Here is a 288,358-nt window from a genome sequence, read left to right as displayed (position 1 = left end):
AAATAAATACTTTGAATGAACAAATGTTTCATTCATGCAATTACACATTTCCACCACAGAGGTCTCCAAATCCCCAAATAACCAAAACTTATATATTGTAGCTTTAATGAGAAATATTAGATATGCTGACTAGTAATAAGACATTTTTATTTGCATTTGTCAGTTCTGTTGCTTCTGTGTGAATAAACATTAATGGAGAAGAAGTTTGGAAGAATTTAGTAAGATTGAAGAGTTAGTCAGACTGTTAGAGAGTGCTGAGAGTTAAATCAAAGCATGAGGTAGCAAAGACGTAGTAAATTCAGGATGCCTGTTAGGAAGCAGTGAGCAGGAGAGCTAAAGGCCGAGGGTGGCACAAAGCAGGCAGCGGCTGGGTCGTGCCGGATGAAGGGCTTTCGCCCCTTTACCTGCTGTGGCCCTGACTGGGGTCTTGGGGGAGTCCATCACGTCCCTGTGAATGGACTTGGGCCTTGGCTTCCTCTGCTTAGCCCCTGCAGGCCGAGTTTTCACCAGCATGTCCATGTCCTCCATGAGTTTGAGCTGCTTCCTCCTCAGGTACTCCTGCTTGATGAACTCCCGCCTGGCTTTCTCCTCCTCCTTCTTCAGCCGATCCTCCTCTGCCTTCAACCTGGGAGGAACCAGATATCACAGGCACTTTAGTGTGGAATAAATTAGCTTGTTAGCAGGTTGGTTGTTTACCTAACAAACATTTTAGTTAACAAACAATTAAGCAGCTAAGATAAAATATATAAAGGAGAACTTTTTTGACAATAGGAATGCAGTGATTTGAATGCTGGCGGGGGGCATCACCTGGCTTCCTCCTTCTTCTGCTCCAGCTCAGCCTCAAGCTGCTGTTTCCTCTGCTGGCTCTCCCGCTCTCTCCTCAGCCTTTTCTCTAACAGCGCAGCTCGCTTCATGGCCATGCTGTCCTCCCCCTTCATGTCATCCTGTTAATTAAAGGACACAATGAAAACAAACACAAAGACTGAGGAGCTCATTTAGCATCTCATATATCCATTACTGTTAGAAATGCTTGCTTAATTAAATATTTCATCTAGCCTTTGCAAGACACTAGAACATAACTTGGAGAGTACTGCCACTCTTTGAGTATATGACCAACTCCATCAGTTGTCTATTGGTAATGAACACAAACAAGTCTGTAATTAACATTATTATATAACTACAATTACATGTGTCCCTTTTCTTTAGTACCTAGAAATCAGTGTCTTACAAGACTAGACTGTAGGTTCAGATTATGGAGCGCATTGTGGTCTATGAAAACATTGTGAGAATCATAAAACCTGCTATTTTTGTTGTAATTTTCAATACATAAAAATGGCATCTCTAAAGTTATCTAACTGTTGATGCTTTTATATAGACACATGAACCATGTTAGAATGGCATCTATGGGAATTGTGATGGCAGTAATCTTCCTGGTGTTGTTGAGATGTGAACTGAACCAGAAATAGTCGCTGTACTGCTCAATGTCTGGGCAAAATACTCACATCACTATGTAAATGATTTATTAGCCCCAGTTTTCTGACCTAGATCAAACAGCAGCATGGTCTACCCAGCTAAAAAGAGCATAACACGTCTGTCCTAAGCCAACCCCTTTCTGCAATACATATCTCTCTATTAAACACTTCTGCAGGTGATTATCTTAATGAATGAATATGGAACGTACAGTAAAAAAAAAAAATGCATATTTTGTTAAGAATATTATAAAACAGAAATGGTTCAATACCACTTTTTTCTTATAAGATAATGACAGCAATGCAGATACCAATACCAGTTTTGAAATTTCGAGTATCAGTTGATACTGATACCTAAGCTTTAAAGGGCCCATATCATATATTTCCTTTATAAATACACCCAGACACATACTCTTTGTCCTGAGATCCCTTATCACACTTGGTTTAATGTACCAAAAATAATCAAAATTTAATTTTGATAATAATGTTACTTTATTCCTACCTCTCTTTATTTGTTAGAATTAACCAGGCTGTTTTTGGTACTGTGTCTTTAAGACTGCTTTATGTAAATAATTCCAGATGTCTGATTGGCTTTGAGTTATTCAAAAACTAGAGTGGACTGAAACACTCTGTATCACTTCAAGGTGAATGGGCAAAGCGAATCTGCTGACCAGGTGGATATATTTAAATGCTTTGTTTTTTTTGTGACATCACAAAAAACAACGGACTGCATGGTTTGGGGAGCAAATGCTACGTTTTGTAGCTTTAACAATGTTACATACTACATCAAACTCTTTAATTAAAAAAAAAAGTTTGGATCTAAAATCTCTAAGACCTAGAAGTTGAATATCATGCTAAAACTCTACTACCAACACAGGAAGAAATACATAGCTAACAATATTGCATTACACAATGTGAGTATGTGCTATTTCGGGCTAGATTTGTTACAGTATTGACTGATGGAGGCGCACCATAGGCGGGGCTAGTGGACGTGCAGGCCTGGCTACTGGGCTGCTATGCTAAAGGTTAAATCGAGGCTAAATGCTATAATTACGCTGAGAGTCTGGCAGTTCCTTCTGCTCTCTCAATAACATTAACTCATACTGTAAGTGACCACACAGTAGCAGAAGAGTGATTACTGAAAGAGCTCAGTCTTTCAGAAAATGTCGTCTCACGCTGCCGACATGGTGTTAAGTTCTGTCTACTGGCGTGCATGCACAGAGCAGGAATTGCTTCATGGTATCGGGTATATGTATCAGTATCCCAATCAATACCAATACAGTAGAGGTATCGGTGCGACACTACTTTTTCCCTCCGATATAGAATTTTCTGTTGATATTGACCCAGTAGCCTTATCCATAGTTACAATGTGCCAGCTCTACTATAAGACAGTAAAAGCTGTACCATATTTTCTTGTCTAAACAGTATTATAACACAGCATACGTGAGTATATGCATACCTTAAAGAAGAATCCGCAGCACATCTTCTGGTCATCATCCAGGTTCTCTCCTGTTGTCTGTGCTTCCCCTTTCTCTTCTACCTCCTGCCCATCAAGAGGTTTCAGGACAGACAGCGGCACCTCAATTAAGTTCTTGCTGCTCTGACTAACGGAATCAACTGGCTTCTCGGTAGGCGTGACTATGACAGTTTCTTTTACTGCTTGCGATAGCACCTCTGAAACACTAGATTCCACTGTGGGCTTAATTTCTCCTTCTGGCTTTTTCTCTTCCTCCTCCTCTCCATTCTCCTTCACGTTAACTTGTCCATCCTTCACCTCCTCTGACTCCTTGTCAGTTGAATCTACAACAAGTGTTTCAGTTTCAGCCTGTTGTATGTCTTTGGTTGGTGAAGTGAGTTCGCCAATGGAGCCCTCAGGGGCTTGCATATTGTCCTTATCTGTGGTTTCAGCAGCCAGTGTGGGTTTTTTGTTATCCCCAAGGTATGCGAAGGAGCTGGTCACAGACTGAGATGGGGAAAACCTACGCAGTCGAGGTATGCTATCTACAGACTGGGGAACGGTCAAGACTCTGTTGAATGGGGTGATCTTCAGCTCATTAGGCCTGGGCGTCCGTGGAGTTTTGGAGTGGAAAGAGGCTGACTTCCTCTTGAGGTTGGTGGGGGAGCGATGGGTGGTGCGAGGGGAGTCAGCAGGTGAAGGAGAACCAGAGGAGCGAGCCCCGCTCCCTCTCAGGTCCTGCACCTGTTTTTTGGGAGAAGGCTGTGGTGGAGATACGACCCAGGCCTGCTGCTCCCGCATCTGCATGATGACCTCCTGCTGCTGGGCCAGCCGCTGCATCTCTGCCTGCAAGAAGCTGAGTGAAGCATTCAGCTTCTCAATGGAGCGCGTGTACTCCAGAAGGTCTGCCTCGGATGCACCCTCATCACCCTTGACTGGAGATTTTGTAGGCTGTGGTTTATCAGCTGGTGTCTTACCATCCTCTGCGACTGCAGTGTCCTCGTGGATTGGTGAGGCGCCATCACTTTTCCTCTTGACCACCGTGAGGAAGGCGTTGCGTCCCATCTTCTGCCTGTGGCGCGTAAAGGCAGCTTCCACTTTCTTCTTCTGGGCCTCGATGGCACGTCGCTTCTCTTCCAATCTCATGCGCAGCTGCACCATTTCTGCAGCCATGGCTTGGGCCGGATCTTTCGGTGGCTGGTGGGCAGGGCTCACTTCTGGAGAGGGGGCCCAGGACACTGAGTGGGGAATGTTGAGGTCAGAACTGTCTGGTGTGGTCACCTGAGAGCTGCCACCCTTGGCCTCCACATTGGGATTGAGCTTCTTCAGCTTCTGCTCAGCAAAGCTGGTCATCTTAACCCCAGGCGTGGGGGTGCCCGCTATGGGGGACTTGGTGCTGACACTGCTGGGGCATGGGCTGGTGGAGTCCTGGCTGCGACAAGCTCTTGCCTCAAAGTCCTGATCTGTATCTAACTCCATACTCATTGTGCAGTCCCTCAGGGACGAATCCTCATCCAGTGTCTCCTGGATGTCTTCTGTTCTCACATGAATGCCAGTGTCCACCTCTGTCGATGTGCTCAAAGCCCCTTTCGTCTCCGAAACCGAGTCTAGGTCTCCTTCCTTGTCTTGGGTTTTGGAGGTCAGCTCGCCCTTGCTTTGCAGATGAAGGAAGAATCCTTCACTCTCTGCCTGAGCCTCCGTGCTCTGCTGCTGCTTCTCTGAGTTGTGGATGATTTCCAGGGCCTCTTCAATGCTAGGTGGTGCTGTGCCATTTACACGGCCATGCTGGTCTCCTGCAAGGCTGTCTGGACAGCCCTCTTCCTCAATGCCTATGTTCTGGCAGTCGACAGGTTGGAAGGACAGGTTTCGCTTCATTCCCTTGGCTAGTTTGAACCCAAAGCCCTCAGTGCTTACAGACCTGGTCATTCCCCGGCTAAGTGGCGCAGGAGTATGGCTGTTGTCCTCTTTATCGAAAGGGATGTCGAAGGACACTCCCTGAGCAGCTGACCTAAATACAGAAGAAGAAGCTAGGTATAGTAAGCACACATTTCTAATATTTTGTTGAGATTTCTGATACATATATAGAGATCAAATTAAGTGTCCTAGGTGTTCTCATGCTCACCTCTTCTCCTTGGGCCAAGTACCCATAAAGCTGTCCACAAATGACATGGAAGTTGATCGCTTGATCTGACCTGGAAAGCACAAAAACAGTATGTTTTGCAAATACAAAAAAAAGCAACGTATCTAGGCAGTAAGTTTTTAAAAACACTAACATACGAATAAAAAGAAATAAACAGGAAAAGTCAGGAACCAAACCTGTGTTCTTCTAACTGTAGTCTTCTAACCAAAATATTAATAACTTTAAAAAAATTTGAACCTTTCACTGTATTTAATTTGTATTTCTTCTAATGTTATACTGAATAAGTATACACACTGTTATATATACACCTATTCCTAAGATAAATAGTTTTAAACAGTTTTCTTGCATCCCTAAGACTCTTGCACAGTACTGTACAAACTCTTATAAGCAGACAAAGAAAATAAAAAAAAAAACCAGTAAATTACTTAATAAATATATGAGAATTTTACCCTAATTCATGTATAAATGAAAATATAGAATTATCTTTGTCGTCTTACCTGAGTTTGATGTCTGTGGCTGTGGCCGCAGTGGGAGACTAAAAATGTAGGAGAACAGATTAGTAACACGTTGAAGCATATGTTAGCAAAAAACAGGGTGGAAACAGAGGTGGAAAATAACTGTGTAGTGACAAATTACGAATACTTAAATAACCGTTAAACAATACTGATTAAAAAAGGGATTGTGTTTTATTGTATTGTACTTGTATTCCAAGATATTATAAGGCTGAGAGATCTTGCAGTGTAAAATTATCCAGGTTAAAAGGAGTTTCTAAGTTGCTATACCTTGGCCTGTCTGGACTGGGAGGTCTTTCCATGAAGCTTCTCTTTGTGACTTTTGAGATGGGCACAGATGGCACGTTCTTCAATGATGGAGTCGGTGCTGAAGGACACAGAGATAAAGGTGAGTCCATGCACTCAAAGGTCAGCAGGTGATTATTTAGGTAAAAAAAAAACATAATTTAAACATCTAGTCTTATTCCATTATTAGTTTACCTTCAGGGGCCAAAACCTGAGGCTGCACAAAAGATGGCTTCACCACTTCAAACCACCAGAAGAGCTCAGCCATAAATACAAGGTAGTTGTTCTGTTGAAGAAAAAGAGAGCGATAACATCAGTATTCCATAAGGATGTCACATAACAGAGGACTGTATGATAATTTTTATATTTCTGTGGATTAGTGCAATATTCATTTTGTTCCACAAGATGTCTCTGCACTCCTCAAGCTTTAAATAGAGCTAGTTGAATCCTGTCAATCTGGAGCAGCAGTATTCCCCAATTCTGCTCCTACAGCACCCCCGATTATTAGCCGCTCACAGTTAGAGAGGGGGCAGCACTAAATTGTGCAATGCAGGGATGCTCCAGGACTGGAACTGAGAAACAGTTATACACAAACATAACTGAACTACTTGATCAACAGACATTTGATGATAAGATCACACATTCTCTCAAACCCATGCACACATACTCACAAAATATTGCCAGTTATGTGTTGGCTGCAGCTATTACATATAACCTTGAATACCCAGAGGCTTTAGGACACTGAAAAATGCTTCGGTCATGCAGACTGGCTCAGTGTGTAAAATTCACCTTTCAGCAATATTCAAACATAAAGGCACGGGCAATTAGTCAACAGAGCTCCCAAAAGATGTTGCCTCAGGATTTTTAAAGACTTCCTTTGTTGCAATATGTTTCAAGGCTATATGCGTTTCACTGAAACATAAAAAAAGCAGTGCACCAATCAATCACAAACGTTTGTGGTCGATTTCTTTTTCTTTACAGAAAAATGATCTGACGGCTGATTTTTGTTAGTCATATTCACACTGTGGGTTAAATGAATAGATGAAACACATTAGCACAAAGGGACGGGTGTTTCATGTTGGGGGTGCTGAGGTTTTAAGCACTATGTAAGTGACTTGAGCGATGACATCATGCAAAATGATTTAATTTTTTATTAGATTTTTTTCTTCAATTTTTTTTTGCATCAAACAAAGTGTTATACTGTACTATAATGAGGTGAGAGATGACAATATACAGGTATAACTGACACATCAGATAACTGGCTCACATCCTCTCTCTGCTCTCTCATTCTAGACTAACTTTATGCAAATTAGCCAAGATGTGACCAATCAGATGGATGTGGATGTGTCACAGTAACCAACTGTGTCGCGCCCACAGTCACACACTGAGATTCAACATTGAAACGCACTCTGAGTGAGAGATAAAGAGGTTGATAAAAAGTTAATTATTATGATAAGTGACTATTTTTAGGTTTAAAAAAACAACATTATGCCATTAGCTCAAAACTGGCATATAATTCTGCCTAGATTTTCTCTCTTTGCACCTTAACCTGCATGTGTTAAGTGAACCCCTCAAAGTGGCCAACAGTTTTTAGGCTTACTGTAATGAAAATATGGCATTCAGTCAAACAGCATAGGGTTACTGCAGATTTTAAGCAAGCACATATGGGTCTTTCCCACACTCAAATTATTATGTTCAGAATGTTTAATTATTATTACTATTTTTAACAGTTACAATCCTGAAATCAGGGGTGACACAGCCCCCTCAGCACCCCCACGTCCAGTGTCCCTGCTAGGACATTTCCAGCACTTTGTATTTATCAAAATTGCAATATAAATAACATTGTTTGCTTATTATCAAGCCAAACTGGCATTTTAAATTCTTAAACGGACAATCAGTTGCCTACTTGAATAACATGAAATCAATAAAATGCTGCGTTATATGAAAGAGGGAACTGGCTTCTCAGGACAGTGAGTAACCATTAGGTACAAGTGTAGCAGCAGCATTCAAATACAGTGCAAATGCACTGACCTGGCTAATGTTATTTACGTCATAAATTTGCAACATAATTGGACAAAATGAAAACAATTCATTGGTTGATTGCGAACATGGCTGATTCCAACTGTTCATCCCTGCTGCTTTGTTATAGAGGTTTGCATTCCCACATGATGTGAGTTGTTTTCTTGCAGGCTACAGAAACAGCAGAGACCTAAGACAGTCAGATCCAGGCGGCCACAGCTGTGAAAAGTGCTCTAAATAAAGGTGAACACCTGACATTAAAGCCAAGTAAAGGCAATTCTGACCTGGGGCAGTCATTTTCAATTGTGACTAACGCAGATGGAAACCAGTTATATAGGTCTGCGGGTGGTAGCGGGACAAATGGTGCAGATATTCTGTGGAAGAGGGATGAAATCTTACAGGAGCAGACAAGAGCAGTCGCCACGCAGATCTCTATTTTGTTATCTTTCAATCACAGATATGCAAGCTGGGGTAAAGCTACTACCAAAATAAAAAATCAGTGGCATTCCCCTTTGAAGACAAAGGATTCAACTATGAAATCAGCACTGAGATACTGTGGATAGAACACTACCACTACCTCTGTGCTTAACTACCACTAACAAAGCTACAAATTACACTGTACCTTTCTATAATCTCAGCAGTTTAAGCACAATCAATCAAAATGTTTATTAGCTCTCCAATAAAAGGTGTTCAGGGGTCTGCTGCTTACCATGCATGATGAACATCTGACAGCACGCGAGTGTGAGCACGTTCGAACACAGATGGTGTTTGGCAGCCTTGCCCTCTTCCCCATCTGTCAGTCTACCTATAGAACCTACTCACACATGAGGTATGAGCACACTGGACTAATAAAACGCACCAGGATCAAATGAGTCACTGAGTCACTTAGCCATTTTTTTAAACTGACTGTCAACACAATCAAAAGGCAAGTATCAGCATGAGCACCGGTATTTCAAAAAAGCTGAATGACCTGTCTGGACCGGTGTCACAGAGGAACCACTTAAGCAAGCTGTTAATCCTTTTAGCAAGTACTAATCAGCTGTTTCTTGGCTGCCTAACTTTTAAGACAGACTAATGCCATTACTTTGAAAGGCAGTAACAGTCTTTAAAAAAGACAGCACTGATTAAATTTCTGCACACTGAATGTTAACTAGTTGTGCTGGCCATCAAAGCAACAGTTTAGCAGAAATCAAATTTATAATTTCCCCTTAACTTTAGTCAACCAGCAAAGACATTTGATGTCAAATTGATTATTTACTTTTCAGCATCAGAAAGGCAGAACATATTTTAATAAAATACACAGAAGCATGGTCCATGTGTGTGTCGGGGGGGAGGTGGCAAGGGGGAGGGGGCATTTGCATCAACATCAACAACTGAATAATACTAATTTTTTAATATTTAGTGCCTTTTAGCCTTTACTACACCTTCCGTTCTTTTTGGGAGACTCAGTTTCAGTTTTTCAAAAACGTCTGCAGGGATATTTTTCACACCTCCAAAGTTCAGTCGTCATAGTTGGTTGCACTTTCTGCCTCTTACAAGTAATCCCAATTACAAATTTAGAAACATCAGCCTATAAAACCTTACCCCACATCTCAGATGTTAAATTTCAGTGCCCTTTTCGTCCATTTATATTCATAACAGTATGTTATATAGTGACAGTAACCACATAAGCTGGTCCGTTTGAGATTACCTTACCTAACAATGCAACATGGTTAAAGGCAAGTGTGGGATGATTTAGGCATGCGATTTGCACAATGCTAATTGGTGATCATAAGCTTCCATTACTAATTACCTCACCAGTTAGCAGTATGCATGCATAATCACCTCACATTTGCCTCAAACCATTGTCTTGGCTGATTGACTATATTTGGTAAGGGCAACGCTGTGTAAACTGCCATGATGGATTGCAAACAGAACCTAAAACACAAATCACAGTACTGTTATGGTGAACTGAGAACTCTCTGAAGTCCTAAGACCCAGCAGCACAAGGTTAAATGGAATCAGTTATTCATGCAAAAATCCTCAAATCAATTTCACAGGCCTGTGGACTGTTTATTAAGGTTTATAACAGCAGTTTGGCTATGTATTTGGTTGTCTGGTTGAGCACTGTGGGTGTTCACAGTTAGCCAGGTTAAACCATGGGTGGGCTTAACTGTGAGGCTCAGCCTCCTCCTTAATATCAGTAATGAAGGCTTGAGAAAACTCAGTGAGCCGGGCCCAGTGCAGTGCTACTAGAAAGTAGGTCAAGGTTACAGCTCCTCAACCTGCTCTCAATTCCACTCACATCTGAGTTCCCGTGCAGCAGCCTGACGTATGCAGACTTACACACATGCTTGGTGTTCACTATAAAGCTACTGGCTCAAATAGTGTTCACTGTTTGGGAGGATAGCGTCATATTTAAAAAAAATGACAAGATGTGGTCTGGAGGATGGATTTTTGAAAACCTTCTTTGGAAACTGGATAAAACAATTATGTATGGTCACCTTTAATACATATATATGCACTGGTCAAACACAGAATTCGATCATTCACCCAAACTGTATGTGTGTCTATATACACACTGAAGCCTCTACATCAAGTACATCTCCTTGTTTCTACACTCTTTGTCCAGCTCCACTTACCATATAGGAGCACTTTATAGTTCTAGACTGTTATAGACTATAGGGGTCCATCTGACTGTAGCTACAGACTATAGTCCATCTGTTTCTCTGAATACTCTGTTAGCCCGATTTCACCCTGTTCTTCAATGGTCAGGACCCCCACAGGACCACCACAGAGCAGATATTACTTGGGAGGTGGATCATTCTCAGCACTGCAGTGACACTGATGTGGTGGTGGTGTGTTAATGTGTGTTGCGCTGATATGAGTGGATCAGACACAGCAGTGCTGCTGGAGTTTTTAAACACCTCTGGACTGAGAATAATCTGCCAACCAAAAATATCCAGCCAACAGTGTCCTGTAGGCAGCATCCCGTGACCACTGATGAAGGACTAGAGGATGACCAACACAAACTGTGCAGCAAATGATGAGCTATTGTCTCTGACTTTACATCTACAAGGTGGACCGACAGAGCAGGATATAAACTACACTCTTAAAATTATGGTTCTTCAAGAGTTCCTTAGTAAAGAAAATGGCTTTGCGTGATTAAAGGGTTCTTTGCATCATGAAAGGGTCCTTCAGATTGATGGAGAATGTGCTGTTGATGGTTCTATTTGAAAAGTGTTCTACATAACACCAACAGGGATTCTTTTATTGTTATGATGTCAAGCCTGTAACAATAGAAGAACCCTGTTTGGTGCTATATAGAACCCTTTTCAAAACATTTCTACATAGAACCATTTAAAAAACACTCTCTATTAATCTTAAGAACCCTTTAATGATGCAAAGAACCCTTTAATCAAGCAAGAGTGTTTACTAAAGGGTTCTTTACTAAAGAACCCTTGAAGAACCACTTTTTTAAGTGTGTATATAAATTACTCCAACAGAAACTACTCTCAAATGAAGCCAGTCATCATTCTAGCAATTAAAAGGCTATTTTAAGGGGAGGAAATGAAGGCATTAATTCAGAGTTCTGGTTACACTTAAAAAAAATAATTATGCCACAATGCGACTGAAGAACCGCTTCTGGTTTCCTAAACTTTTCAGTGGATGGATTTTAAAGAACCATTTTTGCAAATGAGATGTGCAAGTATGAAGAACCTTTTTAAGGAATAAGTAACGTCTTACATGAAATTTCTTTACCGTTTCTAGATTTTTTCAAGATTGAATGAACTTCCACATGATGTAAAGGTTCTAATAAGGACCGTTAAATGATAGAATCTTAAATGTATAGAAACTTTACATTCTGTGAAAGTTCTTTAAACCTTTACAAGGCTCCAAATATGGTTCTTTTGGGAACCAAAAGTCACACCTCTATTGTCCAAAAACTTTTTGAAAAAGAGTATAGGGGTGTACGATATTAACTCCATATTACAATTACACAGCTACACATAAAGACTGCTATATACCATCCAATTTGCTGAAAACACACTAATGAACCCTCGATATGACATGGTTAAAAACATTACTTTTGACCAAAATTATTTGTTTGTTGTGTAAATGTCTTGATTCATCCCAAAGCCTACAGAACATCTGTGATCAGCCAGGATGCTCACAGCACACAATGCCTGTTCATATCCACATCTCTAAGTAAGCTTCTGGCTGTCTCGGGGACTCAGCCTCTGAGCAGCACAAACGTCCCCTGCACGCAGTCTAGAGAGGAAATACTGTCAGGAACACTCAAGCAGACCACACAGAATCAGAGTGTTCCTATTCAGTCTAAGACCTTGCTTTTGATGTCCTAGAGAATCTGTTCAGCCTGTGTACAATGGCTCATGAAAGGATTCAGGATGTAGGGTGATATTTAAACGACGGCAATGGCAGCGAGAAAAAAAAACTCTTTTACAACCGATTCAAGCCTTGAAAGCCAGTACAAAGAAAATGTATTTACTTTAACTGAGTCTTTTAAGTTAGCATCTCCAATATGACAGCAGACAAAAACTGTACTTAATCAACAGGGGATTCCGTTATTATTAGGGATGTAAATCTGTCTGACATCACAACAAGCTGATTCAATTTAGGAATGAAAACTCCAATTTCACCACAGTTTGACTGGATTTGATTGTTTTGGTACAATTTAAAATAATTTTTAAGAATACACTCAGAACACAAAAATGATTGGGGGGGGGGTGTGAAGTATAGACAATAATAATATATTTCTATACTGTGCAAATGTCAAACACCACCCTTTACAGTCAAAATAACCATTAGGCACAAGTTATTCATTTTTCAGGAGATATTTCTGAGGTGGATAAACATAACATTTACAAAAGAAAGAGGAAAGGTAGACCACTAAAACTGTCCCCATCAGATAAACAGCACTTAAAGCCTTTATCTTTGAGAAAGAGGAGAAAATCAAGCTCCATTTTTGCTTTAAATCTGAAATGAATTCAATGAAGTGTTTCTGTCCATCCTTCCACTCAACACTATGGGTCTAAAAGGATGTGTAGCTGTCAAGAGTTCATTGCTGAGAGGAATAAATAAATTAAAAATGAATAAAACCAAGTGACTTGAACCGTTGCAACCAACTTCTATGACTAAACTTAGAGGTGTGGAAAACTGAAAGCAATTCCGAAAAGAATGGGAGCTAATTAACACATTAAGCTAGCACATTAAATACTGAATATATGAAAAATATGTATTTAGTTGTTGCTTTTGTGTAATTTTCCTGATGCCAAAAAATGAATACATTTTACTTAATGGCTATTCTGAATGGACATTAAATGCATGGAGGGTGGTCTCTGACTTGTACAGAATACATACACTGATCAGGCATAACATTATGACCACCTCCTTGTTTCTATGCTCATTGTCCATTTTATCAGCTCCATTTACTACATAGGTGCACTTTGTAATTCTACAATTACAGACTGTAGTCCATCTGTTTCTCTGCATACTTTGTTAGCCCCTTTTTACCCTGTTCTTCAGTGGTCAGGACACCCATGGACCCTCATAGAGCAGGTACTATTTGGGTGGTGGATCATTCTCAGCACTGCAGTAACACTGATGTGGTGGTGGTGTGTTAGTGTGTGTTGCGCTGGTCTGAGTGGATTAGACACAGCAGTGCTGTAGTTTTTTGGCTGGGGGGATTTTTTTGGAAAATTATTGTAGAAGACTTTTACTTCTGGCCAAAAAATTAGAGCATATTATAATTGGTTATTAGCAACTGTAACATTCCAAAACTGTTCATCCATCCATGTATCACCATGCAAAGGTGCATTTTACACACCTAACTATTATCAGTCTAATGTTCTCCCATCCACGTTTCAAAAAAGAAAGCACACTGCTTCGGCTGCTATATATCCATATAAAGGCGGATACCAGAATAATTCACCACAAAAGAATTATGCCAGCAAAATATTCAGTCATCAGCAAACACTGCAGACTTCAAATGCTCTGCCGTAGACCTTGTATGACTTTCTGACCGTATAACACGCTAAACTGGTTTTCTAAACCTTTCCATTACATATTTACTTATCAAATCAGGGCTAAGTGCATTTTCACAGTATTCAGATCCTGGGAGTGTGTGCTTATTTCAGTGTGTCTTCACTGAGTCTGAGAATCTGTTACCATGGGGAGCCTCTTTCCACCGCTAGCTTTCTAAAGCATGACTCACTGCTCTGGCAAACGTGAATAAACCAACTGCCTGCCCCCACAGGCTCTTCATCTGCTTGTAAAGCGAGCTGTGCCAATACTCCAGAAACCACGGCCTGAACATCATTCATTTGACCACAAAAGCTCTAACCTGTTCCCCCCAATTATACCACTCGCATTGTGAGTCTGCCTAAGAGTCAGTCTGTTATCAAAATGCCATCTTGCAATGTGCCAAGTTGAAATGCCAACTTGATAATCATTCTAATGGTAGATTTATTCAATGCACTGGGTGAATATTCCTCCAAAATTCAAGGTTTCAATATTTATTCAGTACCTCTCATACATCTAGACACACTTGCTTACAGAAGTTTCCTTATTTCAACCATTTTACAAATTTATGAATAATATTGGAGACCTCAAGCCATAAAATAATACATATGTAATTATGATGTAACCAATCAAAACTACCTTCTGTTTTGCTCCTTTCATTCTTATAAGCTTTATAAGGTGCCACCTGACATGCTTTCTTTTAAGGCTTGAAGAAGCTCCACATATGCTCAAAGCTTGTTTATGGAGGTGGGCAATATGGCAAATCATGGAACTTTTTAGCATACACAATATGTATTATGATTTTTATTTTAGTTGGAATAGACAAAAAAGAACTTTTCAAAATACTACCAAAAACTATACGTACAATTATTTTTATTTTTACATATATTTTGTTTGTTTGTTTTTTTCCCCAATTTAGAGGTATCCAATCCTACCCACAAGTTAAGACTCCCCCAGTCACACAATAACCAACAGCACTAGGAGGGCGAAAGCTAGCTCAGGCTTCCTCCAACACCTGAGAAGCGCCACCACATCTTTTCGAACTGCGGCTAACTCAACATCATTGGACAGCTAAACGCACTCGGAGGAAAGCACCAACCGCCATATCTGTTACGTCAGCTAACAGATGCCTGTACTGACTAGCATCATGCTGAGTAATGGGGGAGACAGGGGGACCATCCTACCCACCCAGAGAGAAAGTGAGGCCAATTGTCTCCCGGCCAAGAATGGCTGTAGCATCATCAGGGATCAAAATCGTGATCTCCTGATGATAGAGCTAACACTTGGACAGTTGCAGCACTCGGGAACCCCAATATTTTTTATTTACTATTTACATGTATTATATTATACCGCACTACAGTTCAGAAAAGCTTAGTGAGACATATGTGATGTAATTGAAGATGGTAACGATAAATAGACATATTGCCCACCCTTACTTTTTGATTGAGTATAAAAAACGCTTGTTTTGTAAATACATTTGTACATACACATTAACTTCATTAGTTATATTATCTTCAAAACAAGTCCAAGCATTTAAGCATAAGCAAAAATGGAGATATATTCAATCAGAAGCGCCCAAAAATTTGCCTGGTGCTGTATTGGATAATGGCAGTCATCCAAGTGGGACTGCAGTGGTTTAAAACGAAGGTTGGCATAGAGGCTTACTTTGATGGATGAAGATGCATACAGCATGTCCTCCAGGCTGAAGTGGCAACAGTGGTTCAAGTGCTCACGGCAGAAGTCCTGAATGAGCTGCAGGTTGTATAAGCTGTCCGCCAGCGACATGGTCTCCTTCAAGCATATGTCTGTCAAGGAAAGATCAACTTTTTTTTCAAACTTAAGCAAAGCAAGTCAACTGTGTTTTTCTACCAATGCTAGTGGAGTTGATTAGGTCTTGACCAATCACAGCACAGCGCATAGAATTAGTTCACTGCGACTCCACCAATCAGAAGTTGGGCCATTAATCAAAGCATCAATCAAAAAGCATGTGATAAGAGGCGTGAGAGGAACCATTTGTCTTTTTGTGTCTGAAAGATAATCTAATTATTCCTCATTTTATGCATGAGCTGAATAAAGAGTTAACTGATCTGACAGAATAAAGCCTACAGTCTTCAGTTTGATGTAATTATATTAAAGATAAATAACATGAAAGTGATGCTGCTGTTACTTTACAGAGGGACATTATTTCTGTCAATGTTTACTAAAGTATCTCTCTTACTTCCTTTTTCTCACCTTGTGTCTCCCAGTGTGTGAGATAAAGTTATTTTACTCATTATTTCTGAGGGAAATGCAATGAGAAGCGAAAATATTGGGACAATAATTTGAAGTGGGTTGTTTTTGTTATATATTTATTAAATTAGATGAGCATGAGACTAAAGCACAGAATGGCAGTTTTTATTTCCAGACAGTGTTTTCCACAAAACATCAACCACACAGAAAAAAAAATAAATAAATAAAAAGCATCTTTTGTTTTTGGGACTTGATTTTGTTTTTTTCTCGCCTGTAATGCACTGTTCATAGGACTTTCTACAAGTACAACAAACTACAACTGCAGAGTGCCGAAGCAAGGATATTATTATCACGGACTAGAAAACAAAGATCACATTAGAGCAGGTTTAGCATCACTGCACAGCTGCCTGTTTCCTTTAGAACTGGCTCTAAAATTTAATGGTTTAGCAGCTTTACTGCTCAACCAATTATGTCCCAAATCATTCTCTAAGATCATCTAGTGCTATGCCTTCTCCAACATTCTATTTTATTGCACCAAAAATCTGGAACACATTACCAATAGACATCAGTCAGGCTCCTTTTAAAATATAGTTAAAAACATATTTTTTTACTTAAGCATTTAATTAGTTTTTTATTGTTTCCCTTGTTTTTACTGGAATATTACTTTTACTTTTTTGTTAGTTGTTGTATTTTTATTGTATTTTTATTTATACTTTTATCTGGTGCATTTAATTTTGAATGTTATTAATAAATCCTCTTTTCTGCTATTGCCCTTATTTGTTGCATTTTTATTATGTTTATTTTGTTTTTCTTAACCTTTTTCTCTTCCTTCTCTGTTGTTTTTCCTTTTTTACTTTGTATCATGAAACACTTTGAGCTGCATTTTTAATGTTGAAAGATGCTATATAAAAGATTATCATTATTTTATTAAATCCAATAGTTCCAGGTAAGCATACATATTTGGACAAATACATTTAAAGCAAAGCCTTTACATGCAATAACTGCCTCAAGCCTGCAACCAACTAATATCACCAGACTCTTGACAACTTCAATACTCCACCAAGCCTTTATGGCAGCGTCCGTCAGTTGTGCAGGTGAAATGCATCGTCAGTGGGTTTAAATCAGGAGACTAGCTTGGTCCGTCCATAACGTTCAACCTTTCTTTCTGATGAACTCCTTGGTTAATGTGTAGTATGTTTTGGGCAATAATCTTGCTGCATTATGAACTTCTGCCCAATGAGTTTGGAGACATTCATTCGGCTGCTACTATCCCCAGTTACATCATTAATAAAAGTTTTCATCTCGGTTTTGTACCTTTTACATAAGAACAAGACCCCAGTGCAAATTCCACTGACTGCAACCAACTCTACACCTTCAGAGCTCTTTTATGTGTTTTCAATAAAGGGAACATGGAAAACCAGAGTAATCAGAATCAACTGTCATTCATTTTTCCTCAATACTTACATTTAGCTGAAATTGGCAAATGATGTTTTTTTTCCTGTATGATTTTTACATTGTATGAAAAGCATTGTCCAGAAATAAAAGCTGGTATCCTGTGCTTTAGTCTCACGCTCATCTTTGATCTGGAATGCAAATTTTATTGTACCAAAAAATAATTGTCCCAGTGTTTTTGATTCTCTCTGTATACTCAAAGGTTCTACGGTCGTCTGTATGTGTTAGTATAGCAAATGCTTTCTCTCTGCCTGCAAATACACCAAAAGGTTAGGGACACTATGCCTTACGTTTAGATTTTATGAATAATGTTTTTTTTTTTTTTTAATTTTCTGATTAAGTAAGCAAAGAGGTTCTGTTAACATTTTACATTTAGATATTTACGTCTAAACACTTTGGGTTTATTTTGCAGCATGTGGCAGCCTCAAGTAGATCAAAGTATGAAGAGAAGGATTTATCTAAACGCTTATTTAACAATTTCTTTTTAAACTGTTGTTAAATTCACATACTGAAAATCTTTGTTTTAAACAGCTAAAAAGTTTGAGCTAGTGTAAAAGGTAAAACTGCCTATCCGTCCACATTAAACACAGGTTAGCACGCCCAGTAATGTTAAATTTATAAGGAGTATTTCAGCCCTGACTGTTTTCTGAATGAACCACAATACAGGCCAACCACTCAGAACAGAGGTGATTTACATTTATCAGTCTTGAAGACACAGTAACAAAAACAGCCTGTTTAATCCTAAGTGGATAAAGAGATGTTAGAAATGACTGTTTTTGGAATATTAAGCCACACTAAAGTAATGAGTGAACCTCAGGGGGGAAATAAAATATGAGAAAAATGTATGAAATGGGCACTTTAATAGATTTCTATGTAATATATTGTTGCAGAAAACTTGCATACTTCATTACAAACGCTTGGAAAAGCTAGGTGTCCCCATATTTTTGGCTGGAAGTGCATCCTTTCAAGGCAAGGCTCGGCAAGTTTATTTGTATAGCACCTTTCCTACACAGCAGCAGTTCAAAATGCTTTATTCAAACACAGAAAAATAAAGATTTAATAATATTAAATAATAAAGCTTATGACATCTTGAGATCTAGCACTTCAGAAAGGCATTTGCAAAGATAGTTTACAAAAAAAATGTAATTAAAGTGCTGAAGATGAAAGTCAATGAAACAGCAAATAAAATAGAAGATTTAAAGAAATGAAAATAGCTTTAAGGTAAAGTGAGGTGCTAAACTAAGGCACAAGACATCAAGACCTTTAAACTGGACTTAAGGATGGTGACAATTGGAGCATATCTGACCTCATCTGGGAGTTTGTTCAAGCAGTTGGCAGCATAATGACTGAATGCTGCCACACCCTGTATGGTTCTGATCCTGGGCACTACTAACTGACCAGTCCCTAGTGATTGGAGAGGGCTATTGGGTTTATATACTCCAAGCAAGTAGCTAGTGCAGTAACTTGAGGATTGGTATGTGAGTGATGTGCTCAGATCTCTTAGTTCTCATAAGCAATCTAGCAGCTGTATTTTGAATAAGCTGTAGCTGTCTGATTGTGGTCTTGGGAAGGCCAGTAAAAAGACCACTGCAGTAGACCACCCAAACACATACAAACACGCAGATACACTGTAAAATTTGGCAGGTGTTTGTACCCTCTAGCTTGACGATGTCCGGGCAGTAGAAGTGCAGCAGGGCGGCGAGGCCGCAGCCATCTGTGCTGTCCTTCAGCAGGTTGTCCACCGGGGGGATCCATGGCACTGTCTTAGGCAACACCTGCTCTTTCCTGTAGCGGGCCTGAAACCCAGCACACAAACACAAGAAGCACAGTCAGCATAGAGCCATAACAACTCCTAAATGACGCGACAGGCACGATGAGTGAAAGTTTATGTCAGCTGAATCACGGACCAGTCTGAACACGTGAACATTCAAAACAGACAAAAACCACAAGTACAAAACTCTAGCTTACCCGATTCTATCACAGTATTAGGGCTGCACAATATATAATCTGTTAATCGTATGACAATATCGGCCTCTACGATTCTAATATCGCAGATGGCTGTGATATGCAAATGACTAAATGTTTTATCGTGTGCTGTGAGCATCTTAACCAATCACAGATGTTCCTTGGGTGTTTGGGTGAATGAAGGCACATGATTCAGATGATTGAAATAACTTAAAAATCATTTTGCTCAAATATAATTGGACAATGTCAGTGTTAAGGGTTTTAATGTATTTTAAGTCACGTCGCAATCATAAAACATAGTAATATGACTGCAATATGGAATTTTGTCTGATTTTGAATATCGTGTAGCCCTACATATCTGCACAGAGAAAACTGACGCATGTGCTGAGCTATAAGAACAACAATGGAAGCCACAGGATGGTTGAATACTGAATACTAGACATTTAACAGAAAACCTATTAACTTGAACCACATTAATAATAAAAGCCAATGGGAAAGTGCAACAACTGCCCATTGACCTCTATAATAAATGTGTTCATAATAATGTTTATGCTTAGGAAAGAACAGAAAAATTGTTATAAATGTGATGTAATCATGTGCTTAGAAAATAAAAACCTAATCTTTCAGAAAAAAGGTACTAAATACCTTTAGTTAGAGAACATAACTGTACCATATTGTGTTGCAGTTGTATATTTTAAGTTGCACTGACTCTGTACAGTCTTCACTCCAGGCTTTTTATTATATTTTTCTATTTTAACATGTTAGATTATAAAAAGGTACAAATATCCACTTTTACACTGGGAAAGTGAACGTAGTACACCTTTAAAACCTAAGATACACAATTTGACCTTAAGACCTTTGAGGGTACATTCACATTAACAAAAATGTACCTGTACAGTATCCTTTTTTGGTACAAACAATGTAAATCTTCCTTCAAAAGGTACAACAGTGGTTTTAAGGTCCAATTGTGAACCTTAAATAAGTTTTTCCAGGTGAAAAGTATGTATTTGTTTCTTTTCATAACCTTATGTTTTAAAACAGAACAATAAAATAAAAACCCTGGAGACGAGACAGGGTGTGTGGAGTCAATACAACTTAGAAAATATAATTTCAATGGATTATGGTACAATTATGTTCCCGGACTAAAGGTACTGAGATGTAACCTTGAGGGTACCACCCCAGTGACTAGAGAGCTACTGCCCCAGTGACAGTTTTATACCTTTATTTCTGAGAGTGTGTAGAACAGAAGCCAATGATAATGTAATGAAGTAACTGCCCATTGGTTTCTATTATAAGCATTTTTTGAGTCAATGTTTTTCTGTTCTTTTAATAAGTACAGTGAAACACATTGAAATTATTCTCTCTGATTGTACGCTACAGAACAGCAGACGGAGATTAGGCTGAAAACAGCTGGACTATTTCTTTAACACTTGTAGCAAAATATAGAGTTCCTTGTAAACTAGTGTTTCAGACATTCTAGGTTACGACTCCTGACGGATGAAACTGACGTTGAACAAAGACAAACAGATGAAAGCATGACAGAGGGAGAAGGAAACTACATCCATCTTTGAACTTACAGGAACCAGCTTCATATACCATTTGGTTGGAGACTTCAGTTGGCAAAAGAGCGCACATGAGAGAGAGACAGAGAGAGACAGAGAGAGAGGGAGAGAGAGAGAGAGAGAAGACTGTCAGGAAGGAAAGTCTAATCTCATCAGAGAGGGAGAAAGACCCAAGAGAGAGGGAGAACAGACGTACTCTGATGAGGTTACCAATTTCATCAATACTTCATTACTTTAAGTAGTAAACGGAGGCAGTCACTGCATTCCTCTTCTTAGGAGCTTCATTCCACACTGCACTCAGTGACAGACATCACTATAGTAACTCCAGCATTAGGACAGTAATGTGGCTCTGAGGGTTAATAAGGCCTTTCCGTTCCAGCCGTAATGACCCACAGCCAAACTCCGAGACAAACCCCAGTCTGACTTGAAGCGCCTGTCAATGTCCATGTCCTCAACATCCACAGAGCAAAACCTTCGGGAGCATTTCATCCTAGAGGATTTGGGGATTCAGCACTGCCATCACAAATCAGCCCAACTCCCAGTAGGGAGCCAATTTTAGCACTGGGGAAAAAAAAATCTAAAGTTCTAAAATCTGATCTCCCTCCACAACACAGCAACTTTTCAGGGTCAGATTTGTATTTTATACGATTTGTATTTTTGGCACAAGAATTCGACCAGGCTTTAGTAAAATCAGTACAGAGCAAAGGCATCATACTGACTACTAAGCTTTTTAACCTTAAAGCTTTTAAAATCCCAGGTTTATTACATACTAAGGCTTATTATTCAGTAACTACAAAGATTTCAATGCAAACTGGCTCAGCTATTCTTTACAGAAGTGTGTAATAAAACTTTGGGCCTGCCGGCGGGACCTGGACATTTAAGGGTTTAATGTAAGTTCTGATTCATGACAACTACTGCATGTAGTCTGATACTGAAAGCACATCTGCCTGTGAAAGGAATAGTTTGATTAGCAGCCACCTTTAAATAATGTTCTCTACAACTCACACATAGGTGTCAAAAGGGTGCTTGTTTAATTTTGTACTGGAGCTAGGAGGCTAATGGAGCTAACGAGTAATGCATTAATCACAGAGGGGCAAAAAGGCATAACCATCATTCCATATAAAACCTCTTTATTTACATTTCCTATTAAAATCGGCCGTCATCACAAACGTAAAAAATACATTCAAACCACATTTTGTTCTCTTTGCTGTCAGTGTGTACCTACATTTGTACGATTGAATTTGACTGATTATTGGTCTTTTCTTCCTTTACGATTCAGTCGGTTGGCTATGTGGATTCTTTTAACAGCTGTAGGGGGCAGGTGTCCATCCCAATTCCACTACTTCCATCAGTAGCATTACACTGCATTCCTTATAAAGGTGAGTTTATATACGGATTATTCTACCGAAATGGTTTCAGACTTTTAACTAACAAGGATTTAGATTAAAATTATGTTTATTTTATTAAAATAAATGATTGAACATTCCATTGTGTCACTAACAAAACAATTATAACACTACTAACACTAAAACACTATCCAGTAAATAAGCTGCAAACACAGCTTTGAACACACAAACTCATCATAGTTTTTATTAAAACATTTACTTAAAAGTTTACTTAAAAATGTGAGTTTCATTAGTGACAATTCTCAAATGTTCCACACTCATTTTCAGACTTTGGGACACATTTACTTCAAAGCAATGGGATCTAACTGATCACCATGTCGCCATGAGGGACAGGGATGTAGTCTCACTTCCTGCTCTAAATGCGGGGGTGTGGCTAAAATAAGGCTCCGCCTACTGACTAAAACTCTTTGTATTTTGGTAGTGACATGAAAAAGTGGAGCATTTTTATTTAAGAACGAAATAAAATATTTACTTAAAAACTAAACTCACGACAAATCTAAATCATTCAATTTCACTTTAGAAGAAGTAAAAAAGTCTTAAAAAACAAAATAAATTAAGTATTATTTTTACAAATTGAAATCTGAGGGTTAGGGTTTTGTACAGCCACCTAGAAAGTACCCTAAAAAATGACTTTGTATACATTTATTATATGTTTATTTATTTTTCTATCAATTAGTAAATTTATTGATTTACTATTAATTACTGCCTTGAGTTCATAACATAATATTATGGTCTGAACACTTTTTTTTTACTGCATAGTAGTGCAGTTTGGTAGAATGGTCAATATATAGCAGTATGTCATACAGTGTCAGAAACCACATAGGTCTCGTGGTTTGAAGCAGATGTGTGATGATTTAGGCATGCATGGACACTGTTAATTGGTGGCATGCCACTACGTAGCTACATTAGAGCATCCTCAAAGCACCATCTGCCTCATAGCCCTAGTGAAAAACTGTGGACATGACTGATGGACTACATTTAAGGTAAAGAGAAAACTGTGCAAATTTGATTTTTCACTGAACTATCCCTTTAAGTCGGGCTGTTCTCAGTTAACATCACATCTGTCCTTCCTTAAAGCACTTTCAGGCTGTTTCAGCTGCTCTGTAATGAAATGACCTTCCACTACTCAGCACTGGTGCTGTCCTTTTGAGAACTGTCGCACTGCCTCACTAACAGGCACACACACGCAATGCCTCTGAGAACTGACTACTCACATTAGCTTCATATGCTCTAGTCCAGCAACATCCTCAGGGCAGGGCGGGACAAAGTTTCTCAGTAACACACACACCTCACTGACGGGTTAGAGACTACGCGGCCTGTCAAAACGGAGCTCAGTTTACTGTGAAGTCTCAGACTGACGGCTTCAGCCCGCAGCGTCTCCGCAGACCACATCTCTGCCCAGTGAAAGATGTAATCTTTTCTCAGGGCCTTTTTTAATTGAACGTCTGGCTTGAATCATGATCAAGATACAATATCTCATAAACTAGACAGGGACGTATCCTTGTTTGCCCTGTTAAAACCCTGGGATTTTCATCTGCTCAATCTGGGGTTTTTTATGTGCAGGTGCCAGGAAAGCAGACATCGCATCTCATGATTTTCTCCCTGATTGAAAAACTCAACTGACTGAATGACATGCAGAAATCTGACGAGCAGCTTTTTATTCCAGACAGCCCCCTGCTGATCAGAGCATTACCTCAAAATCCATATTAAAGCACAGAAAGTTCACTTTTGCTTAGACTTTGAGAATTCGTAGGTGGATTCTGTGTAGGATGCACTTTGGTTTATTCACATACACAAATCAACCTCTAAAAAAAATCTCTAAAGTGGTAAAAAATCCAGGAGCAGGGGTGCCAGACAAAACCGTTAACAGTAAATGTGATGCAATTTTTTTTTTTAATTAGTCATTTAATTTCTTCAAAGTACTAACTAGTTCAACTAGTTATTCTGACATACAGTATGTTACCACAGTAATAACAGTAACAACCACTAAAAGTCCTGTCTACTCATTTTCATGATTGTCTTCTAACTATTATCTATAGTCTTTGTGATGTTTTTACTATGTAATAACAGAGGAAGAATGCTGTGGGTTGGGCAGGACAAAATCTGGCATAAGCGATATCAGATATGCCAAATTACTAGTTAGAGTTATTAATATGTACACGTCAACTACTTGTGTTCCTCTCCTTCACTTAAGATGACTACTCTCTCGCTGCACCCAGTCAAAAACTTATTATTACATTGTTTTTTGTGGTGTAGCTAGACGCTGCTTCCTACTTGTGTTATCCACCTGCTGCAGGATTCTTGCATTAATGATTAGGCAGTGTTTGGGTGCTAAACAGAAGGTTGTATAACAACACTTAACCACTAAATAAACCACATATTATAATCTCGTGTATCATCTACAATTCCGAGCATGTTCAGAGTATAATACCTGCTGTAAATATGACTTTGTTGGCGTTTAAGCGCAGTTTATTAGTGGGAAAAGTGGGGGTATTTCCCAGTTTCCAACGCCACTCAAACAAAGCATTAACTTCAATCACGAGAGTGCAATAGCTAGCGGTCCACCTTAACTGTTGAATGATACCTTAGCGTTGTTTTCTGTTAGCTACACCTCTAACATCAAGGCTCACAGTCTCTGTCCATGGCTGTGAAATGAAGGTGATATTTGCTTTTGTAATTTTCATTGAATTTTTGTAAATTAACAGCAGTAGCGTTAAAATACAGTGTTTGTATGGTTTATTCATGTTTTTGAAAACAAAAAATAGGTACTGACCATTCAACAGTACTTTAACAGTGATATTTATTTATTTACTTATTACCATGTAGGTACATGGGTTGTTTGTATCAGTATTCGGAAGAAAACCTCTTTCATTTTTATTTTCAATAATATTTTGACCCTTTATGTTGGTCAGTTCATAATGAAATAGTCACACAGTGTAATTTAATTACACCTAATGATTAATTACACTTAATGATTAATTAACATTTAATGTTTTCCTATCTAGTTATTTATATAAACATTGTTTTTCCAAGATAACGGGACACTGTTCTTAAAATCTTATATATATATTAATAATTACACCATTAATTTGAGCTGATTTTCCTATTTTTCTTTAATTACTGTTGGAAAATGGGGCTAGCAATTTTTTCCATAAACACTGATATGATGCACTGATGTAATGTATCAGTCAATGATCAAAATAATAATGCTGAATGAGCAGAAGTCTTTGTGTGCGCGTCAATTATTTTTGCGCTGTGTTTAGCATTACAGCAAAATGTAACATTTATTTGTATATAAAATAAATTGAATAAAGTGAATACATTTTATCACCCTAGCCCAGCGTCGCCTGATCATTCTGCTATTCTGTAGTATAATAAATACCTCGTCAACTATTGGTTTGAAACATTGGTCAAATCTGATCTGTCCAGTGCCAAATACTGATATCATAGTGCATCCCTAATAGAAACGTATGACATTAAAGTTCCATTGTTTTCAGTGCTTTGCATTTGCTTTGGAACATCTTAAAAAGTGAGAGAAAATTAGTCAGCAAAGCAAAATTCTGGATTGAATTTTCTCATAAAAATTAATATTCATGCGACAAAATTTCATATCGCTCAAGCCCCACAAAGAACCTTTCTTGGCACATTTATTTTTAAGAGTGTACATGTGCAAATGTTTAAGTGGTATTTCAGTAAAACAGGTTCGGTGTTTGGACTAGACCCAACATGCTCCGAGTTGAACATTTGCAGAGATGAGGATGGACGCAGGTTAGTGGCAGAGTGCCAATCACCATTGTCCCGACAGCAGGCCATGTGAGGGAGTTTAAATGGGGACGCAGTTGGGGAGCGGGGGGTAGTTAGCGGGCCTCTTCTGGTTGGATAACACAGGGCTCACAGGGGAAAGGAGGGGGCAAAACAACAAGGATGACAACTACCCTCAGTGCCAGACTGGCTGGGTCACCAGGAGGAGGATGGTGGAACGCAGAGTGCTTTAAACAACCGAAAAACACACACATCAGCGAAACGTCCACATCGTAACATCAAGCTGAGAGATTCCAGAGACTCAGACATTCCTCAAAGATGAGCCCATGACTCAGCAAAGCCTGAAAGCCCTTAGCCAGCACCCTGGCATACATCATTACAGGCACTACATAGGGATTGTTGTTGCATAGCACGATTTGTTGACAGATCACCTTAGCAACAGTTTATACAGAATCATCTGAGCAATCATAACAGTGAACAACTTGAGAACAAAAGAGCGATCTCGCTGCAAGTTTTCACTAACAATTACTGCTTATTGACCAAGTAGATGAAGTACTGACACACATTTCATTACAGTAAAAAAGGATCTGACAGTTTGAAGAGAGAATCGGCTGTGAATTCATTCCTTTGTTCATCTTTGTTTTACGCTTTCATCTCAAAGGGATGATTCTCTACCACAAAACTGTCTAAATTCCATTTCACCTTCAACCACATATACAGTACAATGTATTAAGATAGAGAGAGAAGCGCTACCTAATGCAGAATTTCAGTTCTGCATTTAACTGCATTACCCTATTGCAGTTTTACCTATTTACCAATTTTCTCTTTTATTCTAAATGTATTAAATGTATTAAACATATTTGGTCTGATGTTTTCTTCCTTAGCTTTGCACTGGAGCCCATGCGTCAAAGACAAGGCCTGCGGCCAGATCCGGCCCACGACTCAAGTCAAGTCAAGTCAATCCTATCCAGCCCGCAAAAGTATTTTAATTTTCTATCAATATTAGTTTCACGATGCGCTGCACTACAGTCCACAGCATGCACTGCAACTTAAAGTGTGTGCAGTCTCTACTACCCCAACAACATCTATGGGACAGCAGTTACACCTCAGTTCTACATAATTGTACACCAGTCATATCACCAAACACACTAGCTGCATTTCAGCTGCAGTTCAACCAGCATAAACACCTAACGTCAGCTCAGCAGCTCAGAAACTGAACCCAAGAATTAATGAACTTGCAGTAAAGAAAGGATGCCAGGCGTCTAGTTTAAGTAAATAGGTAAGTTTAAAAGACTGAGCTCCTGGGGACATTTAAATTTTGAATATTTCAAGTATTCATGTAATATTTCAAGGTCTACTACAAGTGCCTATATTTTGCTGTTGACAATTTGACGTATTTGAATAAACAATGTCCAGTTCAGGTTATAGCAAAATGTCAATTAATAATGAAATGAAAACAAAGGCGTTCTCTGGCCCCATAGATTAGTTGAGGTTTTTTAATGTGGCTCTTTTAGTGGTTGAGTTTGGCACCCTTGCACTCTTAGTGATGAATATAATAAAGCTAAGAAGTATCCCACCAGTTAGCATCATGCACCCTGCAGGCCTAAATCATCAGGTATTTGACTCAAACCACCCTCAAACAGGCTTGCTTGTGTGGTTGTAGTACAGTCAAGCCAAATGTGACCTTGTAACAGCAGCATCTGGGGACAATGGGAGGAACACAGACTAATTATGATGTAAGCAAACTAAATTTTCTAAACCATTTTAATGCCTTGTGAAGGTGGAGCTCAATGTCTGTTGTTAGCCCATGGATGTAATGTATGTTAGCATGGCAGAAAACTCCAATTTAGCACGTAGCTGTGCGTTGCATGTGCAGAAAACACATTACACATTAAAAATAAACATTATATATTAAAGGGGAAAAACACTGTTAGTTAATGATTTTAGTGTTTTGTTAGCTACTTTGCTTTGCTGGTGTTATTGATTGTACTCTGAACATTAAAAAGAGCCTCCACTAGAGGACATGTTCCCAACCCTGGTCCTGGAGTACCTCCTGTCCTGCACATTCCTGTCCTGTCTTCCTGCTCCTACGCACCCACATTAACTCAAGAAGAGCTTTGTCAAGAGCTGATTAAGCCGCGGTTATACTACATGACTTTTACCCGGATTTTAGCCCTGATTCTCAGTCTGGCCGAGTCCGTGCTAGTTAGCTCTAGTCTGCAGATTTTTGGCTCAGTCAGAGTTGACAGTTGGAGAGAAAGTCGAGTATTGTGTGAGGGGCGCAGACTCAGATTTTTGGCCTTCCAATCACGTTTCAGACCAGTCGGAGTTTATCAAACAAACATCGAGTTCATGTACATTTAAAACTAAAAAATACCAAACTGGTCACATTTTTAAATCCAAAAGCCTCAATTAAAGTTTACGTGCTGCTTTTTTACTGTGTCAGCGCAAACAGTGGAGGAAACAGTAGCAGTAGCGAGCCGCTCCACTTTTGTTTATTTCCATCTACAAATAACGGGAGAATGCAAGAGTTCATGTGAGTTTGCGAGAGTTTGCGCAAGTTTAGTTCAACAACAGCCTAAAAGTTGAGTAGTGTGTGATCCCTATTCATTTAGTATGTGATTGCTAATATTTTAGTTGCCCAAAAAAATCTGTGAAAACCAGTTGGACAGTGCGAGATGCCCATGCTTTTATAATCTGTTAAGACTTCAAAAGTCGTGTAGTGTACCTAAGGCTTTAGTTGGATCAGGTGTGTTAAGAGCAGAGACAACAGCAAAATGCACAGAGCAGGGGGTGCCCCAGGACTCCAGGAATTCAGCACCAAAAGTAGAAAGTTGTCCCCAAATGTGTATTCTCGCTACAAGATCACATCTGGTCCCACAAGACTAGGGTGCTTACTGACACTGCATGCCATAAAATTATCCATAAAATGGGTACAAGTATGTTGCATAGCTGAAAGCAGTAGCAGCATCCATCGTAAAGCCTGAATTGAATCTGTCCCTTTGTCATTTTTTGTGGACAACAGACATTACTTGTAACTACATTAGCCATTAGTTCTTGTGCATAACTAAAGAAGCAAAATTCAGACACCAAACATGTCCTGGCTAATCAACTATGATGGACATAAAGGGAAAACTGTGTATATTTAATTCTAAAACTACCACTTGAAGGTAAAGTCTATGAATAAGGGTTAAACCTCTCTTTCTTAGTCTACGCCACTGAAGTAGACTAATCACAGATGCCCATTAAAGAAGGCTTCAGAGAATTCACAGCAAGCCCACCCACTCACCTTCGGGTTCTCTACAGGCTCTGCGTTCTGCGCTTCTCTCCTCCTCTGCTCCTGCATGATGATCTCTTTCAAGTACTCGTTCACCTTTCAGATGGAAGAATAACAGCGAACAGCTTTCAATACAGCATTCAACCACAGAAATAAAAGCATGGACTAACACTTTCCTATTCACCAAGTGAAAATGTACATGAAAAACCTGGTAGAAAAGTTAGAAATTTGAAAAAACAGCTAAAATGTCACAAAGTTGGTTTATGAATAAAAGAGAAATGTGGAAAACAGAGATTGGAAACATTTTTCAAATAAATTAAGACACAGAGGGAACAAAAGTCATGTGTTTGGTATGTTGTCCTATCAGAACTGTTTACAATGGCGATGTTCGCAGGGGTTCAGGTAACTGCATAGAGGGACAGTAACTTCAGCCTTCAATAAATGGGCCACTGGCTGCTCCACTCCACACAGCTTCTCTGAACTGTTAGGGCTGACAAAACTGCTCCACTGAGAGCTAGTAAAGGTGCACATACTTTCACTGTATGCACCACACACAGCAAGCGAGTGTTGTATGTCGTACACTGATTGTCACAAGCCTGTCTGTCATCTTCAGGAATTTAGGCATAATCATACCAGATGGAAACAATATTTAACTTGCACTTTCTTTCACCAACTTTTTGGAAATTCTTTTAAAGCTGCACCATGTAAGATTTAGGGATTTGGAGACCCCTCTAGTGGCAATATGTAATTGCAGACAACCTGCAAAAGAAAACATTTTGTGCTTCAGAACACTTCCCTGAGTGTTTAATGAAAATTCAAAGAGAACTGTCAAAACTTGGCAAATGATGAGTCGTCTGAGGATTTGAGTGAATTATCTACTATTGTCATCATATCTTCATCAGTGTAATGTTGATTTTGCATTTGAGACCTAAATATTGAACCTTCTTTTTGAGCCTGTAAGTGTGACGTTACTACATAAGGACGTATAACATGGCCTGAAAAACTCCCAACCCGACGCCTTTGACTTTTATGTTATTATTTCAGGCTTTTCAGGGTGACTTGCAGCTACGTTTTAATGGAAATCCAGCTACTGACTAGGTGAACCATTTTATATTTATCATAAATAAAAACCCTATATTAAGTCTGACTCACATTTTGCCGACAGAGCATTTAGTGCTTTAAACTCTGACTTGCAATCAGCATCTGATAAAAAAATTAACTGGGTTTTACTCATTAGTGTAATAACAACAATGTTCTCATGCTGGAATCTTGTTTTAATGCAGTCTAAATGACACTGTGCGTGTGAGTGTGTGTGTGTTCTGTGGTTGGCTTTCGGCAGCACAGTTGACCTACGAGGGAATGTAAACAGTCCAAGTTTGGGCCCATAAGGGACGTCCCTTAGGCAAGTCACAGAGATGCCAACTCAGATGGCAAACGCCAACTAATAGACACTCTTAGTGTATTCCAAACAATAGAAGCCCTATAAAGGAAGTGCTTTAAAGTGATGGTTCTGCCAAAAATGTAATTTACACCGTTTTCCCACTTTCCTCAAATATAGTGACTTATGTGGTTTCCAACACTGTTTGACTTGTTATCTATACAAAAATGACAGAAGTGCACCGCATAGCTAAAAACAGTAACATAGCCATCTTGACGTCTGAATTGTGTCGGCACTTTTAGCTATTTTCATATACAATACAGTGAGAAACCACAAAACAAAGTCTATTTTAGATTACTTAACAACTCAACACAGTTTGAAACAAATGTGTGTTCATTTCGGCTGAGCTATACAAAATGATGCCTTGGTAAATGAAATCATCTTAAAGGGGAATTCCACAGATTTTTTTTTAATTTCTGCAAAATTAAATCATTAAGATGGAAACTAAATTATTCAGAGTGGTATGATGTCAAATGCTCCATTGTAGAGAAACATACAGAGTCAGTATTGCTCATCAGTGGTGAGAGGAACCACACGTCTGAAGAGTTTAATGCCTCAGACATTGTTTTAGGATAATTTTGACATAATCTTTTGGGATAAAATGTATTTTTTTAATCTATTCATTGTGGAGGGGTACATGCAGGGTATTTTAAGGCAAATAGCCCCCAAAGAAAACTTTTTTTTTTCAGATTTATCACTATTTTACCATTACTAACCTTACATATAAAACTCAGAAAACGCATAGGTTCACTGGTCATTATGGATATTAAATAAAATAGCTAGATTTGGGTTGTAGACATCATGACCCCTGGTTCCTATCACCACAACTGTGAAGAAAGTAGAGTCAGTAAGTTTCTATACAATTAACCATTTCACATCAAACCACTGAGTGACTTTGTTTACACCTCAACAGCCGAATAATGCAGACATTTTGAAACATGGGTGGCATTCCCCTTTAAATCTAGTCAATGTATGTAATATTTCTCATTCTGAGATTGCTGTAAGAATATAATAAGACAATTTAATGAGATAATTTGATGAGATTACTTATTTAGAATTATTCCTAGACATTTCTTATTGCTTTAAATCATTTTGTGTCATATACAGAATATGATTATTACTTAAAACATCTAGAAATAAGATGAATAGTCTTATAAACTCTTACAACAATCTCAAAATGATAAACATTAGATACACGGACTAAATTTAAGATTTACTTACGAAGATAAAGGTTTTGCATCAAAAAACATAAGTTTCTCCTTCTTGTTAGCTATGTTAGCCTTGTAATTTAGTGCAAAACTAAAAAAGCAAACTTTACTGTCTAAATTATATTTTTGGTGAAACCATGGCTTTAAAGAAAGAGAGAAAAATCAACTTTTTGGTGTCCAAATGTGGCTTCTTTAGTTTAGCGCCGGAACACAGGGCTAACCCTGCTAACAAACACTAAAAGTCAATAGTCACCCGAATGTTGTCCTGTGTGCAGTGTTTGAGCGTGTTGAGAAGTTTTGGGGGTATATTTACAAAAAAGATTGAGTGACTATTGACTTCTAGTGTTTGTTAGCAATGTTAGCCCTGTTAGCCTCCAGAGCTTAACTAAAGAAGCAAAATTTGGACACCAGACTTGTCTTGGCTCATTGACTACATCTGGGTAAGTGGGAAATTGCATAAATTTGATTTTTCACTGAATCGTACCAATAATGTGGATGATATTATGAAAATGGCAATGATCAATTGTGCACCACAGTAGATCAGCTAACAGTGCAATCTTCATGAAAGCACTCTTATTCTCAATCACTCTGACTCAAGTTGGCCCATGTTGGTCAAGACTGACTTTTTATGATGTAATGACTACAGTTGAGAAAGAGACAATACAGTAGTTGAGAACAGTCCATACATGCAGTCCAGAATTACAGTGATCATATCTAGATGTTGGCTGTGACTACCTTATTCATCCAGCTGGTAACCGCATCCTCTGTGTCGTACGGTACATCTCCTTCTGCGTAGTCTGTGGAATACTGCTGCATACACGCCACCACCTTCTCCACACTCACCGTCTCCACCGTGTAGGCCATCATCAGGGTGTCAATCATTGCCAGGTGGGCGCTCTGCAACCATTCACCAAAAATGACATATCAGAAAAGATCTCTCATTGATCACAAAGCCAACAAGCCCCACCCATCGCTCATTGCATCTCATATATTTGCTGTCACTTCAGTTGGCCAACCCTCCCGCGATGGTTGCCCTGGAAACAGCTGCGTCCATCCCCTGTTGCTCGACCCAATTAGAGATAATCGTCTCTGAGAAAGGGCTGTGGCTCCTACTGCTTGTGCTTGGGGGCCATCTATTCATTCTCCACAATGCAGTTTGTGTGTCACACTGCATCTCATAAAGTCACATTCAAATGAGGACTGAGAATTCACAGACATTAAGGGGATTGAATATAAAAAAAGAAAACAAAAGGCTAATGATAACTGAGTTTATTACAGAGCTAATGGGAGATTTTACAAGAAGCAAAGGTCCAATGTGTTCGCATCAGACCAAAGTACTTATCCTTTTACAGGAGTTATTCAGTAAAGCACCTTATCAAATGCAGAACTCATCAGTCTCATCAGGTAGATAAAAAAAAATGCGCTAGATTTGACGATACTGTACGAGCTGATCATGAAAGCAGCCACTGCAATCTTCATTACCCCACCTTAAATATACAGGACACTCTTATTCAGTTTTTAGATGTAGCGCTTTCCTCTGTAAAAATATCTTAGCGAGTGAAATGATCTCATATGAAGGCAATAAATCATTTTTTTTCTCTAAACAAATTGCTTGTGTTACAAAGCTATGTGTGTGATTATTTTTTTATTTTAAGAATTAATATCTTTATCAGCACTATCAGTACTTATCAGCATTTACCTGATTTTAAGACATTTCTGGCACAAAACAAGCACAAAGAGTCACATCAGTTCAATTACTGATTATATTGTCAAGGCTTTATCACGTTTTAAGAAATAGGCTCCTCATTATCTCACTTTAAATTGGATGTAAATGCTTAAATTAAGCAAAGCAAATGCCAATGAGGTAAGCAAAACGTACTTCGTAAGATTTAATAATATTCTGATTCCATGCACACAGTGACTTGATTTTAGGTAAGAACAGAATCTATGCACACACAAGAGCAAAAAGGTGTGAACAATTCTGCGGTTTAAGATCACATCATGAATCTGATGTAGACTTTTTCTTAGAACCTTTCTTAAAAACAAATTTGAGAAAAAACATCTTCTCAAAACAGCTGTAAAACTGTCTCAGGCATCAGGCAGTGTATTTATAATCATGTCATGTAATAACATTCTTTAGACATTAAACTCTTCAGACGTCTGGTTCCTATCACCACCTTACTTCTATCACCAACTTTACCACTGAATTATGCAGAAATTTAGAAAAATCAGTGGAATTCCTCTTTAAATGTAGATATAAGAGATGTAACAACATTACACAAACATTGTGGAATTGCAATGTAATGTGCATGATGGAGATCCGACAATTCATAGTAGAGAATGGACGTTCTAATGTGATCGCATTGTTTAAACAACAAAGTCTGCAAATGATCAGCACCATCTATAGTTCACTCCAGTACTCCTTTCTCACAGCTCTAGTGGCATTATAAAGTAACATGATTACAGTCAGAATTTCTCTTCATTCAAATTTTGCTCAAAATGTTGTGAGAATACCAAATTGTGAACCCAGTACCGTTAATCCAGTTGAAACATGGGCTGACTATATCGTTACGCCCCTACTAGCTACTGTTTTGCTAGTTTCGTCCATTGCAACTTGCTCACAAACCTCAGAAAACCTAAATATCACGATATTGTGTATCGTGAAAATGTCTTCAAGTATTGTTAAGCTACATTTTTGCTCACCCACCCTGATCTGTGGGCCTCTGATTCAACATTTCCATCTCCAGGCTTAAAGGGCCATAGTCCAGCAAAGTCAGGTGGTTTTCCTGCTCGAATGGACCTCATTTACCTCAGCATTTACCATATTTTGTGAGTCAGGGAAGGAGAAATCCCCAAACTGTGCTGACTCCCCAGAACCGGAAATGCCAGCTAATGCTAATGGTACCCACTCTAATAACATTGTGGCCTGAGTAGTGGTTTGATAAGATGTGGCTGTAACCTGCCAGCCCGTTGCCCCAGCACTTCCATGAGAGGCGTAAATCTCTTATAACATCTAATAACATGCTCATGTGCCCTTGACGTTGCCCTCAATTTATCAATTCAAATGAGGAGGCACAACAACCCATTACCTCTCTCCACAGCCATCATTACCGCTGGGTACACACCAAAAAAAATTAACACACCCCTCCTCCAGCACTCACACCACAAATTAAAAACGTGTCTATCCTCTCAGTGGCCCAGCGGGTACAGACAGACACAAGGCTGAACGAAGCTCGTTAAGAGGATATTGATTCTGTTTTGCTAAAAGCATGCTGAGGCTAAATGAAAAGAGATAAGTCTTGTTTAGTACACAGTACTGTGGTCTTCTGCTGAGGAGTGATTTATAGGAAGGCGCTGCTCTGAGAAAGGCACGTGAGTATGTGATGTACACAGCCGAGTATGATGTCAATAGTGTTGTGTTATGTGCTGATCTGACACCAGGTCAACTCAGCTGGCAAGTCAGCGGTTACTTGCTTTTGCACAAATTAACATCACAGTATTGCTGGATTTCTCCCAGAAGATCTCACTGAGAGGATCAGTAGGCTATTAAACATTTTTTATTAAAGAAGATCAGTAGGCTATTGAAGAGACACAAAATAAAAGGGACAGAATCAAGTATCAGATGTTAAGAACTTCTAAAACATTTAAGGTCACATAAGAATGAATGTTAAAGTGACAGTTCAGTACCCTAAATCTAGCCGAGCAGCCAAGACATGTTTTGTATCCGAATTTAGCTTCTTCAGTTTAGCACTGGACCGACAAGGCAAATGTAGCTACCAAGTAATAAAAGCTTATAACACATAAATTTGCACCAGGCAAACTGTATGACAGAGGGGAGCCCTCATGGCCTTCTAGGCCTTCAGAGAAGGCCTAATGATTTCTGGGAACTAAAAAAAAACTGTTCTTGTTTACGATGTAAAATATTATTCACTATTATCAACATTACATATCGCTGCTGTCAGAACGCAACCTTGTATCTCCAAAAGAAACAAAAAGAAACAGCCCAAAATGGCTGGTTACACTGACTTACATTAAAAGTAAAGCATGTTTTTTTTTCTTTCTCCTGTAAAATTACCATTTTGGAGATAAGAGGTTTTGTTCCGACAGCAGCGATATATATATATATATGTCTGTCACAAGCTTCAAGTAAACTTGTGACATGTAAAAAGTCTTTAGCTTAGTCCTAACAAACTACTAGAATCCCATAGAAATGCTAACAGAAATTATAATTACCATAGAGGTGTGTTTTTCTCTCATGTTTTGATATTTAGGGCCCAAATTAAGGCTCCAATTCTCACGATTCGCCACTGCTGCATGATGTAGTGTTATATGTAAAAATGAACAAAAATGTGGACAAAATTCACACTTCAAGACACATCAAGTTACTACGGATGGGAAACAGGACGATATTTATCTTCACTGTGAAAAATAATGTGACATATAACAATATGCTATACTAAGCCTATCAAGGACATTGTCAGTAAGAGGGCATAACTGGTCCTGTTTAATTGATTTTAGTGCAGTTCAGTATTTGAAATGTTGCATAACAAACACAGTATTTATGTTTTTTTATTGATTGAATATTTTTAAAAAATATGGTGCTGCTGGTTATTCTGTATTTCAACTTGTCAAACTTCAAAACTACATATTGCGATGCATATTGTGTATTTTTAGCCATGCAAAATATGTATGTATGTGCAATTTTATAGATAACATTATATCACACAGTGCCAAACCACTAAAATAAGCCTTTTTGAGATTACTTAATGACTACATGCCATCTGAGGCATGTCATGATTTATTTCGTTTCCACTGGTGGGTTTCATTACTTGTTAGCTACGTTATCTCCAGCGCAAAACTCAAGACTGAATCCCAAATATGACTTGGCTGACTATATTTGGGGTATTTTTGCTAAAATAATCACTTCACACACAGCCTATCAAATCTCAGTACAGATGTTACTATAATGATTCTACAATCTTTAACACACAGCTTTAGCACAACTGTCGTGGCTGAGACAGTCAGGGTTTAGCCTTCCAGCTAAAATCTGCGCGGTGTCTCTAACAAGCAGCTCCAGATTCCCGAGCTCAGCTTCTGCCACATCAAACTTGCATGAGTGAAGCTGGAAGAAGGAACAACACAGAGACATTGCAGTGCCTTAACGTCCTCTACACGCTCAGTGCTTCCTCACATACGACTCGGACCGTCCAGTGATCACACCACAGCCCTGCATAAGCCGTGACATTCTTGCATGTTTTATCAGAGTGAAAAGAAGACACTGGCTTATGCAACAGTGCTGGCTTCTCACTTAAGCTGATTACACACACACACAAATCAGTGTCCTGATTAAACACACTACAGCTCAGAAGCGCTTACAATGACCTGTGTGAATTTTCCGGGCTAAAAGTGCAGTTCTATCATCAGAAGGTTTAGCAATGTTTCTGTTATACTATTTAGAATCAGAAAATCAGAATGACTTAATTTCGCCAAGTATATTACATATATAAGGAATCTGTCTTGGTGAGTGTACATATGTATAACATGCAAAATACTAAACCAGACAAGCAACTGACTGTTAACAAGTATTTAGCTAAGGGAAAATTAAAATAAAATACAATAAATAGAACAAAGAACAAAAAATAATGAGTAATAAAAGAGCCACAGAGGAGCTAAAGAGAAATGTGAACATCTGCACATACGCAGATGAGAATACCTATACATAAGAAGGTCTGATTACATATACTATAAAAACTATTACATATAGAATCTTACAGATTGATATGAATATTTGCAGAAATTTAACTGTACAGATGTTACATTTCTGCAAACATTCATATATAAATACACACAAATAAACACAGTCTGTTGCTTGTCTGGTCTGTTTAGTATGTTTACTATGTCATACATGTGTACACTCACTAAGACAGATTCCTTGTATGTGTAACATACTTGGCGAAATAAAGTAATTAGCACAAGTGTTTATGTTTACAGACATTTAAATATTTTATAGGTTTAACAAAAGCGTTGGATTTCAGATGAGGTATCTGTAGCCACACTAGGGACAGGACGATATGAAAATGTCCTATCATGACATCAAAGAACAGCTTTATGTTTTCTTTGGTATTATTGCGGTGATTGTTAACGTATAAAAAGCATATAACACACATTGAAGTAATATAATATTTTATTTTATGGTATTTTGTCTCTCTTTTCTTTACAAAAAAACTTTGTATCTCACAAAATGAGAAATTTGCAAGAGAAGAAAAACTTTTCATGCAGGACAATGTCTTCATTTAAGTTAATATAAGTTAATGTAATGAGATTGTATTCGATGTAATTTTGGATCATTCTTTATGAAATATTCACACAAGGTTATTTAATTAAAAATGATAAAAATATAGGGCTCCCAATTACTAATTATTGATGATTGTAGGCCATATCTTTAGGGGATTTCTGAAGCTTGATCTGGTGACACCACAGACATACGTGGGCAGAAGCCCAGGAGAGCATAACTGGCGAAGCTCTCTTTGGATGAGTAGGACGGCCTTTCCCTTTCTCTATTATTACAAGTATTTGATTACTATGCTATGCTATCCACATGCTATTTATAGCTATGCTATTTTCACATCTGTAGCCTAACACACACTCTTATGATACTATCACATAATGTGAACGCATATGCCCAAAATGAGCCCTGCGATTTAACAAGAAATGTTTATATCACTTCATCCTTGGAGAAGCCAGGAGTTCAGTAATGATTTTCTCATGTTAAGCGTTGCTGCCCAGCATGTCCAGTTTTGGCCTCTGCATTACAGTTCACTTACCTCATGCCATCACAGATAGACATGGAAAAGCACTCAGGGGCATCCTCTTATTCACCGCCTACAATACAGTATGTTCTCATAATGGAACTTCACAGAAAGGCATATGAAACACTGCAAGGTCAGCTCTCTAATGCTGGTCTGGGTCAATATCTACAGTTTCTCCTTAATACCATGCTTCTCTGCATGCACAGTCACTTTTCATCATATTCAATTAATGAAGATAATAATCAAAATATATCCTCTTCTATTCATGATCAATTGAACATCAAGAATCTGTACTTCCAACAGAATGTATCTGCTTGTTTTAATGAGCTACGAGTGAGAAATATTTAAAACTGAATTACAGCATACTTTTGTGATGACCAGTGAAAAATGTGATTTTGCAAGTGATGAAGAAATGTTTACAGGAGATCAAGAGGGACACCATTTTTTCCTCCATTTGCTGGAAATGCTTCTTAATGTGTTGAACCTTACAAGTACAAATTATTTACTACAGTTGTACTACGCTCATGTTTAATATGAATATTCATGTTACACAATACTCTTGTTAGAATTCATTTACTTTAACTCAGCTACAAAAACTTCCATTTATTTATGAAAACATCACAGCAAAGACCAGATTAATATGTCTGATAATACAAATTTCTATTTCTGGACTTTGCTCTGCTTGATTTGGATTTCAGTAACATTATACACCACAGCTACAACAAACTAACTCTAGATTCTTCACTAAAAGTGTTGGAAGAGATTATCACACTTTATAACATCATTTATTGGTGTCATACATCGTCTGGTACAGACTGCACTGGACATTCAGAGATATAAAATGCCACAGAATCAACAACGCTGAGTTTTCTCTTCAGTATGCTGAGGCTTTTCATTAGTACTTATCCAACCATATTTGAGAGAAGCGTAAAATCAGATTAGGTCACACTTTGTGTGTTCAGCAAATCAGTAATATTAAAAATGAGGGCAATAAAATGAATACTAATAAGGTTAACTGGAAAAACCATCTGCCATTTATCTATTCAAGTGATTCTCATGGCAAACGTAAAACAGTAAGTTTGTATGATGGGGCACTGTATTTGGGGTCAGGGCCTGTTCAGAGTCTAGTGTCAGAAATGAAGAAAAGATATAGTAAAGATACAAAAGTATCTCCTGCCATGCTTTTCTATAATGTGATTAACAGTGAGAGCTCTGCTATTCATATATCAAGTCCTCCTTTGAACTCGTATGGAAGAGATATGATTTGATCCAAAGGTTTTTTCTTTGATCTCTGGAAACTAAGGCCTGTATTCTGAGGGGAGGTGTGCTGATGGATGCTGAACATGTGGGCAAATCTCCCTCAGTTATGGGCATTAGAGGTTTCTAGATCTACAGTAGCAATACTATAGACAAAATCTCTAATCAAAGCCAATTTGATTTTGCCTGAAGAGCCTGTAATTTTAACGAGATTGGTGGCTTTATTCCAGTATGATGCTGAAAACCTGTGTCTGTAAAATTTAGACTCAGCGTGAAAAGGCCTCAAGGCTTTGACTTCCTATTCTGGCAAGAATGGAAATCTAGATATACTGAATATGGTTATGTGTAGTATTAAATACTGAAACTATTGAAATTTATCGACAATTTTGTCCTTATCTGGCAATTTTTCAAAATTACTTTACATCCCAGGCCCATTTTTTACACCAGGGGTGCCCAATCCTGGTCTATCCTGACTATATGAGCCAGGTGTGTTGGATCTGAACTCTCTAGGGTGGTAGATCTCAAGGTCCAGGATTGAGCACCCCTCTTTTATACCATTTGGAAATGCCATTTGCCCATTACATTGTGTGGACATTTCATGATGAATAGACCAATAGAAATGATCTAAAATAACTGAATTTCCCTCACATTTTTTTTTAATAAAGGAGGTTAATAAGTAAACATTGTTAAACTTTCAAAATGTACCATTTTTTACCCAGTCCATGCAGCCCATACACGGAAATTAAGCTGCAAAAACAGCCTGTTTTGAATGAACTCTTTCTGTGATGTCATGAATATCAGCTCATTTACATAATTCCACCTATTCAGGATACAGCAGTATAGCTTTGCCCATTTATGTTTAAGTTCTAAGGAGTGTTTCAGCCAATCAGAAGTCCATTTACATATAAGTCTTAAAGGCACAGTAACAAAAAATTTATATTTAATTCTAAATGTTGAAGAGAGGTTGGAAAATGTTCCTGTAAAAATGAATTCTGAAAATGTTTGGTATATAAAACCACAAGTGTTATAAGTGGATCTCAAGGAGAAAAATGTAGGATATGAGTCTTTTAAAGTTAAGACTATTTTTTCCTTCTCCTTCAAAAGTTTCCATATTTGGAGATGACATTTGGTTATGACAACAACAATATATAAACTGCAATCCTTTTGAAAAGGAGAGAAAAGAACTGTACTTCGGAATAAACATTCAACATTCATACAACAGCGAACCAACCCTCAATCACCAGGTGCCTCTCTTTCCCTTTTCCAGTAGCCACAAATAACTGGATTTTGGAAAGGGTACAAAAGCAATATCTGGCATCCCACTGCTCTAAGGTGTCCACCATATGCCGGTTTGCTTGTTCGAATGCTAGGGTGCAGAAATTTTTTTATACTGGGCACTACAGATATGATTTACACCACAAAAAAGCCATGCTACTGAGCTGGCAAAGCCCCCGCCAGCACGGACCACTGCTGACGCTGCTGTATAGAAGCAGAAGACGAACAGTCGTCAGTTCAGGTAGTGTGTGACTGAGTGGAGTTGGGGCTGATTGTACTCATTGTATTGCAATTCAGAAATCCACCCTGAGAGCTCAGCACTGACCCCCCCCTCCCGAACCACCGCCATCACCACCAGCCGGCTGCCTTCGCACTGCGTTGTCATGGTAACGGCGCATGTGTGAACAGCGAGGAGAGCAGAGCCGCAGGCCGGGGTGCCTGTGTTCCTCACAGCAGCAGAGCACACGCCTCAGCCTCCTTATTCATCCTGTCAACATGAAATATGCTATCTGTTTCTGAGAGCGCTGGCCCCTTTAAGAGGCCCACGGCCAACGTCAGCCTCACAACATGATGCTACAGCTGGAGGAGAGCAAACGGCTCTTAAAGACACAGTCAGGGACTCTTAAGGCTGCTTTGGTATATATTAAATCTTTGGTCCATACCCAGACGTTTTTGAAAATAACCAGTAGATTCTTGAAAGTATTAGGGATGTGCAATCTGATCGATTCGATTACCCCTGTACGTTTATGACTGAATATTTGGTAAACTGCAGGGATGAAAAAATGAGCTTTTAGGCTGAAATTAATGCATCAAAATACACAATCATTGTAATGTGATGCACGGTGCCAGCAGGCACAAAATTCAGCAGCACAAATGAAAATTTAACAGGTGTACATTTGCAAAAATGGCCATGGGAAATCTCTTCTTGTCAATGCTTGAGTAATGGAGGCTGCCTTGAATGAGCTAATGAACTAAAGCAGCTAACTTGTGCAACAGTAGATGAAGATGACTCATCGTCTTCTACACAAGTTTCTTCTCCTCGGAGGACGATGTGCAAACATGTTAGTTTGTCGAAGCAACACTGAGAACAGAGAAATATCTTTTCACTGTTTTTGGTTCTAGCTAATGTCAACCATAGTAGTTAGTTCTTTTAGCCACTTTTCACAGAAGCCATAAAGCCAATTTCTTCCACCTTTGGAGATCCCTCAGTTGAACTGTGCATTTTTTCCAATATAAATACATTTAGATGGAAATGTGTGCACTGTGCAATTTACAAAAACAGAAGTGAACTGGATTTTTGTCTTAGCAAGCAAGTCAACATTTATAAAACTGTGTTTCTCATGTTTAAATGCTATATTTTGATTGTGGTATTTGTACAATATGTTTTGATATCAATCTAAAGCTGTGCTGTTTGTCTCTGTGGACAAAAAGTGAATTGTTTCACAACAGGGGGTTCTCACCCCTCCCCTTTCACTCTTCATTGCTCACTAGCAGCTCAACACAGAGCCACCAGTGTCTGTGCTAATCTGATAAAGTTACTGGAAAAATATTTCATGTTATTTGTTTATATTATTTAAAAATATCAGAATTGACTTAGCTCTGCAAGGCACTTGTGTTTTGTTGTAGTAAAATATACTTACTTAATCTTAAATGTGAGTAAAACTGACCCACTTCATAACTGTTAGAACATAACAGCATTTCCCTGAATAGCTGGCCTGTACTTTATTTCTCTGGCTATCTGCTAGAGGTCATAAATACCCAAATAGTGATTTCAGTATTCGAATACTGGCACCTACAAGCGTTAAGTGAGTACTCAAATACCTGTATACTCAGATAAACCGCAGATACTCAAAAGATCTTAAAAAATATAAATACAATGCAAGCAACGTATAAATTAACATATAAATTAATCGTATAATATGTAAATAACATGAACTTCCAGACTCTCAAATAAGACTTCCTGCTTGGTTGTTCAAAACAGCATCACATTCCTGAATATGGTTTAGTTATGTAACAATTAGAGAAACATTATCAGTGCTTTATCAGTGGGATTTACCAATAAATCTATGGAATCTTAATATTGGTGACTTGATTGGCAAAACATTTTTTCAACTGCAGCCAATAAAACAAACAAGCAAATGATTTTGATGAGTTTTTACATTTTTTAAAACTGTTCTTTATGCAAGTTCACCACACAGAGTATAACTTAACATGCAATGAATTCATGCTTACATTTTTTTTACCATCTAATAAAACGAGATCCACAATAAGATCCAACAAGACAGCGAAAAATCTCACTACCCTGCTCTTTCAGCACAGATGCCAGAAAGCAGGAAGTAGGTCAGTGTTTATGCCACAGAATGCTGCATTGGTCTGTGAATTATGCAGCAGGTTTTGTCTGCTAAGCAATAACTTTAACCTACAGTTCTTGTCTTGCAGACGTGGAAGAAATAAAGTAGCCAAATGATAAGCATCATGCGGCGTAAGACAAATCTTAATTATTTACAATCTGTAAGAGATGGTGTTTATCTCTTCAGCATGGTGATGTATGTCCTCATCTAAAAGAGGATCCAGAGTGTATGATCACGCTGCATACACCACATATACTACACTGCTGCAGTGTAATTTCAGTGGCTATTATTTGAGCACATGTGACAGTATGGTCTCCATGGCGATGGAGGGAAGTCAGGGAGGATACCCGTTTCTGAGCGAGACATGCTGATGGGGAAGATGGTGGATAAACATCATACACTCAGCTCTCGCATGGCACATGGCATCTAGTTTACCCCAAAAATGACACTTCCACTTATGTACAGTACTGTGCAAAGGTCTAAAGCCAAAATAAAACGATCTACAATGCTATGTATTTGAACAGAAGTCAGTCATTTGCTTAGAAAACATAAGAATAAATACAAATAAACATTAATCTCAGTCAGTGTGTTAGCTTAACCATTTACAACCTCATACTGAGGAAGGCCTCTATTTGTAGTTACCATGTAGTACATGATTCACAGTGGTGTAGTGGTGTCTGGAAAGGTGGGTATACTGTGTCCGCCATTTCCCTATATGCTCTAAAGGACCTTATTGTGGGCTAAAAATCCAATGTGTTGTAATATATAATAATATGAAAATGACATTTTATATTAAGTACTTACACTTAATATACACTTAAACTCATCAAAAGAATCAAAGAATGATCATATAATCTCAAACGGATCTCAAAACTGATTTCATTTTTTCATAAATTCACAAATTTGCTTTGATGAGTTCACTTTATTCTTACACAGCTGTCAGATTCACTACATGTCCTAAAGTATCTAGACACCCCTTCTTTAAGGAGAAGAAGCCATTCAGCATGCTTAATCCTCATACACACTTAGAAATAAAGGTTCTGTGCAGGTACTTTTTTTGTTCATCAAGGTACAAACAATATAAATGTACCCTCAAAGGTCTTATATGAGTTTTTCCAGGTGAAAAGTACATATTTGTACCTTTTCATAGCCTAATGTTTTAAAACAGAACAATAAAATAAAAAGCCTGGAGACGAGACGGGGTGTGTAGAGTCAATACAACTTAGAAAATATAATTTCAATGGATCAATTCCAAGCAACGACTAGCAGAGTTTTAAGCCCCCCAGCCTGTGTGATCTAACAAATGTGGAAAATGTTTGCAGTGAGTTTAAATAACTGTGATCATCTCAAATAATTGCAATTAAGTGATTATGTAATAATCAGGCCTGGATGTCCTGCATGGTAACTACAAATAGAGGCCTTCCTCAGTAAGAGGTTTGGAAATGGTTAAGCCAACACACTGACTAAATAGTTTTTTGAAGCAGCTGCTAAATATCTCTAATTAACAAAAACTGATACTAGAATATTCCAGGGACTAATATTAGTAATGTAAAATGATGAGTGTGAACTGTGTGTCCTCACATGTCATGGAAAGAAAGCCACCATTTACTGCACATGTAAAAAAAACAAAATCGACACCTTCTTTTTCTAACTTTTCAGCCATAATTGTCCTTCTTTTTCAATATTTGCTCACTTAAGTAAAACACTATAAGTAAACTGCTGCACTATTCAGGTTAAGTCGCTAACTCGCTGTAGGTTGGACGCCGCTTTAAAAACATAAATGAAAAGTCGACAGCAAAAACTACAGTGTTTCCAGCATATAGGCTATACTTGTGCACCCACGCTCCCAAGTATACTAAAGCCACCCAAATATATACTGCCCCTATTTTAACAATGTTCCATCCATCCATCCATCATCTAAACTGCTTATCCTTCTGGGTTGCGGTGGGGTGCTGGAGCCATCCCAGCTGTCATTGGGCGGAAGGCAGGATACACCCTGGACAGGTCACCAGTCCATCGCAGGGCAGACAGACAGATACACATTCACACTCACACCTAGGGGCAATTTAGCACGTCCAACTGGCCTGACTGCATGTTTTTGGACCGTGGGAGGAAACCGGAGTACCCGGAGGAAACCCACACAGACATGGGGAGAACAGACAAACTCCACACAGAAACGACCCTGGTCACCCGGCCGGGAATCGAACCCAGGCCCTTCTTGCCTTAACAATGTTCCATGACAAAATATTTCATATTGTTATAAATAAACTTAACACACAGTGTCACTGACGGAACACATCACTCTTTTCTCTACGGTCATCTCCACAACCTGAATTTTCACATTAAAAGTAGCCTTTCCATTGTGGCAATAAAGCTAACTTATCTTAACTAGCACCTCTTTGGGATTCCCCATGTTGTCCCATTGCTTATTTGATGGTCTATTTGAATACTCACTTAAGTAAACAAATGCTACAAGTTTGGATATTCATATATTCAAATGACCTCCCCAGACACGTCTCAGATCTGTGGGGAACACCATCTAACTGTAATGTTTATTTGCATTCATTCTATACATTTTTTGTTATTATACTTAATAGTATACCTACAAGCAAAAAAAAAAAAACACTCTGTGCAGCTCAATAGTTTTAAACACAGTTTTCTCAGCTGATCTCAGACTTTTGCACAGTGTGGTGTCCCAGATATTTCAAGACCTTGCTGCGCCATTTTGAGAGTGTGTTTGAATGGGGATTCACAGGAGTTCCTCTGTTCATTAAAGGCTTTGACAGCAGCGCACAGCCACATGTCCTTCGTGTTTTGTGTTCACTCTGCAATAAACAGAGAGACTTCAAACTGCATGATCAGTGGTGATGAAAGCTCGAGGAGAGAGACTCCTATTGTAGAAAGCTCACTCGCACACATACACACCCACATGTCTCTCTATACAGTACTTTAACAAACTGTCCTCTTTATTCATTGTTCCCAACAGACTCACTCCGCTGCCATCTATTATTCATAAGATCTCACCATGAAGAGGCAGTTTTCCTCCCGGCGCTCTGCGTGCATCACTCAATGTCTTTCTTTTGGATGCCGACCACTGTCCACACCTGTGCTAGAGCTGTGTGTCTACAGGTTTAACTGGGACACACTAACGTTTTACAGAATTAACCAACTGCAGTCAACAAAAACAACAACATCAACATCAACAACAACAGCAAGAACAGGTGTAATATAAGCCAAGTGGAGCTAAAAGGCAGTATAACAATCATACTTCTTCTAATCATATATAAACACACCGTTTCAATTTTAATAATTTCCTGTGCACAATTATCGCCTTTTAAAAGTGATGGTGAACATAAACAGTCTACTGCTTGCAAAGCCTGTGCACTGTGCTTTTTAAACATTTTCAGTATATTTAAACTATACCACACCAATACAGAAAACCATGATAATCTGATAAACTGATATTTTACATTATACATATTAATTTTCTAAGTTGTAAGTTCTGTATGAGAGTGAGGAATTGAAGAGTAGGCCCACATACAGTCTCTTAAAGCATAAGGAGTTAATTGGGCTGTCTAATGTAAAGTACGTCGCAAACCGTGCACCATTCTCTGATGAGCCACCCACACCAGGCTGAGGATGTACAATAACTTCTTATAATGAGGGCAAACCGAACCCCTCAGGAGTCTTCAGCACTAAAATTACTCACTCCCACTTCTGCAAAGGCCGCATACTGCATTAGCAAGAGTCAAACATATGAAAAAAAGGGAATTTGAAAACATGAACAACTAAAAAACAAGAATTTGCTGCATTATTCAACTGCCAAATCAACTGTAATGCAAAGCATATTAGTATAATGTAGTATTTTATAGTTTATATTTATATTGTGTATATAGTGTTTTTCTCAGAATCTTTTTTTACTATGTTTTTACTATGTTGCTCATATTAGCAACCTAATAAGTAGAATTTCAAATTCTGCCACTTTTCATGTATCCTCTTACTGTGCTTCTTACATGCGCTTCTTTTCACAGTGGACGTTATGAACTACTGATGGACACTCCAGCTCTGTTCAATGAGTCAGATCAATTGGCACAAATGGGAGCCAAAAGAGCCTGGTTATTCTCACAAACATGACAAATACTGGGATCCATCTTTGAAAAAAAATATATTTTTTGGATATTCAAATCATGATCCCTGGTTGAATAATTAAAAATGAAACTTGAATGATTTAATTGTTTTTAAGTGGCCCAATTCTTATCACTGCAATACAGTAAGGTTTGAATATATATCTGTAAATAGTTTTTTTCCACAACATTTCTTTTCATAATTTGTACACTGTGGTAAGACAAAGCACTTTAAAGAGCTAATTATTAATATATGTATATATTGCAAAACATAGTAGTTTGCTATTTTATCTCATTACTCTAACACAGTGATAGCCATAGAGTGTTTCTGTTTACCTGTGTTACATAATCTTTTGTTGTTTGGGTTCACTTCTTTAGACTTGACAAAGAAACACAAATTGAGAGATTTATCAGTTAAAAAATAGCTCATTTTTTCAAAATAAAAAAAAAATCTGTTGGTAATGAGAAACACATGTGGACAAACTGCTGTAATGAGAATTAGCATAGAAAATGCTAAAAACTTTATACTCCACAAACTTTTTGCTGTACCATACAGTTCCAATAGATCTAAATAGTATGAATTTTTTTTATCTGCTTATGACACTCAAACATTTGGGGCAGCTTTGAAAAAAAAACAAACCAAAAGGCACTTAATTCAGTAGCATTGTCAGTTTTTTGTTCCCAAAATTAGCCAAGTTAGTGATCATTTAACTTTCAACAAAGTCAATAAACCTTGTTACTAACTCATTAAAATCACATTATATTTATTATTATAAGAATTGAACAAGTCAAATGTTGATGAGTGGTTTAACTGGATGTTTTTCGAGAGGCAGTGATCACAAGATACAAACAAACAACAACAAACAAAGGCAAGTAAAAGTCAAAAATCATAACATGAGCTCAAGACGTTCCAAAGAGATCTAGAACAGGAGTTCTGTGATTTTTAACTACACCATCATAAGGTCTTCCCATTTGTTTTGTCTTCATTTATAAAAATAAAAGCATGGCTCCTCATCGCAAATCAACTACGTTCACCTAAAAGAGCCGTCTCACTCCTGAGTGACACATCACTATGACGAATAGTCTTGAGCACTACTGTACCAATAATATAAATTATTGTTATGAGAGTCACTGTAATGCCTTTTAGCACATATCTGCACGTTCATTAATCATGATCGCCTAAAGTCTACACAGTCAATTACTAGACAGACTTGTAGACTCTGTAATATTCATACATACTTGACACAGACTCAGCATAAAACATGACCCATATAAAGATTTCACCTTAAACACTATACTGTGACTTATCAAAAATCATCAATCATTTCACACAGAGCTGCTAAATTCAATAACATAACATCATCCACATACTAAATTAATGTAAATAATAGATCACACTTGTAACTGCTGTTAGAAATATTTGTAATAAACATTTAAGGCCTGCTAGTGAATGGGAATAGAGAATATTCAGAGGAAAGAATATGGGGTTCACAGCACATGTGACTCAGTGCTGGCAGTGAGAGTTCACACCTTTGCGATATTCTCAGTTAATTCTGTTTATATTGAGCAGCTACCTCTCACACTGGAGCCACTCATGCACATGAAAGCTCACAGCACTTCTCACCAACACCAGTCAGAGTGTCAGGGCTGCCAAGCTTAAAATCACACCATCAGCCATTCACTGACCTGGACACCCTGCCAAATTTACAGCACTGTCATTTTAATACAGTAATGCTTCTGCACACATTGAGGCTAATGTAGCTAACATGTAACGCAAGCTTTACATAAGCATTGTGCAAACCGCATGCCAAAACCATTACACACTTGCCTTAAATAGCATCAAGTTGTTTAATAATTTCAAACAGACTTGCTTATGTGGTTTCTGACACTAAGACACATTGTTATCTACTTAAATGGACAAAAGTACAGCCCAAATTTAGGCTTCAAGATGTTTGCACCTATTATAGTTAGGCTACCTACTTTGTGATACAGTGTCACAAACAAGGTGTATTGGGTTGGGGTGCTAGAATTTTGAGCAGCACTAAAATAATGTACATTGTTGCCATCAAACAATGTCATAATGTGACAACAGAAAATACACCAATTATCAGATTGTTGGTTGTGCGGAAATTTATTGCATCTCATGCTCGTAATCAAGTTGTGAACTAAAGGATCAACACCCGAATGCACACCAAGCGGGAAATATTACGGTTGGAAAAAAAATTATTCAAAGCATTCAAAATATTAGGCCGCTTGGGGAACAGAACTAGCCTACACTTTTGTCTGGACACCTAAATATGCTTGTGTTTTAACAACACGCAACCAAAGCAGCCAACAGCTGGTCAGGGGAGCAATTCAGCTCAGTGTAATGTAAATACAGCATTAACTTAAGCAGTGCATTCTTATTTCAAATACATACATTTAGGATAACGACAGTTTATGGTTGATTTTGGTTTCTTTAGAGCCAAATTTGGTGATTTTTATTAGCCTATTTTTCCATCCAAAGCTCACACAGTGTGGTCTTTAATGGGACAAACTGGGGCGGCAGTGTGGCACAGTGGGTAGCGCTGTTGCCTCACAGCAACAAGGGCCTCGGTTCCCAGCCAAGTGACCAGGGTCCTCTCTGTGTGGAGTTTGCACGTTCTTCCCGTGTCCGTGTGGGTTTCCATCGCAGTCCAAGGACATGCAGTCACGCCAACTGGATATGCTAAATTTCCCCTAGGTGTGAATGTGTGTGTAATTGTAATTGTATACATCTGTGCGTCTGCCCTCTGATGGACTGGTGACCTGTCCAGGATGTTTCCTGCCTTCCACTCAATGACTGCTGGGATAGGCTCCAGCTCCCCCCCGTGTCCCAGAAGGATAAGCGGCCTAGATAAGGTGTATGTGTGTGCGTGACAAACTGGCATTTCAAATTTTTCAATTTTAAAGAGCCTAAATCTTATTTTTTTTTTTGCATTTTATTTTTCCCCAGAGGTCCTTTTATAATGTGTGCGTGACTTTATGTACCAGAAATAGTCCTATTTTCCAACCTCTCTTTATCCTTTAGAATTAAACAGGCTGTTTTCATTACTGTGCCTTTAAGACTGGCATATGTAAATGCAAATCTTCTCTGATTGGCTGCCCTGTTTTTCACCTTGTTCAAAAAGGAATCCAAGCTAAAACACTCTTTATAACTTCATGGCTAAAGCGCTGTGGGCTGATCTACGTAAAGTAACGGGTTCTGGAGACATCACAAAGAGTGAGTTCAAAAAAAATGTTCACAGCTTATTTTTCGATTAATGAATGACTGTATGAACTGAGGAGTGATTGGCATATCTTCAACTTTATTGATGTTTACACACTAAATCAAACTTACACACTGCATTAAATTTCTAAAAAAAGCAAGGGAAGTGTGGTTTTCCATGATATGCACCCTTTAAATATGGACCCAGTTGCCTATTTAAATAAATAAATGAATTGCAACACAGATCTAGTAAAAACAATAAATAGGCCAATTGACGATTTTGTGTATCCCCAATATAAATGAAATGAAATGTACCCTAAAACAAGCACACAGATGTCTTTACTCTGCTCAGATGATTATTCATTTTTTTTGTACCATTCTCATCAGTAACATTCCTGAAATCAGCACCCCTACTTCACGTGTGCCTGTGAGGCAGTCTTTTCATGTTTTAAGCCAGGATGCCTGATGTAGTTTGCACAATGCTAACCTGGCAGCTATAAGCATTCATTACTTGTTAGCTACATTAGCCTTGTTCAAGTGAGTTATACTGCACAGGTTAGGCTGCGTAGATCAATGGGATTATTTCGAGGCTGTGGATGTGAGTGGGTGAGAGTGTGTGATGCAGAGAGTGTTTGCATGTGTGTATTTTTGTGCACTGGTGTAATGAGGATCTGCATGTGGGGGGGTGTAGGTGGGGGGAAACTACAGAAGCAGGTTTCTTCAGTGAGTTACAGAGAGAGAGCAAGAGAGAGAGAGAGGGAGAGAGAGAGAGAGAGAGAGAGAGAGAAAGAGAGAGATAGAGAGAGAGAGATGGTGATGATGATGATGATGAGAAGCATAATTAAGAAAGGGTGGGCCTAAAGACAGAAAGGCAGACAGGGAAAGACAGACAGACTCGCAATCAACAAGGCAGTGAAGAGAACAATAACAGACAGCACTAAATACAGGGCTCCACATACTGCATGTTCAATGGAAAAAAACAATGAGAAATATGTATTTCACTCTGTGCTCTATATTTCTCTTCAGAAAAACCTGAAGCCCCCCCCATCTACCCTACTGTGCACATCCAAAATAGAAATCCCCCTTGAATTATTAATGACAAAGCTCAATGCTAGAATTTAATTGCCGCAGTCATACTCATTTAATACATTCAGGCCAAGACCAAATCCTTTTCACCAAGGCCGGTCAGCCAGGGCCGTTTGCTTTCATTCATAATCTTAAATTAAAGAAACACAAAGAACTCAAAGATTTCATGAGTCACACTGAGGCTTTTTCTTGCTTCGCCAATACAAAGTCCTCCATTTTTTTGTTCTCAGTTCCAATAACATGAGACATGATACTGATAACAGATTTTCACAATGTCATCATCCCATAATGAAACATCATCCAATGATGAAACAGCACAACCAAATGATCAATAGAGAACCAAATCTAATCATAGCTCTATATCTGTTCAAACTTGAAAATATGAATAACAATTCCCTGCCCTACAGAAAAGTATATGTTTATACATATGCATATTTTCTTAGACATGTGCTTTGTGTTTATTAGTCTAAAGCCTAAGCAAAGAAATACACTACTTGTAAGTAGATGGTCAGGCTAATGCTTGCTGCCTAATGCCCAAGTCCTTGATTTTCAATGAGAAGGTCAAAAGCATATTTTTAAAATCAATTCATGCTGGAGGGGTACTTGCAGGGTTCAGTGTGGTAAAATACTGCCCGCCAAAATTTTTTATTATTTTTTTTTTTAATATTTACCACTATTTATCACAAAATTACATATAAAAATACGTGCAGGTTCACTAGTGGCTTTGGATAGTAAATAAAATGACTATATCTGTGTTGTGGATATTGCGACCCCTGGTTCCTATCACCACCACTGGAAACTGTAAAGAAATCAGTAAGTCAGTAAGTTTCTTTACAATGAACTTTCACATCAAACCAGAATGACGTAATTTACATCTCGAAGATAACATTATGTCGAAATTTGAAAAACTGGTGGATTTCCCCTTTAAGGCACAATTCAGAAAGCCTGAACATTACTGATGAACACACATTCACAAAGACATTATAATGCAGTGAGAAGTATGAAATCTCTGAAACACTGAACTGGGTGAACATCTCACCTCAATCACATCTCCAATTCAAGAAGAACCAGATGGAAGAAGCACAGACATGCGAGGCACTCTTTAAGTCTTTAGGGCGAACGCTGTACAGTAGTGAACCAAGGCAAGCCATTACTGAACAATGCTAATGAGGCGCTAATGCTAATGAGAGTCAGTGAAAGCTTAAGGCAGCTTGTCAACGCTTCTAATCCATCACTTCAGGCTGACAGCAGCCAGTTGCTGATGAATGCAGCTCACATCGAGGCCCAATAAATAATATGGCACCTGCATGCTGGAGTGCAGCTAGACTAGATGACTTGAACTGGGCTTAAGTTTTGGTTCAGTTTGATACGGGTTATTTGGATGCAGGAAAAAATTCTGACCACTCAATAAAAATTCTGACTAATGCATTTACATTACTGTGCAAAAGTATTTAAAGGTATTTATGTGGGTAGTAAGTGTTTATTTGTAAGAAAAAAATACTAACATTAAAATAAATACATTTCAGCGCAGAGGCTTAGTTTTTCAGGCATTGTCCGAAAAGGCAAAGGATTGGGGACCTTCAGTAAAGAAGAATCTGAGATCTGTGCTAATTATTAGTTAATGAATGTATTACATTCAATGAACTCTTAGTATGTTTTGTGCAATTATTCTAATGTCTTTCTAAGGACAACGCTGGATACACTATGCAACGTGGCTGTAGTTATACGCAGACGTTTGTGCACCCCGGTCAAACGTTTGGTTGATTTTTTAAGTAAAATAAATTTTAAGTAAATAAACACATCCTCTACAGAGATCAATCTTACACATGAAAACTGCAATATTTTAACTTTTCAAATATGCAATATTTATTGCACAACAAATATTTATTTTAATTTTAGCACAGACCACCTTTTATGTTTTATATATTTTTCAATGTTATATTCAGTAATTGCGCATTAAAATGTGCAGAAGTGTGTTCTCTGTAGAGGATGTTTTAACTTAATTTTACTTAGAAAATGAACAAAACATGTTATTTCACCAGGGGCACCCAAACATTTGCATACGACTGTATATGCTGCATTCAAGTGATCTCCGATTTCCCACCAGAAAGCACCACATGCCCAGCCTTCTCAAAGCCAGGTGATGAAGTTGGATACATTGAAAATTGTGACATCAAAGCTACTTTCACTATATTTTACAATGTCACTATGCAAATAGTAATGGTAAGTAACTCCCATTTTATGTCTGCTTGGTTGTTTTTCTTAAAATAAAATCATACCTGGAAGATGCCAGCAAGGCAATAAACTACAACAACAATTTCACATCCTCCGTGTTTTGTTTACCTCCCACATAAACACGAGTGCACACGTTGGATAAATGACTTCCTTTTCGGAGAGTGTCAGGAAAACTACTACACTAACTTACACTTGAAAATAGCAATAGACAAACAGGGTTGTCAGGTCCAGCAAAAATTCTGTTTACATTATGGCCAATGGAACCGAAACTAGCCTCAAATTTCTCACTGTTTCTTGCATAATACTCTACTATGACCACACACACACTACCACAATACACTGTTCCAAAATCACTGTTACAAATGTCTCTAAAATGCAGCTGCTAGCGTTCTTATGCACGCTAGAAACTTTCGTATAACGCCCAAATTTAAAACTTCGCTTTGGCTACCTGTATCCCTTAGAGCTGACCAACAACCTTGTGATGTGTTCAGTCACTCAGATCTTCCAACAGCAACCTGTTGGTCATCCTGTAACTCAAATTAGCTGAGTAAGTGCAGGACCCGCTTTCATTTATTACGAGGTCAAACTATGGAATTCCCTCCTTGACTACATGAGAACCATAAGAGTCACTCAGCACTTTTAAAAAGCACCTTAAAACACACGTTAGGTTGCTTTAAATGCCATTTAAATGCATTTACATGCAAGTTTCCCACCTTTACATTTTGTCAGACAAGCTGGCTTCATCGGTAAGCGGACTTCTAATGACATCACATCAAATGTGCTCCAGACTTGCTCTCTCGTCTCCCTTCCTCTCTCATAAAATGCTTATGGGCTCAACTGTATTGTACAGTATGTTCTTGTGCCTATATTCAATATCATAATCAATATACAACACTGTGTAAAAGTCTCAAGGCATTTAAACGTATTTATGTGAGCAGTAATTCTTTTTTGTAAGAAAAAAACAATTATACAAACAATACAATTGTGATTATGTCTTCTTTGCTGATGGAACTTAATAAATCAATGCAATGGCTGAAGTGCACCAAGAAGTTAGGAACCAAAATATGTTCTCCTAACTATATTCTTCTAACCAACATATCGATAACGTTTTAAAAGTAAGAAATTCTTGTCACGTTTTCCTGCATGTATGTTCTTTTGCAATTATTCTTTATTATTTATTAATATTATAACATTTTTAATGGCACAAACACTGCCCACATAAAAAGCTTTAAACAGTGCTCATGGCTGCCTAAGACGTTTGTAGACAGTACTGTACAATTATAACATAATTAATTCTCATATTTTCCTGACTTCTTATCCAACCTTTTTGGTGAACTCAATACCAAAAAAATCAGACCACAAAATTGAACCCTGTGACTCTCCAATCTTCACCTGTGAAGGCATTTTAAAACCTGAACCTGACAACTCTTTGGACAAAACAAAAAGAGGCTTATATAACATAGAGATTCAAATTTATTCATACAAACAATTGATGCTTGAGGCAAAATGGAACCAGTGAGTCAGCACGCCAGTAATGATGGAAATTCTTGTTTAAAATGAGAAAAAATTTTGTGTCATATTAAGCAAAGAATGCAAGTGCAGAAAAACACTAATCCGAGTAGACCTAGTAATAATCTTCATTATTTTTACATGTAAGATTATGGTCTCTAATTTCTGTATGGAAGGTTTAACAATGCAAAAAAGGGCTATACTACGATACTTTATACTGTCTCATCCTTTAAAAAACTAGACACTTACCTACTGTAACACTAAAGAATATAAATGATGTGATCAGGCTATGCTGACGTGAACATGGCTGATAAATGAATGAAAGTAGTTCAGTTCCAACACATTCAATTAGTCAAGCAATTCGACTGCAGATGACATTTATATGGAGGAATGAATTATTATTTGTGCTGAAATATAGTCTGTTCAGGATGATAGAGCAAGAAGCGCAGTAAATGACTCCAGGGTAATTATGAATCAACAGGATATAACTCACACAACAACAGCCTCCTTTAGAGAGCGCATACATAATAATACTGTAATCTACAAGAGCTCAGCCACATCACTGAGCTGCGAAGTAAAGAGATATAAAGACAAAAAAAAACTTTGTAATTATTATTATGAGATATTTAAGATGAGAGGGCCTACATCTAAATTCAGCAATGTCTTTAAACCCAAGCTGGTGTTTAAAAAAATGAAAAATAAATAAGTAAATATATAATATATATAAATATATAATATAAAAAAACAACCCTACACGTACACTTAATCTTAACCTTTTAAGACTTTTAATAAGAAGTTATTTATGTGAATGTACTGTATGTATTAAACATGAAAGGTGTTACAAGACAAACCAGTCAGGAATTAGCAGGTGTCCTATCACTATAACATCCTACAAGATTTAATCTATTGAATGAATGATTGTAAGAGGCACCTTAAATCTAACATAAACAATTTTCTCTTGCTCCAGATCAACTGTAGGACATCCAAAGAATCTGAACAGCACCTTCATCATCCAAATAATGCATCCAAAAAGTGCTCACAGCAGTTTAAAGAAAAGACTTTGTTGCTCACCATCTGAATGGGTCTCTTGCACAGGTCCCTCTCAGTGACCAGTCTTTCCTGGTCGGTGACATACAGGCCTTTCTGAGCCAGAGCCTGGATGACCGCATCGTGGCCCAGCAGGGGTTTGGCCGCATCACTTTTCAGGATCAGGCTCCCAGCGCGGCAGTACAGTTCGGCCGACAGCAGCAGGCTGGCTACCGGTGGCTTCAAGTGCTCCTGCTCGTACTGGTCAGTATAAAAGGGATCCTTCAGGTCATCCGGGACACTCTCTGGGGAGGTGAAAATAGAAATGGGAGCTACAGCTGGTGTATTTACAGAACAATTATGTTGTGTTTGAAGATAATGGGAGGGAAAAATACATATGAGTATGTGTTTGCAATGTCATAAGTATGTAAAGCACTGTTCAAACTGGATTATCTTAGCTGGGGCTTTGTAATGCAGTTTGTAAGGGGGGAAAAACTGGTCAGTTCACACAGAATTAAGAAACTGTGTAATTTCTCCTAATCACCACCAATAGTCTCGAATTGAAACGGCACAGGCTGGATGTTTACATCAGTGTCACGCAAGAGTCGGCACATTCAATAACAATAAAAACACAGCACATGGTCACATCTATTAACAGTATGAACAGGACTGCTATCACTGAAGGAGGTCATGCAGTTACCGAAGATTATTCGCTTTTACCCCTACCCCTTCTTTTCGAGTGTCACCTTGAAATCTTCCCCTATGAAATGGGACAACCCTCAAATACAAAAAGGACATTACTTCATTAAGAGGCTACTAGTTGTCCTCTATAGGTGACCGTGCCAGTCTGCAGTGATAGCAGAGGAGGATAAAGTTCAGTAACCTCACTGCTGGGCTTTGGTTAAATTTAGGGCATCATATGCCTTCAAAGAGGGGGGGGTATATAAATAATATTAATATTTATTTAATATAATATTTATTTAATATAATATTTATTATTATCGCCTCCTAATTCTTTGGTGATATGAAGCTGAAGTCAGCTATTTGCCAGCTTTTTGTTCAAATTTTCCTGTTCCGCCTTAAATGGTGCAGGAGTTCTGATGCCTGAGGCGGCAGAATGTAACTGCTGCACCATTGAAGGTAAAACAGGAATTTTAGTTAGCTAGCTACTAAGACATTAGCATACTACTACAATTTTTTTTGCTTGTTATGAAGAAAAGGACCATAATGCGCTGAAATGACATCAGACTAAGATAATGCAATGGTTATAATTTTTCAACTAAGAAAATTTTACATTTGTGGGTTTCTTTGGTCACTTGCGCTGCCCTCTTGCCAGTTTTTCGTTGTTTATTATTACACTCTGTTTGGAGTGTTGCTCTGAAAAACCTCCATTTGGAGGGCCATGTAGCCCTAACACTTCACCCTACCGTTCTGTCTTAATAAAAATTGGGACACCCTAACCCTAGGTGTGAACGCGCAAAACTGAGGAGTAAGGGCTAAGTGGTAGGGGCAAGGGGTGAAATTGGACTGGGCTTTATGTTGCTCATAGCAAGAAATTCTGGTTATTCATACCAGAAATATTGTTGTCAGATTTTCAACACCGTAGATTCACAGCAGATTAAAACCACAGATCTCGCCAGGATTCATTCAGATTAGAGCACCTCCATAGGTAAAACTAATCCAGCTCAAATATAGCTTAAGATAATGGGAGTAATTACAGATCAACACTAACCCTGCTTCGATCTTGAGTTCTAAAATCATTTCTGAATTCAGTAAAATATCACTATAGGACTGTGTAAGATAAGTCTGAATGGTTGCAAAACCAAGTGTGGCACAGAAAAGCTTGATGTACTGCAGTAAATGACATTCTGTATTGCTTCTACAGTTATTTGAAGAAAATGACTGCCTTGAATTGGTACTACACTCACTCATCAGGATAAGGAGGCTGATTTGAGTATGAAAGAAAGAGAAAATTCTTCTGTATATGGTAATATCAGTCAGGCCAAGTCATATGAAAGTAAATAACTTCACAAGATATTACTGATAAAACTGAAGCTCTAATAAATGCACTGAAATACAGATCAACATTTACACCCCAGCTCTGTAACTACAATCATTATGAGTCAGACTAGCATCCCTGCAATGACAATAATGAGTAGTTATACAACCAGTACCTACAGTAGTGATTTCCAAAGTAACTGCACACTTGAAAGCTCCCAATGCTAGTGTGAATATTGAGGTCATTGTGTCCTCAGAGAGATGGGATGAGCTATGCTACGCTATTTGTGGTGAGGAGAGAATTAAAACAGTGGCAATTCATTATAACAGCACCTGCTGATAAAATATGAACAACAACGAATACCATAATAAACCTATCCATACTCCATTCTTTTGTAGCTGCTGCTTCTACGTTTAGAGTGCATTATGAATTTCAATTGATTTTTATTTTGGATGCACTCTGTGCTTCAACTTCTCAGAATGTTGAATGGGATTTTTTTTAATCAATGTTCTATAAAGCTTGCCCAACCTGGCAACAGTTGCTAAGAAGGAAAGCATCTCTGGGTGGAGAGGTGGAGAGCATAGATAGATCAATTATATCAAAAGATGGTGCATTTCAAGATCATACTGTAAACTGGTGGATATCTGAGGAGCTGGGCCTTGACAACTTGAGCATAAAACATGACCATCTCTGGCTGGACCACGGTTACTATGACAACTATGTTGCGCTTGATCTATTCTCCTGCACTACGGCTCTGCCCAAGAGCTCCTCAGGAGTTTCATCACAGAGAGAGAGAGCGAGAGAGCGGCAGACACATTCCACAGTACAAGTGAGGGAAGCAGGATTCAAACAGAATTTCTGAAAGGGCTTAGAAGTCATCAGCCTGTTGGAACTCACAGTTGCTGAGCTTCAGTTTTGAGCAATCATAACAAGAAACTAGCGCCGTTATATACTAGTAATTCATTTGGAGCAAGAACACAGGCACTGATCCTGGCCTGGCCTGGCAGTGCCTAAATCATTTCAGGGATCAGCACAACACATAATGTTCCCATGAGAGTCAGTTGTAAAGCAAGGGCAGCGCAGAGAGTAATGCTAAAATCCCTCATACAAATAATAGCTTAAGTAGGTGGCTGTGACCACACAAAACCCAAAGCAGCAAAGCAGCGACTATTTCAGTTCTGTGGTACTGGCTCTGTAGAACAGCATACACGCCTTGGATTGAAGTCGCTCAGTGTTGGGTTTTGTTAAACCAACGGACTCGCACAGTAGACTAGGATTAAACTAAAACATTTTCCAAACTCATGGTTCTTCCCAATAGTTTGGCTGCAAAATCAAATGAACAATTTCCCCCTCACCCCAAAATGTCCAAGATGTTTGCTGTCTAAGATTATGGAAGCTTTACCTACTAGTTAGCATTGTGCAAACTGCTTGCCTACAACATCACACACTCACCTCAGACTGCATCCAGTTGTTAGGGAATCTGAAGTAGACTTCCTAATGTGGTTTCTGACACTATATGGCATAATGCTAACTAAAATATGGACAAATGTCAGGCTTAAAAACAGCTGCTACTACTGTTTTTAGCCATTGTGGGATTAATAAAGGGTAACTTAACTTTAAGTGTGGTGCCCTACCCTTATTTTTTTTGTTAGCTCAGTAGCCCTTAGCTTACTAGAAGGTGGCAGAACAAATAACAAACTTAAAATGCTTTAAGGGTTTTCCCAAAGGGGATATGGTAAGAGCAAACTGATGAGGTCAAGTTCAACAGTTTTAAAATGGAAAGTAGATGCTGTCATTGAGATTATGCTTGAAGATTCCACTGTTAGCACGAACGCCAATTTAGGTAATATTTTACAATGTTGTTTATATATGTGTGTATTTTAAAAAGGCAATCAATTTGGAAGCAGCACATGCATAAACACCATTTCAAATAAAAAAACACAACATTAGAAATCAATTTTCCAATTTATAGTATAGACCACTGTCTTATTTTCTTGTTGAGGAAATAGGCAATATGGGAACATAAAGCTATAGCCCATGAAAATTTCAGTGAGGAAACATAAGGCCCTGGGAATACAGGACTTTCCAAAATTTCCAAAATTACAAAGGGCATAGGGAACATAGGACCCTTAGAACATAGGGGACTAGGAACAAAACGAATGACCCCCTTTTGTCCATTTTTAGAGAACTGTATATCATACAGTGTCAAAAACCACATAAAGAAATATTTACTTATCAACTCGACACAGTTGTGAATGTAAAATTTGGCATAATCTGCTAAACTGGTTGATATGTTTTCGTTACTTGTAAGCTACATTAGCCGCATAACCCAGTGCAAAACTAACAAAGCTAATTTTAGACCTTGGTTGATTCACTACATTAAAAGGTGAGTAGAAAATGTTATACATTTGACATTATGTTGAATCACTGCCTAAATACAGTGAGTAAATAGCTTCTTCAGGTTTTTAAACGGTCCAACTCTAAACATGGTAATATATCACACCATCTTGGTGTTTACTGTTGACGCATCTGGTCAACGTCTTCTGAAGTTAGGCCTATATGGTCACATGTGCAAACAAACTGCGCTCCCCAGGAGCAGACATCAGTGGGTGGTCCCCAGGTTGCTGCCCAACAGAAGACACAGGGTGTCTGTCAATCAAGCTAAAAAGCTTAAGCCTCCCTCTATCCTTGAGTTCAAAGTCATGCCAGAATGAGATGGCAGATAATGAAGTGTCTCAATGGAAACCGTGTGGGTATTCATTCTACATTTCATGTGGACAAGAACAGCTGACTGTACATTTTAATGAGGTGGTGCGAAACAATCCAGATGGTTGTCACATCGGTTACACACTTACTTCAGGGAGCTCATCCTGCTGCATAATAAAAAACAACAAAACACCCAGCTATGCTCCGTTGCTCACATGTAAGCAGAGTTTCATCAGTCTAATGGATGATCTTTATGAGCTCGGTCTACGTAGAAGTGACCATGAAAAGATTGGTGACCTCATCTTTTCTGCCTTTACTCAGCTGGCAATGGTTCAATCACACATTTAAATCTTAATATGTTATTATTTGAATTACTGCATGGTAAGATTAAAATACACTTACAAAAATAATTAAATATCGAAATTTAAAACTGTATCACCAATATGACCCTCTGCCTTTCTGAGGGTCTCTCATTTGCCGGCTACTGTTTCTTCATAACAAAGTGCACAAAAGGTCACACCAGTGCGCACAATGAGCACAGAAATGTCATGGCATAGGTGTGTGATTCCTGTACGCAGCTGGATCTAAAAGTCAGAGATCTACCAAGAACCATTTTATTCCACTACTTATGAAAATCTAATGCAATTTTTCAAATAATTAATAAATTAAATTTGTCAAAGAAGATTACGCCGTTATTCTCTTATCTTCGCTGAAAGATTAGCGAGTTAAATACATCCACCATTTGCCTTAATCACAGCTTGATCTTTGTCTGCCACTGATTCTACAAGTTTCTGCAGAATTGGAGAATCCAAAGAGAGTGTAGAGATGTCACAGTGTGTTTTTCTTTTATCCTTTTAAATGGTTTCCCAGTGATGTTCAATGGGGTTGAGGCCTGGTGGCTGTTTTCTAAAAAAAAAAGATTTCTTAGACAGCTGAAGAAAGGATTTGTCTCAGTTTTAAATATATATTCCAGAATAATAAGGAATGAAATTAAAGCACTTACAGGTAGTGCCCTTATGCAAATGATTTATAGTAATACTTTTAGTGTTTCTACAGGATTCCTATAAGAATCTCATAGCAAATTCAGATAATTATCATAGTTTACTACAGGACGCAGTTGACAGTAGACAGGAATACGGTATATTTAGCAGGGACAAAAATATTAGTATTAGTAATAGAGTATTAGTATAGACTTTTTTTGTAAAGGTGGATACAGACTTTTGGAGCATTTTGTATTTAATAGGACAATATGCATATGTGTGTAGTGTGTAATAATAATCATTATTTAGCAGAACTTAACAGATAACAGACAGTATAATAAAATGTCAGTGTGACATTCCCTTCATTTCCAACATGAACTTGCAGTGATCATATTTTAAATAATATAATATTTTTCTATAATGGAACAAGGCAGTATTGACATACTTAGTAATCTATATAAAATACGTCTTCTTTCCAATAAAATCAGTGACCCTCACACAACGCAATGATCAAATCATCTTCTGGTTTGAAAATACAAGGTCTACTCTGTATTATGTGCTGCCAAACAGTGCAAACAGCTGGAATAATGTGAATCATATGTAACGTTATTAAGCAGCCATCAAAACAACGATTTCTCTAAAAAATGATTAAACAAAAAAAAACAAAAAACAAAAAAAAAAACGGCTCAAGAACAAGAAAAGGACGCCACCTACCTGTACCAAAGGCTTTGGCCACTAGCCATGTGAGACTCGCTCGGGTTTTCGCTCTGTTAAAATCATAATGGTCAAAAGACTTAATGGTAGGAACAATGAAAGTCTTTTTCCAGTCCTTTGCCTCCGTCAGATCCCCCATATTCACAGGCAGAAGAAGGGTCAGCAGCACCAGCCGTGTGGTCGCCTACAGGTCCGAAGCGAACGATGACATCCTTCCTAAGGAATTCACTGCACCAAAACTGTATTTATGGGTCACTTTTAGTGAATATCGCCCATCACATCTCCTATTCTTGTAATGCTGTTCAATTACAGGCTAAGTTCTATTAACAAGGGGCTTTTATTCATCGCGATCCCATTCGAGCCAAAAAGTGGGGTACAGCCCTGAGACTGTCATCCATTCTGATCCCTCTGTGATTGCTAGCGAGTCCCTCTTAAAGAAACACGCATTGTGTGTTTCAGATGGCCTGGAAGCGAGATCCCGATTCAAGTCGTCTTTGTCCTCTCCATGAACTCAGACTGCTCCTTCATGTCCTCGCAGTCCCCGCTTGAATATTTACGGTATTCCCTCCTCTAGTGGACCTCTATTCATCCACGCTGCGCTGCGGTTTTCCTGCCGCACCGTCCTAAACGCCCCTCTTGCGCATGCGCGGTCCGCCCAGCACATCAACAATCCCACACGGGTTAAAGTGAGCTGGAAATGGGACTTTGAGAAAGGGCAGCTTCTTTTTTAAGAACTTAATTGAATTTCAAGATCATATACAGTAAGATAAAAAAGCATTACATTGCCACAGCCTGTGTAGCCTGTACAAGATTTCTAGTGGAAAAAAAGAAAAGTAAAATCTTAACCATATTTTGTCTGTTTGAAACAAAACAAAACGAAAAAAACTATCATGTCATTTATCGTGTCATTTATTGATATATTCGAAATCAAATTTATTGTTGGTCGTTTACTCAAAAAAAGCTGTGGTGAAAGATTTTTACTGAAAGATATTTTCTCTCATCAAGTTGTCTTTTTTCTCGTTGTTCTTTCTCTCTAGTTTTTCTCTTTTTTAATGAAAACAAAGGCGTGATTAACCTTTCCTATTAAAAAAATACATACAACGTAAACTTGGTGTATGCTATAATCAATGTTATGTGTATGCAATAACTGCTGTGAACATTACTAACGTATGTTTAACTACAGCACCCAGGATTCCACTGGTCATGTGCGTCATACTTATGCGACAACACCAGAATACCGACCATACGATTAAACCGGTGTTGTATTGTTTTTATACTGTTTTGCATATTCTGTAATTAAGTTCTTGGACTATGCAGATGAAAATATTCCGCCCTAAGTGTCTTAAAAGTCAGCGTTTAAACTGACATACTGTTGTCGAAATTGGCTAGTATTGTTCTCGTATGGCTGTGTGGTTCTGAGCCTGCAAAGATGTTTATGCCAAGATCTCTGAAGCTCAAGAGAAGCTCGGACAGTCAGCCACAGACTACAGAGTTGAAGAAAAGCAAAACGAGCTCGGAGGATACTGTTTCTTCGTCGTCGTCTCTTGCTGCGGATTTGCCTGGTGAAGATATAAGCTCTCCAGCGACAGTAGACAGTGGGCACGAACCGTGCGAAGTTACAGAGACCCCCGTATTACAACACGAACAGATTGAATCACAGGGAAAGCCCGAGGAAACCGAGGCAGAGAAGGAAAATGAGGAGGAACATGAAGAGGAACCCGTGAAGTCCTTCAAGAAGAGCCAGAGGTGGCCTGAGCCTGGGGAACCTGTGTGTGTCATGTGTGGTCGTTATGGAGAGTACATTTGTGACAGCACTGACAATGATGTGTGCAGTCTGGAGTGCAAAGCGAGTCACCTGGCCAAAATGTGCATGGGTCTTGGTGAAAAGGTCTTCTCTAAGACCAAACAAGAGGGCACAAGTGTCCCTGCTGTATCAACAGACGCTGACCACACTGCAACTGGTGTTGGCGCCCATGAAGGTGGTTACTCCTACAAGGAGGATGCCTTCATAGCAGAACTGACTGAAGAACAGGTTGAGAGGGTGAAGAAGGAACTGGCAATTGTAACGAATGGCCAGGAGGTTAGCAGACCTATCATTGAATTTGAGCACTGCCACTTCCCTGAAGCCCTCAGCGCAAACCTGAAGAAGGCCAGATATGAGGCACCCACTCCCATCCAGATGCAGATGATTCCTGTAGGTTTAGTTGGGAGAGATGTGATTGCTACAGCTGACACAGGCTCTGGAAAGACCATCGCCTTCCTGCTTCCAGTGGTCATTCGTTCCTTAGAGGTAAAATTCTTTAAGAACAAAAAGAGTACTACAAAGTCAAGCATTCAAACCTATACATCCTCAGCAGACCTGATCAGAATGCTTGTACCTTGATGCAGCGTTATGGGAATTATGTGCCAATGCTCATAGACAATACTTTAACCTGCCATCTGCAGGTATCATTATATAAGACTTTAAAAAATGTAGAAATTGGGACTACATTTAACTGGAGTAGCATTATTTATTTCTGTAGATTTAAAAATGCAGTAATAAATTGTAGCCTAAAAGTTCTTCTTTATCTCTTCCGTAGTACAATAACTGCATCATTAATTATTGGTTTGAAATATCGATCAAATCAAAACATCTGTTTTGCCGAAAACATCTGAATAACAATATATTTTGTTTAAAGCAGTTATCTGCTGATATTGTCATGATCCCTGTATCATTGAATATCACAACTACTTGCGATAAGTGTATTTTCCAGTGCATTTTCTTTTAACTCTCTAGAAAAAATAGATTTGCGGTCAACCATTTTGCCATTAAAACTGTTTTTTTTCCCTAACATACTAAGGAGATTTAATCTATATGCTGCTTAATTTGTATAATTTGTACATTTTAAATCACTAGTTAATGTTTTAATTAAATTGGAATTTTTTTGTACTTGAACTGAATTTGTAATTTTGTATCATTGATTTCTAAAATGCTTCTAAATTTCAGTCAGTAAAGGCACAACTTTCACTCTAAAAATAATTTCCTACACTAGAAGTGGCAACATGGCAAAAATATATCATCACGATAATAACATTTTCTTGACAAATGATATGCATCATAATATTTCATTTTCTGAGGTTTGATAAGTTGGAACAGACAAAAAAGAGCCAGTAGTGCCACAGCTAAAAACATCAAAAATATCAAAACCTATAAATACAGGGATTTTTATTCAACATTTGACATGCTGCACCACATTAAATCCAATGAAACAGAATGCTCTCTTTGTAATGAAACATGCAGTTGATCAGTGTTCTTCAAGTACAATATCCACAATATGCTCAGAAAACCGTATTCTGACAAAATGTGACATAATGCATCATGACAGTGATGAATAATTTTCATATTGACCCTTTCCTCAGTTTTTTCGTTTGTGTGTTATTCTCTATTGTGGTAATCTTACTTAGGCCTATGTTTGTTTGCTTGTCAGAGTGAAACAGGTAATTCACCTGGTCCTACGAGTGTTATTCTGACTCCAACCAGAGAGCTGGCTATCCAGATTGAGAGACAAGCGAAGGAGCTGATTATAGGGCTTCCCAACATGAGAACTGCTCTGCTTGTAGGAGGAATGCCTCTACCTCCTCAGCTCCATCGGCTTAAGCAGAAGATCAAGGTAATGTTCAAAGCTGTGCTTGTCACAGCATTCTCAAAGTGTTCTGAGAGCTTTGTGCACAGCAGCCAGGGGTTTTCTACATTTCAATTCAGTGCAGTTCGACTTTGTCTTTACACATATACACAAGCTTCAAATATGATAAATGTATCTGACTAGTCCAAATATTGCATTATTATGTGAACATTTAACATGTTTGTAGTGATAATGAAATATTCAGTGCAGCAGACTAGAGCAGATTCTTCAGACAAATACAGTGGACAACCATAAAGGCCTAACTGAAGTCATTTTGCTCTTTTATTCAGGTTTTGTTTTCCTGTAGTTCAGTCTATAAATGCCTAATGCATGTTCCTTCTGCGCACAGATTGTGATTGCAACTCCAGGGCGTCTCATTGAGATTCTAAAGCAGAATGCTGTACAGCTTGACAATGTGAGGGCTGTAGTTGTTGATGAGGTATGCTTTTGTTTGTTCTTTGGTGGAATTTGTTCCTTTATTCCGTTTTGCTTCGACCTGCACTCTTGTACATGCTCTTATTTTGTGCACCTCAGGCAGACACTATGCTGAAGATGGGATTCCAGCAACAGGTGCTTGAGATCTTGGAGCAAGTTCCTGATGACCGTCAGACTTTGTTGACATCTGCCACAATCCCTGCAGGAACAGAGCTGCTAGCATCTCGTCTGACTCAGGACCCTGTGCGCATCACTATTGGTCAGAAGAACCAACCCTGCTCTAATGTTCGCCAGATCGTTCTCTGGGTAGAGGAACCATCAAAGAAAAAGAAGCTCTTTGAGATTCTGAATGTAAGTGATGAAATTATTTATTTTACAGACACCAAATTTAATATCTACGATGCATGCATGAACATGAAAACGAACATGAAAAAGAACATGAAAAATGAACATGAAAAAGAACATGAAAAATGAACATGAAAAAGAAGCTCTTTGAGATTCTGAATGTAAGTGATGAAATTATTTATTTTACAGACACCAAATTTAATATCTACGATGCATGCATGAACATTCAACTTTCATTGTTCCTATTCACTGTGCAATATAAATTTAGATAGTTTTTATGTAGCCTTCAAACTGGAATGCATTCATTTCTGCAGTGGAATTGGTGATACCTAGTGGAGTGGGGATATGTTGCACCATATTTAGACAGCTGCTGAAATTCTAACCATACTTTAAAGGAAATGGGAGGGGTCTTCTGGTATGGTCCTAATCCAGGAAAATAGTAACTCCTCATACCTTTCACCCAGAACAGGGAGAAGGAAATGTCTCTTCCCTCAGAGACGTTTTAAACTGTTGTACTTGAAGTTGAAAACTGCACTTCAAAAACTGCACATTAGCATATTTAGACACTGTGTTTTAATGCTCTATTCATACATATATCATCTAAACCGCTTATCCTACTGGGTCGCGGTGGGGTGCTGGAGCCCATCCCAGCTGTCATTGGGCGGAAGGCAGGATACACCCTGGACAGGTCGCCAGTCCATCGCAGGGCAGACAAACAGACATACACAGTCACACACTCACTCACACCTAGGGGCAATTTAGCATGTCCAGTTGGCCTGACTGCATGTTTTTGGACTGTGGGAGGAAACCGGAGAACCCGGAGGAAACCCACGCAGACACGGGGAGAACAGGCAAACTCCACACAGAAATGACCCTGGTCGCCCGGCCGGGAATCGAACCCAGGCCATTCTTGCTGTGAGGCGACAGCGCTACCCACTGCGCCACCGTGCCGCCCATGCTCTATTCAGATTTGCCTATTTACTATAGAATTGAAACCAACTTTGTTCATATGAGATGCATTTGTTCATTCATTCCTGAAGAAACTATCAAAATGTTTCAGGATGTCAGAACATTTGTTTTTGTTTATAAACTGTTATAGTGAAAATTTTATATATATATATATATATATATATATATATATATATATATATATATATATATATATATATATATATATTTATTTATTTATTTGATGGGTTGTTTTACTTTATTTTCACAGGACAGAAAACTCTACCAGCCACCTGTAGTAGTATTTGTGGACTGCAAACTAGGAGCAGACCTTTTGTGTGAGGCTGTGCAAAAGGTTATGGGTTTAAATGCAGTAGCTATTCACTCTGACAAGACACAGTGGGAACGCAATCGAATCCTGAAGGTAATTTTTTAAATTAAAGAGGTATTCCAGCCTAAAACTAGCATTTAATATGTTGTCATATTATATAATATACTGAAGCAAAGCACTGCATCCCTCAGCAAAACATCAAACAGGCCACCCTTAAGTGTCTGACCCAGAGGGCTTGTTATTTTTTGAAAATTCTTTTCACCTTCAAGTTACATCATCAAAAAAGGCTTTTCCTAACATTTAATCTGGAAAATCTCACTCTAGACTGTAGAGACTGTGGTGGCACCACTGCAGGAGGCGAGTTGACAACAGACATCATGATGGCTAAATGTTTTGTTTTGGTTGGAGTGTCCCTTTAAGGACAGAAATATTCATTGTAAAGTTGATTTTTAAATGTTTATATAGTCGATTCCACCAATATCAGTTCCAATATCTGAGTTTTTCCTTTTCTTAAGGGTCTGCTTGAGGGCCAGTTTGAAGTGGTGGTCAGTACAGGCGTGTTGGGCAGAGGACTGGACCTGGTCAATGTCAAGCTGGTGGTGAATTTTGACATGCCAACTAACATGGATGAGTATGTTCATCAGGTATGGTGCACAAGTGTTCTACAAACCACTGATAGTGAGGACAACTGGTATAGAAATGCAGTAGTATCATAATCTCAGTGTGCTTGTAGTGAAGGTGTCATTATGGTTTGTGTTGTAATGACTTATTTACCTTTAAATGTGTAATTGTGCTTACAGATTGGCAGAGCAGGAAGACTGGGGCACAGAGGAACAGCCATTACCTTCATGAACAACAACAATAAGCGCTTGTTTTTGGACATTGTGAACAGAGTAAAACCCACAGGCTCCTTGCTTCCCCCACAACTCCTCAACTCCCCTCACCTCCACGAACAGCAGAGGAGGGCCAGACAAAGGAGTAATCAAGGACAGGATGATGTCGTGACCAAAAACAACCTTATTGACATTATTAGAAGGCACGACAGGAGCTGTGCAAAGAAGTAACAAGGACTTTTGATACATTTGATATGTACATTTGCAATTTTATATTTACTTTCAGTAAATAAAAGTGTTACATTGAGTTGCATCATCTGTTTCCAAAGACAATGGTAGTGCTTCAGAATGCACCTTATCAGAAACAAGGCCAATATGCGTTAGAGGGCCTTTATCATAGGAAAAAAAGATTTATTTGTCTTGGAATAAGAGTCTGACACTGTATGTAAATATTGCTATTTTTTTTAAATATACCATTTACTTCCCAGTCTATATATGGGAACTAAGCTGCAAAAGCTGCCCATTTTGAATTCCTTGTTAAAAAATGTCATACATTCACCTATTCAGCCTACAACCGTCGAGGGCTGCCCATTCACACTTAAAGAGTGTTTGGGCCCAGAGTACTTGTAGCAAAAGCAGCCGGTTTAACTCTATGGCATAAAGAGAGGTTGGAAATGGTCATGTTGGAATGAACTGGGTGGTTTTGATACATAAAGCCACAAAAATGTCTTAACTGGACCCCAGAAAAGGCAGTATCATACAAGAAGACTATATGATATGGGCCCTTTACTTCTCAGTTTTCCTCAGCAAAGTCCCCAGCCAAACCAAACCTGGAGGAGTTGCTCGGTAGTTGATTTACTTGTGTGGGAAGTGATTCTGTTGCAGGTGTCGTCTGCTGTGTTCTATCAAAAATGTCTTCTCTCTAGCTCTATCTTTTTAATCCCTTAATGTCCATATTGGACTTTTACATTTCCTTTGGCCCATATGTTCTCTAATCTTGCATGAGCTCACATTTGAAAGTTTTTCAAACTGATCAAACCATTTTAACAAAACTACAAAATCCTAATCTGGTTGTGAATAAGATATGAAAGATATAAGATGGGTTCTGTCCATCCAAGGTACATTACCGTTAAAAGGTTGGAAATCACTGGTTGTAGTAATATAAAACCAATTTGGTTGCAGACAAGTGCATAAAATGGTCAGAATATGATAATCCTGTTCAAGTTTACAGGTTTTAAATAATGGGTAGGACACCACGAAGCTGTAAATAAAAATTAAGAAGGTTTTTGTGTCCTGGATGATGATATCAAAAATTTTTAAATGAGAAAGCTGTATAGCATGGATAATGAATTTCTAATAAAATTAATATCCAGATGTCATCATACTTCAAAAGTAGAGATCAAATCTAACAGCAGATAACTTGACAATAAATAAAAACAGGATGTAAATAGGAGTGTATTATTTGATAAAAATACTTGAAATATTTAACAACATTTAGAAATATCTAGGCAAACTGTTGGCAATATTTAAATCCACATTGTAAAAATTATTATTATATATAAAATAAACATTGTTAATAATGGTAAGTAATTCAAAACTTTTGAACACTACACTTAGAAATAAAGGTTCTGTGCAGGTACATTTTTCATTCATCAAAAGGGACAACAGTGGTTTTAAGGTCCAATTGTGTACCTTAAATACATTTTTCCAGGTGAAAAGTGCATATTTGTTTCTTCTTTCTTTTCATGTCCTGTTTTAAAATAAAATGAAAAGCCTGGAGACAACTTAGAAAATGTCATATCAATAGATTATGGTACAATTACGTTCACTGACTAAAGGTACTCAGATGTACCCCTGAGGGTACCACCTCTGTGACAGTTTGTAGTGTAGAAAAATCACTTTAGATTTATCAGAACAAGTTCTGTGGCAGTTTTCTTATACGAAATGTAGTTGTTGGACATGGATGTGTTCATTTTGCCGTTCAATCAAAAACAGCGACGTGCCGCCACCTGTCGACAAATGAGTGTCACTACACCACCTTACCAGGACATATTCAGTGACGTAATCGCTTTCGGTAGTCCAATAACATTGAGCGAGAGCTTTTTGAATTGAAGCGGCAAGATGGCGGTGTAGACAGCAGTAATAGTGCGAGTAAAAGGTAAACAAAGCATCGCAGTAGTCACTAAATATCTATTTATTTTTACTTTTTGGTAGTTCGCCATTTAGCGTGCATAGCAACAAAGTTGTTATTAGTTAAATTAGCTTATTTTAACGTAGATATCACTTAGCTACAGTTACACTAAATGACCGTGACTCGCCTCCGATTAAGCCAGACTGTTCCTTGTTAGTTAGTGTTTGCAGTATATATAGCTTTTAATTACTTTTTTTAAAGAGTAACTTGTTTCGCTTTTAGTCGAGAGAATTATTTCACTGTAGTCGTAAAAGTGGAAAATGGACGACTTGAAAGGCGATGAAGTATCATCTCTAGATAAGAGTAAAGATATAAACAAGACGTATATAATATCTGCGATGACAAGTAAATATGGAGAGAGATCAAGCATCATGTCCTCCCGTGGTCGGCCCACTCTTCAGAAACGAAAAACAAGCACCAAAGGAACCGAGCACACAGCAGCACTCGAGAACACCGAGAACCGAAGCGACGCCCACGGGAAACGGCTAACCTTACAGCGGAGGACCAGAACGGGCTCGGTAGATAAAGGCACCCCGTCTGCGGCCGAGAAAAGAGCATGGGCGAGTTCAGCCGTCCTGTCAGAGCCAAACAGCCGGGCACCGGGCAGTTTAGCCCTGCTGCGGTCGGCAAGCCTGAGGGACACGGAGGCTAAACGCACCGCCAAAGACGTACTTCAGCTTGTAAACACGCCGAGCAAAACTACAGAAAAGGTAGCACGGTCTGCTCAAAGTGTCGGAGATGTAGCTCATGACCAAGGCAAAACAACCTCAACGCCAACAGGAAAAACCCAGTTTCAGAAGTTAAGTCTGAAGAAAGAAGTCTTTGAGAGACTGGCTGTGAGAGAGGTTTCAAGATCAGTGTCAGTCAAGCCCCATAGTGTGGACAGGCCAAAGCAGTCGAGCACTGAAATTGGCAAACCATTGGTCCCGTGTACTTCTAATAAGAGGTTCCTGGTTAGCAGCCAGAGTAGGAACCTGATGGCCACCCCTCGCTCGACGCAGGTGAGAAAAACCTCAACCCAGTTGAGTTCCACACCCAGTGGAGCCTTGAACTCGGCCAAAGTCAGGCCCACAGCTGCATGCGAAACACTGATCTCTGCTGATGCTGGGAGCCAAACTACAGCTCCACCGGCTCCTGAGCTGAAGATGGAAAACAGCGCAGTCACCGTGGCGGTGCGAGTAAGACCCTTCAGTCTCAGGTAACACACCCAAACTCATGACAATATTAAGTGTTTTTTATTATTGAAAGCAAAACATAGTACACAACAGCAGATGCAAATAAAACAATATGCATATAATAGTGTACACGTACATAAATAAATTTGCGCGGGGATGTATTTAACAACACAGAAATCTTGAAGTACACACACGCAACAACAGTTCTTATAGCTTTCTTTTTAAAGAGGGCTGGATTAATTCATTATAACGCTCCATCTCCTTTTCAAAGGCAACAAAAAATGGCCCTTTGCCTGAGAATTTACAATTATGAATATAAAACTGTTGAACATATTTAAATCCACATTGTAAACATTATTGTTATATATAAAATGGGCATTGTTAATATGGCAAGTAATTTTAAACATTCCACAGTCCATTAGTATACCTTAAATAAGTTTTCCCAGTGGAAAAGTACATGTTTGTATCATAACCTAATGTTTTAAATCAGAACAATAGAATAAAAAGGCTGGAGACGAGACAGGGAGTAGGAAGTCAATACAATTTAGAAAATATAATTTCAGTGGATTATGGTACAATTTTGTCCCCTAAAGGTATTAATTCTTTTCAATAGCCTTTTGCCTATATATCTATATATATCTATATATCTATATATATATATATATATATATATATATATATATATATATATATATATATATATATATTGTGTGTGTTTACATTTAGCTCTGTACATTTAGGTCCTATTTGGAGTGCCATATTAAATAAAAATCATTGTATTATAAGTTCTTTGATAGAATATTATTATTGTGGTTCTTTTTTGTGTGCTCCAGCTTATTAAACCTTAGAAAAATGAAATACTGCGAGACATACTGTATATTGTAAGGGTGTCTTGAAGCATCCTGATGTTATATTTTTGCCATTGTCCACCTCTGTTTCATCCTTTCTTTCAGATATCTCATGTGGCTTTTATGTTAATCTGAGGAACACTTTTTCAGCTGGGTTGATGCATTCAGCAGTTCTTTTTCTTTTGTTTCTTGTGACCAGGGAAAAGGGTGAGAACAGCCATCAAGTGATTTTCATGGACAATCAGGAGACGGTGGTTCAGCATCCGGACACTAAGCAAACCTACGCGTTTTCCTTTGACTTCTCTTTTTGCTCACTTGATGAAACGGACTCTCATTTCGCAAGTCAGCAGATGATTTATGAGAATCTGGCTAAACCCCTGCTTGAAAGAGCTTTTGAAGGGTTTAACACCTGCCTTTTTGCTTATGGGCAAACTGGTTCGGGAAAGTCCTACACGTAAGCAGTTTAATGCTTTCAGAGGTTTCCATGGGTAAAGAGTTCTGTCTCTTATGTAATGTTGTTGGTAAATGACTGTATTTTCTGAATTGTTCTATCATTTCTTCCAGTATGATGGGTTTTGGTGAAGAACCTGGAGTTATACCAAGGTTCTGTGAGGAACTTTTCTTAAGGTTGTCTAGAGCTGACAATCAGGAGGTAAGCTGTCCCAAAAAACAAGGTCCCAATCCTGTCCTTAAGGGGCATAAATCCTGATTTTGCTGGCTTAGTTGTATTTAGTACTGAAATTATAAAAAAAAATGTTCTGAATAGGCAGAATAATAATTCATATTTTGTTTAGTATATTTTAAAGCAAAGGTTTGTCACAGCCATGTGCTTAGATCCATGTTTTTATGTACTTGTGCAGGTCACGTGTCACCTGGAGATGAGCTACTTTGAAGTGTACAACGAGAAGATCCATGATTTGCTTGTAGCGAAGGATGAACAAAACCAAAAGAAGATGCCTGTGAGTAGAATAAGAACTTATCTTCACCTGTTTCCCCATCATAAGCCTTGTGTGTGATGAAGTTTTCTTAAACCCAATCAGTCCCTTGGTTGAAAGCTGACAGTGCAACTTCTAAGTTCTATGATTTTAAAATGTATCTTATCATATGATAATTGCCTGAAGTTTTAACTTGCCTGTTAACTTATATGTAATAGCTAATATAGATCTATCAAATGATTGTACTATATAAGTTCAGATAAAATTTTATAAGCCTGTGTTCTATGTAGGAGTGTAGGTATATTTTGCTAACTAAATCTTAACGCAGCAGAGAGTATTACATTTAAAATATCCTGATTTGAACAATAGGCATAGTTTCAGTGCCTATATATTTTTTTAAATATTACAATTTTGCCTTTTTATTTATGCTTTGTTTCCCACTTAGCACTGTTTCACACTTTTACAGTTTACTTTGTTCCTCTTTTCTAGTTGCGAGTCAGAGAACACCCAGTTGACGGGCCTTATGTTGAGGATCTATCAACGTAAGCATTACACATTTGAATGTTTTTATTGTTTTATTGGTAGTTAGCATCAGCAGTGTTGGTGATTTTTATTGATTTATTTTTTAATAGGAACATTGTTAGCTCCTATGCTGATATTCAGGTAAGCTGGTCTTATATTGGTTAATAATTTCATTAATTTAGATCTAGTAGAATGTAAAGAGAGCTATGTGACTTTTCTTACTCTCTCCTGTATCTTCTCAGACCTGGCTTGAGCTTGGAAATAAACAGCGAGCTACTGCTGCCACTGGCATGAATGACAAAAGTTCCAGGTCTCACTCTGTCTTCACCCTGGTCATGACACAGACTAAGGTTGTTCCTGGCTCTTTAAAGCTCCTTAAAAAAATATATTAAATGTGTTGCTTAATGAAATGTGTTCCTTCTATTGTCTGCATATGTGTTCAGTACCAATGTTCACATTTACCTTTTTAAGCTTATCCATTGCTGTTACCACATTGTGTTACTGTGCATGTGCAGACAGAATTAGTGGAAGGAGAAGAGCATGACCACAGAATCATCAGCAGGATCAACCTGGTGGATTTAGCAGGCAGCGAGCGCTGTGCGACAGCTCAGACCAGTGGAGAACGGCTGAGGGTATTCAGCTTATCAATAATTTCAACAGTTTATTTACAATAAATCCTATATTATTTAACACTCTGCTGAGATTCGGGGCTAATACTGATCTGACAGACCCCGTCTGTTTCTCAAGACCATCTGAATATGGGAGCAGAATAAAAATTTTTGCTGCGAGAAGGATTTAAAGAAGCTAAACTAAAGTAAAACTTTCTGAAAATGTTTCTGAAATCTTTGTGTGTTTAAAATGAATCGTGATAATAGTTTTATTATTCATAGGAGGGTGCAAGCATCAACAAGTCTTTGCTCACTTTGGGGAAGGTGATTTCTGCGCTGTCTGAACAAGCTCAGAGCAGGAGGAAAGTCTTCATCCCATACAGGGAATCGGTCTTGACATGGTGAGAAATACACTGACATCACGTCATGAATAATCTTTTAAATAAATTATAATTTGATCCTTTTTGGCTTCTAAGAAAAGGCAGAATTGTTTTGATTTGTTTAAAAAACATTTCCTTTGTAATTGAGTTTTAACTGCAGTCATTGTGAGATCTGCAATAATGAATGCAGTGTAATCTGCATCAGCAGAGATCTTTGCACGCTGGGATTGCTAATCGATTTGATTAAAATGACTGACAGTACTTGCATCCGAAATCTATTCTTACATTTCACTAAAACAAGGCTATGTTAAAAGATACATATTTGCCATTAAGGTTTAGTCACTGGTGCTTCTATGAAAGTGGCTCTCAGCCTAACTGTCCTCTCTCCTGTGCCTAGGTTACTAAAGGAAAGCCTGGGCGGGAACTCCAAAACAGCCATGATTGCGACTCTCAGTCCAGCCGCCAGCAATGTGGATGAAAGCCTCAGCACTCTACGCTATGCTCAGCAGGCCCGCTTGATCATCAACGTAGCCAAGGTCAACGAGGATACCAACGCTAAGCTGATCCGAGGTCAGAGCCTCCATTCCCTCTGCCCTCCACCTCCACATGAATCACCTGCTTCACTTTCCACTGTTCAATTACAGCCAGCCTTGCCCTCACCACATGTTCCATTTAATGACCTGGGTCTAACACTTGTGTGCGAGATTGTTTAGTGGAAACTTCACTGCGCTTGCTGTCTTCCTCTCAGCAGAGGGCAGTAGACTAACAGAAAAAGCACCTGAATATGTGAATTCATTGTACTGCTTGTATTTTCCTAACCAGAACTAAAAGCAGAGGTGGAGAAGCTGCGGGCAGCTCAGATGAGCTCACAGGGCATTGACCCTGAGAAGATGAGGCAGTTCCAGCAGGAAGTCGCTGCTTTGAAAACTCAGCTCTCTCAGCAGGAGAGAGAGATGGCTGAGGTGCACAGGTAATCCCAAAAGCATTCACATTATAGTACAAGGGATGTTTCATAAAGCAAGATTTTTCAGTAACCTGGATAACAGGTTTAGCTATAAATGAGTTTAACCCATTAAATGTCAGAGATCCATGGTGGGCCTAGCCTTCCATTCATCACTCCTATAGCTTAAATATTACTTGTTTCTTATTTGCATTGTTTTCCATGTAGTTACTGAATAGGAACACTTAAGGTGTATTAAGGCTGTATTAAAATGGAATTCTGATATTTTTTTCAACATTTCTGCATAATTAAATGTTTAAGATATATAAATGAAGTAATTCAGTGCGATTTTATGTGAAACGCTCCGTTTTAGAGGAACTTAGTCACAGTTGCAGAAACATTCACGGCGATGGTGATAGGAACCAGACATCTGAAGAGTCTGATGCCTCTTAAAGCTCCCTCAAACAAAGTTATTACATGAAATTGTTATGAATAGTCTTTCTGATACCTGATGCATTATCTTCTGGTAGTTTTGGAGTAGAAAGTTTTGGACTAAAATATATTTTTTAAAAACCCAGAGGTACATACAGGGTGCTGTAAGACAAAATAGTCCACAAAGGGCTTTTTTCAAGTTTACCACTACTTTACAATTATCAACATCACATGAGTTTTTATACGTTCACTGGTGCTTTTTAGTAAAAACGATGACCTTACGTAGTAGACATTGCAAAGACATCTGGGTTTGTAAGTTTTTGTACAATTAAGCATTTCACATCAAGCATTCACAAAACACTGAATGACTTTTTTCACATCTCAATGATGTAATTACACACAAAATTTGAAAATTAGGTAGAATTCCCCTTTAAAGGAGTGAAATATCTGGCTAACAAAGATATTATGCATCATAAAACACATTTTTAAATGACTTAGCAGGGTTGAGTATTTGGCTAGCTATTTCTCTATTTTGTATTATCTTGTCTAGAACTTGGAAGGAAAAACTGGAGCAAGCTGAGAGGAGGAAACGTGAAGAAACCAAAGAGTTGCAGGTTAATACTTTCTTTTCTATTGTTTCTTTACTATACTTGTCTTCACCTCTAACATGAGCTTTATGACTCTCTTGTGCCCACTCCTCTCATCATGTTTTCTCTCCTTTTTTCTGTCCACTTTCCGTCTATCAGCGTGTAGGCATCACGTTTAAAGTGGATAACCGGCTCCCCAACCTTGTGAACCTGAATGAGGATCCTCAGCTGTCAGAGATGCTCTTGTACATGATTAAGGAGGGACAGACCAAGGTCGGCAAGCTCAAGTCTGAGTCAGCCCATGACATCCAGCTGTCTGGGGCTCTTATTGCTGATGAGCACTGGTAAGATGCCTAAATATACCATGCACACAGCATAATACCAGATGCCTCGAGATCCACATCGACATCTGGTTGCCAAAATATTTTACTTTGGAATTGAACGTGGTGGTATCTGGTTGGTCGTGATGTCTCCCATCATCTGTCTGTCAGCAGAAAGTACAAGTACTTTAAGTCTGGCCAGCCTGTCTGTCAAATAAGCACGTCAGCTAAACATTTGTCCATCACAATAATAATAATAATAATAATAATAATAATAATAATAATGGCTTGACAATGATCTGTATAGAAGGATAAACTGGGACGTGTTCTAGATGTTTAAGATTCATTTGAACAACTCAGTTAAAGATTTAGTGCCTTTACTTAAAGTCTTTAAGACCCCATTTAACACCTGGTCACTTAATTTGACTTGTATCTGGATTGTATCCTGATAAGATTTTAACCACGTGCCTTTACACTTGGTAGTCAAGTGTGTCTCTGGTTAGCTGGACTGAAATCCAATTGCTGTGTTACCAGTTCTTTATCCGCTTAGCCACTTCATCTGCAATTTGATTTGCACAGTATTGTCTATCCATATTGCTATTAAGCATTTTGTTTTGTCTGGTCCCCAACCATGTCCTCCATGATAGCCTTCCTCACAGACACGGATCATCACGTACCCAGTGATATACGGCATGGGGAGGAGTTTCGTTGTACTGGGAGGGGTTTCAGTTGTCAAATGTGTCTTGGAGAGACGCAGGCATTTAGACTGCTGTAACGTGGTCTGAGAAAGCATTATAGCCACCTCCTTAAGTGTTTTGAATGTTTGGAATTGTATCTGTTTTAAATGAGTCTCATCCAGATATAATCCTCATACTCAAGACGCATGAAGTGACCAGGTGTAAATAGGATCAAAGTTGGTGTTTTCCAAACAAGGTGTACTTCACATGTTTTCAAACAACTTAAAAAACAAACAAACAAAAAACCTTCTGTAAGGCATGAATGGAACCATCTACCACATGCGACATGTCTCCTGTTTCATTACAGCACTGTGCAAAAATGATTTCTGTAATGTCTAGTTAAAATGGCCATTAAGTGCAAGTTACTCATTTTTCAGCATGATGCAAAAAACAGAACATCATCATCATCATCATCGTTAACCACTTAGTCCAGATAGGGTCGCGGTAGCAGTTGGGAGAGCAGAGAATCCCAGGTGACCCTGTCCCCCGCAACTTCCTCCAGCTCATTCCCGGGGACCCCAAGCCGCTCCCAGGCCAACTTGGAGATATAATCCCTCCAGCGGGTCCTAGGACGACCCCGGGGTCTTATTCCGGTAGGCTGTGCCTGGTACACCCCTACCGGGAGGCGTCCCGGGGGCATCCAGATCAGATGCCCGAACCACCTCAGCTGGCTCCTCTCAATGCGGAGGAGTAGCGGCTCTACTCCGAGCTCCTCCCGGATGGCCGAGCTCTTCACCCTATCAAATAGAGTGTAGCCCGCCACCCTGCGAAGAAAGCTCATTTCTGCTGCTTGTATTCGCGATCTCATTCTTTCGGTCATTACCCACAGCTCATGACCATAGGTGAGGGTCGGGATGTAGACCGATCGGTAAACAGAGAGCTTCGCCTTACGGCTCAGCCCCCTCTTCACCACTACAGTCCGGTACAGCGACCGCATTACTGCTGCCGCTTGTCCCAGCCTGCGGTCGATCTCACGATCCTTCTTCCCATCACTCGTGAACAAGACCCCGAGATACTTAAACTCCTCCACCTGGCGCAAGTCCTTTCCCCCTACCTGGAGTGGGCATACCATCCTTTTCCGGGCTAAGACCATGGACTCAGACTTGGAGGTGCTGATCCGCATACCAACCGCTTCACACTCAGCTGCAAACCGCTCCAGTGTGCGCTGGAGGCATCCATGTGATCCAGCCAAAAGAACAACATCATCTGCAAATAGCAGAGACGCCACCCTCCGGCCTCCACACATAATGCCCTCCTGACCCCGGCTACGCCTTGACACCCTGTCCATGAATATCACAAACAGGAGTGGAGACAGGGCACAACCCTGGCGGAGTCGTAAGCCTTCTCCAAATCCACAAAACACATGTAGACTGGGTTGGCAAACTCCCATGCCCCCTCAACAATCCGTGAGAGGGTGAAAAGCTGGTCCATTGTTCCACGGCCAGGACGGAATCCACATTGTTCCTCCTCAATCTGAGGTTCAACTCAGACCAGAACAAATATATTTAACTTAAAATTACACAGAACCTCAAACACTAAATATATTACAATTTTCTGTTTTTTGTGCGTCTTTACTTGCCTTCATTAAAGCTTTCTTTTTAGAAGACGTGCTTCCAGTTTTTCAAAGGAGGGGGGGGCTTGTTTTAACCATCAATAGAAACAGTTTGTCTGTGTTTCTTTAATTTTTTCCTTTAGTGTGATCTCCAATGTAAATGGCATAGTCAGCATCACGCCCATGAAAAATGCCAAGACCTTTGTGAATGGAAACCTCGTGTCTGAAGTCACTGTCCTCCACCATGTAAGAGAGAAATGAGAGAAGCTGTTCTTTGATTTTTATTACTTGGATAAATAGTTATTAATGGATATTTGTGCTGCATTTTCCAGTAAAGAGTGCTTGTAGTAACCTGCTTGTCCCGGTTTGATGTGATTTCCTTAGGGCGACAGGGTGATCCTTGGAGGAGATCACTACTTCCGCTTCAACCACCCAGCTGAAGTGCATAGTGGAAAGCGTGTGTCCTGTTGGAGTTCTGGCGATGGCCAGAAGGACTTTGAGTTTGCCAAAAATGAGCTGCTCTCAGCGCAGAGAGCTCAGTGAGTTTAGAATGCATAATTTTAACATGTTTGTTTATCAATAGATTACACCACTACCCTGATTAGTTAATTGTTTTTGTATTCTGAGTTTAATCGATAGCTGTGAGTGTTGGCCTGTTAATGACATCAAATTGACAATTTGTAGAAATTTTTTTGAAAATATTAGTAGAGCTTAATTAAGAATTAAACAGTTGTTCTTACCTTAACTAACTTAATATAGTCATGAGATTTTTTTGTATATATGGCACATTCAGAAGTGTCTGTGTATGTTTTTGCTATTTCTAGACTAGAGGCAGAGATTGAAGATGCCCGACTGAAAGCCAAGGAGGAGATGATACAGGGGATCCAAGTGGCTAAAGAAATGGCACAGAAAGAGTTGTTCGACCAAAAGCTGCAGTACGAGAACAAGATAAAAGCTCTAGAGAGAGAACTTGTACGTTTTATTCACTGTCCATCGAATCTAAACAAGTGCAATGAGCTATTTAATTGGAAATATATGTTAAGTGCCTCTTTTGACACCTGCAAACAATAAACTCCTTTTCTTAGGAAGAGGAGAGTGAAAGGAAAAGAGCACAGGAGCTTGAGAGGCAGCGGGTAGCCAGCGAGATGGAGGAGCTGCAGACTGCCAAGACTCTGCTGGAGCAAGAAATGAGCATGCACAAGAAACGGTTACAAATGGAGACCCAGGCTGCCAGACAGGTACAAGCCTTGATTCAGAACGTTTTGGAATTACAAGTTATAGAGCAGTAATGGAATCATGTTGCTTCATGTCTTAACAATGTTTGCATCTTTTAGGCCATGGCTGATAATGATATTCGACATGCTAAAATTCTTGAGGCCCTGGAAGCAGAAAAGAGGAAAATTGCTGAAGATCTAGTTGAGATTCAGAGGAAGCGTGCCTTGAAGGTGAACCAGACTCCCAGAACTGGTACGTTAAATGTCTGCTTTCTCTCACTTACTTTGCTGCTTTGAGCCAAAAAAGGGTATTAAAAGTAATAGCTGTTAATTACTAGAAATGTTGAAATTTACCTTGAATGTTATTTTAAACTCATCCTCTTAAAATGTTAGCAATATAAATGTGTTCAAGAACGTTGTTTAATTAACAAGATTTTATATATATTTGCTGTGTAACAATTTTTTCTATGATTATAGGCTAAAAAGGAACGTTGTCAATTTATTTAAAAGATGACAAATAACAATGTTATTTTACTGTTTTTTTTTAAATGGTGCCACAGCTTAATGCAGGTGTGCAGTTGAATATAAATCTGCCAATGTGCATTTATGCAAATATGCATAGTTGTATGGTGAAGTTTGGGTGTCACTGGTCAATCACATGCTTTGTTGATTTTTGTTTTTTTTAAGTGAAAGTGCACATCCTCTACAGAGCAGACACTTCTGCACATTTTATTACACAGCACAATTGCTTTATTTGCTGAATTGAACATACTGAGGAGGAAAAAATAAGCATAAAATGTGGCCTGTGCAAAAGTTATGGCACATTTTATATTTTGTTTTATTTTTCTTGCTGTATGTAACTCAGCAAAGAAATACTAAAATTAGCAGAATAGCGACATGTTTGTTTGTTTGTTTGTTTGTTTGTTTGTTTGTTTGTTTGTTTGTTCGTTCGTTCCCTGAAAAGGATATTATTTTCACAAATAAATTAAAAAATAAAAATAACATGAAATTTCACCAGGAGTATTCACACCTTTGTATATGACTGTATATGAGTTTTGTGGTTAGTGGTTACTATTGTGTATCAGAGCAATAAACATTTTTCACCATTCAGGGCTAAGGTCATGCTTACTTTAAATTTTCACAAAAAAAAAAAAAAACTATTTATAATGACAAAAATGAGACATTATTCCCTGTATGTATTCTGTTGTTAACTTTTTTGTTTTTCTTCGTCTATATACAGTTCCTCCACAGTGGGATGCTATGAAGTTGTCATTGATGATTGAAGAGGCTAACAAAATAAGTGTGAAATTTAGGAAGCACACAGTCTTCGGCAGGTTTGTTTGTCTTATTCTTTTCTCTGCTTATTTGGGTTTCATTTGAGCAATTAAACATACAAGCTTGTTCTTAACTAAACCAGCTGACTAATCTCCCCCATTACAGACATGAAGTCTCTGATGTAGAGAGTGGAGGAGATGATGCTGAGATGCAGATCCAAGTGCAGAACACCAAGCTGGGCATCTCCACCTTCTGGAGCCTCGAGAAGTTCCAGAGCAACCTGGCTGCCATGAGGGAGCTTGAACAGGTAGTCCAACACAAATAGATAATAGTCTGTCTTTAATACAAGGGAATTGATACAAAACAATTTAATGGTTCTTTACCACACTTTTACATGGTGCCAAAGTATTTAAAATAATTTTTTTCCAAGTAGTAATAATTTAAGTTGAGCATTAGATGGGCTCTTTTAAGGCCTTTTTAATCACCCCATAAAGTGAGCGAAGCAGCAAGGAGCCAGAGTTAAAATGTTGCTTATCGCAGCGGACCCAGACATGCCAGCAAATCATCCCCTCATAGAACCTGTGGCCAACCTGTCTTTACTCTTTTACAACCTACTGTTCATGTGAGCAGAGGACAAGACAATAGATTCAAACTCGTCCACAAATGAAACTGTGCAGCATCTTATTTTTGTAGTTTATGCGAATTGGTTGCTAAATCAAGTTTGATTTTATTGCTCGTAGGGAAACTGTGCCTCTAAAGATGATGATGTGTTTTATGACCCCAATGACCAGTGGGAGCCAGATATATCTTCAGCCTCCTCAACCTCTTCCTTTTCTCGCAGAAGGTATTTTTATTCCACCTCTCAGTCACTTTACTGTGCTTAATCTTGCTTTACCTAGAAATGGTCCATGTCTGATTTCACTTCCTGTGTAAAAAACAAAACAAAAAAATGGCCAAAAATCTCTGCATAGAAATGAAAATGGGTGAATTAAACTTTATTAAGCAATATTATATTCTTCTTTTCTTCCATCTCACAGCTCACAGCTTACTTTTTCCTCCTGTGCTTTTCCATTTTTCTGCTTGGCATGTTTATTGCCTTAGTGGTAATTTGTTCATAGAGATGTGGCCAACTGCAACATGGTAGACTGTCAGACCTCTCCCCACCAGCCTGTCGAGCCCAGTTCTTTGGAGCATGGCCCACACTTGCAGCTAATTTGTGCTCATGCTGCTTTGCTCATTGTCCTTCCTGTGAGCTGTTTTGTTTATGTGCACATTCATTCCTTGCTCTTCTTGATGTGTCATTTAGTTGGCTCTGTAGAGAAGCAGTGGTATGTGATTATACTGAACTTGCCTTGTCTACGTAGAGAATTTGATTAGGAAAACTAGCTAATATGTCTTTTATGCATGTCTTCCAACTTGCTTGGCCTTTCATTTACAATCTTTTCATGCAAAACTACCCTCAGCTTATAGTAATGTGCTTAATATAGTTACGTTGAATTAATAAAAAAAGTGGAAAATGTATTTTTATTTTAAATAAAGAATGAAATGTTAAGGAATACACAAAATCTAACCTAATGTGGCAAATTCTTATGAGCCAGTACTGCTCTCAGGTGTTTTAGTAAAACAGTAGACATTGAAGGTAGTGTGATGCACTATGGTCAGAAGTATGTGGACATCTTTCCTAATTGTTGAGTTCCAGTGTTTCAGCTACACTCATTGCTAATAGGTGTAAAAAATCAAGCACGCAGCTGCACACAAGCCTGTGTAAAAGTGAAAGTGTTCTCTAGAGTGATGATTCGCGCTTCACTATTTGACAGTCTGATCGACAAATCTGGGTTTGGCAGATGTTGGGAGAATGTTACCTACTGGAATGCGTAGTGTCAAAAATACAGTTTGATGGAGGAGGGATAATGGTCTGGGGGTGTTTTTATTTATTTATTTATTTTATTTTTTTACGGGTTTGGGCTAGGCCCTTTAGTTCCAGTGAAAAGTAATGTTAATGCTACAGCAATTTCGTACTTCCAGCTTTGGGCAGAGTTGTTTTTCTTGGCAAATTCCCACAAACACACTCCAAAATCTTGTGGAAACCTCCCCATTGAGTGGTGGCTGTTATAGCAGCATAGGGGACCCAACCCTATATTATTGCCCATGGTTTTGGAATGGGACGTCCAACAAGCTCATTTAGGTGTGATGGTCAGGTCAAACATAATTTTGGGCATATAGTGTACATGGCCATATTGATATACCCCACAGTGGAATTTTTGACCTTGTGTATTTGCCTTGTGCAAATCTGAACAATGGAAAATGAATATGACTATAAATACTCTTAAAGAGGAGCAATACAGAACACTAGGGAAATGTATATAAAGAAAAATATGTAGCTTGATTTTGCTGGACTTATTGACTGTAAGATCTTTTACTGAAATCTTTTCAGGAGCAGGAGCCTGTTGAAGAGCAGGCGTATCTCTGGTAGACTCTACGAGATCAGAGTGCATCCCATTCAGAGCTTGAACCTTTCCTCCACACAGTCTGCTGGTAATGTATTACCTTTGTATGTGTTTTGTATTTCTCTTAACTGACTGGTTAATGATCCTAAAGGGCCTAAAATTTATTATTATGGCTGATTGACATCACTTAAAATTTTGTACCATTCTAAGAATTTTACCATGCTGTATTTTTGCAACTTTCGTCATTCAAGTGAGTACTTTTGTCTTAAAAAGTAATATTCATCATTTCCCTTCAAAAACTGAAAAAATAGAGGCATTCTTACCATTGTTGCACTGCTTAAATCTATGATGCTATGAGGTTTTATCCTGTTTTATTACTCCAGGCCTAATGGGTATGAGTAAGCCCCCATCTCTTCATAGCAGCGGCTCAGAGTCGGCCTTGCCTGGCATCTGCAAAGATCTCATAGCTGCCATGGTTTCCCGCTTACGTGCCAGCCCATCAGCAGAGGAGAGCGAGAGCCTGGCAGACAAACTAACCCTGGACCTGCTCTACATTAATGGTGCTTCAAACTCCATTGCAGACTTGTACCATCAGCTTGACGACAACAGCCAGGACAACTGTAAGCTTTTCTGTGTTTAAACAACCATATATCACCAAAGTCATCCATCAGTGTCGGTCCATAAGAACAGTGAGGAACTTGGCCATGTCGTATATTATGCTGTCATTCCAACACCATGCTGAGGTTCTCATTGTCTCTGTGTGTGAACAGTGTTTGCATGCAGCACTGATGCGCAGACTCATCTTGTGAAAGCCACCTCTGCTATTGAGAGAGCCGTGTTCATTACCATGCATTGGGTCGCCAACATCCAACCCAGAATTCAGTCAGTCTCCCAAACTGTGGAAGATCTCAAGACCGAAGTAAAGAACATGGGAGGCTATTTTCAGTTGCTTATTCAGGTACATGGTACAAGAAATTTGAGTGCTTTGACAAATACCAGGACTTTTATTGTTAAGGTTGTTTTTAAGGTCTATTTCATTTTTTTCGTGCTAATAAAAATAGATTTATAACTGCATAGGGAAAATATACATTGTTTTTTGCATCTCCCTGTTTAGTCATTAAATGTTACAAGCATTCAAATTGGGACCCAATCATTATAAAACATTTGTCACTGATACAAATTTTAAGAAGCTGAAAAATTTAGATAAATAATATCAGCCAGTATAATTTTATGTAGCCAAAAATTAAACTGACTCTATAGTCAAACAGTGCTTTACAGGAGATAAACTACAGTTGAAAAAATTCCAAGGTCTGGTGCAGGACCTGGTACACCACCAAAACTTTCATTATCAGAAATCAGTACTTAAAGTACTTAAAATCAAGCTCCACTCTTGCTTTAGGTCTGAAAAATTCACAGGTGTTTGTCAGTCCTTCCACTGCAGGAAGACATCTTAATGCTATGAGTATTAAACAATATGTAGCTGTCATGAAGCCATTACTGAGAAAAGGAAATAGACATTAATGAAGAAAATTTTCAAAAAAATAAGCTACTGGTGTTCAGAACAATGGACTGACCACCCCAGAGCCCACATCTCAACATTATTGAATGTGTTTGTGATTACTTGGATTCTGAGAGGCATAAAATGCAACCAACTTCTAAGACTGAATTTTGGAGGTATGAAAAATATTTCTGCAGATTTCTTTAAAAAAAAACTGAAAGCAAGTCAAAAGAATGAAAGGCAAAGAGTGGACATTTAGTATTTGTGTGTATTTGAACTTTTGTGTAATTTTCTGTGTTTGCTGCTTTTTTCTAATACTGAAAAATGATAATGTTTTTGTTCTGACTGAAAATTAAATAAATGTAGGGTGATCTTTAACCTTTGCACAGCACTATATATATTTTTATCACTCCGTTCATTCATTCATTAATTTTTTGGCTGAAAATATGGATTATTGTTTAGGTTGATGTAACCCAGATTAGGTTAGTGGAAAAAGTTTTCTTATTCTCCACTCTGTTTTTTCAGGGCTGTGACTCTGAAATCTCCTCTATGGTGACTGAAGCCCAAAGAAAAACTGGCAGGTGTATGAATGCAGCACTGAGTGCTGTAGGTTTGCTGGCAGCAGTGACTGGGACCCGTCTGCATCTGACTGAACTTGGATCTGACATCACTGCCAAAGTAATAGTTCACTAGGAATGCATGCAATTTTATGCATAAATAAACATTTGAGGTTTAATGCAGTTTTATTTCCTCAGAGGCCTGCTGTGGAGTCTGTGCGAAAGGGAATGTGCCGGGGTGTAAGAGCTCTTCTGGAGGAGGGTCTCTCTGTTAGCAGAGAAATGCTCAGACATGCTCAACTAGCTCAACCTAGAACTCAGGTTATTTTGACAGTTCTTTGCTCTGGCTTCTTATTTCAAATACTGTTATGTAAAGCGAAGAAAGGGAACATCTACTGCATTCTCTCCTTTTTGTTTTTTATATTCAAAATATATGTTTTGCTTTCCAGATTTTGCAGAGCCTTAAAACCAGAATGTTGGAGGTGGCAAATGCTTTGCAAAGCTATATTCATTGCAACATGTTGGTACGTATACAAAATTGTAGTTGGTCTTGACATTGAAAGAAAAGGTTTTGAATTAATGCCTACCCCCGCAATGTCTTTTGAATTAGCTTTTACAATGCTAGTGAAAACGATGTGCTTAAGCAGGCTTATCGCGGCCTTCTTGGGTCGTATTGTTAAGATAATGAATGTATTGAACAAAGCGTCATCTGTCACCTCAACACGGTTGTTTTTGTTATCTTCCGTGCACAAACTACATCCTCATTGTGAGCTTTTAGCAGGGTGCTATTATCATGCGTCATTATCCAAGCACTGTGTTGTTCGAACACAAAGATCAGACCTTGCATTAGACTCTTGTTTTTCTGCTGTCAGATTTTATTGATTTAGTTAGGTTTATAGTGTATACACATACTTTCTGTTCTCTGTATAATTTGCAGATATTTCCATTTGCCATCTGCTTTACCCGTTTTTGGCTATTTTGACTAGATGTTGTTTGTTGTATTTATTGACAATTGGCTTAAAAGGGGCTGCTTCTTTAAACAATGAAGCCCATCTGAACTGAGTATTAATTAGTTCATGTGCGGTCTTAAATCATGGGTGGAAATCAAGCCCTTAGTACAGCTGAACTGCAAAAAAGAATGTGAACATTTTTTTCGGTATAAATGTCATGTTCTTATGTCTAGATGTCTAATGGTTCATTGAAGGTGATAATGCTTTCACATGCTGATTGGCTGGCCCTATTTCCCACGTGTCAAGTCATAATTGTAGTTTTCTGTTCAAAAGTGGTGTAATCTGAGTTATTCATGATATAGGATGTTGTTCTGCATGTTAATGCACAACTAACGATTGCTGGTCTGGTCTGTTTTAATATTTAACATTTTGCCCCACTGTAAACATGTACAAAATCTACAGGCAAGCAAATTTCTGTGGCCTAATAGTTGACTATTAAAAGTAAGTTACATTTAGAAAAATCATTTCTAGGGGTGCACAATAACAGTCAACCAATTTATTAATTTAATTTTGGTTGATGTGCTGGGTTGCAATATTATGACAAAAATAGAATAAGCCAAGTAAGTGCACCAAAGGTTCATAGCGCAATTATGCATTATGTTAAAATGCCAGTTGCTTCTTGGTTTTTTTAAGCACTTCATTTGATTTCATGTTATTTAAATAGGCACTTGATTTTTCATTTTTGAATTTCGTTGACGAGCAAATCTTGTTGTTGTTGTTGTTGTTGTTGTTGTTGTTGTGGTGGTGGTGGTGGTGGTGGTGGTGGTGGTGGTGTGTTGTTGTGGTGGTGTGTTGTGTGTTGTTGTTGTTGTGTGTGTGTGTGTGTGTGTGTGTTTTAAATCTGTTAATTTAGCCCACAAAGTTTGGAAAAAAAAGTTAATTAATTAATACACTTTATAGCACCTTTCATATATTTAAAATATTTGAAAAATAATAACCTAAGTATAACAGTAAATACGTTTCAAAGGTCAGATATGAATGAATGAACATGAATGAAATTAAATAGGACAACAAGAAATTGCAGCACAAAAATAGGGAAAAAATGAGATAAGAAAAGGAATAAAATACCATATAGGAAACTAGAGAAAGCGAAAGAAAAAAAGACATTTTAAGCTGCTTCTTAAAGGTGCAGTGTGTAAGATTAAGGCAGATCTAGTAGCAGAAATGGCATATAGTATGCAAAACCATGTTTTCATTATAACATGCATAACTGGTATAAAATCACCAGTAACTACGAATCATTGTGTGTTTTAGATTAGGTTAGAATGAGCCTTTCATATCTACATAGGTAGCGGGTCCTCTTCCAGCAGAGGCCACCATGTTGTGCCTTTTCTACAGTAGCTCAAAACACTGGCTCTAGAGAGTGCCTTTCGACTTTTTACACTAAAGCGGCAGCTTGACATTGGTGGCGCTATAGGACAGACTGGAAGACGTAGAAAGAAGAAGAATCAGTGGTTGCCACCGGTGCTGGCTAACCATTTTGTGTTGTGAGAAGTTTGAGAACCCAAATTTTGACAAATGGAGGACCAAACTTATTATTTAACACAAGAAAAAGCAAGGGAGGGTGAATCCTCATCAAAGAAACAAATACATGACAGCCACCATAGGATCTACTATATGCTTGGAAAGGGAGGGGTGAGGAAGAGGTATTCAGTTGGTTGTAATCTGCCACAAAAATCTGTCTCAAAATCTTACACACTGCACCTTTAAAACTGCTAACTTAAGATGTTTCCTTTCCTCCACCATGATGCAAAAGTTAAGGTCAGTAACAAGTCAGAAACTATCAAAAGATGTCAAAATTGTTTCACACTTCTAATTACAACTTGAGGGGATGGTTGAGAACCCGTAAAACACATGAAGGCAGTGTTCAGTGCAGAAGCTTTCCCATCACAAGGTACCAAGGTTGTTGGTTACAAGTATTAAAGGTGTCTTTGTGCATCTGGGTGTTGCAGGAAAAGCCAGATTATTTGGAGAATTGTACAGAGGATGCTGATGATGCTTCGCACTTGGAAAGTATAAGAAACACAGCTAACAAGCTCTTCCAGCTAAACCAGGCTCTCCAGCAGCTTCACTCCACCTTGTCTCGCACTCTAAGAGGTATGTTTTCTCAGCTTATCTCAAATTGCAGCAATTATCACCTTTGCTTACTCTGAAATTATTTAATATGTCTTATTGAACTTCTTTGATATGTCTTATTTAACAATCTGCATTGATCTTTTCCATAGGCAGAGGCAGTGATGCTCACCTTGGTTCCTTCAAAGAAGCAATCCAGTCTTTGACCAAGACTATTAGCAATGTAGTACATGGACTACCAAGACAGACGGACATCAGCCTGTCTGACAGTCTTCAGCTTCCATGCTTAAAGAGTGTTATGGATGCACGGGATGAAGTGCACTCAGCCTTGTGCTCTCTAACGGCACTGTTTGATGAGAGCCGTGAAGAAAATATAGAGTCGTCCAGCTCTAAGAATATCGATCAGGACTTGGGTCACGGCACCAGAAACCGTACCGTCCCTAAAATAGTGTACTCGATGTCCTCTGGTGTTAGCTCCTGCTCCAGGGATGTTCGCTGGGTTTAATCTGTCCATTGTCAGTCAACTGTAGGGGCAGTCAGCTTTTATGTAAGCATGTTTTTGCACTTAAGCATCTGTATGTATATCAGTTGGATTCCCAACAGACTTTTCTCCGTCAGATTTTTGTGTGAGGTACTACAAGAGTGAATTAACAAATTGTGACACAAGATAACTAGATTATGCTTATTTTTTGGATAAACACTGTTGTTTATACATCATATGTGCCATACATATATGTATAAACACAATGGTATTCACTGCTTGTGTATTACTAAGGATAGAGTAATGGAGTACTGTAAAAGTAAAATAGTATTGTCATTCTCCTGTATATTAGAGATTTGTATACGTTTCTGTAACATACAGCTTTTGTACACAATGTTTTGCAACTTTGCACAAAGCTTTCTTCTACTTTTTCGCTCCATGCACTTCTAAAACATTACCCTTTACATTGTAGGCATTAATAACAGTTCTTTCACGATCATGAAATAATCCAGTAAATTATACACTATTTTGCAACAATAAACACTGATGATGACAGACCAGCTTTTGTTTTCAGTAACCTGGATAAACCACCCAGCTAGAAAAACCAGCATAGACCAGCATGGCTGGAACCCAGCATATCATTTCTGTCAGGACAAAACCTTGTATCTCCATTTTTACTGTGTTTTGGATTTTGACAGTATGAAAATGCCAGTTGCCCTTTTTGATGTGTCAAAATTTCATGATGAACGGACCAACATAAATGGTCCAAAATGACTTGAAAAAAAATGTTTATCCCTTTACTTCCATTAAATGTTAAGAACTTTTTTCCTCTTCCTGTAAAGTTACATTTTTGAAGATACAAGGTTTTGTCCTGACAGCAGCAATATGTTGTGTTTTGGGTGTTGGTGTGCTGGTCAACCAGCATGGCCATGCTGGGGTGACCGGCTAAACCAGCACCAGGCCAGCATGCCCCATAAAAACCATTAAGTGGTTCTGGTGGTTCCTGATCATTTTGTAATGTGTTTTGACTTTTTTTTAACTGGGTTGATATTACAATGTAAAGTATTCTAATGGTTAAAACTAATCTAAATGGTGACCAAAGGCTGATTCTAAATGCATGGTTTCCTAATGGGACCTAAAGGTGTTATACAGGAAACTAGTGGTCTCTATTTGAAACCATTAAGCCAGTTCCCATTAGAAGGCAAAACCATTAGATTTAATCCTAATAGTTTCTAATGGTCCTTTTTCAGAAGGGTGGTCATTCTGGTCAGTAGATAAAATGGTTATATTTGAGTTGTAGACATCCCAAGCCCTGGTTCCTATCATCGCATCGTAAAGAAATCTGAGTTGGTGAGTTTCTCTACAATGTACCACTGTATATCAAACCACTCTGAATATTTTTGTTTACATCTCAGCGATTGAATTATGCCGTAATTTTGAAAAATCGGTGGAATTTCCCTTTAACACAAAGGCAGTATGTTTAAGCGTATTTTGTAGTTATGCACTAGTAGGTGGGGGCGAATGCTATAATATACTAGGCTACTATGTTGTATGCTGTAGTAGACGGGGCTACTGCCTAAATGTCCAAAGTAGCCCATAATGAAATAAAGCTCCACGCTCACTGACAACTGCAGTTTTCCATCCTCACGTGCAGAAGCTGCACGCGCCTCCCTTCTCGCTCGCGCTGCTGTAGCTGATACTCTTAGTGAATTCCCCGCTTCTGATATCATTGAGGAGTTTCTCCCTTGTCCACAAAGCCCAGCGGAGGAGGCGTTTTCAAAACCACCACTTCAGAGTTTTGTGTTGAAGAACAGGAGGAGGAAGAAGACCAGCAGAACATCAGGAAAACCTTTTTAAGCAATTTTTTTTTTTTAAACCTCAGACTGGGAGGAGGACTGCGGAAGGTGCTAAACAGGTAACCGTAACGCTTCCCGCTTCTAGTAAAACCGACGACATTTACTGACGGGTTTCGACTGTTTTGAATGTATGACTCATGTTTTTTAAGTTAGTTCTGTGTTTTGCCAAAACTACCGCGTGTCTGAACTCACTAATGGAACTAATTCAGCGACAATCCTCTGTGGTCTCCGTTTCTTTCTTTAGGATGCGGTTGTTGAACATTGTCTGCTCTCATGTTGTTGTAAGTATCTCGGATTCTAATTCAAAGGCGCCAACTGTGATATTTTCGTATTTTTTGCAAGTAACGAGCTGTCTGTGTTTCCCAGGTTTTGATTCACTACTGCAGTGGAAAAGGTAAAGAAGCATCTCATCTTTCTTAAAGCCTCTGACTGATTTTTCATGGTGGAAATGAAATGTAAATTTCATGATTTTTCTCACAAAACTTTTCTAGAGACCTCACTGAAGCCCATTTCCGCCAGACTTCTCAAAACTTTAGCACCTCGACCTAATGACTTAGTATGTCAAATGAATGACTTGAGTATTCTCGCAATTATGACTTATTTTTTCGAAATTTTAACCTGGCATGTCTAAATAGTGACTTGCTTTTTCAATAATGACATTCATTTTCAAAAGAGTAATTATTTTGAGATAATGACTCATTATTTTATTATTTCTAAGAAAACAAGGCATTATTTTGCAACACCAAGTCCTAATTTTGAGAAAACAAATACTTGTTTGAAAATACTAACTATATATATATACCGCTGTTGTCAGAAGAAAACCTCGTATCTCCAAAAGGGTAACTTTACAGGAGAAGTAAAAAACCTACTTTGCTGCTAATGTAAATCAATGGAACCAGACTTTTTTGCAAGTCATTTTGGGTCATTTCTTTTGGTCCATTCATCATGAAGTTTACATACAATGTAAAGAGTAAGAGGCATATATATATATATATATATATATATATATATATATATATATATATATATATATATATATATATATATATATATTTTATAGATAACAGTAAATCATACAGTGTAAGCAACCACTTAAACAAGTCTCTTATAAATATATATATATATATATATATATATATATATATATATATATATATATATATATATATATATATGGGATTTGAAAGCATGTAACATGTTTCCTTGAGTACTATATACTTTTTCTGGACTCTTTCCACCAATGTGGACATACAGGAAATCTTCTGTATTTTCTGTAATCCTGTAAGGGCAGGGATAATGTATTAGTGATAGGGCAGCCTGGCATGTTGACAGAGTTAACTAAATGTTAGTGTAACTGTAGCAAATCTTCTCTGTTTACAACCTGACAGCTCTTGCCATTACTCCAGAAAGCAGAACCCCATTGCCAAATGATGAGATTGACTATGAGTATGTGGCTGACAGGCTGCAGTGGGATGTGGTCAGTAGGCTGTGTAGACAGCGGTTAGGGTCCCTGGCTGTGGTGTCCAGTGCTGGGAAGAACCCTAACCTTACCAGCTACCTACAGTCCTTGAACATCTCCCAGCCTGTGTGGATTTCAAGAATGGTACCACCTGAAATAAGTGGTGAGCTCCATTAATAATATACCCTTTTTTTCTAATTATTTGCATCAGTGAGAGATTCAGCATGGTCAACAGTGGTATTATTAAAGATTAGGTCAGCAAAGTGCAGACAAGATGTGATCTTCCAGATGGCTGGAACATACAGTATTTCGGCCATTTTATAGATAACAGTAAATCATACAATGTAAGCAACAACTTAAACAAGTCTCTTTTTTTGGATTACTTAACAACTGGACACAGTTTGAAGTAAGTGTATAAGTGTGTGTTGATATGATCATGCAGTTTGAATGATGCTAATTTGTGGGGTATAAATTTTATTTACTCCAGTACAAAACTACAGAAGCAGACTTTGGACACCAAACATGTCTAGGCTAATGATAACATTTGGGGTAAGGGGAAGTGATATAAATTAGATATTTTGCCATACTAGTCCTTTTAGATAAACATTATGTCCCATCTCACTATAGACCCTAGGATTAAAACAATGCACATCTGCCAAAATACCACTTTGAAGTACACGTATATGTCTCTAGAGTTCAGAACAAGCCAAAGGTAAAATATTTTTTTTAATAATCCACCAACAAATACTCATTGTCCTATCCATTGGCCCAGGTACTTCTGACTCCTTAATCTTGGAATTTCTGGGCAGAAATGAAAGCCAGTCTGCTCGGCTCCTGCATGAGTTCTCTGACATGGCTGCTATGACCGTTTGCACTCGCCTTCGTTTCGATCCCAATAGACATGAAGAATCCACCGTGTTCTCTTATTCTGTACACTCATTCATTAATGAGTTCCAGCTCCGAGCTAGAGTTACATCGAAAGCACTCATCGAGTTTGCTCTGCTGGTGCATGGTGAGAACAGCACCTATCAGTCTGCCTTTGCCAATGATGCCTCCTGGCACTCGTTGTGTGTAAGCTGGACAGGAAATGGTGGTGAGTGGGCTTTCTCAGCAGACGGTCTGGAGGTTGGGCGTGGGAGTCGTCTCTACCCTTCTGAACACATAAGAGGCAACGGCTTTTTCATCATTGGCCAAGAACAAGACAGATTTGATGGATCCTTTAAAAGCACAAAGGCGTTCTGTGGGAGCATTACCCAGCTCTACATATGGGATCGGGCGTTGGAGGCCGGTGAAATCCGAACCATGGAAAAAGAGTGTAAACCTATTACATCTAGCCTGGTTTTCAGATGGAGAACCTCTGGACTGGAAATGGAGCCCTCAGTACAGATGCATTGGGAGAACTTCCAGTGTCAAGGTAAAACATTGTTGGTAGTGGTCTTTGTGGTGGTTTTGGTCTATTCGAATATGATGAAAATATGGACTCTTTCTGCCTTTTGGAAATGCGTAGTGTGTAATGACTTCCAACTCTCCTAGCCCGCTCCCAACCGACATGAATGCAGGGACTCTCAGCCAAGTTATAATTGGCAAACTCAGCCCTAAACGGTTGTAAATATTTCATCTATGCTGTAATTCAGAAACCCACCCTTCAAAACAAACGCTTTACCATTGACAGTCTGAGCTCACGAGGAACAGAATCCAGGCTCTTATTGCTCGTTTGAACAATATACATATGGTGTGATGAGCTATACATGTGCTAGACTTTAGATTAAAGGATTATGCTGCAGTCATGACTCATAGGTGGCATCATTTCAAATTAACCAGACCATTAAACATTAACAGGAGTGAGTCAGATTTTAGGCATTTTAATATACACAAAGGCAAGGCTTAAGTTTTTTCATAATTCCATGTTATGTATGTTTGTCCTCAACATCTGACTTGCCAATTCATAGCCCCTGGGTTGGACTCAAGTTTATAGTATCACAATTTTTCCTTAGTGATTTCCCAGATGCCAAATAACGATACCTGTGTAACCTTCGACCCTGCTAGTGGAAAGTGGGGCTGGGACCATTGTGAGGCACAAAAAGGGGGTGTCTGCCAGTTTCATAAAGGTAATATGTGCTGCTTAGACATGGTTCAGAACAGTCATAGATCTTTGTGTAAAATAAAATAAATAAATATTGAAAAACACTGCATACAATATATCATTATGATACATCAGGATGATTACATCATAAATAAATTGAAAAGGGAACTTGCATGCAAGCATTGACAAACAACATTGCGTGTCTCTTGTGGCTGCTTATACAAACTGCTACTAAATATGTTCATACTGTTACTTTTAATAACAGTATTACTAAACGACAATTTCTCACCAAAGCCTTATGTTTTTATAATTATGTTGTGTTTAGGCATTTGTGTAAATGATGTCTTTCATTTGAACTAATGATTGTATTTCTTGCTTTGATTCCAGAGACAATAGAAAACTTTCCCAAGACACCATTTTTTACACGAGTCCTCAAGGATCTACATGCCAACTCTGTGAGTAGGAGAGCTTTCACAACCTTTCAACACAGTAGCTCTGACGTTCCTGGATGCAAGTTCTGCCTGATCAGAGTTTATCTTATCTTATTTTAATTAACAGAGATTCTTTATTCTGAAGGCCACTAATTTTTTTTAAATATTTTTCCAAAGGAGTTAGAAGAGTTTAATTCAACTTCATCTACAGATAATGAGCTGATTTGGCTGAACTCTATAGCTCGATCTATCGTGAGGGTAATTGAGGCCAGTCCTGACATCATCACGCCCTCTGATCTTCTGTACCTCACACAAACCATCGAGCTGGCTGCAGCTGCTCAAGCCAATAAAACATCTGCCTCTTCTGGAGTCATCATGTCCATGGCTACCAACTACCTGAACCTAGCCAGTGGTCTCATTGATCCCGTGGTGGCCAGGCAGTGGCTAGATTTAAAGCCACTAGGGGTACATCATCTCAGTATTCAGTCATTTTTGGATGGAGGTAGCTGCAAAATATCCGAATACTTAATAACTTCTGTTCTTCCTCTTACATCTTTGCCTGCTTTCTACAGATTCAACTCAGACCATTCATGGTTGTAGAGAATATTGACAAATTACTTTGGGCATTGGCAGATACAATCTATACAGAAAGGTCAAGCTTCACAGTTTCAACAAAAAACATAGGTAAAGTTTTCTCACTTGTATTTTGGATTGTAAATGTTGGTGACATACCCAAAGGACTGGCATTTGCTAATGATGTTCAGTGACTTCCTGTAAGATTTGCTGTATGACACTATGAGCACTTAAATAAGAAAGTAACAGGTATTTTGCAGATTTAAAGTCAGCATTATGGAATTCATCAATGTATGTTCATTATTTTGTTTGTGGTTATTTTGTAGATGTTCATATGGAGCCAAGGCGGTTATCTCAGATGAGCTGCAGCTGTGTGTACAAACCTTCAACACAGGCTGCTCAATCCAGCAGCCAAGATGAAATCCTAATACCAGAGACAGAAGTCCAAAGAGTCCACTCCCTTGGTGAGAAATTCTGTAAAGTTCTGACTGCTAGTTACTAGTATGTTTTCCTGTTGTCTTAGGAAGTCAGTGTTTCTGAATCCTGGTCTTAAAGTTCCTCTTCCCTACACATTTTAATCTGTTTCTCCTAGACCTTTTATTGTGTTCTAACACAGCCTGTGAGGACCTGTTAATTCAAGGACTTCAGGAAGGATTTGTTAACAGGGAATTCCACTGCTTTTTCAAAATTTCTACAAAGTTCAATTGCTGGGGTATAAACAAAGTCAGTCAGAGTAGTTTGATGTGAAATGATATGTTGTAGAGAAACTTAGCGATTCAGAATTCTTTAATGTAGTGGCAATCGATTGAGTTTTGGTGTCTACAAAGTAGCCATTTTATTGACTATTCAAAATGACCAGCAAACCTGCAAATGTCTTGAGTTTTAATATGTAATAATGATAATGGTAAAATAGTAGTAAATCTGAAATAACAACTGTTCTTGAGGTACTGCTTTGCCTTACAACACCCTTCATGTACCTGTCTGCCATGAATGGATTTTGTTTGTTTTAGGCCATACCCTTTTCACAAAACTATCACAAAACAACGTAGCAGGCAGGGTTTTTGCAACTGTTTGCATATAATAACTTTCTGTGAGGTAGCTTTAAGAGGCGTTTTATACTTCAAATTTCTGGTTCCCATAACCACTCATAGGAACAGTTCTCTAGAATGGAGCATTTCACATCAAGCCACTCAGAATGTCTTAATTTACAAATGAACCACTTAAATATGGAGATATTTTGAAAATATCAGTGGAATTCCACTTTATTTCACTGATTAGTTCGATCAGATGTGTTACAGCAGAAAAAAAAACCCAAAATGCACAGTGCAGGTGTGCTCCAGAACCAGGCTTGGAAACCACTGGGCTTATTCGCAATTATACATACGGCTTAGCAAATCACACACATTCAAACATTGGACTATTTCCTTGTGTAAGTTTGGACATTGAATTCATAATCACATTCCTTCAAACTAAACAAAACAGCTAAATATGTTTTACTTAGTGTAATTACACTAAAAAGGATTTGGATTTTTGAGTACAGATAGAGACTGAGTGAACTCTTGTGCTTTTTTTCATTCTTGAAATGTAACTTCAAAAGTGGACATTGGTGCTACTTTTTTGATGGCCACTCTTGAATCTTCTTTGGTAGGACACAAGGATGTGATGTTTATCCATGCCTACTATGGCAATCTGCTGGAGATGCTTTCCAAAACTGATTTCAAAGCTCCAAGGTACCAACAGACACATGAGCTTTACCTTGTGCTGAGAACTTTGATACAGTTCCTGAATCACAAGCCGTTGTGCTTTGTTCTTTAGTCTTTTTATTGAATATTGTAAAATTGCTGAATTGTATTTAAAATGCTTTTTTTATGTTTACAGTATGTTGCATATTGTTGTATGTCAAAGTTTAATGACAGCACATTTACTGAAGCTGTTTTGGTTTCTGTCCAGCTCACCTTTTAGTCATCTGGCTACAGCAATCATATCAGCTACAGTACGAGATGTGTCCAGGGCAGAGAATATTCCAGTATCTGTCCAGTACACTCTATCCACTGCCAAGATGGTAAGGACTAGACTCTTTTTCTGATGTTTCAAAAAAAATGTTTGTTTTACGTAAGCCAAAATACTAAAGTCTGTTTTCTTTTGTGTGAGCTACTATGTTTACCAGATAGGCCAATATGTGAAATGTGATTTTGTTTTTTTGAAGACCTTTTACAAAACCATTTTTATACTTGAATTAGTAATCATATCCTTTAGAATGTACTGCACTGTATTATTAGAAACCTGAGAGATGTGCGTTATAAGTTCTGTTAGTGGTATAGAGGTTACTGAGTGCCAGTGTTCTGAACTAGTCCATTTAAAGATCCCAGCAGAGATGTATTTGTTTTGTATTATCCCAAACAGCCTGTGTTTTTCAGTGAAACAGGCCTTAAGATGAAGCATACTTCAGTCCTAGAGGAATCATCAGTCCTGGAAGTGTAGTAACTGTACCAAAGTCTGCTTATTGTGTCACTGGCAACACCCATTTTTTTTCCAATTCACTGTGAGAAATGTGAAAAAATAACTTAGAACAGCTTTTACAACCCAAAACAGTAGGTCTTTCACAAAGATGTCACAGATTCTAAAATTTCAAAATGACCTAGAATTTTCTAAAACATTAAAAAAGGGAGTGGGGGAACATTCCTCTCAGACATTCAGTGAACCAGATTTATAACTCTAGATTTTCAGTGTTTACAAAAAAGTAGGCCTGAAATTTGCTCTTAAAGTTCTTAAAAAGGTTCTGATAGTGATATTGAGTTATAATAGTTGGCAAATTAAATATATGGAAAATATGCATCACTGAGTTAAAAGCAGCCCCTAGCCATTAGTACATAGTATGAAGTAAAAAAAGACACCGCCGTATGCCTGTGTTTTGTGCTTTGGTAACTGTTCCTCTGGCTGAAACAGAGCTTTTATATGTTATTATTTTTTATAACTCACTGTTGTTTCTGGTTTGCACTAAAGAGGAGTTGTATGAGAGCAAACATCTGTTTTCATTATAGGTGGAGTATTCCAAGTTTGTCACGCCTGTTTGCATGTTCTGGAATGTCAGTATGATGTAAGTAAATGGCGTACAAACTGTCCCCAAAACAGCAACTGAAAGTGGTAAATGAAAATGTTTGTTTTTTTCTTTTTTCTTTTTAGAGCTACTCATTCAAGTGATTGGTCAGACAAAGGCTGTAGAGTGTTGCATTCTGGACCGGATGGCACTTCTTGCTTCTGCAACCACACCACCAACTTTGCTATCCTTATGAATTACATGGAGGTTAGGGTAAGTTACTAAAAATGTATGGGGCATATCAGTGTTTTTAAAATGTGAATTGTAAGTATTCCTATTGTGAGTAGATTAAGATAATCTTACAGATTCTACAGAGTCTAAACTGGTGTTAATGCATTCACCCTGTTTTTAAATCCATGATCATTAAGATCACAACATTGTCAGACACATCAGAGCCATTTATATTGTTCTCCATTGAACAAAAAAATACGTAGCACCATTTTTTCCCTTGACTTTACCTATGTATGTTTGAATCTCTTTTTTGATGTTATTATAGTTTTGTCCAGCAGAGGTCCCTGTTAGCTTGCAGAAGAAAAAGAGGGACAAATGGGAGAGAGCACTGTTGAACACCACTTTCTTTCCCAGTACTCATGACTGATTTTTTATAAAGGAAATCTGATCAGTGTAATATGAAAGTATAGTCATAAATATGTTCTGAAGCCACTTGTATTGCTTGCAGTTCAGCTTTTTTTAACCAAAATCAGAACATTGATCACTTCTAATACACTCACGGCATGAAGCTTGATAATGAATATCCTATCTAGTTTTGCACTGCAAGGCACTTGATCTAGATACACTTAATGGAGAGACAGAGTCAGTGTAGACAGACAGAGAGAGAATTTAGAGACTGTTTGTTTTGACGGGCATTTAACCTCTGTCTCTGCAGTGGAGTGCAGAGGAGGAGAGCATTTTGACCAAGCTGACGTTTATCGGGTCGGGAGCCTCACTCTGCGCACTAGTGGTGACCTTGATGCTGTTTACCGTGCTGGAGTAAGTGGTTTCCAGGGATACACTGCCACAGCAACAGCACCCCTGTGAATGTGTGTTATTGTGTGTGTGTGTGTGTGTGTGTGTGTGTGTGTGTGTGTGTGTGTGTGTGTGTCTTTATGTGGATCTTATGTGGAGCAACTTCTGAGTTTAATGAAATGGAAACGTAGGATATGAAGATTTGCTTTAAGTTCAGCTGGACTGTTACCTTCAGTTACTATGATTATAATCCTTATAATGTCAGTGCATTATAACTGTAAGAGGAAGCAGTGCTATTCCCCCATTACTGGCTGCTGTCGCGCATCATGCATTTGTGACTGTAAGCTATCAGACCCTCATCCACTGGTCAATAGAATTCGTTTTTAAGGCAGGAGTATTGAACATTGCTAATCTGGTAATTAGTGCTTTGAGCCTAAATAGACTCACAGTGCTCAGACCTGAGGTTTTATGGTAACATTACAGTGGAGTTAATTAAGCACAAAGATCACATGGGGACAGACTAATCAGTGTAGTATTTGGCTTGCTGATTTCATTAAGAGATTTATGGTCTGTTTGCACCTAATCAGCCCATGCACCCCTAGCTTTCTAAAGGACACTGAGAACTAAGGGGTTATTCAAATAATGGTACTTAATTGCCTTTAAAATAAAAAAAAAATCTTGATAAATCTGTTCTGCGTTTGTCATATGGCAGTTAAAAATGAATATGAAATATATTACATACATTTTTCAGACAAATTATTTCATATTTTGATATATTAATTTCTAATATTTTTTAACATGGTAATATATATATATATATATGTATATATAGCTCTCTTTTTTCTGAGAAGTTTCAAGGCATATTTATTTATGTTATTCCCTGTATCCGCACAGCATTCCAAAATCGGACCGGACATCCATCCACAAGAATCTTTTTATTTCCCTGACCTTAGCCCAAATGGTCCTTCTCTGCAGTGGCTCTGCTATTCATAATAAGGTATGTGAGGCTAATATTGACCAATATTGCTAATGTTAAATTAATACAGTTAATTGAGTTTATTTATATGAGCTAGAAAAAGTATGATCATTTAAGTGTAAGCGGATTAAAAGTAAAACCATTCAAATGCACACATGCACAGGTGAAAAGCACTCTCATGTTGCACAGCTTCTGCTTTTGAGTGTTTTACTTTAAGAACCACATTGTATCAGAAACAAAATCCTGTGTGTGATTAAGTAAACAGTTTCTAATTAAATATTAATAAATATAAAAAGCCCCAGAAAGCAGCCTCCCTGGGTCTTGGCTCTGCTGCTGTATTTGGTGTGATGGATAAGTTGGCATGTGATGGTTATGTGGTTGTTTGACCTTTTCACCTCAGAGCACTTATCCTTTGACCTGTACCCTTAGGTGGCCTGCACCCTGGTGGCAGCACTACTCCATCTGTTCTTCATGGCAGCATTTAGCTGGATGCTGGTGGAGGGGCTGCTGCTGTGGAGCAAAGTGGTGACTGTTAACTTGAGCGAGGATCGCCACATGAAATACTACTACTTGATTGGCTGGGGTAATAGGACAATTGAGGCTTTTATGCCCTCAGTTACTTATCAGGTCATGGAAAATCAGAATTTTATAGTTTTTGCAGTGCTATACATTAATGCGTGTTAAACATAAAATTTAAATCAGGGCTGTAACTATCAGTTATAGTAGCAAATGAGTGATCTATCTATTATTTGAGGAATCACAGTTTTTAAAAACAATAAAAATTTACTGAACAGCACAAACTTTTAGAAATTCCATAAGACTTTTTTGGGGAAAGATGAACAGGAAATACTTTAACAAGAATAATTTGACCAGAAGTAAACCCGCTGTGAACTCTTTGTGCTACTTTAAACTCTAAATAATGAACACTAAAGCATTTAGTACAAAGTATTTACTTCAGTGCAGTGTACAATAAATGTTGCCTTCTGCACGATATGCATGTTATCATCTAACTGCAGTGGCTTTGTCCCAACAGGTCTGCCTGTTCTGATAGTTACCATTACTCTGGCCTCGGCTTCAGGAAAGTACTCTGCAGACGGCCACTGCTGGCTCAGTGTACAGAATGGAGTCATATGGGGCTTTGCTGGCCCCGTCATCTTCATCATAATGGTAAGACTGAACCTTTTTTTCTCTCTCCATTTATCTGTTTCACACGTATATGATAGCACTCTTTTCTTTCTTTCTGCACTCTCCACTCTTCAAAAGATTTTTTTTCCACTTGTTCAGGACGACTAAAATGCTAGTAGTTACACTGTATATGTTATTAGTATTCACTTAATCCTTAACTGAATTTCTTTTAGAGCTCAAATGCTCAAGAAATCTTTATGTTGTGTTGTTTTTAATTGGTTACAATGATAAGTAAATTTAAAATAAATCATTTCCATTTAAACTACTAAAAGTGTAGTTGAATGTATTGGTAACATAATTATTATGCATTGTGATGCATCACAATTTCAGTATAGTTTTCCAGTGTTGTTAAACGTTGGTCCAGTCGCTGTTTACTACATACGTATCATTTTTGTGTAAATGAAAAGTGTTTGCTGGTGTCCTGCAGGTGAATATTATGGTGCTGACCCGTGTGGTAGTCATCACAATCTCCACAGCCAAGAGAAGATCTCTGATGTTGGCAGCTAACACTAGCCCCGTGGAGCAGGTGTCTGAACAGATAAGGTGAAACTTCTTTCTCTTCTTGCTCTCCTTCTCCTTAGTAGTCATCTAAACTGAGAGGCTATTTTATTCTAAACAGACATTGAATACATATATTTGCCATACTTCTAATATCTGACAAAATTATCATTTAAGATTATGCTTGTGTTATTTTTCAAAAAGTACACAGTGTAAATAAGAATGTTCAGTTTGACAATACGGACAAATGTAGGCCATGGCTTTCATTATACATGCTGTTGGAATACTGTGTTCACTATTTGTGTTGCTTAATCAGTTGCATCTACAATATAGCTGTATATTTAACAGGAATATCAATAGAGGTTTTATTCTAGAGTTAAAAGCAGTTTTGTATGGAAATTGCCAAAGTGTGGGACTAAGCAGTAAATCTTTCATTTAAATGGTACATCTTTCACGATCAACTCTGATCTCTTTCGCTCTTTCTCTAATTTTCAGTCACCACACAGAGGCGCCATTTCATAACTGTCTGTTTATGGCAACTCAGCATGCGCTTGTTATGCGGATGAACTGATCCCGATGCTTTTGAGTTTCTTTTGAAATGATCCTCACAGTTTCTTTGCATTTTGACAGCAGTGAAAACTACATGAATACTGTCTTTATTTTTCGTGGCCTGTTAATTGAGTATTTGACTGCACCTTTGGGAGGTCTAGCAAACATGTAAACTCCTCTACCATTACTGAGTTAAAATTGGATTTTACCAACAGACCCACATACTGTCACTCCTGTTGGCTTATAAATATTCTCCCTTCCTCTTGATATTACAAACAACCATATTACAAATTAAGCTGCCACAGTCAACCAGAACTTTTTTGAAGTGAAAGTGAATTTTCAGAATCTGAAGTGCTGTTGACACAATTAGACCTCCTGTATGAAGGATTTTAGTGCAGATCTCAATAAGTCTGTGTGAGTGAGCATCAATGCGAGCGTTGAAAGTTGGTGGCCAAACATGGCGCGTTGGCGGGGGAAAATCAAACACTCGCTTCCTCCGCCTGGCGAGGCTGACTTTGCTCACAGCTGGTTCACTTTAGCGGTCACCTGAACTGGAAGGTAATTTTATACTAAACAGAATTAAAAGCGATTTAGTGTGGAAATTGTCACAATGTGAGACTAAGCAGTAGCGCTTGTTGTGCTTGGAAGGACCCCCAGAGTTGCCTAGCCACCCGATGGGCTGAGATTGGCAAGAATGACCAGAGAGAGTCTAAAGAAACATTAGAAGTCCATTCTTTTGTGAGTATGTCATGTATTCTCCATGCGTTGGTGCTTAAAGATCTGCTATGTTTCACAGGGCGGCAGTAAAAGCAGTGCTGGTTTTGCTGCCAATTCTAGGCCTGACCTGGCTGTGTGGAGTTTTGGTACCTTTCTCCATTATTATCGCCTACATCTTCATCCTCCTCAACTCACTGCAGGTATGCTTTATCCCCTCCCCACTTACAGTGTTCTTGCTGTTTCTCAAACTTCCTGTCAACTCACCCACGGTCAGTTGTTCAGGTGTGATTTAACTTTGTTCCCAGAAGTGTGAATAAGAGAACATGATGTAGATGATTGTGCTGTATGTGATGATGGTGTGTTAAGGGAGTAAACACCATACTGCACATTAGTGGATATAGTCTTATTATTATTATTATTATTATTATTTTTTTAATTCAGATAAATAGAAAAATATGAGAATTTACAGTGAGGCTAGTTAATAGTTTATTGATTCAGTTCTCATACTCTAATATAGTACTTTTTGCAGTAATTAAAACTTGTCTTATTACACATAATTGTATTGAATATACATATTGCATGATCCACAGTGGTGTACATACTTCTTGGCATGTACAGAATAATCGTACCTTTTTATTTGGAGAATATGACAGGAACAGGGAGAGTTGCAAAGTTTTGTGAACACTGTTTAGAAGTCTTGCATTAGATTTGATTATAAATACAGTCTTTCATCATATTTTTATTTTATTTATAAGGAATAAAATTAGAAAGAAATTATTGTTTTGTTTGCCATTTTACAAAATAGATTTTTGTCTGCTAATATGTGAATGAATTTTTTTGTTCACATTGATTTTTGTGTTTATGTATTGATTCATTAGATTTTGCTAATTGCAGCAAATCTGTTTACAGTTTCTTGCAGCGCAGATGTAGTTAAAGAATTTATTCTTCATTTATTTCTAATTTGATTTGAGACCTAAATGTAGTAAAAATCTATTTATTTAACTTTGTTATAATTCTCATTATTACACATATATTCTTAACTATAATTAAGATTATTTGTCATACATCATTCTGCTTTAATAATTAAGCACAAAGTGCAGTATAAAAGCACAATCTTGAAAGAATTATGCATAGCTTGAGGTTTTTCTATTTTCCATTAGTACTGTAGAAATGTGTGGTCTATGGATATGGATTTTCTGATATGTTTAACATTATGAATACATATATTTACCATATTGTCTGACTCAATTGCCATTTAAGATTATGCATGTGTTGTTTTTTCAGAAAGTACACAGTGTAAATAATAATGTTCAGTTTAACAATAAGAACAAAAGTAGGCTATAGCTTTCCTTATGCATGCTGTCGGAATACTGTTTGGCTATTTGTGTTGCTTAATCAGTTGCATCTACAATAGAGCTGTATATTTAACAGGAAAATCAATAGAGATTTAGCCCGAGTCAGTTCATTAAACATCACACTATAAATAGTTCAGTCTCACTTACATCTAATTAAAAAATGTTTCACCACAGTGGTAATTAATGCAGATAGTAGTTGAAGTCATAGTTTTGCTGGATCGCTTTCTTCTGAACCTGAGTGCACAAGAAGAGGCTTTGTGTTTGTTTGTTTGTTCAGACCACAGGAAGTAAACAAGGAAATGATGCTGTCTCTCAAGGGTCTAAATGTTCCCTATTTTGATGGGGTGTCTTGGTCACTTTTGAAGTTTGTGTTGAAGAAGTGCATTAAGTACATTATAGCTTTGTTCACAGGGATCTTACCTTGGACTCTAAAGCAATTGTTTTGTAGAAGTTTATTTGTAACGTAGATGACCACTGGGGGTCAGTAAGGCCAGTTACAGGCAGGGCTGTATTACTTATTAGCTTGTGGGCAATAAATCTGTAATCAAAAGACCATAATTACTAGCATTACTACAGCTGTAACTGGGTAACAGTAATCAGTACATTTCATGGTGTGTTTATTTGGTATCCATTCATTCTTAGAATAGCCTTGAATTCTTGGCAGTAGCATCATCTGGATCCATTGCACTGCCTGGCTAGCATCACAGCATTATTCGGATAAAAAGCTGATTTGCTGTCATTTGGCACCTGAGTGCAAATGACATACTTCAGAAAAGACTAAACGTCAACTCCAACACTAGATTTGTCACAATATAGCCACTGGGAGGCAAACGTTTTAGCTCAGTGGAGGCCAATATGCAGAGGTACTAAGAGCAGGCAGTTTTTTTGCTGTCAGCCAATGCAGTTTTTGTCCAAACTCATTAGAACCAATGAGATTTCTTTCTATAAAATCCGTGATGAAATTATAATGTGTCCATATGTCTTTTTGAAATTCAGAACAGCTGTAATAGAGATCTCTATTGGAGGAATCTGTTTTAAAAGTGCCCGTTTTAAAAAGTGGTTAGTCACCTCAAGTATCACTGCAGCATTCTTGCACTGTGCCAGCCTTTTCCTTTTGTAAGTGAGGAAAAATAAATCCTCATGGGTTCAATTCCCAGTTGATATATGTGTTTTCCATAAAAATTCCAAGCTTTTGATTTCACTATGACATCTCAATTATGCAGCTTGATTATTCTGTAAGTGTTGAAAGACATGGATATAGAACGGCAGCTATAAATGTAGTCTCACAGAATTCAAACCATGTATTAAAATTCTTTTTGAGTCTTTTCTTTAAGAATTTAGTAGTTGAGCAAATAAGATTTGAATCCACGTGTTAGGGACTTGCATTATCCATTCTTGCGAACCACATTCTAAAGATGTTGATGGTGCATAATTCCAAGAATTCAAATAATGAATAAAGAATTCAAATTGCTTCAGCAATCGCACAAAAATGAAGCTTGTAGTGCATGCCACGCAGGCTTTTGAGTGAAGGATACTTGCGCTTTGCGCTTTGTGTGTGGAGTGTGTATTCTTAATTGTCCAGCTTAGTTTCTTTCTAAGGATTGCCCTTGAAAATATGAGGGCGCAATAGCCATCCGTAATGTGGAGTACACGCAAAAACCTGGTGGCCATTTATGAAATTCCTGTTGTGATTTTTCCCCTCCATGTTTCATTGTGTTTTCAATAGGCAGCAAAACAACATAAAACTTAAGCTAGAGGGGTTTATTGTTAAATCAATAAAACGGATAATGTTGACAAGCCCTTTTCATTGCTCACACTTTCCGCTGGTAGCTTGACAAAACTGTTCTAGTAGTTTGTCCTTTTTTGTTGCTTTTTTGAGGCTTTTATATATTTTTTTTTCTCTAAGAATTTCATATTGGTAAACAAATAGTTCCAAAAAACTTATCTTAGTTAACTTGAGTGTGTAAGATGTGTTGTGTTTATTGTGTTAATGTGTGTAGACTTTTGTGTGGTGTTGCAGTCTCTAGCATAATCTCAGTGCTGTAAACACTTTCAAATAGCACAGTTCCAAATTTTAGAGTGATTCAACCATATTATTACCTATAGAAAGACTGCTAATATAATGCTAATACATCTCCTGCAGTTACTCACAAATCACAAATAAAATGGTTCAGTTTGTAACTGAGAACAGCATTTCACCATTTAAGAATATGCCTGAAATAACAGGCAGATTAAATGATTTCAGTTCCATTTATGAACCTATGAACCCCCGAAATAGCCGTGCCTCATGTGCCCCTTTATCAAGCTGGAAGTAGAAGGTTGAGGGAGGAGGAAGGACTTGATTTGACCATAAATCGCTCGACCCTCCGTCATCCAATCTCAGTGCAATGTCATTCAAAAGCTCGCCACTATCTATTACCTGCATATAATAGGCCCTCACCATGCATTGTCCGACGCATTATTAGCCCATAACTCCACCCTATCAATAACTTTGAGGGTAAAGCGAGCAGAGAGAGGGTTGGGGTCACAAACTCAAGTCAAGTTTTTTGGGGGATTTGAAGCGTAGAGCATAGAGTGGTTTGGTGTTGATTTATTGAAGTTTGTTAATACTTGTCATTGTGAATTTTCTCTCTTATTATGGTGTGTTCTCAGTTGGTCATAGGTCTCTGTGTGCTTACCGCAAGCGGAAAACGTCAATTTAGTGCTCAGCATTTTATTCAATTGAAAATACAGAAGTGCAATTCTTTATTCTCAGAGCACTATTTTAGTAAAGTTTGGCTCTGAGGGGAATAGATTGTTTTCTGGGTTGTTCAAGTTGCCACGGATATGTGTTTCATTTGGTTTGGACTGATTCTGTTCAAATTGGTTTCAGAAACCCTGCTGGTGAGTGTATGATGTTTTTTAAGCAGGATTTCAGCGTATGAAGTAAAACCTGAAACTTTCTTGTGCTGCAAAAAACCATGCTGCACCAAACACTTATGAAATTGCAAGATATTTATTTAAATTCTGAGACCACTAGTGAAAGTGCTTTTATTGTGCATTCTTTTTTAAATGAATGCAATTTCTTTTGCATTATTTTCTAATTAATTGTTGTTCATTACAAATCGTCAGCATCACAGTTTGAGTTGAAAAGTAGGATAATTTAACATGAATGTCTGAATGTTATAGAGTAGATCAAATCTTCTTGATAGTCGTGAATGGAAGGAAAACGGCTAAAAAAAGCCTTTTTGTGCAAAAGTCTTAACATGGTCAAATTTGCTTTAATTTGAATAGTGACCTAGAAATAGTGTGTATTTCTTCTTTCTTAATTTAACTTGTTATACATTTTGTTTGTTTTATTATTTTTTATCTAAAATTTCTGTTGTTTATTTCCAAGTTTAAATAAAAAAAGATCTCCAATGTGGTCCCAGACATTTGGATACTACTGTAAATATTTTGAAAGCATTGAATTCTCAAAGTAATACTTTCAGTGTGTACATACTGTGTGTGTGTGTGTGTGTGTGTGTGTGTGTGTGTTGGGTGTGGGTGTGTGCATGTATGTGCGTCTCATGCTGAAAATTAGTGCTGAAAGTTTGGAATATATTTGGAACATTAGAGCGCTTCAAAAAGTCATTTTTTAAATATTATCTGTCACTCAGCTTATGAAATATAGGTAAAATTTAATGTTCATGTTGTCTAACTCTTTCTTTCTTTCTTTGAGTTAGTAAAACTTTAAGATTTAGGTGGTGGCATCTAGCCTCACACAAAACTAGTGATCATTTGAATTAAATAGTTAAGTAACTAATTTAGTTTATATTTAATTGTATAGTTTTTATTTTTTTTAACTTAATTGCCTCTGCTTATAAAATCTAGAATATAGGCATTGAAACATTCTGCTGATGTATGAAGAGACAGAATCCTCAGGTTCAGGTTTTCTATATTTAATCTTGTTCAAGCTGCTTTTGGTGAATAATGGCACAACAAATCATGCCATGTTTATGTATTGAATATGTGTGTGTGTGTGTGTGTGTGTGTGTGTGTGTGTGTGTGTCCTCTCCTCAGCTCTCAGTCCTACCCTATGGATCATTATACTGTATGCACTTAATGATTGAAAAGGCAACACTGACAAAATGTCAATATGTGGCATTGAGGTGTTAAAAACAGCCACGGCACAAAAGAAAATGCCAGGTCCATACTGGAATGTAACAAAGGATAATCAATGTGAATAGCATGCTTCCTGTCAGGAGTAAAGGGAATTTCACTGTGATCATATAGCACTAAAAGAGCTTGTCATAGTTGGCACCCACCCGCATTTATTTGCTTTAGAATTACCTGCCAGATCCATTTAGTAATAGTTTGTGTCATATGAAAGCAAACCATGCTGTTTGCCTGGCAGGAGACTGGGGATCACATGACCCGCTGGGCCTGACCTTACGACCTCTCTAAGAGCACCCCCACCTCACTCCTCATACACACACACTTACACACACACACAGTTCCCCCTCCCTCTTAGAGTGTCAGACACCCCTTTGACACCCAAATTGTCTATGTCAAAACAATGACTGTTTTATATATATACGTTTAACATTTTGCCATCGCAAACTGTCATGGGATTGTGAGGCGGTTTAGAATGGGGGGTTATATCTTAGCAAGTTGGGGGGCTCATAACACATAGAAGATCTTTTAAATCTGTTTTAATCTAACTGCTGTGCACTGGTTGGCTTTGAGGTATACTTTGCAGATAATTAAGAAGAACTGGGTCAGTATGGGGCAGAGAAAGCTTGCTCTCTCTCTCTCTCTCTCTCTCTCTCTCTCTCCCCCATAAAGGCTGTCAAACGCTGATGCCAATTTGCGAGTGAGCAATTCGTTTGCCGCATGGAAATGAAATCCAAAATAAACACATACTGTATGTATTATTCATGCGTCTACTCTTTGTAAGTCCTTATTTCTTTTGAACGAAACCTTAATTGTGGAGCGCTGTTGTTTCTGACTGAACAGAACAAATTCAACAAATGGGCCACAGATCTACTCCAGTGCGAATTAACAGTAAACAGCATATTAATCCAGTGTCTGGTGATTGAGGTTTATTTGTTAGCACAGGGGAATCCTGTGCATATTTCATCTTAAGGAGTTGTGTGTACACATGGAGTGAAAAAGAAAGAGAGCAGAAGTTCACTCAGTGATAGTGTTGAGCCCTCTTGGCCCTTTGCCCCTCCTGCATGACGGGGCTGTCACGCTGGCTAGAAGGTTCGTCGCTGAAATGGGCGCTCCCCTCCTGTGTCATTTCCTCCTGGGCCCGCTGTGCTGCCTCGTCCCTAACGAGTGTTTACTGAGACACGCTGATTCTTATTAATCTGGTTCTTGTCGGCTGCACAGCGCTGGGAGGGGAGCGGAGGGCAATGGTTTGTGTTAAGAGTTCGGCACCCTAGGTGGGAAAAACACAGAAAGCCTGACAGATCTGTGGGCTACTCTCAAGCTCTGCTCTTTTACACTGTGCAGATGTGGCCCTCCACTTTGTTGTTCTTAGAAATTATCCTCATTAAGTGAAAGCATGTGCCAATCACAGGCCTTTGATTTGGGCCCGGTTTGGGTCAAAAATCACCCTAACGCTGTCTCAGAGAGTGTCGAAGCTCGTCTCAACTGAGCTCATTAGCAGATGAAGAAAGCCAAGGCGTGAGGCGTGAGATGGTGCAATGAGCAGCGGTGGCGACATTAACTGCGGCTCATTTGGCCCTTGAGTGGGTACAAATTTGATGATTATGAAATTTAAGACTTTGCACTCCGCCCATAGTGTGATCATATGAAAGTATCTATGGCCCATTTAAGTCAATATACATCTTATACCATATTTTCTCTTTGCCTAAATGAGGCCACTGTGGCAGGAATGATTGTGAAGAAAAACAAAGTGAAAGCATTTCCAAAAGCAAAAGCATGAAAAGTGTCTCCAGCTGAAATGATTCCAAGAGTGAAGAGACTATTTTACCACACTAAAGAGACAGGGAAAGAGACAGAGGAGAGAGAGAGAGAGAGAAACAAAGAGACTGGAAAACTAAGATGTATGAAGTCTTCATGTCGATGAGCTACCATTCATTTTCACTTTGAACTCCTGTGATCCGTAGTCAGCTGTGATTGCATGTGACGCTCGCACAACGCAACGTTTGATAAGGATTGATGCTCTTTGTGAGAAGTGCCTTAACTGCATTTGGCACTCTTCGGGCACATGCCATTAACCCCCCAGCCCACACAGCTCTAGAGAGAAGAGTGGTGTAAACAAATGGCTCCCCTTTAGGATTTTAATTCAGAACTCAAATCATCATAATACTTTTGCTCATTATTTAAATCTTTACTCATAACTTACAACAGTTGTGTGATTTTGCCAAATACATTTCCAGTGTATATAAAGCCTGATGTGCTGCTGTAAGAAATAAATATCCTTACTGCCTAAAAATTGGTAACTTTATAGGAGAAGAGATGCATGTTAATTTAACAAGATTTTATTTCAATAAATATCCTTTCTCTTGGTCCATTCATCATAAAATGGGCTGCTGGCATTTTATATGGTTTAAAAGTATTATATATATATATATATATATATATATATATATATATATATATATATAAATATATATATATATATATATATATATATATATATATATAAATATATATATATATATATATATATATATATAAATATAAATTAACAAGGTTTTGATAGCATGTACAGATGACAGTATGAATCGTACAGTAGTTGTGAATAATGTGAAGTAAATTATGTTTTATGGGAGAGATTAGTGTTTTCAAACAAAGAATTACATTGCTTTTGATGAATATTCTGAGAGTGTTTTTTTTGATCGACTATTCTGATTTACAACATTTATTCAAAAAAAAATTCCAATTAAATTCTCATTTTTGAGATTATTTTCAAACTCACAAATTAAACACTCTGCCCATATTTGCTGTTTTGTTTTTTAAACCATCAAGATGGCTTGTGGCGATTTAAACATCAGTGCTTCTGCTCTTTGTCTGATGAAGTTGACATGCTAACTAAAAACGAGCCTGAGTATGGTCAGAGCTCGAGGCCCAGCTGTGCCGTCTTAACTGGCTAAGCCTTCACATTTTTCCCGCTGTCAGTGGAAACTATGTAATTAGAATATGCCTGACACTGGCGGTACAATCTCATGCGTTTTGACAAGGGGGCACTCAGAAATGTCTGTTGGATACCTAAGTATTTTTAATTAAACAGTTTTTTGGCACACAGGCGTCTCTTTCCTCTGCAAGTTCAAAGACTGTGGTTTGACCCATGTGCTAAAAGTTTATATCAATTTTCTGCAGGGATGTTTGACTTGGCCCTCTGAGTATGCAATGTGAAATTGTCTTGTTTAAAAGCTGGTTTGTTTACCATTCGATCTCTCCCCTCTTTTTCTCCCCCACATATGTGCACCATGAGTTTTCGGGATAGAGTTTCCCTGCGGATTCACTATATCGCGGCTTTTGAGGTTTATATCACTATCAGCGTCAACATTCGCAACAAAATTTGTCGAAAAGTTCACAAGTCATCACTTAATTTGTAAGAATGATGTTTGTTGATCTCATGTACCAGTTTTTTAATCACATACTAAAGAAATGTATTTAATGACAAACATTTTTAAGCTGTTTTTCTTCAAGCTAAAATTTTTGATCAGTTGTAAAATTACTGTATTTGATGTTAATGTTGTTAGCCTCCAACCATAGATTATACTTTAATAAAATATTTTTAGAAAAGTAGCTCTAAACAACTGCTTGGCCTGTGGAGCACCTTGATTGGTTGTTATCTTTCAGGCCAGTCTTAGGGAAGTGCTTGTTCTGATACTGACCAGTAATGTTTTACGTCTGGTGGACACTAAATCATGCAGCTCCATCAGTATAATTCTTGACCTTAGTGTCTGTCAAACCTACTGAATTTTGATTGATGATTATGGGCAGGGCATGTGTTTTTGAATTACAGCCAACAGTACTATTATTATTTAACCTACTAACTTACTATTATGAATTATTTTAGCTTTCTTTGCATTCTTTTCATAAATCATATCTTTGAGAACTGAATTAGACCTAGATCTTAATAATAACTCGCTAAACATTAAATGTGCAGGCCAGTGGAGCCTCAAACTATTTCAATTAAGGTCTTTATTCTTCTCATGCCTGTGGAAATTAATTTTATAAAATATAATACAGCAATATTTTATAATTTATTATTATCATATTATAATCAACTCTGGGAAACAGTGTTAAATGAGCTTACATAAAAGTATTTAAAGCTTTTAATCCCTTTCATTTCTGAATTTGAAATATGTCTTTATTGAGTATGTGCTGCTGAGCAAGGAATGAAAACTCAACAGATTTTTCTCATTCCAGGTGCTAAATTCCCTGCAATTTGCAGTTATTTAAGTATAGGTGTAACCTCCCACATTCGCCTGCTCAGATCATTTTCATAACATACAGTATGATATCCTTTTCTCATCTCTGTATTGGTGATGCCATTTAAAGGTGAGTTTGGCCTTAGAGCTAAGCTATGGTTATGAAGCGTGCAGAGAAGCTGCATAATACTTTATTGTGCTCTTGTGTAAAAGTCTTTATGTGAACTTAATTGATAATCGTATTGCGTAACATTTCTTCAGTATACAAAGAGGTTTTATGTCCTTTTAAATGTTAGAGTGGCCTTACTTGCTAAAAGGCATGTAAATGTGGATATTATTACAGCCATGATTGTTATTTTTGTCAGTGTGTGTCAGATTTGAGAGGAGGGCGACGTTTTTCTGTTGTATACACGGTTGCACCCAGTGGTAGAGGGAACATCTGTTTTGCGCTTGTTGTTCCTCTTGGCTGCTTTTCAATTGGATTTCCTCAAGCAGGTCCAAGAGCTGTCACCTCTGCCAGGCTCTGTTAGCTATCACTGCTGGCCCCTATATTAAGTAGGTGTTTCAGGGCTAAGTTAATAACTCTCCCCTCCTCCCCTGACTGCCTCTCTGGTGGTGCTCCTCAGCCCCGTATCCTCTTCTTCTGTCCTCAGGACTGGGTGGCCCATGGATATCCCACCATCCTTCTCACTTCTTGCTGTTATTTCTTTTTTTTCCCGTACTGCCACAGGCTTGCCGTGGTGTAGGGTGAACCTTGTGAACGCTGACCGCAGTCTGCTTTTGGTTTTGCCCCTGCCCCTCCCTCCCTCTCTCTCTCTCTCTCTCTCTCTCTCTCTCTCCCTCTCTCTCTCTCTCTCTCTCTCTCTCTCTCTCTCTCTTTTTTTCTCTCTCTCTCTTTTTCTCTCACTCTCTCCTTCTGTCTTCCTCTTCTTCTTCTCTCCAGTGTTTTTTCTTGGCTCTGTCTCTCTGACTGGCCAGGAAGTACTGCTTTCCTTTTGTCATACTATTCAAATGTAATTACATAATTGCATATTTAAACACATAGCAAATTATGCAATGACTTACATTTATATTAAGTTTACATTCTGTATCGTCAGGTTCGAGTCTGAACTTCTGACTTTTTTGTTCGTTTTGATGTCAAGAAATGACAAAAGTGTGGCAAAAATCTAAAGAATGTTTTTTTTCCTTTCCATAAAGCCACAAAACAGTCACTTTCCTTCAGATTCACATTGTAATATCTCCTCTTCTACTTATGAACACAAATGTGGCATTGATTTAATTACCTGCACTTTCCACAAATTTCCTCTGCTTTTTCAATTAGCTGCATGTGAGAAATAATTAATACTGGATTACACTATGCTGTGACTTCTTAAGGTTCACTTCACACCTCTCCATGTACAATATGCCATGTTTTGCAAAATCTGCAACATTCACACAACTCGAATCTGCTTGTAATTTGATCAGTGATCAATTTAATTAAGAAATCAGTTTCTCACTGAACAATTTTGATTACAAAATTCAAGCAAAACTTTTAAGTTGCGACATGGTCGAGAACTGAAATTATTCAGTGAGTAATTTTAGTGTCTGTTTTTGGGACGTACTATTTATGTTTACTCTAAAATATAGATGTTCATAATTGGTTCTTATATATTTTATATAACACTTTAAAAACATCCTTTGGAGACTCAGTTAGAGGCTTATGAAAGTGATGCATATTTAACCTCTTGTCCACACTGTGGGAGCTGTGTCTAGTTTAAAAGCTCTGGCATATGAAGCTGTCTTTTAAAGCTGGGGGAGTGCATCGACGCAAAGCCTTAAAGCTGACATTTGTACCATTTTTTTGGAAAACCACTGAGCATGTAAAACAGTTGTAGTGTACACACATCAATTAAACTGGTTTGATGTAGAAAGTGTCAGAAACATTAGAAGGTTTCGTAAAAAGTGTGAATTCTTTTCTGTCCTTTTTTCTTCTAGTGCTTTTTGGAACCTTTATGTCTCTTATTACTGTAATTACAGCCACATGTATGAGGATCTCTTGCTCACAGATGGAAAACTCCCAACTCTCTTGACCTTGTAGTGATTGATGTATCAAGTCTCAGTTTTATAGAAAGAGACAAGTCTCCATGTTTTGCTCTCATAATCTCACAAAGAATAAAATAAGAATTAATACCCAAAACATCTGATATTCCATTAGTGGCGCAGTGGTCCCTGTATGTTTGTAGAAGCAGCACATTAGCCATGCATGTTTGTCGACCTTGGAAATAAATTTCAGGATTTTTTCCGGCAACAATGAGGGTACTAAATTAGCTATGCCATTAGCATTTTATTTATTTACTGTATGTAATTATTTGTCTGTTCAATACCAAGAAGTCATATTTGGCTAAAGTCAGCCTTTGGATAGCTTCTGGGTCTTAGATTTAGAAAACGGGGCAAACCTAGCACATTTTGGTTTTTGTTGGATAATTTTAATTTTTGTCATTTTTGACAAAGATTAATCGTTTTTATACAAGCAACCTACATATCCCTTCTGCAAATGAAAGCAAAAACTTTCTAACACCTACCATTAATGAACAATTTGTTGATGTTACAATGAACCCCTTAGGCAGGATTATTTGTAACAGACTGAGGGGCTGCTTGTAACAGTCGATAAAGAGGCTGCTAAATTGGTGCAAACACAGTTAATTCAATACAGTTCCATGTCGCTTTTCAGTCTAAATACATAAAAAACATAAATGTGATTTGTGAAAAAAGAGTTTCAGATGTGGCAAATGTATTTTTGAACACAATATCAGATAATAATTTATATACATGACATCTGTAGTGTCTTTCCGATGTATCTATGCATATAAACTTCCAAAAAAGTAACTGTTTTAAATTTATATAGAGGGAAATTGACTGTTCTCATCATTTGTTTTAGAAGGCTTTACAACTAAGCCCACTTAGTTGTTTTTAGATTATATTTTATATATAAGATAGATAGATAGATAGATAGATACTTTATTGATCCCAAAGGAAATTTAGCAGCCAGTAGCAGTCACACAACACAGGACAGAAAAAACAACTTTTTTGTTTTTCTCTGGTTTTCCAGGATTTTTTTTTTCCTGAAAATGTACGACAACACACACACACACACACACATGCGCGCAAATTCTTACAGCACTTTGCACCCAGCTGTTACCATGACTGAGAGTCAGAGAGTTATTTGCAGTCCCATGTTTAAAGTTGCCCTGGGTGTAACCCCTGCCTAGCCTTCAACTCCTGAGTGAAATCACTAGCAAACCACACACACACACCTGATACTCCTTGTGTCATCATCAAAGCTCAGGGTGCTATTTGCAAAATTGAGAAATTGGTTCCAAACCTAAAAAAACAAGAGTGCCCCAGATCGAATGGTCCACATTTTATGAAGGTGTTCTTAATAAGCAAATTATTCTTCAGCATACAGCAGATACTGTCTTCTTTTGTTACACGTTATCGAAATCAAACTGCTCATTCAGGCCCATGCAAAGTAGCAAAGAGCCAATGCTATGCAGCACTACTGTTTGGTTTTTAACAAGAAAACATATTATAGCTTTCTTCTTTCTCCTGTGCCTGCTGAAAGCTCTCTCCATCCCTCCATCCGGTCAGCTCCATTTGCTCCTGAAGTGATGTCACAAGGCATCATATCCACTCAAGAGATAGAAAGCTGCCCCACTCTTTCCACCACCTCACCCCCCCTAGCTAGACACTGTGTCTCTTTAATCATAGTTTTCATTTCAGTACATTGAAATTTCTGTTACCAAGGACAACGTCATAAATAAAAAGGGATTTGTGGGGATTTTTACCTGCTTGCTCTCTAACTTTTTGTGCATTAGAGGAGAGTATGAAAGAAAAAAAAGATGAGGTGGTCATCTGTGAAAATTTATTATCATTTATTACATGGGGCAGGAGAGGAGAAGTAAGTAAAAGCTTGAAGGCACACATCCATAAAGAGGGACGAGAGACCCCTAAATGAAAAGCAAAGTGAATTTCTGTATCTTGTCGTACCGTAATGAGGAGCAAGAGCCTTTATTCATTCTAGTGTATGGTCCGTTCGCTCTCTATTCAGTCGACCAGCGCGCGCTCACCACTGATGTATGGGCAAAATTTAAGAAGAATTTGTCTGGGCTCCACACAGTATATAGACTGTATTTTAGATTTTAGGGTGGATGATTGAATGGCTTGTGATGTAGGTTTTGTTTGTTTATTTATTTTTATTTTATTTATTGGGCTTTTCAAAGCAAAGATATGGACAAAGATAACAATTTTACTATTGTTTTCTCCCCAAAACACATGCATATAATAAATGCAATGGATATAAATATTTAATAAAAGGATTTTGAACTCTAATATGTTTCCTGTCAGAGACTGTGAGAAAGCATATTTCTTTTAATGTTTAGGAACATTTTCATTAGGTTTTCCTTTCCTTTTGGTCAGACGTGAGCCCCTGATTATTAAAATGAAATGAAGTTCTTGCCTTCATTGCACTACATTGTGGTCTCAAGGGTGCTTATTTCCAGAGCACAATGTTTACTAAATCAACTTTTTAACCATACAATTGTTTCCTAATTAATTTTGCCTGTAATTAATTTATGCGTTTTGTTTGATGTATAGCAGTACTTTGAAAGCAGTTCTGCCAGTCCATTGCATACTTTTCTACCATTTCACTACAGAGTTCAAAAGAAACAATGTGTTTAGACAAAAAAAACACAATGCATTTAAATGTGCTCCATTTTTATGTGTTTGTTTTTAACTGAACATTAATGAATTAACATTTTTAAACAATCCATCATCATTGTTTTGATGCCACTTATTTTTAACTCAATTATATTCTAATTGCTCATTTTTTGTAATATGTAAGGAATGTTTTCCCCACTTTGTTCGGTACACAACAAAAGATTAATCATAAATAAGAGTCATGATCAAAAACATGGTAATTAATTTGCAGCACTAAGTAGGAAATTTTAATCCTAATACAAAACAATGGGCTATGCATTGTAAATTACCACCCACTGTCTCTGGGTATTCCGTCAGTTCACAGTTTTAAGTACAAGTAACAAAGCAGCAGGCATGGTATGCCAGACATGACAGAAAGTTGAAGTTTCTGGACCTATCAGTAATATTGTCTCATTGGAGAAATAGAAAAGTTTGTTAAATAAATGAATAAAATAAAAAAAATTGTTAAATAAGTTCATCATTTTGTGCGTGACTGGATGTAGTCTATACACACTCAGGGCATAGAGTGAGTTAGACTGGGTTAGATTGTTCAATCGAGTGTCTACATGTAATAGTGTCAAGTGGTTAGTTCCAGGCTTTAAATGTGTTTAACACTCAACTGTGCTATGTAGCTAATGATTTCATTATATATAAAAGACAATTTTGTCTCAGTTATTCATGTTGATATTGGGTTACACTTAACAATTCAACTTTCAGTAGGATGAAGAATGGGGCTCATGTTATCACATTGTGAGCACAATCTGGATGTTTCAGCATAAATCAGCGGCCAATGAATTTTTTTCACTGTTTTATTTTGGCTTTTTACTACATTTTTATCTTGATATGTTTCAAAAGTATATTATGGGCCCCTTGTGTATGTGGTGGCGCCAACATTTGGAACAGACTACCATCAAATTGTCAATGGTGATACATTGAGATCTAGCTGTGGCAAATTGGATGCTCCAAACTCTTGGTTGATTGATGGTTGGGTGCTGCCCTTCCATCAAAGGTGTCACAAGTGTGGAGCGGTGTCATAAGTGTGTGATATTAGCAGGGATGCACCAATATGGGAATTGTGGGCTGATGCCAATATCCAATTTTTTTATGTGCACAATGCTGATGGCCAATATATAAACATTTATAAAGTGTAGAAAAAGACATAAAATGTAGAAACATTTTAGCATAAGAACCCAGTATCACCTAAACTATATGCTCTTCCGGAGCGCAGTACGTCATCACATATCAGTCAAATCTAAACATCTGTCTAATGCCAATGTTTTATTCTTAAGCAAATGTCTGTCCATGCTGATGTGACTCCAGTGTCTTCAAGCACCCTAGATATTAACAAAAGCATTGCACCTTATTCTTTGGATTCTGTAGACATATTTAGATTTAGATTTGGACAAATGAACTTACCTTTTTTTTTTGGCACAGTTTCTAATGAGTTTTGTATTAGAAGTTTGCGGTGTGGCAGAAAATGTCTCCCTCTTGGTACCCCCTCCTCCATGCCCCAAAGTATTCTTTGTCAGTTATGTTTTTTTTTTCTCTGACTCTCTGTAGCTCTGGTTTGTATTGAGCAGGAAGATGAAAGCCTTTCTTGAACATACAATAAGCACAACACTGGGAAATAATGAAAAACTGCCACTTTTTTGCCACCATATGTGCCCAAGGGCATCTTCTTCCTGCTCCTCTTCAGCACTGGTCACTTTTTTGTGGAATTGAAATAGTTTTCCTTTTCTTACGTTTATTATTCTGTCTCTACCTCTTCTGCTGATTGTTCTTGATTAGCTGCTCCCTAGCTAGCACTTTGTCTTCTCCCATGTTTGTGCTTCCTGCATGGCTCTGGATGAGTGGGTATTGAACATGGGCACTTAAAGCAGAAATATGTGAGCTCCACAAAGCTAGAAAACCTTGGATTGAGCTTCTCAATTGGGTAGCATGAGCAGCAGCAGTGGCTCTTGGGTGCCTCTTGCTGTGCTTGTCCAGAGCTTGCATCTCTCCGAAAGAAGAGAGGAAGAACATGCGTTTCATTTTACTTAGCTGTACTTATAGTGGATTGCTGACTGTTAGTACATGTGCTACATATGAACATTTTTTGTTGTCTCTATCCTGTTTCTCCCTCAGTAAAATGAAAATGGGGAAAAAGAAAATAGCCCTAACAACTTCTTTCTTTTTTTTCTTTTCTGTTTTCTCCTTTTGCAGGGTCTCTTCATCTTCCTGATATATGGCGTGTACAACACGGAGGTAAGTCTGCAGTGTGTCTCAAGGCTGACTGAGTGAGTGAGAGAAATGACAAGTTTCTGATGGCTCACCACCAATGGGATGTCAGATGAGTGGTGGTGGGGGGGATCGAAGTCAACGTTGTCTCCCCCCCCTTTTTTTTTTTCACACGAGCGTCCCACTGCCCTTCATGCTTGGGCTAACTTATATGCATCCAGGCCCGCCATTAACCACTGACACGCAGAGTAAAGAGCTAGTCATTCCTCACCCACATTGGCTAATATTTCACTGCCTCTTTAAGTTTTTAAACTCATGGTCCTCCATTTAACATTCTGACATTAGGGCCCTGCTGGCCTAGGGCGTCTTTGCTGGAAGTCCAGGGTGAAAATAGAATATATGCAGGACAGCGGGCAGATAGTTTGGGGCATGTCACAGAAAACGGTTATTAACATTTAGATGCTCTTTCAGCCGGGAAAAATAATGGTAAATGGTAAAATATAGGTTTAATGGATGAGGCCTATTTTGAATAAACACTTCTTGGTAAATTGTCCTCTCTAAATTCTAATGAAAACATGAATAAAGTAAATATGGATAAGCATAGCACACACACAGAACTGTTATAGATCATTTTTGATACATTTATGTGTATGTACGTATGCGCTAGCAATGAACTTCGAGAACATTTTCACAATTTACATTCCATTTAAGTGAAAGAAACAGGTCTCTTTTGTAAATTTTGTGCTCAAGCTCGCTCCTGTGGTTTATATTGTTGCCTCTCGACTACAAATACATAAAACATTAATTTCCTTGCTGAATATTAGTAGCGCAGTCTGAGTTATTGAAAAAAATTCTTATTTAGATGGGCTCTCATGCAAAAAGTGTTTATATAGCTTGGAGTGTGTGGGCAAGGTCAGCACCACCTGGGTACACACCTCCACCCTTCAGCACCTCCAGCCTGGCACAGTCTGAGTGCCACAGCCTTTTGTCTTCCTTCACTCGTACCTTTTCACCCTCCATAAAAGAGGTGTGAGGAGGTGGCCCTGAGTCAGAGCCCCGCATTGACATCGCACAGTCTCGCCGCTGACCCTCTCCGCATTGTAAAATAAATCATCGCTGCATTCTTGCTTAAGTGGCTTTTTTAGTGCTTCGGAATCTATTTTCCAACTCCCAGCTCTCCTTGACCCTGGGGTCTTCACAATTTGTGAGCAACCCATGTTTGCTTTATGCGTTTTTCAAAGGGGGTTTTGTAAATATAAAATGTAATAATCTTTCCTTTTTTCTTTTCTCCTGCCTGCTCTTGACTTATTTTTTCACTCTCCCTTATTTCCCCTTTGTGCAGTTGTGAAGGTGTGACATGAAACACTGGCAGATTAAGTTTCTCCTCCCTGACACAGCAAAGGAAATTCTCCTTTAATAGAAAAATTACACAAATCTGAGGAGAACGGTCAAAGTTTTAGTCTATGAAAAAATCAAGTAATTAGAGAGCGGAAGAAAGAGGCCAAAGGGAAAAGTTCTGTTCGGTCTGCTTTCATTCAAGAAAACCTCTCCACATCTTCAAGAACCATAAAATCTGTTTCAGTCATATGTACACTTGATTTTCCACCAAACGAAAAAAAAAACTGGCTGAAGATGCTCCGTTGGAAGATTCTTGCTCAATAGAAGTGAGCAAGTGAGCTCATCATGTTTATAATTGACCAAGATCAAGTTCAAGTTGACTGATTACAGCATGTGCTGGCTTCCTTAAGAGGTGGTTTATTTGGATTTAAATGTTACATGTGACTTAAATGTCCAGTGAGCAGCATTTGTGGTACTATTGCACTTAAATCAGTTTAGTATGACCAGCATGTATTCCCTTAATGCGTATGTGCTGTTCATTCTTTATTATCCCACACATGACACTACATTTAGACATAACAGAATATGATAGAATTACCTGTGGACTGAACTTTGTTTCACTTGCTTACAAGTAGATGTTTGGTGAGTTGATTTTTATTTTAAAAATGTAGGTTGTGAAGTTTACTTATTCATCAAAAGCAATGTAATTTCCATTCCTTTTAAATGATTAGAATTTCCTTGTGCAATTCAACTATGCATATTAAACCCGGATGAAGCATTTACTCTAATCGTAAGACAAAAGGGCTCATTATTGATCTAAGTGAGATTTCCCCTGTTGGTCACCTTATTATTTCCCTCTTTGATGACCTTGCTTTCTTTCGTCCTTATTCCAAGGATGTAAGCAGGTGTTACCATTTGCATCACTTTCATATGGAAATCGCATCTAATATATTTTTACATAGAAAGCTTCAATTGCATCACTGTAAAACCTTGAGAGAAAGGCAAGCAAACAGCTCCTAAGTATAGTAGGTTGAAGCTGTGTCCTCGACGGCCCGATTGCTAGAAATATGCTTTTTCTACATTGCTTTCCGTGATTTTCTCCTGAAATAAATTGATTTGATTTCCCAGTTCCATTCATTAAGGCTACAGTGCACTTTGGGCATTTCAAATCATGACTCACTGGAGAAAGACAGAGAGAGAGAGAGAGAGAGAGAGAGAGAGAGAGAGAGAGAGAGAGAGAGAGAGAAAAAGAGAGAGAGAGAATCCAAATCTGACATATTACCGTTGACTGGGGGTTGTCAAAGATGCTTTGTTCTCTTCATTAGCCCTGTCGACACAGGCAATGGTGTCTATGCAAAACATGCCCCTGTGTGTATATCTGTGCAGCGGCATAATTTATGACGATGCCAGGGTCTAATGAAGTCATAAGACATAATGCATATTCACCAGCGTGAGGGGCTGAGCCTTGGATTGTAGCAGGCAGTGGGCTGACTCGGGGAAAATGCTGTGTATTTGTTGTGGGTGGTGACAGCCTCATTGTGATAAAATCTTGTAGCAGGAAAAATCATTGTGGCTTTAGATAGCAGGCAATGACTTTCATGGTTGCAAATGTATGTAGTTATAAGTCTAGAATTTATATAATCTGCATGATATTAAAATCTTTATTTGGGGTATTTATTTATTTATTTACTTATTTATTTGCTTATTTGTTTATTTATGTATTTATTTATTTATTTATTTATTTATGCTTTGTTTTTACATTGTGGGAACATTTCATAGTGAATGAACCAATAGAAATGGTTCACAATTACTAGGAATAGACTGCCATTATTTTAGTTAAAATTTTTCCTTTTCTATAAGGTTATAATTTTAGACATATGAGATTTTGCTATGACAGCACAACATATTTAGATTACTTTTATTTCAACAACATTTATAGTTAAAGCATTTATTTTTATTTATGTGACTATGCAAATGTGTATAATCTTCCTTTTGGTTCCATTATGCAGTCCTGTCTATGTTGCTCTTAAGAATATGAAATATGGGTTTTCTGGAATGCTAATTAATATTTCCTTGGCTACAATGGAAAAATTGTTTGACATTGTAACCTAAAGAAGTTAGGTTACAAGTGATAAGCAGTTTAACTGGTTTTATTCAACTCAAATTAATACTTTGAATGTAAAAAACAAAGATGTTACATTCACAGGCATGAATTCCGGTGCTGTCTCCTGCAGCAGGCATTTAATCGAAATGTTGAACCGATATATAGAGATTCAGAGCAGTTATCTGGCAATTCTGATGTAGTATCGTTATAGTCAGGCATCCCCAGGCGCAGTGTCATTACGTGTGCACTTCCATACATCCTCTCGCTTTCTCACACTGTACAAATGCAATCTGTTCTGCAAGAATGGTCCTTTCCTCCAGTGCTTTATTTCTGTGGGCCATGGTGTCATGTGACAGATGATGGGTTAAAGTGCTCTCCTTACTTTAGCAGCTCTGCATGTCACTTTCAGGACCCATTACCTGTGACAAACTGGAATGTTTCAGTCCACTCTCATTCTCTACTCCTAAATGACTAGTATACAGTGCCTGCTGCTTGGTGTCTGTATTTCTTCTTTGGACTGAATTTTGTGCTGTGCAGATACAGTGATGTCTTTTGAGTTAGTTGAGTTTTGAGATTACAGCTGTGTTTTTCTCTTACAGATACGCAATACAGTCAACAGGATCAAAGAGAGGCGGAAAGCTCAGAATTTTTCTGTAAGTTATTCTGTATACAGTTCTTTTCAGGGTTTGACCAGTATGGCAAATTTTGTGAGCCACACTAATACTAATTTTCACAGACTAAAAAACTACTAGTGTCAGCTGATATAATTCAGTTTGATTAAAAATTTACAATTTTAGTTAACCAGTGCTTTAGTGACTGTTATGGTTGTCAGGCATTAAATATAAATTGTTAAGTATGATTGTTAGTTCTTAAATGTCATGTTTCTCAATGAACGGTAGAAACTCACAGAATCTTAAATGATATAAATACTACTTTAAATAAATACTACTTTTTTATTGGTTTCCGTTAATTAGCTCTTATTTTTTTATTTGTCATCAGTTCTCTTCATAGAATATTTCTAGTGTTTGTCATGTTAAAGGTTAAGTTTAGATGCATTTGAAAAGTTTTTTGCTGTGTAAAAATGGTGTTTTGTGTTGAAATTTACCAGTCAAGCTTGTGTCCCTATAATACAGGCAAGTAGGGGCTGACAGTCAGCTTAACAACATTTACAAAGGGAATAGTTTTGCTCACGTTAGCAGTATCTGTTAGATATAATATAGAAGAAACCAGTAAATACCTGTGCTTTATCGCAGGTATACCAATGCATTTTTGAGTCTGCAGTACTGGCCAATAATGTCAGCCAACCTGTATATTGGTTGGATCCTACTTTTTTGCTGTTGACTCTATATTCGTGTACTTATTGACTTGTTAGACAAGGTCTTTAGAGTAAGTGTTTTATTGAACTCTGATTATTGCTTTGTTGGTTTATGTGTATTAAATTTTTTGACTGGGCTCAGGAATTTATTTATTTATTTTTTATTTATTTATTTTTTATTTTATTTATTTATTATAAGTACACCTTTCCACTCTGGCCACCTCAATCCCAAGAATGTCACCCAGCAGCCCAGGGTTACAAGTTTCTAATCCTGCACAAGCTTGTCCCTTGACATTAAACTGTCAGCCCAGTATTTATACGTAGGGCCGCTCCTCGTGGAGATCACTTAGCTTCTGCAAAGCGGTTTAAAAGTAGTTAATAGCCCCTGCCCCCCTCACCCTTCCTCCCCTCTATGCCTCTCGTTCTCACACATACACACAAACACACGCCCTCAGTGCGCTCCCCTTGAGCTCCACTCCGCCACTGCAACTTGTCCCCTTATGAATGATCATATTAACTCTCCTCCAGGCTTGTCATGGTTTATAGCCTACGGCAGTATGTAGTATGTCCCTCTCAGCCCTGCCGTGCCACTTGGTCATTGAGAGCCGAATGAGACAATTTCTAAAGGTAGATTGATTTTAGACTATGGCCCCCCTCCCTCTTCCCTTTGACCCCCCTGACAGGCCCGACACCGTTAAGTCTGAGACTAGTAAAAAACGACCGCAGCCCCAAACGCAAGCGGCAGGTAGTGGCTGATATATATCGTCACGGACCGTATTAGCGGTGGGACCCTTTCGCACTCTCAGGGCAATTTTCCAATTTTCTAAGTCCACACGATGGGAGCCGACAGCTGTACGCAGTGGATGGCTTTTTAGCTAATGCTGTTTTGCTTCATAAATCTGGGGGAGATATACTGTATCTACCTGAGTGGTTTGGCGCTGGACATGCTGTAGAGCAGGATGAAAACATGTACTGCTCTTTATTGGACTAGAGCAGTGTGCACAGAATGTTCCAACACTGCTTAATAAATTAAAAGTCCCATCAGTTCTCTCCAGCGTACCATTTTTGGGGAGTCTCTGAAGAGACCGATGACTGTTGTACTTCATTAATTAAAAATAAGTATGGCTATGGTCAGAATTTTGATGAAAAAAATCCAACCATCTAGTAGAAGTCATTATTCTGCTCAGATTTTATGGCTTTAAAGTGGACAAGACAACTCATGTTAAGTTGCAATCAGATGCTACTGCTTGCTTTCTCCATGAGAACAATTTTCAAAGATTATGTACTAATATTATCAGATAACAATAAGTTAAATGTCTGTGCCAAGTAATACTGTTTTAGTTTAAAGGCTACTGACCTATTGACCTCTTGTATTATAAATTTTTTTCATGCCTAATATCAATTTTATGTAGGCCCGAGCTGGTGTTACTAGAATGTTTGATGCCAACTGTCTGCTGACCTGAATGACCTCACACTTGTACACACTGTGGCAGATTGCTTGGAGGAATAAAGCTGTCAGTTGTACTGGCCAAATAAAAAACGACCCCCCTTCAATACTTGCTGGGTCTGGGTCCATGACAGCCCTGAAATATAGATATAAATTGGAAGCAGATTAGTTTTTTGATCCTAATTCAAGTTTTGACAAGATATAAGATGGAAAAGAGGTGGACTGTATGCTGCATATGTGTGCATTTCGAACAGTGTGAAAAGAGTAAACATCCATGATTTCTGAAATCTTGGCTGAACATTGATGATGTTTCTTGGTGAGAGATGATTAAAGAGATAATAAATTACATATGACCAAGACCACTTAGGCCAAAGCGTGTATGATGTTTTGTGGTAAAATGTAGTTGAGTGATGTCTCAGATTTGATGCATATTTGATATTTATTATTAATGTGCCCATACTTAAAGGAGTAGTTTGACTAAACTTCCTAACTAATGCTAATAATAAATGGCAGCTGGTAGACATGCATCATCCTAATTGGTGGCTTCATATTTTCAGTTGTTTATTGTATCAAGTTGCTAACCAGTCAAACAAGACTGCATGTTAGCGGGTTGTTTATGCTGGCTATTTTATCTTCCACAACTCATTTCGCCATCCCTAGGCATCATGTCCAGTCTGGATTTGTAGCTAGACATGGACTTACTTTTCAGTACTGTGTCATGTGTAAGTAATGCTCAAACACAAAGTGATAGACTGTTTGTAGACTACTTCTAATAGTGTTTTTCTTGTTTGTATGTTCAATGTGTTAGGGTTAGTTTTTTTTTTTAATAATGTTATGTGAGATAAGGTAATGGTTAACAGAAGAGATGTAAAATGCATTGGTACATTGATCCGAATATTCAAGTATGTGCTCATTTTCTGGTCATAGTATAATTTGGTGATTGTGTGTTTGTGTGTGTGTATATATATATATATATATATATTCAGTTTTTGACATTATTTGAGAATGCCTGTTGCTCTTGACATTATGTGTAAATTTCACGAACAATGGACCAAAAGAAATGGCCCAAAATGACTTGACAAAAGAGTCCATTTTCTTCCGACAACAGCGATATTTGTCTTTATTACAGCTTTCATTATTCTTGGGGGACTCACTTTCAGTTTTTTAAGCAATCTGCAGGGATATTTTTTCACATCTCCAAAGTTCAGTCTTAGAAGCTGGTTGCATTTGCTGCTTCTCATTATCCAAGTAATTTCCAAAAAACACATTCGGAGATGTTGAGGTCTGGGCTTTTGGGTGGCCAGTCTGTTGTTCACCAGCAGAGAACACCGGCAGCTTCTTTGTTTGATTTGCAACTTTTCCTTTTCTCAGTGAGGGCACTGTGTGTCCTTTCAGACCCATAGTATTGAGTGGTCTTCACACAGTGGAAAGATGAACAGAAACATCTATACATGAACAAGATCTACTGTGTCAGTAGTTTCTCCAGTCACGTGTGTTCAGTGACTTTTTTAAAAACAATTCTGAGTTCTACCAAAACAAGCAAAGATGTGTTGAAATTTGAGACTTCATGATGCTTCAAATCATTTTGTAAGGAACCATAAATGAATCAAACAAGGCCAGAGATTTATATCCCTAGTTGAAACACTTTCAACAGTTGGAGAAAGCTGCTGAAAGAGAGTGTCATGTGTGCTTTTTCAGTTGTATGTTCATATACATGCTAAATCCACTCAGTGCAGGATCCATTTCCAGTTGAAGCAGAAGGGCTTTGTTTGATACAGTTCTGACACCGTGTCCCTCTGCTATTTCCTGCAGAACTGTGGTAGCTCCAGACCGTCCAGCTCTGTCCACAGCTCTCGGCCAGGCAGCTCCCCTGTGCCCAGCACTCTGGGTGGGCTTGGGGTCGATGCCAATCAGCCGGGAAGCCTCTCCATAGACAGCAACAGCACCAGCCTGAGCTACAGCCATGAGAGTAAGTGCCTGGCTCTTACTTTAGCTTGTTACACTGCCAGAATTTGGAGTACTTTTTCAGTAAGAACCACTGTGTAGCATTTGTGCAAATTTTAGTGTGTGTGTGTGTGTGTGTGTGTGTGTGTGTGTGTGTATGTGTGTGTATGTGTATGTTGTTGAGAATGTGTGTATATAAAGCAGAGATTCTGATGTAGAAATCTGTGCTGCATTATGAGCTGAGGGAAAGCCTAGCAACTGGTAGAGGGGTGGTGAACTTCAGAATGACAGCTATGTTTTAGACTGTAACATTCTCCAGACACAGCAGACTGCGGGGCTCCACTCGCCTTTTCTGACCTCAACATTATTGGGTTGCATCACAGTAATTGGCAAGGGGCTATGTGCCAGTTAGCTTCTTTTCGAAAGAAGAGAATGACAGAACTTTTGAAAGCAGGGGCTTTGACGGAGAAAAATAACACCATTCGTTTTTGTGAAATATACCACTCCTAATAGCTTATGAATTTAACATAGCTTTCCAAATTGAGACTTTTATAAATTGAAGTATTAATAAACAAGGTCCTATCCACTAACTTTTCACACACTAACTGAGGTTAAATCTCATTTTTCAGTCATTGGAATGGAATCATCTACTGCTCTGTTCATCATTATGAACACATCCAACATTTCTTCCTGCAAATTAGTTGAAACCTATGACGTTAAAGAGTCATAGCATCACAATGCAATATTTGGTACATGTATCCTGTTGAACAAATAAGGTAGTGTAGCACATACGGTTGTGTGCAAACATTTTTGCGCCCTGGTCAAATTACATTTTGTTGATTTTCTAAGTAAAAATGTAAAAGTTTACACACCCTCTACAGAGAACACATTTCTGCACATTTCAAATAAAAAATGCTGTTGATCTGCTGCATTTAACATACTAAAAAAAACATTGAGCAAACATTATGGCACATCTTATATTTGTATAGTTTTATTTTTTTCCAAAATGTTAAACTCTGCAAATAAATAGAAATTGTGCACTAACATTTGCAGAACAATGCCTTTTTAAGTTTGTTTCCTGTAAAGGATGTGTTAACAACAAAACATGTACTTTGACCAACTGTGTTCAAGTGTGGCACCCCCCAGGGTTCAATTCTTGGGACCCTCTTATTTATCTTATTTATACATGCTTCCTCTTGGCCATATAATACAAGATTATCAGATATCTTACCAAAGCTATGCAGATGATACTCAGATTCACTTGGCCCTCTCCCAACCATGGTCCCCTTGACTTACTTTCTAAGTACCTTGAGCACTTCGCTAACTGGATGGGACAAAACTGTCTACAGTTGAATAAAGACAAAACAGAGATTATTTTATTTGGGAACAGCAACGAGAGGCAAAGACTAGCTGCCTATCAGGATTCAAGAGCCCTAAAATCTAAAGAACTAATATGCAACCTTGGTGTACTAATGGACTCTGATCTTAGTTTTAGCAGTCACGTCAATGCAGTTATGAAATCGGCATTTTATCACCTTAAGAACATCAACAAGATCAGAGATGTTCTGACCCAAAGCAGACCTAGAGAAACTGATCCATTCCATTATTTCTAGCAGAATTGATCACTGTAATGGTCTCCTAACTGGACTCCCAAAAATGACAATCAAACAGTTTCAGCTGATTGAAAATACAGTCGCCGGAGTTCTCACTAGGAGTAAAAGAAGGGAACATCACCCCCATTCCTAAGTCCTTACACTGGCTACCAGCTGTAACAGAATAGAGTTAAAGGTACTATTACTGGTCTATAAATGGCTTAATGGTGCAGGACCAGCATATTCATCTGATCTGCTGCAGCAATATGAGCCAGGCAGAACTCTCAGATCATTAGAAACTAGTCAGTTAGTCTTCCCGAAGATAAAACATGGAGAAGCAGCATTTAGCTACTATGCTGCTCTTAAATGGAACCAGTTGACAGAGTGTTAGAAGAGCCCAGACACTGGACCCTTTTAAATCTGGCCTGAAGATGTTCTTATTTAAGCAGACGTTCAGGTCAGTTTAAAACACTGTTAGTTTTTTTATTTTTAATTTGATTTTTAATTTCATGATTCTTCTCTTTTAAAATCTATTGTTTTAATCATGTTTTAATCAGGTTTTTAATTTCAATTCTCCTTTACCCACTTTTTAAATTACTGTATTTTATTATTTGTAGAGCACTTTGAATGACAGCAGAGTGTGGAAGGTGCTATATAAATAAACTTGCCTTGCCTTGCTTTTTTCATAGGACTTTATGTCCATTTCGGTAAGGGTGTAAAAATGCATTGATGCATTGTGATGAATCAATTTGAAAGTGGAGATTAAAATGTATAAATTTTGGAATACTTCATTGTAATCAGTTGTAGTAATATTCAGTTTAGTATTTGCTCATTTTTCCAGCAAAATAAAGTTCTTGTGCTATTTTCAGATGTAAAAATCTGAAAAGATAATTTCAAAACTATTTCTTGGGGGTATTTTTTTTTACATTTTTACATTAGACTTTGTCCTAAAGAAACATAATCAAATTGATCCCTTGTGAGCTCAGAGATTTGCACTCTTATTATTCAGTGTTTAAAATTAATATTTATGCAGTAACTGTGATGTTATGGTATTTTGTTAGCCTCGCTCGTCTATTCACAAAACTCACGTTACAGCTAGACACTATTGAAAGCTGATCCACAGAGCACCCAAGGAACATTGACTAAATTTCTCCAAACTTTACACACATTGATTTTTGGGTTTTGTGTGGAATGTTTCTTCAAACTCAACTGAAATATCCATTTGTTTCTCCATTAACATCTTTGTATATATATACTCAGTAGCTGATGAAGCATGGAACAGTAAATCAAAGACTAGAGGAAAAAGTACAGACACCCGCTGCTGGTGTTATCCAGCTCATTACTCTGAGGTGGCTACGTGTTCCTCTTAGTGCTACAGTAATGGGAATGCAAATTGACAGGAAACTTTTTTTTTTTTTTGAACAGATTGTATGCATATGCAGCAGGAACTGTTCTACTCACATGAGTGGTGCAACTAATCATGCTGACGAGACTGGGGCAATAATCCCATGCAACATGGGCTATGATTGAATATTTGTTTATAAAGCTGAGCAATTTTTCAAAGCAGTTAGCCAAGCTTTGGGTCTGGTGTACTGTATGAGGCACGTGAAAAGCTATAGATGCAATAAAGGGAAGAGCAATGAAAGACCCTACGCTGTAGGAAATAGCACTCAGCCATGTGTGTTGCGGTATCTCTGTACTGTGTATCGTGGTCCATATCGTTACTCTTATGGGTGAGGTCAAGTGCGAGTGTGAGAAAGAAATGCAAACCATCTGATAGCATTTTTGACTACTTCATGCTTTTAGCTCCTCCAAGACTACGCTTTGCATTGGCTGAATACAACACACTGTATGGTATGTTGTTCTGATCACAAATAAAGAGGGTAAGGACAAGTGCCTGTTGAGCTGTAAAAATGAGTTTGGGTGCAACATTGAAATAGAAGGAATGAAAAGGGACATTTCATTTCCTCCACTATATACCTTCTATTATCAGGTATGCATACATGTACTGAGATTGAAGGTTAAAGGTGACAGTGCTCATGAAGCAGGTTCCTACGAAGACTTTATCAGCACTCTCTTTCTGCTCTTTTTGCTTCTTAATCTTTTGACATTTTAAACAGACTCAAAATTCCTTTAACAAGTGATACAAATTTTACCTTTCCTTTAAGATGGACTGCATTGGTTGTCTGAAGATCAGTTTTTCAGTTGTTGGTGTGGAGACTTTGATGCAAACTGTCCATTTATGTTTAGCCCTTAGAAGTTGCAGTTATCACCAGCAATAACAAACCATGATTCGGTTCAAGTCAGTATTAGTTATTTCAGTCGTAGCTTATGGCAGCAAGTGGAGAAATCCAGTTTAAAGCATTGGTTCTGAAACTTTAAACTTCTGAAGAAAAACGTTTCATGCAGGATGAGCTATGCTACATGGCCAGAAATATATGGACCCTTCTAATTAGTTTGTTTGGCTGTTTCAGCCACACTCCCTGTTAACAGTTACGTAAAATCAAGCATACCGCTATGCAGTCTCCGTAGACAAACACTGGCAATAGAATGGGTTACACCTAAGAGCTCAATAACCTTCATAGGATGCCAGCTGTCCAACAAGTGAGTTCATCAAATTTTTACACTTCTAGACCTTCCAGAGACAAATGGCTGCTTAGATTCAGTGCAGGGAAATCCTAATAATAGTGTAACACATTTTATTTATAGAGCACGTTCCATACACAAAGCAGCTCAAAGTGCTTTACAATCAAACCGTAAAAATAATAATAAAAGCAAAAACAGCAAAAAGGAGAGAAAGAACAAATTGAAGAAAAATAAAATGACTGAAAAATAAAGTACTGCTACAGTGACATTCTAGAAAATTGTGTTTCTTCCAACTTTGTGGTAATAGCTTTGGAAAGTTTCCATGCACACAGTGAGGTTCATAAAAAGCATTCTGAAGTCCATACTGAGTGTGGTGTGGAAGAACTAGACTGGCCTACACAGAGTCCTGACCTTAACCCACCAATACCATTGGTACAAATTGGAATGATGACTGAGAGCCAGGCTTTGTTGCCCAACATCAGTGCCTGACCTTAGTAGTGCTCTTGTGGCTGAATGAAACAAATTCCTGCAACCATTTTCCAACATCTAGTGGAAATTCTTCAGATTCTGCAAATTGTGTTCAGATTCAAATTTCTGTATTTTGCTTGTTTTTCTTCTACTCTCTGCTCAGAAGTAGAAAAAACAACTAGAGCTTGTCAAAGAGTCTGCAATATAAGTCTGTTGAACTGAGTGAAATGAGCCTCTTCCCCCTTATTTGAGCAATTTACCTTTATCCTTATTTTTCTCCTCGGTAAGTATAGCCAGATAGGGCCTGGCCTTGGCAGTTGTATGCACTGAGGCTTTATGGCAGCTTTCTGACGTTTGGTAAAAATGTGGTTCCAAATCAGGTTGTGTTGTTGGAAGTGCAGGAGCAGAGCACTTGATTGGAACTTATTCTTGTAAATACTCAAATAAACAGCAAGCATAGCGCTTTGTCACTTGAGCAATTGTTTACATTCCTCTCCCAGTCCACACTAATGCTGGCCACGTTCTTGCTGTCTTTCTCAAATTCTTGGGTGGAAAAATGTACCCGTGTTATGAAAACATTACAGAATGGTTAAAAAAGGGAAAAGTTCAAGACCCTTAATACTCATTTGATTTGATGTTTTCTTTCCAATATCTCCTTGATGCATTTCTTTAATATAAATGATGTATATTTCTAATCATGCATGATGTCATTTTTTTTATAATGCATGTTTGTTGTGATGTTGTTGCTGTACGATGCACATTTATCTCAGTTCCGTTTGGAAGAAATTGTTTCTTTCGGTAAATGTGTTCTTTAGCTAAGAACCCAGCTTGGTGTGTTCTCAGAGCTAACACACCTGAATCAGCTTTTCAGCTTATTTCCAGGCCTTTCGTGACAAGCCTTTGAAAACACAAAGCTGTGCAGCTCTCTGAGACTCGGTAACCACTGCTGTACAAACTGTATTGTGTAGACTTTTGAAAAGATATCTGTTCATAACTCACGTGTGCGAGGGGCAATGGACGACAATGTCAGTGGTAACAGATTGGAAGGAAAGTTTAATTTATTTCTGCTTTGGAAGCTGGCTGCTTTATACATATGACTCTAGCTTTTGTGGTAGTGGGACCTATGATGGATGGCAGCCCTATGTAGTCTACCATTCTTTAGAGATATTTATTTATTTATGAATCTGTCTATTTATTCAGTCAGATTGCCCATAGCAGGTTTGCCACCATTGAAGGGTGGGCCACTGCCACCTGATATGTCCACCATCAAAGTTACTGTATTCCATGCCTCCCCCCACCAATTTCTGGCTAATGCCACTGTTGGACATCAGTGTGAGCCAATATTTTCTCTTCCAGCCTTAGGCTAACAGAAGCGATGGGTGACAGATTCAAGATATGCCCACTGTGACTTCTCATCTGTGGGTTCAGCCCTCCTCTCTGCCTTTACCCTTCTGCCTAATTGTTGACAGATGTTAGCAGAAAGGCGAGTACTGTATGTACTCACAAGTACTTCACATGTACTCATGTGTATGTATATTTGATTTTAAATTGCCCTTAAAATTCTGCCTTATATGTGAAATCTGCTCAGGCAAATATAAAAAGCATTTAGGCACTGCACTAAACTATGTCTGTACTGTGTAACTCTTGTTCGGTCCGATTTCTATATAACATTACCTTGAGATAAAACTGCCATTGTTGAAAGTTTACAAAAATATGCAGAGGTTTTTAACCTTAAAGGAATATTCCTTTATATTGTACAATAATATAATTCCTTTAGTATTGTACAGTTGATTACCATGGACAGTAGTTTGATGCATTTTCCTGTACTTTGAAAACAACTGAATACCCATTGATGTGAAATATACTTATTTTATTATTTACTAGAAGCCGCTGAATAGTGCATACATGCCTGAAACTTTTGGTGTTTAAAATTTGTGAGAACAGCCTTGATTATTTAAATTGTTGTTCTATAGTCATGTATTTCAAATGTTTATTCATGGAAATCAGAAACTACACAATTGCTGATTATAAGTGAGTTTCAAGTCAGATTGTTTTGTACAGGGAAATATGTAAAAAAATATTGTATATAGTAATCAGTGGGGTAAAAGTTAAACTTAACTCTTATACATAAATTGAATTCCCTTAGCCCATTTACAAAAATAGTTATTTAAAGAACCAAAGAACCATCCTTTAAAAAGTTCTTAGGGAACCAAAGGTGATTCCTTTTTTGGCAGCGCTCCAAAGAACCCTTTTTGACACCTTTGTTTTTAGAGAGACTATGCCACTGGACACTATAGGGTCTCTGTTTTTTTTCTCTTGGAGAATCCTCATTGATCATTATATCCATTAGGTATGGTGCTAGAGCTGCAGCCAGCTGTGCACATTTTCCTTTAGGAGCCCACCTCAGGTACACGCCTGTCGGTCATCGTTTAATCCCAGTCTCGACGCCAAATCAAGGTCTTTCAATCACTGGTCCTTGTCCCTTTAGGGGTGACCTCCTCTAACGCACCATGTCAAACCCCTGAACTCGGGAGGGCTCCACAGCCTGGTATGGGGGGATTGTGAAAGGTTGGTGAGGGGGTAACGGGGGGGAGTTAAGCAGGTACCATTGCAGAGAGGGCGTCCGGGGGTTGGGGCGGTTGACAGCGCAGGAAACCAATGGTGCATCAAGACACTTCTCCTCCAGCATGGTGGCCATAGATCAGAGAAGGGCTGCCGGAGGAGCGGCTGAGGGTGACAGGGGAATAACATCCCTTTCTCTTCAATCGACAGGGCCCATAACTCCTGCATCTCCAGGGACAGATTGAGAAAGGCAATAGCCAGGGGCTGTGAAGCAGGGATGCTTAGGAGAATTGAAAGTTAAAGAAGCAGAGGTGGAATATGTTTTTTTTTTCTTCTTCTTCTTCTTTTTCCCCTCTCTTTCTCTAATCCTCCTCTTTGAGGCTTTACAAAATGCTAACATAAAAACTAGCAAATCATTTGCCATTCTTGTTCCTGCAGTTGAGAGGATATTATCTTGATCCTGCCAAGTTTGTAATGCTGTTTTGATAACCAGACCGAAACTGTAATAAATGCATATGTAGATGCGTTCTACTGGAGAATGTTCCCTTGTTGGTAGCTCAGAGCAGACAATAGAGCCTGCAGGCATAGTGCTGTGTCAGAATCAGCGCTGTCTACACACCAGTCTCCCCACCCCTGAGAGGACAGCTTTTATAGCCTGATCAATTTCCCACTGGCTTATTGAATGTCTTTTAAATGGCTTTTTTATTTTCAATTATAACCCACTGTGTCTCAGCTGCCGCAATGGGCCAACATTTACACTGTGGGATAATTTAAAAGCCTATTTTAGAAAATTATGCATTTTTACATGCAGAATTTAAAATCCCCATCATGCTATTGTAACAACAATAAAACTGCATGGATTTCTGCATTAAAGCGGAAGTAGTGCATCAGAAAAAAAGAACTGTGCCAATAAGTACACATTTGTTGTGGTCTGACACATCAATTTTACCAGCACTCTCGAGCAGACAGATTTTGAGGTAGGCAGCCGGCATCGGCAGAGGGGGTAAAGTTTCAGCACTCATGGAGATTTATTGGTTATTAAATTTAACTGGCTTTTAGGTATTACCTGGTTGATGATGACAAACATAGACATGACTTCCAAAGGCATGAGAGGGGAGAAAGTGCATATAGTGATAAGCTTTGGGAAATTGATTCCTGAGGAAAGTTTGTTTGATGCATTTAGGGCTCTACTGACCCAACCCCTCCCTCCATTTCCATCTGTCTGTCCATCTTTCTCTCTCTCTCTCTCTCTCTCTTTCTCTCGTTCTCTCTCTCACCCTGGACGCACAAAGCAACCTGAAGGTGAAAGAAGTGCTCACTGGAGCTCATTGGAAAGTAGATGTGACAGTAAATTTTTCAGCCCCTCTCTTCCTCTCTCTCTCTTTCTCTCTTTCTCTTTCTCTCTCTCTCTCTCTCTCTCTCCTCCTCTCTCGCCTGAGATGGGAGATCTTGTTATAGCAGTCAGGATGAGAGGGGGTCAGGGCAGCGAGCCGCCGTGCCTGTTGATGATTGAGGAAAAGAGAAGTAAATTCATTCTGCTCGTGGCACTTTGTCAAGTGCCAGTAGCTTACCGTTGAGAGCCAGTCACCCATCACTGTGTTACGGCCTCAGAGGTCAGCCGTCGCCCATAAATCAGGGAGGGCGTTGCAGCAGAGCCGGGCAGAACCGCTGGAGCTATTGCCTGCACCCCCCACCCCCAAACCCACTTCCCCATCCCTGCCACATATGAAAAAGAAGCACAGTGAAGTGCAGGCCGGAATGGAAATGGCACTCAGTTCCTCACCACATGTTGCGGCCCCATAAAAAGACCACAGTATCAGTATCTCAGAAATAAATACTGTCAAAAATAGGGACTGATATGGTGCTTTCCTGACAATGATAATCAGTAATTAACACCTTGTAACTAATACCACCAACCAGTAATTTAATTTTATTTATCTATTTGCTTGTTTTTTGTTTGTATTTATTTATTAATTTTGCATTTAAAACATATTCATACTATAATCCATACATGAAGTGCAGTGCCAAGAACAACACTTGAGCAAAAGTGGAAAAAGTGTACTAATTTTTTCTGTCACTTTTTTGGGAGCTTGATCCCAAAGAACATAATTTTGCCAAGCTCTCTGAGTGAGCTCCGTAAGCACACTGATTGGCTAACTGTGTGTCAGTCGTTGCTCAGGCCGCCCTAACCTAGCCCTGTCCTTTGCTAAAACCTGCCCCAGAACACCAATTGATCAGTGATAGCTTTGCAACTGTAACTACGCACTCACAGTCAAACTCAGAGAGCTTTTGGGGAACTTGAATAAATCAAATACCAGATATCCCAATAGTTTGGTTAGGACAGTGAAAATATACTCCTTTTTTAAACTAAAGACAGAAGAAGAAAGATGCAGGATGTGGATTAAACAGTGTGGAACACCATATACTAATTAAATCTGAGAAAACTCTTATATAACACTTCTGATATGTGGCTAAGTTAGCTAACTAATATCAGCAATTCTGGCTGGCTGTCAGAGTCTCTCACTTTTAACTGGAACTAGTGTGATTTGTAGCTAAAACAAATACATAGGTTCTTGGCCAGATCTACCATAGGGGTGGCTTGGGCAACTGCCCAAGGGCACTCAAAGGCTAGGAGCAACAAACGTGTTGTAAATTTATGTTTGTTTCAAAATCTATTTACAGACCAAGCTAGCCAGTTTGTCTAATAATCCAGTTGTAAACGTCCAATGAGTGTTGTTGTTATTTAAGCCTCAAGTTTTGTGGCCAGCATTGTTTACGTGCTTAAAATAGGGGACAGATGATTGTTTTGGCATCCTCTTTGACATGGATTTTGATGTGTAATGATCTTCGCGAATGTCCTTTTGTCAGCATAATCTTGCAGGGCCTTAGCTGAGGGGCTTTGAGAATGAAGTACTGAAATTAGTTTCCAGTAAAACTGTTTCAAGGTGTGCTGACAAACACAATTTGTAAAACAGATAGTCTCGGTACAAAAAAGCTGCATTTGAAGCCGTTGTACAATACCTGTCACACAGGCTGCTAAATCTAGGCTGAATCTCACACGGCACTCTCTTTCCTATATAGTGCCCTGTAGTTAAGTATAGGTAAATTCTGAAATTGTGGATTCTACACCCAAATCGCTCATTGTTTGTCCAGTATAGAAAAAGGGTATTTGTTAGACATAATATGCACTGTTTGGGTGCAGGAACCAGTATTTTTAATTCTCATGAAGTGTATTATGTAGGAAACATGGAGCCATTTGCGATTCTGCCCCAGCATGGGGAAAAGGTGCTAGTAGAAATTGCCTAGAAATAAGCATTGTCATTGCGGAGGTAATTTGGGCAAAAAGGTTTTGCATTAAACAGTACTATGATGATTATGAAAAAGAAACATGAGTGACTTAACTCTTTCAGCAGCCCATGATTGGTTATCAACATTAACATACTCTAAAAGAGCTACATTTCTTGGTTGAATAAATTGCTATTCTTGATTATTATTAACATTAAGTTAAATTACTTATTGAAAAAATTGTGTATTTTATCATATTTATGATAGTGCCACCATTTCATAAAAGCAATAAGTCACTTGAGGCTGTGTGTTACAGTTAAGGTGGTTTTACTCTGCTTCATTTTGTGCCTAATAACGTATTTGCTGTGATAAAATCACTGTAATGCATGACCTCTTATGGCTTTTGCTTTATTTTTGTGACACTAAGGATTTTTTTCCTATATTGCTTGTGACTAAATATAAAAGAGAAATGTCTTTTTCTCAAATGAAAAGAATAAAAAAATAACTGGGGGGCTCCATGTTCCAAAATAAATCACCAAAGGTGTGAACATTGAATGGTGTAATTCTTGTACGTGTTTGGCCTCAAATGACTTTGGCAATAGGTTAGTGGAAATGCAATGTATGTGATTAGGAGAGTGTTATATTCCTAACATATGTTATTCTGTGCGTACATTAAATGAACATGAAGGAAAGCATAGGTTGAACAACATAAATACATTCTAACAGGCAATATCCACTGCAGTGTATTGTTAGTAAGAAACCCGCTCCTGAAAAAATCCAGTCTCTCCCCTTAATGTCCCTATCAGGAAGAGGAAACTTATAGAATACCAAATTATAGATATTAATCATTAGGTTTTTCTGTGTATCGACAAATAATATATCGGCTGCTGATATATTATGCATACTTAGTCAAAAGTGTCATCTTCTTTTTGCCTTCTTTCACTTGATTTGTTTCATTGTTTATTTGAAAGAGGGGCAATTAAGTGGCCTGTTTGTAGAAAGCTCCCTCATTCCAACCATGAAACGTACCCAGTTCCGTTTTAACGAAGCCCCAACCTCATAAGTGACAATGGTTTTGATTAGTCCTGATGAACCTCCTTAGAGTATTAATTAAAATAGCAGCAGATGTGCAGGTAGGGGAAAATCATTAGAAAGAGGCCCAGTATGCGGACACGTCTCGCTCTCCCAGCATGCAACATGCATGCATGGCAAATAGGACACCTGAGAGAGAACAACCTTACAACTTCATCTTATGGAGGAAAAAAAGAAAACAGCGACAAACCATGCAAACAAAACACGAGCCAGCATGTGTGTTTTCACGTGTCAGCCACTCTGTGTCTGTATGCCTGTGAAAAGACGTTTTTTTTGTCCAGGGTTTTATCTCTCTGTCTTCATTTTTTTCTTTTGCCTGGCAATGAAGGCATGAGCTGTGAAAGAGGATGTTAGTTTTTCCTGCTTAAGCTCTGTGGATCTTTCTGCTTTCTGGACAAGTTTCGTAGCTGCCATCGCATTTTTTGAAAAATTTCAAGAGGCAGATTTCCCGCTGCCACTGGCAGAGAAGACTCCAAAGCAAACAGCAAACGAACGTCAGCCGAAAGGTCTCTTGTTTTTGTAACGGTTGATTGCTGTTATAAAATGATCAATATCTCGTGCGGCCATGTGCTAACATTTTGCTAGGAAAGGAGGAGAGAGAGGTAAGAAAGAGGATCTGGTGCTTGAGCTGCTGCTTTCAATATTCTCTCCTATTAGACTGTGATTATCCTGCAGGGCCTGGCTTGTCTCAGTGTGGGAATGAAAGAGGGCAGGCCAAGAAAACATGGCTGAATATTTCCAAAAAGTAAAAACTTCCTGACCTGTCTTTTTGCCATTTTTTTCACTTGCATTTCTTCTGTAAATTTGATTTAGTTTTAAAACTTTTTCTTACTGTTCTCATCGATGCAACATGCATAGTATGCACAACAATGCAAAATTCAGAGTACAGCAGTGCAGAATGACCACTTATGGAGAGTTTTTATTTTATTTAATTTTTTAAAATAAGTGTAGGGCATAAGTATTTCTCCTCCGAGCGTGTTGAACCAATCACTTTGCATTGATAGCAGTTCTGAGGAAGCACATGCTGGCCTTCATGCACTTGGTGCCTAGCTAGCGAGTGAAATTTGACATGACTAAATAATAATAATAATAATAATAATAGTAATAATAATAGAGGATACAACAAAAACAAGATGCTTTTCTGAAGTTTTTTTTTTCTAAAGAAAAAACTACAGCAGCTTGTGAAACATTTTCAGTTGCAAGATCTCTGTCAAGATGTTGACTTTGGATAAAACTGCTTAAATATTACAGGTCCCAAGCCACTAATGAGGATATTGACAACTGTTTTGCCTTTTGAAAACATGCTCCATTTCCCAAACAGCTTCTTTAAAGAAACAGATTAAAAAGAATGTCCAGAAAAACTGCCTGCTGAGTCTAAAAGGGGCCTTTTGTACTATACACACTTCAGCTGTTGCCCATGTATGATGTTGCCCATGTATGTAATCAGAATGGAGGGAGTACAACTTATCTAGAGCAAACATATTTGGTTTCTTCTGTGAAATTGTTTGCAACTGCATGTTTTCTGCCTCTTTTAGGACAAGACATTTGAAATTAGAGCTGTAAATACTGATCAGCCTTAAAGTGAAGTTGGTTTCTCTCCCTGCTACCGCATGCCATATATTTTGCTCCTCGGCAGACATTTTTAAAAGAAGCTGCCTTCCACCAGTTTGTCATTTAGCAGTTGCATTACAGAGATTTTTCTGCATGTTATTTCTGTACGTTCTGAATTCTTGACAACTGTTGCGACTACAAGATGTTTTTTTTGTAGCTCATGTTTCATTTAGGGCCAAATGTGAACTTAATATCTGAATGTAAACATATTTAGGAACATATATTTAACAAAAGGTTTGAGGTCAGATAGTGTGCTAGTAGTGTAAAGAAAGAGGGTCAGATTTAATTCATTTCATTAGCTCGCACACTTCAAAGAGAATTCAGCAGTATGTATGTATATAAAAAAACACTGTATGGAGTCTTTAACTCACCTCAGTTTAAAGTCTCTTTTGCATGGAGACACACGCTCACGTATACACATAGTTGAGGGAGGCCTGCCACCTCAGAGTGATGGACTCCTTGAATCCACTGACCTTTCCACTCTGGACGTCTCCTCCTCCCTCCATCTCATCCCTCCTTCTCTCCCCATGTAGATGAGACAGAGAAGGATGAAGATATTTCTGATGGGGGGCCATTTCATGGAGCCACACTAAATAGGTTCTGGCTATGCCGGCCCACCCTGCTCTGCAGAAGATTAATTCTGACACAGGGCACTTTCAGACCATGACAGTTGTCAAAGAATTCAGGACTTGACAGGGCCAGAGTGTGTGTGTGTGTGAGGTGTGTGTGATAGAGAGTACAGCAGGGATACTGGTACAATGTTTAGCCAAATGCAACAGTACTCATACTGATGCATTTTCAATGCAGGTGCCTTGTCAAATATTTCTGACTGCAAGTTTATAGAAAGTAAGTTCCATGGTGCGGTCAACAAATCAACTTAAAACAATTTATTTACTGTCTAGCATCTATATTCTTGCACAGCATTAAGGAAATCCACTAATCGAAGTCTAATAATTTGTGATTTAACCCTCTGGGATCCACAAACATGCCCATGTGCAAAGTGTTTCTCCATCTGCAATTTGTATAAAAAATGACCAGTGGACATTCAGGAATTCACTAAGGAATGACCCATTACATCGGAAAGCCTTCATTCTTCATTCGGTCGCCATCAGAGATACATGTGAAATGGTGTGCAAAAGGTTTACAGCCACTGAAGTTGCTGCAGTGGTTTTGGAAAGTATCAGTGAAATAATGAAACATTTTGATATGAAACATATGGGTATCATATTATATGCAAGTGAAATTGCCCTCAGACCCCAGAAGGTAAGAATGATATACTTACTAAGGGTGTAAAAGATGCATCAATGCATTGTGATGCATTAGTCTGAAGGTGGCGATTCAGAATGTTAGAATGTATTATAATCAAAACAGTAAAAAATTGAGAGACTTGAGATTTTGATATGAAGCATCTCTTAAAGAATCATAATCAAATCGAATCATTGTGATAAAAGAGATTTACAGTTTTAATATCTACATTATGGAGCTGAAGAAGGATAGATAGTCGCCGTGCTGTGGTTTTATCCTTTTTTGCGTTCAAAGTGGTTCCGTGTTTGTGCATGTTTGTATAGCGTTGTGTATGAACAGAAAAATAAACCACTAACATCTTTTCCCTTTGCTACAGACAGAGATTTATTTTGTATGGCACCGTTCCTAGAATTTGGCAAGAAAAAGGCTGATAATTTACCCAGCACTTATTTTTTACAAATCTTTTAGTCTTTAATGGCTTTATGGCTTTATGGCTTTTTAGGCTTTATGATTTCAAAAATCATATTTTACATACAGTGACATTATGAATCTTTGAAGCTTTTTAGAACATGAAAAATGTGTGCATGGTACTGTACAGTTAAGTCCAAGTCACAGTTTAATAAGGTCTTAGTAAATTCCAAGTCATGATGAGTAGGACAAGTAAATTGCCTTTGCCAGTTTACTTTCAAGTTAAATCCTGTCTTGGTGTTTTACTGGGGTGAAAATTATATCCACTGCGCTGCATTCTTAGACATATCTGATTGGTTTACAGCATTTCCAATATACCAAAAAAATCCAAGAATTTTTAGAGTTTACCGCTTGTTTCTGATAATTAATATGTACAAAAACACTCACCCAAAACCCAAAATAAAGTAAAGCAAAATGTTGGAGGCAGAAAAATCTGCTGTATTGATGTTATTTTTTAATAAAATAGTACTCCCTTACAGTTTTTCATAAGGGAGGAAAACTACACTTTTTTGTTGACAGTATAATTAGACTGAAGTTCACCAGTTCACAAGAAGAAACTCATTCCTTGAGCAGTGTGAAACTAGACTGAGTAGTGTGTCTTTAGTTGATCAGACAGGACCAGACATCCAATAAATGCAACTTTTATTCAGGAGTGTTGAAACCCATGTTAATCTTAATCTGTCAAGTACCTCACCCACTGCAGTATACATTGACTCAGACAAGCAATAGATTTATTGACCCAAGAATTTGGGACTGAGTCCTCTGTTATCTCTCATGTATTAGGATCTGCACAATATGAATAGAATTTTTATAAAGTGATTACAATCCTACATAAAGCACACAACTGAACATTCAGTGACTTGTTAGTTACTCTTTTGCATATTGAAACCTTCTGCAATGTAAGTATTGCAAAGATTATAAGGCTAATGTCACTAGCAAACACAAGTAGTCACCAAAATCTTTTTTATAAATACATGCCCAAAATTTCTCTCAACCTGCTGAAACTGCATCTTGGTGTTCAATAAGGTCATACAGATTTGTCAGTGTGGTTTGTGGCACAGTCTGCCTTACTGTGTGCTATAAAAATGAACAAAACTTGTAGCTTGTAGCTGATCCCTACAGGCAGCCACTTTAGACAACAGCTGTTGTGCCAAATTCTGACTCCCACGCAAAATCCCCTTTGTGTGCATGCACGTCATACAGGCATATAAATGCTACATATTATGTTTACTATTTCTCTTGTTTGTGTTTCTAAATAATATTCTGTTTATGAAAAATCCTTAACCTTTGTTGCTAAATATGGATACTAAAATGCAATTGGGATTACCTAAAAAGGTTGTTAAATTGGCTGCTAACTAAATTAAAAAATTATTTTAGGGTTAATTCTACAAATTTCTCTTCTGAAAACTTAATAGAATAAAATAAGTAAACTTGCTTACAACTTTGTTATTAAGTATACTGTTACTATTTACAGTGTAGTTACTGTTCTGTTTAGGAATCTCAAACAATTTCATTGCAACATATTTAAAGCATACTTGTTAGCATTGTTGGAGATGAGGATGTCTGTGTGCTTCAGCCTTCAGATTGTTTTTCTGGCTTATGTGACCCTGTGATATTCCACAGGACATCTTTCCTTCCCTTGTGTCCATGGCAACCTAGAAGAAGATCCCACTTTTCGTGCCAGTGGCATCCACATGACTGGACAGGTGAGTCTCACTGATAAAATTTCTGCATGAAATTTGACCTGTAGCTATTTGTAGTAATTAAAACATTCATACTGTTTTTACATTCATATGCATTTTAAATGTCTCTATAAGTAATCAGGTTTAACACCCAGTGGGTTGTTATTTTGGACAAGTGTTCTCTTATGGTCAGACTTGCATGTTGTGAAATTGTCAAAGGCAGTGGCCCTCTGGTGGCCATCAGCATAAAAGAACTGTGGTACTAGCTCAGTTCGTTCTTATTTTACCCAACCAGCCACACTTTTAACTAACACTGATTTACCAGACACATCCCTTCACCCTGTTTTGTTCTTTTTTTGGGTGGTCCCCATCTACTCTGTAATGTGAAGTTTTGAGCATTGCTTTTCTTTCTGTTTGGGGTGGTGGATCGAAATGCAATACCTAAGTATATACAGTTTAGTTCAGTGGAGGTTTTTACATGGAAATTGCCGGATTCCCAGAGGTGTGAATCAATTTGAGGTGTACACAGTGTGGGAGGCTTCTCCCTCTGGCCAAGGTCACAGGACTGGGGGCAGGCAGAGATGGAGGCGGGGCTTAGAGTTGATTGGCACTCACTGGAGCACGCACTGGTGATCTGTGCGAATCGTGTGTTGTGTCACAAAGCGACAGATCCCCACAGAACTGCTGATCATTCTCAGCTGCGCTGAACTCCTGCAGAACACCAGGCTGGCCCTGCAGTGTTTGGTGTTTTCATTCATTTAAATTGGTCCAGTGCAGAAATCTCCACATATTGATCCCATTTGACACCAAGATCCACATACACATCTAATTTAGGCCTTCTGTGTCCTTGATGATTCAGTGATTACTAAAGCCACATTTACAATCACACAATTATTTTATATGAAATGCTGGTTTATAGCATGTCTTATGATTTAGCTGATTTTCATTAGGAGTCCTTAATCAGCAAAAATGCAGTAAACATATGGTTAGAATGTTTACAGCAAAAGTTTTTGAAAAAGTTTCAGAAAAAGAAATTGTACAGCCCTAAAGCAGTGCTAGTCATTTGGACTCATAATAGAGACGACCTGCACTCCTGACTTAAAGTACTGATACTGTACTGTGCAAGTCAGAGACTATTTAATTGATTTCCAGTAAAAATACCTATTATATATTCATATGCCAGTGTGTGTATATATATATATATATATATATATATATATATGTATGTATGTGTATATATATATATACATATACATATATATATATATATATATATATATATAAGTGTGTCCACACTTTGCCTTTATTACTGCTTCCATTCTGGGAGTCTTGTTTTCAGTTTTTCAAAGAACGCTGCAGGGATATTTTTCCAAACACTTCTAAAGTCTTAGAAGTTGGTTACGTGTGTAATCCCAAACACATTCAATTAGATCTGGGCTCTGGGTGCCCAGTCTGTTATTCTGAGAACACAAGCAGCTTCTTTGTTTGCTCTGCTAGTTTTTGTATGCTTCTTTTTCTCAATAATGGATCTTTGACAGCTACACATCCTTTCAGACTTTCAGAAAAGGAAATGGAAATTAGTATGGAGATGGAATCTGATGGAAATGAAGGACAGTGTCTTTTGCACAGTCCAGTATGTGACCATGTGATTGTAATGAGCAGTTAGATCTAAATTCTTCTGACATGTCGTAGAAAGACACTACCAGAGCAAAAAATTACAATTGGGCCATAAGGTTCATTATGTAAACATTACAAACAGTTGATTACCTTTTAGGGCCTTACCAATAATCTAATACAGGCTGAACTGGTAAAAAAAACCTTAGTTAAAAATGAATAAAATAAACACACCTACCTAGATTAAAAATAAAACTGTTAATATAACTGACTTAAAGTGACTTAAAACATTAAAAATATATTGAAAATATGGATTGAACTGAACAAAGCCTCGAAGAATTCTGTGAAGCTCCACCTCTGCGTTACAGTATTTGTATCATTTAACACTTTTTGAAATTCTCCTGTGTATTAGAGGAAATGTGACAGTTGACAGCTGACAATGGTATCTGTTAGTAAAGCACTGTTTAAAATGATTTCATATCAATCAGCAGATGTTATGGGTTATCAGAATTTCTAGCAGCAGTTATCAGCCCTTGTTAACTTTGTCTTATTCACCTAAGTTAGACAGAAGGGCAAGCTACTATGCTGTGGAACGGAGTGAGTGCTCAGCTTCCCCACACAAGGTGACCCCACAATCATAGCCTAGCATGGACTTTTGGGCTCGCAGGGTTCTCTGTGGACTTCCACCAGTGAGCTGGTGTGTCAGTCACTGAGGGAGTTGCAGGGCTTCCTGTTTTGGCAGTGTGCGGTTACACATCCTGGCAAGGGACCTGCTGTCAGCCACAGGACCTCTGCTGGCTGGCTGTCTCCCACTCACACACACACATTCGCTCACACTCACTCTCACACACACGCACAGTCTCCCTCTCCCCCACTGGGATCTCCTGACTCGCAGGCTTGTTACTCACCAGCGGAGGTGCTGCACTAATTCCTGTTCTATTTCACACCTGCACTGTGCTGTCAGAGCTGGCTGCCCGGCCGCACGAGAGGTCCGCCATCACATTCAAATGTGGACAAGAGAGAGAGATACCAGAACTTCTCTTGACATGAGAAAAATCAGCATTGAATGGGATGTGCATGTTTTTCCCATTCAATATACACAGTTTGTGGCCAGCTCTTCTGTGACCTGAAATGTTCTTCTTCAAGATCACATAAGCTCTTGACTGATATTTAGCTAATCCGATATTTAGCTCATCCAATATTTGACCCAATATTTTGATCCCTGTTTAGCCCATCCAATATTTACCCCAAAACTTAGCCTATCCAGTAAGGTAGTCTAATATTTAGCCCATATAATGTTTAGCTTGATATGTAGCCTGATATTTAGACCATCCAATTCATCAGTTATCAGTTAATGCATCAGTAAGGGTGATTATGTACAGTGCTCACATCCTGTGAGAAATTCCCACACAATCTGCTGAAAATAACTTTTACATAAATATCACAGTTATAAGGAAAAACACTAAATGCTTTAAGACCCAAGTGCAACTCAGCTCTCTTTTCCCAGCCTCTTTGAAGTGCTGCCCGCTTGTTGCTATTGTCCCTTATAAAACAATTCTCATTGAATCGCGGCCATGTTGTCTTTTGTTCTGGAGATGCGGCTGGCTGTCCTAGGCCCTGTCGTTAATGTGCCATCGCAGCAGCTCACATCCTCGTTAGACACGGTTGCTGATGTTATTTCCTGCGGCTGGGGGGCACTGCCGGCAGGACACTTGCTCCTACTAATCTTTCAGCGTAGGGAGGAAGAGAGCAGTGCAGCGGTGCGCTTATGTCACGCTGCCCCAGCCACCTGAGTCCCTGTGACTAAGGCTGCGGCAGGAAGACGGGCGGACCACCAGCGCAGGCTGCTTTATTTACGCAGAAATGTTTTGGAAGATTACCATGCGAATGTGCTGTGTATTGCTGGGGCAAAACCTTTTACCATTGCCGTAGCAGGTTTTTAACCACTTAAACTGCAGTGGCTTGTATCTGAGCCCACACTTTCAGAACTTACATATTAGTTTCATAGTACTTTATAGTTGTGTATAGTCACTGAATAATAAGTCTAAAGATTAATAATTGAATAAGACTTAAGATTAAGAACAGAATAATGAGCCTAGAGTGCTTAAACTAATCGTAAGACTTAGTATTCAGTGATTAAATTATTCTTTAACTACTACAAATTAAATACACAGTTCTGTAGTTTTGATAGTGAGGACTTGAAGCTACCCTGGCAGTTTTAATCAGTTAAAGAATGCACTTTCTCTGCCGTATGGTGCAGTTTTAGAGGAGATTACTGTTAGGAGAGAACAAGAGAACTTGTGGAATTTTTTCACAATAGATAATTTTTTTCCTTCTGTCTTAGTACACTATCAGGAAGGCTAAAATATAAACTTGGATAGGTCACCGTGCCCTCGGTGCCTGTGTGTTTTTGTGAATGAGTGTGAAATACGGGGGAGATAAAAAACCAAAGCAGGAGACACTCATCCTGGTGTCACCAGCGTGGAGACAAAATGTTAATTAATCATCAGAGCGGAATCCCACACAGAGACGCTCATCTCCCCAGGCCCCGCCCCCCTCACCCCTGCACCACTGGAATGGCGGTGTGTGTGTGTGATGGACATTTCCGCTCATGGCGTGGGCGAATTGGAGAGTGACACCCACTTCCACTCCCACTAGAGAGGAAGTCCCTATCAGAACACAACAGGAAAGGAAAAAAGGAAAACAAGCTGACATCTTTTCGGTCATGAAATCACTTCCTACAGGCCCTGTGTTGACCCCAAGCTTTGGGCTTTAAAGCAGGTGACCCTTGACATAGCTAGAGGGGATCAGCAGATCGTACCATGTGAAACTCGTGTTTTTATCAGCAGAACAAAGCATGGTCATTAAATAATTTTGAGCGTACAAATATAGAAATAATTATTGGATGCTTAACCCTGTTATTTTTAATTTAATGATTAGATGAGGTTTTGGGAGAAATGAATGTCATCATCATCATATCATCATCTTTCTTCATATAAGTTAATATTGAAAGATGAAAGATGACATATGCAGTCTAGCTTCTAGAAAGCTTTTCTACATTGTTCATGTTGCTAATAGAAGTTGCCTCCTTTTCTTATGACAAAAGTCTCAGGACTAGACTGGCCACATAAACAAAGAGGCAGTAAATTGATGCTCATGTATTGTAACTGACAAAGAAAACATAAAAAATTACTTAAGGTACCATTACTGTTCAGAGCCTTCTTAATAATTGAAGCCCTGCCATTTGCAGATAAACTATACTTTTTATCTTTAAAAATGTTATAACATATGGCCTTGAATATCAGATGCTGGGTGATACATAGTAAAACATCAACATAAAAATACTTAAAGAATTGTATTATGCATTTCTCAGAAGGATTCACTGAACAAGTTCAGAATCTTCTCATTACTGTTCAATGGATTCATTGAAAGGAAATGCAGAGGCTTTTAGCAGCTAATGCTAGTGAAAGGAACATCACAGTTTGTCCTTTATCCTTGTAAACATCTTTGCCGTTAGTCAATTATCAGTGTCCATTTGAGAAATTGATCTGTGTCCACCATATGGAGCAGTCCACAACACTAAAAAAAAAAAGAAAAATAAAGACCACTTCCTTCCATCCTGCAAGCATTTTCCTGTTTACCTCGAATTGCAGGTCACGAGCTTGAGATAAAGCCATTAAATGTGTAGTACACCAACCTGAACATGACCTCTTGTTCATTACGTGTGCCATTTGTCTGCATTAATTGAGTTCATGAAAATTCCAAAGGACTACTTCTACAATTTTCACTTTTTTACAAACCTTATTTTTTCTGTTCATTTAAAAATGGAAAAAATCTGATGGCTCAGATTTATTTGAGTTGCTTAAATGATTGAATAACCGGCTCTACAATTGATTAGCCTGGTCAAATAGATGAATGTTTTATTGAAAATCTATGTAGTTGTAGGGTGCTGTTGGTCAGCAGTGTGGAGAGGCTAGCAGGAGTTTGTGGCGGTAGAGAACCGCATTAGATCTGAGATGAGACTCTCTGTCAGCACACTAATAATGTGCCCTTGCCCCAATTTCAGCCTGACATATATATATCTGAAGAGACTCACCCTTTCTGATCTCTCCATGTGTGTCAGACACCAACACAAAAGCCCTTTGTCCAAATGTAAGGGAGTTTTTTTGCACGTATTGTATCCACTTTGCAAATTTATCATATATATGACGTCTGTCCTTTTACAGAGTGAAGTAGTGGTGGACAGTAGTATAGACAAGACCACTAGAGGTGAGTCTGACCTCGGCATGTCAAGTCTGAGTTAAGACTAAGACCTGGTAGTAGTCGAGTCTGAGTCGAGACCGAGACCAGATTACGATTTTAATTGCTCATTGTACATTCATTGTCATTCATTATACATTATATATATTAATAAATCATATTATATTTATATTATGTAACGTGTAACATTTAATAATATATAGCCTAAAAATATCATTAATTATTAGTATTATATTACAGTCTGCCTTTGCATTGTAACTTTTAGAAGCAAATGGTCATACGATTATTCTCTATCCTTCTCTAAAACGTATGCAGAAGTCACTACCTACAGTCAATTGAGTATAAACCAAAGAGCATGCATCCATTTTTTATTATTACATGATAACATAGTAATAATAACACTATGCTCTACCCACAGGGGATGTTTGAATTTTGGAACTGATGAATGTAAACACATAAATAATACCTAGTCATGGAAAGATTGATTAGATCCTCAACTGGTAGCGAACACATTTTATTTGAACTTATAAAGGAAGTTTTATTCTCTTTGAAGATTTTGTTGATATTCAATAATAAAAAAAAGTTCAGTTCCAGTTATCTCAGATGAAGGCACTGCATTCGGCTGGTCTCGAGAACAGTTTACAAGTCCACTTTACCCCGAGACTAAGACAAGGCTGAGTCAAAATGATGTTGAGACAGAGGCTAGACTTAAGTACTACATTACTAGTGGTCAATATGACAATGTGTTATCATTGTCATGACAATATAGTCTTTTAAACCTCAACATTTCAGTCCTAGCAGTGGCTACATTTGCTCATACCTTTACAAAGTGTCTGTGTGTGTGTGTTTTTGTGTGTGTGAGCATGCATGTGTGTCTGGACGTGGTGATTGCTCTTTCCCATCACTGTATTGCACTCCGTAGTGTACTCTACATGTTGGTAGTAGCAGTTCCTGGTTTGAAGCCTTCACACTGGGGAACTGCAGTCCATCTGTGGAAGAGTATTGATCTGATTTAGCTGCTTCAGCTGTAGACCTCTGCCCCTACTCTTCTTCCATGTGTTGCTTTCAGGGATCAGAATCCTTTGCTTGAACGATAGGCTTTAGCATGATAAATCAAATTGCAAAACTGGCCTCGGATCAGCACTGGTTTCTGTCTGTCTTCAGTAATACACTAACTCGACTACATTCTGTTTGAAGATTTAACACCCATACCTCCTGAAGAAGTTCTGGACTTATGAACCACTCTATATGTTATTATGACAGGTCTCTGTTGAGATTATCCTGTTGCATTTTAAATTTAGCAAGTGTGAGACAGTCTATTTTTTTTACTGTATCTCCTCTGAATTCTCCTCAGAAAGGAAAGCAAACTAGCAAATGGAAAAGTCCATTGCCAAAAGCCAATTGGCAAAGAAAATCTCAAAATAAATATTGGATCTTAAATCTTGAATTTTGATGCAGAAGCCATCATTCAACTTTTTAGCGACAAATTTTAATATTAAGATTTGTACAGTCCCATATCATACACGTTAAAAAGCCAAAATGGTTGGGCCACATTTTAAAGTTAAAATTTTCTTCTTTATTTTTGCACCGGAGCTACAAAACTAATATAAGATGTAGTGGGAAATTATAGCCACTGTGCAAACCGCATGCCGAAATCATCACAAATGTGCCTCAAACTACAACAAGCTGTCTAAAAATGAACAAAAATGCATAGCTAAAGCAGTAGTAGAAGCCATTTTTTGAAACCTCAATAATGCATGTTTGTATATACCTAAGCCTTTTACCTCCAGTGCAAAAATAAGAAGCACATTTTGGTCACTAAACACTTGTTGGCTGATCAACTACATTTGGGATAATAGGAAACTTGTGTACATTTGATTTTTAGCCAGAATTAAAGCCTCCTATACAGCCAAAAACATTTCTCTAGAAATCCAAAGGCAATATTGTTGAGCATGTATGACATATCCAGTGGCAGTGCCAGCGGGGGTGGAGTGGACAAGCCTGACACAGGTCAACGACAGCTTGACAGGCTTGGCCTGTTCTCTCTGCAGGTGATGAGATCCAGCCTGGTTCTCCTCTGCAGGCTGGAACATATGCAGGTCCCTGGAGCTCCTTCCACATTCTCTTTGATGGTCTGGGGCTCCGGCCCGTGTGATGTGGCTCGTTTTTTTTCCAAGCGTGTCATGTTCGTTTGGCACGCACAGGCCTCTCTGATATCAAGTGGCTTCTGTCGGGAAGCCACCGCTGTGGTGGAACCGCATGGTCTCTAAGGAGCTGCTGGCAGACTAAATAACCACTTATTTGCCATTTCCTATCTGCTGTTTATGAACAGCTGTTTATCAAAAAAAAGAGTGAGAGAGAGAGCGTGTGTGCGGGAGAGAAAGATTTTTCAAAACTCTTTTTCGCTGAGGGGGAGAAAAAGAAGCAAGGGACTTGGGCCTTCTTCTCATCTCCTGCTGGCTTCTGGGCCTTTTAAGCTGCATTGCTCTCCCTTGAGGCATCCTTAAATTACCTTTTCTTTCTATCATTGTTCTCTGTTAAGTAGATTTTTGGAAGGTTTTTGACTGGTTTTAGGGTTTAGACATATGTTTGAGGTGGGTGAAATGTGTGGGGATAAAGAAGTGTCAGATAGTGAATTAGCATAGCAGAAATAGTACAGCACCCAATCTACATTCACTTCCTCATTAACCTTGAGGGAGTGAAATTGTGCATACTGCACTTGAAAAAACCTCAGACCTAGACATTTTTTTTAAAAATGTGTTTGGAATACCTTCCAGCATTCCATTCATCCCTCATTAAACCAATGCTATTGTAAAACAACTCTATTAGTTAAATGTAACTCTTTCTAATTTGCCATTTGTGTGCCAACTTTAATCTTCACCTTTATAACCTTTTAATTTGTTGAGCATACTTGAACATCCTGAGATCCAGAGCTTTAGTACTACTGGCTTTTTCGGCCATGGACATACGGGAGTTGTGGCCATACAGAGCGGCGATGCAAATAGCACCGCGAGAACGCCGGACTCACAGTAAGAGAGACTTAAATGTGTAAATTAGTTGTTGTTATCATAAAGATGTGTTAATGTGTTACTTGGCGGTATTGTGCTGGGGGGTGGGGTTGGTTGGTGTGGCTTTGTAGATACCATGGACTAAATTGGGTGGCTATTGGTTACTTGTCTGCGTCCCAGCTGTGTCAGCCAACGTTGAGCAGCGGTTCTCCACTGCTGCTGTGTTCAGTAAAAAAGCACTATGTTTCTTACAGTTTATTCTTTGCCAACACCACATTATGTATTCATATGAGACCTATGAAGGGCCTCATTGCTTTGGATGAGCTTTGGGACCTTTTTTGTAGTGAGTTCTGCCTCCACTAAGAAACAGCTTGCCTAATTTTGTTGGATTCAGTGCTGCCTCTGCATGAACTTGTGTCTGCTCCCCTCTGTTCTCTGTTATTTCCTGAGCTTTCCATCAGTGGGTCACAATTCAAGGTTTTCCAGCCTCACTGGAGATAGAGACCTGCTCATACTCTACTCCACACATCTCCAACACATGGGGGGTCCACAGAGTTCAGCCTGTACATTATGTGTTTGTTCTGTTGCTTTGTAAGAGGGCTGCATAACATATTGTTTGTTAATCAATCAATGTTGTGATACTGACCCTTTGCTATTGCACTGATATGCAGGTGTTTGGATGCCTTAAGGTGTTTGTATGATCCAACAAACATAAATCATTTTGTTCAAAAATCATGCAGACCAGTCTTAATCACATCAACGATTCACTAATGTGTCAGTATTGATCTTGAAGTTATGCTGTAGCTGCAATATATAGCAGAATAACTGCAATATGGATTTCTGAACATATTGTGCAGCCCTATGCTATGACTGTAGTTGTGTTTTGAATGTGTCTGGTTTTAGTACTTGCTCTCTTTATTCAGTATCATACAGATGTTTGAAAATAAAAGTTCCTGAATGGTTCTTGGTTACAGTAATGTGAATGCTTTTTCCTCTAACAAAGTAGTGTAACGCATTACAGTTTCAATTACATTATATAACAAATCACATTATAGTTACTGACTTAATGAGAAATTGAATTACTTACATTACTAATATTACTCATACTCAAACGAACAACTCTAATTTCCCTTCATATCGATTATCCATGCTTGTTCTTGTGTACGCTTTTGCTACCTGTGACAGCTAGCGATGCAGTTTAGGTTGCGAATGTGAGCAGTGCAGTGTGAGTGCACAAAGTGCTGTAAAGTCAACGATTCATCTGTCAAAGCTATTCATTTAATCTAATCTAATCTTACCACACTAATATGATGAATAAAGATCCCTGTGCTGAAAAGGAGAGAGAGCCAGTCCCAGGCTAACTTTGTTCAGGGGTAGCTCTGTAAGCTTTTATTAAAAAAAAAATGTATTTTAAAGCAGCTGTTTCTAGAGGCTAGTTTCTGGGTTTTCACATAGTATTGGTCACTAATTTTAATCAACATAACTGGCTGTGTTTTGTTCAAAGGCAGGTAAAGTGACAGGCCTCTTAAATGATGTTTCCCTTTTCCAGTCAGTACAGATTTGTGTGGGCTCAATAAGTAACAGAGAAGTTAGAAGTAACATAGAGGTTCTAGGAAAAACACTGGTATAGAACATTTACATTACACACTCATCCCATTTGCAACAACTTCCACTGCAAAGTTCTTTAGGGAACCCAAAGTGGTTCTTCTCTGGCGTCACTCCAAAGAACCCGTTTTGGAGCCAGTTTTTAAGATCGTGTAGCTGCACATCTGTATGACTATGTGTGTTCATGTGTTCTGGGTATGTGTGTGTGTGTGTCTGTGTGTCTGTGTATCAGGACTTTTGTGTGTGTCTAGGCTCTCAAGGCCTCCTGAGGTGACCTTGAGTGACATTTTGAAGCCGATTTATCAAACGCTCCGCGCCTGAAGACCACAGTCCTATTGTCAGCCGACAAAGAAACACTTAACCATTGAATCTGTTTGGATTCAGTTGGATGAGACACAATGAAGCTATGACCTTGGACAAACCCATCCTCGTTTTAAGGGGGCGAATTTACCCAGGAACACCTTTCTTTATTTATGTGTTAGTTTTTATCCACGAATAATTGCACATTAGCCGTATGTCAGTGGGTGTTTGGTCATGGCGAAATGGTCATCACTGGGTTGCAGATAAAGTATGGGGGAAAGGTTTGGTCATATTATCAGACAAATAATAAGAGATGCACAAAAATTGTAGTACACTGACAATTTCTCAGGAGTTCTGCAGGTCTACTAGGCAAAAAGTGCAATATTTAGGGTGTTTTTGGGAGTTTTAACACACAGGGTTTTGCATCAGGGACATGTCCCGTCACCTTCCTCTACAGAACAGGTTGGTATATCGTAACAGATTACCCAAGTGGCCCAGTGTTTGTGACAACAAAAGATCGTTTTTCGTGTCTGACTGGCTGTTGGAACTGAGCATCTGGTTTTGTGTAATTATGTCTTTGCTGCCGAATGCGGGAGTTTAATCGCTTTTACAAAGAGGACAGATAAACATGAGTGGGAAAATAGAGAGTTTTTGAAGACTGAGCACGACCGTTTTAACAGAACGACATGTTTGAATTAGATGCTCCAGCGCTGGCTCTAAATGGATTTCTGAAGTGGTTGTTTGTGGAGGTTTTCAATCGGACGTAACCTTGAGTCTGTATGGAGGTCTGTAGGATTTAAGTGCCAGTATAGCATGAAGAAGCTGAATACATACGCTTCGTTCTCTCTTTCTCTGTCTCCCTGTCTTTTTGTCCTGGTTTTAAAATTGAAAATTCTGCCTCTAAAGTTGCGCTATTGTCCAGGTAATTAATGGAATGCTGAGAGCGAGGTCCAGGTGCTTAAATTTTTCCCCCTTTTCTAATGACTAATAAGGATAGAAAATACAGATTAGTGCTTTTGGGGTCTCTTTTTTTAATATAAACTTGTGCATAATACATGCGTTTAAATGAAAAGACTGTGACCTTCAGTGTGGTTCATTTCAAACCCCCCTGCATTTGTTTTGCATGTTGAGGTTAGGTTTAGCATAACAATCGAAGTGATTCTATTTAATATGCACCTATTAATTCTTACAGTTCAATTGTTTAAAAGTTTTATAAGGCTCGGAATGCTGTTCGAACTTCTCAGAGTTTATTTCTTACATTATGGCTTATTGTAAAGGCCTGTAGCATATTTGCCTAGGCAGTGTGCTGAAATCTGAAGCTTTCCAGACATGGATATTTGGCATGTTCAAGAAAAGAATGAAATTTGGGTCAATAATATTATTTCCATATTTCTTTTTTCACTGTCTTTGCTATAGAATTCTGTTTGCTAGCTTGCTGAAATCTATAATGTCTGCTTTGCACACGTTATTAGCAATAAATATGTACATTACTTTCAATGGCTTGAGTCAGTCACTACGTCTGTTTGACTACTTCTTCCTCTGCCCCGATCACTGCTGTCTGATAGAATCACGGGCTACTACATCTGTATCATTGTCACACAACCTTCGCTCACTCTCCAGATCGGCGGGGTGACTCTCAAAATGGAGGCCTTCAGTAAATCTTGTGGCCGTGTCAGTCCCGGGCTTCGGCTCGATAAAGCCGAAACAGATGTGTGTGTGCCCGCTCTGCTGTTATTTTTGATTGACCGCCTCTGAATGGCATCTTCTTTGACTCTTGGCTGTAGGCCATCCAATCCAGTCCTCTGTGCTTCTGTTTCTAAACAGCTCAAGCAGCCAAAAATAAACAATCAGAGCAATGTAACTGGTGCCTGTGTGAACAACTCGCACCTTATGCACAGTCTTGACTGAACTCCTTAAACTTGGTATGGCTTTCACAGCAGCCAAGCTGTGAATATCTACTTTAGTCATACATCCTTGTTCATTCAGCCAAAGGATTGTGGCATATTCTTATTTATCTAAATGCAAATTGAGATTTTGATTTTTTTTTGTTTTTTAGGAGTATGTACCACCCATGGTGTGTGTGGCAGGTTCCTGTAGTCTCCATGTTCCCATGGATGAAGAGCTGATCTCCTGCCATGCATCGAGCTCATCTCTACAGAACCATAGCATGGATCCTTTCTGAAACTGTTCAACCCTTCGCACAGTTCTGAATAATGTCTGTATCTCACTTGTGTAGTTTTACTGTATGTGTAGTTTGCAAAAACACACTTGCATGTTTCATCAGCTTGGCTATAAAATTTATCAGAGATGAGGCTCTCTGACATTGTGTTTAGTTATAGTTGTTATAAAGATAACAAATAATAATAGTTGAGATAAATTGATATAGCATCGCTGTCCTAACAACGACTTATATCTATGAAATGCTAGGAAATACATTTTTTACAAAATTTGGACCATTTCTGTTGGTTAATTCTTCGCAAAGTGGTCACACATTGTAAAGGGCAGCTGGCATTTTCAAATGGTGTAAAAAAAATTGATAGTAAAAAAAAAAAATACAAAGTTTTGATGTAAGAATGATATATTTTAAACCATCTGTTGCATTTTTGAGCATCTTCAAAATCTTTAAACCATATCAATTTCTGATATGCTTTTCAGTGATTTTTGAATAATATAGAAAACCTAAAATGAATCATTTATTCAAATTGATTATAACTTGACCACACATTTTATTAATAGCCTTCTCTTTATTTTAGTTCTGGCTTTGCTAGATTTTCATTCATTGTCCATTGATTTATATTAACGCAACACATTTAGTGTGTTTAGTATTTACATTTGCACTATTTGCACAAATTTCAGTTTTCTGGGATGTCTTGCAGCATTTTACATATTTATTTAGAATAAACCACTATAGATATATAAAACTGCTGTTATTAGCCTGCTTCATCAGCAAAAGTACAGCCATCTTAGATTTAGAGTTTCTGTCTAATTAGATCTGCCGCACGAATCTACACTACTTTATTATGTCTATGCCAGTCGCCAGCTTTGTGTTTGTAAAGAAAGAATGAGGAAATAATCAGACTATTTGCATAATAGTAATTTATTGAAATATGAGGGATAGATTCCACCAGCTTGTAAGGAAACTCTTCATGGCAGGAAGTGGCTCAGGCTGTGGCATCCAGGGTTTGTAAAGTAGCTCACAATCTCAACACTCAGGTTCGTGGACATACAAGGCAGCTGCAGAACTTCGAGGGAAAAGTTAATTGTACAGAGATGAGGAGAAAATGAGAGCGGTTGGTTTGAGATTGTCAAGGTAGTGACAACAAATGGAGAATGATGTTCTGGACAAGTCCATTATGATAATCCAGTGGATGATGTAAAATTCATAAACTGATCATCTCTATTCTAGCAAGATCATTTAAAAAGACCTAAAACTGTAACAGTTTTGGATTTAACTTTACAAACAGTGGGGCATATGAGTATCTCTTGAGCAGACACTACAGAAATCTGAAGATTGTTCCAAGTTAAGTGTATTTCAGACTATTTTTTTTTTAAAAAACCCAATTCCTTAAATGTCATGAGTAGATTTGGGACAAGTTTTGCATGTGTAAAATGCTTGTTTTTTTGTTTTTTTTTTATACCAAAGTGACTAAACTTGAAGGAATTATAAAGTTAAAGCAGGTAAAGAGGGTTTATTTTGTGTGCATGTCAAAATTCAATAAATATGCTAAAACCATGGTACTTATTTTAATTAATGACTGAAACAAACATTAAGTGTTGAAACTGATTGTTGTCCCAACACTAATCACGACCCAACACTCGTGTAAGACATCCAGAGCCTTCCAACTGACCATATGGAATGCCAGTCTGATCAATAGATGAAGATAAAAGCTCAGAGCTGTCGTCCATTCATTGTGATGCAGAACAGATAATTACAAGTCAGAGGACAGATGCTGTCTTTGGTATAGAACACACAAGACTGCAATGAAGATGTTCCGTTTTAAACCCTATTATAGAAAAGGACGCAACAGTCAGTCACACCACTTCACTGGAATACACTGGCTCTCATTGTTTTACAGTGGCGAGATGGACAGACATTTAATGTAAATAAATGGGATCACGTTTTGGCTCCTGAACTGCATCTCGTATATATACATTTTTAAAAACATGCTTTAGTAAACAAATACATTGTTTATGACCCCCCACCTCCAACACATGGGTGAAACCAGGACACAATAAATTATGTTTATCTTTAAGCTTAACCAGTGACACATTTAGAAAGTTAGAACAAAATAAAGTCGACAGAAAAAAAAAAAGCACAATCAGCGAAAAAGTGATCAAATGACCAAACAGCTCGAAACACAAATATTAAGTGAGATTGCTCTCTGATTTTAGTGTCTCACGACATAATTAAGTACTGGTCAAGATGAAAACTGTACACACCAAAGAAAGCAAACCAGAGGAACATATTTTTTTCTATCTTTCTTTTTCTTTTTTTTTTATAAGAAATCATTGCTTTGCAATTTACCTCACCTCCAATTTACATCACAGTTCTCTCCCACATGACCACATGAATGTAAACACCTCTTGTCTCTTCTTAATTGTATTACATTAATACTTTATATATATATATACTTTTTTTATTTTACATGTTATAGTTCACATCAGCACGGTTAGCTAGCATGATAATGAAATAAGGCAAGACTCACATGACTGTGACATCACAAATTCATAATACTGATAGTTAAGGTTGTTTCTTTTTTTGTTCTTGTTCTGCAGCAGGCTTTGGTCTTGTTTTGACTGAGGCAGTATTTCTTCATCTTGGCTCTGGAACTGTGTCTTCCATCTTGTAATGAGAGGTTGGGTTTGAGGGGAAAAAACAATAGTTGTCTTGTTGTGTTTTCTCTCCACAACTGCATTGGTGAAATCATACTGGCAAACAGATCTATGTAATAACTTATAAATGAAAACAAGGTAATTTGTTTTGAGGTAAAAGGTAATAAACTGATTTTTTGTGAGGGGAAAAAAATGGTATGTATTAGCCTCTTGCATTAGAGGAAGAATTGCCTGCCATTTTAAGATAAATGCTGTTTATCAGTGTTTTGTCAGCATTATCCTTTTTTTGGTGAGGGGCTGCAAACTAGTCTCTGTGGGTGGCACAGTTGCAGGCATGCCAAAATGCCAGCTGATCCAGTTCACCTCATTCCACAACTGGAGCTCTATCGTGACTTGCGTGCCTTAAAACAGACATGAGGGAGCCGTTTGGCTGAGTGTTGATCAAAATACAGGTCTGAAGCTGACAAAGCAGTTTAATTCTTGGAGGAGAGGATAATCAGGGTCATCTTAACCCATCCGGTTTCAGTCTTAATGAAAGGGAGATGTATTTACTGTAAGTTAGTCTGCTCACGAAACAAGTGATGATGTTTGCAGTTCATCAGAAGTGTACCAAGAGATGAGAAGTCATTACATCACTGTTTTGTGTTTTCTGTTTGATCGGGGAGAAAAAATGTGAGCCAAACTGTCAAACTTTCAAGTGTTAATTTACATCCTCTCCCCTTCTGTTTGGCCCAAACAAAGCAATGGAATCAACATGAACCATTCAGCGCACCATTAAGATACCACAAAGTCATGTCACTGTGTGCAGGCATCTGTCTGTGTTTGAAAGCTATAGTTGGTGATGATGCTGGGCTGGAAGGGTTGCTGGGAGCAAATGTGTGCGGCATATCGAGCCAGAAGGGTTGAAAAAACGCTTCGTTTGCAGTGTTCAGGCGCGTTTGGCATGCAGCATTTCAATAAGCAGGTTGTTACAGGGCACGTCCCCGTTCAGGTGCTTGTAGTAGAGGTACTCCTCGGCCTGCAGACTGATAGCCCGGATTTCTGGCAGCCGCAGCAGCAGCTGACCAAACTTGTCTGTCTGCTGAGGATAGTTGCACATCACGTAGTCTAGCAGTGCAGCGTTGACCTGCTCCTGGACGCTCTCCACCAAGTGGAAGTTCTCCAGGTTCTTGACGTCTGGAGAAAAGAGGAGAAACACAAACAAAGAGTTATTGGTGCTAGCTGGCTAAGAAGCACGTGGACTCATCAACTCACATATGAAATGCATGAACAGACGCATATACTGGTCTCTGAAGCCCTTTATTATTTTTTTTTTTTTGCTCAGATTTTCTCAGGAGATTTAGAGTGAAATGAGAATGAAGTGGGGGAAAGAGATCCCCAGAGACGTCCTGCCCTGGAGACTGTGAATTACGCAGTGCGAGGCTGTGTATGCATGGAGGCTTTACACAGACATTGCTGCGACTACCACAAATCACAAAAACAAGTGATAAATGAGGCAATATGTGTCACCCTGTATCACCCTTTTTGTAACAGAATTTGCAGATTCTGTACTATATGAACGAGAGAATATGATGTCATGTGATGTCAATGGTAAAAAAATGTGGCCTAAGCTGCACATATTCAGTAGCGTCAGTAGTAAAATAAGTGGTGTCATTTGCATGTATTCTGTAGTTCTGAAGGTAAAAATATCATATAAGCATGTATTCTGTAGTGTCAGTACTAAAAATTGTGGCATAAACTGCATCTATTCTGTAGTGTCAGTGGTAAAAAGGGTCGTCATCACATAGTTAAAATCGTGGAATAATCTACATGAATTCTGTATTGTCAGTGGTAAAAATCATGGTATAAATTGCATGTAATCTGTAGCTCCAGATGAAGGTCTACCTGACTAAATGGCTGGCGGTGTAATATATGAGGTACTAATGAATCCCTGGTGAGTGGCTGCATTTAATCAGGTCGGAGGGGCTGGTGCTATGTGATCTTTTATTAATCCTTTTGACCCGGGGTTGAGGGCGAGCATGGCCGTCCCAATATTTCCTCCACTGGCAAATTCCCTGTGCCCTCCCCCGACACCTCAGAGTGATTGTGAAAGGACCAGGACGCACCCAGCCACAGCTAATGAGGCAGCTGGCACTCTACTCTCTGCTTTCCCTTGCCGAAAAATAAGCGCGACTGCCTCGCCCGCCAGAAAAAGAGGGAGAGAACGGGCAGAAGAGAGCAAGGGAGGGAGGAGGAGGGGGAAGGATACTTCAGCATGTAATGAGGGCTGTAGAACGAGCTGCAAGTTCTTCTTGGCACCAAGTGAGGATGTTCTCCCTGACCCCTGGGTGACACCGCCGGGCAAGCTCAGGACAAGGTGAGGGAGGGGGAGGAGGAGGAGCCCATCAGGAGGCAACCAATTACAAAGCTCCTGCTCTAACCCATGCGATTTTATCCCCAGCTGAAAAAGGAGTAAACAAACGATGCACTTTCCAGCCCTGTCACTCATTTTTTTTTGGGAGCAATGCTAGAAGGCAGTGGTTCGAGCAATGTCAGAAACTCTGAAATTTGCACTGTATATCCCTGGCCACTTCATAAAAGCTGGGCAGATAATGGTGATGAAGTGCCTCACCATGTGCCCTCACTGTTTGCAAAGCTAAAATTCACTTTTCTAATTAAATTGACTGGATTAAGATGATCACATAAAATGTTACCATGGTTTCAACGTTTCGCATTCAAAATTTCTCAGGCTACGATGAGCAAGAAAAGAAAAGAGAGGTGGGGAGGCGAGGAGTGAGAGCAAAACTACTGAGATTTGCTGAAGCCCTATGTCTTCTTCAGACTAATTAAAGAAAAATGATACAAAAAAGATCCATTTTAATTGCTAATTATTGTGAGGCTGCTTTTGAACACGGAAAAAATTAAATGGGGTGGGGAGGAGGGTGTTAAAAAGCACGGCTGATCGATGACAGTGGCTTGATCTCCCGTAAGCAAGAGGCCAGGTTGCTGAGAAAGAATTACTGTTTGTTTAATTTATCCACAGCGAGAAACGCTTGATCATGCCCTGCTGACAACGGGGAAAAAAAGCATCAGTTACTATCCAGTCAGGTCAAAGCATCGCACGGTAAGCACTCTTATCTTCTATCTCAACATTTAGCCACTGTGGGACTAATTATGAACTTTTTTACATGAAACAGCCTCAGTGTGCAGCACAGCTGTGCTAAAGCTCAACTCCAGACCCTTAGGTTCTGTGCAATACATTGTTCATTTCATCAGCGATCATGCCAGACGACCCTACATATCCACATGCCGCCCCCATTCCCTCCTCCGAATACACTGTTTTCTTTTTTTAATTGCAAACTATTTTCCCAGTGAAAAAAAGCATCTAAGAATTCACCTAAGCTGTCCCAATAAGCCTTGTCAGATGCTCATATTTATAATTATATGTCCACTGATGTATGTCCTTATACACTATGCATACATGCACAAACAATGTACTGCCATAAAGCCTTGTTCATAATGTTGACAGACAAAAAATGATAAATAATAAAAAATAATATATACAGCCTAGTTGCTCTTTCCCATTATGGCCCTCTACAACTAAAGCATTTTATATTGATTTCATTTTATTAGTATGCATATTGCAAATGAAGACACACTTGGGCATGGATTTTCACCTCTAATAGTTTAATCAATGACCAGTTAAATCATAACATGAAATTTGAAAGGCAAATTATGAACCCATTGACATCTCCAGCAGGCTGTTGTCACTAAGGAATGAATGGCTTCCTCTTATAGTGCTGAAACACCAAACCTTATCAAAATCAACACTGTCTGGCAGCAATGAAACATGACAGAGATACACTGTCAGGGCGGAGCTGTTTGTGTGTGTATTTCAAGAGCGTGCTTTATATTATAGCAGTGTTTGTGAGTGTTTAAAGCACTTGCAGAGTGTCACTGCGAAGTTTCAAAGGGCAATGTGTACCTTGTGCTTTCTGTCCTCTTTTACTTTACAGCACCCTGCAATCATGTAATCAGTCAAGTCTGTGCATTGTCATTTTTATTCATTATTAACCTGACTGCCTGACCCACACCAATCAGAGAAGGAGGCGGTGCTGCCGCTGCCCTCTGGCCCAGAATGGACCTGGGAAGGCCCCCGCTTCCCCACAGCCACCATCTGACACGCCATTGCCCGGAGGAGACCATGGCCAACGTCCGCTCAGTCAAAATATGATAATATTTACCCAACTGCTGAATCCACTGTGTTTTCTTTTGCTATAGGTACTGGATAACAAAGTGGGTATATGCATAAACTCGTATTTTGAAATCTTCTAATAGGTATTACCTTGATGAAGCTACTCAAGCCTATAACTGATGTATGTGAATGCCCTTCTCCTTCATTCCATGTTAAATGCTACTTTTTTCAAATGATTTTATGCAGTATCATAGCACACTTCACTCCTTTTCATGTTGTCCTTCCTCAAACTGCCATTTGCATGTATCACCTCATCAATTCACTCTGGTTCTTCCAGTTGTATGTTTAACATTTTACAGTCACAAATGAACTGCAGCTGTAGATACCAATCTCTGTGAGCTAAATGAGGCATTATGAATGCTAATATCATACTGAATATAATATTATTAATTAACTTTTTCATATAGATCTTCACATCATCATCTGTCCTAACTAAAAAAGGCACTCACGTTACACTGTCTGGCAGGCAAATGACTACATGCAGGAAAATGCCTTTAACATGAAAAGAAGCTGTTCATTATCAGCAAGAAGACGGCTGTCCGCAGGACATGTTTTACTGTCCAAACAAACTTTCTCTCTTTCTCTCTCTGTTAATGATGCATATCAATGACTCCAGCTCTTCTCTCCTTTCTCAGAGGGGAGTTCCTCCTGACTAAGCTATGAAGAGCCAGAAGAAACAGTGTTTGTTTTTTTTGGGTCAGCATTGTCAAAATAAAGCACGAAGGCTCAATCTGCTCCTCCCTGCTCAAACAGGACTGCTGGGCCCGGAGTGGCCCGCTGCTATGAAAGAGAATTAAACAGGACGGCTCCAGCTGGGGATACATTAAGTCAAATCTGAGCCTGTCGCTGTCGGGTTAAACAGGTAGAGGAGACGTCCTGGTTGCCCAAGGACGGGTTTGACCTGCACCGCTCGCCACATGGAGGAGGGGGGCAGGAACAGGGGAAGCGGGGGAGAAAAGCGCCTTAGGTATGATGAAATAAACACGAGAAACTTGGGCAAGCCCATCTTTTAACAAATGCTAGCTGAGAGGTGCTCTGCCTCCTCCTGAGGTGAGGGAAAATATATTTACATATTTTTATTCATCACTGGTCTGACTTGAGCATTGTTAAGCACAGTACACTCTGTAAAAAAAATCGTTACATAATTAACTCGTATGAATTTGCAGGTGTTCATAATGATATCAGAGATAAAATCATTATTCACTGCCCATTAATAGTTTGGGGAAAGGCTGCAAAGGTTTTGTTAACATAAAATATCTATTTGGTTACTTATTGTGTGTATCTTCCTTAGTATCAGCTTCATGTTCATACTTCCTTGGTATGAAGAGTAAGTTTTGCCTAAATAATTTTTCTTTTCTTTTTTTTATTGTTTCAAGCCCATGTTGAAGATCTTTTGGCCCAAATGTGGTTTAAAGAGCTGAAACGTTTGAGTGCTGATTACTAGAGAATAAATGTCTCAGAAGTATAAGACAAAGTATTGTCACAAAAATGTGTGGCTTTTTTATGTTTGGTTATTAGTAACTGACAAAGACAAAATTAAAACTATTTTGCACAACTCTGTGTACCCACAATTTTGATAGACCTTGTGTGTCTTTTATATGTATCCTCCTATCTCTCGCCCAGTGGATAAACACCTTTATGCAACTGGCACTTGTACCAAAGCTTTTTACTGCCCACATGTGTTGCCACCCAGTTCCCTCTACACAACCATGACAGAACACTGTCCATGTCTGTGACTTCAAAGCTCAGCTATTTTGGACAGCAAGAAGAATCTTCAGTACCAAGAAACCTCTTAACCTTCCATGCAGAGAGAAACAGTGTTCAAGCCTTAGCCTCGGAGAGAAGATCACCCCATTGAGGGCCTGCACTCTTAGCCTTCTTTCACATGTAATGAACTGTTGCATTGTCTCTACATTTGTGAATGTACTTGTTCACAGAGCTCTAACGGCCCATGTTCAGATGGAGGGTCCAGAAGCGATCTATAATCTCTCTTTAACACTCAATCTCTCTCTCTCTCTTTCTCCCCATCTTAGTGTGCTAACCCTCTTGAGAGTCTAGTTTGCATTCAACCCACTTTCACACACACTAATTACATGCATACGAGAGTAAAGGGGCACGTCAGAATCTTCTTGTTTATGATAAAGTGACAGAAAATCATTCAGGGGGCAAGTATCCCCCCATCTCCCCCTAAACTCCTGGAGCAGTCCAAATACCGCCCATAGTGGAAACCACAAACCTAATGAGGTCATTAAAGCCAACCTTCCATCAATATCTTTTTTTATTCTCTCCTCCTTTTTTTGACAAATTTGAATTAATAATTCACCAGAGTGCCTGGGGATGTATATTTTCTGAGTGAAGGACAGTTAATCCATAGCATGATTTCCCCCCACATAAAGAGACACAAACACTCACATTCTATTTTGCCTCTATCCTCCTTTCTTGTTTGACTATCAATGTTTGCTTGTGCTGACTAAAGAAACAGCTGTCTTTTTGCATCTCTCCCAATATGCACGCATCTCTCAGATGGGTGGTGAGGCTGCATCCACATTATAAGGCAAGAGTCCAGATTGAGTTTAATTTATTCTAACATGTTAGTAGCTTTGGTCTCTGTTACCTCAGGGGTAATATAACATGATATGTTTGTAAGCTGTCTGTCTAAGCTTAATTAATTTATGGGCTTGCAATGTTGGACTGTACATTTTTGGCAAATCTGCTATGATGAGGAAAGCGATGTCTAACTTAAGACAGTTTATATTTGTAGATATAAAGCCAAGGGACACTGTAGGTTAGATGTTACAAATTATACAATATAAAAAATTAATTCAACCCACTATGTGTTTGCTAGAGTGTATTTAAATGTGTATTTAAAGCATGAGACTGAAAAATTTAACTAGAATTTTCAAAGCAAAACTGTCATTCACAAATGATAACAGAGGTTCTATACATGTTTAAGTTACAGATACATAGTTTATATCTTAGTTTCATAGTAGCTATAGAATAGTTATTGAACAATGAGCCTCAATACTAATAACTAAAATATGCTGCCTAAAGGGCCTAATATAGCATGGATGTGCTAAGTTGGAAATGCATTGGTTCTAAGTACGAATGGCCATCCTGAGGCACAAGAAAGAACAATGGCAGGTGATTGTCCATGCATGCTCCATGCTAAAACAGCCTCTCAACAAGAATATAACAGACACCTCAAATACAAACCCCCTTCTGGGATGAGCTCCATAAGTGTGTCTGTTTGACCTCATGGAATGCCTTCCATTCTTATGAGCCTCCTCTCATCTCCCTTCGCCAGAGCCGTGATGAGCCAATATTGAAATGAGCATTTATTTTTATGTGTCTCTGATGCGTAAGCCCACCCCCTCTTTTTCTCTTGCCCTTTACACTTCACACCTGCTGCACTCACGGTTTTACATTACAGGAAGACTGATGATGCTGCATTTTTCCAGTGTGAAGACACTGCAGGCATTCCAAAGCTTTGTTGCTTTAAATACACAACAGCATTGCAGTGACAACTAACTGGGGCATGTAAAAGAGAACAAGAGAGATGCCCAGAGCACCTGTTGGCTCATTTGTGTCTTTGTGTTTAATCACTGTCTCTAGTTTCAGAGGCCTGTGGTCAGGCTGAAACTCCGACATGAGGTAGTGCTGGGTAGTACAGATAAAATCCAGTATAGTCATATTTTCCAAAATTATCACATTATCACAGTATCTGATGGTGTTTAGGTTTGCATTAATAAAGTTAACGAGCCCAGGCTTCCTGAGTTCTTGCACTCTATGTTGAAGGAATGTCTTACAAATGTGACATATTTCATTTAGACAGCTTTACAGCTTTACAATGTATTGTAAATGTTAACCAGAGAGAAACAATATTTCCAGAAAGTTACAATTTATTTAGTTGTCATGTATTTTTAACTGTTTTTTTTCCAAGCATCTGATGCACTTAGCAAATAACATACATTGCTGTTAGTTTTGTTAGCAATTAATGCCACTAAAACTAGAAATCAGTATCGCTGTGTGATACCAATACGCCCAGCACTAACATGATTCAGTCTGTGTGTGAAGACTGAAAAGCTCCTTTGTGATCTCCTATTGTAGGCCACTAGCAAGACTGAGATAAATGGCACTTCAGCTCATCTTAGGTGGGTGCTTGACATCAAAATGTCATAGTAAAAAATTACAAACATACTGTTATGATATCCATTACTAGTAACTTTTTCTTTACAGTATCCATGATGATGGCTTTCACGAAATTAATGTACAATTCAGACAGATCCTCTTCAGACATATAACCTCAGTTAAGTCCTCTCAACTCCACAGCTACAACAAAGCTGTAATAACTAATTTTAATTGCAAATCTAAACAGTTAAACATCATATCATTTTAAAATTATTCAATAGCTTTTCCTTTAAAGAGTAAGCAAAGGCTGTACAGCAGCTGTTTTTAACCCTTAGAAATTGCAGTTATCATCAGCAATAGCATGGTGCGATTTCATAAACATTACTTCTCACGCATAGCGCATTAAAACAAGTGGAGAAACTGTGTCAAATGTATGCATTCAATTAATATCATATGTGTCTTTGTAACCAGAAGACGCACTTGTATGTTTGTAGTTAATGGATATGCAGAAATAAAAATAATCCTTTACCTTTTTGCTACATGTTTGTCGTTTTTGACATCAAAACAATTGGAAAGTTGGAAATACAGACTAAAACCAATCAATGCAAATGTAAATTGTACACAAATTTAATTAATTATGTAACTATGTAATTAACTATGAAACTTCATAACTACATTTAAATAATATACAGTAAACAGTTTATTACTCTCAAATTTCTCAGTGTTAAATAGATTGTTTTAATCTGCACACTGTTTGCAAGCAAGTGAACAGCTCACCAGATGAATAATCTTTTGTAATGCAGGGGTCACTCTGAAAGGGTCATGTCTGCTCAGCTGTTTAGTTTGTGTGTGTGTGTGTTTGACCCTGCTGCCTGCCCAGGGGCTAGGAGCCGCTACTGCTGCATTCTCCCTCTTGTGCGACCAAGGAGCTTTTATGGATGGCTGTGGCTCAGAAATCTTTCTGTGGGATCGATTGAGAAATGACAGGTCGGGAGGGGTGCGAGGGTGCTATGGAGCTTGTGTAACATGCTTATCTGTGTTTGTGCGCAATGTTTAAATAATGGCAGCCACCTGATCAATAGAGCCGTCCCTACGGCAGCCGTAGCTCTGGCTGTCTCCTCGAATTGGCCACGGAAAGGCACTGTGCTGGGCTTCAAGCCTGGGGAAGCTTTCCTCTCGCGCCTAAGAAGAGGCTCTCTTTAATTGGCCCAGACTGAGCTAACTGAGTCGGCTACACTTCACCCATGGTATGATATTAGCATCGTAGAATGCTGCTATCCATGAGCTGCGATAACCTCCAGCAGCAGCAATGGTCATGTAAAAGAAATCAAAAACCGCACAACCACACACACACACACACACACACACACACACACAAGCAACAACAGGGCCCCTTTACAACTTGTAAAAAACGAAAAGTACTGCTGTAGCGAAAGTAAATAATAAACTTTGGCCCATTGATCGGAAAAACAAAGGGCTTGTGTATGTTTGTCCCAACAGGATCGCAAGCCTCATAAATCTTTTAGGGTGCTCTGTTTTTGCTGCGGCTTCTGTTTAGCTCTTCCTCTTGAAAAGCATCCCTCTCAATTCAGGTGATGGACAGAAACTACAGGTTATTTTCATTTCAAATTTTGTTTGTACAAAACGTATCTGCATAACTCAACTGTTTACAAAGCTAGAGCGGTTTTACGCTGTCTGTTCAATTAGGAGAGTTAAAAACAACCTACAGCAAAAATGAAATGCAGAATCTGAGACCATCCAAGATATTGATGTTGTTTGGAATGAGGCTTGGCTGTGCAGATTTAAAACATGGCTGAAGAAAAGTGATCGGCGGTAGGGCAACTATCTGCAAAAGCAGGCAGAAAATACGCCAGCACTCATATGATTGATATTTCCAGTGCAGGTATCAGTTAGAAAACACCTGACATGTGTGGAGCATGTTGCGGGCAGGCCTGTCTGCTTAGCAGCAAAGCACGGGCCAGCCAGCGTGTTATGCAGCCGGTAATAAAAGTTGGCCATTGATTTTCTGTAGCCGCTTGTAACTGTTAATGTTGATACATCAATAGCCAAAGGAAAGCACAGGCCTTAATAGGAGGCTGAGAATGTGGAAATACGGGAGGGCTGGGTGCTAAATCACAGAATCTATCCCCCCCGATCGATAAGACAGTAACTGCAAGTGTCCCTCTGCTTTCCTAATGTTTTATAATAAACTGACAACTTGTAATAAGGGTCGGGCAGGGGAAGAGAGCGAGTGAGCCAGAGGGAGAGAGGTGGAGACAGAACGGGGGGAGAGCAAGCGAAATCAGCACATACACCTTGCGATGTCTATTCTAAATCACACCATCTGGGAAAGGAGTGGATGTTTTGTAAAAGTTTTGTGAGCAGCAGTCTGTTAGATTCAGCATAGCCCACAAAGTTACAAAAACTAACTTCTTGAACTGAAGGAATTTTCCAACCCAATTTTTTTTGGAATTTTCCCATGTTTCCTGAATTACATTATATACAATAATCAGCATGTTCAGTGATAAGGTCACGTTTTTTGCAGAGTACCAATGTACCGAGTTTCACTATTGTGATTGTTTGTTTTTTGTTGAAAAAAATAAGTGCATATGGCTTGGAAAATGCTCAAACTAAACTGAAATTTTATTGTATCAATACAGGTTTCTTAAATATGGAAAGTATTTCCTAAAGCCACAGTGTCTTTAGGTTTTATTTTGACCCACTGCAACCTGATTTCACCACTGAGCTTGCTTTTATCTACAGAGCCTAGATTTAGGCCCAGATAGACTTGTCTGCATAACATCTGGCTTGTTTGTAGACTGACTGGATAAAAGCTCTAAGAGTTAACCAGGTATAAACATAATTGCTATATAAAGAAAACAATGTAATGCAAAATTACTTTTGTGGGAGGTTGGAAACGTAGTTTACGTTAACAGTGAAGATGGGCTACGCGATGACTGAACTATGATGAACACGGTCATACTGTGGCAAAACTCAGTGGGGTTAAAGGTAAAGTGCTGCAGTTTAGCCTCCTACATCCCTTTAATGACCGGAGCGTGCACTATTGGTCCATATAGTAAGCTGTGGAAGATCTCTGTAGCTTTTAAAGCTTGATAAAGTCTGAAAGCCTCTTAGGGCTCCTAATAAGGACTGCGTCTCCCAGAGAGCCTCTTACCAATGTGGCCAGGTTAAGCTTTTGATTTCTGGCATCTGTAATGTAGGGATAGTGAGAAAAATAAAAAAATAAAAACAAGCCCTGAATATTAGGGTCATTGCGTAGGCCCACTCCTGCCTCCACTCAAAATTTGTAAAATATCAGAACACTCAGGGTTGATTGGAGGCTTTTCCACATTTGAGCGAAATCCAAATGAATGTGTTAGTTCAAAACAATGAATACTTACAGAGAGAGCACGGACTGGTGAGGAATGCGGAGATGTCAGATCAGTCGAGGGCTGCTGCATATTGTCACAAATCATTGAAAATAAATGTAAGCTTTACTTTTTATCCTCAGATTCTGCCATAAACCTTTTTCCAGGTAGGCGCGCATACGTTTTCCGACTATGGCCTGTCTCGCTCCCTCTCTCTATCTCGCTCCCTCTCTCTCACACATACATACACACAAACTTGCTTTATATGTGTATTGATTGGGCCTAGGCCTCACATCTTCCAAATGACTTACTGCCCGTCAGTGTCAAACTGCTTGGCTCACAAGAAAAACCTGCCCCTATTATCTTGCATTTAATTAAGACATAGCAGTAGTTTTATGCACCATTATTTGGGCCCAGCCGGGGGTCTCAAAGGCATAAATATTGAACCGTCGCAGCCCTCGAATGTTAATCAATCCCGACTACTTCCAAATTATTTGGTCCGTTTCAGGAAATTAATATTTGCGCCAGTTATGAGCCGACACGCATGCATTACTGATCCCTCCCTCTTTGCACAAGGGTAGGCGCATTGATTTTGGCCAGGGAAATAAGGCAAGGCCGCTTAATTAGACCCTACCTATCTGGGAACTTTCTTTTTTCCTCTTCAAAGAGGAAAAGAAGAAAATCTTCTCTCTAAATGAACAACCTGAGTTTATGCTATGCTTATTCTGGAGGCTGGCAGGAGAAATCCAGCAGCTCACAGGTACGTGGGGATGCTTGGAACACCACAAAGAAAAAAACGCTCAAGATTCATTATACCAGACAATATATACTGACTACAATTCTGATACCAGTGTCTGATACCAGAACTCTGTGCAGAAACTTCTACTGAGATCAGAGCAATTATATCTCACAACAATCATGCCAGTATCCTAAAAAGCAGTGTAGTTATTGACTGTGCACTGTAATGTGTAAAAGCCTTAAGAAACTAAGAAAATTGTTTAAAACTATTTATCTTGGCAGAAAGAGTGTTTTTAGGGTGTAAAAACATTGTATAACATTACAATAAATACAAGCAAACTGCTTGGCTCACGAGAAAAACCTGCCCCTATTGCATGTAAATAAGACGTTGCAGTAGTTTTATGCATGGCGGTCTCAAAGGCATAAATATTGAACCGTCGCAGCCCTTAAAAGTTGATCAATTGTGACTACTTCCAAATTATTTGGTTCATTTCAAGAAATTTGGGAAATGATGCCACTTTCCCTCTCAAAACATCTTGCAGCTAATAGTGTAAATCTTGAAGCGAAACATTTTTTTAGTAGTTGTTAATGAACCATCTCTCTTTTGGATGCTGCTGTTATTCAGTGGCCACAGATGCCTTCTTCTTATGCACAGGTTTCCAGCCCTGCACATTTGCTTTAAAACATCTACTCATAAAGGCTTTGTTAATTAACTGATTAATTAGATTAGGTGTGGTGAATCAGGAAAAAAAATAGAGGGCAAGAGAAACTCCAGGACCAGGGTTGGGAACCACTGTCCTAAGGGAACACTATTGTGAGCGACTTTTCTTTCTAATCTAGAAGAATATGTAATCTTCATTTTTTTTCTTTTTGCACAATTTTAACAATCTTATCAGACTGTGCATTTGGTTAAAATTTCATGATGAATAGACCAACAGAAATGGTTCAAAATTACATGGAAAAATACATTTACACTGATTTCCATTAGATGTTAAGCATTTTTTCCCTTCTCCTATAAAGTTTTGAAGAAGGTTTTGTTCCAGCATGCATGAGGAAGAGAAGCACGAAAGTGCTATTTGAAGGATGCCACTGAACCACTTTTGGTTTCTTTTGGTTCTTTAGAATTAAAAAAAGTAATGTGGTATTGTTCCAAAGAACCTTTATCTGTAAGAGGGTCTGACAACTCAGTAGCCAAATATTTTTTAAAAAGAAAGCACCTTACGTGAAGTTCTCATTTGCTTCTTTACTTTCCTAAAACACACTGTCTGATAGCAGAAAGTGGGCCCTATGACACCTGAGGTGTGCATCGTCACAACAGCAACAGACTCGACTAGCCATTCCCCTGCCACCGGAGCATCGCTCAGCCTCCGTTGCCTCTTTCATAGCAGAAGAAATCAATGCCCCTGCTGCAATTATTTACCCATTGATAAAGCCTTCAGTTCCAGCGAGAGCCACTCCATCCACTCGACCCATGGAGACTGACAGAGACAGGGCGATAGAGATGCAGCGCAAGAAAGAGTGTGGGAGGCTTTCTGCTGGGCGCAATCGCTCCTTTCGACAGCCCCCCAAATCTGAGGAGACAAGCGGCTGCTCCCGGGTCAAACCATGTCCATCCTCCCCTTTATCGACACTTACCTTTACAAAGAGCCCACCCTCCCATGGGTGGCCGACAGTGACAGATCACGGAGCTTCTCGAGAGCTGACAGAGAACGGCTGCAGCTTAGAGCTATGGGGCCTGAAATAGCACGTCAGGCCTGGGGAAATGTGCCTTTGATTTCCTTTAAAAGGCTTCATTTGTAAAAGCGGGCTAGAGAGGGAAGACTGCGCTTAGACAGAGTGAGAAGAGACACTCGAGTGAATTGATGTGATTGAGGTTGGGGCAGAGGGTTGGGGGAGTGGACAAAGTGTTGAGGCTTACTAGAACTTGAGTCGAGCTCACTAGAACTTTCTACAGCCTTCATTTACATGGCAAGAAAGGCTGACTTTTGCTTAGTGAGAAATCTAGCAAGTGTGAAGAAAACAGAAAAGAACATTTGAAGGGGCTGCACAGAGGCTCTCTCATTAAAATACTCTCAATCTAAGCTGAACAGATGTAGACAGGGAGAGTGGATATAACTGTGTTGCCTTAGGTATTCATAAAGCACTAAGGTATTTTCATGCTTCATTTCATTAACCTCTGATTAATTGGCTTCTCAATAGCATCTGGCAAGGATCATCTCATACACACACACACACACACACGCAGGCACACACAGAAGCCTTCGTTCACAGGATGATATTAATCAGTGCAGTCTCTAATCTCCAGGCTTAGTCTCTTACTCACCCTTTGCCAGACAGACGAGGTGGTTGACGCTAGCCGCTAGCGCGGAGCAGCGCCGGGGGCGATACACTCCCCTCAGGTGAGTGTTTCATTATGGATGATGTTTCCGCCAAATTATTTAGAGCCGGAGTCCATCCCCACTCCCATCAGCTAAACCTCCGCCACGCAACAACAAAAAAACCACAAACATAAATCCCATCAGGCTCAGAGGGCTGGACCTACGGCAGGAGGAACATCACCACTGTTCTGGTCCTTTGTTAGTTTGTTAGGGATGGGGAAGGATGTAAGGAACCTACTCAAGGTGTAGCGAGGGCCCTTGCGGAACTGCTTAAAAGTGATCGCTGCTCACTTTGTGATATGATGCTGCTCAAAAGCAACTGAGGCCAAAGCACATATGCACCTAACATTCTGTCTCTTCTCTTTCCGGAACGAGCAGACAGAGTGATATGATAATGCTGTTGACGTGCACAGCAGTGTATTAATATTCCAGTATTTTCTTTTGGGAGAACCACAAGCTCCCGCTATTTCTCCATTTTGGTATTGATGGACACCAGCATCTTTCATGGGCTGGGCTGAGAAAGTTACCTTGACTTCAAATGACTTCATTAATGAGTGATGGCAAGCAAACTTAGGGAGAGGAACCCAGGAGGGCAGATGGCTTTTGGGTTACTGAATGGGGAAGTGCAGAAATACAGGATGAACTTGGGTTGTTTGTCATTGAGGAACTTCATGACTTCTTGATTTTCTGTATTTAACTGGTAACTTTAGGTTTTAGAACAGAAGTGGAAAACTTGTGTCCTTGCTTGTTTCTGAACTTGGAAATTCTGATGCTCGTTTGTTTGCAAATTTATTTTGAAGTGAGTGTCAGGCTACCAAAATCATGCTCCTATAACTGTCTATGCAACCCTCATATTCATTATTCATTATAAGTCACAAGTCCAGCAGATATGGTGTAGCGGTTACATAAATAGCAGCATCTTATAGCGAACAGCTTAACACTCAAGGGGGCTTACAACAGTAACAGCCCATTATTTAATATTAATAACAGTTCAGCAAATAGTCAAAGAGGCATAACAGCTGAAGAAGACACAGTGAGGTGGAGGTTGGGGTTTATATCTGAGAACATTCCCAATTTTTCCTTCCAGAAAACTTTAACCTTAAAATATTATTCAGCTGTTAAGCTTATAACTTACTATAATACTATAATATAATAGTATCTATTATAAACAATTCTGTAACTACTATAAAACTATTATAGTTTTAAGAGCTGTTGTAAGAGTGAACCGATGTATGGGCCTACACACAGACCCTTATGATTTTAGGGGTTAAAAGCAGGATTTGGACAGTGACAAAAGGCTGACCTCTACAGCCAGAGGCTCAGTGTGTGAGACAGTGGCACATATAACAGCCATCTGTAGCAGCATGCTTATCAGACAGGGATGAGGTGGGGGGAGAAAGAAGTGCCGTCTCTCGGATTATCCCAAGGTCCCTCAAGAACCTTGGGAGCGAGCATGAGGGATCCTGCCTCCCCCCATCTCTTCCACTCCTCCTCCGTCTATCTGCCCCTTCCTTTTCTCCGTACTCACCCAAGCTGAACAGCACCAGGAACTTGAGGCAGACAAACTCCCTCTGGTCCAGCTGGAGGGAACGCAGTTTGCTCACCAGCTCCTGTGCATGACTCAGGAGATTGTTGAGTGTAGCCCCAGCTTGGGAGGCAATTAGGGCATAATCCACCTGAAGAAGAGGGGCAACAGCACACAAACACACACACACACACAAACACACATACACACAGTGTCAGTGAGGAACAGTGGTCTGCCCTGAACACAACTTGAACACACAAACAGAGCTGCTCTCAACTTCATATTAATCACAGCACAGACATGAGACATGTACATACATCTGAATTAATTTCTTCAGAAACATATTTGAAACCTGCATTTTGCATGTGTTTCTTGGGGAATAGGTTGTAAAATCAAGGGTATTGATTTGTGATGCTCTTTTTTTAGAAAGTCAGGCTGAGAAGCTTGGCTTAAAGTTGATGGAATCATAGGCAGCACATCTGAATGTATTTTCCATAATTCATAAAAGTGGGTCTCTATGTATCTCTGCAGTTTTTTTACTGTTTGTTTAAGGAAAAGCTTTGATTTCCTAGAGTACAAAATAACAACCAGACTAGCTCAAAATCTCCTTTAATCGGGACAGCATCTTTCCGATAAATAAATAAGTACCGAAAAAAGTGATGCATTGAATTTACTTGATTCAAATGTGTAAAAAAAGTGGTAAAGACAAAAATTATAAACATGCACGGTGATGATGGAATGATGTCGGTATCGGCAATATTTGCTTATATCAGCATTGGACAGATGTTTGGTTTGGCTGATATTTCAAACCAATATTTGACGACGTATTTATTGAACTCCAGAAGAGCTGAATGTTTAGGTGACACTTGGCTACTGAGCTAAAATTTTTGCATTTTATTTCTTTTACTGCATCTGTAAGCCTCTACAAATACATATTTCTTATCACTGCTGTCGGAACAAAACCTTGTATCTTCATTTTTGTCGTATTTCAGTTTTTGACATAATTTGAACATGTCTTTTGTCCTTTACATTGTGTGTAAATTTCCAACAGAAATGGCCCAAAATTACTTGGACAAAAGAGTGGTTCAACTGACTTACATTATAAGTAGTATGTATGTTTTTTCTGCTGTAAAGTTACCATTTTAAAGATATAAGGTTTTCAACCATAGCAATATATTACATACATATTACACACTCTGTAGTGCTAATCCATGTGGATCTAGTTTCTACTTTTACCAAATGCTTATGCTTTGGTATGTGCAGATATGTATGTGAAAAATATCGAATATCGGCATCGGTCCACAATAAAAACTTTCTGTTTATCATATATATTTTATTCATTTTATTTTGTACATGAATTACATTTTTGAATCAAGGAAGTTTAATGCATCACTTTTTTGGTGTATCTCCAACACCTCTGTTACACTAGCCCCCAAGTCTACTCTGCAAACTGTACCGCACACCTGACTGGTAAGCACAGCAGGTACAGCTCTATGCCCTGCTCTCTCTCTCGTTCTCTCTCCTTGTGTATGTGTGTGTTATCCAGCACAGCTCAGCTGCTCTCAGCACAGCAGGGACAGTGTGCAGGAGTGAGGGTGGAATGATAATCAACATCAAAATGAAGAAGGGGAGAGCAGCATGTTTCTCCGTCCCCAGCGTGCGGACCCTCAGACCCTCGTTCCCATCACCAGACGAAGGGGGGGCCGGAGAGGCACGAGCATGCGGGGGGCCCCCGGAGGTCCCCCAGGCTACCGGGCTCAACCCTCCCCTTTCAGGTGCACTTAATATCTGCAGCAGCAGCAAATTTGTCTTGGAGGCAAGTCCTTAGCTGCCACTCACTGTAAGCAGGCCATATTAAATTTTTATATTTATTGACAATTCATTACCATAATTGACTGTGCTAGGGTTTCTGGAGGTAGGTAGACAGCGGGCCTCCTAAGCACAGGGAGGGCTCCCTTGGAGCTAGATTTGCAATTAAAAGCGCGTGCGGATTGGAATTTATTTATTGTGTAAATATGATGAGCGGAATTTTTTAAAGCCCAGCCTAGAGAATTTCTCACCAGCGCAAGTTCACCACCCCCTCCAATCTTGTATGTTCTGCCTTCCTGCCTCATTCTGCTGTTCTATCATTCTTTCTTTGCATGTTATTTCTTTCTTTTTTATGACTCACTGAAAGCCAACCCCTTCCTCACCCAAAGGTGTCAGCCTACTTCCATAAAATCAACTGTGCATGAAATAACATCAATGAATGGACTGTCTCTTAGCTACCGCTAACCTTCTGTTTAAATGTAATCAATTACAGGGTTATAAGTGCGGTTTCACAGACGCACACGTCAACAGAGTATTAGGAATTTAAAATAATCCGAAATATGCAAAAAGGCACAAAACATGAGACCACTTTTAAAAAGCTTCTTTAGAATCTCTGAAACACAACATTCTAAACATTCTTTAAAATCTTTCAGAGGAATTCTGGGACTTTCTTTGGGAAAAGAGGGACAAAAAACTGTATAAGTGTGTGATGCAGAGAGACCTTGCTGTAGGACTTTGTAAACATTATGCAGTGATATTCACTAACTCTGCCTGACACTAGCTCCATCGCTGCTTGATCTTGACAAAAGACAAAGCACTGTATAAATCTGATTATAAATGGGCTGCCTATCTCTGATTTGGATTCCTCTGAAGGCCAAGCAGCCTGGGTGTTCACGAGCCCAGGAGAGAGAAAGAGGGAGAGAGAGAGAGAGAGAGAGCAGCTATGTTCAAAGCAGTGGGAGGGAGAGATGTGGGCTGGTGACATATTTGAAAGCCGTCCACGCGGTGTCGTGTGTCGCTACATTTCGGGGCTAATCCCCCACAGTGCTTTGCTGCCATAGTGAATGACAGTGAGGAGCAACGACACATGCTTGAGTGGGAGAAGGAGAAAAAGCAGAACACTCAACTAACTGCATCTAATATGGTTAAAGAGCAACATATAGAGAGAGAGAAAGGGGGGGAAGGATGAGGACGGAAGAAAATGAGCTTCTTTACTGTCCTGTAAGTTAATGGTCTCAATGCTCCTTCAGCAATTAGTACCAATTGTAGGTGTACAAGATGTACACAGATTGGTCACAAAGAGATTTCAACTCTCTGCTTTCACAAAAATGAAAGTAACCCATGCAAAATATTGATTTCCTCAATAATTGGAAAAGATGTTTGTCCACAAAATTCTTTGTAATGCTGAGTAACTATTGCTGTTGTAGTCGTTTAATTATGCATGACTGGATGAAAAATATATTTGACAAAGTTTGGGCTCTTTTATAAGGTATTTTAAATTGTGGGCCTAAATAAAGAATTCAGATGTGTATGTGTGTGTGTGTGACCAGGCTGTCACTCCTGGCCTCCTGTAGAATAATAGGACATAATGAACAGTGTGTGTGTTTCCTACTCTTCTCCCCACAGGCCCTTTCAACACCAGCTGTTCATTAGCCAAAATATGCAAACGAGACACCGCCTCTCTCCCCTCGCCCACTGCTCTCAGTCAGCCCTCACCAGTCAAACACACAGAGGCCAGTGACCATGCAGCCCTCAATAATCAAACACAGAGACTCCGACAAACCTCACAGCATAGCTTAAAGATATCAAAATAAAGATGAGCTGAACACCTGAAAATCAAACTGCCAACAGCTGATGACAGATTGTAGACATAATGTGTATATTATGACAAAATGGAATGAAAACCCAGTGCATCCCCACTAACACCACAGCGATCAGCCTTCTGTCAGCTGAGCTTTGCTGGCACTCTTTCATACCTGTCAATAAACCACTAACAATAATCTATAGTGAGAGACATACAATAGTTCAGTTTAACCCTTCGTACTTCATAGTACAACACACGAGAGTCTATACTTCTGTATTAAAATACAAATGAATTAAATGCTTCTCTATTTATACAATACATACACGACTCACCAAAAAGTGTACTGACTTGTTTTAAATCAAATTGTTTTTAATAAATGAGCATGTTTCCTTGGTTAGTTTGCAATAATCTAAAACAAAATAAATCCAAAAATATACCCAAAGTATTTGTGCTGGCTGTTTTATGTTATGCAGGTATTTTATTTTTTTATACTGAAAAGGAACAGGAGACATTTAAAATATCAAAAAGAATGTTAGGTGACCCCAAACTTTTGAAAGACGTCAGCATCAGCAGTCTGGACGGCCGCACAAACCCTGACTGATGTACGTGACTGGTCATGCAGTTTTGCTGAAGACATTGAGAACACTAGCTAATCATTCAGTTTTAACAGTGGTCATACAACTGCAAAGCTGACTGGAGAACAGAGTGACCCTGTCACTCTTTCAGCCAATGAGTGCTAAGTACACCCCTGATAACCAACAGCTGATGTAAAACTCGAACCACAGTAGCAGGGCACACCTTTAGATTAGCAGTGCCTTTACTGGCTGCACCGCATCCTTTAGGTGAAATTAAACTGAACTGGAAATTGCCATATTGAGCACAAGCTAAGAACTGATTAATTTTCAGCATTTCAACAAAATGTATAGCAGTTATCAATGCTAAAATACAGCTGTCTGCCTAGTGGCTGCACATTTTTCCTCACTGAATCCCTCTTTTACTTTAATATTTATGGCTCTATTGTTGAACATTTTGTTGAAGTTCACATTTCAGAAAGGGGAGGGAAAAACTCTGATTAATAATTGAAAGCTTACATTCTACTGACAGACGGATAGTGCTAAGAAGCATATTCATAATGAGCAATTTAAACATTTTGAGTGTGACTCTGCGTGTGTGTGCGAGCCCTAGACAGAATGAAAGGACCCCCTGCATTGAGAACTACAGCAAAGCCTGAGGCATCCACCAGCGCTGTTCCGCAGAGACCAGCAGAGTAAATCACGGCTTCTTCCCACCTCTCTCCCTCTTTTCTCTTAGACCGCCGCGATGACTTGTGCATGCTTAACAAGCCGTTTTATTTATTCGGACTCCACAGACTTGATAAGAAATGCACAATTGATTATTCTGGTCACATTAGCTTATACCTATAAGCGTAATCTATTTTTAATGGAGTGGTGACTGCATAGGCCGAGCCAGTCGATAGTACTTTAAAGGATGTTGATCCACACTGGTCAGATGTTTGATGAGCTCTATGGGGAGGTCGAGTGCAGACGGAGAAGTGTTCAGGTAACAGGAATGGCTACGGAACAGAAACTCACCTGTTGCCCCGTAACCAGCAGGATGGAGCCCTCTTTGGCATGCATCACCTGCCGGAAAATGTGGTCAAGGATGAGCAGCTCGCTCCAGCAGTTCTGGAGCAGCTTCATTTGGTCGTCAACCTGAAGAGAAGAAGAGTAATACAGAGAAAAGTGAGTTACATGTACTTTCTAATTCTAGTACATCAGCTTACCAAAGGTAAGCATTCCAAGCCTGATTCGATATAAAAAACAGAACGAACTGAAGAGGTGCCTTTCTGAATTCCTGGTCAGGACCATGGATTTTAATCTACTGTAAACATTGTATCTGTAAAAATCGTCAGTCAGTTTTTAAAAGTGTTTATTTTTTACACCATCTGAAAATGCCAGCTGTCATTTGTATAAATATTTCATGATGACTGGACCCATAACATTTCAAAAAGCAAACTTTTCATTTTTTTTTAACTGATGTTAGATTAAAAACATTTTTCTCCCACTCTAATTTTTGAAGATGCAAGCTTTTCTTACAGTGAACCTCTAGTGTATATTTACACTAGTCTCTGTGCCTTCCCACAGGTTATGGATCATTGCTCCCTTGTTCAGACTAGGTTTCATTCTCCTTCTAAAACAGTTTCCATGTCCTGTGAACACAGCCACACACCTGCCCCCTCTCTTAGTATACATGCCACCACTGCTCCCTGTTGTTAATTAATTTGTTTGTCTAGCGGTGTTACTCTGTGGGCCATTTAGTTTATCACCTGTGATTACATTGGCGCTCAGTGGTGAGACTCCCCATTCCTAGAACTGTGGGAACACTTGTTGACATGAATCAATGGGGAAGCTGAACAAAGGCATCATTGTCACTCCTGCTGGACTCTCATGGCTCAGGACATCAATGATTACACAATGCAGCCACAGGTGGACATGATCGCACTGAGCAGGGGACGTGGAAAATGAAAAAAGTGAAACCTTTCCCTCCTAGTCTTGCTCTACACAAACACTGTCCTGTTGATAATCTTATCAGGAATATGAAAATAGTTTGGCTTCTGATATTTGCCTGTGAGCATATGAGGTGACCCAAATAAAGAAAATAAAGAATGACAAATGAAGAAATGTCACGGTGTTAGAAAAAAAAAGCAGGAAGTCAGTACGTTCTGGGCATTAAAATAATACTCTCAAGGTTAATGTTTTCAAGGTAAAGCCTAGAAATTATTCTAAATCATTTATCTTATTGCCTTGAGAGATATTAACGCCATCAACACCTCTGTCTCAGAGTGTTTTGACTTCTAACACATTGTTTTAGTGGTGCAGTCATAACAAGGCCAACGAAAGCAGCTGTTAAGATGAGCTCTCGAAAAAGCTAAACCATCAATACGGCAAGTAGAAATACAGAAACTCCAATGCTGCAGACCAAAGAGAATCATCATTCCTTTTGATTTTTGTCCAAAGGCCTGTCATTTTTGCATTTAATAAAAACTCCAACATATAGGGTGGTGTTTCTGATTTTTTATTTAAATACATCCCTTTGTGTTCTTGACAATAAAATTCTTGTACAATAACCAGTATGAAAAGAGGTGTATCTAAAACAAAGTCCTGTCTCCAGATTTTTGTGCTTCAGAGAGAAGACTGCTACAAATGTCTGTCGTGTGTGTCAAGCATTTGCCCAGGCTACAAAGGAACCTGTCACTTATTCCAAATTTTAAGACAAACGTTCTCATCAAAGACCTTCCCCTCAAATCTCCAACATAGCAGGCGCGCTTGCATCATCAAATGTCTGCTAGGGTTGGGACACTGCAGGAGACATGACAGGCGGACACAAAGGGCATCTCTGACCTTTTTAAGGCCCCCTGCCACTGGCTTCTTTGCTGTCAGTTTCCTCTTTGCCCTGTCACAGCCCAGTGAAACTCAGCCTCGCTCCGATATGTGCTGTTTGGCTTAAGCCTATTTACATCCAGAAATAAAAGTATGCCATGTGTACCACAGCACCATAAAAGCTTTAGTTTCAGCGCAGTACTATCAGATCAAATCTCTGCACATAACTAACGCTGTACGGTCCACTGAATAGAAGCACTCTAGTATTAACTTGGCGATACAAAAATCTTGGTCAACGTTGTATTCTTAGAAAACAGAGCTGTGTATTCAAATGAATCTTCCAACTGATCATAAAACATGTTATGATTATGAAGGGTGTAATAAAATTAAGACGACAAGTATGTTAATGTTTATCTACACTGCGCCATGCTGAAAGTGGTTGTAAATATGCCTGGAGGACTGCCAAAATGAATTATAGTTACTGACTTCAGCTTGTCTCAAATGCGTGGCTTGAGACAACAGATTTTTGTTTCCCTGAATGAGAGAATAAAACCTAACCACAACAGACAGTGTAGGAGCTGGCTTTCAGACAACCTTTAAAGCTTTGGAATCATGAGACTGTTATTATACAAGCTGTGTGTAAGTTTGCTGAAGTAGCCAGTGGTTCTAACTCCTCTTGTTACACCTCCTCTATGCCTAGATTCAATTTTTTTTCTAAAGCTTTCATTTAGTGGCCTTGTTCAAGGTGGGCTCCTTAAATATTTCAAAATCATCACAGAGCTTTTACAAGGAACTTTCTCTCAGCACTTATAATGAAAAATGCATATCCTCCAAGAAACCAATTTAACACCTTTACGGTCATTCAGGCATTGCTACATCAATGTGCCGATCAATTGCTTAGCCTTTAGCTCGTCTCCATACAAATTTAGAGTCTTTAATACGGTCCTGCACTCGATTTCACAAATATACTGAGAGGTATTGTGGAAAAAGGAGAATGAATGTGTGGTAATTAAGCACGGGCAGGCGTGTGCCCGAGTTTCAAATGTAAATGACGTGCAAATAGATCTCCTTCACATACCCAACAGCAATATTTATTCATCACTGCCTGCAAGTTCAGACCAGTGATAATGGAACAGAGTCCAAATTGCCAAACATGGACGTCCTTTTCCCCCCTCATGTTTTTGGTAGAGTGCCACAAGCATTGTTAAGCGTTGTGGATAAGAGAGAATAACGAGGGTACACAGCTGGAACTGCTTTTAATAAGTAGCTTCGTTTTTTTTTTTGAAGTGCCCTAATGACCAGATTAATGGAATCTTCTTTAATGCCTCTTAATGAACCGAATGAAATGAATGATTAATTCAAACATACACACACGCACGTACGCATACACACAAAAGACTGCAAGTATGTGGCCCAAAATGACATTTACATAAAGACATGGGGAAAAAAGAGAAATTCTACATGAACCTTTTTGACTTCTTGGATGTGGATCAGTGCGGCTAGTGGGGAAACCTACGGGTGGGGTTTGAAGTCACTTCAATGAGCTTGTTGGGCAGCGAAAGAGCTTTGAGTTGTCTTCGCTGGACATCTGTTCATCTGCTGCTAGGTACACTTCCTTTCCACCAGGGTGACACACATTCATTATTTCATGGAGGGTGGATTTTTTCCACTGGTTGAGAATTCCCATTAGTTAATACTGTCTGTTCTTTTTAACTACAGTCAGTGCAAATAATGAGTACAATAGGAAAAACAATAAAAAGCTCTTTTAATCCTGCCTGTGGGTGGCAACTGCATTGAAACCAATGGCTACTTAGCAATGCTGAGCCCTACTGCTGGAATTTAGGTTTGAATTTCAGCTGTGCTACATGCCATCCATTGCCAAGAATCCTGAAGAATATATTTCTATAATTAAGCTAATAATGACAATTTATTTTAAATACAAAAGTACATTTTATTTATTTTATTTATTGACCAAAAAGTATAAAAATGCTCCTGGGAAAGGAAGTTTCCTGCAGTGTCTGGGGAGATGCTAACTATCTGTGGAGCCGTCAGATTTTACTTTCCTCCCTTGACATCCCAGAGGCTTCAGGCTAAAGCTGCTGCAGCACAAGACTGAATGGCCTGGTTCATGTGGCCTCTCTTTTCCCTGATCCAGTGGAAATCTCCCTGCTTGTTTATCATGGCAGGATCTCTGTTTGTTCCCCTGCTCTCCCACACGCCTGCTGCCCTGGGTGATAAGCATGCTGGGACTTTGAGCAGGTGGCCACCAGCCACTGTGGGCACATTTCTCCATACCCATACTCCTCTAGGGACCAGCCTGGGATTGCGCTCTCTCTCTCTCTCTCTCTCTCTCTCTCTCTCTCTCTCTCTCTCTCTCTCCGTCTCCCTCTCCCTCTCCCTCTCCCTCTCCCTCTCCCTCTCCCTCATTTAGCTTATTTTAGCATCTGAAACTACTCTACTTCACACTGGCTGACTAAAAGACTGGGTGACTTAGCTACATTCACATAATTGTACTACTGATAAACTGATTTGTATGACAAATTCAGTACAATTTAATATAACTCATCATAATTATCAGGACAAAACTCTATTGCAGTCCTTTTCAGTTTTTTGACATCATTTGAAATCTGCCCATATGATAATGAATGGATCAATAAAAATGTTTCAAAATTATTTGTAATAAAACTTATTACATTAACTTACATTAAAAGTTAAGAACCTCCTTTTTTTTTACTTCTCTTGTAAAGTTACCATTTTCACTCGAGTATTTTCTCTTCTGATACCTGACATTTAAGATATCAGCCAATACCAATACTTTTTCTTCTTCAATTTAAAATGTACACCTCATTTGATATGTCATTACAACTGCAAATTGTAATTGCAGATTTTTAACAAGTACTTTATATTCAAACAAGCACAGCAAAATTAAAAAAAAAAAACATTCTGCACAGGGCTTTTTCTGTGATACGCAATGCCATTTACTACAAGGGTTTTTTATTTTGCACCAAATGTGTATCACATTTTGGAACGACACTCTTCCATTTTAGAGTGACTGTGTCTCAGAAAAAGTATCAACTTGGATTGGTCACATCTGACCAATACCTACTCATTTTAATAAGGCCAGTTTACTAAAATTTACCAAACATGACACAGAACATAGATTCAGTGGCTGATGTTGGCTTTTAGTTAATGTACTGTATAACTGTACAATTATCATACAGATATAAAAAATATTCCACGTAAATTGAATTTTTAACATGAACACAGAAGGAGTGAGATCAAAGTGCACAGGGGCTTTTACTGCAACTTGGACTCAAACCTGATACATGGTTGTATCAAACCTGATACAACCATACTGCTCCTGTCCCAGTCTGTCTCTGTATGTGTGACTGTATAAGGAGGATAATCAAGCAGTTATAATCAGTAATAATTAATGGAATGTTGCATATCCATGTGCAAACTGGGGACCTGGCACAGGTAGCCTGTGCTTGGCTGCTAAATTAAGGGTGCTGACTGGCTCATCTGCGCTGACAACGGATGTTTTGTATGGGTCCTGACTGAGTGCCTGATTGATTGAGCTAAAGAATAGAGATTGATCAGTTCCCACGGTGACCACATTAACAGACTCTTGAGTCTGACCCCTGACCTGTAAAACACACTGCATTCGATCAGAGCCCTCAGCACCTGCTTTCGTGTTATAGCATCCAGAAAACAACAGACAGTGGCAGTAACCTCTGCTTTATGATCTGACCTGAAACCAGTGGTGTATTTTCTGCTAGGAGAGCTAAAATAGGGGTTTAAGGACAGAAGGTTGAGTTACTGACCTGTGGACAGTTTATAGGGAGTACTGCAGTAAGACCTATAAGCAAAAACTTGCTTAAAGGGCCCAGGTCATGGAAAAACAAATTTGCCTCATTTTTTTTGAAAAAAAAAAAAATTGATGTTGTATATAAACATTGTTAAAGTTTCAAACCGCACCTCATATATGGAAACTAAACAGCAAAAACAGCCTGTCGTGAACTGGTTTTTGAGTCACCACAAAGTAACACATGTACTGACATCCACTTGTTCAGCCTACAGCAGTTTAGCCCTGCCCACACAGGGTGGCCAATCAGAGCAAAGATTATTTACATGTTAGTCTTACAGGCACAGAATCTTTAAGAATCCTGTTTAATTCTAAGAGATTAAGAGAGGTTCATAAATACTTGTGTACAAATTAAGCATGATTGGTTTTGGTTCATAAAACTGCACAAATATTGTAAGAGTCTAAATATCTAAGGGGAAAAAATGAATACAAGGAAAATGTATGATACAGGACCTTTAATACAATGTTGTAATGACAAATAGAGCACAGAGTAGTGCCTTTACTCAAGTAGGAAAAACAAAAACTATATTTAAAACCTGATCATTTAATAACAGTAGGCCACGAAATCAAGCAAAAGTTTCTACTTATGTTCGGTTCCAAAGAAAATTGAGATAATTTATTAATGTACATGTAGTACAGTTAAAGTAAAAAAAGGTCTTCTGTTTCTGGTTTGAGAAAGTTACTTGCTTTTGTCACACGCTTGCTGAGAAAGCTGAATTATTGTTGAGTAGCTGCAGCATTTGAAAAGGTGAGAAAAAGAAACAGACAGAAATGGTCACCTAGGCTCTGCTGCGCTGCAAATAAGCTTCACTTGCCTCTCAAGGTCACATCCCAGACAGGCAAAATGGGCTACAGATTCTTTCACAATGCAGCACAAAAGATGTACAATTATGCAAGCTAATCAATATGACCTCAAATTAAAACTGTGTGCAGCCTAATATTCAGAAATGAAACCACTTATGTTGTCATTTATAGAATCATTTCGATTTTTGCAAACTATTATGACACTAAAAAACCTACCTTCATACCTACGGACCTACAAATCAGCACAGAATAAAAGGTAAAGGGAAGCTGTATGTCATTAAACTCAAGTGAGCAAATAATTTTTTGTTCAATGAAACCGCAAGGTAAGAATGTGAGATAATTTTTATGAGCTACTTGAACGAAAGCTTCGTCCCAGAGAGAGAAACACCAGAAGAAAGGAGGGATGGAAACAGATTATGAGAAAAAGCTTGCTCTTTCTCTCTCCTCTTTTAAACTCTTAAGCCATTCAGGAGCGCAGCTCAGTCCATTTGAGCTCTTAAGCACTGTTGTTCCTCTGCAACATGCTTGTAACATGTTTTTGAAAGAAAAAAAGAAAGAAAGAAAAGAATCGTAGCCTCGCAGTCTCTTACTATGGATCAGAGAGCTTAAAGCTAAGAAGCTATCAACTAATTATCAAAAACAGAGCAGCCCTAATCAATTATTCAGTTGAACATTAGTCTCCTAATATACATGAAGTCAAGGGAGCAAGAGCTCCCTGAAGTACATGGCCCCCCCAAACACACACGCACAATTCCTTTTCACCCTACCCCCAACCAAAGCACAGTGAGAAAATAATGCTTTCCAAATCCAAAATGAGTTCTGCGCAGAGCGTCGGCTCACTATCGATCCGCCAACGGTGCTCAATCTTCAACACAAGCACACACATACACACACACGTTCTCTGCGCGTAGAGTGACCGCTGCATTTTTATTTGATTTTATTTCCCCTTGTACTGTTTTTTTTCCCCTCGATTTTACAATTTATGGGTGTCTTTATTGGCAATGGGTGTCAATATTTATTCCTTTTGTGTGACAAGTTGATGGACAGGAGGAAATGACTGTTGATTGGCTCAGAGAGGGGAATGGGTGCGGAGTCCTGTATTATTCAGCTGGACAGGAGTAGACAGCTGCGTGCGTGAGTGGCTTTATGCATGCAGTGTTGGGCTGCATGCCGTAATCCTGCAGAATACTAACCCACTAACATCAGTGATGGCTCCTCTTTCAGCAACTCTGCTGAGATTGAATAAAAGTGTATGGGCCTTTAATTTTAATTAACATGGCAAATTATCTGACGTTTACCTTTTGTAATATACAGCAAGTTGACTTAATTTGCTTAACAACTTAAAGGTGCCAAAATCTCTTTTGCTCTCTATCTTTCTCTCCCTCTTGTTTGGTTTACTTTAGCTTCAGTACCTACTCTGGGTTTAACCATACTCACAAAAAGAAACAGCAACATTTATTTATCTACCAAAATACACACACACGGATTAAGACATAACGTTAAAACATGCACCCAGGAACTTTCACAAAGACATTGCCAACTTTGACAAAGATGACAACTTCAAGTTAAACTTATAATTCACAGCAAGGATGTCCTTTATTTAAATTTTTAATGTTTGTGCATTAACTTTAAAATATCCACACAATTCAACCATCAAGATGTAAACAAAGTCAATCAGAGTGATTTGATGCTAAATGGTGCATTGCAGAGAATCGTGCCGACTATATATACAATGGCAAAGTAGTGTTATATCTGAAAATACATATTTTCTTTGCCTTAGAACATTTTGCATGTATCTCTCTGGCCATGAATGTATAAAAAACATAGGCCAAAACCTTGACAAAGTAATGTCTTAGGCATCAGACAGCATATTCATGTAATACTTTCTCTGAATTGGCTTTAAGAGGCATTAAACTCTTATGACATCTGCTTCCTATCACCATCACTGTGTACAAATTCTGATTGGGTAAGAATTTCTGTAGAATAGAGAATTTCATATCAAACCATTTTGTTAACATCTTATTGAAGCAGAATTTTTGCTAAACTGCCTATTAATAACTGTGCCATCATGCTCTAAGTGGAAATTCCTATATTGTATGCTTACATTTTTGAAAGAATTTCAGTCGATAGGCTATTACAATATATGTCCATGAACTGCTGCAGTTATACAAATGCATCAGTGTCATAGGCACCCCTTTAGAATTATGGGACTGACTGTGATACTGAGCTTGAGCCAAAAGCCTTGTAATGTGAAATTTATTGTAATGAGTGTAAGGAAAAGCACTTGTGCAGCTGCAGACTCCCCTTCCCTACTGATTCATATGAACATTAAGTAACGAGGGCACTAAAAAGTCCACAACCTGCTCACACAGTTTTGATTGTTACAGACAGCTTCAGGTACGGCCTGCAAGACGTTATGTTATTTTAACGCAGCTTGACCTGCCATTTGAATCGTGACAACATTGCAAAGCCCCTGTCAAACTTTAAAGCCACTGTCAACACATCGTTGCTTGTCGTGCTCTACGCATCTGTGTGCTATGAGTTTTAAAGTTTTCGCTCTCATGTTGTTTCAGGAATCGGCAAAAAACTTATTTCATCTGGGGTTTGCAACAGAGAAAGAATGCTATTGTAATACCTGAAAAGGAGTCCTGCAGTCATATGTAATGTGGATGGAAACGTTTAGCAAAGGGCCATGCCAACCTGCTAGGTTAGACCTAAAGAGACTGAGACTGAAATGAATGAAAAAGGGAAAGATTTAGAGCCTTATAATGAACAGGTGGCTTCGTCCTCTCCTCATCGGGATCCAAACACTTACGGCCTCGTTCTAACCATGCATAATGTTGCGCAGCTGAAGCTCACATGGTGTTCAGCAGAGCACCAATCAGAGCCCACACGCTGGTTAAATATAAGTGTAAGCTTAAACCGCTGTGCTGCCTGTCTTTCTGACTAGCGCGCTTATGTATTGTCTTTGGACCCTTTCAGCGAGTCCAGAATAGATGGCTGAAAAGAAGCGGCAAAAATAGACATCGAAGACAACTGCTGACAGATAGAGGGAGGCGGCAGGCAGAGGCTGTCAACCTCAGACCCACACCCATTACGAGCAGATAATTAAGCTGCAAGGGACACTGGAGAAAGAGAGTGCGAAGCCACTTAGCAAAAGTAAAGAAACTTGTCCCTTTGTGGGAACTCCGAGAGCCACCAAAGTAGATCCAATAAATTCCACTTTTGCCCAGGGAAATGTTTTTATCTAAAAATAAAAAAAGTAACTTTAAAGAGAAAAAAACAGAATTACATCTGTTTTAAATAAAGCACAGTCTATTTTTTTAACACTTCAGTTGTACTTTTTCCATTTTACGACTTCAATTTTAAACCCATCAGTAAGAACAGGTCTTAACTTATAATGGTTTTGTAAATCTAGCCCACATTATCGTGCTGTACGTCAGGTGATATTTGGGTAGAGGAAGAAGCAGAAAAAAAAACTATGGCCTGAGTGACACTTGCATTCTTGCTGTCAAGAACTTGCATTCTTGCTGTCAAGAACTGCAGTCCAAAATGGCAGGGGTGTAATGAGGCCACAGGGGCAGACCTTTGAACTGTAAAAAAAACATTATATTACTTTGCCATTCTGATACCAAATAGAGTATTGAGACACGTCTTAACAAGCATTCAACACAACCAATAAAATGGCCTATACTACTTAAGATAAAGCATTTCCTATGTGTGGTTCTTTCAGAACACCAAACTCCTTAAAAACACTTAAACCTGTGAAAGAATGGAGGGAGAAAACACATTCCTTTCTGTTTTTTCCCTCAAACAGCAGTTGGGAGAAAACGGGGGTGAAAAAAAGCCAAACCATGTCTGAATGAGACACAGTATGGAGGAATGGAGGAGCTGTATGAGTCTATCAGCTCTTCTGCAGGAACATGGACTTCATGACAGGCTTTTATCCCTCATCAAAGCAACAAGTGGATGAGCAGACCCCTGTCCGCCCGCTAGTGGCCTTCCCTAGAGTCCCTCCAGCAGCCCTGCAGGGACTTTGGACCTTAAATCTTTTCTTTTAACAAGTGCACACACTTCCTTCCTCAGCCCAGCAATGTCTCTTGGGCATGAGGGCGGCTTTTCGGGGATAGTGCGAGACGGCCTAGCTGACCTCGGCTGCCAGAGAGGGGACACTGCATTCAAGAGACAAGTACTCTACAGTTGGCCACAACAATCAAACAAACAGCAGTGTGCAGGGACTACAGTGAGAAACAAAGGGAAAACAGAAAGTAGGTAATAAAATAATAATCATCTATACAGTTGCAGAATAGTGGTTCATTATGTAGTGTAATGTGACATATCTGACTGTATATTTGGTTTTGTTTCCTTTAACTTTTAGAGCCAGTTTTCCTGACTCAGATTAAGCGTAATCCTAGACTGAAAAGAATTTCCAATGGAGATGGCAGTTCAATTTAGTCTGAGACTAGACTAATCCATGTCCAGAAAACCAGCCCTTAATGACCCGTACTTCAATTTTTCATTCTCATAACTACATAACTTACATTTTAGTTTAATAATAGTTACCTTGTATTGCACTGTAGTTACTCAATAACACATCATCAGCTTAATTGAACAATATGTCTAGAGTTTAATGAGTTACTAAACTTACTTAATGTTTTAATACACTAAAAGCGCAGTTTATTATTTTAGTGTGGTGTCAATGGTTGGTTAAAAAAACCCACTTTTCATTGCAATATTTATAAACTGCCAAAACACTGTGCTCTTCCAGAATTCATGGCAAGATATACCATTTTTGTCCATTTCTACATAATTTATGAATGAAAAGAGGCCTTTGTGACCACACTTCTGTTTCCCATCTCTCCTGATCAAACAGACATTGCTATTACTAGAAAACCAGATAAAAAAAAACTGTCAGCCCAAAGGCCTGTAGCTAAGAGGAGAGAGAGAGTGGAAAAGATCTGAGGGAGAAGTCAATGGGACAAAGAAAGAGGGAGAGAGAGAGAGAGAAAGAGAGAGAAAATATGTACAGGAGCAGGCCTTACAAAAACTCACACGCCATCTCCAATTGTGGCTGCCGGTGAGCGGGGGGATATCATCTATCAGTGGACAAATGTGGGGACGAGAATGCTGCTCCTCAAATGAAATAATATATCTTTGAAAGCCTACGCCCGCACCAGGCCTAAAGCCCATATATCAAGTCTGAGCGGCTGGTGGATCCGGTCCAGGGGCCATTAACCTCCCACCTGTTTCCCCCCCTGTCCTTCACCATGCACCCTTGCCCTTGGTGCCGCTCGCAGGGCCTTGTTCATCTCCTCCCCCCACCCAAGCAGCCCATCCTTCCCCAACGCACCCCCCGAGGCCCCCTCCCTGCGCCCCCAAGCCCTTATACTGCACAGTAATGTAAAGCAACACAAGGCCCGGTGGAATAATTCAAATGCAATGGACCAGGGACACAGTTACAAATCTGCGGCCGGGCCGGCAGGCTGCGATCTCTGGGCCGTTTGTCAGGGAGCAACCCTGGCTGACCTGAAGCGGCACGGCACGTTGCTACTGGATGGATACGGCTGGTCTGGGAGGAGGGCTGAGATGAAGGGGAGGGGGATTATGTTTGTGTGTGCGCTTGTGCATGTGTGTGAGAGTGTGTGTCAGGTGGACATGGGCGATATAAATCGCCTTCAGGTTCACAGATCACATCCGCAACGCCTTATTAATTCCTGTAGATACGAGCTCTCTTGGAAATTACAGTCTCTAACCTGCACCTCTGAAATTGGACTGTCAGATAAAAAAAGAAAATAAGAAGTAGGGGGATGCGATGCATTTTACAAAAGTAAATTCATGTAATATTAATGGAGAGTGAAATCATACAGCCAGCTGCCGATGCGAACACTACACACTCTTCAGTCAAAACAAAAGTCAAAAATGCCAGAAAGTGTAATGCTAAAAAAAATCTGATTGCTGTCACTTGCTGTGCTGATGAACAGGTGCATCAGGAGAGTTAATCGAACCGGCCTAAGATTGCTCTTCTGAACTTCTGTGAAATTTCATCAGTAGTTTTGCAATTAGATTTACTTTACCTTTAATTAAGTGGTGCTTATTCCTTAATTCTTTAACATATAGGCTTGTTATTCAGTTAAGAATTTTAAGTCTTATTATCCAGTAACAACTACAGATTAGCAGTAATTAGTAGTGAAACTAGTATGTGAGGAACTGAAGTGCAGACAGACAAACAGGTTGAGTTCAAGGGGTTAAAAAATTTTCTCAGTAAAGCATGAAAAATGCCATTTGACCTAATTAATACTAATCTATTTAAACCTGGGTCATAGGTGAGACAGTTAAGAAGACTCAAAGCTAGGTGATAAAAAATTAGGGTCACTGACTGAGACACAGTTAGGTTGACAGATAACGAGGCCAGGAACCCAGAGCTGTCCTCTCTGCTCTCTCCTCTCCAGCTGCTTTTCCAATAAGCACGAGCCTCACGGCTGGGTGCAACTCAGAGAACAAGGCCCTAATACAGTCCTGCATGGCTTAATGGCAGGACTGGTATTGTCATTCTCTTGGCTGTGGAAAGAAAAAAGAGAGAAGAACTTTGCCGAAATGTCCCCGAGCAGCCGTGAAAGGACAAAAATAAATGGCGGTGCCACATGTCAAGGCATTGTAAGCTTAGCGCAGGTGACTTTTATCAGCTCGGAGGACTAAATATACGTAGAGCATTGCAGTATTATATCGCAGGTTCATTTACGCTGTGATGCTCTCTTTGCTAAAATTTACCTTTGACACAACATATTGTATGGTGAAAAAATTACACATATACTCAGAAGAATAATAAAAAGTGTGGTGAATCTGTGTATTTTGGTCCTATTGTGTAGTGAGGAAAAACATGCGCACGCATCCTATCCCGCTGAACAATGGCACAGAGTTCACAATGAAAAGAGTGATCTCTGTGGACGTGAATCACTCTCCACGTCTCCGCACTAACGACAGAGCCAGGAGAAGAGAGGCACGCAGCAGCCCTGAGACGGGACGGCCAGCAGGGGAAGAGTGCATCTGTTTCCCCCACCTCCCAGTGCCCAGCACCCACCCTCAGCATGACACACTCCAGCCATTACACACATACCCAGACGCACAGACAAACACACATTCACAGAAAAAACATACACAGACAGATATTGTTGTACCACTAAAGTTACTTTCTTTATCATAAATGCTCTTAGATTACTGACTTGTGTGTATGAGTTACAGAATTCACACCTATAATATTTTAATTAGTCTTTTGGTGTCTGTAATTTTACACCATTTGAAGCTCATAACCAACTGAGCTAACTGGTCTATTTGCTGTTGTACTTTACGTTTAAAACCAAAATTTGCCATTTTGGACAGCTTCTTTTCACTAGTCATATTTCTTTTATCAATATGTTTTATGTATTCAGGATGGAAAGCTCATCTGATCCAACAACACATAATTGTATTGAATTAATTGTGTTTGCATTGATTAAGCAGACTTTTTTTATTACAACTAGCCCCTCAGTCTGTTACAATTAACCCCAGTTATGGGGTTAGTTGTAATATTGGCACTCATGTCACCTTTGGTTGAATTGTTCATAAACAGCATGTACTGGAAACAAAGTTCTGGTTTTCATTTGTAGCATAAGATGCGTGGGTTGTTTTAAAAGCATGTTAGGGTTTTTTAAAAGCATCAATCTTGCTTAATTACATAAATAAATTAATAAGCAAAAAGGAAAATGTGTTATGCCATGCTCTCCCCTGGGTTATGCCATGCTCTCCCTTACTGCAGTAAAGGGCTGCACAACGTAACGTTTATTAACCGTATCTCACTTACTGTATCATCTGCAACACATTCAGAGACTTTGGCAAATCCGCTTTTAAAACCTGCTCCAGAGAAGGTAGAACACATGTACGTCTATGCTGGGCATAGCAAAATGCATCATCACATGGAATCCTCTCTGTCACTATCACTCTCTGTGCTACTGTGTTTTCTATATGTTTTCTATCACTTAATAAAAGAATCAAGATACTGCCTTTATTGTTCAACGCACATTGTTCACGATCATTTGTGAGTCACTAAGGAAGGAAACTGCTAAGGAAATGCTTATTACTGTTTTGTTTGTTACAATAAAAGATAATCTGAGAAATATATTCATATTAATTTCATCATGCTTAAAATGGTGGTTGTGAAGCAAATAAAATAAAAAATCTACACATTTTCAGGTATATTAGAACACGTTCTCTACATATTAAAATGAATGTGACAACAGCATTAAAAATTATGTTATTAAAGGGGAAGGCCATATAAAAGGCAGAAATAGCCCTTTTTGCCTGTGTATTAAGGGTTAAATTGTGATCATAATAATAGCTTTTGCTATACTGATATCATTCACAAGATCCACCAGTTATAAATAATTTGGGTAAAAATAATGCAGGAGTAATGCAGTCTTTAATCATAATAATAATATGTTTTAACATATTGTATAGCACATCACTAATGCAATATTTAGTAATGTAAGAACAAAGTGATATTTGCTTTATATATATCCATATCACCAGATTAAGACAAAAGCCTGTACAAAAAATCCATCTACACACCAACACAGGTGGCTAAAGCGTTTTGCACAAAACAGCCATATAAACAAAGACCTGTTGATATTAGGATGCAGTATGTGTTATCGTAAAGGGTGTTAACTACTGTATAACGCTGTGATTATGGGTGACCTCATTTAAGAATTATGACAGAGCAGAGTCCATAGGGTAGATGTCTAAACTAACTGTAGAAGATATTCAGGTTATAAAAGTACAAACTCAAAAATATCTGCAATCTCTGTCTCTCTATACTGTCAGTAAAATAATTTAAAAGTTTAATCAGAAATTGCTACATCTAACAAGAAGCTTCCAGAACTGAGGCTTTTCAACCCCAGCACACCAACCGAAAAGCACAATAGATACATGCTCTCTGAGTTATATACTTCAAGAGCAAGGTAGGCTTATCCTGATTTTTTATGTGATATTTTATTATTATTTTAAGCACTAACTCTTGTCCAAGGTGTGAGACATAGCCACTGGAATGTTTCCCTCTCTCTTTCTCTTTTATTCATTTGAACACAATAGGGAGCTCTCTTTAGAGATCCCATCATGGCTAAATATTTATGAATGCAGTAACTAAGTCCAACTTATGGAAACTAAATCTTTAAACGCTTGGCAGACGTTTCACACCCGGCTCTATTACCAGAGAAATTCTTTTGTTCTTACAAGACTAATAATAGTGTTGCAGATGAAGGTGTATTTATAGTCACCTTGCAGCCCCCTGGAACCTCTGACAAGCCTCATATTCACTTGCATTTCCTGTGTTTATTAAACTCTACCTGCGGCTTTGTTATTAACATGCTCAAAAGGACATTAAGCATCCCGTACGAACAAAAGTCAATGATAGATGCTTTTCCCCCAAAAGCTCCAGTAGTAACGCCTACTTTTCCACTGGATATGTGGTGCCACAAGTTAAAAGGTCACTACGAACAGACGACTGTCCAGTCAACCTGTGTTTGACCATGTTTGTGCTTGTACTGGGTCACTACTGACATGTACACACATTAGAGCACTGTGTATTAAATCAGGTGCAGAAAGCTCCCTCTATAATCATGGTCACCGTACTACACTGTATCTCCATGGACAAATAAAAGCCAAGTAAGCTCAAGATATTCCACCTAGAATGAACACTTTCTACACTGCAGAGCTGATGACATCCTTCACTACTCCTATAAAACAAGTTAAATTTAATTGTAAAAACAAAATTTCAGCTTTCTAGATCTATCTACATCAATACCACTAAATCACTTCTCTGGTATGCACAATAATACTGGAATCAAACAGGTATTGGCAGATATTCGCTTAAAAAAATCTGATTAGACAGATTTTTAGATTTCAATGACAAAAGATTTAACCAACTTTATAAAGTAGATATTTAACTATGTACTGATGCTACTCTATAAAAGCAGAATATTGAGGTGACGCTAGGCTAATGTGCTAAAATGTCTACATTTAATTCATTTTAATGTATTAGCTACCCTCCACAAATAAGCATTTGAAAAAATATTGGCTATCCACAAGACAAAAGCCTGTACACAGCCTGTACCCACAATTCCCATATCAGTGCATTCCGACTCCCTAGTGAGGGACTGATATATGGATCTGGTTAAAAATGTGTTCAATCTGTTCTTAATACAAAAATGTGACAGAACATAAAAGAAAGCAATAAAGATCATCCGATCTTCTGTTAGCAGCGCGTAACAAACTGCATTCGTTTAGCATCAGTGCTGTTTTCGTGTGGTCCCTATCTCAGTGAAGCTCCTGTTAGACAAAGCCTGTTGAAACAGGGAGGGATCCCCTTACACAGGCTTAAGCTTCTATCAGCATTACAAAGCTTTCTGCTTAACAATAACCGTACAAGTATCCAATAATTAATGTCAGGAGTGGGGTCTGAGAAGCTAGCAGTGCTGCTTGCTCCAGCTTTTTTGTTTGTTCTGCTTTTTTTTTCAGTGTGTGATTTAGTGAGGGCACCTCGCTAAATGAGAGCCTCACTAATTACAGCTTCATTGCTTCACGCCATTTGCTAATGTCAAATGCGACAGCTACACCCTAGTACCTTTTAACAAGGGCTGTGCTAACCAATCAGCCAGGGTGAGAGAGTAGGCTAGTCACCACATGAAGGGGTCCTCCACCACTGTGAAAGGTGAAGTTCAGCCACAATTAAGGATAAATGATATGGACAGCCATTAGCCAAACACAATGCTAATACAAGCTGAAGTGAGGCTGGGCCGTTCTAGCGCCAGAGGGAGGGAATGGGCAGTAGAGGTCTATTGTTAATAGCATTGTGAAGAGGGTGACCATTACACATCATTACACAAAGAAAAGACTCTAAACTGAGCATCCATCTCAAAAATGAAGAGCTTCTGCTGGGCTAAGTCCATCCGCTCCAGTTAATGACCAGATGGAAATACATGGAAAATCTGGCTGGGTGTATAAAAGGCTATAGGGGGGAAACAGTTTTCACTTTTTCATTTGAGAAAATGAACAAATATCGCAAACAAAAAGGCAGTCAGAACAGAGAGACTGAAAAAGCAAACAAGACTAGGAGAAATAAAGGACGATGAAAATAATTGTAGAAAACAGGTGTCCAAAAAAATTCTTTTCCTCCCTTGAGTATGGTAGGTATTGTCTTATTTTTACAGGACGAGTTTGAGTTATTATTCATTTTCAGATTTGGCACAGCACTCATCAGCAAGTGGTTTAGAAACACAATGAGTGAGAATGAAGCGAGCGACATTTAGCTCTGAAAAACTCGAGGAGAGCTTCAAGTGAACACTGATATCAAAGCTCTTGTGGCAGTGGGCAGCAAAACACCTACTGTCATTTGAATCTAAACATATGCAACATGTACTAGACTACTGCTCTTTCCAATTTAGATAATGTACACATTTTATAGCGTCCTATAAAACACAATAACCTGAAAAATCTCTGCATATCATCCTAATCATAGCTATGGTTGGCTGTCTGTCCTGAAACTGCATCTACATGCTTAAAGTATGTCTGAACACTACAGATGAGAGACGCATAGGTCTAAAACCTTACACGCTACTCACTCAGCACTTTATGTGGAAAGATTAAACTTGACTAAAAATAAAAGTTTAAGGAAGCCTGATAGCAAGCATGAACTTGTGTAGTAAAATGGCAAATATAGATGGCAACATGGCATCAAAACAACAAAAAACACAATGTATTATTGACGTTGAACCAAATACATTACATATCTCTTTAAAGACATGTAAGTACACATCATCGTAAAAGTTATTTATGAAACAAATTACTAATGGCTGGTGTACTTGAAATTCATATAAGTACTATTTGATTTATAATAATAATAGCACAGTGATGTAGGGTAACTGAATCATAACTGCAACTGATAAATGGAGCTGTGGAACAGTAGCACATGCGCCTCTTTCAGAAGGGCTACAGAAAATAAACTGATTCATTTAGCTCTGATCTGAAATTTACGCACATTAGTGTAGTGAGTGCATGCATCACATACATAGCACTACATTCCAGGAAGTGGACTGCAAGCTCCCTACACAGCATCATTTTCACATTGCATGCTAAAACATCATACAATTTAACAGTCCACCTACCTTCAGTTCACGGAAGAAGATGCTGCTTCTGGCCCACTCCACGATAGAGAAGAGCGTCTGGTCAGCCATTTTGCACATGAGGCCGAAAGTGTTCAGTTTCTCGTGCTTGCCTCGGCTGGCCTGCTCCTGCTGAAGATAGGCCAGGATCTTGGCTTGAACCTGGGGCTCATCGGGTTCGCACTTCAGGAGCTCCACCACAAGGTGGGGAAAGCTGGGCGGTGAGCCCCCAGGGTACGCCTCCACATAGGGGTAGCCCATGAGGGACTCAGGCGAGCTTGTGTAAGGGTCGGGGTATTCGGACTTGATGGTGCGGCTCTGGAAGTGGCCATAAGCCTGGTAGCCCTGCAGGCCTCCTGCATGGGGGGGCATGGCCATGCTGACCGGGGAGGTAACAAAGGGGCTACGGTCATAGTCTGCAGGTGGCAGGCCAGCACTGGATGAGCTGTGGTGATGGTGGTGGTGGTGGTGGTGGTGATGGTGGCTAAGCGGGAGCCCCTTAGAGGCTGAGTGAATGTTCTGGATGGCTGAGGAGATGGTGAGGTCGGCCGGCACAGTCTGCATGGCTTGCGTCATGGCCTCCAGCTTCAGACCATTAGCTCGGATCAGGGCCTTCTTCTGCTGCTTCAACGCCCGGTCCCGCTTGTACATGGGGCCGAACTTGTTGCGGCCACCGCGCATACGGTCGGCCCTCACGGCTTGTGGTAGCCAAAAAAGAGGGAAGACAAATATTTGTCATTGTATGAACTTTACATGACTAATACAACATGAACTGATAGAAAATGCGGGGGCTAATTTGGGAGGCTAAAGTCAGTAAAATATTAATTCAGGTAAAACCTGCTTTATAAATGAAACATCACCATATATTTGTAATACAGAAGCGTAACTAAATATAAAAGGAAGCAATAAGTATAATTTTATTTGTCTGACTAAAACAATGCTTTACGCTCACTCACACAATAATCTTCACAGTCTGCTGAGTTGTAATTGGCTTTAGTCACTCTACAGCCTGTATTCTGTATTGCACCATATCAACCTAATGGCATTTTCAAAACTATTCAGATTTGGCCATGCTGAAGGACACAAATTGTTCACTATGCTGAAAAGACACAGGTCACATGCTGAAAAATATGATTTCAAACCAAAGGCAGCCAAAGTCAGGCAGACAGGATAATCATTAGGGTAAATAAATGAAGGCAGAACCGCAACCCAGCAGAGCTCTGATCTCTGCCATGGGGTGGCACACTCCACTTCAGCCTGCTGGACCACATGTTAATTATTTATGCTTAATTATTTCTCTTTTATGCCGCTTAGTGTCGCAGGTGGATGGCTGGAGGATCCAACCTCCTTTTTCACACAGACACACACACTAGGCATATAAACATGCACACACACTCACCACACACACACCAGGACCTGACCAGTGTGAGCTCACTCGTTAGAACAGCCCTCTAATAACCAGAACACACGCCAGAGCGGGAGAAAATGAAATGAATACAACAATTAAAAGAAAAAAGCAGAGTCCAACAGCTGCCTTGGGAGTGATTTTAATGGTCCCTGTCACAGCGGTATGTGTGAGAGCTAGCATGTGTGTCTGTGTGTGTTTGTGTGTGTCACTATGCGTCTGATCTGAGGGAGAGCTGAGTGAGACTGAGAGCCGGCAGCGGTGGTGAGGAGCGTTGTCGCAGCGACCCTGCCAACAGTCCCCATGATGCCCCAATAACCACGAAACCCCAAGCCAATAGAGGTGTGGAGTTTTTTTTGTATTTGAAGCATTAATGTGACTGTTAAAAATGTATCCCAACAAAAAAAAAACAATCTATCTATTATACATTATTGTAGCAACTTTAAGTATTAATGATTCAGAGTAACAGGGTAATTAATGAGCTGGAAACTAATAGTTGGTCCTTTTGGGAAATCACAATTAGATGTGGACCAGGGACTCAGATCACGAATGCATGATTCCTCCTCCTGTGCCCCCCTTCAACCTCCCCTTACCCCCACCCGCACCCAACCCCCTCTCTTTTTTTCTCTCTACTAAGATTTTTTTTCCAGTGTCTAATTAAACAAGGTTATTTACATGCATGTCATACTGATTTCTTTGCCCTAAGAAAGAAGGGGGGAGTTAAAGGTCTTCTCTTTTGTGTGCATATGCACCAGCATTTGTCTGTTTAAGGCTATATGGATCCATGAACCTTGTATGTATATGTACAGATCCCCATGAACCTGTATGTCTGTTTGTGTGTACATGCTATTCGGGTACACTTACTTATTTGTATGTGTGTCTGCATGTACTCTGTTAATCCTCAGACAGGTCTTGTACAAGCAGACTAGTGTGGAGGCAAGCCAGTGTGCCTCTGCTTATTGGCTGATTTATGTGTGTTTAATATACAGGAATATTAAGTGTTGCTTGGGCGAGGATGGCTGTCCTATCACAGGCATATGAATGCCTCCCCTGGCCGGCTCCTGACACACTGTTTGTCATGTCTGCTGGAGCCCTACTTCGAAAGCGCGATATTCCACGCACACACATGAATAGCTATGATACCTATGCATAAGTAATGGGACAGCAAGCTGCCTCTCCATGGCGGCCGGTGAGAGGCGAGACACTCGGGCTGGTTCTCACTCCGAAAAATGACAAAGTGCTCGACGCAGAGGCTGGGGCTCATTTTGAATATCCATTCCCACGTGTTGTGAGATGCTTTGATTCATGGAGGTACTTAATATGGCTAACAGACGTTTGATGAAATTGAAATCATTTTATGCTCCGCTGTGCACAACATTGCTCACAAATGGAATGAATAAACTCTCGCTCTCGCCTATTCTACTTCCTTAACTTTCTTGCCTGTGATAGCGTGGAGGTAAACAAAGTCTCTGCATCTCATCCTTAATCTCTAGCTAAGACCGATATCAAGGATGAGGGAACGGGTCGAGATAATCCATGAGAAGACACAACACACAAGACATATCGCCCATGAAACATATTTTTAGACAATTCAGCACAGCTAGGACAAAAAGTCGCCATCGCTTATCAATACTGATAATGTGACTTCTATGGAGACAGGGAAGGACATGAGTCTGTCTTTGGCACATATGGTAATCTTAAATTAATTAAATAAATAACTATAATTAACCTGTTAAAAAGCCACACATGCGCAGAAATGGCTATGATATCATGTTTAATCATAATAATCAATAATCATATATGATTTATTTCGAAAGACTTCATGTCTTAAAGTATAGACTTTAACTTATGAATTCAAATACTTTTATGGTATAAAATATTACCTGAACACCTTATAATTACAACTGCTATCATATGAACTGTTATGTTACCCTATAATATCTATATAATAATAACACCACTAATATTCTGGTCCTGTTAAAATAAAAACATGTAAATGTAAATTTTTTTAACAAATATTTCAGACTGGAATCTACTAAAAAAAAAGCCCCCAAGAGCAATTTATAATCCAAGTGCCTTCTTGGTCAGTAAGCACTGTAGCTTTGCTGTAGAATGTTTGAGAAATGTTGCAATGAGCCTGCCCTGCCAGGCCGTGGGGAGAGTGCCGCCTAGCTCTCATTTCCCCGGACATCTCTGACAGGATGCTGGAGGGCCTCAGAACCCGCTACTAGAAAATGCCTGCAAATCAAAGCCGGCTAGCTTTAAAATGACATCACTGGAAATTCTGCCCTCCAGCAATTACACAATTAATAGTCATTGGAGTCCTGATTTTACATACTAAGAAGAAAAGTCAGCAAGGGGCTTAAACTTTCAGATACTTGTCAGTGCATTTCAAAACAGTCTGAGGAAAGCTAGCCTGTTCAGGCTCTGCCATACTGACTACAGTGAATTTGTTTCAGTTTCAAGTTACAATAAGAAGCAGAGCCTAGAGAAGAAACCAAGTGGCTTTCTTACCTTCCAGCTTCATGCCGACGTTCAGGCACTTCTGGAAGCGGCAGTAGGGGCAGCGCTTACGCTGGGTTTTGTCTATCTGACAGCTCTGGTTCTCGATGCATGTGTAGCGTTTGTTGTTCTGCACCGTGCGCTTGAAGAAGCCCTGCCGAGGAGGATGAATGAAGATGTCAAACACCTGACCCTCGACATTTGTTAATGTGCTATTCAGCCACGGACAAACAATGCACACACACATTCATTTTCATTTACACGGGACTAAAGGGTGAAACACACTCAAGGCCACACAAGTTGATGCATATGAAAAGAGAGCCAGAGGCTGACAAATGCTTACCAGCCAACACTTACTTGTATAAACACAAACATAGACACACACACACACACACACACAAACTGACATGTGCATACACATACACTGACATGAGTAAACAGGAACAGAGTCAAAAACTCAAATTTGAGATATCCCTTAAATAACTCTCCACAGAGACTGGACATCCTAACGGTTACTGTTAACTATAACACATTTTAAAACCCCACTTTCGCAGGAGCTACATGTAGCAATCCCTAAAATAAAAAGTTACATTTAGCCCAGTGGCACTGTAATAAAAGACAACAATCATCCGCATCTAGAGTGCTACTGGATAAACCCAGAACCTGGCTGCTGTCACACAATAATGTATATGATTTCAGGTCTAATTTTTCTGTATTGTTTCCCATAGGCCACCTACAACACACATCAGATGCAATTTCAGTCTAACTTTTTATATTTTAATATATGTCTTTGATAACAAATAAAAAATATCACACAAGTAATATTATTCAATGTCCACATAAATCTATTTTAAAATTCCTATCACTGAAATTTCAGATTAACTGCAGCCAAATTACTTTCAGCTCTGCAGAGGCAGAGATATCTTAAAAATGTATAATATATAGTGTCTCCACCATCTCAGCTCTTCTTATTCATACATTAGAAATAAGTGTAAAAATCCAATAAATAATATCCATAATTTACAGCGTCTGAATTACAAGATTTCATCTATAACAGGGCTGAATTCATTTTCAGAGCAGGAGAAAATCAAATGGGAAAAAGCATTAACTTATTCTAGATCACCACCATAGGGAGAGTTGTTAAACCTGCCCCATTTTGATCTGAAATGATCAATATTGCATAGAACTCTCTCACTCTCTGTTAAACACATACACACACACAGACACACAAACACACATGCACGCACAGCAGTTCTGCATTCCTCTATGCAGTGCCTCAAAACTAAAAATCTAACAATAATTTTGGCTCTACAGCTAAAGCCACTCTGTCTTTCGATTATCCCACTGCCAATTTTTATTTCCTACAGTTTTTGAAACGTGCAACTGTAATGCAAAAGCGTGGGCCAATAACTGTACTTAATGGGCTCGTGTGTAGCTCCTATGACCTTTTGTAGGGCTGCTTATTTCTATTAAAGCACATTTATGAGCCAAACTCTGGCAAATCATTGACTGGTTACAGCTCAGAGAGAAAACATATGTTAAAAAATAAATAAAACACAGAATAAAAATAAATCAAATAATATGCTAGTAAAATATGAATGAGTGAAACAAAGCAGCATGAAAGTGCATTCTATAACGCAACTTAGATATGTAAGAATTATATATCTGTTGCAGATGTTTTTCTATCTTTTAAACATAATGCTATTGTGACTGCGATTTAATTCACTGCTATTTATTTGAATGGAAAACTCACAAAAGAGTTCATCTTCATATGTGCGTGTACTGATCTCCTAAACTCTCAACATCTGGATTTTCCAAGAATTTCCCACTACTCTACATCACATGCCCCTCAAAGTCCAAACGATATCTCAACGTAAAGACTGAGACAACATTCAGGTTAACAAAAATTAAAACCACCCTCGCTCAACTATCTTGACATCTATGAATGACAAATTAGGCATGACATCAAGTTCAGCACCTCATAACATCTGATAACCTATGCAACTCTGCAAGAGATCCACATGACGTGTACTTTTGACAAACCGGCGCTTTGAACATGCGCCGTCTCAGTAGATTTCTCCTGACGCCTGAGCTCTTTTCTTTCTTTCTCTAATATTAACTGCAGAGAAGAGCACCACACACCTTGCAGCTCTCACAGGTGAGCAAACCGTAGTGATATCCGGAAACCTTGTCTCCGCACACGGGACACATCTCGTCCAAGTCTTCGTCGTAGGAGTAGTCCATCATTTTAAACTGGGGGGCTGGAAAAGCACAAACACCACAAACACAACATAAGGTCAGAGATACAACAAAAAATTCTCTTTATAATGAATTTCTTCTCACAGCCTGCTATTTTACAAACCATGCAACTAACAGAAGGTTTTGCAGCGTACCATTTAGACATGGGTTAAGCTTCCACACATCCTACAGTAGCCTACAGTTGTATGAAAATACAAGGGGAAAAAAAAAAGTTTGTCTGAGGGAAATAGCAGCGAAAGTCTGGTCTAGTGTGGAGGATGGTCGCAGCCAGGGCAAACATCCCTTTCAATCTCGTTAATATTCATGATGGCTGATAAATTGGAGGCAGAAGCTCTGGAGTTGGAGTGGAGGAGCTTTTAGCCACAAGGCAAAGGAAAGCACAGCAGCACTTTTAACCACGGGCTCATGTGTGCAAGCAAATTAACAAATCTACTCCAACGCTTCTCCCTCCACACTTTAGGTCGAAGCCTCTGCATGTTCCCGTATCTGCTGTTTCTCTTATTTCATCTTTACTGTATGTGATGCTGATGGGCTCATGTGTCGACGCCGTGTTCACTTAGAAAGCGTGAACTGTAGAAATGCACTCAAAGCTTTTTGCAACACATTAATATTCACGTTGTGAAAAAATGTATTTTTTTTTATCCATAAAACAGAGTGGGTGGAATTGCGCTGCTATCTCGCTAATTTAAACCGTTGCGAGGCCAAGACATGAGCCTTCAGAAAAGAAACACATAAGAAATAAAACTAAATTCGTTCGTTGCGTACATGGCAGCGTTTAATTGCTTTACAGTCTGTAATCTCTATCGTGTATTAATGATTACCGAGCGGTGCTAGTTTTAACCGTGCCGAGAGTAAAACAGGGAGCTTTTAATGGGAGAACACTGTGCGCTCTGAAATGCAACAAGTTTTTTTTCTGTTGCCTTTTTTTCTCGAATTAGAAATTCGCATACATACCGCCAATTCTTTCAGCATTTTACGGATGTTTACAACTTTCTAGAGCACGGAATCGCCTTTTAAACGCTTTTTCTATAAATCAAATGATTTGTACTGGCTAAACTTAACGCAAAAAAATGAAAGACGAATTTTCCTTCAGGTAAAGGAATAACATTTTAACAGTGGAACAGTCCTCACGGCGCTTTAAATCAACTTTCAACCGCTGAGTGACTGAAACACGCACAAATCAGCGCAGCACTAACTGCTGCTCATCTTCAAGAACTTATATATGTAAGTTTGTTTACTTAGAAAACGTTTCAGCACAATTAAGTCAATAAAAAAGAAGTGAAGAAGAAAAAAAAAAAATCACATTTTTAACGTTGCCACGCGCTCATATAGCAAAATATTATATTCAATTTCTCTTTTTACTTTGTTGTAATTATAAGGTCAGTGCAATAAAAAGCCAATTTAAAAGTCATTAAGCCTAAAATTTGTGCTCTACATTGAAACCAGAACCACCATCTCCATTTTACTACTGACATTTTTGATTGATTATCTATTGGGTTAAAAATGGGCAAAATCACCACCAAATCTTTTCCTGCCTTGCAGAAGCAAACGGCGAGATAGAGTAAAAGAATCTGTCTACATCAAGCACTATTCTCTGAAATATGGAACTTAGTTTTGCCAGTTTGGGCTTAGAACCGTTGCAACAAAAGTTAACGCAGACCAAGACAAAACAGACATGAAAAAGACACGATTCGCCAAACTACAACAAAACCCGGTGGAGTAGGTTTATAAGACACCCCGAGGGTCCTACAATGACTTTCAATAGTGCCACGACGCACTATGAAGCCTCACTGACAGCAACATCTGCCCCGTGCTCTGTGATTTTGGCCTCGGCCAAAAAGGAAACCGCAGTTTCACACGTTGCCCCATAATACTATGCGCTCTCCGCGGCCTCCTTACCTTGCATGTTTCCAGGCATGTGGTGGCCCTGTTCCCCATGCGACCGAGCGAGTCCCAGAGAGTCTGACTCGACTTTGGGCAGCATGACAGCTCCGCTAAGCCGAAGGGGACCCGCCGCTCCGCCCGGTGATCCACCTGGACGCGACAGGAGACACCAGAGAGGCTCACAACAGTCCACAAAATCCCCTGCGTTATCCCTACACCTCAGCGCGGGGAGTGCTGACTACAGTCTTTTTCTCTCTTAGCTACAGCCGAGCGGTGAGTGAGTTCATGCTGAGGAGACGGACATCTAGCTACTGCACATCAACACTAACACAGCTCGAGCCGAGCAGTGAGAAGCTAAAAACACTGAGGAAAACAGCCCGAGGTGCGCAAAGTGACGAGTTTTACCCTCACCGGCTAAGAGTTAACGAGATTTCCGAGGTAGTAGCCTAAACCCCCCAAAAACGGCGCGTCGTCAGGCTCGTCCACGGTCCAGTCGAACCGGGAGTTGGCGGACTGTGAGGAAGTTTTCTCAGCGTTGGCTCGGACTCGCCGGCCCCCCTCTGCCCGCCGTGCGCTGATGTGAACTTCAAACCCCGCTGCTCTCACCGCTTTGTTTACGCCGCACCGACGCCGCTTCGGCCAATCAACGCCTCGTTCGCCTCGCTGACGTCACGCCCCCCGACCAATCACCGTGCCGAGGAGAGCGGCGGCGCTTCTGCCCCTTTTCTCGCCCGGAACACAGCGGCGCGGACGCGGCGTAATGATGGAGCTCAAAGCGCCGGGAAAACGCCGGGACGCACAAGACACAAAACAAAGTTTATGAAGTGCAGTGAGAGAACAGCAGCTCTGGAGGTACGTCAGCCAGGAGCGCACAGCCAGAGCCGTCATAACTACCTATCATAAGTGTGCGTATTAATGCAGCCATATGGCACAGAGTGAGTGAATGGGACTTTGGAAATCAGTGCAAACAAATAAAAAATCTCAAGTTAAAATAAAAATATACAGCAAAGGTCATAAAACAAAGTGACAGGAAAGCCTAGTGAAGTCAAATAAATTTCTAATAAAGTTCAAGCGAATTTCTAGTGGCGCAAATTTTAACCACAACAGAGAATTTATGTCCAAGAAATAAAAACGGGATACCGCCCATATATGCATGGATTTATCAATATGTGATCTGAGTGTCTGCACTAAGCAGGTCTTTGGAAAACGTGTATAAAGGCTCCATGGTTTATTTCTTACAGACTAACTTTGCTTATGGAAATTGTAGATTCCGTTTGCATGCCAAAGGCAACATTCGTGAAGATAATTTCATATTTTTCTGACTATCCCAACGTGAAATTAAATCGCAGCCTACAGCTGAACAGAGTCACTCTGAGTTTTCCCATAAATACACACAGGATAGGCACACAGACTCAGGAAAAGGAACATTTAAGTGCCACACGTTGAAGCCTCATCAAGTTCACGGAGACTCCGAGCGCTGATCAGCCTTATCAAACACGCCGCTTCCACGTGCTGATAATTTAACCCAGCACGAAAAAAAAAAAATCCAAAATAAAAAAAATGACTATACTATAACATGAACTTTCGAATTCATTCTGAAGTGTGTCGTTATAAGCCAAGCTGCTAATAAATCAGATGCGTTTACTTGTTCACATTTGGCGCACTAAATATGTCAATTTGTACTAGCTTGAAATAATTATAATAATAATAACAACAACAACAACAATAATAATAATAATAATAATAGGACACAATTAAGAATAATAATTTTCATAGCAAAATAAATAATTTTAAACGACAAGATAACAATAATTTCAGAAATACCAGACTTGTATTAGCGCAAAAGCAACAAAAGGTGTATTAAATGTCACAACACAAAGCGACGATAACTACCGCTTACAAAAACAACGGTTTAGCCTTTCGCCAAAAATAATAACTAACTGAAACTTTTAGTACTTAATATCAGAATAAAGGGACAGATTGCCGTTTACCGGGCCTTTAAAACACTCCAACACCACAAAATGTTCAGCCCTTTCACAGCATGTGGACTCACTCCGCATCACTTCTGCTCTGTGGAAATATTTCATCGTAATTAAAATAAGCTGCCGTGTGCCCTTTATAGCTTGCAGGCTAAATCCAGAACTCCATACGCTAAAGCTCAGTGAAAGCCTGGCCTGCTCTCTCTCGACCAGAGGCTCTTCAGAGCCGACATGAGCGCTTATAACAGCTCTTATTCCCTCTGAAATCTGCCCCAGGCTAACTAGCCTAACTACTTACCTAAATTTGCCCCATCCTCACTGGACTCACCTGGTCCTACTTCACTCTCAGGACTTGAAGACATAGCACACTAAGTTTAAAAACCCCAGTGGCCGCTCAGTTAAGGTTAGGAAACTAAACTTTACTTTAGAATTTTTGTCATTTTTCTGTCCTCCCTCACAGGCAGAGAGAGCTGTGAGTTTGACTGTTTCACAGCTTCATGTTCACAGGTGAGGGGAGCTACGGCTAACAGCTCGTGTCGCCTCTCGCGCCTCCTTCCCGCGCTAATCAACAGCGTCCAAACACCCTGTTCCCTGATTGGCCCGTCCGAGTCACGTGGTGCCGGCCTCATCGATAACGACCAGTTATAAAGTGACACACGAGTAGATAAGAGCGAGCTGACGGATAGCAGTAGAGGAATGATTAACCGGTGGGAAGAGCGAGGTAAAACTGTTATCCGAAGAAAGGTGGTAAAAAACGAGATCAAAAGACGAGGCAACAGGTGAACAGAGAATATACGCAAACTTTGAACTGTTTAGACAATCATTCTGTATACATTTCTATATTTTATTGTTGTTTTCTTGCTATTTTGAAGAACCTGGTTCTTCAAGTGCAGTTCTGAACAGGTTGGGATAGCAGAGATTTACATCATTTTTGGTAGGAACATAGGTAGCCTAGATAATTATCTGATAAAGGATGTGACCAGCTAAGACAGTACACAAAAAATCAAAGGCAAGTAAATAGAAATCTGGGATTTTCATTTTTATACATGACACCAGTGTGGTGGCTTTATTGATTTGGCTATTTAGGTCATGTGATCTGTCTTATATTTTCTACTTGTTCATACAGTGAACAAATTACTCTTCCCTAAATTAATAGTAGGTTTGAAACAGTGCTTTTCCATAATAATAATTTTGTGGGTTAATAAAATATGACATAAAATAAAATTTGGGGGGATGCACCAATAGGGGAAATCTACACTCTCACAAAAAAAGGTAGTAAACTGTCACTGGGGCAGTACCCCTCTTGTCACTGGGGTAGGACCCTCAAGGGTACATCTCAGTACCTTTAGTCAGGGAATAAAATTGTACCACTGAAATGATATTTTCTAAATTGTATTGACTTCACACACCCCGTCTCGCCTCCAGGCTTTTTATTTTATTGTTCTGTTTTAAAACATTAGCTTATGAAAAGATACAAATATGTACTTTTCACCTGGAAAAACTTATTTAAGGTACACAATTGGACCTTAAAACCTCTGTTGTACCTCTGAGGGTACATTAACATTGCTTGTACCTTAATCAATGAAAGATGTACCTGCACAGAACCTTTATTTCTAACAGTGAAGGCCAATGCAGATCTACCTGTACAAATCTGCCAATGCTGATATTTACACATTTATAAAATAAAGAAATAAGGACTTCATCTACCTGGATTAGGATTACGGAGAAACAATTTCTGTAGTGTTACAAAGGCAGTAAAATGATAAAATGCAGATATTTTAGCATCAACTAACCCGTCTCTTCTTCAAGACAAATGCATCGAATCTCGGTTTAAAATATTAGTCAAATCTAAACATCAGAAGAGATAATTCTTTTAAGCAGTATCTGCCAGTACAGACATGATTCCAATATCATTGTGCATATCTAAAATTACTTCCACTGAGCGCTCTTCAAACACCAGAGTCAGAAAAAGGCAAAAGTTCTGCAACACAAAAAGGACAACAGTACATCTAAATCTAAACATGTGGAAAAAGGTGGTCTACCAGCATGAGTGGCCCAGTAAACACTGGCCTGTTGACTGAGGTGAGAGGACCTAATGACCCTGCCATCGCTGGCCCACGTAGCAGCTACAATGCCAACAGAGCGTGGCTGTCTTGACTACCATAAGTGGATGTGCTCTGATAACAGAAGTGTACCTGAGAGCTCTTTGCTTACCTGTGAGATTACCGGCCCAGCGAGGCTCAAAGCCAGGGGATTTGTCAACTTAACCCTGTCTCCTCTTTTTTCTCTTCCTCCAACCTCGTTTTATAACACTGAGTGGAGCCCAGAGCCCTTTACTGCAGAATAAACCAGCTAGGCCTAACGCAGGAGGGGTCAAGGTTTCAATCTCAGAGGAGATGGCTTCAGGAGCTAATGAAACAGGGATCATGCACTGTTAGTCCGATGCATTTTTATTTATTTATTCACATGTAGGGCAAGAGTTATGTCCACTTTTATATCAAACATGATGATTCAATAGAATACATTTCTTGTGTGTGACTGTGTTTGTATGTGTGTTGTCACATTTCAGGGTAATATGCTTGCCTTACTTAAAAGTGCTGCCCAAATTTGGATGCTTTGTTATCTGCTTTTATTGCACGTTAGATAGCATAAAAATTATATTTCTAGAATGAAAGTTTATTAGAAAACAGTTAAAGAACAACTTGTGAAATGAAGAAAATTTGTGAGTTTCTCATCAAGTCAAACATTGTCCACCACAATGTCCTCTACTGGAAACTTTGATGCAACTTCCTAACTGTTGTATAAAAGTAAATATGTCCCTTATGACACAGTGATTCTGATAATAAACTGAACATTATAAAATGCAATGAATTATGTGCACTCTTTGGACTTGTAGCTGTTTACATATAGTTGCATAGATATATAGTTGAGGAACAGGTACTATCATTTATTTAATTTCCAGTCAAAATGCCCATACAAGTTTATTTTTGTGATGTGCAAAACCTGGTAAACCAACAAAACTGACAGATGAACAGTACTTAAAGCTCCACTCATGCTTCAGATCTGAAAAAAATGTGTTTCTGTCCATCCTCCACCTTTGAGAAGATGGCTCAACACTATGGGTCTGAAAGGATGTGTAGCTGTCAAGAAGAAAGGGAAACACCTGACCAGACATCTGACCAGACCTCATCAAACATTGAGGGCGTTTGGGATTACTTGACTCACGGAAGGCATAAAATACAACCAATGTCTAAGACTGAACTTTGGAGGTGTGGAAAAATATCCCTGCAGATTTCTTTGAAAAACCCAAAGCAAGTCTCCTTAAAAGAATGGAAGCTGTAATAAAGGTAAATAGTGAACATTTTAAATCCTGAAAAATGTGAAATTACATTTAGTTTTTGAGGTTTTTGCATAATGTCTGTTAAATATTCACTTCTATTAAAAGATACTTTCGCACAAGTCATGGTGCTTTATTATCCAGGTGTTGTTGGCCACAGCTATATGCAGAGTACATATGCAGAGTTTTCTCTTGACTAACAGTGTGTTCGCTACCCAGCTCATGTCTCACTCTCTCAGCTGTATGACTACTCCCCTTGCCCTTCACAATAAGAGTCCTTAGCAAATATCCCAGTGAATGATGCAAGAGAATGAAGAACGTAAAATTAACCTGTAAAAACATTTCTGAAACATGCTACAATATATTCTCTGCTATTTTTTCCTGAGGCTAGAAAACGAATAATGGCTGTTTTGACTGGAAATTAAATAAATGAAGAGTGGTCTCTGGCTTTTGTATGGTACTGTAAAAGACAAAGGGCGTGGGACATCCAGATTCTGTGGATGTTTCCTGGTTGTGACAGAACGACTCTTTGTTTTGAATGGTATAAATCGTGTGTGTGTGTAGGTGGGGATGTTATCATTACCACCAGCGGCTTGTCTATTACAGAGTGTGAGACTCATGTTATGTTGACCTTCCCCGTTTGTCATCAGAGTGCTGTATAGTAGAAACCAGGAGATGTGCGAGAGGTGTGTGTGTATGTGTGCGTGTGTGTTGCTGAGCATTGTCGGCAGAGTAAACAGTACTCCAAGCCTGGGAAAAGGCCGGGATGTGTGCCATGGCACTTCTGACTCATACGCCTCGGTTATCATGTTTGTTTCATGGTTCTACCTGTGATATGTTTACTTTAGCATTCTTCTCTTTTCTGCGGAGCGCCGCTGGCAGGCATGTTCCCAGCGAGAGGAATGTCCGTGCTCCAATCGGATCTGTCCCGTCCCGTGTTTAATTAAAACCCATATGTTTCCCTCTGCTCCTCTCCTCTTTCTCTCTGGTACCATGTGAGAGAGGGAGAAAAAAAAAAGAGAGAACATGTCCTAGTGCTGCTAGATCCATTAGTAGGTCAAGCAACAGTCATTGTTCATTGCTTCCTATATGCTTCTATTTTCAAGAGCTTCAAGGAACAATGGTGCTTGCGGAGCCATCAGGTGTTTGCAAAATCAAAACAAAGCCTGAGAGGCCGAAGCGAAAGCTTCAGAAGGAGACAACGGACTCGTATGTTTATCAACACAATGTTGCTTTCACCGTCTTATCTGTGACATAGCAAAGTGGGTTGATCCTGACATTGGGTGTTAAGTTAAAGCTTCATTTGTTTGTGATAGGTTTCTCATATGTTCTTGGGCTGGGGAGTAAATATGAAACCAGCTGTGCTTGGAATGTCAGGTTGATACCGTGCATTGTCCAGCCATATGGATGGTGCAGAGGGATGTGGAAATGGTACATGAGCATGCCCGATGTGGAAGTGTAGGACAGCATCCTTTGAAGCATTTGATTAACACATTACATTCACAGTACATGTTAGTAAAGGGCACTCTGTGCTTCTTTAAACTTGTGCAAACTTTACATACATAAAAACAGATGCATCAGTTTTCCAATATTGCCATGCAATTTTTTGGAATTTCGTACTGTCTTTTTGGAATCACATCTGCAAGCACAGAATAACTGTAAACTATAATTCTGATGCACCAATTTAAAGATTTAAATACCTAAATAACCTGAATGATCTAAGTGAGATTCTAAAAAGGTGATTCCAAAGGCTAAAAGAAGGATAATTGTCCTGGAATTCTGGAACATTTTCTCAGAATCTGGGATACATTTTTTTTTTTTATTTTAAATCTCATATATAAGCATTTAATTATAGATAATAAAGATAATTATGGCCTGATTCAAAGGTTTACCTTAACATTTTAAAAAGGGATATTGTTTTCTGCACACATCAGCCTACAAACATGGCATGAACACAAACATAGATGGAAAAATCTGCCGCATAAAACATTCTCGTTATTGGGTGGAATCCTCTCTGGTTCACCACAGAGCCGAACGGTTTGTCTTAAATCACAGGTGATGGAGCGACACTGACACGCTGGCCTCTCTCCCCTCCGTCTGACCCCTGCACACGCCATTCTCCCTCCTGTGCCGCCCCTTTCCTCACACGGGATCTGGGCAGCCGTGCAGAACAGAGGACTCAGGCCAGCTGAGCATCAGTGCCCTTATTCCCTTGCAATAGCCCAATCCACCACTACGCTAATGGCTCAGAACTGATAAGAGCATACTAGGAGACCCTTAAGTATGTTTGGGCCACATCAGAGAAGCATTAAGATATTCCTTTTTTTACCTCTCAAGGACTCACAGTGCACACCCTTAGAAGGGCAATTATCACCTTGTCAATATCGTTAATCCATTCTGCCATTTTCAATGATATCTGCTTGAGTCAACTGTAACACATAATAAAAGCTAATTGCACATAACAACCCTGGATCAATAAATTAGGAGGTGGCAAGGCATGGCCTTTAAAGGCTTAAGAGATGGAGAATTTTAATGACATGTGTAATATATATATATATATATATTTTTTTTTTTCAGAAGTGCATTAGTGGATTCTCATAGAGTTTCATGCTGATAATCTTCTTGTTATACTAGATGTCTATTAGGCTGTGGTATACGCCTAATTAGGCCGAAATGCTGCCCACGGTTAGCACATGCACAAGTCACAATGGCCTCAGGAATGGCTCATTTCCCTACCAACAAGGCTTTGTACCTGCAGGGAAAGCTACACTCTTAAAAATAAAAGTGCCAAAAAGTGTTCCTGGGAGTGATGCCATAGAAGATCCATATTTGTTTCCCTAAAGAACGTTTTAATAGACGCTATTTTTAGAGACGCCTTTTTGCCTTTTGTTAAAGAACCTCAACATGATGGAAAGATTCTATACTTATTAATTTATTTTTCAAAGAACTGTATGTCCAAGACAAGAACCATCTGGGAACATTTGGTTTTGAGAGTGTACCGCTTTCCTAAGACACCTAGAAGCTCGCAGACGAAGTCAAAGAAGAGTTTTGTCTGGCTGAAATGCACTGTTTGCTGACCTCTTCCTGAGGGACAGCACCAGTGAGGCTCCTTATTGCACTCAGACTGCATTTACTCACCCTGTCTCTTTGTCTGCTTCTTCCATCATCAAGAGTTGCCATTGTGCTGGCTTAGACGTGGGCTAATGTCGAGTAAATACTTTGCCTAACCATTAACGCGGGGACGCTGTTTGAACAGTCCCACACACTGGAATGGCATTTACGGTGGGGGGCCTATTTTGATAGGGAAGAATCTCCATCAATTAGTCCCATCACACGCTGCTTTATCCTCTTGCCAGGGATGAGGTGTGCATGCGAGAGGGAGAAAGAGAGAAAGAGAGAGAGAAAATGATACAGTTTGCCCAGCGTTTAATGGCACTCTAACCCAAGAGCCGATCATTAACCCATTAGACTAACATGTCTCCGCAGCTTTCCCATAGGAGCCTCTTTGAGAGTAGCGTCTTTTCTCCCTGTGTTTCAGAGCTTACTGTAAATCCGAGGCTCAGGGGAGATGTGGGGAGAAATCATAGCGCACATGCTAAGCTCACAAGGGCTCTTGCTCATTACCCAAGGTGTTAACAACTGCAGTGGTGGTTTGGAAGCTTAGGTGTTTATGCACTGTGCCTACACCATTTCTGGAAACATTCTCTCTTTAAAAAGGCCTCAGCAAACATTATGCAAGGTGTTTACTGACTTGTGTAATTCAGAAGAACAATTATAAATATGCCTGTGAACTTGAGAGCTCATATGCATGTTTTAACCTATGCTCCATTCATTTTCAAAGGTCAAAAATCCAACGAACATTAACCCCTTAAACTCAAAAGGCCTGTATGTAAATCTACACTACATAATTAACAATTTAGTTTCATAATAAGTCTTATTATTAATGACTAAATAATAAGCATAGAGTTCTAGACAGTGGTGCAACTACCGGCAATGCAGGGGCCAATCACACTATAGATTGTACTTTGGATGGGGGCCCCCTAATGTCTTTATTTGACCCCTTTATATTGCTACTCACACAATTTTACACCCAGCAGCTTCGACACTTTCTTTGTTAAATTAAGCGTAATGTGGATGACAGGGACAATAAGAAAGAGACACCTACGTTAACAGTTACACCGTACAAGATAAATGACATTTACAAGGTCTGTGCTAACAAGAGACTGATGGGTAATAGTGAGAGCACATTCAGAGAATCTTTTTTTATTTTTAGTTATGACAACTCAATAACAAATATTAACCATTAGCCTACATTAGCACCAACTTGAAATATAGCAATAGTAAGTATAGTAACGCCAGAAGTATACTCAACGTGAACACAAATGACAACACCCGGCCAACGCATTGTAAATGCATGTTCCTGCTGTACAAACTCAATGTGCATGTAAATTGTGTTGTGACACATTTAAGAACGCAATGACGAGTGAATAATTGCGCAGCTCAAAGCGTTTGCGTGTTTGCATGAAGTATATGATTGCATGAAGTATGATTATCCATATGGTATCAGAAAGTCAACAGACTGATGGCAATCTGCAATCATATTATGCAATCATTTGTTTTAAAATAAAATTTGTATTATCCTAAGCCAACAATTATAGGTCTGTAAAATCAAGACATGTTTAACGCATAAAGTATTGATAAATGAAATCAAATATTGCCCTCAACATTAAAAAAATTATCAACCTGCAAATATGTAAATTGTTGCATCACTAATAACAATTAATCAAACAATTTACTTCTTTTTGCACCGGGGCCCATAAACACTACCAGAGATATAAACCAAGCGTATTATTTTCTTTCTTATTCATAGAAAACCATCCTAATGAGGGGTGTTATTGACATCATGTCGTTGAGGTCCATGGGGCTGTGTTTGTTTTGGCTCGAGCGGGCCAGCATTGTGTCGAGGAGTACTCCGTCTATTTCTTCCTTCTCTCCATGACCCTACTCTTCCTGTCTGGCAGCAGCCCCATTCTCACAGATATGGAAAGGCGCCCAAATCAAACATGCGTCTTCAATTTGGCCTTATGAGCAAAACAATCACACGCTCCTTCCTCCAGAATCCCTGCCGTGACAAGTTCCCCCCTGCCCTGACGGGAGAGCGCGGGACGTGGCCGTGCGGGGTGAAATTCAGGATTGACGGAAGTTTGGACTGAGGATTTGGGAGGGATCTGGATGTAAATTGGGCTTTAATGGCAGATGCTCGGCAAGGCAGGGAAGACTTGATCTGAGAGGCTGGAGAAGCTTTGTATATTTTCTGAGTTTGGCGGCTAGTGGAAACAGCTTGGGCCAGAGTGAGGAGGACCACCCATGTCCTTTCTCTCCAGGAGAGAGCTCCAGAGCTCCACTGCCATTCATTAGAGCCCTTCTCTGAGGTGGGTTCTGCGGCCAGGACACCTGTGAACTCAGAAGTGGGCCATCACCGAAATCCCTGATCCACTTTCTGGGTAAAAATCACTTCCAGCTTCTGCAGCCATGCCGGAATCCTCCCCATATGTTTCTCATGCAGAAAGCATGCAACAAAATCTCACGTCCACACTCAGGTCAACGTGTTACAGCAAAATGTGAACATCATGAAAAAAATACTCTTAAAAGGTACTCACCAGCCATTATGTGAGAAAATAAATGTCATTCCATGTGGAATTCGGGCCTTCTCGGCCCCCTGGCTGGGGTGACGTTGTATGAAATATTTTACAAGAAACAGACTGGATATAAATGGGGGTTCGATCTATCCCCACAGTGATCTGGGGCCTTTATAGGGACTTTGAGGTGTTTTACCTCATGTAGACGCCAATAAATCTGTCTCCCGCGGAGATTCGTCTCCTGACTCCTGGAGGGAACAAATTGTGGCTTTCAAAGGGGGCAAAAGAAGTGACCTGTCAGACCACGCCATTCATCACTGGGACAAAACGCTCTCAATTCTTTCTGCTGACCATGTCCAATCTCCCTGCAAAGCACATTCAGGAGATGCAGACCTTTGAATATTTTCATTTGATCAATATTTGCTCATTCATTTGCAAGCCACACAAGGACCCACTAATTAGATTTTTCTTTTTATCCTTCTTATGGTCCACTGTTGTTTTAGTTGGCCAGTAGGGCCAAACGAGACTATGCAGGAGATTCTGCATGAAAAGAAGATGCCACATTTTGACTCACACATGCATCAGCACAAAATCCGGCTATAGTAATTATAGAATAATTTATGTGCTAATGAATTAAATAGCTGGCGTAAATGTATGATTTCATTCAACTATAAAAAGTTGGCAGCTGCTGTGGTAAAATAATTAAAGACCTCCGGCTAAATTAGTCTAGTTGCCAGCAGCCTGACAAGTGTTTTCCTTCCACACTATGGCTGGAATTTAGCACCTGACACATGTTCATGCCTACACACATAGATGAATGAACATTTTGTTGCCACATAAGCAGTTCAGTCATATTCCTGTAATTAAACAGATTTAAAGGGGAATTCCACCAGTTTTTCAAAATTTCTGCCTGATTCAGTCATTGGGGTGTAAATAAAATTGTTCAGAGTGGTTTTATGTGAAATGGTTAATTATAGACTTGCTGACTCAGATTTGTTTCACAGTGGTGGTAACAGGAACCAGGGGTCATGATGTCTATAATGCAAATCTAGCCATTTTGTTTACTATTTATAACCACCAATGAACAATGAATCCTCTGAGATTTTATATGTAATGCTGAAACGGCTTTTCAAATACAAACCTGAATTGCAAAACAGCTGGGACAATATGTTTAATGCTAATAAAACCAGAAAGCAGTGATTTAGTCTGTTATGTTTGATCTGTATTAAATAATCTTAATAAAATGAGCAGAACACAATATTTGATGTTTAAGAATTTTTTGTAGGCACATGCTCATTTTAAATTTCATGTCTGTAACATGTTCCTAAAAATGGCACAGGAGCATGTTTACCACTGTGTTACATCACTTTTTTTTAAATAATCATTTGTGGACTATATATTTTGTGCCACACATTTTCAGTCAAGACAGTTCCAGACTGCAGGCAGGCCAGTCTAGCACTCACCCTCTCTGATTACACAGCAACCCTTTGTAACAGGTACAGAGTGTGGCTTGGCATTGTTAGGTTGAAAAAAGGGTTAAAGGTTATAGAAATCTGTAATAAAACTTTGGCCCCTGCCAGTTGGCCCTGGCAATGTAAGGGGTTAATGGTGCCTTCACAGGGCACTAATACAACCCCATACCATGGGAGACCCTGGCTTTTGAACCTTATCCTGGTAAAAATTTGAATCGTCTGACCACAATTCACATTTCCACTGTGCATTAGTCCATTTCAGATGAACTGGAACCCAGAGAAGTTGGCGGTGTTTCTGGACGTTGATGAAAACGTGCATTTTGATGGACTGAAGGTTATTCAGTTGTGCTTTTCTGCCTTGCCCTTTTCGCACTGAGATTTCCTTGAATTCCCTAAGCCCTTTGGTAATATTATGGAATACTCTGGAATACTTGCTGGCGCATTTTTGGTAAAGTGGTGAGCCTTGACTCCTTTGTGATAAGGGCCTTTTCTGGATACTCCTTTTATACCCAAACATGATCACCTGTTTAAGGTTGTTTTTAGCTTTGAACATTTCACAATGTTCATAATCTTAAACTGTACCATCTCAACTTCTTTGGAATGAGTTGCAGACATCTGTTTCAGAAAACAATGAACCGTAAATATGTTGTCTTAGGTAATGTTTTAATTTAAATACAGGTCAAAGTGTATTTAAAAGTCACTTTCTGTTTTTGTTTGCAATTATTTGTCTCAACTTTTTTTTTTTGTATGTTTCAGATCATACCTTTTCTGAAAATGCAAAACAATGTCACACGTACTGGGCAACGTATTTGTAATCTTTTCATGTGAGCAAGTTTTAAAGGCATTAAACACTTCAGCTGTCTGGTTCCCATCACCACCACTGTGAACAATTCTGACTCAGTAAATTTTTCTAGAACAGAGCATTTCACATCAAACCACTCACCTGAATGATTTAATTATGCAGAAATTTTGAAAAAACTGATGAACTGCTTTAAATAACCATTTTAATTTGTGTGCATGGTCCATGGAACCTCATGTTGTGGATGTGGAACCTCTATGTTGTGGTGTGTGGTGTTGGTGGGAACCCATGAGCAAAGCCAGTTAAGCGTTTAATTGACTCAGAGCCAATTTATACAGAATTACAAGGTACTGATATTATAGATAATCCAATTAATTATAAAAATATAGTTATTAATCTTTATGCATTAATAACATGTGTGTGTTATTTGTTGCATCATGTCTTCTCTATTTGAATTCAGATGTTTCTGAATGAAGTTAATAAACGATAACATTGCATTTACCTCAAAATGAGTGAGAGAAGCATGTCCCCAAAGGAACGCAGGATATTTGTTTTCCATTTGTTGTTTCCCTATTGACTCCCATTTGCATTAGCAGCCCTCCTACATACATATTGACTGTCCTATTAGAGTCAGCATATTTGACCTGATTAACTATTCAAATCACATTTTTCGCAGTGGTGTTTCACGTATCAGTCTCAGCAATTATAATATCCCAAAGCACAGCTGAGTGGCTTTTTCACATTGCTTAGCTCTTTAAAGTAACGTGTAAACATTTCACAATGCATAACTACAGTGTTCAGTGGGGAAGCTATAATCAGCACTAATACAGCAATCATGCTAAAAGTGTCAAATCGCAAATCTAGACTTTGAATCCAAATGCAGCTGCATAAAGCTTGGACGATTCCCATTGTATTGGCGAGTTGTAGAGCCTGCTGTGATAAATGAGCTATCCACGTATGGCTGTCAATAAAAAGCATATATGGGAAATAAACCGAACTTGTTCTCAATGGCATGTATCAGCGAAGATAAATCATAGTAACAGCCAATAATAAATGCATCATGCTTCTATGTTTTAAACCCTCTGGCAGGTGTATTGAATGGAAAACCTTGTGTGGGAGAAAATAGACCTTTATTGATCAGACACAAGTGCACGAAAAATCTACTGACATCCAGGAAAATGATCCTCTTCCACAATTCTTTATAGACTATCTGGCCCATAAATATAAATGATTTGACGTGTTTTGAATAGATGGTGTGATTATGGAGCTATTAGCCAAAATATACAAAAAAAATCAGTCTCAGTATGAAAGCTTAACAAACAGTCTAAATAATGGTGCCATATTTACATGATATTGGATACACTCGGATTCCCCTTTACTTGCAAGATACACAAACAGGGCCTACAGAGCGGACATTTTTATTTCCTCTGTCTATCCTGCCAGTACCACTTTGACAATTATTTCTTCCCTGCTCTCAAACACACTGCTGCATACAACTGAACTGATCGCAGCCAAAAGTCTGGTTCTGGCCCAATTTAAACATCCAGGTCCTGAGTTAAGCACTAGCTGTAGTGGTGTGGTCTCAAAATATTTTGTCTGTGGCCAGACAATTAAGGATTTAGGTGTGGCAGAGAGGAAGAATGTGGAAATTGGATCCACACAGAGGGCCCGGACCCACACCCTGTAGTCTTGGCTTCCTGTGAATGCCACACGCACCCATACGTACCAGCAAAGAGTCCGCATGGGTTCGCCTGCATTGTTTTTCGACTCTTTCTAGGCGCCCCGTGAGGTGCGGCGTGGGGCCGCGCACTAGCCCTGCTGCCTTCCCCTTCTTAACCTGCAGGACACCAATGGGAACCCATCTGTCAAAGCAGACGACGGCTGAGCTTTCCTGCTGGAGGATTTGGTTTAGTGCTCTTGCGGCGCCTCAGTGAGTTCCGTCTGTGTGCTGGAACGTGATAACGTGGCATTAAGTGTAAGCTCACGAGATGCGGTATGGTCTCGGGGTAGAACTTTGCTGGAGCGTACGGTCAAGTTTTTAAATGAGAGTTTCAGAAACAGCCGATGCCCTGATAACACTGGACAATATGGATCGTTGCAAACAGGAAGAAGTACAACGGGTTCAGCTGAACATGGTCCCCAAGGGTCACAGTGGCATCCTGCCTTCTAAAATCTCTGTCTGTGAACTCAGACCTGGTCTTAAGTAGTAACTTCTTCTGAAAAAAGTTCCAATGGGCACAACTTCCACTTTGTCCTTGTCTAGTGGGCATTAAATTATATTGTCCTTAATAGCCTATAAATGATTTTTTTTTTATCAAACATTGGGTATTTTTAGGCATAATCGTTGAGAATATTTGAATTTTATGAGCTTACATTGCCTGCATTATTTATAAACCTGCATTGTTAACAATGTTTGCATCTGACACCAAGAAAAAAAATACACAGCAAAATAAAACTTTGCCATTGTAGCTGCCCTGTTGGCATGTGCTTTTACTTAAGTGTTATAAACTCAGTTAATGCTAATATAAGCAAAGTCGTGCAAAATTTTGGACACCTCTGGTCAAATTATATTTTTGTTGATTTTCTGGGTGAAAATAATGAAAAAAAGTTTACACATCCTCTACAGAGAACACACTTCTGCACATTGTAATGCACAATTACTGTTTATTAGCTTAATTTAACATACTATAATTTGACATAACATAAAATGTGGCCTGTGCAAAAGTTACAGCACATTTAATATTTTCTATTTTTTTCCAATATGTTAAACTCAAATTAAAAGAAATTTTGCACTGAAACTTGCATATTTATGTTTTTTCCCTGTTTTTTGCATGTGACTGTAACTAAGCTAACTTAGGCCAACAAGTGTTTTCTATCAGTGAGGAACCTTCAGGACCTTCTAGGGCTTCAGAGAAGGCCCTATAATTTCTGGTGACAAAATTTCATGTCTGTAGTATTTCGTCAATTTCATTTCAATAAAATCATGATGTCAGTTGTATTTAACCCTATCAGACCAAGTGTGTTGTCAGTTGCCCCTGCTCAGAATTTGCCAATGGCCCCTTTAACCCATTTAAATCTGCTGCTTGAGGAGATACGGTGCGTGTATGTCCACACTGGCAACAGTGAAATGAATCAGTGTGTAGAATTTGAGCTTTCTGAATGTTACTGTGTGTTATCAATTATGAAATATTAATCTGTGTGCACCACCTTTAAGGTTATTCTTTACATGTATTGTTGTAATACTCTTCTCTCATTGTTAATTTTGGCTGGAAACGGAAGGGTTAAAATCCTAGAAGGCGCAATGAAACGTTATCCAATCAGGAATTTTTTTCTCAATGGTGTCTCAATAGATGCAGCCTAATGAGCTTTCTCATTGGTTAGGTCTTCAAGAGCTGGACTGAAGGCCTTACACATTAGATTAGCTACCAACATAATTAGGAACTGACGGTGGAATCAATCAATCAGGTTTTCATTTCCATTGGGTGGGACCAATTTTGTGACAAAATCTATCACTCTAGGCCATCTGGAAGTCCTAGACGATTGTGAATAGGAGTGGCAGCCGGACTATTAGGTTTCTGTCCGTTGTTACAATTGAAAAACAATGGCTGCAGCTTTATATTGGGGTTCTTTACTGAAGGGTCATTGTAAAATTGAAACGTACAAGGTAAATTATGTGTTAATGTCCCAGCTTCACATAAAGCATTGAGCATGTTTTTAGAAGCTTTAAAAGTTCGTATTTAATGTCTGTGCATCACTGTTAGCATAATCAATTGAAAAGTTGGGGGTACTTTTGCTAATTTTTTGACAGAATTTATAGCTCAAACTAAAGGCCTAGCTGTAATAGTCACAGTTTGCCACTATTCTCTAGCTACACTACAGCTTCAGCTTTAGAGGCAAGGTTTTCAAGGACATGTGTTACCTTGTAATTGAAAACTTTTGGGTTTCACAATTAGTTTTCATTCAAAATATTGTGGTGTTGGTGCAGAGTAAGACACAGGAGAGGCCATGATTCCAGCATAAGAAGTGCTTTTATTATATACCAGGGCAGAAAGGCACATAACAACATAGCGCAAATAGGAGGGAGGTCATTTCCAGCCACACAGGTAACACATACACACATTTTAAACTGACAGAACACAACATAAACAACAATAAACAGTCTGTTTTCCTGAGGCCACCTCCCATGAGCCTCTATGGCAGCACAAGCCAGTAGCGGGACCTTACATAGCCCACCCTTTAAAGGTCGAACATCCCAGGAAACCCACTAGAATAAGCCAAGTCCTTGGGCATGCACAGTCCTGGCTAGTACAAACGCTGTAGGGTGCTCTCAGCTGGAGGCCACATCCTTGCCACCGTGGCTCCTCCTATGCGTATTAGAACACACCACAGTGCGCCGCATCAAGTCCTGTGCAGCTGGGGTGACGGCAGCAACAATGGCACCAGCCGCCATTCACTTTCTCCACTGCCCGCTACCTTATTAACACTGGCGTCAGAGCTGCTAATGCACACTGGGGTTCCAACTCCACTGCTGGACAAAGCGTTACAGCTGTTTGATATTCTTCTCAGTATGGATATTGGTGTGCCCGTGATGGTGAGTGCAATAAGCCATCTGCTTTCCATGCTGCACTCAACCCACGGCCCGCGGCTTTTCCACACCAGACAACATTGGGGCGCAACATCCCACTTCTGACACCACTGTGGTGTCAGTGTACAGTAAGACATAGAAGAGGCCATGATTCCACTGTGAGAAGTGCTCTTTTTAAAACTACAGGGCAGAAAAGCACATGACAACACAGCACAATTAGCAGGGAGGTCATCGCCAACCCTACGTCTGTGTTTCACGGTAGACACTCAAACCAACTACCTAAGCCCACTGCACGACACAAAAGGTAACACGTACACACATTTTAAACTAACATAACACAACATAAATAACAATACATATGCCCTTTTCTGCAGGGCGCACCTCCCTAGAGCCTCAACAGCAGTGCGAGCCGATAGTGGGATGGTGCAGTATTAGCTAAATATTTGTACTTTTTAAAAAGTATAATCTAAACAAAATTAATGTGTTACACTTTGACCAGACTCTGCAGCCATGACAAGTATACATCATGGGCATCAAAATTCATCTAAAACAGATTCCATGCTTCAAAATAGCTTGAAGTTTGTCTTACATGCTTGTCTCTGAGTGCACAGTAATGGGAGAACAACTTCCTTCTTCGACCTCAGTGACTTCACTCTAGTTCTCGTGAACGCAACTTATCAAATCAAATCTCTTACAAATCACTGTTACAATGGGAAAATATTACTGATTTGGCAGGTGAAAGGAGAAAGAACAAATTGAGTCATCCCTCAAAATGTATGCAGCCTACTGACGTTCATGAAATAGGTATGGCTGTAATGGTGTCCTTTACCTTGACTTCTGCAGGTTCCGGCCTAGCCAGGTAGAGTGCTTAGCGTAGTTTCTTTTCACAATTTCTCTTTCTCATCAGGCCTCTATTGTTTCCAGTCAGCTCCACGCTGATCTATGAGAGCACTGTCCTGTCCTGAAGGAGACCATGTTCCTGTGTAGATGCAATACTTTAATTTCTACCACTTTGTGAAAAAGGAATTCATCAATCTCATTTAGAACAACTACAAACTCAAGTAGGTCTGAAAATACTGAACAGTTCTTTTGAATTAGCAATTAACTCTGTAACCTTCATGAACCTGTTGGTTTCCATGCTTAATTTGTAACATTAATTCATTAATTTTGTGGAGTTTTCCATGTCATTGCAGAAACACAAGCCTTAAAGTGTGGATGCACATGGTAACTTAGGCAAGTCATGTTAAATTGGTCATAAATGATAAAATTAGCAGCATCTGTCTAATTAAAAACATCTAATTAAAAGCATCTTGCTAACGTCAGATCAGTACAAATATTGTGTTTTGCTGATGGCTTAAAACCTAAATGTATTTATGCATTTACCCAGCATTTCTTACTGTACAAATGCATAATGAAAGCTTGTTTCAGACTTTTAACAGACTTGGACTTTAGACTAAATTCTTTTACTTTGAGTGACCTCATACCTTAATTATGTTTATCTTACTAAAACAAATGATCATAATAAAACACTAATAAAACAATCATAACACCGTTATGATCATCATATTGAAACTTAACTAAACGTGTCAGTGGTGACTGTTTCAGTGTGTTCAGAGTTTCATTATGTTCTGTTTGGTGAAAAACACTAGCCAGAACGTGACTAGCGAACACAGCTTTGTACACACATAAAATCACCTTGTTTTTCTTAAAACACAAAAAAGGTTTACTTAATTCCAGAAAACATGTTTTGGTAGTGACAGTTCTCAGAGTTACACACACATTTTCAGACGTTGGGACACATTTACTTCAAAACAATGGGATCTAATTGCTCACCACATGGCCATGAGGGGCAGGGATGTAGTCTCATTTCCTGCTCTGAAATGTAGGGTGTGGCTAAAATAAGGGTCATCAACTAAAATTCTTTGTGTTTCGGTAGTGACATGAAAATGTGGGACGGCATTTTTTGAATAAGGCCTTTTTATTTTAAAATTTAAAATTTAATCTAAATCTTCCAACTTTAAAAGAAATCAAAAAGGTCTTAAAAAAGAACTTTGGATTTGGACCAAATTTTTTAATACAAGTTGATGACTTAGGTTTAAATAAATCATAATCTCTCTTTCTCTCTCTCTATATATATATATACATACATAGTGTATGTAAAATATATATGTAAAATTGTATTGTATTTATTTATTTTACTGTAGGACCTCTTAAAAGAAATCTTAAATTAGCTTCTTTTATGGAATCGCTAGCTCAGGTTGTTTCCTATGCTCTGTGAGGGGACAGAAACGCCAACGCTGAATGAACTTTAACAGACAGACCTTGGTGGCTATGGATACTGGAAACTGGAGAGGAAATTAAGGAGGTGGTGGGGCATGGGATTTCCTGACATAACTGTATCAATACATTCAGCATGTTCTCCTTGCATGTTTTACTATCAGTCTGTGGGCCTCTTCTGGCCTGCCTAGCTCGTCCCACATAAAGCACGTCAGCATGTCTGTCCTCCACAGCTTGAAAAGATGTTCATGAGTCTTCCAAGAGGGAGAAGCCATCGCAGGGGTCCTGTCTCCACCCTTCAAAAAGTTCTCTGCACTTTTCCTTACCTGTGTCATCTAGGTACTCAGAATAATGCTCTAGTTCAGAGCATGATATTTTTTACAGTGAACACAACCTCAACCTTGTCTTGTGGGCATTGGGCTTTATATCATTAACTGATCTTGTCATTAAACTGATCTGGTCTATGATCTAACAGTTTTATATCATCGCTTGTTGAATGTTTAGAGGTTGTCAGAAGCATTTGCCAACCATTTTAGGACATGATCATTAAGAGAGGATTTTTTAGGAGCCCAATGTTTGTAACCCTAAATTGTGATACTGATGAAAATGTTACTGTCTGACATAAAACTACTTCACTGTATGTGGCCTAATGCATGTTTCTTTTACTTAATGCTATCAACTGTTGGTTCATGCAATATAGCTAGGCTAACATAGCAGCTGTTTTCTAGCTAATGCTAAAGCTACAGCCTCAAAGCTCAGAATTAGATTTGTAGGTAAAAGTAAAATGATCCTCCTCTGCAGTAAAATAAAGCTCTGCTGATCATTCTAACACAGTTTTAACAATAAATGGTCTTAAACGCTGGAGTTAATGTATAACTGCTAATTTACCCTTTAACCCTGAAGATTGGCGAGCAGACTGCCGGTCACCATAGCAACACAGACAAGAATCTCACTTAGCTAGTAGCTAATAAAAAAGCAAAGAGAAAGATTTTAGACGAACATCAGTGATTTGGAGACAAATTGACCTATTTGCGTTTATAAGCACTTCAGCTGGTTTCCTCAAATGTTTAATCTGCAACGAGAAACTGTCAAACAAAACAGTCACAAAGCTTCTCTTTTGCCAGTTTGAATTTTTCCGTTCCACCTTAAATGGTGCAGCAGTTGCATTCTGGTACCTCAGGCACCATTTAAGGTGGAACGGAAAAAAAGAACAAGAAGCTGGTGAATAAGAATCTGACTTCAGCCTCGTAAAAAGTCAAATGTTGAGAGATGTTTTACAGAAAAATATTCTACTTTTGCAGAAAAGTTTCCTGCCTGAGATGCAAGAAAAGTGGCTATAGCTGAGCTTAAAGCAGAGCAAAGTAAGTCTGTTTTTTCGTTTATATTTCTAGTCAACACTAGAACATTCGCAAGCACATTTTAAGACATATTTTCAGCCAAGATAGTAAAATGTTACTTCAATGAAACTGACATAAAAAGTTGTGTCTCCCAAGGTGATTTTATTTTTGTTGAAAGAACAAAAATTCTTAACATTTGGGTTGCCAACCCCTGGAATAAAAGAAAAAACACTAGGTACTCTTCTGTCCACAAAAAAACATATTAAAAATAAATTAAATTAAAATGTATCTTTACATTTGGTGTAACCTAAATGTCCATCACTACGTGGGTTGTTTTTAGAGTTGCCAAAGACCAACTTCATTACCTCTTCCAAGCACCCCAGACATTTTTTTAATCCAGTTGGGCTTCAAAATTTGTTGTATTTAAATGATCAGCTGAACATTTCTTCAAATCAGATTCCAGAAGCATAACAAGAAGATGTCACACGCACCAAAAACGTGCATGTACCTGTAGACCACTGCTCTAATCAAACAGAACTTTTAAACCACCTTAACTGTAATAGCAGTTTTCCCAACATTCACATATAGAAGTGATGTCAGAGCCGTGAGGAATGTGTCTTCTGGTTGAACTGCTGGGAAGGACGTTGAGTTGTTTTGGATCTTGGGAATTCAGTAAAAAATATAATCCTTTTGTTGACTGTTTTCTTGATTGTTGCAAACTGCACACTTGTTAACAAGAAATAAAAACCATACAAGTGCATCTTAAAGTCTGAGTGCCAGCACAGTAAGGGTTGCCAGATTTAAACAGTGAAATAAGAAAATAACTCTAACTCCTTTCCGGGATTGTACACTATGTTGAAAGACACTAAACAGTGGTTTACAGTAGTTTACAGTATACAGTAGAACTGTTCTGATGAAGTATTCCAGCAGCAAAAGCATGAGTCAAAAATTTTGAAAGATACAGACTTTTTTCTATTCTGCTTGTACCTTCTTAATAACAATGGCAGTTTATTTAAAATGAAATATTCAATATTTTGTGGCTTCATGTGTACACCACTCATCTTTGGCGATAATTTGAAGTCAGCTGAGGTTCAACTTTATGGAGAAACTGAAGACTTCACTGAGGACTGCTGCCTCAGCACAGAGAACTTGTGTTTTCTTCAGGAAATATCTGTGGAGCAGAAAGAGCCAGCTGCCATATTCACTGAGGATTAAGATCAGAGGTAGAGGGATGTGTCCTTGGAAGAACTTGAACTGAACGCATGAACTTTACAGTAACGCATTAGCAGGACATGCAAAAACAGTGATGCAATCGCTATTATGTACAAAAGAGCCATTCCTGGTATGTTTACGACAGATTTTGATCTGAAGCTTCTAAAATCACATTCCTTCTAGATTTAAATCACTCGTACAAACTGAAGATGATGCCTTAAACACATTCAGAGGTTACAGCTCTGTTTTTTACCACATTAATGAAATAAAAAGGGTCCATGCGTACAGGCTACAGTATCCAGCAGAATCTGTGGCAAACATGTACACGTGGTTTTAGGGCAGGAAACATTCTGTAGTTTATTAACTTCTCTCCCCCCCCCTAAAATAGAGAAGGACCAATTAATCCACACTGGCCTGTGGCTTGAGAAAAAGTGCACATGCCACAGTTTGCAGTACTTGGCATGGCTGCGCTCCATACCTCCCCACTTTTCCAACCAGTGCAGAGGGGAGAGAAAGGAAAGAAAAACGAAAAGCGTGAGGCCCGGTGAGAAACTCCAGATTCAGTCGCGCTGACCACACAGGGATTGGGGGATTACGTCTCGATTACCATGTTTCAAACATCATCTCGCGGTGGAGGAATACATTAATCAGAAGTGAGAAACGCCACATTCAAAGGATGAACCAGAATTACAAGCCTGGATGAATTTCTCTCAAAATAAAGGTTGTCGATGTAAAGACCGGTTTAAATACGGAGAACATGTGTTCTTTCGGTGTAGTCTTGCTGAAGAAGAACGTAAGCTTTACTATTCCAGTGTTATGAGGTCCTAATTGCTCCAACTCTGGAAAAGGAGCAAAAAGTACGAATAAAAACTCTTAAACAAAGGTTCCTAAAAAGCTCTTGGCTGGGACTTACAGTCCTAAGAAAAACCTTTAATTGATAACAGAAACTTGATATTATGTGGAGGTTCAACTGAAATAAGTTCTTCATACTCACCTATATCAGTTGCAAAAATCATTCTCTAAAGTACCATCCACTGAAAGGTTCTTTAGGAAACCAAGAGTGGTTCTTCTATGGCACTGCACCAAAGAACCCTTTTTGGTACCTTTATTTTTTAGATAATAGTGCTTTAGTTAAGACATCTTAATCTGCTTGGTTGAGACATGTTATTAAAGGTTACATTAATCCTGACCTATAAAACAAACCACAGAAATAACCCCAGGTTGTGTTAATCCCGAGCTGCAAGACAAATTGTAGAAATAACCCCAGGTTCTATTAATCCCAAATAATAAAACAAGATGTGGAAATAACCCCAGGTTATATTAATCCAGGGCTATAAAACAAACTGTAGAAAGAAACCCAGGTTATGTTAATCCCAAGGTACAAGACAAACCTTAGAAATAAACCTTGGTTATGTTAATCCCAAACTGCAAGACAAACTGTAGAAATAACCCCAAGTTGTATGGATCCCGAGCTGCAAAACAAAACATAAAAATAAACCCAGGTTATGTTAATCCCGATCTGCAGGACAAACCGTAGAAATAATCCCAGGTTATATTAATCCTGATCTGCAAGACAAACCGTAGAAATACCCCCAGGTTATGTTAATCCTGAGCCGCATGACAAACCGCAGAAATAACCCCAGGTTTTGTTAATCCCGATCTGCAAGACAAACTGTAGAAATAATCCCGGGTTATGTTAATCCCAACATGCAAGACAAACTGTACAAATAACCCCAGGTTATGTTTATCCCAAGCTGCAAGACAAACCGTAGAAATAACCCCAGGTTCTATTAATCCCGAGCTGCAACACAAACCGTAGAAATAACCCCTGGTTATATTAATCCCAAACTATAAAACAAGCTGTAGAAATAACCTCAGGTTATATTAATCCTGTGTTGTAAAACAGCTGTACAAACTTTTTTTAAACAGTAACTTTATCATTCCACTGACCGCCGGTTGCTAAGTAACATTGACCCTAAGCGAGCTTTTCAACTGGCAATTTTGATGGTGGAACAACTTACCAAGTATGAATTAACCAGAAATGATCAACAACAATAAGGCAATTTAGAAGATTTAGAAGATGCTTTACAGAATGGCTGGAACAAAACGACATACAGGTTAATATGCCAATGAAAAACTTGAGCTTAATCTGATCTTGTGATATTGTTTTATGGCTCTATCCAGACAGCAAGGGGGTACTACTTTTTTGGAGGCAATATTTGGGGCTTTTTGCTTTACTTTATTCTTTATTTGGCAGAACAGTAAAAAAAACATCGAACACTCGAGGTGGGTTGTGAATAACATTACAGCTGTAATAATCTATGTTATGTAAGCGAATCACAGCCACAATGTTATTCATGATAACACACAGCCTCTCATGTTCTACTGTTTAACATTGTCATTTTCGTACCTAGTAGGTTAGTGTAGCTAAACATGTTTAAGTTTGTGAACGAAAGCGTGAATTTTTCTTGTAAAACATCGGAGTTTAAAATGGTTTAAAACACGGCCAGCCCAATGAGTCACGCAGCATTTCCCTCCTAGCAACCAAGGAGGAACTGTGGTAAATAGGAAACAGTGAGCAAAAAATCGAGTGAGGACAAAAATCCTCCCACCTCTCTTTTCTACAATTCTCTCAGCTTCAGGAAGAGATAGAAAGCCCAGGAACAGGTTTGATCGATGTCATGGTGTGCAGAGAGGAAGAAACAACATGGAAGGGTGCAGAGGGCCTGGCTATTTTTGCGCCATCAGACGGAAATGGGACGCGGCCCAGAGAGGAAGCAGATAGGCCGAAGCGTGTCACATAGCAACCTTAAGCAGGAAAGAAGCTAGAACCGTTCTCTGTAGACATCTGTTGGAGGCGAGAAACAAAAGGTGTACACTCCCTGATGCAAGCATGCACGACCAAAACAAAACACAGCAAAACTTCTCAGATATTAGTGGGAATTTGGAGGGAATCAAGAAAATTAGAACGGTCCTGAAACTGAAATGTGTTAAGAGCTATACTTGATCAAATAACAAATCCATAGTTCATGAATGTGTGTCACCACAGGAGTATATGGACCAATGCAACCTAACAAGCTAGTGATTCTGTCCTCCACGGTTTTTCACACGTTGCACACCCTTGTGAAAATGAAGCATACGTAAGTACATCAATAACATACTTGAAGTACATAGAGAAAACTACAAGTTATTACCAATTTTTATTACATGTATTTTAAGAAAATACACCTTTAATACACTTTTCTGTATTGTTTGAAAAATATATTTTAAAGTAACATATTTCAAAAGGCTGTAAAGAAAATACATGTCAATAAATGTACCTCTTGAAATACTGAAGCACATGCAAACCTGTTAACCCACAGTCTTATGATTCAGCTATTAGGAGAGTGAGAAGTGTGGGCCCACATTTGACCCTTATTTAAAGGGTTTTAAATAATGTCTAATTAATTGTATACAATGTGTGTTATTTAGAAGCGTATTCTAAAGCAACTCTATTTACAGTATGTATTGGTATATTTTAGTTGCATTTTAGTTGCAACATAAACTAACTAGCAAGGAACTATGTGTATGTACACCCAAGAGTATACATTCAAAATATGGTTCATGTGAATTGCTTAAATAAGTCGTTCCAATTTAGAACAGAAAAGCACTAGAGCTGGCTCTAGCCTTTTGGGGGGCCCTAAGCAGGGTCCTTTGGTGGTCCCCGTCCTACTAGCTAATGTATTTTAAAATTAGTGGCTAACTAACAACAAAGACTACCATATGTTCTCTAAATTATATACATTTATAACAGGTTTATTGTGTATGGCTGATGATTGGATGCTTGTTTGGGGTTCTAATGAGTTACATTAGTTTAAATTACAGATCACCTTCTCAGCATTATGCAGTATGTCTTGCTTACCCAGCTAACTTTAAGCCTAGTTGGCTCTAACCCTGGTGCCAGTGGCAACAGCGATGCTGTTTTCGCTGTTACAAATGTTTTACTTTCTACATATTTAGGTAGTATGAATTCTTTTTACTCCTCCTCATGTTTCACATGATTGGTTATTTGTCATAAATGTCACACTTCCATGTGCATGTCTGCCTGAGTATCTAAACCTAGATGAACAAAGAAAGTCATTAACCACTGTTGTAAAACAAGTTAACTGCATTACTGCGTTACTTTTTTCACCTCACTCAAGCATCTTAGACAACATGATGGTGCATCAAAAACCCAGAAGTTATTAGGGGGTGCTCCGATCACCACAGGGCCTTAAGCAGCAGCTTATGTGACTTATTAGGTAGAGCCTGCACCAGTCACTACTCTACTGTGCAATAGTCTTAGGCACTTAAGGAAATTGTTTAAAATAATTTGTCACAGCAGTTTGTTTCTACCTGTAAAAACACAATACAATGCTACAATAAATGTAGACAAGCAGTAATGCAGTACAAAATGAACAAGAATTAATTGTTTTCAAAAAAAGGTAATTGATATCTTGTGAGCTGGTTATAAGAACAAAGTCTGGTTTTCAGATTTCTCCTCAATGCCCCTAGTCATCATACTAAGATATTAAATTCTGTCAACAGCACACCTGATTTAACAAAAAGTACTGATTGAGCCAAAGCAGGTATTGGATGATACCTTAATAGTACTAACTACAATTAGTTTTTTGAGGCGAGGTTTAGAAATGGTTAAATGAACACAGTGACATACAAAGTCACTACTTATTGTACTGATGTTATTTGTATTTTCTAATTTTTGGGGTTTCTGACCAAATAAACACCTACTGCCCAGATAACACCCAGTGTGCAGTGGCACACAAAAAGCTGGACAAGCTTTATAGAACACTGTCAAAGATCTCATTCAACCTAAAGAGCTCCGAAAAAGATTTATGAACACAAAAAAGATATTTAGAGTTGTTATTCATTTAAAATGATTTTTATTTTGTTTGATTCTGCATGTATGTGAAAGTTTGCAGTTTTAGGAAAGACAAAATTGTTTTGTTTCGCAATCGTGTTGATTAGCTTGGTGGAAAAATTATCATCTTGTTTAAAAATCTGCCTAGTTCCAGTTAGCTCCCACTACATAGTCCAGCTAAGTAGCATAGCATTTTAAACTGGACACCTAACGTTATGTAGCAGATCTAAATGCCAACTATTCATTAGGTTGAAAGGGATTTGTTCTTCAAGTTGCAATGGAAGCAATGGAAGAACGCACTCCCATCCTCAGAAACGCTCTCCTCTTTTTAAAATTACCAGCTTTTAAATGGAAAAGATGATAAGCTAAACGCATTGCCCCAAACTCTCTCATTTACCATGACTGCTTATGAATGATAAAAGCGGTTTAAAAATAAATTTCAATGTAGGTGGTATTTATACATATATGCTTTACTCAGAGGAAGTAAATCTTCCAGCTGACATCTACAGTGGAGATCTCCTAAAAATACTGCTGTACTTTATCCCAACTCTGCACCCCAGACAGAGGGCTGCCCGTGTGGTCTCACCTTAATCGTTTTCAGTTAATATCACAGCTGGACCATTCGCTTCAGGAGGAGAAAGTAAAAAACACCAAAAGTTATGTCACTTAAAAGAAGAAAGTTGCTGCCATTGTCATTTAGAAATGACAGTCCAGCACTGGGATCTCTTTCAGCAGCATCAATGTGCAAAGTTGTAGCTTCATAAACATTGTTGGGTGCTTTATTTAAGTGTCAGCCTCTACGTCGAACAATCCCCCTGGCCTCTTAGGTTTTTGGACTATATCATAAGTGGCGGCTGACCGCAGTGTTTGGACGGGGCGGTCGGCTGCCCATCCTGCTCCCACATTTCATAGACCACAGCGAGGAAGGCGCTTGTTCAACATGTTTCCCTTCATGCTGCCCCACCTCGTCTATACCTCCCAAGTGCTGAGCGCTTTCAGCACGAGATGACATCACATGATTTAACGGACCTGGCCGGCTGATTGCAAACATACGGCCCAGTCCGCCTTTAAAGGGTAGGTTCGCTGTTTCTCAGCCCAGACCTTGTTAAAATCATTGCTTGCCATCATTTATAATCGCACACAGCACAACCTCATTGATAGCTTTAGTGCTGAAAAATGTAGCCGTTCCTCTGCAGCTTTTCACTGGGCTTAGTCTCAATCCAAAGGGCCAATCGGTTAAGCCTCCCAAAATCCCAATAAAGCTTGTTTTTGGGAATGGGAGCAACAACGGGAAACTCGCAGAAATGTCTTCATGTAGTTTATCTTGATTCAGAGCATGTTTTGAAAAACAGTGATCTCAAATTTGATTTTTGAAAAACAAGAAAAACCCGAGGTTCATGAGTTCCTATTTCCAGTCAATAGAACAACTTTGCAGAAATGTAAAATAAAATTGGACTCCCCCTCATGTATTGCACAGTAGGCAGTGGTTATTTTATTTTCATGATATAGATAGAGCTCTCTACTGCTAGAATACACAATGCTAGGGCTACAACAATCCAAATACGGGAAAACTTGGCTGGTAACATTAGTGAACTGCTTAATGTGCTTAAAGTGTTTGAAAATGGTAAATAAGGGATATAGAGTAACCATACTGTAATTCATGGTAGGACAGGACAGCAGATTTATCTCTTTATGTCATCAATATGTTTACTCCAAAATATATATATATATATATATATATATATATATATATATGTTGGTATGTTGGTGGGGTATGTATTGATGTGAGTGTATCTATATATGTATGGATGTATACATTTACTTATCTTTGATTTATGGTGTTTATCTGTTTTTTTGTGTTAACTCTGTTGTGTCGGTTTTCCAACTGAGGATGGATGGATGGGAGGGAGGGAGGTAGTTTGGGGTGGTGGGAGCATTTATTTGTATTTATATCTGTGTTATTATTGTACATCTTGTTTTTTGTTTGGTATTTAAAATAAAAAATAAAAAAAAGACATTTAAAATAAAAGTCTGCAGGTGTCTCTAGAGCAATTATCCCAATTAACTGGTGTCTTCCAATGAAAGTAATAAGAAACTTTTGTATTAGGCAATAATGTTGCATGTTGCAGTGAATTATGGGGCTTGACATTCAGCAAATCTGCAAGTATTTGGGTCATATTAAGAACACCTGCAAGTATTTTACCATTCTTATTATTTTTATGGAAATTTATCTTGGACAGTGGAAGATGATGACAAGTGGGTCGACAAGAACGCAGGAACACACATAAATGCATGTTGAGAAACTCCTAATTAAACTTTTTTTTCACACCTGAAAGTCCAAACCAAGGTTCATGTTTTTGTTACATTGTATAAATTTGATCCGGTTAGTTTTGGTTTCATATTGCAATTTAGCGAACACGTCAAAGAACTTTGCATGACACACCTACGTTTTGTTGTTATCACCTACATGGGCTGCAACTCTTTATACTTCACAATGATTGGGCATGCGTTGGACATGTCTATTGTAGGTATATTATAGACAATGGTCTACTAATGCGATTGCGTTCTCCATAGGCAGGTAGGATATAGAACATGCAATGTTTTAAAGGTGCAGTGTGTAAGATTTAGTGGCTGACTAAATACCCCTCCCTCACCCCTCCCTTTCCAAGTGTGTAGCAGATCCTATGGTGGTTGTCATGTATGTGTTTCTTTAATGACGAGGATTCACCCTCCCTTGCTTTTTCTTGTGATACACAATAGGTTTGGTCCTCCATTTGTCAAAATTTGAGTTCTTAAACTGGTTAGCCAGCCACTGATTCTTCCTCTTTCTACGTCTTCCAACCGGTGCTATAGCGCCACGAAATTCAAGCTGCCACTTCAACGTAAAAATGCAAAGGCACTCTCTAGAGCCAGTGTTTGGTTTGTTCTTTCTGGGCTACTGTAGAAACATGTTGACGCAACATGGCAGCCTCTGCTGGAACAGGACCCACTCCGTGTGTAAATATAAAGGGCTCATTTGAAGCTAATAAAAACACAAAGATTCATAGTTACAGGTGATTATACACCAATGAAGACATGGTTTTGTGTACTATATTCCATTTCTACCTATAGATATCCCTACATCTTTTGAGATTTGTGCAGTGATTGAAATGCGCATTTTCAGCAAAACCAGTTTATTGCGGAATTTATATTAGATAATGACTCTGGTATGAATAAATTTACTCTGAATAAAACAGCGCATTAAATGTCCTTGATTCAACTGTGTACATCATTTCCATATGAATGAAAATATATTACATCAATGTGATTTTGGCTTTCAGTTTACTTGCTTATGGCAATAATTCCCATTAATGTAATATATGTGATCCATGTGGAAGCGATGTAAACATTTAAATCAGGTGAATTCAGTACAATATTTTTTCCTGTAGTTAATCGTGACTATTAGAGCTAGGCCTTCAGTTTGGGCCATAAATGTCAAAACTTCAATGAAAAAAACAATGAAAAAAATACCTCTATGGCAATGCCAATCATTGCTAGCCACCCTATTGGATTCTAGTAGTATGTTAGCGCTAAGCACTTTTTGCCAGTTTTGAAGCTTGTACACAACATTCTATGATTTATTTGAAGCTTACAACACACAGTTTTACACTGACTCTTTCAGAAAGGAGCCCCTGGCATAGAGCTTCTGCTATTTTTCACTTCCAAAAATGGACTGAAACCTGGTTAGACTACAGCTTGTATTCAGTCAGTGACATTTCTAGGACTTCCAGAAGGCCTAGAGTGACATTTTTTCTAATGACACTGACCTCACCCATACAAATCACAATATGATTGGTTGAGTCTGCTGTCAGTTCCTAATTATGTCAATGGTTAATCTGACATATTAGGCCTTCAGCCCAGCTCCTGAAAGCCTAACCAATGGGACAGCTAGTTTAGCAGTATCTACCTAGATACCACAGAGGAAAAAGTCCTGATTGGATCATTTTCAGTTGGGTGTTTCAAGAATTTAAATCTCCCTAGAACCTCTTAGTGCATCTACCATCTACACTCTTAAAAAGATGGTTCTTCAAGGGTTCTTTAGTAAACAAAACAGTTCTTTATAGAACCATAAACACTCAAAGAACCCTTTGCATGACTGAAGGGTTTTTCACATCATGAAATGGTTCTTCAGATTAAGAATGTGCTGCAGAAAAGGGTTCTATATTGCACCCAAAAGGGTTCTTCTATTGTTGTGATGTCAAGCTTGTAAAAATAGAAGAATGCCTTTTGGTGCTCTATAGAACCCATTTTTGGTTCTATATAGAACCACTTTCTTTACTAAACAACCTTTAAAGAGCCATCTTTTTTAAGAGTGCAGAGATGCTAAATCTAGTGCACAATTATAAAAGATGGTGCTTCAAGGGTTATTTATTAAAGAAAATGGTTCTATGTAGAACCATGAACACTCACATAACCTTTTGCATGATTAAAGGGTTCTTTGCATCATGGAAGTGTTCTCCAGACTGATGGAGAATGTGCTGTAGATGGTTCTATATAGAACCTTTTTGAAAAGGGTTCTATATAGCACCCAAAAGGGTTCTTCTATTGTTGTGATGTCAAGCTTGTAACAATAGAAGAACCCTTTTGGGCGCTATATAGAACCCTTTTCAAAAAGGTTCTATATAGAACCGTCCATAACACATTCATGCAAATTTTCCATCAATCCAAAGAACGCTTTCATGATTCAAAGAACCATTTAAACATGCAAAAGGTTCTTTGAGTGTTCATGGTTCTACATAGAACCACTTTCTTTACTAAAGAACTTGAAGCGCCACCTTTTTAAGAGTGTGTGTAAAGCAACAGTAAAGAAGTCCAAGTGCGGAACCAACACAAAAGTAGGAAAAAATGTAGGTTCTTTTTTCTAACAAATATACTGGAGTATAAATAAAGTTTTAGCATGCAAATTCACCAAGAATGGTACTTAAGCGCGTGGAACTACATACACCGAAAAAGCGGAACATTGCTTGAACCTGAAACCTCTAACACAGTAACCACTTTGCGTGATGTGTGGTGATGTTGGTGTTGCTGTATTGAGCTGTTGATTGGTTGGTGTGTCCAGGTGGGGTTGTCGGTTATTATTAAATAGCCACTCATTCTCTGTGCAATCCATCACTCCTGTTATTACTCGAGCCTCATGCACAACGAGTGCTGACCTTCAGCACATCATGAATAGATCTGAGTGCTCCAGCTCCTCTCCACCTGAGCCCCCCACTGCTCTCCACAAGACAAAAAATGACTACATACTGCACAATCACTCTCAGCAGTAGTGCATACTGTTTTCACAGTAACTTAGTACAGCATTCAAATAATCGTGGATCTTCTTGAACAAACTGCAAAGCCAAAGCTAGTTGCCCATACAAACCTCTAAACACTAAACTTGATGACTGGTTACAAACATCCTATAGGCATCTTGTATTTAATCAATTTATGTGAAAATGTCTAGATTTTAAAACTTAGACTGAACTTGAAACTGGTGCTTGAAAGTTTGTGAACCCTTTAGAATTTTCTATATTTCTGCATAAATTTGGCCTAAAATGTTATCAGATTTTCCTAATAGTAGATAAAAAGAACCAAATTAAACACATCAGACAAAAATATTACACTTGGTCATTTATTTATTGAGGAAAATGATCCAATATAACATATCTGTGAGTGGCAAAAGTACTGAACCTGAACTTTGCTTTCAGTATCTCGTGTGACCCCCTTGTGCAGCAATAACTGTGACTAAACATTTCTGGTAACCGTTGATTAGTCCTGCATAACGGCTTGGTGAAATTTTAGCCCATTCCTGTGTACGAAACAGCTTCAACTCAGTTATGTTGGTGGGTTTACTCTATGAACTGCTTGCTTCAGATGTCCTGAAATTTTCCTTTAGAATTTGCTACTATTATTCAGAGTTCATTGTTCCATCAATGACGGCAAGAAGTCCTGGACCAGATGCAGCAAAACAGGCCCAAACCATGATACTACCACCACCGTGTTTCACAGATGGGATAAGGTTTTTATGCTGGAATGCAGTGTTTTCCTATCTAAAACCTAACGCTTCTCATTTAAAAAAAGACCTATTTTGGTCTCATCTGTCCACAAAACATTGTTCCAGCAGACTTCTGGCTTGTCCATGTGATCTTTAGCAAACTGAAGACAGGCAACAACCCTGGGTTCCTTTGTGGCCTCGCTGACTATTACATGCCTTGCTCTTGGTGTGATCTTTGTTGGCTGACCACTCCTGGAGAGCGTAACAATGGTCTTGAATTTCCCCCACTTGTACACAGTCTGTCTGACTGTGATTGGTGGAGTCCAAACTCTTCAGAGATGGTTTTGTAACCTTTCCCAGCCTGATGAGCATCAACAGCTCTTCCTCTGATGTCCTAAGAAATCTCCTTTGCTTGTGCGATGATACACTTCCACAAACATGTTTTGTGAAGATCAGACTGTGATAGACCCATGTTTCTTTAAATAAAACAGGGTAGTCACTCACAGGGTAGTCACCTGTTGGCCACCCCATTGATTGAAAACACATTCACATTATCGGCTAATCCGGAAGGTTCACTCACAGATATGTTATACTGGAAAATGATCCAGTATTACATATCTGTGAGTTTTCATTTTTCTCCATAAATAAATGACCAAGTGTAATATTTTTGTCTGATTTGTTTAATTTGGTTCTCTTTATCTACTATTAAGACTTGTGTGAAAAATCAGATGAAGTTATACATCAAACTTATGCAGAAATATAGAAAATTCTAAAGGCTTCACAAACTTTTAAGCACCACTGTATATGATTATGTAATGAATTATGTAGTTACATAATGAATTGTGTGCATTCAATTTTCTGTACTATACTGTTCTACTTTGCTATAATATTCAAATGTAATTACTTCATTATTACAAATTTAATTACATAGTGAATTATGCAGAGTCACATTTACTACCAATTTACTCCCTGTATTGACAGGCAAATATGTAAAGGATATTTCCTTTTCCACACAACAAGATTATCTGACAAGAATCATTTTTCAAGAAATTCAAAACTCACAAGCTCCACCCCTCATAAAGCGTAGTGTCTAGAGTTGCGACTCTGACCTGATTGTATCCTGGTGTTTCTCTTCCACTATTTGATGAATACTGTTATGTTTTGTAATCTTTCTGGAGTGTGGCATATTCCTTAGTAGAAGTACAGTACTGTGCAGAAGTAAGAGATATCCCATAATTTCATGTATTATTCATTTATGTAATTTCTAGTTTAAACAGCCATTATGTACAAATGGCTGTTTAAACTAGAAATTACATTACATGGCCAAAAAACGACAACTGATGATGGGAGAGTAGAACCACTCGATAAAGTGCATCCCCAGCGCATCCCAAAGACTTTCAGTGGGGTTGAGGTCAGGACTCTGTGGTGGCCTCCTTACACTGTTACCTAACTTCACTTTAATACCACATAACATTGCTGAGCCTAGATCTGACCCCTTGAAGCAAACTGAGATCATAACACTGCCTCCAGAAGCTTGTACAGTGGGCACTATGCATGATTGGTGCATCACTTCATGCACTTCCTTTCTCACCCCAACGTGCGCAACGCGACTCATCAGACCACATGACCTTTTTTTCACTGCTCCAGAGTCCAATCTTTATGTTCTCTAGCTTTTTTTTCTGATTAGACTCACTAACAAGTGCATTTCCTAAGGCCACATAGCTGTTAAGCCCAATCCTGTGAGTTCTCATCATACTGTATGTGTAGAAAGGCTCTTACTTTCATTATTAAGTACAGCCGTGAGTTCTACTGTCTATTTTTTATGATTTAACCAAGTGTAGAAGTTAGCTCAGATAATGGTCATTCAAGATTTTTTTCTGACCACATACAATTGTTGCCAGCTGAAAAAATATGAATCACTGCAGTAACTATCCAATCAAAGGCTCTTGAATATTTGCTTAATGTATTTAACAGAAAATTACATAACAGCCTCAACAACTAAATATAATATTTTTTCAGTATTTAATGTGTCCACTCTGCCTTTATTACAGCTTCTGTTCTTTTCAGGAGACTTGCTTTACATATGCCTCTCTGATGCACCTCTCTGATGCATGCCTGTTGCAAAAGTGCATCTAATCAGTGCAGCCTGGCATGACTGTCTTTGGGCAGTTCAGATTTCCTCAGACGTTAGACCTACAGCAGCTCGTTGGTAAAGTGTTGTGGTATGTGCTTTCTTAAAGAAGGCTATTTATTACACTCTAAAGGGTGCTGACCTCCCATGTACAATCTAGGGTTTTATTTGGAGGCAGTCAATTAATTCATAAATACTTTAGCACGCTTACAGTAAGAGAAAAGATGGGTATTGATTCCCTCCATTATTACAGACACATTCCCCCATGACTTTCTAGCCAACCTGAGTTTTCAGTATAACCACAGATAAAAATCATCTTGATACTTTAACAGGATTGTTTCTGTTTTAGTCTAAAAAAAAAGGATATTTGCAAATCACCTGCTTCGAATGTTATCACGCCACTGAATGGATGCAATCAGTAGCTAGTGGGCCCATTGATATGGTATGCAAATGAGGTTTGAGTATTGACATATGGTACTGTGCAAAAGTCAGAGACCAGCCTTCATTTATTTAATTTTCAATCAAAATGGCTTTTAAATACAAGTTATTCATTTTTCATTACTGAGAAAAGGGTAAAAAAGAAGAACATTTGCAAATGAAACAAAGAAGCTGCAAAAAAACAATGGACTGACCACCCTAGAGTCCAGATCTCAACATCATTGAATGTGTCTGGGATTACTTGGATAGTCAGAAGGAGAAAAAGCAACCAACTTCTAAGACTGAACTTTGGAGGTGTGGAAAAATATCCCTGCAGATTTCTTTGAATAACTGAAAGTGAGTCTCCTGAAAAGAATGGAATAAATGTAAAGAGTGGACACATTAAATACTGAAAAAAAGATATATTTATGGCTGAGGCTTCTGCACTCTCAAAAATAAAATGGTATGAAACTGTCACTGGCTCAGTAACCCTCTTGTCACTGGGGTGGTACCTTCAAGGGTACATCTCAGTACCTTTAGTCAGGGAACATAACTGTACCATAATCTATTGAAATGATATTTTGTAAGTTATATTGACTCCACACTCCCCGTCTCGTCTCCAGGCTTTTTATTTTATTGTTCTGTTTTAAAATATTAGCTTATGAAATGTACTTTTCACCTGGTAAGAACTTATTTGAGGTACACAGTTGGACCTTAAAACCACTGTTGTACCTTTGAGGGCACATTTACATTGTTTGTACCCTGATGAATCAAAGATGTACCTGCCCAGTACCTTTATTTCTAACAGTGTGTAATGTTCTGCCAAATATGTTTCCTGCATTAATGGCCATTTTACCTGGAAATGACTTTGGCATAGTAGTGTAATTTGATCTTGTGTTCCTAATCAGGTATAAAATAGGGAATTTAGGTATTATGAGCCATAAACTAACTAAGAAACTATTCATTTTTTTCAACTGATTTCAATTTCAACTGATACTAATGAATTCTTAATAAATGAGCAAAATGCATTACTGCAAATAAAGAAATTAGACTGAAAATGTATCAAACTTTTAAATTCTGTATCTATAAATTGTATAAATGTTATAGATAGACACCTATCAATACCTATGATGTGTGTCCTGTAATCTCTAAGACACTATTAAATTATTTGATGACCCACAATAAGAAAACATCCGAATTCCATACATATTAATAAGTTTACAACTTAAACAAAGTATAATAATTACACATTCCAATATTAATCATTTCCATTGCTGACCACCTAACTTGTGTGTCTTGTATGTTCACCTCCACCCTGCTTGTATGTCTGCTATGTGGTAATGTATAAGAGATCATTATTCCAATTTAAACTTAAATACTGCGGTAAATCTATAGCTGCGGTCACTTATTTCCCCTCACTGACTCTGTTTCTGCTGTTGTAAAACTGTCCCCCTGTTGAAGGGGGTGGTCTGGACGTGGAGGGGCCTCCATGTAGCTGGCCTGACCCCAGGCAGATTGTGGTGAAGCAGCAGAAAGGTGTGACCTCATTTCTGCTCTGCTTAGATGGGCAGTCCTACAGTGACCCAGGCAGACCTCTGCAGTTTGAGGAAGTCAGCACTTCACACAATAAAAGTAGCCAATTGTGGATCAAATATCAAAACTAGCTCACCTGAAAACTAGAGAATATACTATGCTGTTAGCTACACTCTGGTTCTTCAATGGTTCTTTAGTGAAGAAAATGGTTCTATACAGAACCATAAATGCTCAAAGAACCCTTGGCATGATACAATGGTTCTTTGCATGGTGAAATTGTTCTTCAGATTGATGGAGACTGTGTTGTATATGGTTCTATGTAGCACCAAAAAAGGTTCTGTTATTGTTACAATGTCAAGCTTGCCACAATAGAAGACCCCTTTTTGGTGCTACATAGAACCACATCCTCCATCAATCTGAAGAACTATTTCATGATGTAAAGAACGCTTTAATCATGCAAAGGGTTCCTTGAGTGTTCATGATTCTATATAGAACTATGTTCTTTACTAAAAACCCTTGAAGAAGTGGGAAGTGTACAATGGGAAAGACACTCGTAACAGATCTTACCCAAAATGTTGCGAGAACATCCAGGAGATTCAATCACTCACAGCATTTTAGGAGAATGTCACTGTAAATTTAGCCTAAGGTTTTAAAAATAAAGGTCCCTAAATGTTTCTTGGATTGGGCCTACAGTCCTAAGAGCAACCCTTAGCTTGTATTGAACCTTTACATTATGTACAGGATCTGTGAAACCTTTTAAAAAGTTCCTCACACTCACACATTATTTCCAACAATGGTAAAAAACATACTTTACTCTTAATGTAATGGAACCAGAATTTTTCTAAGTAATTTTGGGCCATTTCTTTTGGTCCATTTATTATTATATATGTATATTTATTACACAATATAAAGGGCAACAGACATTTTCAAATTATGTCAAAAACTGAAAAACAATAAAAATGGAAATACAAGGTTTTATTCAGACAGCAGCGAAATACTGTCATAATTGTTTACATTAGAATTTTTGTTCCTCAAAATAATCACAGGTGCTAGAAATATAGTGTAAAGGGTCTAAGAAGAACCCTTAAATTATGTGACGGTTCTTAAAGCCTTTAAAAGGTTCTTTGCAAATCTCCTTTCAAACGCTGCACTTTAGGGAACCAAAAGTGGTTCTTCTATGGCATCGCTCAAGAATGCTTTGAGGAGGCTTTTATTTACTATTTGTAATAGCATATGTTAATTTACTGCAAACAATTCAAACATGCTCATTCCGAAAATGTAAAAAGTTGGTTGTCCCCAAACTTTTGAGGTGCACTGTATATTCTAAGTAGTTCTCAGTGGTCAGCTGCTACACTATTTCCCCAAATCTTGTTGTACTCTCTTCCAGTATTTTCCGACCGCAGCTTATGAGGCATGTCTCACAGTGGATTGAGCCCAGAGACAGAAAGTTTATCCGTGACTTCAGATGTGGTGGAAAAGAGCGGCCTGTGCTTCCAGCTCTGATACAGGAATCCCACCTCTGTATCTCAGAGGGGAAGAAAAGTCTGGTCATAAATGTTCTGAAAACTATTTCTCCACATCTGTGCAGATGTATGATCTCTTTAGATTCCTCATAGATTAGTTTCCTCATAATTTCTCTTCATGCAGAATGATAAAGTGAGAATTTTGGAATTCTAATAAAATAAAATAGCTAAAGTTTAAAATGTAAATTAAAAAATGAAAATATGTAAATGGGTAAATTCTGGATGTAAATTCTGAAATCTCTTATCTGCCACTGAGTCAGTCTGATTACAATTCTTTGGCAAATGATTTGGTGTTTTAAATTAAAATTAATAATAAATTAATAATTGAATAGGATGTCAGTTTATTGTTAGATGTTCATTGATTTCAAATTTTGAATTCAGCCAGGTTATTTATTTTTAAAATTTAAAATAAGAAATGTTTTTTCTCAGTGCATCATTTTAATTTTTCTTTTTTACTAAATACAAACATTTGACTGGGGGAAAATAAATTATTCACACGTTACTGGAAAATAAACAATAAAAACAATGCCATGTTTATTTGGCAATTTACGTATTTTAGATTTTTACATCTGAAAATGGGTTGAGAATTTTATTATGGCCACAACATTAACAGATTATTAGATATTATTATAATCACATATGGGCGATTACAACACTCCAAAAATTAATTAGAGTCTATTGAACCACAATGCTTAAGTGCACTTTTAAAACATGTAACTGTTAATATTTTAAGGGCATTTATTTATTGTTGTTTGGAAAACTAAAACAGATTTTGCATTAGCCACTGAGGTTAAGGGTCTCACTGGGTTTAAATGTAAGTACAGCAGTATTTAGTTATGGTAACACAGAGTGAATAATAAAAAAAAGCGACATAATAAGACAATAATACTATATTCATATTTACATATCTATATATATTTATATATATATAGTGTGTGTATGTGTGTAAGTGTGTGTGTGTGTGCGCATTTGTCCTGCTCAGGGCTCCCAAAGCAATCAGTGCGTCAGTTGGGAGTGAGCGGGCTAATTTCCCTCCCCCTCCCTCCCCCTGTTCTGCTCTAAAGACGGATGCGGTGGGTAATAAGGATAATCAATAGACTTCCTCACTCTCTGCAGTCCCCCGCCATTATTAGCCATTCGTCATTAGGCATCAGCCTCTCTTATCCAACATCACCATCTTGTTTACATGGTGCGCTCAGCCTCCCCTGTGTCCGTACCCCCTGTCAAGATTACCCGAGGGCCCCCCTGACACATAAATATGCACTCTTTCTCTCCCCGAGGTGATGAATAGATACATCTACACACTGACAGCTTACACATGCACACTCCTGTTGTGATTTACCTCCAGAAAATTAATCAAGCGATGACATGACGAACTAAACGGAAAAGAGAGAAAGACAGAGCATAGTGGTAATTTCCCGGCCTTTGATTTCTCCGGAGTCCTGTGCGAAAGCTACCGTTTCTTAATTAATTAATTAGCGACATGAGACTCAACTGTCTGAGGAACACTCAGGTTTCAATGTTGCTGAGTTTCTGTTCTTTGTAAGAGTTTGTTTCTTTTGCAGTATGTAACTTTCTTTTGATATTGCTTTACAGTTGCATGCTACCAACTATACAACCAGGCCCAGGGTCAGGGGGTCATTCAGTGGAGCAACACCCCAAAAACCCCACTAAACATTTTTTAATTAAATACGAGTTTTGCATTTCATATTTCATATTTATTTAGTTTATTACCTTTTATGTGGATCATTCTGCTTTTGCGGTGGTGAGCGAGGTATGAATGCTGATGATTAATTCAAGTGTGAAATGTAGTCTGTTACACTGAACAACAGCACTAGAAGTTATAACACCGCTGAACGTTACATCACTGACAAAATGACTGAAATCTGAGCTTTTCTAAAAGTCATATTGTGTAAAGAACATTAAAGATATTGCATTCCTGTTATTTTACTTTAATTTAAAAAAACACAATGTTTTAGAAGTAACACCTCTGACTCAACCTCTTTAAGAAGCTGTCAGTGATTTAGCCAAAAAGACTGCGGCCACCATGGACTTCTCAAATTTAGTCTTTCTTCCTTTGAAATATCCATACAAGTAATACAAAAAGGCCTTGCGGTTTTTTTAAAATTACATTTTATCTTTCTGTAACACCACTGCCAAAAAACTCAAGATTTACTATCAAAATTAAATTATATTTATACGTCTTAAATAACTGGAAATTAGAAAAATGTTTATGCATTTTTTACAATTTAAGCTGATAAACAAGCATCAAGCAAGCATCGCTGTTTTATATAAATTAATACTTAATCAGTGAAATAGCAGCTACATGACTTTCATGCAAAACACAATCAAAAATAACTAATATAAATTTCAAAAGGATAATTGTCAAAGTCTTTTGTTGTTTAATTTAAGAATAGAATAAACAATACAAAGACTTCAACTTTCTGTGGTTCCTATTTCAAGCTCATTTTCATGGCAAGTGGTGGGAAACCATTTGCCACACAGTAGTAGAATGACCCATTTAACTGTGAAAAAAAAAAAATATATTTTTTTTTTTCCACAGGAGTATCCTGGCAAAGATAGGCAAGCAGCACATGTAACAAATTGACATTTTAGTATAGATGTATAACACACAGAGCACAAAGAAAGTCAACTATCATGAAGGCCTTTTGTCTCCTTGAACCCTAGACTTATTACTCAGTTATTGATCTCAGACTTATTCAGTAACTGCTGTAAATGACTTGGTAACTACTATGAAGCTAATATGTAAGTTACATAGTTATAAGTGAAATAATGTGGGCCAAATATACACCCCCTGAGTTCACAGGGTTAAATTAAAAATGGGAAATTGGGTTACTTTTAACTCAATTACTTTTATTTTGCTCTACAATTCAAATGTATTACATAATTAAAGACATAGTTGTGCAATGAATTATATTTACATTCACATTATGTATTGGCAGGTTCAGTTCATCCCTACTGATTTTTTCTGCTTGCTCTGATGCCAAGCTATGACAAAAACATGGCAATAATGTAAAGAATGTTTTTGTTTTCTATGCACAATAATAACTGTTCATCAAATAAAACTCAAAATATTTTATCTTCTACTTACAAAGACAAATGTGGGAGAGACTGAAAGCATTTAACCTGCACTTATGACTGAATTTCCACTCGTCTCAACGAGGTACAAATAAAAAATTATTCATATAAAATTAGAACATACTTTTGTTACACAGTCAGTCAGTATAGCGTCACTGTCCAAAGAAAAACAAGAAATGGCAGCTTTACTTGAGAAGGCAAAATCTGTCTTTACTATTAATGTAAGTTAATGTAAAAAAGACTTTAATCCAAGCCACTCTGGAACAGCGACGATAGGCTATAAATATAAAATACATAAATGCCATCTCTGCCTGAATTTATAACCAGTTTTACGTTATTCTCTTATGGCTGTTCTGCAGACACCTGCTGCAGTTTATTCAGCTTCGATATGTGGCAGCAGACTTCCGTCCACTAGCAAACCAGACAGAGCAAGGCAAGCACTGCTGATGCATGATTCAGACTATTTGACCCACACTGCTATTGCCTCTTTTGCCTTTATCAGTTTTTGTTGCTTTGCATTGCCCTAATACAGATGTATTACAGGTTCTCTGGCTTTTTTTCTGGTGTACACATAGTCAGTTTGGTTTGTTAAGCAGACTATGCATCAGCACAGACAGTCCTTTCAGCCTGTAAACTACAGTTGCATAACTGGCCTGTGTCAGGGGTATCTAAACTTTTTCCAAAGAAGGCCAGATCGTACACTGTCAAAATACCTGAGAGCCGAAATATTGTTCACAAATGATTAAAAAAACGAACTTTCCAAAATAGCAGATCTTTCTGTGAGCTACTGTGTTTCCTATCACTGTATAAAAGATGCACGAGGCTTCTTTTATTGTTGGATTTCTCAAAGCAATATGAATAAGTAAGCGCTCATAACAAATAATTGTACAAGAGTAACGATAAAAGATGTCTAATGTATTAAACATATTCCTATTCAAGTGTTTACTTGTTCAGAAATATAATTTGTTGGACAAACTAAACAAAAATCTACACGTTTTTCAGTTTTATTAGATAATATTCTTTACAAATCAAATAAATACAGCAATTGCCTTCAGAAATCACTTTATTAAATGATAACAGCAGATTGCACAGCATAAACAGCCGTTATTGTTTGACCTTTAAAGAGTTAATATTTACTGAACTGCTGAATTTCCTATAAGAAGTTGGTGCTCTGAGACTCGAGTGGCTGCAGCTGCTTTAGTTTCTCTTTAGACACCCAGGCCTATGCAAAGTCTAGGCAATCATATATTTCTATATACTTCTAAATGTCTCCTATGAGCTGTACTTATCACCAGCAATAACAAAAGTGTGGTGGCATTTGCTACTAGTCATTTCTCATTCATAGTGTCAAGTGTGGGTTCTAAACATTGAATAAGCACCACTTTTTGCTTGTACACAGAAGAGGAGATAGTTTATTATGATTTGAATCCGAGAAAAATTACAGTTACAGTCTTGTTTTGAGGAAAGAAAAAATATGCTTCATATTTTTGCTTTGTTTGCTATTGCTACACATTAAAACAAGCAGAGAAAAGCAGAAGCGAAAGTAAATGTAATATAAATGTAACTCACTACATAATAAATGTGTAATTCTATCATAATGTTTGAACAGTTTAGCAAAACAAAAGCAGTGGAGCCATTCAGAGTTAATCTGTTTTGCACTTTCAGTTTGCTCTGTTAAGCAGAATGTGCATGACCACTGGTCAGAACAATACAATTACAATCGTTTTGGCCAAAGGCAAAGTTATAAAAACATTACGTTTGAGAGAACAAAGGCACTTCATGGACGGTTCAGAGTGAAGGCGGTGAGTTATCTGAGCTTGGACAGGTTGCCCTGCGCCACTTAATTTAAATGACAGGTAGGTTAACAGGTGAACGCCTTCTCCCTTTGATTTGCCTCCCGGTCTAGTCCAGGGGGAGCCAGGACCCACTCTGGGGCCAATGGTCACTCCACAGCCCTGTTTGTCTGCCATGATACAGCTCTGAATGATATGGCCTCCTCTGACAGCAGGCTAATTCATCACTCACTGTCCCGGGTTAATTATGGATAATGATAGAAAGCACGTCTGTCGGGGGCTACAGCTCTAATCAGAGCGACTGTCCTCGCTGAGGGAATACATAGACAGATGAGTCTACGTCCAGAAGTCATACACATTTGGGCATCTTTGCCTGAAACTGATGAATGTAGAGGGTGATTACAGATACAGTAATCCATCGGCCTGCATTTATTAGCAAGGTGATAAGCAACATGACTGAAACAAATGGTGGTTAGATTTGGCTAAAAATCTAATTTATACAGTCTGATTTCCACTGATATCCCAAATGTACTTCTGAGATTTCTGATACAGTTTGACAAGCTGTTATAGATAAAAATGGACAACAAATTTGAGGCAAAATTCATTCTTTAGCTATGCAAGAACATTTGCTATCCATACACTATCCATTTTTATAGATAATAGTATGTCATACGGTGTCAGAAACCACATAAGCAAGTCTAACCCAAAAAAAAAATAATAATAATAATAAAAAAATATATATTTCAATGCTACAGTGAACCTTATGAGTAGATCTTGGATATTGACTTTTGTTTTCCCAGAAAGCTGTGGGTCTCCACTGCAAAACACAACCTAAAGCAAGTCTCTATGCAAATATTTCCAAAGTTATTAAGCAATACGTGAGACATGGTTTTTCATGTTGCTGGCAAGATGGTCAACTGAGTGCGGTTTGAGGCAAGTGTGATGATTAAGGTTTGAACGATAATAACCCTGTGGCTATAACCTTCCATTACTTGTTTGCTATATTAGCCTTGTAGCTACAGCACAAATGTAAAGAATTTCTTGGCTGACTGACTACATTTGGGGTAAGGAGAAATTTGTGTAATTTTAATTTTTGGCAAGACCATCATTTTAAGACCACTTTAAAGCCTGAGTATTCAAACAGACTGGGACAAGGACAGATTCAGAGTTGTATGCTCTCAGATTTAGCCCTTTGCACTGAAAAAAATAATACAGAGTTTCTATGTTTCAAATTTTCACATATGTCCACACAAATAAAATATATTACATAAACACAACTATTGCCAAAAAAATAAGTAAACTGGGCTGCCAGTAAGTAAACTTTTTGCTGGACTGCACTGCGGGCCTGCCTACAAGAGCAGATGTCTCTTGCTGATTCACTGACTGACTGACTGATACCCATTGTTGAATCGTCCAAGTAAAAGTGTCACTTGAGACAAGCAGCAGGTTTCATTTCATATGTGTTGCCCTCAGAGCCTTCAAATGCTGCTACTGTAAGGCTAGCAAATAAAAATTCATGGGGCTTAAAACAATGAGTCAAATAACACAGCAGTACTTCTATTTGAGCTCAAGCTGTGCCTCACTTCTTTACATTTTTGTGCTGTACAAGCAGCTTTATTAAGTCATCACTTGGAACAGTTAAGATAAATTCATCAAGTCCGAGTACATGACCAATAAGTGCACCAGCGAGTAAACCAGAATAATATTTTTCATGCGTTGATTGCTATTCTTAAAATTAGCACTTTTACATTACATTTTAGCGAGCTCAGAATATAAAATGCTAGTGATATTAGCATGTATGCTAGCAGCAAGAGAGTGAGTTTTTGGGTGGTTTTTGCTCATCTTCGTACACTTTCAAGACAAAATGTTTTTTTTGCTTGACTCTGCACGTAACTGGGTAACTATAGACATCTGTTTGAAGGTATGTGCAAGTGTCAGCAGTAGACAAACCATGTCAAAATTATGAAATACATTCAATTATTAGTAATACCAGTTGTGGTAATAGTAGTAGTAGTATGATAAACACTTTGTGTATTGAAGTAGTTCAAAACTGTTTGAAAAAGTGAATTAAGTTCATTTTATTTGTTTATTTTTTTTTTACAAATTATATACAAATACCAACAAATCTAGCCCTGCCAATCTTATTCCAATCTGCCTGTGATCACTGCTTTGCTTGCAACAGTTAAAATGTTACGATACTCAATTTAATCATTGAATTAAATTCAGACATAATTACAGACTCTCCGTCCAACTGGGCTAGGGATCCATCTTTATCTGCTCTCAACAGCAGCCACACTTGCTCCAGCATTTTTGAGGCAGTAAGTTGGGTGTATCTGAAAGAGTGCGAGGGCTTGCTGCCACTCTGGAAGCAAACAGATCACTGGAGCTTAAAAAACGAAAACGCAGAGTAGGAAAAAGCCTGCTGCCTTTGAAAGATTCCCTCGATGAAAATGTGTAATATAAATAAAGCGAGGCCCTTTGAAAAAAGTAAAGGCTTCCTTCCTGGAGCTGTCATCCAGCGGGGGGAAAACGTGCTCCAAGCTACTCTTAAATTCCCAAAGACTATTCTGTCATCAAACTCCCAACTGCTGCCTTCAAACACGCAATGGCCAGCCTCCTTCTCTCCCCGGCACCACCAGGTGCCCCCCCCCACAGTCCTTTCATCTGTAGAGGGGGACCAGAGGCCCCCAGCCTGAGCGGCCAATCTGCTGGAATAGGCACAGCACACTAACAAGACCAGGAAATAACAAACGAACGTGCGTTCAGTGTGCTGATTGATGGTATGCGACGAGATAGATTTGCACTGTGAACAGAACGGTGATATATGTTCTCTCATTCAGTGATGTGTAAACTGTGTTGTAGTAATACAGGCTATAATTTTAATTAGCCTAAACTGGTTTGGGGGAAACCATTTGCTATGATCTGATTTAATCTCACCAGAACGCTGTGTGTGCTCCAAGCAAAGGGACACGTGATATTGAGTTTGTAGTATAGCTGTATTAAAATGGACAAATGCTAAGACAAGCCTCGACAACCAAACACATCACATTGTTCAGTGTCCAGTGTGACCACCCTTTGGCTGCTTACATTCTTTTTGGGAGGGATATTTTTCCAATTTTTCCACACCTTCAAAGTTCAGTCTTAGAAGTAGGTTGCATTACCTGAGTAATCTTAAAAATAAATTTTGACTTATCCGTCAAAAAACCTTACTCCACATCTCAGATGTCCAGTTTTAAACTTTTACTGCAAATGTTTCTTTTGTGATCAATATTTAAACAAGCAAACACATAGAACATAAGAACTGTGTTCAAAAAGCCCAAGATATGCTTCACAATAGAAACAGTGTAAAGTCTATAAACTATAATTTCTGCTAACTTTTCTTTTAATTGGTTACTGAGCCCATTCAGGACTGAGTTTATTCTGTGACATCTCACTAATTTGTATAGTTATAATTTTCCTTTGCCTCTAACACAATTTCGTTATTGTTACAAGCAATAAAATGCATTTTTATGAGTGTGTGTGAATTAAAATGCGCTAAAATAAATTCTTAGAAATGGTCAGAGGCAGGTTAGATCCTTTCACACAACATTTGTCATTTACTTTTATCTTATTTAACCCATTTCTTAAGCCTATTCTGTGTTTCCTCTGCTTTTGTTAAGCAGAATTACATAAAGATACATTTTGTTGCTTCTTAGGAATTCAGAAATTCACATATCCTCCCTCCAACACTGCCCACTGACAGAAAAACGACAATCCACAACCAGCGCTCTGAGCGTGCATCAAACTCCGCTTGGAATGAACGGCCGCAGACTAAATGGATGTACAGAATGACCCCCAGCAGCAACGCTCTTTAATGACATCCTTTCCCTTGGCTCGGGCCAGCCAGGCCCCGATCGTCCGGCACGTCCTGAGAGTGGTGATTTTTCTGCCTGCTTTTTCAGCAGAACTGCTTGGGCAGTGCAACGTGCGGGTCAAGGGAATGGCTGTGTGGCCATAACGGTCAGATTCCTGGTGGCACTCGGGTCCTTAGATTAATGGCCCCCCACTGGAGGTCCTGCTGTTGCCTGCCCTGTACCTTTATCATCCCACCTCACACACTCTCTGAACTTTGTTCCGCTCGCCTGAACATATCCACAAACATCTTTTATATTTTATTTTTTATTTACTGTATATTGCTTTATAACAAATTTATTTACATTCCTGTTAATCAACCATTCTCTATATCTAATAAACAAGGCTAATAAACTATATTAGTTCTCTATAGATGTTAAAATTGTTAACAAACTGGTGTAACTCATGCGATTCTGAAAAGTGTTAAAGTGGACTTTGATTTTCAACATTCATTATTATTATTATTATTTTGTAATTTAATCATTGAGATGTAAACAAAGTCTTTCAGAGAGGTTTAATGTGAAATGGTTCATTGTAGATAACTCATTGTAGATAGCCATTTTATTTATTATCTAAAATGACCAGTGAACCAACAATGCCTTCTGAGTTTTTATATGTAATATGTATAATGATAACATAGTGTCCAATCTGAAAAATATGTTTTATTTTGGTACTATTTTACCTTAAGCGACTTGCATGTACCTCTCTGCCATGAATAAACTGGCATCAGGAAGTGTATTCGCAACCATTTCATGTAATAGCTTTCTGTGCGAGAGCCGTTAGAGGCATTAAACTCATCAGGCGTCTGGTTCACTACCACTATGAACAATTCTGACGAGGTAAGTTTGCCAAGAACGGAGAATTTAACATCAAACCACTCTGAATGCCTGTTTACATCTTAATGATTTATCTTACAGTCTCCTCACCACTGTGCAGTGTTTTTCCCTGCTCTAAAATACATGATTAATTTCACCAACTAATCATAAGGGGGCCGAGCATACAGCCTTGTGGTACACCAGTCAAAGAACGTCAGGATCGAGGTGAAAGTTTGCATTTGGGAATGTTATGTTTAGGCATATGAAAAATTAAGGTGATGTTAATAGATATTTAGGTGAATGTCAGTTAAGGATAAACTGAGCAACAAAACATTAAAATTGGAGCATCCAAAAAAAGTCATACCAAAGTTGACTAAAATATGTGTGAAGATGTACGAATATGCTCAAATAAATATAATTGATTACGTATCGATCAGTCCATTTTTTGCAGCTGCTACCATGAGAGCCACATCTATTCTGGCTTTTTGGATTTCTATTGAGCATTAGTGTTTTCTGCAGTTAGGTCAAAAAACAAAGTAATGAAGCTTAACCCCTTAGATGGCCAAGTTTTATTACACACTTCTATAACCTAAGAGCAGTTCAATAGTTTGCATTGAAGTTACTAAGTTATTTAGTTACTAAATAATAAGCCTCAGTATGTAATAAGCCTGGGATTTTAAGGGGTTAAGCTGCAATCTAGCTTTAGTCACCATGTTCCATGCCATGAATAAATAAATAATGCAGCTGTCTTTTTTCAGGAATTGTTAGAAATATACAGTATATTTTGCAAATTACCTCCTTTTTAAAGACAAATATCCACAAATCACAGAGCTCATAATATTTGGAGGGCACAACAGCAGTGACAACAGAAATTTTATAGCTTCCTGTCAAAAACATTTAAAGCGCAATGTATTGTCTTTGTCAGGCCAAATGTGAGGGAAGCGAGAGGCAATCAAGCAAAAGAGCATGAAAAAAAGGTTCGTGAGAAACAGACGTAAATAATGGGCAGGAAACGAAGATCAAAGCGTGCAAGCAGGTCCGTTTGTTTTCATATTCACCCACCTCCCTCGTCTCGCTCTTAAAACACGCAAAGCGCCTTCTGAGGCCCGGCCTGAAGGAAGTGTTGAAAACGGTTACGTCCCATCCTGAGGGTCCGGGGCTGCCATCCCCCTGCATTGTGAGGGGGTGTCACGACAGGGAGGAAAGGTGTTGCATAGTGTGGTGTTTTCCAGGAAAAGGCTTCAGAGAGCCTCTATGAGTTCAGAGGCAGAGTTATGCCATCTTGCGTAACAGATAAAAGAAGGTGTGCGTATGGCAATGTTTTTAGTTTTTTTCATCTATTGTTGGAAAAAAAAGACCACTGGGATGCAAGGGATGCTGAGGTATGAGGGAGGGATCGCTTTAGTGCACAACTGTGGGCTTTAAATGATAACCAATTGGTGGGGGTGATTAAGGTTTCATCATATCAAAATAGCAAATGATTGCGATTCTAATAAGGCCCAATGTGAGGATTCTCATAAAGGCAAATGTGTTGTAAGAACTTCAGAACAAAGCTGTTGTTCCTAACTTCACATCTGTTAATGTAATGTCAAAAACAAACTAGGAACACTTTACTGAAGGGCAGCATTCAACACCTACATACGCCTTTCATGACACCTACAATAAACCTACATAAGCATTTATAAAGCCTTATTCCAGCGTCAGCTGTCACAAAGGCTGCTTATGTCAGTGTCTGCTGATGTCATTTCACCTCATCAAATGTTATGATAACTGACAGTTGCTGGAATAAGACTTATATATGTTTATTTCAGTTGTCCTGAAAGGCTTATGTAGGTGTCATGTAGCATTATGAATACTATCCTTCATTAAAGTGTTTACAAAAAGTTGAATGGTTTGCTTTTCAAAATTTCTGTCGTGCTATTTATCATGACTGTTCTGCTAGCTATGGAAGCCCATTTACCACCACTCACTTGAAATAAAAAATATATATCCTGCACCTAATTATGATTTAAACTTTTTTAAGTGAAATGCTATGCCATTATTTTGCAATACTAAGTCATTATTCTGAGATTATTCTTCCATATAATCTCATTAATTTGAGATTCTAAATCAATATTTTGAGATGCTATCTCATTATTTTGAGACATCATATAATTATTTTGAGATATCATCTCATTATTTTAAGATGCTAAGTAATTTTTTGAGATACTATTTCATTTTGAGAGACTTTCTCATTATTTTCAGAACTTTCTCATTACTTATATTTAAATATATATTTATATTTATTAATATTTTTTTATCTCAAATGCATTAAGCATCTTAAAATAATGAGATAGCATCACAACATTATGACACAGGATCGCAAAATAATGACTTTGTTTCTCAAAATAATGGCATAGCAATTCACTTAATGAAGAAAAACTAATAATTAGGTGCTGGATGTTTTTAAATGGCAGCAATGGGCTTCCATAGCTAGCAGCTGTTGTTCTCACACAGTGTGGTAAAAAACAATTGACAAAATGCAGTTAAAAGGTTTTCTTATGACAGCAACAAAGTATTTTGTTGTCATAACAACTTTACTGTCATAACAACTTCTTATATATATTTTTATAGAGCACTTGCTGATGTCCATTAGCCAAGGTACCAAAGACCAAATTTGCGACGCCAGTCTAAAAGTAAACAACAGAAACGTCCTGTTAAAAAGATGCTTAAAAGGGTTCTTTGGAGCGGTGCCATGGAAGAGCCACTTTGGCTCCTTAAACATCCTTTCCAAAGGTCATTTTTGTAAATGAGATGTGTGAGCGGCTTTTTAAAGGTTAGAGAATCTTTGCATAATATAAATGTTCTATCTGAGTTTAACCTTTTTTCATATACAACAAGAACATTTGGAGTGTTATTAGCCAAACCAGCACAGAGGGGCACAGTCAGTGTAGCTGACTGCATGTGGATTTGTACTTTGGACAAATAGCCAGCTTTCTTATTTCAATAACAGGATTATAAGATCCCTCTCTTCATTCCAAAGAGCTGTTTGGGATACTTTCTGAAGCACAGTTATTAAAAACAGTTGTTCTCCATGGTCGTTTGTGTGGAAAGGGTCAGGGATTGTCCCCACCTAGCCTTTGGCCAAGCGATTATCCCCCATATGTTTTCACAGTGATGGTTATAATCTTTTATCGCATCTCTCACAGGTCCCTCACTGCAAGCTAATGTAGGTAATAGCCATTTGATTTGACCATTATGGACATTTCAGGGGAAGAAAAACTTGTTCATCTAGATAACTGTCCTGTGAGCGTTGCAGCATTTGGCACTGCCCATTAGCTTTCATTCATCACTGAAATAATGGCCGACATGGTGGAATTTTCACATGCTTGGGTAGGCTTTCCTGCTCATTAAATGTCTCTCTCTCTCTCTCTCTTTCTCTCTCACTCTCTTTCAATAGGGAAGAAAATGTTTGCCTTTCTGCCTATTACACTCTGTAACACTCTGCCTTCAGAAGAGTAACAGTAGCTCACATTAGAGCATTTCCCTGAGGCTTTGTGTCTCCAGCCATGCAAACACTGTTAATAATGATCCATAATCATTTTAAATAACCATTATAATATCACAATGTTGAATGGCTTAGACAATTATTGCTGCGATAAAGTCTAGAGTTGTTGTTGTTGTTGTATTGCTACACTATTAAAATGTAACTACACAATTACATGTTTAACAGGAACTTTACCACCAATTTTTAAAAACTTCTGCATAATTAAATGGTTGAGATGTAAACAGAGTCATTCAGAGTGGTTGGAAGTGAAATGGTTCACTGTAGAGAAACTCACCAACTCAGATTTCTTCACAGTCGTGCTGATAGGAACCAGGAGTCGCCATGTCTACAACTCAAATACAGTCTTCTTATTTATTATACAAAATCACCAGCGAAAGGTGAAATAGTGGCAAACTTGAAAAAATGTTTTTTTTTTAGACTTTATTTTGTCTTACAACACCCTGCTCATACCTCTTTACCACCAACTGGTTTAAAAGTATGTTTTAAGCCAAAACATTCTCAAAACTATTGTAATATTGAGTATGTTTATATGCACTTAATAATCCAATAATTGCAGAAAATCAAAATTTGTCAGCAATCTGATCAAAGCATTTACGTGCACTTGGGTAATCAAATAATGGGGAAACGCCAGGTCTACAGGAGTCAGGCAGTAAGTAGATTTCTGCTTTGCAACCAGCCAATAAACTCAGAGGAGAAGACGAGACGTAAACGTAACGTAAAACTAAAACTTCATGCTGCAGCTAATTTTTAAACATTGTGCCACTTGAAAATACCTGAAAATATGAACATACATCATCTAGAGAATAAAAAATATTTAAATACCTCATTTCTTCAAGCATGTAGTTGGTTTCAACGTCGCTCCAAAAGTGTTTTGCTGCATCTCACGGCAATGCTGTTCGCTTATTCTTAGTACGGCAGTCTTTTCCGCACATGTGCAGACTGAGAAATCTGAAAGAAATCAGAGTAAGAGTTTACATGCACTGAGAAATCTGATTACTGATCTGAAATCCAGCTCTCTTTATCAGATTTCTTAATCAAATTTCTAGACCTTACGCCAATCTAAGAAATCAGAGCATGCTGTTTACATGACCATTTGAATAATTAGATAACTGCAGAAATCCAATTATGACCGAATTACTGAGTGCACGTAAACACACTCACTTTCTCAGACGGCAGGCAGCATATTCTGCCTGAGATGTAAATAAAGTCTTTTTTAGAGATGTTTGATGTGAAATTTTTTTTTGATGTTGTATGTATTGATGTATATTTTGGTTTTTGAAAAATGCTTTATAAGCATCATGTATTATTGAAGTTATTATTATCATTACAGGGTTCATTGTAGAAAACTTACAGTAAACCTACAATGCTTTCTCAGTTTTCACATGAAATGTTGACAGTGATAAAATAGTAGCAAATCTGAAAAATATGTTGCTGAAAATCTGAAAAATTTGATACTATTTTGCCTCATGACTTGCATGTACCTCTCCACCTTGAAAAATATGGAAAAAATTGTTTTAGGTCAAAAATACGTCAAAACTATCATTTAACAATGTTTCAGGCACCAGGCAGCATCATCACCATTAAACAGGCATTAAACTCTTTAGACGTCTGGTTCCTATCACCACCACTGTGGAAGACTTGACGTGTTTCTCTAGAACGGAGCATGCCATATCAAACCATTCAGAATGACTTTGTTTAAATCTTAACTAGATAATTTTACAGATTTTTAAGTGGAATTCCTCTTTATTTACACAGTAAGTTAAGTAACAAATTACATCTGAATTACATTCTTTTTTCACTTTTGTTTTGATGTGAATAAATGACAAAAATCTGGACATATACAAGAATAATAATTAAATATCTACTTTTCTACTTGGAAACACAAATGTGGTTCGAAAAAGTCCACATTTGTCTAAATTTGCCCAAAAATTCCAAATCCTTATTAAATTAATTCAATGTTTTGCTAAATCTGAAACTGAAACTTCATGTGTTTGTACAACATTAGCCAAGAATATAACACAGAGTCAATGAGTCGTCTCCTCAGTCATTCGCAGCTGACTGGTCACTTGGGTCATTCTGTCAACTGTTTTTGGATAGTGTGGCATTTACCAGTCCAGATCTTTTTCTAGATAACAGCAGTGGACACTGCCCTTTGACCTGAGGCCTTCTGCTGACTAAATTATGCCCATTAAGGCCTACACAGCTAATATTAACATAACAATGTAATATTTTAGCCTCTATTTCATTTTTTCCTAGGGTTTCAATGAAGACTAAAGACACCAGAAAAAACAGTGTGTTTAATGTATTGATCTCTATTGATTACTAAAAGACATTTGGAACAGGGACTGCAGAATACTTCATTCTAACTGTATAATCTCATTTAGATCACTCCAAGTAGTACGCTGGCACTCTTCTTGAACCTGGCATATGACATTTAACCTCGGATGACCATATGAACTCTGATCAATAAGTGTAATTCTATTCTTTCATATTCAGCAGATTCATTTTCTTAAATGGACACATGGGTCAGTAGGCCTTGATCCCATCAAAAGGATGAAGGAAACCAGGAGTTTTCGATGTCTTACTCATCCTTTCCCATTCAAATTCCCGTTCAGAGCCAATGCGCCTTTGCATTGTCCTCTGCACTTGTTAATACCCCTTAAGGGACCAATCAGAAAAAAATGAGAAAAAAAAAATGAGCCGTAGTGCACATTTGTTGGAGCCAGATGCATACTTAAATGAATTATTGCGTCATTGAAGATGCAAACTGTTTATATGTTCGTCCTGGACAGCTCAGTTCATTCTCTTATCTCTACAATATATTATTCCCAATGAGAACAGCCTCAGCAGATAGGCGGATACTGGATGCACCAAAGGAATCTAATCTTTCACATCACTGACATGCTGTCATTAGATCCTGACAGTTACTTATTTTACTGACTGAATTTGCCATGATACAGATACTCATCTGCACGTTACAATGGAAGCCTATAGCACAGCTTAAACACGCTAAGAAAACCTGTAAAAGTGTCAAGGCACTGAAAAACTCCCAATGTAACATTACAATACATGTGTATAATCGGTTTTCCCTTGTTAAATGGTTGTTCTTCAAGAGAATATATTATATGGCTGGTGTCCTAACAAAACTATGTGAAAACCGCAGCCGTCCTTCACATTTCTTGACAATGGACGAATAAATATGGTCCAGAATTTATTTGGAACAAAAATTTGCCAGATGAACATATATTAAAGTTAGGAAAGTTTTCTCCTTCTCCTATAAAGCTCTTATTTAAGAGTTTCTTACAAAAATGACAACATGTAAATATACAATTTCATGAAACGTTTTATAAAACTATTATTTTTGGGTTAAAACTGAAAGAGGTAGCTTTACTGAGGCAGGAAGAAAAAACATGTTAAATTATGGCTTATGTTTGCTGCTGTACAAAATAATAATATATAAATCAGAGGTGTCAGATTAAGAGTTTTTCAGATTACGTCATAGGCGGGGAGACTGATGGCACAAGCTGAAGTCCAGGGAGCCCGAGTAATTTTTTTCTTTTTTTTTTTTCAAAACATTTATTTATTCCCCCTACCCAGAGCTACTAAATCAAATGACGAAAGACTATTTATGATACTGACTTTTTAAGATAATAAAATTAGATTTTTAGAGTTTTCTGTGAATTCTTGCAGTAATCTTTTACTACAGCGGCTGAAATTGGCTTTGTGAAAACGGCCATGCAAACATCTAACGTTACTTAAATGCATCAAAGATAAGACATGAATAAAACATACATTTTTCATGCCTGCTGTGGCAATATGTTTTAACTATGACAATTAGGTTTAGGTTTTTATAGGTCCTTTTTTGACAGTGTAGTTTGACCCTTCGAATCATCTATAGTTCCAGGCTGAAGCCCAGCTGCTCACATGCTGTATGTTACTATGACTTTAAGACTGTAGCCTCTCATTCAAACACAACTTTTAAATGGCAAGTTCCATTGTTTGATCTCCTGATAAAACCAACGTCTTTTCCAGCTACTACAGCGGCATGAATTTGGTTATCACTGAAGTACATTGTGTTTTTGTCTTCACTGGGTCCGCAAGTTTGGAAATTGTGTCTACCAAATTGGTCTACCCACTTTTTCACAGGCCTAAGCAAACAATCATTTCTTGCTACACCACTGAATCAAACAACATACTACAGTTGTTGAAGACCACAGTTGTTTTAGTGATTCATGGTGGTTTCACTGCTGGAGAAACATCGCACCACAGATTGAATAGAGCACAGCTAGCACATATGATCTTGACATTCACCTCAAATTCAGTGCAAGTTTGGTGTGGCTGAAACTGGCATCCAATTTGCCAGCTTTTTATTCAAATTTTCCGTTCCACCTTAAATGGTGCTGCAATCTCAGGAGCCAGAATGCAACTGCGGCACCATTTAAGGTGAAATGGAAAATTAAAACTATCCATGGTTCCAGGCTGAAGCCCAGCTGCTCACACAACTAAGACTGTAGCACTCTCATTCAAACACTGTTTTTCAATAGCAAGTTCCATTGTTTGATCTCTTGATAAAACCAAAGTCTTTTCCAGCTATTATAACGGCAGGATTTTAGTTATTACTGAAGTACACTGAGTTTGAAATATCATTTACAACATAACGCAGCAGTATGAGAGCCTGTGGGCCACAATCGTAGAGGAGTTGGAACCACTGATTGTATATATGACGTATTCATTTATGTGTAAGAACATGCATCCACTGTTGCTCTCACTGGATGTCAGTAAACAAGATGGGAAACTATACTAACTCTATAGAAATCACATGGTTTTCATGTTCAGGTTCATGTAAACCCTGCATTAAATGATGAAAACAATTATTAAATTACAGAAAAGATCATCCATGGAAATGTTCTTTAGGAAACCAAAGGTGGTTCTTCTCTGGCATTGCTCCAAAGAATCTTTATCAGCACCTTTATTTTCAGGACTGTATGGTGAGATTTGGTATGAAATACCACACCATTCCCTTAACTTTGCAACTCTGTGGTTTATCTTATTTTGAAAACACAATTTTAAGGTCATCTTCAGCTGTAGGCTATTACAGCTGTTGCTTGTCTGAAGAAGTTTCTTTCCCTGTATGCACAGTTGACCACTTAATGTCTCTAAAAGAAACAGACAAACTGAATTGGCTAACGGAGAAAGTTTTGTTCACAGTACAAGGCTGCGGTACATGGATTGTTATTTCTCTAAAAGCTAAGAGAGCAAAGAGAGAATGCGGGGTCACTGAGACACGCTATTAGAAAAGCATTGACAAAGAAGAAAGAAGAAATAAAAAATTCATTCCTTTTCTATTATTTTAAACTCCACAGTTATCTGTTGCTCTTTTTGACTTTCAAGGCTGTGCTCTTCTGCGAGATATCACGGCACCTTGGGCATCCCTTGTCAGGAACGCTGTGTATGCGGCTGTCAGTGTTAGAAAAACATTCTTTCTTTTTCAAAATACATCCCGATTGGCACAGCTAGGCCATAAATGATTGTTTTTACAATCCAGGAACTTCGGTAGCACTTAAAAGTGATCTTGGAATTAGTTTTGTATTAACTTTAACTTGAGATCACTCACAAGGTTTTGCTGCAGCATGGAACTGTAGTTGGAATCAAAACTTGCATCTCAGCACAGAGTTTTGGAGCCTGGTTTAGATGGAAATGTTTTCAGTTGGGAATACAATGTGCTGTGGGCTATTAACATTCTTAAGAATGTCTGGTAACTGACAAAGACAGACAGACAGACAGACAGACAGACAGACAGACAGACAAAAAAATAGACAGACAGACAGATAGATAGATAGATAGATAGATAGATAGACAGACAGACAGATAGATTGATTGATAGATAGATAGAAAGACAGACAGAGATAGACAGATAGATAAATAGACAGACAGACAGATTATTATACAGAAAGCAAAATTAGTCCCATTTAACTGGATTTAGTGCAACACTAGTATGCAAAACATTGAATAAAAATCATGTATTCACAGTTTTTGATAGTATTTTTTAAATTATAGCACTACTCCTTCTTTTTTCTCTGTTGTGACGTATTGTTTTTTGTGAAAAAGTACCACAATATTATACTGCTGCAGTATCGCCCACCTCTACCTTAAAATGAGGTAGTCCTTCATGAGAAGTAACATATATTAAAGTTAACCCCTTACCAAAACATGGGCCTGCCAACGGGCCCAAAGTCTTATTACACACTTCTATACCCTAAGAAAAGCTCCATTAGTTTGCATTAAAGTCCCTGTAGTTAATGATTAATAAGCCTTAGTATGTAATAAGCCTGGAATGTTCAGGGGTTAAGACTAATTTTCCTTCTCCTAAAAAACTACCATTTCAGAGAAACAAGGGTTTGTTATGCATTTTAACATAAGATATACAGGTAACCTGGGGTCAGTGGTGTAACCACTGGCGATGCAATGGGGCCCATAAGCTGCAGTGACTTGGTCTCAGAATGTGCTAACTAGACCCCTTACATTGCTACTCATGCAATATTACACCCCATACTAATGAGTATCTACAATAACTTGCTAATAATATACTTCAACCATCAACCATCAGCTTACATTATCTGGTTGAGAAATAGCAACAGTGAGCACAAGCAAGCGATATAGTAATTTGTTTATTCACTGAAGGTGATTTTTATGTTGTTGCTTTTTTGTTGTGCTAGGGCCCCATAGGATCCTGGTTACATCACATGTACAAGAATATTATATACATTTATGTATTCTTCCAGCTGTGCTAATGGCAAAATAACAAAGCTTGTTTAACCAGAGAAGCTCTAAGCTAATTTGTCGATGACTGTTAACCAGTAAAGTGCTTCTCTGATTACTGATTAGGTGACAGTAATTTCAGAGCTTCCGGATGTGCCCCTCAGATGTGCCAAACAGAGATGGAGTCATCAAAGATCTGCGACAACCCTGCCAAAAAGAAAAGAAAAAAAAAAAAAGACGAACAGCCGGCTGAGTAGACTTCCTCTGATGAAAGGGTCAGTGGCACCTGTAAATCTATGGGCTTGGGGTGCAGCTGCAGAGACTTCAGCAGCTTAGCACCGAGGGACCCTAAACTACCCCTAAACACACATACACACACACATGCACATTCACACATGCGTACACTAGAGAGCGATGGAGGCGGATGTACAGGAAAAACAGCAAATGGCACTGGAAACACACCCACACTGTCTGGCAGCAGTGACTTTCTCAGCGTGTGTGTATGCACTGATACTGACTTAAGACTTTTCCTAAATTTGTAAGAAATACATTGGAATTCTTTTTTTGCAAAGTTCTTCCAGTCAGAGACACAGTAATGACATGGACACTGTTGCAGTTATTAAAAAGAAAGAAAAAAATATATTGTTAACTTTGATGTAAGTTTTGTTAAAATTAATGTAAGTAATTTTGGACCATTTCTATTGATCCATTCACCGTGAAATATAAAGGCCCACCTGGCATTAGGACTGCATGATACAGGCATAAAAAGTGGTTTGATATTGCAATGACATGGGAAGACTGTATTTAAAAATTACAATTAAGCTAAAATAGGGTGTCTCTGCCTCTGAGTGTGCAACAAGCAAAAGGTATGTAAAGAGAAATCTAAATATTCTCTATGTTAAGCAAATAAATGTGAAAATCACACCATTCAGTAATATGCAAAATGAAAGATAATAATTTGTCAGCGTCTGCTGAACCTTGTATCTTCATTTTGTTGTTGTTTTTCATTTTTGAAAATGTTGCACTGTTACACTGTATCAAAATTTCATCAGGAATGTATCAGATACAAAATGACTTGGAATAAAATCTTTTTACATTAAGTTCCACACCCTTTTTTATTCTCTTGTAAAGGTACCATTTTGGAGGTACTTAGTTTTGTTCTGATAGCGACTATAAATATAACTCTTTAAAAAGCTCTTATGGTAGCAGGATTTCAAGTCTGAAAAGTTTCAAAATTTGGAAAATGTGGAAAAATAATGAATGGAAAAGCCCGAAAGTCGAAAAAACACCCAGATTTCACAAAAAGAGTTTTTATGCTAGGACGAGGTGGAAAAGTTAGACTATAGCTAAAGCCGAAATGCAAAAAAGGGTGATAGAAAAAAAGTTTTGAATAAACCATGATGTATCAAGTCATGAGTAAGGAGCGATTGACCCTATAGATGGTCCAATCATGGTGCATAGCTTTTTTAAGGTTGTTTTCAACATTCTGAAATGCCTAATCCAAAGCTCGTTTGAAAAATGGCTCTCAAAATTGTCTGGTGTGTTGGTGTTTCCTGATGCAAGGTGGACACCGCCTTCATTACGTGGCTGTTGCTCGTCCTGGCTGGCGTCTCTGACCTGCAAACAGCACGGCTATAAAAAGAAGGCAATTTGCCATAAAGCTAATTCTACTTACAGCAAAAGCCGAGTTAAATCTCTCCTAGCCTACGTAACCTAAAGTTTCTTCACAAAACTGTAGAGAATGGAGACACGACTTAATTTGCATTTTTCTCTGCTGCTATTTTGTTAATGTGGATAGCATTTGAGAAAGTCTGAATGGAATTGTGGCTAGAGATGCAAATTATTGTGACAGTAAATATCACTGCTTCACACATTTACACAAGAGAACTTAGATGTATTTTTATAGTCTAGTAGTTGAGGACAGAGTCATTTCTGAGCTGTGTATGCTAATTGGCTTGTAATAGGTTTTATAGCAGAGTGGTTAAGTCACTTGCTTTACATTCAAGGGTCCTAGATTTAAGCTTAGCGCAGGGCAGCATGACATTAATCTAATATCAGACATGGCTCTACATTCTCACTCTCTATCTAATTACTCTTTGTAATGTAATTTGATCCGCTTGCAGCCCCTAACGATGTGTTAATTGCGGAAACTCAGATCATGATGACGATGATTGCCCTAGCTGGCAAAAAAATAAATAATTAAATAAAAATAAGAATGAAGTTTTGAAGGTTTTGATAACATAACAGTGGCACAGAATTTATAAAAAAAACTTATGTCTATGTAAATCATGAAAAATATAAGCTGTGTGTGTTTGTGTGTTTAAGAGGGATGAAGAAAGAGAAACAACAGTTGTAGCTGAGTGGCAGGATGCCAGTTGAACTTGGTTGGCATGGTACAACTACATTCATGTCAGCCTCTAAATATGCTCGTGTAATACACACGCTTCCCTCTGGGACATCAACAAATGCTGCACTGAAGGTAATACCACACCGAACAGGACCCCCAAATGCAGTGACATGCCTCCAAATAAGAAACGCTCTCCTATAGGACCATCCTGCTTAACATCTGTGTCACGCCAAACCAAATATTTTCATGACTGAAATACCACAGAGGGCACTGTTTGTCTTTTTTTGCCTGTATTCAAATTTTGTTGTCATTGCTCTGAAAATCTTGGATTTCTTTTGTTTTTAATTTACTTATTTATTTTTTACACCATTTAAAATGCCAGTGCAAACACTGGACCAATGAAATGGACAAATACAAACTGTCAAAAATTACATAAGAATAAATCTTGTTACATAAACAGAATCTTGTTACATTAATATACATTTTGTCACAACAGTGACAATATGTTCACTTGCAATTCACAACTGATAAATTCATCAAAGACAGCAAGAACAAGTAAATTGGGTTACCACGAGCACCTGACTGCGGCAGGCCAACAGCACAAGCTCCTAAAGTTGTCTCACACAATTAATTGTCTTCAGTGTTTGTCCACACTAAAAAAAAGCCAGGCCAGTACTAACTGTGGGTCTGGTAACACTACACTTGCAGGCCCCCCACATGACAATGTCAGGTGGCGCAGGCCTTAGGCCTCTGACAGCAGGCCCCGGGTGTCACAGGAGCCCATTGTTATTTTGGAGGGAGCATGTGTTTGTCTTGTAGTGGCTCGGATTTCTCGTCCCGTGCCGAGCCTGTCCCTTTACGCCGGGCTTCAAACCCGTGTGATGGATGGCGACCCCCGGCTGCTGGCGCTCACCCACGCTACCCTTCTCCATGCACATTCCCTGGGACCTTATTTATATTCTCTCCAAAGAGCAAAGGTGCCTGGAATATCTTTTTATGGGCTACAGTGGCTCCTCAGTGGCAATCCACACCATACCCAATTGAATAAGACAGGGAACTCCGTGACTAGGACTAGGAAGAGGAATGACAAATAGGAAAGCGACAAATGTGAGGCTGTACCAGAACAATGGAAAAATATAGGGATTAAAAGGAACTTGGTATGATCCCAAGCAAAGTACTTTATCTGGAAACCAAGATGGAGCTAAGGCTGCAGCTTCGGAACTGGCTGACAAAACTGCAGTATTGAGAGGACAACAGCAACCTAAAACACACCTGCTCTGGAATGAAAGAGTTGTCCAGGGCGGAAAAAAAGTGGACAGTCGACTGGCAGTGACCCAGTCTAAAGTCAGTAACCCAGTCTAAATCCAACAGTCCATGCATTCCATGAAAATGCTTGTAAAGGTAAACATCCCCAACCCTGCTAGAAAAAACAGCACAGACCAGCATGGCTGGTCACCAGCAAAACCAGCATATCACTGTTGTCGGAAGAAACTTATCTCTATTTTTGTCATTTTTCAGTTTTTGACATAATTTGAAAATACCTGTTGTTCTTTACATTGTGTAAATTTTATGATGAATGGATCAAAAGAAACGACCCAAAATGACTTGGAAAAAGTTCTGGCTCCACTGACTTACATTAAAAGTAAAGTAGGTTTTTTCCTTCTCCTGTGAAGTTACCATTTTGGAGATATGAAGTTTTCTTCCGACAACAGCGATAGGTTGATTTTAGGATACTGATACGCTGGTCAGCAGCAATGGAAGTTGATATGCTGATCACCACCAAAACCAGCATATGTTGTGTTTTGGATGTTGGTGTGTTGGTCAGCCAGCATGACCATGCTGGGGTGGCCAGCTACCAGAACCAGACCAGCACGAGACCACCCTAAACCAGCACAGACTATATTAGACCAGCATAAAATGCTTACTGGTCTGAGCAGGAAAAAGAAGCAATAAATAAAGAATCCTACAGAGCCCTCAGGTGACATCCCATATAAATAATATTTTTATTTACATGTGGAAACAAGATCCTAATGCATGGCAACGACTTAGTAAGGCGTGGGAATGAGATAATTAAGTCGTGGCTACGACTTAGTCAGGTGTGGGAACGAGATCATGCTACTAAGTTGTCCATTAGGATCTCATTCCCATGCCTTACTAAGTCATGGCCACGACTTAACTGTTTTGTTCCAATGCCTTACTAAGTTGTGGCCACGTATTATTTTTATTTATGCAGGATGTCACCAGCAGGGCTCTGAAGAATCCTGAAAATAGGTCATCATCTGAGGCATGACCTCAAACTACCTTAAAACTTCACCAATTGTGGATGCAGACATATTCCCATTGATACAAAGGAAACCATCAACAAGAAAATACTCAAGAAAAGTGGATGCTAATGCTAATTGCTTGGCTTTCATAGTCATTATATACTGTGGCCACATTTGGAAACGTGTTCTTTTTGTGACATTGTTGAACAAAGTGGAAATCACTCGCTCAAGGAGAGGACTTCTTTAGTAAGCCATAGGCTTTCTCATTTCATTTACTGAACATGTAACGTAGATAAATGAATATGTATCAAATATTGCTCGGAGCAAACCAACCGAGACAACCTTTCGTGACCTCAATTCTTAACGATCATTGAGTAGTTTTCGCACACAGTTCCACCTCCCACTGATGTGTGCTTAACATTTAGTTGATGAGACGGCCGTAATGAGAGAAAAACAACGATCTGGAAAAGAAACAAAGACAGAAAGACGAGAAAATCCCCCAGAGTTGGAGGCTCTCTCGCCTGTGCTCGGCCATAATTACCCAGCGGTAAAGTTTACCTGAGAGCCTCGCTTCGCCATTCTCCACCACGCGCTTCCCGCGCCTCAGCAGGGCCTCGCTGAAGAAGGTGTTAATTGGCCTCCTGAGTTAGCGCACCAGTCAGGGTAAAGGTGGTATCCTTGATGTCTCAGCACACTCGCCACCGGTGACTGATTCCTTTCGAGTCAGCCGCGTTGCTCGCATATCCTATAGCTCATTAAACACGCAGAGATGCGATGAACGGGGGGAGAGGGTGGGGGGGAGATTTGTCCTCACGGATTACCGGCTCAAAGAAATTCAGACTAAAAGGTAATTAATAGTTCCAGCGTGAGGACCGTTCCCTGAGCACGACCAGCTCTCAGTCATGGCAGAGAATTAGCGACGAGGTCTGCTGTAGTTTGGAGTCCTGAGTGAATTGTGTGACAAGTTTGCATTGAGGAGTTAGCCTAAAGTTAGCTAATGAAGTTCCAGATCTGTGCTAATCACAAGATTAGCTATTAGGCTGCAGCAAAATAAAGACCTTTATAAATGTGGACATTTTTTTTTTCCACATGGCCGTTTGGTGACAGAACATTATAGCTTGCTAACTTGGTTGGTGATAAAGAGTCGGTTTAAGGGGAGCCTGGTCACTTCCTGTTTCTCTCATTATATTAAAAACAGCACTGCAAAACTCTAGGGGGCGCCAGTGAGCGATTCCTTAATGAATGGGGTGAATTCTAGATTAGAAACAAGTTTAATTATTTGTTTTTAGCTATTCACCCCCATTCATTAAGGACTCGCTCACAGGCGCCCCCTGGACTACAAAAGCACTCAAAGATATGACATCAGTGTTGAAATATTCTGTGCTGTTTTATGTTCAGAAAGTTTGTGCATTACTTTATATAAACAATAATTAAGCATTTACACACCATGATTTTGAACAAAAGCTTCATAGGAACCCATTCAGTCGCTCGAGAGTGCCCTCTAGTGTCTGACAAATCTAGAAGACAGTTCTCACTACAAATTCTCTGTTCTTTAGGAAAGAGGTCGCAGGTAAAGAAAATGGACATCTATTTATGTCTTTTATAGAAAATGGGCAAAGACAGCAGACACCTTTTATTTATTTGGACATCTTTTGCTGTTATAAGATGCAGTCCAAATCTAGACTGCGGTCTAGGTGAATTGCATTTCTAGACTGCTATGCCATTAAAGGCTGTTGCAATCAGAATCCTTCAAATACGCCCAGAAAATACATGCAATACATAGATCCTCCTGCAGTATTCTTCACAGTCTCATGTCGTGCATAATCCTTTGCACACTTGCATGACCCAAAAAGTTCAAGAGATAAAAGCACCACATTTGCAAAATTTGCATTCAAAGTTGATCATATCAGATGTCTTCCAAAAGCTTGAACATTTTGAAAATAATTTAATTGATATTTAATTCATATTTTAAAAAGTCAGTGTTTGTAAGAAGGGATATATGCTTTGGACTGCCAATGCTGTTTGTAAAAGTGCTACACAAATTGTACTACTCGTTTAAAATGGCCAGTAACTTGTACAGTGAAATAGACACTACACTACTGTTTAAGAGGATGTACATTGAAATGCACCAGCTTTCAGTGACTTGAACACTTTTAGCATGCTGGATAGCATTTAATTACAAACAAATAAAGGTCTCACCTGCCAATTTTACTGTTAACAGTAAAACAGTATTTTCTTTCTGATGAAGTGGCAATGCGGCCTTGGTAGACCATCCCATTCTGCATACTGTAATACAAACAAGAACCCCTCATAGGACAATGCAACTGCGGACGTCCCTTTCTCGTCTGCAGCCCAGCTTTTGGAACTCAGCTTTAGTTGTAATTTAAAGAACATGGAGGTCTATAGGTTTTAGGTAGAAAGTAATTTTGGACCATTTCTGTTGGTCCGTTCATCATGAAACGTTCACACAATTTAAGGGCGGCTGGTATATGCTTTTTCAATATGTTTATTTTTAAAAGATTAATGCGTTGAATTATAATTGTCGGTAATGAGCTCTGCTCTTGTGAAATGTTCTTGTTTCATATGTATTTGGTATTTGCAGCCCACTTTCAGAGCCATTACATATAACACAGGCAATATTTTAGACATACCAGGAATAACAGTCAATTTCCTATTCACTGCCACAGAATTAAGACTATTCATATAGCCATTAATTATTGTCATGTAACTCTTGACTGCCACAGATGTTGAGAAACTGAAAGTAGTTTTACTGTTTCATTTGTGACCTTATGTGTTTTTCATGGAGGGGGAAAAGGCTGGACAGCTCAGCTGACAAACAACTGTATGCTGCGCCTTTGAAAATGATAATGAAGCCTGCTTGCAAAACATCACAAATGTTTGCAGAATTTGTTTCCCAGGACGAAAGTCAAATATTAACCGACTTTTCACCTGCCGTCCTGTCAGTGCTGCTCGCTGCTGCTGACAGGTATTTCTTATCTGAATCTTGCATCGGTTGAGGCGAGGGCCTTAATTTTGAGATGAGTGTGTTTCATTTTTGATTTCCTGTATAAATTTTGAAGTATTGTTCTGTATGTCTTAGCTTTTTCAACATGTGCATGGAGGAGCAACAAGAAAATCATTATTCAGCAGAGTATACCTGTCTCATTATTGTTACCCTTATTATATTTTTATATGTTTATGGGGAATTGTTCAGCAACTGTAGCCACTGTATGTCTATCAATATGGAAAGCGATGAATGGTAAGCAGGTTGCCACAATTTAGACGTGTTGCAGTGCGAGGAGACTGAATGATTACAATGCTCACTCGCAGCCCTTTTTTATTGAGCATTATCATTAATTTAGTCCAGCAATTAAACCTTATGCGCAGGGCCTCAAATGAAAAATTGATCACAGCATTTTACACCCACTGGAAAATGTTCATTTTCCATTTAATGGGCTCGTCAGCCCTTCTAAATTCTTCAGTTGGACTGAACTAATCAGCTACAGTTATCACTCTGACCGCTGTCAGAGCTTCGACTGCAGGCTCCCTCATGGCCAGGTGGAGATATATCTCTTTCTTTGTTGCATCAGTTAAGGTATGTCTCTTTCCAACACTGCTACTCTGGCTACCTGCTATGATTGACCCTTAGAAGTCAGTGAGTGTGTTTACATGCACTCAATAATCCAATCATAATAAGATTTCTACAGTTATCTGATTATTCAAATGGTCATGTAAACAGCATACTCCGATTTCTAAGATCGGAGTAAGGTCTAGAAAAGAGATCAAGAAAACCGATAAGGAGAGCTGGATTTTAGCTCAGTAATCAGATTTCTCAGTGCATGTAAACTCTTACTCTGATTTCTTTCGGATTTCTCAGTTTGCGCATGTGCGAAACAGACGGCGCTACCGGAAATAATCAGTGTTGCCGCAAGATGGCAGCAAAACACTTTTGGAGCGACACTGAAACCAAATACATGCTTGATGAAATAAAGGATTTTCATATTTTTCATCTTCTAGATGATGTATGTTCATATTTTCAGGTAAATTGGTGCAATGTTGGAATAAAATTCACAGCATGAAGTTAGCATGACTAATTTAGACCTGGAGTTTCCCCATTATCTGATTACCCAAGTGCATGTTACCGTTTTGATCGGATTACTGACAAAATATGATTTTCTGCAGTTATCAGATCATTAAGTGCACGTAAATACACTTAGTGTTATGGCTTATAATTTGATTAATTATTTCTCACTGAAGCAAGCAATGATGAGATGATGAAAGTGTCTAATTTAAATTGATACCACTTTTAAGTCTTGTTTTGTGGAAAAAAAAATTGTGATATTTCTATGTTGTTACAAATAGACAAAGTCAGAAGTGCAGACTCCAATCTGTCAGGACAGAAAGTAAACTGAAGACAAATGCCATTCATCATGTAATTTACTCTTTAATCAAATATGTAATTACGTAATTATATTTGAACAGTATAGAAAAACAACAGCAATAAAAATGTAGTTCATGGTGTAAATCAATCTACTTAATATTGTAATTAAATAATAACTGTAGATTTCTGTGGAACACAACTTTATTTGGCATTATCTGCAAACTAAAAACTGTTGTTTCTGTTCACTTTTCCATGCCCTGAACTGCTAAATGATGTGCACCCCTACTAAAATCAGAACCCATATTAGGATGGTTGTTATGCACTCATGGGCCACTTCAGCAGGTGGAAAACACCAAATCTGAGTGGATCTAGTTTTAGCTGGATTTATAGCATGCTATGTAGCTAGTTCCAGTGTCATAGACATTTTCAGTCACTTCTTGGCTCAGCGCTCACTGCCCATCTGCTTCAAGTCTGCCGCTATTATCCATCCTTCAAAAAAAAGTGCAAAATGACCTGCCTCAATAACTATAAGCCTGTTACACTCACATTAGCGCTAATGGCAACACTTGCTGGTTATAAAAGCTTGTCGCATGGTTGACCATATGTCACGGCATATGAAGTAGAACTAACTCCAGTGCCAGGCTGCATTTTCCCAGCTCTGTTCTTTACTCTCCTCTCATTACTGCAGCCGACGACATTCCTATAATATTGACCCCTACAAGTCAAGAGTTATATACAAGATTGTGTCATGCAAATTGCTGCTATCAGAACAAAACCTCATATCTACAAAAACTAGAACTTTACAGGAGAAGGAAAAAACTTACTGTACTTTTAATGTAAGTCAGAGGAACCTGAATTTTTGGTCCGTTTGTTTTGGTCCATTCATCATGGAATTTACACATAATGTGAAGGGCAACAGGCATTTTCAAATTATGTCAAAAACTGTAAAATGACAAAAAATGGAGATGCAAAGTTTTTTCTGACAGCAGCCAAATGTATTAACATAGTTACATAATGAATTACATAGTAACTTGTGCATTGAATCACATTCCCTCTCCTAACAAAACCAACCAGTTACCAGATTGGTAACTTTGCAGAAGAATGAAAAAATGTTTCTTATCTTTTAAGATTTTATTCCAGTTCATTTTGGATTGTTTCTGTTGGTCCATTCCTCATGAAACGGTCACATAATGTAAACGACAGCTGCTGTCCTCAAATGATGTACAGCAATAAAAATGGAAAAATATGGAGATGCATAGTTTCGATATAGCTGTGATGATTTGATTTATATTCTGTGTTAAAAGCTCCTTGTCTGAACTTTTTTCTGCTTATTTGTTGTCAGGAAATGACAAAAATGTGAAATCCTCTTGTTTATGAACACAAATATGGTATTTATTGAAAGTTTACAATCCTCACTTCCAACAATTTCTCCATCTCTTTCAATGAGCTCTGGGTGAGAAATAATTCATATTCAATTACCCCATGTTTTTGTTAACAACAACAACGATTTATACATGTTAGATGTTCCTTTCTTTAATGTTTTTTTGTGAAAGTTTGATGGAAAATATCACTTATTGGACCCCTATATCTGTCACTGCCCCTCAGCTGGATGCCCTACCGTTTGCATTCAGGGCATTTAGCATCTGGACTCCAGAAGCCCACGCATAGCAGAATCCTGTTTTGCGGACTTCAGCTGAGCATTCAACATCCCTGGATCCCTGAACTACTGCTGAACTGACAAACAGGAAACAGTATGTATGGCCGGGCCTCTGTCTCTCACAGTGGCTCTCTCTCAGCACAGGTGTACCACAAGGCTATATGCTCGGCCCCCTAATGATTACATGATGAGACGAATTGTGTATGCTAGAGCAGAGAAATACACTAAACTGACCAGTGGTGAGACCCACTAGGGAGATCTAACCTGTACTTTCTCAAATCATTCAGAGTGGTTTGATGTGAAATTTGCCGGCATAGAAACTTGTGGTGGTCTAAGGAACGAGATTCCCAAAGGGTTAAATGCCTTTAAAAGCTACATAACAGTTCTGTAACACTAAGGGGTTATAATGACTTGATGCCTCAGTCTTTGTTTTTCAACAGTTTTGAGATAAGATCGTGGCCTAAAACGGATTGCAAAAAAAATTTTTATATATGCAAGTCATAATAGTCCTTAAAGAAAGCTTTTTTTTCCAGATTTACACTATTTTACAATTATCAACATTACATATAAAACACAAAAGATGTGTAGGTTCACTGGTCTTTTTAGACTGTAAATAAAATGACTAGATTTGCTTGGAAGCATCACAATTCTTGGTTCCGCTGCCATTGTTTAGAAATTAGAGATGGTGTCTACTATTAACGGTTTCATATTAAACCACTCTGAAGCACTTTGAATGGCTTAAATCTCAGTGACTGAATTATGCAGGAAATTTTGTAACTGGTGCTGGGAATAGTCTAAATAGTATTTAGAGTTGTTTTAAGGCGCTATTAATCCTTCTGTACAATACTGTTGGAATATATGTTAATTTTCCTTTGGTCCAGTATGACCAATAAAACATTGTCACACATGAATTCTTTAGATACTACAAATAAGCTTCTAATGAGAAAAATAAATAATGGTTTTGTCTATTTTCCACTACAGTGTAAATTCACCTTTGTGCATTCAGTCACATTTGTGCATTCAAGACACATGTTTTTTCTGAGTTGTACAGAAATAATCAAATTTAATCAAATCAAATCATGTTGAAATGCGAATCTTAATCGCCTTGAAATTGTGATGAGGTCAGAGATTTACACCTCTATAGTACTTTAGTGTCAGAAAGTAGACATGTTGTTATGAAGATGTATAGAGAGGAATGATCATATATTGAGTGCTATTAATACACTGGATATCAACACCATTAAATAGGTTAAAACCTAACTGACCTCCACAAACTAGGGACACGATATGAAAATTTACTGTGATATCAGTGGCTGAATTCACCACATGTCATTTTAGCACTGATATTATGTTGATACACTTTATTAGAATTGTATTGTTTATAACAAATCTCACACTTAAAAATGATGGTTCTTCAAGGGTTCTTTAGTACAGAACCATGAACACACAGAGAACCCTTTGCATGATTAAATTGTTCATTGCATTGTGAAAGGGTTATTCAGATTGATGAAGAATATGTTGAATATGGTTCTATATAGAAACCTTTTGAGAAAGGGTTCTATATAGTGCCAAAAAGGGTTCTTCTTGACATCATGCTTGACATCGTCACAATATAAGAATCCTTTTTGGTGCTATATAGAACTATTGTCTTTATTAAAGAACCACTGAAGAACCATCATTTTAAGTGTACATTACTATTTAAATAAATATAAAATTATCATCAGCATTACTACGTTTTATTTTATTTGTTCTTAGTAGTTGCATGCTTTGCAGGCAGACTGTAGGCTATTAGGCTATTTATGCCCACTGTATCTGTTTTAAAAGATGTTAGTAACACATGGTTATTGACATTTTTAAAATCATTCATCCACCCACTGGCTAGCAGGCTCATGTGCAGCTTCTTTGCAAGGGCATCATAATTCAGGTACAGTAAATCAGATACCCAAAGCACTGTCCTGCTCTTCCACACGTTCCACATCTCCTGTACATTCAGGAATAAATCAGGAAAACTGTGTATTTTTAAAATGTGTGTGGAATTTTAATATCACACTACAGGTGACAAATTAGAGTCATGTTTTTTTAGGCCAAGACTGGTGTATATTGTGAATCTTTGTAAATTGTTGAATATACTCTGTCTGTACACCACAGGTAAAAACATGACAACTGTAACTTAATGACATAGTGTTATCAACTAATCTCTGTCTTTTGATTCTGGACAAACTCATCTTTTGGCAGTTCTTGAGCACAAATGTTCAATATAAAGCCAAAAAGTCAAAAAGTGAGAAAAAAGAAAAAAGCACAGAAATGGAAAATTTTCACAATTTCTACTGAATAAAAATGAGGATGGATGATTATACACGGTGATCTAGTGGTAAGCCAGTCCAGAGGATTCTGCAAGTGTAATATACTGTTATATATAAAATTTGGGTGCCCCTGTTTTGTTGATTTTCTAAGGGAAAATAAGTGAACACATCCTCAACAGAAAATATATATATATATATATATATATATATATATATATATATACATATACATATATATATATATATATGGTCAATTTTCAGCATGCTTCCTTTAGCTTGTACAGTTGGTATCAGTGTATTTATTCAAGTTGAATAAAACCATGAAGATTGTCTTTTATTTTTTACAGTATACCGTATGCTGCACATAATTTTAATATACATTCATTGGCCACTATTTAGGCTGTTGTAGTTCATGCAGTGAGTACAGTGTACACTTATTTTTGATTGAATTATGTGATTCAGTGTCTGAACTCTGCATGAAATGAAGGTCCTGGTTTAAGAGTTTCTGGAGAAGAACTTCTCCAAACCTGTAGTGCCATCTAGGGGAAAATACACTTAGAACATAAAATACTTTTTCTTCTTCTTGTTTTCCATTTGCAAATTTCATTGGCTATATTTATAGACTATATTACTCTCTATGGTGACATATTGTACTCTTATTCTTTTATATGTCATTAATTCTGTTTAATTCAGTTCGTTATATACATTCTGGTTTATATCAAAGACCTTTTGTCCATTAACGTGAACTCTGTCATTTACAGGATTACAGGATTACCGTCACCTTCACCTGTTTCCTATTTCTCTGGTCAGATTGGAAGCTTTATTTGTCTAGAGAGAAAGAGAGAGAGAGGGAGAGACAAAGAGAGAGAGAGAGAGAGAGAGAGAGAGAGAGAGAGAAATAAAAAGCTCTGCCCTCTCATCCTAAATGGTGTTTTGTGACAGCCTGTAAATCACCTATACAGCAAGTAGGCTCACTGTTTTGGAACCAGGAGATGGCTCCCTCTGCACCATTAGGTGCTAATAAGACACCACCACCCTCCCTCGTTCCCCACACACATGCACACACACTCACACACACATCTTTCATGGCTGCCACAGTCTCCAAATGAGAAACCTGACCTCGCTGACCCTGGGATTGGGGTCACTAGTGGGTCATCTCTCTCTTCCCTGCTTCACACTCTCCATTGTTGTCTAGCTGTAGATGTTATGATATAAAAAAGTAGAATATGCTTTTGTAACTTGTTCTGAGTATATTTAGTGATAAAATATATAATCTTGTCCTTCCAATTGTAGCTTTTGATATCTCATTAGGAATGTAATAAATGTGATAAAAATCAAAATTCAACATTTCTGCATTGCTAAGATGTAATGAAAGTCATTCAGAGTGGTTTGATGTGAAAAACTCGCTAGAAAAACGTACATAGGCCTCGCCTGAATTTATAGACCTAGTCCGTGTTTTTCACAGTGCTGGTGATGGGAACCAGGCATCTGAAGACTTTAAAGCTAATAATAGCTCCCACAGAGAACGCTATTACATGAAATGGTTATGAATACACCGCCTGATGCCTGAGACATTGTTTGTGATAGTTTTGAAAAGGTTTTGGCCTAAAACACATTTTCATAACACATTCATGATGAAGAGGTACATGAAAGTCTTTGGAAAACAAATCAGTACAGAAAGAAAACATTTTATCAGATTCACTGCTGTTTAACTATTATAAACATTACATCACAAACTCAGACTCAACTAACATGTAGAGTGAAGATGTGTAGGTTCACTTGTTGTTTTGGATAGTTTTTTTTAGTACATTTGCATTGTACACATTGCAACCCCTGGTTCCTGTCACCACTAGGAGAGCTAAGTTTCTCTCAACCATTTCACATCAAACCACTATGAATGACTTTGTTTACATCCCAACAATCCAGATCATGCAAAGATTTTCAGCAGACGTCAAAAGCCACATGAACAAATAGCTATGCAGAGGGGCAGTCTCTGGGCTAGGCAAAGGTAGGCAGCTGCTTAGGGCCCCCCATGAAAATGCAAACTAGTTATACTGTATGTGTAACCTATCACAACATATATATCATAAAAACTGTTGTTATGTGTGACTTTAGTGATTATGTTCAGTAATCTTTATGTAGTCTTGCCCCCTGGTCATGGTTATAATGGACTATTCCATGTTGTTACGTGAGGACACAACTGCATGAAGACACACTGGCATGAACAAGGCAATAAAGCAATAATCAACATTATGGAGGTTCTTCTGATTTTCTGGGAGTTGAGAGAGAAAATAAAGTTAAAAGTGTGCTGCACAGGCTCAGCAGACTGCACATATGCAATGAATGTATTGCTCATTACTTCCTGGAAAAAGTAATCTCACACGTTACAGTGTACCAAATGTGTACCAAATCTCACTATTGCCAGATACATTTGCTTGTTTTTAGGCATATTTCTTAAAAAAGAACAAAAACACACAAATGATTTGCCAATATCAGTGAGATAATTTCACTTCATAAAATTAGTAAAAAACATCCAGAAATAAGTTAAATAATCTTGAATATTCTTACAGCAATCTCAAAATGAGAAGTATTAGATATAATGGCTCGCTTTAGGAGTTCACTTGCTGAGACATCTGCAGTGGAAAAATTTGCATTCAAGGGGCCTCATGCTTGTCTTGCCCTGGGCCCCCAAATCTCGGGCCCCTTGCTGTGCAACAGGATCAATAGTTGTTTAAGGAAGTTGTAGAACATCTGATATGTAATCAAAGAAATTTTATCCGTCAAATAATTTTATGCAGGCACATGATCAGACTGAATAAAATGAATAACATGGCCTCAGTAGCTTTTTTTAAGCTCTTGCCATGTTTGAGTTCAGTGCCCTACTGAAGGACAGAAATAACGTCTTCTTGCAGTTTCCTTACTAGTCTTTGCTTTTAATCTAGAATAGAATGGCATCCCATTCACCTGGCGCTCAGTCCTGGGAGGGTTGCCAAATATAATGCTAGGCATTTTGAAAACCCTTTTAAGTGATCTTACTACGAGGAGCTCGCGTGCAGCTCACGTGTAGCATGTGTTACAATTGTTCACAAATGTTCTTAGGGCTGACTAATTTCTTGGCTCATAGAAACACAGGCTATTTTATTCTACCCTCAGTATGTAGATTCTTATTATGAAATTCTTATTATGAGATACCTCCCTTGCAGGGCTAATTACCAAACAGATATTTTTTAAATTACTAAATAACACATGGACATTTTCAATTGTATGATGAGTTTCATGGAAATGAGTGTCATAAATATGCAACTATAGCTTATGCAGCTATTCCTAGATTGGTCTTTTGCCAAAAATGAATAAGAAAATTCCAAAGCAAAGCATTACTTATACAATTATATCATCATATATATCATAGTTAGTGATCACAGGGTATTTTTTCAACAGAGCACTTTTGTTTGAGAACCATTGCTGAATGTTAATGAGGCTTTTTGCCATACCCTGCTGCAGAACTCCACCAAAAACCTGTGATCATGCACATCAGAGAAAAGGCCACTGCGTGGCAGCATTTCTCTAATATAACCGTTATGGGGACACACTTATTAACTACAGGCAGTAACACAACTTCAGCACCAGGGGGTGCAGTAGAGGTGCGAAGCTTTTTGCGTTGATCCAAGACCTGTTAGTGATTTACTGATTTTATTGCAACACTTAAATTTTCAGAGCCTTGACTTTAACATTTCCACCCCGCTCATCGCCATGTGTGTGTGTGTGTGTACACACACACACACACATACATATATATATATATATATATGTGTGAACTGAGCTTTTCTTTAATAAAAAAAGTCAAAATTGTGGTGATAGGAACCAGGTGTCCGTTAGCTATTAAGCTATTACATGAAATATGCTGCTTATTTGCATTTATCTTACAGTAGTTTTGTGATGAACTTTTTGCCTAAAACATATTTTAGAAAAGAAAACTGATAATTCTGCATAGCAAGTAAAATGGCTACATCTGCACTGTAGACATTTTGACTCCTGGTTTGCATCACTACTACAAAGAAATCTTCAGGTAATGAGATTCTTTAAAAACCACTGTTTACCTCAAACCATTCTTAATGACAACTTTGTGTTTTTCAGCAGTTGAATTATGGGGAAAATTTGAAAACTTTATTGAACTATTCTGTATCTACCAACATTACACATGGAATGATCACTTCTCACACACTTCACAATTATGGTTGTGATTTCCAAAATGGAAAAATAAAAGAATATTTGCAACACTGTATTTCATTGAGAATGCTCACATTTGGGGAAACTAAGATGCGTTAGATTTGAAAATGCTTTGTCTGTATTTTATTTATTTGCATTGTAAGCAGCATTTTGTAACTCAATCCTACAGCCTATGTTCTCCAGCTTGAGGCTGCAGCTCTAAACTATACAACCAAGCAGAGACGCTGAAAGTGCCATCACTGTGTTTTATTTATTTGGCAGATTAGTTACAATGTGGCACACAGGTGTCCATCATTGTCTGGGGATCAAAAACATCTGAAACTGATAATTTGTTTGGAAATATTTACACATTGTAGCACGGTGGTGCAGTGGGTAGCGCTGTCGCCTCACAGCAAGAATGGCCTGGGTTCGATTCCCGGCCGGGTGACCAGGGTCATTTCTGTGTGGAGTTTGCCTGTTCTCCCTGTGTCTGCGTGGGTTTCCTCCGGGTACTCCGGTTTCCTCCCACAGTCCAAAAACATGCAGTCAGGCCAATTGGACATGCTAAATTGCCCCTTGGTGTGAGTGTGAATGTGTATGTCTGTCTGTC

The 288,358-nt window shown here is 38.6% G+C and overlaps 5 protein-coding genes and 1 long non-coding RNA gene across 15 annotated transcripts in view; 4 read left to right on the top strand and 2 right to left on the bottom strand.

Moving 5' to 3' along the window:
- camsap2a (calmodulin regulated spectrin-associated protein family, member 2a) overlaps positions 1-64,127 on the bottom strand; it is a 69,810-nt gene extending 5,683 nt beyond the window's left edge. For 2 of the 3 annotated variants that reach the window (XM_036586749.1, XM_036586750.1), the window contains exons 1-13: positions 63,499-64,127; positions 57,145-57,404; positions 32,937-33,098; positions 29,568-29,651; positions 19,238-19,379; positions 15,568-15,707; positions 6,058-6,148; positions 5,848-5,944; positions 5,563-5,600; positions 5,048-5,117; positions 2,929-4,933; positions 808-944; positions 405-625 (exon numbers count right to left, since the gene is read on the bottom strand). In XM_036586749.1, the coding sequence (XP_036442642.1) occupies positions 405-625; positions 808-944; positions 2,929-4,933; positions 5,048-5,117; positions 5,563-5,600; positions 5,848-5,944; positions 6,058-6,148; positions 15,568-15,707; positions 19,238-19,379; positions 29,568-29,651; positions 32,937-33,098; positions 57,145-57,404; positions 63,499-63,637 (3,586 nt within the window). In that variant the 5' untranslated portion in view covers positions 63,638-64,127. Of the gene's footprint in view, positions 1-404; positions 626-807; positions 945-2,928; positions 4,934-5,047; positions 5,118-5,562; positions 5,601-5,847; positions 5,945-6,057; positions 6,149-15,567; positions 15,708-19,237; positions 19,380-21,125; positions 21,159-29,567; positions 29,652-32,936; positions 33,099-57,144; positions 57,405-63,498 lie in introns of all 3 variants that reach the window. The other variant, XM_036586747.1, reaches the window with a different exon arrangement.
- A 598-nt stretch (positions 64,128-64,725) lies between these two features.
- On the top strand, positions 64,726-70,365 carry ddx59 (DEAD (Asp-Glu-Ala-Asp) box polypeptide 59). The gene is made up of 7 exons (XM_036586515.1): positions 64,726-65,788; positions 66,966-67,148; positions 67,510-67,599; positions 67,695-67,946; positions 69,160-69,312; positions 69,735-69,863; positions 70,020-70,365. The coding sequence occupies exons 1-7, from the start codon at positions 64,928-64,930 to the stop codon at positions 70,281-70,283; spliced, it is 1,932 nt and encodes a 643-aa protein (XP_036442408.1). The 5' UTR covers positions 64,726-64,927; the 3' UTR covers positions 70,284-70,365.
- A 2,138-nt stretch (positions 70,366-72,503) lies between these two features.
- kif14 (kinesin family member 14) lies at positions 72,504-92,389 on the top strand. Its single transcript, XM_036586362.1, has 29 exons — positions 72,504-73,441; positions 74,466-74,720; positions 74,831-74,918; positions 75,127-75,225; positions 75,691-75,743; positions 75,834-75,864; positions 75,966-76,073; positions 76,239-76,355; positions 76,614-76,732; positions 77,109-77,281; positions 77,534-77,681; positions 78,634-78,697; positions 78,830-79,014; positions 81,423-81,525; positions 81,664-81,818; positions 82,104-82,251; positions 82,365-82,517; positions 82,614-82,746; positions 83,734-83,827; positions 83,934-84,075; positions 84,509-84,612; positions 86,203-86,303; positions 86,599-86,835; positions 86,986-87,173; positions 88,239-88,391; positions 88,469-88,591; positions 88,720-88,794; positions 91,233-91,377; positions 91,506-92,389. Exons 1-29 carry the CDS (start codon positions 72,504-72,506, stop codon positions 91,856-91,858), a joined length of 4,785 nt encoding a protein of 1,594 aa, XP_036442255.1. The 3' UTR covers positions 91,859-92,389.
- Positions 92,390-93,483: 1,094 nt separating this feature from the next.
- LOC118818853 (adhesion G-protein coupled receptor D2) lies at positions 93,484-161,200 on the top strand. Of its 2 annotated transcripts, none has more exons than XM_036586364.1 (25): positions 93,484-93,749; positions 93,935-93,971; positions 94,057-94,084; positions 95,097-95,312; positions 95,922-96,563; positions 97,144-97,257; positions 97,620-97,687; positions 97,841-98,128; positions 98,236-98,347; positions 98,563-98,700; positions 99,885-99,966; positions 100,187-100,298; positions 101,278-101,333; positions 101,420-101,546; positions 102,220-102,323; positions 103,194-103,296; positions 103,705-103,858; positions 104,309-104,442; positions 104,888-105,003; positions 106,304-106,424; positions 122,891-122,932; positions 126,947-127,000; positions 130,922-131,078; positions 147,586-147,668; positions 160,488-161,200. In XM_036586364.1, exons 2-25 carry the CDS (start codon positions 93,936-93,938, stop codon positions 160,611-160,613), a joined length of 3,213 nt encoding a protein of 1,070 aa, XP_036442257.1. In that variant the 5' UTR covers positions 93,484-93,749; position 93,935; the 3' UTR covers positions 160,614-161,200. The 2 variants fall into 2 exon arrangements, with proteins under 2 accessions (XP_036442257.1, XP_036442256.1); XM_036586363.1 differs by having other exon boundaries at positions 95,079-95,312.
- A 310-nt stretch (positions 161,201-161,510) lies between these two features.
- On the bottom strand, positions 161,511-215,747 carry nr5a2 (nuclear receptor subfamily 5, group A, member 2). 7 transcript variants are annotated; one of them, XM_036586365.1, is made up of 8 exons: positions 213,813-214,065; positions 211,551-211,685; positions 209,535-209,653; positions 207,405-207,546; positions 203,489-204,183; positions 184,841-184,960; positions 179,639-179,786; positions 161,511-164,440 (listed from the first exon to the last, which is right to left on the bottom strand). In XM_036586365.1, the coding sequence occupies exons 1-8, from the start codon at positions 213,874-213,876 to the stop codon at positions 164,193-164,195; spliced, it is 1,671 nt and encodes a 556-aa protein (XP_036442258.1). In that variant the 5' UTR covers positions 213,877-214,065; the 3' UTR covers positions 161,511-164,192. The 7 variants fall into 7 exon arrangements, with proteins under 7 accessions (XP_036442258.1, XP_036442264.1, XP_036442261.1 ...); XM_036586368.1 differs by lacking the exon at positions 213,813-214,065 and adding an exon at positions 215,729-215,747 and having other exon boundaries at positions 164,193-164,440; XM_036586366.1 differs by having other exon boundaries at positions 164,193-164,440; positions 213,843-214,066.
- LOC118818856 lies at positions 212,275-222,336 on the top strand. Its single transcript, XR_005008118.1, has 2 exons — positions 212,275-212,387; positions 221,722-222,336. It is a non-coding gene; the product is annotated as an uncharacterized LOC118818856 (long non-coding RNA).
- The last annotated feature ends 66,022 nt before the right edge of the window (positions 222,337-288,358 follow it).

Source organism: Colossoma macropomum, unplaced genomic scaffold (assembly GCF_904425465.1).
Source record: "Colossoma macropomum unplaced genomic scaffold, Colossoma_macropomum, whole genome shotgun sequence".
Taxonomy (NCBI): Eukaryota; Metazoa; Chordata; class Actinopteri; order Characiformes; family Serrasalmidae; genus Colossoma; species Colossoma macropomum.
This window is presented reverse-complemented; position numbering and strand designations above follow the sequence as displayed.

Excerpts from the sequence above, each read along its gene's own strand:
- ddx59 (XM_036586515.1), top strand. The coding sequence starts at position 64,928 with ATGTTTATGCCAAGATCTCTGAAGCTCAAGAGAAGCTCGGACAGTCAG. Across the intron at positions 67,600-67,694 it reads GGGCTGTAGTTGTTGATGAG|GCAGACACTATGCTGAAGAT; the intron begins GTATGCTTTTGT and ends TGTGCACCTCAG. Across the intron at positions 67,947-69,159 it reads AGCTCTTTGAGATTCTGAAT|GACAGAAAACTCTACCAGCC; the intron begins GTAAGTGATGAA and ends TTATTTTCACAG.
- LOC118818853 (XM_036586363.1), top strand. The coding sequence starts at position 93,936 with ATGCGGTTGTTGAACATTGTCTGCTCTCATGTTGTT. Across the intron at positions 104,443-104,887 it reads CCGTCATCTTCATCATAATG|GTGAATATTATGGTGCTGAC; the intron begins GTAAGACTGAAC and ends GGTGTCCTGCAG. Across the intron at positions 147,669-160,487 it reads GCATCCACATGACTGGACAG|GAGTATGTACCACCCATGGT; the intron begins GTGAGTCTCACT and ends TTTGTTTTTTAG.
- kif14 (XM_036586362.1), top strand. The coding sequence starts at position 72,504 with ATGGACGACTTGAAAGGCGATGAAGTATCATCTCTAGATAAGAGTAAA. Across the intron at positions 74,919-75,126 it reads CTAGAGCTGACAATCAGGAG|GTCACGTGTCACCTGGAGAT; the intron begins GTAAGCTGTCCC and ends GTACTTGTGCAG. Across the intron at positions 84,613-86,202 it reads TCTTCCTTTTCTCGCAGAAG|GAGCAGGAGCCTGTTGAAGA; the intron begins GTATTTTTATTC and ends AAATCTTTTCAG.
- nr5a2 (XM_036586365.1), bottom strand. The coding sequence starts at position 213,876 with ATGTCTTCAAGTCCTGAGAGTGAAGTAGGACCAGGTGAGTCCAGTGAG. Across the intron at positions 184,961-203,488 it reads TCTTCTTCCGTGAACTGAAG|GTTGACGACCAAATGAAGCT; the intron begins GTAGGTGGACTG and ends TCTTCTCTTCAG. Across the intron at positions 179,787-184,840 it reads TGCTGGTTACGGGGCAACAG|GTGGATTATGCCCTAATTGC; the intron begins GTGAGTTTCTGT and ends CCTCTTCTTCAG.